The sequence below is a fragment of the Neoarius graeffei genome, chromosome 28 (genome assembly GCF_027579695.1).
Source record: "Neoarius graeffei isolate fNeoGra1 chromosome 28, fNeoGra1.pri, whole genome shotgun sequence".
Classification (NCBI taxonomy): domain Eukaryota; kingdom Metazoa; phylum Chordata; class Actinopteri; order Siluriformes; family Ariidae; genus Neoarius; species Neoarius graeffei.
In genome coordinates, this window is record NC_083596.1 from 15,669,755 (window position 1) to 15,880,868 (window position 211,114).

General features: G+C 41.4%; 2 protein-coding genes across 5 annotated transcripts in view; both read right to left on the reverse strand.

The window, feature by feature from the left end:
• LOC132875628 (flotillin-2a) overlaps positions 1 to 51,038 on the reverse strand; it is a 64,804-nt gene extending 13,766 nt beyond the window's left edge. Inside the window, exons 1-3 of one of the 4 annotated variants that reach the window (XM_060912549.1) lie at positions 50,813 to 51,038; positions 24,227 to 24,308; positions 7,080 to 7,170 (exon numbers count right to left, since the gene is read on the reverse strand). In XM_060912549.1, coding sequence (XP_060768532.1) covers positions 7,080 to 7,170; positions 24,227 to 24,308; positions 50,813 to 50,861 — 222 coding nt within the window. In that variant the 5' untranslated portion in view covers positions 50,862 to 51,038. Of the gene's footprint in view, positions 1 to 7,079; positions 7,171 to 24,226; positions 24,309 to 31,046; positions 31,440 to 50,812 lie in introns of those variants that run through there. The other 3 variants (XM_060912547.1, XM_060912550.1, XM_060912551.1) reach the window with 3 other exon arrangements.
• A 7,277-nt stretch (positions 51,039 to 58,315) lies between these two features.
• Positions 58,316 to 206,905, reverse strand: dhrs11a (dehydrogenase/reductase 11a). Its single transcript, XM_060912150.1, has 7 exons — positions 206,597 to 206,905; positions 87,580 to 87,789; positions 79,176 to 79,270; positions 69,645 to 69,774; positions 66,952 to 67,044; positions 64,237 to 64,302; positions 58,316 to 64,142 (listed from the first exon to the last, which is right to left on the reverse strand). The coding sequence occupies exons 1-7, from the start codon at positions 206,726 to 206,728 to the stop codon at positions 64,101 to 64,103; spliced, it is 768 nt and encodes a 255-aa protein (XP_060768133.1). The 5' UTR covers positions 206,729 to 206,905; the 3' UTR covers positions 58,316 to 64,100.
• Between the last annotated feature and the right edge of the window lie 4,209 nt (positions 206,906 to 211,114).

Here is a 211,114-nt window from a genome sequence, read left to right on the forward strand (position 1 = left end):
TGAGTGAGTGAAAAAGAGCAAAAGAGCGAGCGAAAGAGAGCAAGCGAGCAAGTGAAAGAAAGAGCGAAAAAGAGCGACCGAAAGAAAGAGCAAAAGAAAGCGAGCGAGCAAGCGAAAGATCGAGCAAGCGAAAGAAAGAAAAAGAGCAAGCAAAAGAAAGAGCGAAAGATAAATAAATATTATAATAATGGCAGCATCAGAACAAATAACATCGAGTACTTTTGTTACTTTACTACATTTACAAACAAGTGCTTATGAATCAAACTGGAAGTCTCTCACAAAAAAAAGAAGAAACCCAAGCAATTTCTTACTTCTGCGTTGCCAAATAAGCAATATAGAGAAGTGGCTCAATAAAGCTTTTAGCCAGGGGTTTAATCATCCATCCACATCTTCAGCCAGTGCTGGTTTTTATATGATAAAGAAGAATAATGACAGACTTTGACCATACATTGAACACAGAGGAGAATTACATTAGTTATGTTAAGTTTCAGTGTCATGTTTTATACCTTTGGTCTCGGCCACATCTCTGCATCAAAACAAACTTGCAAACAACCGCACCCATATCCGGGAGAGGGATAAGTGGAAAATTTTCTTTACAACTAAAGGGCACCATAAATATATGGTCAGGCCAATACCCTGTCACGACGTTCACTCATCACCAGGACATGCAGAATATTTAAAAAGGTACTTTAATGAGTCCTTGCCAAGTCAAGTGGCTGTTTTCCATACAATTTAATTCGGGGTGGCGTGGTGGTTAGCACAGTTGCCTCACAGCAAAGCAGATTCTGGGTTCAAACCTCGTGGTGCACTGGGGCGTCTGTGTGGAGTCTGCATGTTCGTCCTGGTCGGGTTTCCTCACACAGTCCAAAGACAAGGATTAGGTCAACTTTCTACACTAAATTACCCTTGGGTATGAATGAGAGTGTGAATGCTCGCTCGTCTCTGTGTTAACCCTGCGATAGCTTGGCAGCCTGCCCAGGGTGTACCCCACCTCTCATCTGAAGTCAGCTGGGATTGGCTCTGATGGATAACCGGTAAACATTAACCTGATGGATAAGCAGTATAGACAATGGATGGATAGAAGAATGGGATTTAATTACAGCATACCAACAAGATGGAAAAAGCACTCATGTTGATGCATTATACCATACAGCTGAGCCAAAAGGTCATAAACTCTGACCCAGCCATGAAATCACACCCAACTGCTTGATAAACAGGAAAATGTATAAAGCTCTTGTTGGTTATCAGAAGGGTTGATGTTCAAGGCCACAAATTCTTCCAATCCTAGAAATAGTTCTCTGTAAAAGGGGAAATTATACAGATTTAGAGCTTACAAATATGCATGACTGAAAAATACTGCACGTGTTTTGCATTTACAGACCATTTCAACAACTGCCATTTTAACTCCCGTAAGAAGCGCTTCAAGAAAATGGGTCCTTCTGTTCTTTTCTCAGTACAGGAAACCTCAAAACGTTTCTTTGTGGTAATCACACACATGCTCAAGACATGGTATATTGAGATTAGCTTGAAAAACACTGCAGTACTGCTGCAAGATAAACCAAAACTGTATAACGGACAGCCTGTATTGGTGATGCCTTGTAAACTGAACTGAATTTTTAAATACTGAATTCCGCTGCTGTGAAATGGGAAGAGAGTGAGCTGGTTCTTTGGACAGTTACACATCAAAAGTAGGTGTGCTAACAAAACTTCTGGCTTCAGGCAGGAGATTTCCTTTTGCGCCGATCTGGGACCAGCTGATCCGGTTTGTAATTACTTTATCCGTCTCGCAACTTGCTGGCCGCAGATCAGCATCCTGCAGCCGTACACTTGCACTGAGGTGAATGTGGAAAAGAGTGGGCAGCCACTTTAAAAAATAAATAAATAAATAAATAAATAAATAAATAAATAGAGAGTTTTTGAACCGATAGTGCAAATGTGGGTAGTGGAAACATCATGCAAGCTCAAAGATCATATACAGAGTCCCAAATGACTCCCAGCAGTACACATGATCAGATTTGCCTGATTAAACCGATTCACATAATCATGTTGTAAAAAAGTGGTGGTTCAAATTAGAATTGAATAAAATCTGAATACATTAATTCTTTCAAAATATCTCCATGGGAGTCATGGTCATTCATTTGTGTGGGTCCAACCAGTGTGTGTAGATGGAAAAAAAGTGTGTACACTACCAAGTTTAGCCTACAGACGGAGCACAGCTCAGGCAGACATTCAAAAATCACAGCTGCATGCATCTGAAAATACAATCCTCCATCCCGATCATATACAAACACAATCATTCTCACAACAGGATCAAACAAAACGAAAGGGCAAGATGAATAAAAGAAACGTGAAGAAACTGGAAAAATAAGGTTTATAGAAATAAATGAAAGAGAAAAAAAATATTTTTGTTGTTCTTTTTGGCAAGGATCATCCACATCTGGCATCACAAAAAAAAAAAAAAAAAATTCATGCATGCAGAATTGGGAATTTTTTTTTTTCAGGAACATCTGGTCCCGAGGTGGAACTGAAACAGCACACTCATGAGATAACGTGACCACAGGCCCACTCTGTTTTGCTATTGTGTATGAAATGGGTGAGATGGGGGTAATAACGCAAGCTCTTCCTGTCCTAGATCCGCTTCATGCTGCCCTTAGGGTACGCCAAGAAGCCTACGAGTGCTTAAGTGCATTCCCTCATTTCCTTTCCTTCCTTGATTCTTGGCTCCTCCTTCTAACAATATTACAGGATGAAAAAAAAAAAGGAGGAACTGATAGTAAACGTGTTTGTTAAAGGAGTCCATATTGTTCACTGAAACATCAGTTTAAAGTGCATATTCTGGACCAATTTCGTCTTTTTTTTAAATGAAAGTATGTCCCTTTACACACTCATCCAGAAGGGTAATTTTGCACAAGGCTATCTGTCTACAGCAGAAAAAAATAAAATAACAAAACGCGCCTGGAAAAATCCCAAGGGAGTCTGGAGCCAGATTCGTGACGTTACCTGCGGAAGCGCCAGCAGACTGCGCGAGCTTGCACGGTTTCAGTGCACAGCCTGTGTAGACCAAGCGCTCCCATTTCTCTCTCATTGTCCGGTCTTTTGGGAAACGATGAGTACTAATCCCATCAAGATTGGTGTTGCTACACCCTCCTACGATACATCTGTTAACCATTTTAATAATTACGCGATAACATTGAAGAAATTTGCAGAAAACCACCAGGTCGTTTTCTCATAAACAAACCAGCGCTGATGTAGGATTCAGAAGGAGGCGTCCCGCACACGACGTCACGAAAATCAATGTTTCCCGGGAAATCCAAATGCCAAGTTTTTCCAGAGGCGGACCAATTCGCCTCAAATGGCTTGATTTCAACTGAATTTTTCTGGTATTGCGCAAGGTAAAAAAAAATTGCACAAAATACAAAATGTTACAGATATTTGACCAAAGTTTAATATAAAATAGGAGAATTACATTAATATTGCTCCTGAATTTACCCGGGATATGCACTTTAAAGTGACTGTACTTACTAATGCCTTGTTGTTTTCACATCACTGGGTATAAAGGCCTTATAAAAAACAGCATGTATTCATATGATCAACATTAACCAACAATAAATGTTGATGCATCAGTATATAGACAATTCTAGTTAATCATTGACCAACCTAGCTCATACAACCATTTTATAAAATGCAATTTGGAGGGAAAATAAAAGAACCCCGAACGTGTTTTAACCGATTTTGATTCACGTCTTTCTTTATTTGTTCTCAAAACTTGTTTTTCTTCTTCCGCATGTTCACAGAACCAGTCAGATACTTTATTTTATGAAATTTGCTACGCAGATTCATCAGGGTCCCAAAAGTCTTCTTACCAATTTATCCAATGTCCATGACTCTGGAACTCGCCATAGAAATATAATTCAAATCTCATTCTTTCTTAATTTGTAGGATTATTGGTACAACTGGTTGAAGGTCCTTCATCTTAAATTGTAACAATAAATTTTTGCTACTCTTCCACGTAATTTGCTCAATGACCGGGATCAGGATCAAGGCATGAGGTTTGCGTTGCCACAGTCCATCTCGCAGTGCTTGGACCCCATAATCACTGCATGCAGCTATATTTACATTACATGACATTATTGGGATTTTGCAGACGCTCTTATCCAGAGCAATGTACAACAAGCGCGCAGAGACACACACACACACACACACACACACACACACACAGCCTGGGGAGCAGTTGGGGGTTAGGCGCCTTGCTCAACGGCACATCAGCTATGGATTTTCCTGCCAGCCCAGGGAATCAAACCAGCAGCTCTTTGGGCTCAAGGTTGCTTCTCTAACCTTTCGGCTATGGCTGCCATTGTTTTTTTAAAGATTGTTTTTGGGCTTTTTTCACCTTTATTGGAGAGGACAGTGTAGAGACAGGAAATGAGCGGGAGAGAGAGATGGGGAGGGATCAGGAAATGACCTCGGGTCAGAATCGAACCCGGGTCCCCGGATTTATGGTATGGCGCCTTGTCCACCTGAGCCACGACGCCCCCATATTTATCATTGTTAATACTGTGTTCTCTAATATATCATCTTCATCAAAACATGTTTTAAGGAGGTGAAAAGTGTACGCCACAGAGCTACAACAATCCAATGAAGATGTTCATACAGGAAGCACTCGTGTGGCTTTGTGAAGTCTCTTGGCAGTGTCTAATTCCTTTTGACAATCAAATGAGATGCAAATTTGTTGAAGCAGCAGCAGTGGACTAGGTGTCTGTTGAAGATTTAATTCCGTAAAGTGCAGAAAGATTTCTGCTGGAATAAATAGGCACGTGCCAAGACGTGACAGGAATAAATAAAATAAAGAAATTCAGATCAGTGATGCACAGGCAGTCCCTTTCCTTGCCCCGGAGCTAATTTTCAAGATTTCTGATTTTCAGCATCCTTGAAATAAGTCGTAAAGCATGAAATCCAGTCTAAAGCCCTGCCATCAGTTAAGGCAAGAAACCAAACCAAGCATTTTATAAATATCAGACACACTGTAATAGTTAAGGTTACTGATCAAAGTTGTGTTACTGTTGTCTTTCATATTGATTTACAGTTATAATCATCAATAAAACCATGCTTTAAATAAATTATCTATTGATCAGTTAATTAGATTAATGTACATGATTTAGGCTTGAAACCACATGCTTGGCTCGGGCTGGTGAATTTTAAATAAACTATAACTGACTGACTCTACAGTGGTGGGCAAAAGTTTACATACCCCAACAGAATGTTTTGTTTCTCGGCTATTTCTAAGAGAAATTGAATGATAATACACAAAAACCTTTATTTCACTTGTGGTTAATGGTTGGCTGAAGCCATTTATTGTCAAGAAAACGTTAACTCTCTTTAAACCATTATGACAACAAAAAACCTACACAAATGACCCTGATCAAAAGTTTACATACCCCAATTCTTAATACTGTGTATTTCCCCCTTTAACATCAATAACAGCTTGAAGTCTTTTGTGATAGTTGTCAATGAGTCTCTTTATCTTTTCAGATGGTAAAGCTGCCCATTCTTCTTGGCAAAAAGCCTCCAGTTCCTGTAAAGTCTGGGGGTGTCTTGCATGGACTGCACGTTTGAGGTCTCCCCAGAGTGGCTCAATAATGTTGAGGTCAGGAGACTGAGATGGCCACTCTAAGACCTTCACTTTATGCTGTTGTAGCCACTGACAAGTTGATTTGGCCTTGTGTTTTGGATCATTGTCGTGCTGGAATGTCCAAGTTCGTCCTATGCGCAGCTTCCGGGCTGAGGCGTGTAGATTTTCCTCCAGTATTTTTTGATAAGTGACTGCATTCATCCTGCCATCAACTCTTACCAAATTTCCAGTGCCTTTGTAGTTCACACATCCCCAAAACAGAGATCCACTATCATGTTTCACTGTGGGAATGGTGTACTTTTCATCATAGGCCTTGTTGATTCCTCGCCAGATGTAGCGTTTAGTTTTGTGCCCAAAAAGTTCAATTTTGGTCTCATCACTCCACACAACTTTTTGCCAGAAGGTTTGGGGTGTGTCTCTGTGCAGTCTGGCATATCATAGACGGGCTTCTTTGTGGGATTTGCGTAGAAGGGGCTTTCTTCTGGCAACTCTCCCATGCAGCCCATTTCTTCTCAAGAGTCTCCTAATTGTACTCTTTGAAACATCCACATCAACTTGTTTCAGAGAATCTCAAAGTTCACCAGATGTTATTTGGGGCTTCTTCTTTACATCACGCACAATTCTTCTAGCAGTGGTGGGTGAAATTTTTCTTGGTCTACCTGAACGGGCTTTGGTGTCTACAGAGCCCCTGACTTTCCACTTCTTGATTATTGTTTGAACAGTGCTGACTGACATTTTTAATTGCTTTGATATTTTCTTATATCCCTTCCCTGATTTCTAAAGTTCAACTACCTTTTCACGCAGGTCCTTTGACAATTCCTTTGATTTTCCCATGGCTCAATCTCAAAGATGACACGCAGCACTGGATGAGGGATAAAAGGTTCTCTCAAAAGTCCAGCAATTTACTGACTTTTATTTTCACCCACTAATTAGAAGAAAACAGATCACAGGTGAAGGTAGCTGCCTTTAATTGCCATTCAGTCCTGTTTATGTCAAATTGTGTACAGGTTTTCAGGCCAATTCACAGGGGTATGTAAACTTTTGATCAGGGTCATTTAGATAGTTTTTGTTGTTTTCATGGTTTTCAAAGAGTAAACGCAGTAATGAATGCAATAAATAGCTTCAGCCAACCATTAACCACAAGTGAAATAAAGGTTTTTGTGTATTATTATTCAATTTCTCTTAGGAATAGGCAAGAAACGAAACATTCTGTTGGGGTATGCAAACTTTTGCCCACCACTGTATATCCGTCCAGTCGGTACTCAGAAAGGAGGTCACTGACCACCAGTGCAATCAGAAACCAAGACATTTTTCAGCTTTTTTTTTTTTGTTGATGTTGCTTGATTGAATAAAAGTCTTGCACTAGAGCTAGAAAACTGGATAGGTTGAAGGGCAAAACGGGGGAAAAGCCTGTTAAGCCTGTTAAAAAGAGGAGGTGCTCTGGGTTTACCTGTGCCACCCCTGTGACTGTAAGCGCTACCCCCTCCGCTGTCTCAACATCCTCACACTTGGGCTGCAGGGTCATAATCTCTAGTGTTATCCTGCGGGAGACGCAAAGAAAGGAAAGAACAAACCAAAAAAATTGGGCTGATGGTCTATGGAAAGGAATGGAGGAAGAAAGAAGGGAAGAACAATAGATAAAAGGCGGACATGAAAACAGAGGAGGAACAAAAAAAAAAACAAAATTCACTCACTCCAGACATGTCATCCATGTGCACTGTAAACAAGCTGTAATAAAATGCCAGGACTCGTCTCAGCAAATTACATTAGACATTATGGATAAATAAATATACAGAATTGATTTCAGTGCCGTATATAAATACACTCTGTATAGACAGTGCACATGGAAGCCTTTAATGCATGATGGTGTAGAAAAGCCAGGAGTGTGTTGGTGACAGCTGACTCTCTTTCCCCTTCACTACAGAAGAAAACCATAAAGGTAGCACTGCATTAGTAATAGTGTGTGTTTGCCCAGACCAGGGGAAGCAGAAAAACATGCGCATGAGAAAACAGATTTCCAGACCAGCTTTCTGCTGCCACTGTGTATTTTGCCTCCAGCTGCCCTGCTGTTGTCGTTCAGTCCAGTGGGTTTGTTTGTCTGGGATTTTTTTTTTTATAAAAATTGTTTGCTTGGACTGGATCGGATTACCTGAGCCACCCCGGTCACATCCAGGGGGACGCCCTCCGACGTTTCGATATTCTCACAGCGACACAGGACGGTTATTACTTCCAGAGAAATTCTTTGCAGGCAGGTGAGCGGAGAGGAAAAGGGGGAAAAGGGGTAACAGGACAGCAGAATGTTATCACCGCATTAAAGAAAGACATGTTCAGGGTATCAGGAGTTAGTTAAAGATTAAAGCTAGACCATTGTAAAAGTGGTGGGCGTCTCCTTGAAAGAGCAACTCCAGCTGCTCGTTTTTTTTTTTTAAATCCGCTTTTTAAATGCTGTCGCACCTTCACGTTAAAACACCACCTAGAAAAACACCCTGATCACCACTGGGGAGTGGTTACCTCTTTTTTGCTGGTATATAGAGATGCTTATTTTGATCATTTCCACAGATACTTAGAGAGTCTGCTGCATCAACAAAAAACTGCAGCAATTTCTGGCTGCTCTACTACTGCATTTGAATTCTCAGAAGCAGGAATTTGAATTACACCATATTCGAACTCCGTGTGCTTGAGCTACAGAGTGAGGAGTGGGGGGGAGGACGAGGACATCGTGTTCATCATGTTCGTCAATGAGTGATGTACATGTTCCTCCTCATATGCCTGTATATTGACAGGCATGAAAGCAAATACGTTTATATACAGCATAAATTATTTTAAAAAATAAAGTAGTAGTGGGCGGCATGGTGGTGTAGTGGTTAACGCTGTCGCCTCACAGCAAGAAGGTCCGGGTTCGAGCCCCGTGGCCGGTGAGGGCCTTTCTGTGTGGAGTTTGCATGTTCTCCCCGTGTCCGCGTGGGTTTCCTCCGGGTGCTCCGGTTTCCCCCACAGTCCAAAGACATGCAGGTTAGGTTAACTGGTGACTCTAAGGCCAAGTTTACATTAGACCGTGTCGGTCTCGTTTTCTTCGCGGATGCACTGTCTGTTTACATTAAAACGCCTGGAAACGGGAATCCGCCAGGGTCCACGTATTCAATCCAGATCGTGTCTGGTCCGGTGCTGTGTAAACATTGAGAATACGCGGATACGCTGTGCTGAGCTCTAGCTGGCGTCGTCATTGGACAACGTCACTGTGACATCCACCTTCCTGATTCGCTGGCGTTGGTCATGTGACGCGACTGCTGAAAAACGGCGCGGACTTCCGCCTTGTATCACCTTTCATTAAAGAGTATAAAAGTATGAAAATACTGCAAATACTGACGCAAATACTACCCATTGTGTAGTTATGATTGTCTTTAGGCTTGCCATCCTTCCACTTGCAAGTGGTAAGTGACGTGCATGCCCGACATGCACTGAGATCACACACACAGCGGCTCGGTCCCAAATCACTGCTCATTGGGTCCACTTGCGCGCTCTGTGAGCTGCGCAGGGCCGGAGTGCGCACCATCCAGAGGGCACTCGCTGTTCAGGGCGGAGTGATTTGGAGTGCAGGATGCCTGCAGAGCCAAGCGTATCCGTGTTTTGGCGTTGCTGTGTGCACGCGAATCGTGTATTGGCGTTGCTGTGTGCACACTAATCGTTTTAAAAACTTTAATCTGATGATCCGCTGATACGGTCTAATGTAAACCCCACCTAAATTGACCGTAGGTGTGAATGTGAGTGTGAATGGTTGTCTGTGTCTATGTGTCAGCCCTGTGATGACCTGGCGACTTGTCCAGGGTGTACCCCGCCTTTCGCCCGTAGTCAGCTGGGATAGGCTCCAGCTTGCCTGCGACCCTGTAGAACAGGATAAAGCGGCTACAGATAATGAGATGAGAAAGTAGTAGTGCTGCTTTGGTTATTGTTCATGCTGTAAACAGCCATGTTGATTTGGCGTCACTTGCTGAACTCGGAGTTGAGGAGACTTTACAAATAGGAATTCTGAATTGAGGGGTGTTTATTTTATTTTTTTTTCCTAGTTGGAAGTTAGAAGTTATGAATTTTCGTCAAATTAAGGATACAGCACAGGTGGGGTTTCTGCTTGGCATGTGTGTGCTGTACTCATGGAGTGCTGTACTCAAGGGTCTGGTCCTACAATACCAATAATTATTACGATAACTATAAACAAAATCGGTCCCCTGCAGTTTATGTGGTTGATGCTCATACCAGACCAATAACGATACTTATAGCCCAGGCCTGGGTTTATCCGTATTGGTGAGATCGCTTCTGGAGCGATTTTTCCAGGCTTGGACCTGATCCGATCTGACCGATCAGTTAATTGTTTACATGTGATGCCTGAGCACGTGCTATTTTCCCCAGGCATTTTTGTACATGGGTCTGTCTCAGAAACTGGGTACTGTGGGGGTACCCCACTAAATATAGAGTGTCAATAAACTATACGGTTTTGAATGGTGATGTTGGTTTTCATTTGAAATAAAATGATGAAAGAAATAATACAGATAAAACAATCTTTGATGCAAGTTGTAACTTTATGCCCCTAAGGATTGGTGCGCTCACAGAATAATCATAACCGTAATAAAACATCATGCAAAATATTTCATCACCGTTGTAACTCCATTTTCCGCAGACTCAAACCCAATACGATCGTGTGTTTTGATCTAAACGGAAAGCCTCAGGGTCAAGTTCACTACCTCACCAAAAGTAGGAACTTAAAATCACTGCACCATATAAAAATTTAGTTATAAATCTGCGATTTTGTTTTTTAAAACGAAAGCTGAAAGTTAGGTATAGAATACGTTTCTTACAGAATATGTTACGATGGTAGCTGGTCTTGTATGAATTTCTGAGCTATAAAATAAGTTGTGGTCTATTTTTTACCGTAGCGTGTTATTTGTGTGCGGGGAAGGACACACATTAACAATTTGCATGTGTAGAATGGAATTTTCCACTCCAGCAGTTAGAAGTTGATCGTGCTTCCGTTTGCGGTCTTTCTGTTACGCGAGTGATCTGTTCAGATGTTATCACTGAAAAGGTGAGTTGACAGTTTTATTTTGTTTTAGTCTTGCAGTATAAGGCAACAGAATGTTTTTCATCTTACTTTCATATTTCGTAATGTTTGTGTATTTTTGACCAATATTTTGCAACCATGGTCAATTTAGATCAAACTTTTGATAGAATCTACGGCCAGTCGTTTTGCCCTGCCCCTGCCTCGCGCTCTGTCCGGTGCGGTAGTGATGTCCTGTTGCTCGCGCACCGCAGCAGAGACCCGCGCGACCTTCAGCCGGTACAGTCGCTGTTCTTTTACCAGCGCCATTATTCTCATCTTCCCGGTGTGTTCTTGATTTTTCCATTGTGTCCTATTTCGCCATATCAAATACCCAAAATAGGGGTCAACCGATAATCGGCCTGGCCGATATATCGGGCCGATATTCTGCATTTTTAGGGTTATCGGTATCAGCCATAATTTCCACCGATATGCCGATAACATGCCTTTTTGCAGCCATTTCGTTCCTAACGCGACTGTCACTGCACGTCCTTTCCTGCACTCGCCTCTCTGAGTTCAAGAACACGGTCCCGCCCACCACATCTGATTTGTTTGGCACAAGAGATATAGCCAATCGACACGTGTAGCTAAATGCTGTGAACTGTTTCAAGGCGGCCGTACGGGCACTCAGGTAGAAGCAGCACAAGGGATACAGCCAGTCAACATGCGTAGCTAAACGCTGTGAACTGTTTCAAGGCGGCCGTACGGGCACTCGGGTAGAAGCGGCACAAGGGATACAGCCAATCAACACGCGTAGCTAAACGCTGTGAACTGTTTCAAGGCGGCCGTATGGGCACTCGGGCAGAAGCAGATCCCACTTCAAGGTAAGGACACGCTGCTTTTGCCGCAATAAGTCACAAACGCACAAGTTGCAAAAGCACATCATTATATGTTTACATTCTTCATCTACTACTTGTTAAAATTGTCCATCTTGTCCAATTGTACATCTGAGTAGCCAGGCAAACTTAGCTTACGGAAGGAAGCACTTGAATTAGCCTACAACCAACTAGTCTCACTGAAACTCCATGTAATGCTTCCTTCACTACAATATAATCCTCCTAAATTGGGAATATTAGGCTTGGGCATTAAAAGCATTAGAATGTAGATGGTTACTTGTTAAGTTGTTACATAACAGGGAGTGATAGCCTACTTTATGTTTGATTTTACTTTTTAAAAAATGCTGCAGGCAGCTCCCTACACTTGATTTGTTATTTAAAAACTACTTGAAGTTGGTAAGTCTTACTTAGTTCTTAGTGTAAAAGAATCCAGAGTGTATTTTCATTTATTTTCCACTGAAAATGGTGAGCTGTAATATAGAAGGGAGTGATTTATTTTTTTTTTTATTGGTGAATATTTTTTTATTATTATTATTTTATTTCTCATTTTATTCTAACTAATGTTTGACTTTATTGTACAAATGCTGCTGGCATCTCCCTGCACAAAATTTCATGTTCAATTTTACAATTAAACATACATTTCATGGATATGAAGGTCTGTGTCAGTGTGTGCTATGTTTAATTTCATGTGAATTATAATGTTTACATTTATCGGTTGCACATATCGGTTATCGGCATCCCAATTCCATAATAATCGGTATCGGTATCGGCCCTGGAAAAAAAAAAAAAAAAAAAAAACACATCGGTCGATCCCTAACCCAAAATGCATCATATTATTCATATTTAAGTGAAAAATCAATTCAGGTCATCATTGCTTGGGTTAAAAATGCCAAGTTATCAAAAAGAGGAAATTTATTCAATATTTTCACTCATCTGTGAAGGAGGGGCTTTAATTCTTCATGATGTAGTTATTTTATATGTAAATCAATTTTACAAAAGCATCTGAATTGTAATCAAAAAAAAATTTTCCACAGTGGAGGCCAGATAAAGCAAGATGCTATCTTTATTCTTATTAAACATGACAAAAGAAACATTGAGTGTTAGGTAAATGCAAATAAATAAATAAATAAATAAATTGTAAAAATTAGAAAAAATTTTTTTTGACCATAACGTCCCAAATGAGAGACCAGTTTCTGAGACGGACCCAGTACCTTGTTGCATCATGAAGTCATGGAATACAGATTCACGGAAAATATAAAAAAAACGGATCTTTTATTCACGGATATGTGATTTTCTGTGAAATATCAATAGTAAATTAATAAACATAATTGCAGGTAAGATATTTTAATTACGAACTTCAGCAGTCCAAACATTTGTTTTAGACTTCTTAATTTATTTATTTTTTAATCTGTGATGCATCATCTGTATGAAATCGGTAACCAATCTGTAATATACTGAAATGTCCGTGACCAATCCGTAAATTATTAGCATTAGTGATGCATCTGTATTAAAATCCATAACCACTCCTCTATATTTTGCATCCTTTTTTATTACATTTCCATAGTCTGTGTCCTATCCGTATTATATAAACCACTGAAGTGTGTGCGCATGGGTTGTTTTTGAAGTCCAAGCTGTACAGTACGACCCGGAATAAATGTTCTACTACTTGGAAAAAGACTTCCATGACTATTCCTAAAGCTAGCCGCACACTACGCCGATCCACGCGGTACCGAACCGACCCATTTCAGAGCCGACTCCCGACAGGGCACGCACATATCCCCGACTAACTCACGACTGTTGACGAGTGCAGTCGCGACTGAAGCGACACCAAACGAGATTATGCGAACTAAGCATCAAACATTCCGCTAAATATCACGTGACAACTTAATAGCTTTGTGATTGGCTATTGGATATAGTTACTGTTAAATCCAACACTTGAAGATGCTACAGGCTGAATTACAAATGACACAACATGGAATATGTAGCGCACTATCTAGGCTGCATGAGCTATTATTTCCAACCTTAAATAGTGCACTTATATAGAGGAGTTAAAGCGATTTGGAATTCAGCCACACAACTTGAGCAGAGTGGCTTTCCAGCCCACTGTGTCTATGGATAAAGCTTCAGTCTATGGAATTACAGTATATACCTGCATTAGGTGCTACCAACACGTATTTCTCGCGCTAGAAATTGTGTTTAATGATGTCATGCGTTATATGCGAAAGATATGATTGGCTATTGCTAGCGACTCTCGCCGATCAACTTGGCTCCCGATTAGTTTTTCGAATCGGCTGTGAGATGAGTCGGTACCATCGAAAACTAGTCTTTACGCCTGACTCGCGACTTCAGTTGGCTCGGTACGCTGAAAATCGGCGTAGTGTGCGGCTAGCTTAAGTTGCATGCATTTATTTCCGAGTGTCAGGATCAAGCGATATTATAGTTGTGGTGTTTCTGCTCCAGACTGGAACTACATTCAGGCAGAGGTATGGTGTGTAGTTATAGGTATAGTTATCGGTGTTGTGGGACCGGGCCCTAAAGCTCATTGTAGCCTTTTTTTTTTTTAAACACATACTCCTTTTAAACCAGTTGCACAAAGAGGCTTTGCACACACTTGGCCATTTTTATCAAACTAAGAATCTTCACTTGATTGCATACAGCGGGAACGGATGTTTATAATAATCTGTCTGTCTAATACAAACAATTTGCACTGTATATTTACTTACACATGTGAAAACCGCTGTGCTCCAGTGATGGCTGTGTGAAAGTCGTGGGCAGACTCGGACTCGCATCCGAGGTTAACTTACAACTTTTTTGCAATGTGCGAGAATATTTTATCAGAAATGATCAAAATAAGAAATACCCATTAGAGATTATGTTTGTTTTATATATTTGCTGGAGTTGTTCTTTAAGACTCACATTTTCACAACAACAAAATTCCAGAGGCCATAACCAGATAAAGGCCATAGCAGTGTCAAATTGCACCCCACCCCAGCTTTTGTGCAAGTCTGGTAGGACAAGAAGGGTCACATGACAGGGCCGTATGCTATCTGGCTACACTTGCAGCACGGGAAAGATGTTCTGATCCATTAGACATGGTCATGATTAAAATATGATTAACCCTGACGTATATGAAACAAAGCTCAGCCTCTTCAAAATCCAGTCTGTGCACATCATCTACCCTGGAAATGCAGACACTGGCTCTGGTTCTGATCTTCCATTTCACCAAATTAGATTAACTTGACACTAACAGCAGCCACTAAAGCAGATTGCTGCGCTTCGTGGCAGGAAAATGGAGGGAAGAAAGAACTCCCGAACACCACCCTGACCTCACAACCAGGAACAAGCTCAGCTTTTCACTATCCAGAAACGTGCATGTCTTCATCGGCTGCTCTTTCTGGGAAGCTGCTGTGATGTAGTCACATTGGGGGGGTTCCCACAAATGTCTGGTATGGAATTCAACACATGTCTTTCAGTTACTAACAGTTGCTTTCCACACACACACACCATCCAAAGGATTTTCTGGCACAACGCCCCACTGCACAAAGCGCTCTTTAACTGAGCAGCAAGCTTAGAATCCCAGCAAATGCGTTTCAGCCAAAGATGAGTCTGAACACAGAGCAAGGCAGGTTAGCATGTTGCACACAGAGGATGACATTTAGAGAACAGAAACCAAACATCATAAACTTAGGAACAGTAATCATTTCAGTCAACATCTGATAAAAACATCTCAGATACATTAACAAAAAAAAAAAAAAAAAAGGCAGATCAAGTTGGCATCAGAATGATGTGAAAAGAATACTTAAAACTTGAAGCCGGATATTTAAAATATATTTCAATATAACAGACTAAAATCAAATCACTGTCCTCATGTAACCCTCTGGGGTCTGAGGGTGTTTTCTGGCATTCAAATTATTTTGGCATGTTCTGATGTCATGTCATCAATTTCAACAAATCTAAGCTGCATTTTCAAAAAGTCATACTTTTTTTGTATTCAGCACAAGTTCAGCTACAATAATATCTCTCTAGCATAAAGGGAAAAAAAAACAAATCAAGATGTTGTAAAAAGCAGTTTTAGAATAGTGTTGGAATGTGTGTGTGTGTGGGGGGGGGGGGGGGACGACAAAAAACAAATCCATGACCTTACCCATTTTGTCGAAGCGTTTTGATCACTTAAGGTGATTCTGTTCAGTCTTAGGAATGGATCAAGCGCAAAAACATAAATCTGCTCCATTGATTTGGACAATTAACTGGCCATAAAAAAATTTGTCCCCTATTGTTTTACGATAAAGAGTTGGCAGTAGGTGGGATATTCAATCAGAAGGGTAAAAATTTCCATTTCATTCAACGAGAAGAGTGAAAACCCCTCCCACAGCCATCTCTTAATCCCATCAGGTCAAGTCAGGTTTTTTCACACATTCCAGCACAGTTCTAAAACTGCTTTTTAAAACATCATTTGTCTGGTATTTGACTATTTTAGTATTTGACTTTTCAGTGCATCTTGAAATTAACTCTTGTACAATTTAACTCAGTTCAGAGCCACAACCAACTCTGTAATTTTGCTCTCACTCCACATTTTACTCTCTAAACTGAAAATAGAGCAAAATTGAACTATTTTTGAGGAAAATAGTTAATTTTGGAAACTGGAAAAACTGCTGGGTTTTTTCCCCCCGTGTATGCACTATAGCACACACAGCAACTGATATGCTCATAAGTAAGAGGAGAAATATTTACACTTACTCAAATTGCTCTTCAGCTGGATTGAGTCCAAGTTTAAAAAAAAAAAAAAAAAAAAACACCGCTCAGTGTTGCAGTTCTCAAGACTGAATTGAATCGCTGTCCTGAATCATCCGAAGCACATAAAATCCGTGTGCCATCTCGCGACAAGATTTACCTCCAAATAGCCTAAACTTTGGCTGACAGATTTTCTCTTGTTTACAGTGGGCGTCGTTCCCACCGCAAAAGAAAAACCAATCGAAACCAAACGAGTGAAAAAGGAGATTAATCATGTGAATAGTCTTTTACGAATGCGTAATTGCGTGCTCAGACACCAGTGTGACTGAGTAAGGTGACAAGTTTTATGTTTCATCTAATTTAGGTAATTAAAAAAATATATTATTTGGCAGTGGGCACAAAGTGTAAAGTTTGTCAATCTGTTTATCATGCCTGTATGATAAAAATTCATGAAAATATTTATCTAAATACATGACTTACTCATTCTAAACCTGCTGAGGTTTGCCGGCGAAGCTCTCGACCCCAGAGGGTTTATTTAAAAAGGGGGGGGGGGGGGGGGGGGGGGGGCAGCATACTTGAGAGTGTGATTAATGTAGCATTAGTTTGTTTCTTTCCTCAACATTTCACCAAATGAGTAGAACTGGGATGCTGGCTGAATTGTTTGAATGTAATGGAGCTGAACTTCATAAGACCTTGGAACAAAATTGATATTGTTTGTTTTTCCAGAGAGAGAGAGAGAGAGAGAGAGAGAGAGAGAGAGAGAGAGAGAGAGAGAGAGAGAGAAGCTGATCTAATGAGAAAACTGTGTATACGCATATGCAGGATACACCATTTGTGGGCCCCTAGTTGGGTCTTCATGAACCAACAGATGCGTTATTTACCCTTAAACACTGCCACGTAGTACAGCATTTCCATAACATGGGGGGGGGGGGGGGGGGGGGGGGGGCGGCGGCGGCGCACAACCCCAGCTTTCTGCCTGAATAATGCTTCTGCTTACAGAGGCGGCCGGACTACAGCATGCAACTTGATACCTTCGAACAATTATATCAGCACTCACTAGTCTGACAAAAAAAAAAAAAAAACACCTCAGACAGTAATACTGTAAAATAGTCCTATTAATAGGTCTAAAGCTACATTAAGTATAGGTTGACGTCCTATTAACGATGTTACATTAAGTATAGGTCTGCAAACTAGCAAAAATAATTAAAATCACATTATTTCTGTCCAATTAATTGTGATGTTCGCAAATGATTAAACATTTTTACATTTGTACCTTTCCACCATCATACAACAGATACCAATGAAGGCCAACACTTGCTTTCTCCAAGTCACCTGAAGCCACCAACTGGAAGAAAGCACTCTCTGCCTCCTTGTGCTCATAGATGCCCATGATTAGCTACTGTTGCTGTGAAGGATATCGGAGAGAGACCATGCTATCTCTACTACTTGAGATCATGGCCAGTTTTACTCCCTTAAACTCCTGGCCACAGATTAGATTAGATTAGACCTCGTCATTGTGCAGAGTACAGGTACAAAGCCAAATGAAATGCAAATGGCTGTGGCACGATCGGGATTCAAATCCACGACCTCCGGACGATCGGGCGAACACTTTTCTGTTGCACCACCTTGATTGGAGCAAACAGAATGAACATAAGAACAGATCAGTGTCTGGTTCATTAAACTGAGAAACTCCTGCACTCAACAATTGAGATGCTGAGTGCGACTGATCATTCATTCAGTTGTGTTGTAACAACCTTCCAACTACGAACACATCACAATACAGATAGAAATGGGACTTTTGGCCAATTATTTTTTAGATTGTTGGATTAATTGCAATTATAACATCTCTTCTCAGAGATGATTCACCTCATTTTCCATGACAACAAAGTGAGACATCTTTGCTTGGTTTGTAGTGGAACTTCTGGTGCGACTGCTGATCCACTGATTCAGGTTAAGACCACAGCGATAAGAGGGTGTCACGATAGTTGGAAGAATTGTTGTGTTGTGGAGCACATACAATTTTTAATCCACCGCCTTCCAAAGAAGAGGCTGAAAGTGTTAAATTTAAACATCCACACAAACTAAAGACGAACATGGCAGATTCTACCGTAACTGGATCCATTAATCACTTGCCCACAAAATAAGAAATTTTTCTTGTCCTTTTTTCCTTGAGGTAATATTTTCAAGACTGAAAATATGGTATTTGGTCTTCTAAAACAGCACGTCATTTAAAAATACACGGAGTACATCAATAAAAGATTTTTAAAGGAACAGTCCACCGTATTTCCATAATGAAATATGCTCTTATCTGAATTGAGACGAGCTGCTCCGTACCTATCCGAGCTTTGCGCGACCTCCCAGTCAGTCAGACGCAGTCAGACGCGCGGTCACTCCTGTTAGCAATGTAGCTAGGCTCAGCATGGCCAATGGTATTAGATGCGACCAAACTCTTCCGCGTTTTTCCTGTTTACATAGGTTTATATGACCAGTGATATGAAACAAGTTCAGTTACACAAATTGAAACGTAGCGATGACAGGCGTACTAACACCTTCTGTGCGCTTCGGCAGCGCATTGATATCTCAGCTCCGTATCAATGCGCTGCCGAAGCGCGCAGAAGGTGTTAGTACACCTGTCATTATAGTGCGGACTTTCCATAGCATAGAAAATCGCTACGTTTAAATTTGTGTAACTGAACTTGTTTCATATCACTGGTCATATAAACCTATGTAAACAGGAAAAACACGGAAGAGTTTGGTCGCATCTAACTACAGCCCCAAAAAATACCATTGGCCATGCTGAGCCTAGCTACATTGCTAACAGGAGTGACAGCGCGTCTGACTGCGTCTGACTGACTGGGAGGTCGCGCAAAGCTCGGAGAGGTACGGAGCAGCTCGTCTCAATTCAGATAAGAGCATATTTCATTATGGAAGTACGGTGGACTGTTCCTTTAAAGAATAAAGTTCTATTTCTTTGACATATCTGACAGACATAACTCCCATTTTAAAAATTACTTTCATTATCCCTGTTGCTATCGTCAGTGAATTTCTGTCAGATGACCTGACGATAGACTCAGCCATTATGGATCTTTCGTAGTTATCGTGTGGAAGCAGGCTTTATCATTTTTGGGTGTCAACAGATAGAGTTGAAATAGATTAACAGCGAAAAAACTATTTCGTTCATGAGAGAAGCCCACAGTTATTTTTAAAAAATGCCATCGTCAGTCTGTCAGTCTAATGCACCTGACGACAGCAAAAGTGTCATCTAGAGTGTCTGTCAGAATATGATGGTAGACGTTAGTTTGTCTGTCAGATTTTGATGATAGAAACCGATGTGTTTCTATTGTCATTTAGCATGTCTGTCATGTCAGGCTTTTATTAATTAGTTACCAGGACTACTGTCCTAAAATTTACTGTGAATGTCCAAGACCCCAAGCACTACTAGAAAAACTTAATAGAATGATCAAAATAATCAATTCAGCAATTTAAGGAGATGGGACTTAACTGGCCTCTTATGGTAGAATCTGCCACATGTTAGCTTAAGAGGTAGCTAGTTAGCTAGCTAATATTAAATGGCTTCTTGGAATGTTTAGTTAGTTAGCATAGCTACTTTATGATCAGTGTTCACAGCAGTAGCCTACTTCTGACGATTTTTAAAAGCTAGACGGCCTTTCAATTTCATAAAAAAAAAAAAAAAAAAAAAAAAAAATCGGTGAAATTTAGTTACCTCTGAAATTTGGTCATTGTGATGCATGTTTATTTTGTGAGATATTACAGAAATATCAGGCCATTCTGTGGCTGGGAAGTTATTTAATTTGAGGGGATTCCCTCACAAATAACGTGCATGAAATCGCTCGCTTCGCGCAGTCGAGCAGACAGAGGAAGTCCGTGTGCGCATGTGCAGGTTTACCTTCTTCTTTTGGGTTTTATGGCAGCTGGCATCCACAGTGTTGCATTACTGCCATCTACAGGTTTACCTTTGACAGTGCACTGACAGTTCCATTATTCTGTCGCTAAACGAACAGCTGATCACCGATATTTATTAGTTTGGTCCTGCATTTCCTTTCCTTCGTATACAACATGACGTCTTTTCTTCTCGCTTTCCGTTACCGTAGTTGGTCTTTCACGTTTCATTCGCACACTCACGTCGGCTATTTTTCTCTCCTGTTTCAAATATGTATCCCACAATGCCTTGCGTGAACAGGGAAAGCCCACCACGTAATGCATGACATAGCATCTTGAATTGGGTCATGGTGAAGCAGGAAAAAATAGCAGAGAATTTAGGGCCATGTGGCTCTAAATTCATTAATTGTTCCATTTATAATAATAATAATAATAATAAAAAAAATCGGAAATCTGTGATTCAAATTCAGTAGCTTTCGGTCCACTAAACAAAAATAATTGGGTGTCGGGGAAAATTTGTTTTATGATCTACACTTGAAAAATCTGAAAGGCAGTGGTCAGTGTACTTTTTCGTTCATTCATTATTCTATTTTGGAAGTCACACGAGAAATGAAAAAGGAATCGTTTATGAATTTTTACACTTGTGTATGACTTGTGAAATGGAATCCAGAGCCATGTTTTGATGTATTTTTAGTTATTGAAAATGAGTCATTGAACAGCAGAAAAAGGGAAAAAGCAATTTTGAAAAATGCTGTTCTGAATTGCGCTTTAGTTTATTTAGAACTTAGGTTTTGGGTGACCTGGAAGCCTAAGCTTGTGGGCGGGTTGGGAGCGTTATGGTTTGTTTATTCTCATCCGCATGACATGGCGTCTTTGGAGGCATATTCCGACTTAATTTGCGAAATGTTGCGAAGGCACGCTACGCATGCAGATACTTCACAGCACCTCAAAGACATTGGCGCAGGACATGGCTGTTCTGTTATGAGTGTACGTGTTGACATGTCTTCTTCACGTAGATTCACCCATTTAGGGCCTTTGAAGAGCATGTACTGCATAGCATCCATGATCTCGCTGGAGGTCGATCTATCGTCGTCGTCGTGTGTTGTAAGTGAGACATGAGTGAGCACGAGCCAGGCGGTGTAATTTACTTCCGGGTGAAATATAGGATCAGTCAAATGAAATTCAATAAAGGAATAAATGAATATTACAAAATAAGAAAACGATCAGAAATGTTGTCCACTTTTCTAATACTACTATTTGATGATGGCAATACATTTCAAAAACAAAATAGAGCCATTTCTGCTTGTATTGTTTTAAATAAAACACTAAGCTGCACCCTTTTTTAAATTTCATCTTTCATTCCAAAATAGAATAATGAATGAACGAAAAAGTACACGGACCGGCAGTCTACCTTTAATGAACTACTTTCAAAAATAAAAGAAATATTAAAATAGAAATATTAAAATAACTCTTTAAATGGGTAATGCGAGAGAAAACCTGTCTGACGGTCACTGAACTGTGCATGTCATTATAATGTTACCCCTCCCATTTGCTTCTCAAAAAAAAAAACAAAAAAAAAAAACAAAACATACACAGGAGAAAATAGCCAGCTTCTACTTTCTGCAGAGAATGTTATAGCAGAAAGGTACGAGGCAACGCTAACCAACGTCATATGAAGTTGGCAGACAACAGATAAACTCACAGGATTATGTGAGGGCAAGTCTGTCCGACTGTCACATGAACATAACTGCGCACATCAACGTAATGATTCCCCATAAGTTATAACACAAAGGCGGAAGAAAAACTCGGAAATGTGGGCATACTAAAGTAGTAATGAAACCAGATAAATATTTATATCACTGGTTTATGTGCACTCATACCCAGTACGTTATCTGAAAATGAAAGCTCCACCTACTTGGCGTAATCAGATTAATTAAAGAAATATTAGCCCTGATCCAACAGAGGAAAGGATGGCCCAATAGGTTTGTCTTTTGCAATCATTTACAGATGTACACAGATAATTATGGAAATTTAACCTCCTGTACAGATACAGTGGTGCTTGAAAGTTTGTGAACCCTTTATAATTTTCTATATTTCTGCATAAATATGACCTAAAACATCATCATCAGATTTTCACACAAGTCCTAAAAGTAGATAAAGAGAACCCAGTTAAACAAACGAAACAAAAATATTATACTTGGTCATTTATTTATTGAGGAAAATGATCCAATATTACATTTCTGTGAGTGGCAAAAGTATGTGAACCTCTAGGATTAGCAGTTAATTTGAAGGTGAAATTAGAGTCAGGTGTTTTCAATCAATGGGATGACAATCAGGTGTGAGTGGGCACCCTGTTTTATTTAAAGAACAGGGATCTATCAAAGTATGATCTGCACAACACATGTTTGTGGAAGTGTATCATGGCATGAACGAAGGAGATTTCTGAGGACCTCAGAAAAAGCGTTGTTGACGCTCATCAGGCTGGAAAAGGTTACAAAACCATCTCTAAAGAGTTTGGACTCCACCAATCCACAGTCAGACAGATTGTGTACAAATGGAGGAAATTCAAGACCATTGTTACCCTCCCCAGGAGTGGTCGACCAACAAAGATCACTCCAAGAGCAAGGCGTGTAATAGTCGGCGAGGTCACAAAGGACCCCAGGGTAACTTCTAAGCAACTGAAGGCCTCTCTCACATTGGCTAATGTTAATGTTCATGAGTCCACCATCAGGAGAACACTGAACAACAATGGTGTTCATGGCAGGGTTGCAAGGAGAAAGCCACTGCTCTCCAAAAAGAACATTGCTGCTCGTCTGCAGTTTGCTAAAGATCACGTGGACAAGCCAGAAGGCTACGGGAAAAATGTTTTGTGGACGGTTGAGACCAGAGTAGAACTTTTTGATTTAAATGAGAAGCGTTATGTTTGGAGAAAGGAAAACACTGCATTCCAGCATAAGAACCTTATCCCATCTGTGAAACATGGTGGTGGTAGTAGTATGATGGTTTGGGCCTGTTTTGCTACATCTGGGCCAGGACGGCTTGCTATCATTGATGGAACAATGAATTCTGAATTATACCAGCGAATTCTAAAGGAAAATGTCAGGACATCTGTCCATGAACTGAATCTCAAGAGAAGGTGGGTCATGCAGCAAGACAACGACCCTAAGCACACAAGTCATTCTACCAAAGAATGGTTAAAGAAGAATAAAGTTAATGTTTTGGAACGGCCAAGTCAAAGTCCTGACCTTAATCCAATCGAAATGTTGTGGAAGGACCTGAAGCGAGCAGTTCATGTGAGGAAACCCACCAACATCCCAGAGTTGAAGCTGTTCTGTATGGAGGAATGGGCTAAAATTCCTCCAAGCCGGTGTGCAGGACTGATCAACAGTTACCGGAAACGTTTAGTTGCAGTTATTGCTGCACAAGGGGGTCACACCAGATACTGAAAGCAAAGGTTCACATACTTTTGCCACTCACAAATATGTAATATTGGATCATTTTCCTCAATAAATAAGTGACCAAGTATAATATTTTTGTCTCATTTGTTTAACTGGGTTCTCTTTATCTACTTTTAGGACTTGTGTGAAAATCTGATGATGTTTTAGGTCATATTTATGCAGAAATATAGAAAATTCTGAAGGGTTCACAAACTTTCAAGCACCACTGTAGCTACAGTATATGAACTATTTATGGCTATTTTAATTTACTCATTTCAGAGAATTCACTTCTATGCTGTACTTTTAAGGTTTTCATTTGATTCATCCTCATAACGTTCCACTGCATCAGAAACAAAGTGCCTACTTCGGTTTTCATTGCAGCTACAGCACGTAATCCTAGTTTACGACTTTCATCAATATAATGTAGTATAAACTTCAAGGAAATTAATCGCTGATGTCCAGGAAGCTCCATAAAAATGAGCAAGCGGCATCATACGAGACGTGACTGAAAGCATTAGGGCATGTCCATGCAGGAGTTAAACAGAAGATACAAAAAGGAAGATAAAACACATATAAAAAGAGGAAATACTAACAGATAACTTACTTTTGGATGTCTGTGAGAAGCCACCACGCCCACACCCATCCTCCAACTGTGTAGTTCTTTTTATCAGATCCACAACAACCACCTACAGGAACACATCAGGGACAAAATCAAATAAACCTGAAATTAATTATTCAAAAAAAAAAAACCTCCAGAAAATCATGCATGCTGAGAACAATACAGATAGTCGTGTTGTTTTCAAATGAATTCAGACGACATTTCTGGGTAAAGAAATCTCAAACAGTTGAAACCAAAGAATTATTCAGAATATTAACCACACACTGCCTAGTTCCCTACTGAAACACGGATTTTAGGTTTGCACCAGGCATGTGAGCATGTTAAAAAGGACAGTGTGAAGTATACATGGTGTTATTACACATACAGGAAGGACACTTTTACAATGGAATAAAAATATGTTCTATTCCCTTCTAGCGGATTTCATTCATTTGGTTTGATAGCATGCAACATTGTTAGCATATCGCTTATCATGCGTGTATTACGTCACTCTAGATCAGAAATCAGCATTGGATATTGGTAAGTAACCCCCCGCTCTTAACTTTTTGTAAAATCAATAATTGTTCCATCGAATGTGTCTGGATAATAATAATAATGGCTTTTTTTCATGGTATATCTGATAAATTCCATTCAGCTATCATGATATTGAACTCATCTTCGACTCGTTCAATATCATGCTAGCTGAATAGAATACATCTCTGATATACCACTCAACGCCAGCCAATATTATTTAAATATGTATATAGGTTAATGCGCAGGAAAGCCTCAAGCACTGCAACCTCATTCAAGGTTCTCGGAGCTTCCCACCTTCTTACTGGCATGTTTTCTCACAACATCTAGACCACATCCAAGTGTTAAAGTCTCCAAAGATCATGTCTCACCACGAGTAAAACCACAAATGTGCAAAAATATGAAGCACTGTTCATGCACAGTGAGAATGCAGCTGCCTGCAGACAATGCCTTCAAACTTTCACTGTTTGTGGAGACATGGGCTGGTGTACAAGGTCACAGGTTTCAAGCCTGTTTACGATCATGTTAAAATATTGCTAAGGGGTGGGCCACACATCATGATTAGGGATGGCGAAAACTTAAAAAAAGAAAATCTTGACTGACCACCGAGCCTCATTAGCCGGTTAACCTACGAGTTTAAACAGGGATGCAAACGGCGCACCTTTTTCACGGCTCGTGCAGATCCGATTTTTTTTTTGGGGGGGGGGGGGGGGGGGGAAGCGGTTGGATTGTCTGAATAATTTAATCAGAGTAAATTCTGTATTAAAATTACTACATAAGCAAATGCCGTTACAGTCCATGAAAAAGCCGTGAAAAAGTCGGCATCTGCGCCTTTAGTTTGTGTGGAGAGATACGATCTGCAATAACATGTATTGTTGGCTACAGAGCGAAACATACTTTCAGAATGCACTGGCCAAGGCAGGACTAAACTCGATGTGCCTTCTAATAATAATTAAAAAAAAAAAAAAAACAGAATAGTAATTTGTAAGCTAAAAAGCCTGTGTCTACACTTTTTTTCTTTCGCTGAGTGGCAGCTGTGTTCAACTGGGGCGGGACATGACTGAATGGGTGTTTCTGATTTGTCAGCTGTCTTTAACTGGGGCGGGAGGGCGGGACATGACTGAATGGGTGTTTCTGATTTGTCAGCTGTCTTTAACTGGGGCGGGACATGACTGAATGGGTGTTTCTGATTTGTCAACTGTCGTCCTTACACCGCATGGCATGGCCCAAGCGTTTACAACACAGAATTCCAGGTTCTCCGCTCCAAAACGATTGATTTTTTTTTTTCACCGACAACCAAAAAAAAGTTAACCGGTTGACGTTGATTCGGTCAACCACCGGTCAAACAGTCATCGGTTAACATCCCTAATCATGATATAGGTTTGCTTACAAGCTCCATGCAATACAGTAGGGTCGCATTTAAAAAATAAATAAAGAAGCAAATGGTTTGATGATTTGCATAAGGTTAACAAAAACCGTTATTAAAAATTGCATTGTAAAAATTTAAAATGATGGTTGAATGATTTACAATTTTTATACATTAAACATTTGTATTCATTATATTATATGGAAAATATGAAAATTAAAATTCAGCACAAAATTAACATTAAATCCACTGCTAACATTGAGAACAAATAAATCTAACTCTTACATTTCCAAAAAACACAAGACTCAGCTGCACACTGAAGCTTTTCCCTGCGAGCTAGTGACTTTGTAATTTTTCCAACCCACTGCATTCGACGTTTGTTTACTCAAAGGTGAGATAAATGGAAAGCTGTCGTAGTGAGGATAACTAAATCATCATAATAGCAAGTAAGTGCTTTGCCTGAGATCTGATCATCAGTGCTCACCTAACAGCACTGAACGTGTAACAATTTGCACGAACACACAGTTACTTGTGTGTCTGCATGATCTGGACAATGAAAGTATATTCTTTGTTGGCAATCACGTGACTTTTTGCCTCCAGTTTCCAAGTGACGGGCAACAATCAAAGATGGTGTCCAAGCCACGTACACATCCATCGTTTTGTGGAAAACATTCTACATCTGACTATGTTAATGGACTAGAACGGAGATATCAAGCAAAAAAAAAAAAACCACACAACCCACATTTATGTGATGGATTGGACCTCTACAGCTTAAAAGAGACGGACTTTAAGTGATTTCAACAACTTTCCAAACAGTGTTTCTGGACATTTCCGATTATCTGGTAGTCCAAGCATCGTTTTACACAAAGAATCAAATGAAAGCTTTCCAAAGTCTTGAAGCCGATAACTTTTTCATTTGCGGCTGGGTTCATGACGTTGGAATACGACTTCTAAAGGACAATAATCGTCTTGTTTTCGCGAGGGTGAGTAACGCAAGCCGAAATGTAGTACGCAATTCAAGTCAGAGCTGCTGTAGGTACTTTTGCAATGAGAACTTACATTTTATTTCAAACATGGCTCAGACTTATGACTCAACATCATTTCTCTTGCTTGGACAACCTGAAAAAATGTGTTCCCAACCGAGCTTCGATCAAGGCTGACCGACAAACTAGTTTCATCATCAACAGAGCTTCGATCGAGGCCGACCGACAAACTAATCATCATCATCATCATCATCAACGGAGCTTCGATCGAGGGCGACCGACAAACTAGTTATCATCAACGGAGCTTCGATCGAGGGCGACCGACAAACTAGCTATCATCATCAACGGCGCTTCAATCGAGGCCGACCGACAAACTACTTTTATCATCAACCGAACTTCAATCGAGGCCGACCGACAAACTACTTTCATCAACCACCGAGTTTCGATCAAGGCCGACCTACAAACTAGTTATCATCAACGGTTTGTTTTACGAAATCCAAAACATAAGAAAACTCCTTTGACGTTAGAAGTTTTGATTTGAGATGCACACGGTTGATGTATGTACCTTTAACAAAATGATCACCGCAAACACGAGCATGTGGACTCTATTCCTTTCGAACATGGTGGAAGGTCTGCGAGCCATTTTTGAGATATTTTTCGTTCTTTCTCCCTTGTGCATGACTTCTTTTGGTATCCTGTAATACATTTTTGTCTTTTTCTCGATTATTCCCAATCTGGAATATTTAGAGGCGAAACACAAGAAACTACTGCAGAGCGACTGGAAACAAATAAAAAGCCTGACGATCAGCTGGAAATCTGAATGCACAATGAGGCGACTCACTACCGGAAGTGATGTCTATTGCAAACAAAGAATTGTGTTGGCGACACATGAATACTAGCCCTCCACTAATTAGTGATAAAATGTACAGCCCTGATCATGACTCCGACTACAGTTTGAACTCCAGGCAATCGCAGTCAGGTTAGGGAACTCAACATGCACAGTGATTGTCATGTGAGAGTTTGACGCAATCAACCAACCAACCACCCAAAAGACTTTTTTTTTTTTTTAAATGCTGTCAGAACTCAAAGTGTCTCAAATTCAATGTCATCCAAATTTTCTTTAATCAATCAGATTCCTGCAACCATCAGAAAGCTTTCTTCGTCACTGTTCAAGTTAGATGAATGTTGTTATTTGAAGTTGCTGCATTAAGCTGGTGGTATACTTCAAACAAAAAAAGATGTTCGGACACAAGAGATCTGAGGCCAAAAAAGGGGGCATTTTAGTCCACTGCAGCAGGCACGAGCTGTGAAACAGAACACTGTTTCTGTTCCGAGACCTTCCCCTATTAGGAATTAGGCAAAATATCTAAACATCACATGGTTGCTCGAGTCGCTACAAGGAGACCATTTGAAGCATGTGAGCAGCTTTTAATGCAGACGCATTTGCAATTTCACAAAATTAGGACCTGTTGCATACAGAATCACGACGAGTGTTTACAAGCAGCAAAAAACAAACCCAATACTCAACACACCTCAACCTCAACCCTCTATCCTGAATTTTACCCTCTAACCACATGGCTGCAGTGTTCAAAATGCACTATATTTTTTTAAAACTTGCAAATACAGCAAAACAACAAGGCAATACCAAGAGTGTGTTTTATTTTGTAGTTTGAAGCATCGCGGCAGCTTAACGTAGATCCAAGACGAGTTTTGCAAATTAGTAATTGTTAAACATTAGGACTTGTGTCATTCTCAGTCATATAGAACATTTACACAATTCACTAGTCTATACACAACTTACCAACTTCATTTATTTGAGCATATTAAACAGAACAAGCTGCATACTTGCTGTGTTTGTCATTAAAACACGCACAAGTACCAGCTCCAATCATTTTATATGAACACACAAATGGTGAACCAAACCCCTGTGACGCACCCCATATGATAACAAAAGTGTTTCGATTACTCTGTGCATGCTAAAACATCTGTGCTTCATTATTTCCAAAGTTATTAACTTTAACAGCGTGCTGGGTGACGTTATGTCATTAAAACATTTACCGGTTAATTTATCTCAAACTAAATTCATTATTTTGCATGTGCAAATGATGCATAAGTGAATCAAAATATTTTTATTCATGTTATCATATGGGGTACCAACTAAAGCCGGCGCAGAGACGGCACGGCCAAGAAGGAGAAAAAAAAAAAAAAAAAAAGTGTTTGAAATCCAGACAGTGTGACAGTGTGTGTGTGTATATATATATATATATATATATATATATATATATATATATATATATATGAACATGCGCCCGTTCCCAGCCTGCGAGTTAATTGTTACGCATCCGTCCTGGGTTGCGTCCCAGGTTCTATCCTGAGTGTCATTAATCAAAGGTTAAACTGTGTTGACTCTCTTGGTGTGAACTGACAAAAGAAGGGTTGAACATTAGTCAGATAACTCTGGTGTAACCCTATATGAAAGAGGCACATCTCTCTCTCTCTCTCTCTCTCACACACACACACACACACACACACACACACACTTTTCCAAAAGAGACATTCTCAGCTGTCTGAGTGCTAATGACATGAGGCCACACAGACACTCACAGACAAGTACCGGTTTGACGTGGTGCAACACTATCTTACCATCAAAATAAATCTCTTTTTCTGCATGCCAGCCTGAAGAAAGTGATGCACAAGGACACGCAGACGATTACAAAACAGCTCTAACTGCAAATGCAATACTGTAACTGCCTTCAGGAAATTAACACAATTATACCTCCATTTTTCTACCCTACTAACAATAAAGCAAGAAAAAAAAAAAATATATGTTGCACACCTACTGTGAGGAACTTTATTAATCCCCAAGGGGGAAATTGATCCTTGCATACTGTATATGCAAGGATCAAGTCTCATTATCTGTAGCCGCTTTATCCTGTTCTACAGGGTCGCAGGCAAGCTGGAGCCTATCCCAGCTGACTACGGGCGAAAGGCGGGGTACACCCTGGACAAGTCGCCAGGTCATCACAGGGCTGACACATAGACACAGACAACCATTCACACTCACACCTACGGTCAATTTAGAGTCACTAGTTAACCTAACCTGCATGTCTTTGGACTGTGGAGGAAACCGGAGCACCCGGAGGAAACCCACGCGGACACGGGGAGAACATGCAAACTCCGCACAGAAAGGCCCTCGCCGGCCACGGGGCTCGAACCCGGACCTTCTTGCTGTGAGGCGACAGCGCTAACCACTACACCACCGTGCCGCCCTATGAATACTATAAATTAAATTTCATTGTCAAGGTACATTATACACACACACACACACACACACACAGTACTGTGCAAAAATCTTAGGCCCCCTATTCTTTTTTTTTTTTTTCCTTCATACAAACGTTGTTACTATTTTATGACTTCTACATTATCGAGTCAGTACAAAAACATTTTAGAGTCCCAAACGTTCGTTTTCCAGCACAAAATTAAAATGTTACAGGAAAAAACAAATAAAAAAATGTTTGTATCTGAGCAGCATATTACATAAGAGAGCACTTTTCAGATTAAAAAAAGAAGACATAATGAAGGCTACTGGGTTTTGGTGCAAAATTAACAAGTGAGTGAGACAGTCAAAGTGTCCGGAAGAACTGGTTCTGTAAGATGCTCAGTAAAACCTACAGCTCATTTCTTTATAAAACTGCACTCATTGTACCTGAGACTACTATATATATTTTTTTTTTGAAGGTGCCCTTCCACCAAAAACGTTTAATACTGGCTCTTTTTGAAATACCATAGTTCACTCCGAGTTGCATATGCATGCTGCATGTGAAAATGTAATTCTACTCTCATTCCCTGTATTAGCTTATGAAAGAAAATAGTCGGAAAAACGAGTGGATCAGAAAAAGCCCTACGGAGTTACGTCACTTCGAAAATTAGTATTCATGGCCTCGCCCACCTTGGCTTGCGACCGCCCATGGGAAGAAAGCGCGAGGAGAGAGACGTAATTCACCCCGAGGCACGGTGCTCCACATCAGTTTCGTTTTTAACGGCGGCTCCAGCCCGACTTTGCACGCTCGTAACTCAGGCAGGGGAGGTCCCAGCCTCCCCAGACTTGGCAGCCAGCGGCCTCTGCCCTCTCCCGAACGAACCAGCGCTGCCAGGACCCGTCAGCTCCCAGCCAGGGGACATTATTCCCCCCACACCCCCCGAGGTGAGCTCCGCTCCGTGCCTCGTGCCTTGATGAGAGCCACTGCCGCAGGGAGTATTCAATTAAATGAATGAATGACTCCCTCCCAGTCACACTCACACGCGCGCATGCGTGCGTTCTGGTTGGGGAGAGCTCCCGTCCTCTGCTCTCCCTCTCCTCTTATAGGGCGCGGTCACTGGGGAAGACATACAAACACACATTAATTCCGTCAGGTGCAGTGACTCCGCCCTCCATTCACAGACCGACGCTCGGCCATGCCCCCGCTGCCACATCTACATTGTTATTGGTCAAAACATTGATGTCGAGACCATAATAGCCAATTGAAACAGTTTTTACAAAGATACCCACATCCGCTTGTTCTGACCCACTGGAGGTAGCGTCACAGTGCTGTTAGCCAATCAGAGGCAACACATTTACATGTCATGAATATTGAGTAAGAGCTGAAATCCTGTCGTTCTCCCGCCACCCACTCCTCCACCAAACTAGAACAGCCTGAAAACAGGAGAACCACAGCATTTTTTTCACCAAAAACCGGCTCACAGGGCATTCATTCATACTAGAGACCACCGCACAATTAATGAAAAAACGATGCAAGGGAACCTTTAAAGCAAAGGGTCATCTCACACCAAATACTTCCCAGTCCTTCCCACACCATGTGGCGCATAGGGCAGTGCCGATCTCCGTTTCCATAGCCCTCGGCCTCTCGCCTATTACATAGCTTGGGTTACAGTGGGGGGGATAGTCCTCTGGTAACTGCGAGAGTTTGACTCCCCACTCGTATCTGTATTGCAGCGTGCCTTGCCAGACGGCAGCAGGTACTATTTTTATGATGGTCTTTGGTATGACCTGACCGTGAATAGAACTCAATCTCCTGATCGAGAGGCGGACATGCTAACCACCAGGCCAACTCGCGGTATCCATACCAAATACTGACTTTGATTTATTATGGCTTACTGCTGTTTACAGGATGTTTTTTTAAATGTTAAAACATTTCATTATTTTTAAGCCATTTTGGTCAACAGCATTTCTCTACATGTGCCCAAGACTTTTGCACAGTACTCTGTGTGGTTTGTTTCTTTATACATGCAAATCAAAGTGATCTTTATGAAAAAAACCTTAAGTGTCCGTCGTCTTTCAGAAGTCTGCACTGTAAATCCTTCTGAAATAAAAACAGAATATAAAAGGTGTTAAATCCTACAAAACGACTAAGCAGTATTTGACTTGGCCCATGAAATAGTTCCATCATTTATCAGCTGGTTGCCATCATTTCCACCTCACGATGTCCAACATTGCTCTGTGATGAGATAAGCACTCAACGCTATTCGCACACTTTTCAAGATTACTATTCTGGGCCATCTTTATGTATACTGTTTAAAATCATCCATCAATTTAATAAACACGATTTTCACACAAAGCTAATCATGTTAATTTTATCCACATTCACTGGATATGAGCAATCACGCGCTCTGATAGCCTAGTAGTAGAGCAGCCAATCAGCTCATATACCATTAGCAGAGAAAAACAAAATGATAGCGCGTGTTACTGGACCAACGGAGGATGAAATAAAAAAATACTCGAAAACAAAACTGCAAAAATACAAAAAGGAATGAAAGTATTTGATGGTAAGAACATATCTTTTTTGCAAGAATTATTATTGCATTTTTTACAAACTGCTACAGCCATTTCGCCGGTTTGTTTACATTCTAAGCGGAAATGATTGTCAGACATTTTGTATAAAGTTTTTATTTACCAAATTTGCAAAAAATAAAAAATGTTCCGTTTCTCAAAATTCAGTGAATGTGGATAGAATAAAACAGTTATTCCACTCAATCTCATTGTACATGGCTTATAGCCAAATCGGTACTGAGCGCCTCATCGGCTATCAGCTCACGTACGACTCGATTTCGTGGAATAACTTAAATATATACTGTATTTTAACAAAAACATTTATGCCTTAGTGCAGTCCGAGATGTACAAAATCTCAAAAGTCCTGAATATCTTGACATTCTAATTTCTATACACATTCTGTCTGTCTATGGAAATAGGAATACAAAAATTTAGACAAGAGTCACAAGTTTAATTAAGATGTAGAGAACAGAAAGGTTTAAATGCAGGGCAGAAGAAAGGTTTATAATAGAATTCATACAAATTCAATTCAAAGAAAAGATGTTACTGCACTCAATATCAATCATGTGTGTTTCTGATCTACAGGAGGATAGTGTGATATATAATGATTTTTATTGTCCATGTACAATATATTACACTGCCATGATATCCAGTAGAGGTGTGACGATTAGTCGATCCATTTCAATCCGCGATTCAAAAATCGATTAAAATTTCATGAATCACGATTCACTAACAATACCTAATTTCATCCTGATAACCCTAGATGCATAAATTGACAAACGGCATAATTTTGATATTAAAAATTCAATTCGGTATCCAGAGTTGTATGTGGGCGCAGTAGGGCTGTAACAATATGCGTATCGAAATCGCGATACGCAGAGCCACGATCTATGTCGCGATACAAGAAGGCAGAATCGCGGTACACCCTTTCAAACTTCTCCTCAGCCCAAAAACAGAGGCGCTTCCAAACTTCAATTTATGAATACTTTACTTTTTATTTAAATTACATTTTAAACTTACTTAAATTACTTTTATTTTTTTATATCTATTAGTAAGTCGTTTTTTCGCCGACCTGCGACAATCTTCTGCGAGTCACGCAACGTCCACACTCGCCACTGGCAGAGCATTCATTTCTTTTAAGCGGTCGCCATTCTGGTTGCGACGCGGGGAGCGAATCTGTAAACAAGCAGCTCACTGGCTGGCTAGGTGTGCCACAAGCCAATCACAATCACTTGACCGGAAAGGCATGCAGTGTTGCCAGGTTGGGCGGGTTTAGGTGCTTTTTGGCTGGTTTTGAACACATTTTGGGGTGGAAAACGTTAGCAATATCTGGCAACACTGAAGGCATGTCTGCTTGGGCGGAAGCCTTCTGCGGCAGTTACATTTTGACACGCGAGCAATGTTTCACCATAAAAATTCCGTAATTTCCATCTGTTTTCCGCGATCACAGAAAATCATTGGCCCTATGAGAGTGAGACAGTGAGAGAGCCACCCCCCCAAAAAAAAATCTTAACGGATTTACACGATTTGGAAAAATGACTTTTTCAGAACCGAAAAAAAAAACAGAGCTTCCGGCTCAACAGTATTATTTTGAGAAATAAAACAATCTTTGGATATACATTTGTTCATTTTTGCATACATATTACTCATTCTCTGCAGTGGTCTGAATTATTTGTTATTAAATAGTTAATGTAAGTAAGTAAATGTTAAGTCAAATTTACTACTTTAAAAAAACATTTAAAAAAAAAAAATCGTGGGTGTATCGAATCGTGGGTCAAAAATCACGATACGAATCGAATCGTGAGTTGGGTGTATCGTTACAGCCCTAGGGCGCAGCCATGTTTGTGGTTGCTATAGCGATCTTGCAAGATCACGCGTTGCTTTGTGAACATGGCGGAGGACTCGGAATTCCTGAAACCACCGGCTTTTAAAAGCCCAGTTTGGCGGCATTTCTTACAATCTCAGTGCCTGATGTCCTCTCTGGACAGTGAGTGTTGTGTCTCAAGAGATGGTGTTCACTTTAACACAAGTGACTGTATTTTTGTGTTTTAAAAGATTGAGACAAGTTAGGAAGTTTTCATTGCTTTTTTGTTAGCGTTTTGCGGTTTGAAAGTTAAAATGTGCCAAAAATGACTGAACTGTGGTATATTCATAGTTACGTTCAAAGTCAGTGGAGTGACTGGAGTCTGAATAAAGATGACAAAGGCAACATGACTTGTTTGTTTTTTATTGCTCTACATTTCTAGGCTGACAGTTAACAGAATATTGACAATGATTTGCATCAGTTATAAAACAGAGGACCAAAAAAAAAAAAAAAAAAAAAGTGAATCGTGATTCAAATCGAATCAAAAGGTCAAAATCGTGATTAGAATCATCACACCTCTAATATCCAGTGATGTTTATATACCGTGTATATAATTTTATCCGGACTGGCCAACTTTTACAAATGTTGTTTCGAAGCTCCATAATTTAACTCTGCAGAACAATAGTACGAGTTTATCACTCAACAGGCAGTACTCAAGGCAGCCTCCACCACAAACAAACCAGTCCTTCTGGTTACTAAGTTGCATGCCCGAAATACCTTAAAAATTCACTTCAAAACATACTGAAGAAAAACTACAGCCAGGTCCATAAGTATTCAGACAGCGAAAATGTTCATAATTTCCCCTTTGTACACCACCACAACGGATCTGAAACGAAGCCATCAGGATATAATTGAAAAAGTTGACTTCTAGATTTAATTCAAGGCAATAAACTCGATTTTCACAAGCTCAAAAGGTAATTCAGCACACAATCGATTATAAATAAGCATCATTTTTAATACCTGGATGCAAATCCTTTGCAATCCAAGACCACCTGATGTCTGAAACCCACGGACATCACCAAGCGCCGAGTTTCCTCCCTTCAGATGCTTTCCCAAGGCCTTTCCTGCCACTGCATTCAGTTGCTGCTTGTTTGTGGGTCTTGGTGCCTTCAGTTTTGTCTTCATTAAGTGAAAAGCATACTTAACTGGGTTGACTGACTCAGACCTTTAAGAACATTCCCGCTTTTAGTTGAAGCTCTTGGGCTGGTTTTGGGTCATTATTCAACTCCGAAGCGCCGCCATTTTAGTCTTGCAGCATTTGACTGAAGCTGAACAGAAAGTACAACTCCATACATTTCAGAATTCATCTTGCTACTTCTCTCTGCAGTCACGTCAACTAGAGGGGTACTAGGATAGAGCGCATACCTCCGCCAAGCCACATATTCAGATTTGCATCAAAATCTAATCAACTGTTAGATTGAAACCCATGACCCACCTTTCTTCAAAATTTCATCAAAACCTGTTCAGTACTTTTTGAGTCAGACTGGGAACAGACAAACAACAAACAGAGGCAAAAACATAACCTTCTCCAACAAAGTCAGCAGCGGTAATAAACAGCTATGATCCAGGCAGGTACTCATCTCATCATCTCTAGCCGCTTTATCCTGTTCTACAGGGTCGCAGGCAAGCTGGAGCCTATCCCAGCTGACTACGGGCGAAAGGCGGGGTACACCCTGGACAAGTCGCCAGGTCATCACAGGGCCGACACAGACAACCATTCACACTCACATTCACACCTACGGTCAATTTAGAGTCACCAGTTAACCTAACCTGCATGTCTTTGGACTGTGGGGGAAACCGGAGCACCCGGAGGAAACCCACGCGGACACGGGGAGAACATGCAAACTCCGCACAGAAAGGCCCTCGCCGGCCACGGGGCTCGAACCCAGGACCTTCTTGCTGTGAGGCGACAGTGCTAACCACTACACCACCGTGCCGCCCCAGGCAGGTACTCTTCCAGACCAAATGGAACCATGAGTGATGTAAGTGTATGGTGATTGCTCGAACATCAGCCAATGCAGCACTGGCAACCACCATTTTTAAAAAATCCGTTTAACATGTTGTCCATGTAAAATACAACTCTTAATTTTAGCATTAAAAAAATGGAGAAGAAAAAAAAAAAAAAAAACACCATTGACAGAAGTCCAGGCTTTATTGAGTGTATATGCGATGGAGGAAATACAGCATAGATTTTGACACGTCTAAGCAAAATATTTAAATAAAAAAATCTTGACTTGCATTTCCTGCTGATGAGCAAGCTGGCTTAAGCTTGACAACGCAGTCCTCGCAGATGGCGCCGAAGATGGCGTCTGCGTAGCCCCCCCCCCTTTGCAGACGCTCTGCGCGCACCTCCCAAAAATTGTGACCACCGCAGACAGCGTCGCAGACAAGAGGGCTCTGATTGGTCCACTCTACATCCGCTGTACACGCACTTCCGCTTCCCTACTTTCCCGGTTTGGTTTGTTTTCACGACCGCCATTTTTAAAAACACGAGCGAAGATGAAGCAGCACGAAGAGCGGTTGATTGAGGAAGTGAGGAAGTACGTACATCTATACGACTCCAGTTCTAGTCATTATAAGTAACTGGAGGATAAACACTCCACTAACCACACCCACCAACTACTCCTAGCAATTTCGCGACTTCGCGCCCCCTTGCGTTGTGGCGGTGAATAACATCGCGCACGCCTATTACTCCCCGCTCAATGATAAATTACAACTGTCTGCGAAAAGCTATCTGCGAAAGCCTTGTCGCAAGAGCATGCAGAGGCCCTTACGTCACTTCAGAATGGTTTGGTGTGAAAGTGCCTTATGACACGCCCATCTCCTCCAGTGCATTCTTGACTTGGCTAGATGTTGTAAAGCAGGGGTGCCAGGGTGAAATTGGTAAGGGGGCCAGATTTTTTTCAAGTGGGACCTTGGGGGCCGAATTACACTTTTGGCCTGAAAAGACCAGACACTAACTCAACAAAAGGACATTATTTCATATGATTTTTGAAGGCCTATATGCCCAAAAGGAATTGTAAAGCTATAGCCTCAAAATGAGGCGCACAATAACATGGCAGACAAAAGCAATTTACCCTCTGAAAATGTAACAGTCTAAGCATGCAAGTAGCCTACATTTATTAAAAAAAAATGCTACAGAAATGGACTAAGACACAAATAACACAACTGTAAACTGTAAATGACTTAGATCAGATTTATTGATCTTGCACATCAAAAACATGTCAATGCATAGTAGGGTTGGGCGGTATCCAAATTTTGATACCTTTAAACCGTCTCTGTGTTTTCCCGGGGTATACGGTATTACCGAGAAAAAAATAATATTTTGTTTCGGCCTACTGTGTAACGTGCGCCTATGCCTCAAATGTACTATTTAAAAGCAGCATAGCGAATTGTGTGCATTGTGGTATGGATTAAGCAGCAAAGTGAATTTCGTGCATTGATGAATGGATTAAGAGATATTTCAAAGCATCACGCAACTCTTCCTTCATCTTGAAAATAGCATTCAACTGTCGTTTACACATGTCTGCGTTGAAACGCCATTTGCAGCACTATTTCACCTACTCCATCAAAAAAAAGTACACGATGAGCAGGATCATACCCTTTCAAGCATGGGAAATAAAAAAAAAAGAATCAACCAACACCCAAGTCCGTTTAGACTGCGCGATAAACCATATTCTTCAGCGCAAATGAGGCGAACCTAATTCAAATGCGTGATAGCTGCACAAGGCAAAATCATATGGGCCCACGTCATGCCATGGCGGGGAAATTAATAATCAAATGGCCTTACCTTGCTTAAAACGTTGTCTTGATCACATAACTCCTTACAATTATTCCACTTAAATCCATACGGTTTAACACACCCAACAAAGATAGCAAGCGCATTGCTAATTCCCACCAGAAACCTAACAGTTTACGCTACGATGTTTTCTTCCGTTTCTTCAGTAGATGACATTTCAAACGTTTATTACCCACATCCCAAATGTCATACGTTATATTATTTTACCTTGTTGTTACTCATGTAACCTACTCAAAACACAACTCATTGGAGAGATCTCGTGGAAGTGGAGTACCCCAGGCTATGGTGTGCCTTAGGGGACATATTAGATTTTTCGTTTGGTTTGAAACCAAAATACTGCCACACTGCCGATGGTGTATTTTTTTTTGCCACTAACTCGTTATCTTGACTTGCCATCTTTCAACCGCGGTCTCAGTCTCTCTTTTTTTTTTTTTTTTTAGATAGGACAGTATAGAGAGACAGGAAATGAGCGGGGGAGAGAGAGACGGGATCGGGAAATAACCTCGGGTCGGCTTTCTGTCAGACTCCAAATGTCACGCAGGGTTGCCATGGTAACGACAAACAACCCTGCACGCGATGAGAACTTCTTTAGGAAATTGATAGAATTAGTGAAAATACGATCACACAGTTATTCGGGATGATCAATTTATTATTTTATATTATGACCTCATGTACTCCATATTTATTTAGATATATTTTTTTAAAATGACGGTAATGAGACCGATACCGTTGGTACTTTTGGATACCTCGGGATACCTTCTTACCGTAATACCGCCCAACCCTAATGCATAGGCCTAATTAGGCCAATTAAAACGATTGGCAAGTAGGCCTAAACGAGTCAAAAGAAAGAAGTGCCAGGGTAAATAATTCCACCAATAGGTCAAGTGACTAAATATCCAGTAGCATTAGTTTAAAAGAGCCAAATATGACTGAACATACCAATAAAAACAAACTACAGATGGCACATTAACTTTGCTGGTCAAGTCCCACATATATTTCCACACACCCATCCTGTTTATTCCCCCTCAAGCACACAGCACAAGGTTACATGGGGGAGAAATACCAGCTACATTTTACATGTGGAAGCCAGAAGTCTTTTACTTTTTACCAGCTTGTCGACATTGGGGGACAGACTCTGGGCAGTTGCTATTTTCATGACATCGTTGAGATGTCCATGGGTCAGACGACTACGCAGTTTCGATTTATTAATATTCATTACTGAAAATGCCTGTTCACATAAATATGTTGTCCCGAACATGCATTGTATTTTACCGGCAAAGGCCGTGATAATTGGGTACTCTGGTGGCAATGACTGATAGAAAGATTGGATTCCAACAGATGTGTATTTATCCTTGACGAATGCACCCTCCGAAAATGGCTTGGACACTTTTTTGCGATCTCCCACACGATGATGTAGCTCGCCTTCACTGCCCCTAACATGAAATAAAATGTACAACAAAGATATTGAGACACCCCTCTTTGAAAACAGCCGCATTTAACATTAAAGGAGAACTGAAGATGATGTATGATATTAAAACGAACCTTCATGTGTCTCTCGAGACTTTGAGAAAGCTGCTTGCTGTTTTTGAAGGTTTGAGGCAAGCTCATTTAGCTTTTCAGTCCTGCGTTGCCCAGTGAATTGGCTGTATTTGTCGGCGTGGGTCTCGTAATGTCTTTTGACATTGTATTCCTTCGGTACAGCCACTTGTTGCGAACAAATCAGACAAACAGGTTTTCCCCCTACTTCCCAGAAAAAGTACTTCTCTGCCCATTTTTCCTGAAAGATGCGACCCTCAGAATCAACTTTTCTCTTTTTAGACTGTTGTTGCTTGTGAACGAGCAACAACTAGCCTACTCCACATTAAATCCGGGTCATTGCACCTGCGCGTGCTGCAGCAAGCAGAGAGCAGCTAAAAACGAACCGATGGATTACACGAAAATGGAATCAAATTGAAACATTAGATTTAAAATCATTACGAAAAAAAACAACATTCGATTTTTATTAATTTATTATTTAAAAAAAAAAGTCTCATGAACCACCGGGCCGTATCCGGCCCGCGGGCCCGATCCGGCCCGCGGGCCGTTACCATGGCACCCCAGTTGTAAAGGGTTTTTTCTTCACCAAGGACAGAATTCTTCGTGTGCACATGACGTCATAGCTAATTATATATTAAGCTTTGAACCAGAAGTGGGCCATGTTGGAGGATATACGCAAACTCACATGGTGCACATTTACAATAGAAGATATACTCGAGTGGTTGTTACGCTCAAGAATTCCTTTTGTTTCTTCGCTATGCAGACTCTTTGTGCTGGGTCAGTCCATGAAATGGGGTTACCAAAATGTGACAGAGGGAGTCACTTAAAACAATTTACAACTGAAAACAACTTTTATTTCCATGAAGCATTGACCATATAAGAAAATATAACATAGTTGTTAAGATAACTCCTGCTCTACAATGTATGATAAAATCCATAAATATTTACCCGGTTGCTAAGGTAACAAGGACACGAACAAGCTTTTAAAAATGAAGGAAAAATATTGATAAAATAAATTTTTTGCTTTTATTTGCTTACTTTAAACATTAACACTGAATAAGAATTCATTAGAAATATTAGTTCAACATCATAAACACTGAAAATATGAAATACCAGTATTTCACAAACTTCATAAAATCTCTAAGATTTGAACAATAACAACAGTCATTAACAGGAAACAGTTTCATCCTATATGGGGTAAATGAGATTATTGAATTCATTACTTTACTTAGTCACACTTATATCTGCACTTCTCTAGAGCACGTGTAGTGGTGTGTGAGATCCCGCGAGAAGTTATCTCGCGTCAGTTCAGCTGACCTAGATTGAGTAAATAGGTCTCGCAGGTTGTGAACGAACCAGGAAGTGAGTGGACGCTAAGTTAGGATGTGAGAAAAAACATCGATAATTTCTTTTATTGCCGTTTGTTTAAATTTCTTTCTACCTACATCGTTTTATAGTATATTCTTCTTTATATTAAAAACATCAATCATGATTTCAACTCGTTTTATCATTTTTTATAAGCCTGGTTTCTAACGTAACACGGTAGGACGTCACAATGTTACGTTCACAACCTATTTTTAGTGGATGAATTCGAAGCTAAATAGTTTATAGAACCTTCTTAACTTTATTATGCGAGTGTAAAACTAAATTGCAAGTACCATGAAACTAATTTTATTGAAATTCTCAGAAAGTAATTAAGGTTTATTTAAGCTCAAAGTCAGCAAATATTCCATGTCGCAAAAAACGTGTCATCCGTGTCCAGTCACAGGGGAAGAAAATCACACACACATCACATTATCTCTAGCCGCTTTATCCTTCTACAGGGTCGCAGGCAAGCTGGAGCCTATCCCAGCTGACTACGGGCGAAAGGCGGGGTACACCCTGGACAAGTCGCCAGGTCATCACAGGGCTGACACATAGACACAGACAACCATTCACACTCACATTCACACCTACGGTCAATTTAGAGTCACCAGTTAACCTAACCTGCATGTCTTTGGACTGTGGGGGAAACCGGAGCACCCGGAGGAAACCCACGCGGACACGGGGAGAACATGCAAACTCCGCACAGAAAGGCCCTCGCCGGCCCCGGGGCTCGAACCCAGGACCTTCTTGCTGTGAGGCGACAGCGCTAACCACTACACCACCGTGCCGCCGGGGAAGAAAATGTTTCACATTTCTTTATTTCAAAAGAAAACTTCATTTTTTTATTTATTTTATTTCTTCAAACAATATTTATGGATAATCTGTTAAATATTTCTTTAAATCATGGAAATTAAAGATGAAATGATTATGTAAACCTGGACCAATGAAAAGTAACATCATTTCATGGACTGACCCTGCTGTAATTGGATGCAGGCACAATTCTATTCGAGACAAGGGGACTTAAGTTCTTTAGAGTTCCAGCGAGTACAAATAATCAAGGAGAAAAAAAACCAACAGATTTATCCACAGAACGTAAACGTCACTGGTTGTCCAACATAAACTAAGTTGATCTAAGCGATGAGAAAGGCAAAAAGAAAAAAAACCACGAGTCTGCAGTGAATGTTATTAATGGTGCGTGCTACGAGCTAGTAATTTATGAAAGACTGTGATACATAAATATTGGATTGTTTAATAGCCTGGTCGTGCAGAAACTCGCCGCTGTCAAACGTGACAAAGCCGTGATCTTCGAGTGCGTGATCCGACAATCAAAGGCTTCTACGATTATTTCATTTTAAAAAGAGCTGTATATATAATTTTTGATGACGCTGCTTTTATTTTGCTTTTTCTCACTGATCTCTACAATTTTACAGATCCAGACTGGGCTCCAACACAAAATATGGGCCACAACAAAATCAAAGATGGTACTAAAGCAGTAGCTCAAAACGCGAGGCTTACAGAGCGCAGAAAGAAACGCAAAATTATTGAAGAATTTTCCCAAACGATCACAGAGTCAATCGAACAAGATTGAGGTCAATCCACTACCTCAAATACTGCAGCCTCCTTGCCGGGTGAGTGCTCTTTTATAACTAAATATGATGTATAGTGCTCGATACCCATCCTTTGAAGCAGTCAGAATGATTGTTTTTAAAACAGATTTGAGAAATGACAAGCTTCTAAACGTAACTCCTCTTTAGCTTCCAATCTATACTCTCACCACTGTGTGTGTGTGTGTGTGTATATTTCTCAAACATGGTGGCGGTCAATGACACAAGCAGTTTTGGTCAAGTAGTTGCAAACGAAGAATTCTATGATCATCCACTTTAGTTGTTTTCTGTAGTCTTCCAAGCCTTTTGGTGTTGCAGAGTTTGCCAGTGTATCCCTTCATTTTAAGAACATCTCATTATCTCTAGCTGCTTTATCCTGTTCTACAGGGTCGCAGGGAAGCTGGAGCCTATGGAGCACTTGCATGTGACGTCACAGCCGATCCAGATTGTGACGGACGCCATCATGTCGGTCAAACGCCATATTCCGCCTTCTACTTCTACTTCTGGTTCTACTTCTACCTTTTCTTCTGGAAAACCCTACTATATACAATTCTACTACAACGGCTGCGGCTACAAGCTCTCCCTACCTGTGCACGGTTTTTATGTTTTTTGTGTGTATTTTTGCGTGTTGTTCGTCTGTACCGGACTTCAATATCCACTACAACCGTATGGACTTACTGGACATGGGTTTCCAGCAGAAAATGACGGTTTGTAGAGATTTCCATCGCATGCACAACATTCCGGACGAGAAAAAAAAAAAAAACATTCCGGACAAGATGGCGAGACCAGCGGGGTCTCCGTGGATTGTTATTGGAAGCAAAGGGAAGGAGGCGGCGCCGGGAGCAGAAGCAAAAGCGAGGCTACAGGCAGAGCCGGCCTGTTGACTAAGCTCAGAAAACAGCTACTCAAACCTCCACTGCCAAGCCTCTACCTCTCCAACGCCAGATCCATGTAAAAAACACGGACGATTTGGAATTACCTTATTCTATTCTATAATCGGCTGGTCAGTGCTATACTCAATACTTAAGTGACTTACCCATCCAATGAGGATTATTTTCTTGTTTACAAGATGCCACATCTGAGTCGCTGACAAATCCTGAATTTCTGTAAAGATAACTGTCCAGAGATTTATAGGCACGCAGTGCTTCACCACTGAACAGCGAGGGAAGGTGAATGAGGTAATCATACACGTCCGGGTATTCCGCTGGCAGTTCAAAATCCGGTCGTGAAAACTCCGTCCGGTAAGCCATAAGGGTCACAAATCTGTAGATCATTTATTTTAGACATATATCTAGTTATCTGTTCATTAGAAAAATGAGCCGTGTAGTCCGTCGGTTGAAATTGATCCATTCTGTACACGAGTGCAGCAGTATTCAGCTGTGTTTTTGACCGACAAGATGGGGGTTGTGTACTTTCCGGTCACGTGACTGCAAGATCTCTATCCCAGCTGACTATGGGCGAAAGGCGGGGTACACCCTGGACAAGTCGCCAGGTCATCACAGGGCTGACACACAGACACAGACAACCATTCACACTCACATTCACACCTACGGTCAATTTAGAGTCACCAGTTAACCTAACCTGCATGTCTTTGGACTGTGGGGGAAACCGGAGCACCCGGAGGAAACCCACGTGGACATGGGGAGAACATGCAAACTCCGCACAGAAAGGTCCTCGCTGGCAACGGGGCTCGAACCCGGACCTTCTTGCCGTGAGGCGACAGCGCTAACCACTACACCACCGTGCCGCCTGGGACATAAGAACATACCAAATTGTTAATTTGGCCACTCTCAAATTTTCTGCTGTCTCTCCAGTAGCTCTGTTTTGTTTTTAGGTCTAATGATGGCCGTCCTTCACTTGCATCGACACCTCTTTGGACCACAGATTGAGCGTTCTCATGTACAGCTGCCAAATGCAACTCAACACTTGGAATCATGAAACAATGAGAAAAAGGCAGTCAAGTGTTTAGTTTTATATACATACATTGTGTTCATTATAATTTCCAGGGATGGCAATAATAGTAGCACGTGTTTTTGTTGAAAATAATTATTTCTTGATGAGGGATTTATTTTTCTTCAATTAAAGGTTGGATTTTTCTCATTTTTTCAGTGCGAGATGAAGCAACTTCACCAAGAGGTGGATTTTTTTTTCCCTAACCCTTTTTCCTAATCTTTACAAGGGGTGCCAGTAATTATGGAGGGTACTGTAACTGGTGGGTGAGAATTGGCCAAGAATAAACTAGGGAGAAAAGGGTTTTGTTTTTTTCTGGTGGTGGTGGATAAGTAAAGGTTGGCAGGTCTGGCATTGCTAAACCCAAACCCACACAGTGTTAACACATGGGCCATTTCTCGGTTATGAAACCATAGTGGGGAAAAGTACAGCTATCCTTTGTCTTTCACACTCCTTTCACTTTCCACCTCATTTCACCGGAGTAAAATGACAGTCGGCTAAAAGGCAAACAAACCCGTTTAGTGTGATGCGTGTTCAGATCCGTTCGACAGCTTCATAAAAGGTCATATAATAAGAAATCATAAAGCTATTACCTGGGTTTAGATATTGTAAAGCTGAGCCGATTTTCCAGAAATAACAACCACACTGCCTAAACAGAAATTATTAACCTGATCTCGCATGACAAGGCAATGCCTTCAGGAAACTCCAACCTGCCTGCTTGTGTGCCTGGCCTCGAAAGTTGAATGTTTAAAAAAAAAAAAAAAAACCTCCGGATGCCGTGAGAACGCTGATAAAAGCTGTGTGCACAGAAGGAGCTCCATTTAACATCTTCCCATTTCATATCCATTGTCTGAATGGCATCATTTGAAAAGCATGGTTTCTAAAAAAAAGTGTTAAAATACTGTACATCAAAGTAAAACTTATAAAATATACAAATCAGCAGAATTCATGCACACATAGTCCACAGGAAAATAAACAAAAAGAGGTACAGTCAAAGAAGATAGTGTCTTCAAAACGGTTTGAAGCACATTAACAACTACAGCAACAGGAAATACTGTTTAAATAGGAAAATCAAGGCAGGCACATGATATCTGATGGACAAGTGTAAAAAAAATAAAAATACTGTAAAATCCTCAACCTGTGTTTCCTTCCTGTCCAGCTTTTTGTTCAAATCTAATCTACATCTACCGCAATGCACAGTCTGTGTGATTCGCACAGAGAAAAGAACAGAAACCCTCCACACGATGAAATCACATTTGACCTTTTTGACGTCCAATTTTTAATTGTAGCCTTCAGTCGTTTTACTGGCTCCTTATCTACCTAACACAATGTTTGCAGAAAATCGATAAAATGCTTTGCTTTGCCTCAGAGTAGAGGTGCCAAAGTATTTATCGAATATTCCCCATTAAAAATTTTATTTTTCCATCATGTTTCATCACAGCAACATCCCATGAGCTTTTTTATTACAGAAAAGACATGAATAATTAACTATCCACCGTCTATAAAGTCACGTCAACACATTCAAACATAAAAGACAAAAATCACACCAATTTAGGAATAATCTAAGGGCCATTTAAATTCGCATTTAAGACAAGCCAAGACTTATAAAGGCTGTTTGTTCATAACATAATTGCAACCAAATTACAAAACCCTATTAAGCTTCTAATTTGTCCTTTCAGAAACTATTTTGTTTTCACAGGTCATCAATGTAATCATGGGGTTCAATGGGGCAAAAATACCGCAAAACCTTAGGTGTGTTCAAAAGTTGGATAAGCCTCCATATTTCCACTAACGTGCAGGAGGTACTAGTTCTGGGCTGGTGCCGGTGCCAATTCGGAGTTGGGCCAACTTGTGAACCTTGAAAGAACTAGTTTGATTTTCCAGGGGCTTGAGAGCCACCATAGAGCCAAATCATTAGGTCAGTGTGCATGTATGTACAGGTCTCTACTTTCCCAGCAACACTCACTAGCGTCAAGCACAACACCGGGCTACTGGATTAGGCAGGCTAGATGCTACATGCACCATTTTCACAAACTTTCAGCAGAGCTTGATAATCCCACACCCAGCCCCAACACTGACAAACAACTAGACACATTTCAACAAAGTTTGTTTGATACTTGTTGTCCGATGGCAGGACAGAATAACCAACGATCATCATCTTTTGGCTGCTCCCGATAAGGAGTCACCACAGCAGATCTTTTGTCTCCATTGCTCCCTGTCTTCCACATCCTTCTCTACCACACCTGCCACTTTCATGTCCTCTTTCACCGCATCCATGTATCTCCTCTTTGGCCTTCCTCGTTTTCGTGTGCCTGACAGCCCCATCCTCAACATTCTCCTTCCAACATGCTCTGCATCTCTTCTCAGGATGTGCCCATACCATCTCAGTCTCATCTCTCTGCTTAATCCCCAAGCTCTCCACATGTGCTGTCCCTCAGACATGCTCGTTCCTTATCCTGTCCAACCTTGTCACTCCCATCGCAAACCATAATATCCACAACTTTGCCTCCTGTCTCTTCGTTAAGGGTACAGTCTCCAATCCATACATCACAGCTGGTCTCACTACTGTCTTATACATCTTACCTTTCACTTTTGCTGGGACTTTCCGAACACAAACGACTCCTGAAATCCTTCTCCAACTGCTCCACCCTGCCTGCACTCTCTTTCTCACCTCACTATCACAGCCACCATTTTCCTACACAGTTGACCCCAGGTACTTGAATTCACCCACTTTCTTTACATCTACTCCTTGCATCTTCACTACACTCTCATCCCCACATATTCTGTTTTGCTACTGCTCACCTTCATTCCTCTTCTTTCCAATGCATACCTCCAGCTCTCCAAACCCAGCTCAACCTCCTTTCACCACATATCACAATATCATCCGCAAACATCACGTTCCATGGTGACACAGTAACCAACGATAAAATTCTAAAAAGAGCCAATACCACCAGGCTTATCATCATCATCAAAAGCCAAAGATTGCAGCTGACTAGCCACATCCTACAAATGCCTGATAACATCCCAGCAAAAGCTACAATTCACTGGATATCTGCTGGATGGAAAAGACGGCGCGGGAGACCAACTGTAATGGAAGAGCTACGACAGTGTGTTACAAACTGGTATCAAGCTCCCACCTTGGCCAAAGACGAAGAGAAATGGAAGATGATGATGATGGTGGCCCGTTGCCGTCAGGCTGGAGGACCAAGGTAAGGTAAGGCAAGCCCTAACATAAGCGGTTCTTGGTTCTAGACTGGCAAAGTGTCTGTGCCACTCTTGAACCGGTTTCCCAGACCCAGTTTGACAGGTGGTTGTCGAAACGCAAAAAACTGGTTTGAGATTAGGCACCAGCTCTAAACCAGCGTTGGTAGTAAAGGGATACGGGACAGATTTGACTCCACTCTATCAACAACTGTCCTTCGACTTTCATTAAGAGTGAGTTTCACGCAATAGACCCCTTCGCAGTAAACGTCATTCATACGAAAGCGGAAATTGCACGCACAGCCTGGACCCAAAAAAGACTCAGAAATGCCTAGTTGTTGTGTTGTCGGGTGTCAGAATCGTAGCAGTGATGGGGTTAAAATGTTCAGAATTCCTGCAGGATCTCACCCATTCCAAAAAAAATCGCCGACGTCTACAAGCCATCAAACTTGTAGACTGGGATGAAAGCACTATGCGCAGGTTTGCAGCGCCCACTTCATCACAGGTAAGATCAGGCTATTTATTAAATCTTTCTTTTTTTATTCTTTCTAGTCTTCATTTATTGATGTAGCAAAATACTATGGTAACGTTTGTCTGATTAGCTGGGTCATAGTTACACAATGTAATGAATATTGTTAGCATGTTAACTTAGCTTAGCATGCAATTTTGTTTGTAGGAGAGGTCTCGCTTGACGTCTATGGCTACAAGCCATCAAACGTGTAGACTGGGATGAAAGCACTATGCGCGGGTTTGCAGCTATCTATGATTTTGTGCCATCATTATTTGTGTATGCTGAAAATCACAATTTTAAAGCAAGGATGGAAAGGTAAAATTGTGTGCCCTCACTCTAAATGCCAACTTACGTTGACTGCTCTAACCTAGCTCCCGCCCCGTTCAGTTTCATTTCTGCTCTCTGCCTCTCGCTTTTTACGCAGCTCTGATTTCTCTTAGCTGCATTCTTTACACTATCATTCCTTTCATGCCATTACCTCCTGCAAATTGCTGGTTAGTGTTAGTATTTGTTGTTGTAGCTAAAGCCACATTGCCATCACATCACTGGCATAATTTGATTAAAACAATTTCAGTGCAAAACATGTTCTGTACATGCCCGCACATAATCATATGCGTCTAAAGACTTGTAGGCACGAAGTTTTTCGTGGGTGTACACTGAAGTCTTGTCAATAAGGTACGAGTATATATCTGGCCATTGTATACCAGGGAACTTACTAACATCGTCCGTCCACTCTTTAATTAAATGCGGATCCGGTAGGCGATGTCCACTTGTTAGAGTTAACTTATTTATGTAGCATTCTCGATCTTGTAACGACAATTGTTTGGCATAATCTGACAGCTCATAATGCCGGTCTATGGGCAGCACCATTGTTTCTGGGTCCAGGCTGTGCACGCATCCTGGCAACGGTCGGTTTGTTTACAAACATGCGAAGGGGTCTATATGTTTTCTGCTCTTTTCTGAGTACAGGGAACTACTGGGGTAATACCTTAAGTTTAAATGGATGTCAGGTTACCGTGATCATCCTGATGAAATCATGCAATATGTAGCCAGATCGAGAAATACAGATTCCAAGTATTAAATTATTAGCACACTGTAAAACTGGTTTAAAAGGTGCATGACTTGCCTCATGTATGCTAGTCTAGATCATGGGACAGGTTTCTAAAGCATGTAATTTCCTAAACCATGAAAAACACTTACACTACACTGGAAATTTTAAGAGCTTCTTGAGCAAGAGGTCAAAGGAACTGAAAATGCCTAGTTGGAAATACAGTCCTGATATGGAGCCTGAAAGATGGTGCACACATGGGAGTTTTGCAGTCCTTAAAGAGACTCGTTTACTGCCCCAACATGAATTAGTGATTACTGAGTTTAAACAGGAATCGATTCAGTTGATTCACAAGTCAGAACTGAATCTTTTTGGACAACACACACAACGTGTAGTAAAACAGTAACCTTAACATTACAAGGTTAAACCTGTGGGATTTTATATGAATTCTTGCATGACAGATCAATAAAATGTCATTTTATTATATTATATAAGCAAAAAAAAAAGAAGAAGCCTGGTATAATCTGTGAGTGAGTGAGTGAGTTATCAGCAATGTCTGCAATCACCAACAATAATAATATTTCGATATACTGTTAGGCTGAAGACCAAATGGCACCATGTTGGACTTGATAGTTTACTACATGTGCGCGGAAAGAATGCCCTATGTAGTGTACATGTACAGCAAGCTACGAGTCATTTGGGACTCGGCCATGTTGTTTACCATAATCTATGCGATATACTCGCCATGCTAATCGTTGAAACACCGTTACGCTAAATCCATATCAATAAAAGTTCAAGTAACATTTATAAAACATTTTTAATTGACAAAAAACATTCTAAAATGGTTCATACGAAGTTATAACATGCCTAATCCTCAGTCTAAAACACCATGTATGGCGTTAGACAGTGTTTCTGTGGGTTTGTTTGTAAGCTAACACCGCTAACTCTCAGAGCTGAGGGAAAACTCGCACGCGCTGTAAGAATAAACATGAATAACCGACTGCTCGTACCTGAGACGACCAAAGCTTCGTTCGGTCCGACCGTATGGCAGTTTCCCATAGTTTATTCGCTCGGACACCTTCGGTAAAATATCCAAAGACACGTTTAAACAGCCCGTCTTTAAAACAAAAACCCACCCCGACGAACAGGTAGCGGTTCTGCTGAAAATGGCGAAACCCGAAAGTCAAAACATTTTCACCGCTCGAGCAAGAATTTACTCCACAGTGGCCACGCCCATTAGGTTTACCCAAAAAACCAACGCCTATCAGATTTTTTAAAAACCACGCCCATTGGGTTCACCAAAAGCCACGCCCACTACAAGGAGCTGATTTTTAATTTAATTTTTATCTTTATCTTTATTTCGAACATGTAAACAAACAATGAATAAATAAACAGAAAACCAAAAAAGCAAAACAGCATTTGCAACAAGAACACGTAAAAAGCCACTTAATTAGAAAATAAACCATAAATAATATAGGTAATAATAATATATCAAAATCAAAATAAAATAAAACAAAAATACAAACAAGGACGCACTAAGCAGTTTTGAGTTTACGTGTCCGAAAAGGAGTGGGCTGAAGTAAAAACTTATTTAATCCCACCCCTTTTCGTAAGTCAATATAAATTGAATATCTAGCTCCCTTATATATATATATATATATATATATATATATATATAATCTCTAGCCGCTTTATCCTGTTCTACATTGTCGCAGGCAAGCTGGAGCCTATCCCAGCTGACTACGGGCGAAAGGCGGGGCACACCCTGGACAAGTCGCCAGGTCATCACAGGGCTGACACATAGAGTCACCAGTTAACCTAACCTGCATGTCTTTGGACTGTGGAGGAAACCGGAGCACCCGGAGGAAACCCACGCGGACACGGGGAGAACATGCAAACGCCGCACAGAAAGGCCCTCGCCGGCCACAGGGCTCAAACCCGGACCTTCTTGTTGTGAGGCAATGGCGCTAACCAATACACCATCATGCCACCCCATATATATATATATACACACACACACACACACACATATATATATATATATATATATATATATATATATATATATATATATATATATATCAGCCCTGTGATGACCTGGCGACTTGTCCAGGGTGTACCCCACCTTTCGCCCGTACTCAGCGGGGATAGGCTCCAGCTTGCCTGCGACCCTGTAGAACAGGATAAAGCAGCTAGAGATAAGGAGATGAGATGAGATATACACACACACACACACACACATATATATATATATATATATATATATATATATATATATATAATCTCATTATCTCTAGCCACTTTATCCTGCTCTACAGGGTCACAGGCAAGCTGGAGCCTATCCCAGCTGACTACGGGCGAAATAACCAAAAAATTGCAATGCAATATGACTTATGGCAAAATGGGATCAAAATATTTTCATTGATCGACTTAAAATATGGCAGCACGGTGGTGTAGTGGTTAGCACTGTCGCCTCACAGCAAGAAGGTCCTGGGTTCGAGCCCAGCAGCTGGCAAGGGCCTTTCTGTGCAGAGTTTGCATGTTCTCCTTGTGTCTGTGTGGGTTTCCTCCGGGTGCTCCGGTTTCCCTGACAGTCCAAAGACATGCAGGTTAGGCTAATTGGTGGCTCTAAATTGATCATGAGTGTGAATGGTTGTCTGTGTCTATGTGTCAGCCCTGCGATGACCTGGCGACTTGTCCAGGGTGTACCTCACCTCTCACCCATAGTCAGCTGGGATAGGCTCCAGCTTGCCCGCGACCCTGTAGAACAGGATAAGTGGCTACAGATAATGGATGGATGGACTTAAAATATCAAATTAATATACAAAAGAGGGATACTGACTTTTCAAGAGTAAAACAAAAAAACAAAAAAAGAGGTGTTTTGAATTCAAGAATTTATTTTCATGTAGAAAGTATTTTTTTCCAAAATTGGCCTATTACGCTGAATTGATGTAGACAATCAGAAAACGTGCAAAAAATTGTCTCAAAAAACTCCACAAATTCATGCACAATTATATACAAATTCACACTATCAAACACCCTCCTCAGATAAATGCATTTTGAAAACACATAAAATAAGATAAATATAAAACATCAGCAAAACAGATGATAAAATGTAAGTTTTCTGTTATTTATTTTTGCTAGAGCCAAGGCTGAGAACCATAAATGGCTTTGACCAACAACAAGTTAACAAGAAATCCATGATATTTGCAATATTCTAACATTATATAATCGACTCTCATGGTGTCAACAACTGCCAAGAAACAGCTTCTATTAAGGAGTTATGGCATGAGAGTTAATAAGTGTCTTGGAGTAAAAAAACTCACACTCTGTATAATGCACACTTCTCTGAAATGTATTTTCCCCTATACAGACAATACACTGTCAGAAATAGGGGTACAGTAGGAGTTCATTTCTGTCCCTCAAGGTACGATCTACACTAATGTAAAGTGGTGCTTGAAAGTTTGTGAACCCTTTAGAATTTTCTGTATTTCTGCATAAATATGACCTAAAACATCATCAGATTTTCACACAAGTCCTAAAAGTAGATAAAGAGAACCCAGTTAAACAAATGAGACAAAAATATTATACTTAGTCATTTATTTATTGAGGAAAATGATCCAATATTACATATCTGTGAGTGGCAAAAGTATGTGAACCTCTAGGATTAGCAGTTCATTTGAAGGTGAAATTAGAGTCAGGTGTTTTCAATCAATGGGATGACAATCAGGTGTGAGTGGGCACCCTGTTTTATTTAAAGAACAGGGATCTATCAAAGTCTGATCTTCACAACACATGTTTGTGGAAGTGTATCATGGCACGAACAAAGGAGATTTCTGAGGACCTCAGAAAAAAACGTTGTTGATGCTCATCAGGCTGGAAAAGGTTACAAAACCGTCTCTAAAGAGTTTGGACTCCACCAATCCACAGTCAGACAGATTGTGTACAAATGGAGGAAATTCAAGACCATTGTTACCCTCCCCAGGAGTGGTCGACCAACAAAGATCACTCCAAGAGCAAGGCGTGTAATAATCGGCGAGGTCACAAAGGACCCCAGGGTAACTTCTAAGCAACTGAAGGCCTCTCTCACATTGGCTAATGTTAATGTTCATGAGTCCACCATCAGGAGAACACTGAACAACAATGGTGTGCATGGCAGGGTTGCAAGGAGAAAGCCACTGCTCTCCAAAAAGAATATTGCTGCTCATCTGCAGTTTGCTAAAGATCACGTGGACAAGCCAGAAGGCTATTGATAAAATGTTTTGTGGACGGATGAGAACAAAATAGAACTTTTTTGTTTAAATGAGAAGCGTTATGTTTGGAGAAAGGAAAACATTGCATTCCAGCATAAGAACTTTGTCCCATCTGTGAAACATGGTGGTGGTAGTATCATGGTTTGGGCCTGTTTTGCTGCATCTGGGCCAGGACGGCTTGCCATCATTGATGGAGCAATGAATTCTGAATTATACCAGCAAATTCTAAAGGAAAATGTCAGGACATCGGTCCATGAACTGAATCTCAAGAGAAGGTGGGTCATGCAGCAAGACAACGACCCTAAGCACACAAGTTGTTCTACCAAAGAATGGTTAAAGAAGAATAAAGTTAATGTTTTGGAATGGCCAAGTCAATGTCCTGACCTTAATCCAATTGAAATGTTGTGGAAGGACCTGAAGCGAGCAGTTCATGCGAGGAAACCCACCAACATCCCAGAGTTGAAGCTATTCTGTATGGAGGAATGGGCTAAAATTCCTCCAAGCCGGTGTGCAGGACTGATCAACAGTTACCGGAAACGTTTAGTTGCAGTTATTGCTGCACAAGGGGGTCACACCAGTTACTGAAAGCAAAGGTTCACATATGTTTGCCACTCACAGGTATGTAATACTGGATCATTTTCCTCAGTAAATAAATGACCAAGTATAATATTTTTGTCTCATTTGTTTAACTGGGTTCTCTTTATCTACTTTTCGGACTTGTGTGAAAATCTGATGATGTTTTAGGTCATATTTATGCAGAAATATAAAAAATTCTAAAGGGTTCACAAACTTTCAAGCACCACTGTACCCCCTAGGGCTCATTACTGGACCTCAAGGTAACTATATGTGCACCTTTTTTAGGCCAACAAGGTACATAAAGGGTACAAAGAAGTACTTTAGAAGGTACTGCTCCAGTGACAAATCATTGTACTCCTAAAGGCACAATAATGTACTTTATTTTCTGAGAGTGTAACCTATATCTGTTCATTTTTACGAGCAATGAAATTGACATTTCCTCCACTTTCCATTCAGTGCCAGTAAGCTCGGATTCCCCTTGTACTTGATTTCCATCTTGTGGCCATTTTGAGAGTATTCAGGCTTATAACTGTGAGCGGGTGAGATTTATGGTAAATAGAGTTCACAATTAATTGTAGTTTCCCGGCAGTAGTTAATATGCTCTATTAACGTCCCAAAACAATTTTTGCTCCAATAAAGTTTGTTAGATTGTAAGACCCTTTAGAGGCTTGACATGACGGGCAGAATTTGTCCAGAAGGCAGTGCAATCTGCTGCAAGTTTCCAAAGACCAACCAAGTTATCAACAATAAAATACTTTACATTATAGACATTCTTATCCAGAGCAATACACACAGCCTGGGGAGCAGTTGGGGGTTAGGGGCCTTGTTCAAGGGCAGTTCAGCCATGGATTTTCCTACCAGTCCAGGGAATCAAACCAGTGACCCTTTGGACCCAAGGCTGCTTTGCTAACCTTTAGGCCATGGCTGCCCCTTGCAGTGTGAAGTGTTACTGTCTGTGTGGAGATTCTGTACATATCTGTGTGGGGCTCCGTCAGGTTCTCTGGTTTCCTCCCACCCCCTAAAACATACCAGTAGATAGCTTGGCCATATTAAATTACCCACTGATGAGAATCTGACCCAGGGTATGTACCCACATCACACCCACTGTTCCCATACAAAAAGTGTGCTTGTATGCTTTGCCCTTATTTAGGGTCAAAAACTTATGACTCCACATCGTAAGACTACAGAATTGTCAGACAGAACCCATATGATACCAAGGTCTCGATATATGCATGTTACCAGACAGCTGATATGACCTCATGATTTGATTGTACTCGGTAGTTTACAAGCTAGCTAATTTTCACTTGAGTTAGCAAGCCAGAACATTATCGAGCTGGCTAGCTAGCAAGGTTTGACTGTAGACTTACATTTTAACAGGAAATAGATCACACAAATTACAAAGGAAATCATTTCATCTATATTGTTCCTGCTACCAAGTGCAAAGTTACTTTCATATAAAGTGGTAAAAAGTATGCTAACATATTTAGCCTGAATTCTTGCATGTTTAATCCCTTCTGAGAGATTTTTCTGATTGACTAAAGTTTCAACTGAAGGCTAGCTTAAGAACAAAAACAGCACACTTGTTAAGTATCTTACAAAGTAGATTTTAATCATCCAGATAACCAAAAATCTAAACTTTTCAATCATAGAAAGGCTAGTAACATTTCTAATGACTTCTGAGATAAGGGTTTGGTGGACTAGCTTTCTTTCTTTCTTGCAAAGTATATTACAAATGATCACATCTTGTATACAGTGGTGCTTGAAAGTTTGCGAACCCTTTAGAATTTTCTATATTTCTGCATAAATATGACCTAAAACATCATCAGATTTTCACACAAGTCCGAAAAGTAGATAAAGAGAACCCAGTTAAACAAATGAGACAAAAATATTATACTTGGTCATTTATTTATTGAGGAAAATTATCCAATATTACATATCCGTGAGTGGCAAAATATGTGAACCTTTGCTTTCAGTATCTGGTGTGACCCCCTTGTGCAGCAATAACTGCAACTAAACATTTCCGGTAACTGTTGATCAGTCCTGCACACCAGCTTGGAGGAATTTTAGCCCATTCCTCCATACAGAACAGCTTCAACTCTGGGATGTTGGTGGGTTTCCTCACATGAACTGCTCGCTTCAGGTCCTTCCACAACATTTCGATTGGATTAAGGTCAGGACTTTGACTTGGCCATTCCAAAACATTAACTTTATTCTTCTTTAACTATTCTTTGTGAGAACGACTTGTGTGCTGAGGGTCGTTGTCTTGCTGCATGACCCACCTTCTCTTGAGATTCAATTCATGGACAGATGAATTTGCTGGTATAATTCAGAATTCATTGTTTCATCAATTATGGCAAGCCGTTCTGGCCCAGATGCAGCAAAACAGGCCCAAACCATGATACTTCCACCATCATGTTTCACAGATGGGATAAGGTTCTTATGCTGGAATGTAGTGTTTTCCTTTCTCCAAACATAACGCTTCTTATTTAAACCAAAAAGTTCTATTTTGGTCTCATCCGTCCACAAAACATTTTTCCAATAGCCTTCTAGCTCATCCACGTGATCTTTAGCAAACTGCAGATGAGCAGCAATGTTCTTTTTGGAGAGCAATAGCTTTCTCCTTGCAACCCTGCCATGCACACCATTGTTGTTCAGTGTTCTCCTGATGGTGGACTCATGAACATTAACATTAGCCAATATGAGAGAAGCCTTCAGTTGCTTAGAAGTTACCCTGGGGTCCTTTGTGACCTCGCCGATTATTACACGCCTTGTTCTTGGAGTGATCTTTGTTGGTCGACCACTCCTGGGGAGGGTAACAATGGTCTTGAATTTCCTCCATTTGTACATAATCTGTCTGACTGTGGATTGGTGGAGTCCAAACTCTTTAGAGACGGTTTTGTAACCTTTTCCAGCCTGATGAGCATCAACAACGCTTTTTCTGAGGTCCTCAGAAATCTCCTTTGTTCGTGCCATGATACACTTCCACAAATGTGTGTTGTGAAGATCAGACTTCGATAGATCCCTGTTCTTTAAATAAAACAGGGTGCCCACTCACACCTGATTGTCATCCCATTGATTGAAAACACCTGACTCTAATTTCACCTTCAAATTAACTGCTAATCCTAGAGGTTCACATACTTTTGACACTCACAGATAGGTAATATTAGATAATTTTCCTCAATAAATAAATGACCAAGTATAATATTTTTGTCTCATTTGTTTAACTGGGTTCTCTTTATCTACTTTTAGGACTTGTGTGAAAATCTGATGATGTTTTAGGTCATATTTATGCAGAAATACAGAAAATTCTAAAGGGTTCACAAACTTTCAAGCACCACTGTATTACATCTCTTTCTTTGTTTCTAAGTATAATTAAATAACATTTGCTGGCATTGAGTGGTATATCAGATATATTCCATTCAGCTAGCGTGATATTGAACAAGTCAAAGACAAGTCATTTTTAATTTTTAATTGTCATTTTTAATCTGTATATATCATATAATGTATACTTAAAACCAAGCGTTAAACTCCCAGAAGTCATTGGTGGGTTGAAACATTCTTTTCTTATGTTACTCCATTCTTTTCTTATTATTTCACTCAATAAATCATAGTAGTTACTGAATTATACGCTTTAAGATGATTAACTGAAGAGTAAACTAAGACTCTAAGGAGTTAGAACACCATTAGAACCTTTTGAAAGTGAATGAAAATGAAAATGTCACTTGGGGTTCCAGTTTTTGTACGTTTACGTGGCAAAATCAGAGCAATGTTCCAGGCCGTTTCCCGGAAACTGATCTTTGTAATAATTTATCCAACAGTTTTGATAGTAGTTCTAATGTTATTGCTCTTCCACAGGGACTTGTAGGAACATAATCTAAGCCGAATAATAAACATTTTATTATTCTGTTACATTCATAGGAAAAGCTGTTCCTTTATGTTTTCCACCACTGGAAAGTCTTCAGGATGGTGGACTTTGTGTTTTTCTTGGTAACAAAGTGAGGGAAAGTGCAGCGGTTAGCACTGTCGACTCATAGCAAGAAGGTTCCGGGTTCTAACCTCATGGCCAATAGGGTCTTTCCTGTGTGGAGTTTGCATGTTCTCCCCATGTCTGTGTGGGTTTCCCCCACAGTTCAAAGACATGTAGATTAGGTAAAATACCCAGCCACTGGAGTTGCACAAGCCAGTGCATACTTAGTGCCGGTCCTGAGCCTGGATAGGTTGGGGAGGGTTGCATCAGGAAGGGTATCCAGTGTAAAACCTATGCCAAATCAAATATGTGGGTCTGGATGATCCACTGTGGCGACCTTTAACAGTGGCAGCCAAATGAAGACAAACAAGAAGAAGAAGAAAATGAGGGAAAGACTGCACATAGTACTGTAACTTGTTTTTGTGGACATTCCACAACATGAAAAGCAACAAAAATGAAGAAAGAGTCAGATATGTTGTTCTACAATACCAACTATTGGTATTGGCCTATTGCTGTGGTACAAGATGAATAAAAACACTTCGGAATTACTGCTGTTGATGAATGGAAGGAAAACAATCAACTTTACATTGGGCTGCATCATACCACCTTGCGGTTGATTATTTTCCAGAAAACGCCGTGTTTTCTTCCTTCTACTTTGAATTTCTGCAATGTGACTAAGATGTTCAGCTGATATATCTCAAACAGAGTCATCTGCAGTAAGATAAAGTTCTAATCTGTTGGGTCCTCCGGCCAAGGAAATGAATTTCCCCAGTTTTTTGGAGGTCTCAAATGATGTAAAATTAAGTGATGTTGAATAATCATCGAAGAAAATGTTTTTAAAGAAATATTTCTGTTTGAATTTGGGTGCATCACACATTCCTGCATACTGTAGGTTTATTGAAAAACAAAACAAACCCAAACATCTCCATACATTATTACAGAGAGTAGGGATTTCAACAAAATGTGCATACTGTTGAACCCAGTTCCCACAAAAAAAAAAAAAAACACAGCACACCATTCACAGCACGAATAATCTTTTTGATGTATGTCCACGAGAATATCTTATCTGTACACATGAACAAAGGTGGATCTTCTTGAAAATGTGTACACATAAAAGTTAGGTCACATGTCTGTAGGAAAGATGTCAGTGTTTTACGCTTTCACTCCGAGTCTGAAGTGCAAAAACCAATTCTACATGATATAAAGGTGCTCAAATGCCTCCTTGGGTTGGCTCAAAATCATGCAGTGGATGATGATTTTAAAAAGCATGAGCAATTAACCATGTGTTCATATGCAGCTTATGAATCTCAGACTCTTCAGACACTTCAGAGGTACAGTGTCTTGCAAAACTATCCATCCCCCTGTGTGTTTGTCCTGTTCTGTCGCATTACAAGCTGGAATTAAAATGGATTTTTGGAGGGTTAGCACCATTTGATTTACACAACATGCCTAACACTTTAAAGGTGAAAATTGTTGTTTTATTGTGACAATAATTAACATGAAATAAAACAGAAATCTAGAGTATGCATAGGTATTCACCCCCCCAAGTCAATACTTTGTAGAGCCACTTTTTGCCGCAATTCCAGCTGCAAGTCTCTTGGGGTATGTCTCTATAAGCTTAGCACATCTAGCCACTGGGATTTTTGCCCATTCCTCAAGGCAAAACTGCTCCAACTCCTTCAAGTTAGATGGGTTGTGTTGGTGTACAGCAATCTTCAAGTTGTGCCACAGATTCTCAATTGGATTGAGGTCTGGGCTTTGACTAGGCCACTCCAAGACATTCAAATGTTTCCTTTTAAACCACTCCAGTGTAGCTTTAGCAGTATGTTTAGGGTCATTGTCCTGCTGGAACGTGAACCTTCTTCCCAGTCTCAAACCTCTGGCCGACTCAAACAGGTTTTCCTCCTGAATTGCCCTGTATTTAGTGCCATTCATCTTTCCTTCAGTCCTGACCAGCTTTCCTGTCCCTGCAGATGAAAAACATCCCCACAGCATGATGCTGCCACCACCATGCTTCACTGTAGGGATGGTGTTCTCAGGGTGTTGGGTTTGCGCCACACACTGCATTTCCCATGATGGCCAAAAAGTTCAATTTTTGTCTCATTTGACCAGAGAATCTTCTTCCATGTGTTTGGGGAGTCTGCAACATGCTGTTGGGCAAACTCCAAACATGTTTTCTCAAGCAATTACTTTTTTCTGGCCACTCTTCCATAAAGCCCCGCTCCGGAGTGTACGGCTTAAAGTGGTCCTATGGACAGATACTCCCATCTCTGCTGTGGCTCTCTGCAGCTCCTTCACTGTTATCTTTGGTGTCTTTGTTGCATCTCTGATTAATGCCCTCCTTGCCCGGTCTGTGAGTTTTGGTGGGTGGCCTTCTCTTGTCAGGTTTGTAGTGGTGACATATTCTTTCCATTTTGCTATAATGGATTTAATGGTGCTCCCTGGGATATTCAAAGTTTGGGATATTTTTTATGACCCAACCTATACTTCTCCACAACTTTGTCTCTGACCTGTTTGGAGGCTCCTTGGTTCTCATGTTGCTTGCTTAGTCGTGTTGCAGAGTCAAAGTCCTTCCAGAACAGGTTGAGTTATACAGACATCATGTGATAGATCCTGTGACACTTTGATTGCACACAGGAGGATCTTAATCAACTAATTATGTGACTTATGAAGTGAATTGGTTGGACCAGCCCTTATACTAGTGCATCTCAAAAAATTAGAATATTGTGAAAAGTTCAATATTTTCCATTAGTTATTTAAGAAAGTGAAAATGTTATATATTATAGACTCGCTACACATAAACTAAAATGTTTCAAGCATTTTTCTATTTTAATTTTAATCAGTATGGCATACAGTACAAAAACATTTAAAAAAAACCATTTCAAAATATTAGAATATTTCATTTTGAGTTTGAGTAAAACAGTATGAACACAGTGTATCTCTTGGTCTAGTTCAGTACACACAACCACAATCATGGGGAAGACTGCTGACTTGACTGTTGTCCAGAAGATCATCACTGATGCCCTCCACAAGGAGGGTAAGCCACAAAAGCTCATTGCTGAAAAGGGTGGCTGGAAAAGGTGCACAAGCAACAGGGATGGCCACGGTCTTGAGAGGATTGTCAAGAAAAGTTGATTCAAGAACTTGGGAGAGCTTCACAAGGAGTGGACTGAGGCTGGTGTCAGTGTATCAAGACCCATCACGAACAGATATCTTCAAGAAAGGGGATACAACTTTCGCATTCCTAATATCAAGCTACTCCTGAGCCAGAGACAATGTCAGAAGTGTCTTATCTGGGCTAAGGAGAGAAAGAAATGGACTGTTGTTCAGTGGTCCAAAGTCCTCTTTTCAGATGAAAGTACATTTTGCATTTAATTTGTAAATCACGGTTCTAGAGTCTGGAGGAAGAGTGGAGAGGCACAGAATCCAAGGTGTTTGAAGCCCAGTGTGAAGTTTCCACAGTCTGTGATGATTTGGGGTGCCATGTCATCTGCTGGTGTTGGTCCACTGTATTTTATCAAGTCCAAAGTCAACACAGCCATCTACCAGGAGATTTTAGAGCATTTCATGCTTCCATCTGCTGACGAGCTTTTTGGAGATGCTGATTTCCTTTTCCAGCAGGACTTAGCACCTATCCACAGTGCCAAAACTACTACCAAATGGTTTGCTGACCATGATATTACTGTGTTTGCTTGGCCAGCCAACTTGCCTGACCTGAACCCCATAAAGAATCTATGGGGTATTGTCAAGAGGAAGTTGAGAAACACCCGACCCAAAAATACAGATACGCTGAAGGCCACTATCAAAGCAACCTGGGCTTCAATAACACCTCAGCAGTGCCACAGACTGATCACCTCCATGCCACACCGCATTGATACAGTAATTCATGGTAAAGGAGCCCCAACCAAGTATTGAGTGTATAAATGAATATACTTTTCAGAAGTTGGACATTTCTGTATTGTAAATCCTTTTTCTGATTGATCTTCAGGAATATTCTAATAATTTGAGATACTGGATTTCTGATTTTCATGAGCTATAAGCCATAATCATCAAAATTAAAACAAAAAAGGCTTTAAATATTTCACTTTACATGTAATGAATATAGAATATATGAAAGTTTACCTTTTTGAATTAAATTATGAAAAAAAAGTTACTTTTTCATGGTATTCTAATTTTTTGAGATGCACTAGTATAGGGGTTTCATACGAAAGGGGGTGAATACTTATGCACATTCCAGATTTCTGTTTTTTTAACTTAATTATTGTTTGTTTCACAATAAAACAACAATTTGCATCTTTAAAGTGGTAGGCATGTTATGTAAATCAAATGGTGCTAACCCTCCAAAAATCAATTTTAATTCCAGCTTGTAATGCGACAAAACACCAAGGGGGATGAATACTTTTGCAAGACACTACTTTAGACTCCTGATTGGTTGTAAATCAAAGAATTTACAAAACGTGACATGTTATGAGAAACACAGCTACATCCAATCTAAAGTTAGAATACTTGTAAAAAAAAATACAATAATCAATAATGCTAACACTTAGAACAATTATAATGCATTGTATGGAGTCGTATAAAGTCTTATAACACATTTGCTGGTTAGAATTGGGAAATGAGCGATAGATAAATGCAGATGGAAGTTGTATTTCAGAGGAAAGCAAATTGTTTTTATTTGTAAGGGCAAACCTAAGACCTACTTGTGAAATTTTTAATCATATTTAATGTCAGTGAATTATAGCTACAAGCGAAAAAGCCAAATTTGGTCAATTTTGTCACGTTTTAATTAAGAAAAATGATTAAAAACAACTTCCAGGATATAGTTACATGCTTTTAGTTTGGGAATATATTCGCATTAGCTAATACATACTATACTTACAAATCACTTCTAAGTAGCCACTAATCGAAAACAATATTGATGGTTTAGAAGCCTTTATACGAAATTAATTAATACATTATAATTTGCAAGTGTTTCCTACACTTATTTTGCTGCACACTGAGTGAGTGTTTTCGTCTCATTTCCAAACAGATGATATGTCATATGACCTAAAAAAAACCAAAAAAAACCCCAAAACAAACAAACAAGCAAAAAAAAAAAGTGCAACTGATGGCACTGTGGTCTGCGGTCAAAATTGGGGACCATTTTTTCAGCCCTACACGGTCCCTGTTTCCATTTTCCGTCTACTCAAAAAAAAAAAAATTAATATCACGTTGAGGCAGCAGTGTTTGTGTAAATTGGTCAATTGGAACAGTACCAAGCATATCTCTTTCTCTCTTTGTCTATGTGGTCTCCTTCTTTTATGGACCGGTTCCCTGTCACACACAGCTTCAGATTTTCAGATTCGCTACATTTTCATCAAACCATACACAAACCACAATTCCCTTTCAATACCATGTTTTAAAACTATTTGTATGGTTTGTTCAGCAGGTGTTGCCAGGGTGACACTGTTTGCTGCTGGTTCTGTCTTCTCCGCTCTCCATTGATATGACTCCATTCCGTCACTAGGATACCTGCTCCACCGGGCGCATCTGCACGTCTCCGATCTACAGACGGAAGTATAGCGCAAGGAGACAAATCGATTTGAGCAAATGAGATAGATATATATTAGAGATGGAGGCAAAGAGTGCAAATGCTCACCTGAACATGCGGAGGGGCGCTGAGGACATAGGTGACAGCGCTGGCTATGTCTTCTGCTTTCAAACACTTAAGAGCGCAAGACCATAAGGAAGATAAAGACAATAATATAATATAATATAATATAATATAATATAATATAATATAATATAATATAATATAATATAATATATCCACATTCACTGGATATGAGCAATCGTGTGCTCTGATTGGCTAGTCTACTACGAGGATATCAGCTCATATACCGTGAGTAGAGAAAAACAAAATGGTGGCGTGCATCATATCACTTTGTTATCAAGTATTTAAAAGAAACAGAAATAGCTAAAAGAGTATAGTTTTTCCCCCTCGATATCTCCTGTTCCACACTCCAGGCCAGTTGGTGGTGGTGATGCGCCTTTAAGCTGGTTTGCCAACCGCCAAAAAAAAAAAATCCGAAAAAAGAAGAAATGGCAGAGTGTGTTGCTGAACCAACCGAGGATGAAATAAAAACTTTACTCGAAAACAAAACCCCAAAAATACAAAAAAGCAACAAAATATGGAATAAAAGTGGTGAGAACGGATCTTATTATTTTTCAATAATTTTTTTTTCGCGGTCCGGTTTTCATCAAATCCTGCGCTCTGATTGGCTGGCGAGCGGGTCCGTATCCTATGGTACGGACCCCAGTTACGGACCCCTGGCGACTCGCTCATTCACAACAACAACAAACATAGCATTTTTGTCAACATTTATCTTTTTTTTAATAAGATTTATTTATAAGATTATCAAAAATCTTATAAATTTTTGCCAGCATTTCTCAGGAAAATAGCATTAATTTTACAGCATGGATAGCGATAACGACAGTGTTCACAGCGAAAGCGAGTTTTACTACCCTGAAGAAGAAGAAATAAAAGAAAACATTTCAGGAGAAAGCTAAAAACCTCTAACTTGCTAATGCCGAGCAAAAACATGGCTGAATCCTGAATGACTCCTATTTGTATAAATAGGGGACTACATAGGTGGCAAAATGTATTTTTATTTACTTATTTATTTTTCCTGCCATGGAAGTGCACTTGTATTGAGGTATTTCACTCACGTGACCAAGTCATGTGATGCTGCCATTTTGGACGTCACGGCTCGAATCAGTTTGAATGCGAGGAAGGCGACAAACGAAAAACATAAAAGAAAAAGGAGCGAGATGCAGAAAACACCTTCACTATCCAGCGACGTAGGGCATTTACAGGGCGAGCAGAGGGAGAGGTATTTGCAAAAATTGAGGTTAGCAGGCTTAGAGAATGACGTTTACTTGCTTCCACCAGGATTGTTCACTGACAGCTAAGATTTGTTCACATTTTCATTTACTTTCGGTCCTCAGGATAAACAAAATGTTATTAAATGTCATTTAAATAACTTCTTAGTCTGTTGAGACATGGCCCGTTATAAATTTTTCCTTTACTGTATTTACTAGTTTACTGAGCGCGCTCCGGGGCTGGCTGGCTGGCGCTAGCTAGCTAGCGCTCCGGGGCTGGCTGGCTGGCTGGCGCTAGCTAGCTAGCGCTCCGGGGCTGGCTGGCGCTAGCTAGCTAGCGCTCCGGGGCTGGCTGGCTGGCTGGCGCTAGCTAGCTAGCACTCCGGGGCTGGCTGGCTGGCTGGCGCTAGCTAGCTAGCGCTCCGGGGCTGGCTGGCTGGCTGGCTGGCGCTAGCTAGCTAGTGCTCCGGGGCTGGCTGGCTGGCGCTAGCTAGCTAGCTAGCTAGCTAGCGCTCCGGGGCGGGCTGGCTGGCTGGCGCTAGCTAGCTAGTGCTCCGGGGCTGGCTGGCTGGCGCTAGCTAGCTAGCTAGCGCTCCGGGGCTGGCTGGCTGGCTGGCGCTAGCTAGCTAGCGCTCCGGGGCGGGCTGGCTGGCTGGCGCTAGCTAGCTAGCGCTCCGGGGCGGGCTGGCTCAGTAAACTAGTAAATCCAGTAAAGGAAAAACTTGAGACTGAAAGGTTTTAACAGTCATCCAAATGACTGAACGTAAACATTGCTACAGTAACATACCAGCTACTGTTGTTGACATTAGCTAGCTTGCCGTCCAAAATGGCGGACACCGGGGCGTCACGTGACCCTGTGACGTCAGGTGAAATACCTCAATACCGAGGATGAAGCAATTTGCATTACAGCCGTGAATGAGGATTCAAAATGGCGGCTTGGTTCGGTTTTCCCTTTCGGGCGCTCTCGTTTTCTGTTAGAATTTGGTAAAGAAAAAAATAAGTATATTATTTACCAGCTTAAGGTCGGTCCGTATGGTGAAATACTGTGACCTCGGCCTTGAATACTGACTTCGGCCCAGAGGGCCTCACTCAGTACTTTCAAGACCTCGGTCACGGTATTTCACGATATGGATCTCCCAGCTGGTAAATAACATATATTCATGATAGCATTTTTTACAAATTGCTCCTGTCATTTCGCTGGTTTGTTTACATTCTGAGTGGAAATTATTTTGTTGGACGTTTTGTATGAAGTATTTTTTTTATTGAACGGATTTTCAAAATATTAAAATAAAAATGCTCAGTTTGTCAAAATCCAGTGAATGTGGATAGAAAACCAGTTATTCCACTCAATCTCGTCGTACACGGCTTATAGTCGACTCGGTGATACGCGACTCATCGGCTATCAGGTCATGTACGACTCGATTTTGTGGAATAACTGTTAAATATAACACATGACCTCACACACTCTGAGACACTCAAACACGCGGCTCACCTTTATACTTTCGTACACAGAAGCAGCTTTCTCTGGATCGTTGCTGTGGTGTCTGAAGGCAAATTCAGTCTCCACTAAGCCAGGAGATATACACTGTTCCCAATGAGACAGCATAAAATGAGCTGACATGTCATATACTCAGATATCTCAATCATATCAGCATGAGTTTCTTGGGTTTTGGATGTACTAATGGTTCTGAAGGCAAAATGTAATATTTGTAATATTATAATTTATACACTATGTGTGACACTTGACCAGGTTCCTTTTTATTTAGAATAAAGTCTTGTCGCTTAATAAATTATTAACATCGACTATCACTATTGCGATTAGCAGCAATAAAAATCTGTATCTCTTTTATTGTTTTACTGGCACTCGAATTCTTTCGTTCTGCACCAAACCGTGTTGAAGGAGTGGTGCGAGGGAAAAAGGTTGTGGGAGTTCAACATGAATTTGTTGCTGCATGTTGTTAAAGCAGCTTATAGGTGTTAAACGTGGTCTAAAGCTAGGTCTATATGTACACTCACCGACCACCTTATTAGGTACACCCATCCACCTGCTGTTTTATGCACGTACAGTGGTGCTTGAAAGTTTGTGAACCCTTTAGAATTTTCTAAATTTCTGCATAATGTGACCTAAAACATCATCAGATTTTCACACAAGTCCTAAAAGTAGATAAAGAGAACCCAGTTAAACAAATGAGACAAAAATATTATACTTGGTCATTTATTTATTGAGGAAAATGATCCAATATTACATATCTGTGAGTGGCAAAAGTATGTGAACCTCTAGGATTAGCAGTTCATTTGAAGGTGAAATTAGAGTCAGGTGTTTTCAATCAATGGGATGACAATCAGGTGTGAGTGGGCACCGTTTTATTTAAAGAACAGGGATCTATCAAAGTCTGATCTTCACAGCACATGTTTGTGGAAGTATATCATGGCACGAACAAAGGAGATTTCTGAGGACCTCAGAAAGAGCATTGTTGATGCTCATCAGGCTGGAAAGGGTTACAAAACCATCTCTAAAGAGTTTGGACTCCACCAATCCACAGTCAGACAGATTGTGTACAAATGGAGGAAATTCAAGACCATTGTTACCCTCCCCAGGAGTGGTCGACCAACAAAGATCACTCCAAGAGCAAGGCGTGTAATAATTGGCGAGGTCACAAAGGACACCAGGGTAACTTCTAAGCAACTGAAGGCCTCTCTCACATTGCTAATGTTAATGTTCATGGGTCCACCATCAGGAGAACACTGAACAACAATGGTGTGCATGGCAGGGTTCCATGAAGAAAGCCACTGCTCTCCAAAAAGAACATTGATGCTCATCTGCAGTTTGCTAAAGATCACGTGGACAAGCCAGAAGGCTATTGGAAAAATGTTTTGTGGACGGATGAGACCAAAATAGAACTTTTTGGTTTAAATGAGAAGCGTTATGTTTGGAGAAAGGAAAACACTACATTCCAGCATAAGAACCTTAGCCCATCTGTGAAACATGGTGGTGGTAGTATCATGGTTTGGGCCCGTTTTGCTGCATCTGGGCCAGGATGGCTTGCTATCATTGATGGAACAATGGATTCTGAATTATACCAGCGAATTCTAAAGGAAAATGTCAGGACATCTGTCCATGAACTGAATCTCAAGAGGAGGTGGATCATGCAGCAAGACAACGACCCTAAGCACACAAGTTGTTCTACCAAAGAATGGTTAAAGAAGAATAAAGTTAATGTTTTGGAATGGCCAAGTCAAAGTCCTGACCTTAATCCAATCGAAATGTTGTGGAAGGACCTGAAGCGAGCAGTTCATGTGAGGAAACCCACCAACATCCCAGAGTTGAAGCTGTTCTGTACGGAGGAACGGGCTAAAATTCCTCCAAGCCGGTGTGCAGGACTGACCAACAGTTACCGGAAATGTTTAGTTGCAGTTATTGCTGCACAAGGGGGTCACACCAGATACTGAAAGCAAAGGTTCACATACTTTTGCCACTCACAGATATGTAATATTGGATCATTTTCCTCAATAAATAAATGACCAAGTATAATATTTTTGTCTCATTTGTTTAACTGGGTTCTCTTTATCTACTTTTAGGACTTGTGTGAAAATCTGATGGTGTTTTAGGTCATATTTATGCAGAAATATAGAAAATTCTAAAGGGTTCACAAACTTTCAAGCACCACTGTATCTAATCAGCCAATCCCCTTACAGCAGCACAGTGCATCAAATCATGCAGATACAAATCAAGAGCTTCAGTTAATGTTCACTTCTTCAAACATCAGAATGGGAAAAAATTGTGATCTCAGAGTGTGACTTTCTTTCACTGTGGCATGGGAGCCAGATGGACTGGTTTGAGTATTTCAGAAACTGCTGATCTCCTGGGATTTTCACACACAACGACCTCTAGAGTTTACACAGAATAGTGCGAAAAACAAAAAACCGAGTGAGTGACAGTGGAAACGCCTTGTTGATAAGAGGAAAATGGCCAGATTGGTTCGAGCTGCCAGGAAGGATATAGTAACTCATAGCAACTCTTAATAACTGTGGTGAGCAGAAAAGCATCTCAGCATGCAACAGCAGAAGAGCACATTGGGTTCCACTCACTCCTGCAGCCAAGAACAGGGATCTTAGCATCAAGAACAAGTTCCTATTAAAGTGGCCGGTGAGTGTAAATGTGTGTGAGTGTGTGTGGGGTGTCACCGTGGCACGGATGTGTGTCTTGGCCTCCCTCAGCTCCTGTCGGAGCCCCTCAGTAAGCGCTGTCACAGAGTATTTGGTGGCGGAGTAGAAATGCGTTTCGGCACTCAGTACCATCCTGTGTCCTGCCATACTGCACACAGTACAACAACACACTCACCTTCAACCTTATATTCTATCTGGATTAAAAGTGTCCTTTTTATAGGAACAGTTTGCCATTTATATCATTGTGACTTCTCTTTGTAAATAACAAAAGGTGATTTTAATCCATGTCATATTTCTGCCATCATTTACAGTGCCTTGCAAAAGTATCCATCCCCCTTGGTGTTTGTCCTGTTCTGTCGCATTACAAGCTAGAATTAAAATGGATTTTTGGAGGGTTAGCACCATTTGATTTACACAACATGCCTACCACTTTAAAGGTGCACATTGCTTTTTTTTAATTGTAACACAAACAATAATTAAGATGAAAAAAAAAACCCACCCAGAAATCTGGAGTGTGTGTAAGTATTCTCCCCCCCCCCCCCCCCCAAAAAAAAGTCAATACTTTATAGCGCCACCTTTTGCTACAATTACAGCTGCAAGTCTCTATTAGCTTAGCACATCTAGCCACTGGGATTTTTGCCCATTCCTCAAGGCAAAACTGCTCCAACTCCTTCAAGTTAGATGGGTTGTGTTGGTGTACAACAATCAAGTTATGCCACAGATTCTCAATTGGATTGAGGTCTGGGCTTTGACTAGGCCATTCCAAGACATTTAAATGTTTCCCTTTAAACCACTCCAGTGTAGCTTTAGCAGTATGTTTAGGGTCATTGTCCTGCTGGAACGTGAACCTTTGTCCCAGTCTCAAACCTCTCGCTGACTCAAACAGGTTTTCCTCCAAAACTGTCCTGTATTTAGTTCCATCCATCTTTCCTTCAGTCCTGACCAGCTTTCCTGTCCCTGCAGATGAAAAACATCCCCACAGCATGATGCTGCCACCACCATGCTTCACTGTAGGGATGGTGTTCTCAGGGTGTTGGGTTTGCGCCACACATTGCATTTCCCATGATGGACAAAAAGTTCAATTTTTGTCTCATTTGACCAGAGAATGTTGGACATGCTGTTGGACAAACTCCAAATGTGATTTTTCAAGCAATTACTTTTTTCTGGCCACTCTTCCATAAAGCCCCACTCTGGAGTGTACGGCTTAAAGTGGTCCTATGGACAGATACTCCCGTCTCTGCTGTGGATCTTTGCAGCTCCTTCAGTGTTATCTTTGGTGTCTTTGTTGCATCTCTGATTAATGCCCTCCTTGCCCGGTCTGTGAGTTTTGGTGGGCGGCCTTTTCTTGTCAGGTTTGTAGTAGTGCTATATTCTTTCCATTTTGCTATAATGGATTTAATGATACTCCGTAGGATATTCAAAGTTTGGGATATTTTTTATAACCCAACCCTGATCTATACTTCCCCACAACTTTGTCTCTGACCTGTTTGGAGGCTCCTTGGTTCTCATGTTGCTTGCTTAGTCGTGTAGCAGAGTCAGGGTCCTTCCAGAACAGGTTGATTTATACAGACATCATGTGACAAATCATGTGACACTTTGATTGCACACAGGTGGGTCTTAATCAACTAATTATGTGACTTATGAAGTGAATCAGTTGGACCAGCTCTTATTTAGAGGTTTCAGACGAAAGGGGGTGAATACTTATGTACACCCCAGATTTCTGTTTTTTCATCTTAATTATTGTGTGTGTCAAAATAAAAAACGATGTGCACCTTTAAAGTGGTCGGCATGTTGTGTAAATCAAATGGCGCTCACCCTCCAAAAATCCATTTTAAAGGGATAGTTCGGGATTTTTGACATGAATCTGTATGGCATCCCCATCAACAGTGTCGTGCAAACACACTGACTTACCCCTGACAGCATCCTGTGAGTCCAGTTCTTGTCCAGTTTTGGTCCAGACGAAAGTAGTCCGGCAAGTTTGTTGGGGTCACGAAAGTAAAACGTTTTTCGTCTCAAAACAGTATGTGTTCAAAAGAGTGATATATTTGCATCACAAAACCGTTGCCAAATAAAAAGTCAGACCTCGAAATCGCTTGGCACTATTTTCTCTCCCTCGGTATCACTGCGCGCTGTCATGTTGACATCTGCGCAGGAATCAACACCTTTCCCATTGTTTGGCAGTGATTAGGAGTTCAGATCAGCAGCGCTAACAAGCTAATTTGAGAGCAAGAACAGCGACAAATTTATCACCTTCTATAACCTATACAATAATATATTTGTGAAAATGGTGCGCACTTGCGACTATCCAGGCTGTAGCAACAAAGATGTGGCTGAATCTCCGCACACATTTCACCGTCGTAGTCAGACATGTTGTCGCTAACTTTGCTAGCAGTAAACAATGTAGTGATGTGTCGGTCGCGAACGATCCGGTTCAAAGAGCCGGCTCTTTGAAGTGAACGACGGGAGCCGGCTCTTCGGTGGGAGCCGAGTTGGGGAGCCGAATTAGTTTTTTGTCCTTAGGTGCCTCAGAGAGAGAGAGAGAGAGAGAGAGAGAGAGAGAGAGAGAGAGAGTTCAGCTCAGCTGAAGGATGATTGTCTATTTGACAAACATGATCATTGTTTTGTTGCCGTGAATTCCTAAAGCTCATGATATAAATTGTCGCTCATAAATTGACAGGTTCGGTCGGCAACCGCCTTGGCATGGCCAGATTAATCTGCGGTATACAACGAGACAGCAGTCATTATAACAGGAGCAGATTTGCTGTTCCAGCGGCTTCTCATTACTGGTGGAGCACAGTGCGGCACTTTTTTCTCTTTTTCCATGCGCTCAAGGTGCCACATATTTTGTTGCACATTGTTCTGTGTTTGTTAAAATAATTTCCAACTTTGCTTCATAGTTTCTTAGGCCTGATTTATACTTCATAATTTATTTTGTGGCATTTTGTTCAAGGTCGAGTGTGAAATAAAGCCATAAAGGATAACAGTTGATGTCTTCTGTGTATTTTATATTGGTAATATAACACAGTTTTGCATTATGTTTGTGAGAAAATAATTTATTAATTGGTAAGTAAGTTTTATTTCTATAGCTAGAACATTGTTACACTGCTATACTTTACAAAGCTTTACAATGGCTACAAAAACTAAAAAATAAAATGGAAAACATCCTATTGATAAAATATAAATAATAATGTAATTAATTAACTAGTTAATTGCAGCAATTAAATAAAAAATAAAATCTCAGGAGCCGTTTGGGAGCCGAAAGAGCCGGCTCCTTATAGTAAGAAGAGCCAAAAGAGCCGAAATTCCCATCACTAAAACAATGAATGAAACAGCCGTGGCTGTCACCTGGCGGCAGCGCGCAGTGATAAGAAGGGAGAGAAAATAGTGCCAAGCGATTTCAAGGTCTGACTTTTTATTTGGCAACGGTTTTGTGATGCAAATATATCACTCTTTTTTTTTTAAAGATATTTTTTTGGGCTTTTTGCACCTTTATTGGATAGGACAGTGTAGAGACAGGAAATGAGCGGGAGAGAGAGAGACGGGAAGGGATCGGGAAATGACCTCGGGCCGGAATCGAACCCAGGTCGCCCGCATTCATGGTATGGCGCCTTAACCACCTGAGCCACGACACCCCCATATATCACTCTTTTGAACACATACTGTTTTGAGACGAAAAACGTTTTACTTTCGTGACCCCAACAAACTTGCCGGACTACTTTCGTCTGGACCAAAACTGGACAAGAACTGGACTCACAGGATGCTGTCGGGGGTAAGTCAGTGTGTTTGCATGACACGATTGATGGGGATGCCATACAGATTCATGTCAAAATCCCGAACTATCCCTTTAATTCCAGCTTGTAATGCGACAAAACAGGACAAACACCAAGGGGGATGAATACTTTTGCAAGGCACTGTACTGTATTTAGCACTTGTACATGTACACCTGCTATCAGGATTGGGTTTAAAGCAAAGCACTGTGGAATTCTGGATTTTGATTGGTCAGAAAGTGGTGCTTAGTTTTCGAAAACAGCAGTCTAAGGCTACGTTCACACTGCAGGCTGAAGTGACTCGAATCCGATCTTTTCGCCCATATGTGACCTGTATCCGATCTTTTATTGACAATATGAACGACACAGATCCGATTTTTTCAAATCCGACCCAGGCCGTTTGGATATGTGGTCCTAATTCCGATTCCTATCCGCTCTTTTCATATGCGACTTCAGTCTGAACCGCCAGGTCGCATTCATCCGACTTACACGTCATCAACAAGCCACAAACGTCACTATTCTGCGCTGAAGTAGGCGGCGGGTCTCTCAAAAAAAGTTACAACAACATGGCGCATAATCACGGGCGCAGATAGAGGGGGGGGGGACGGGCGGGATTCGTCCCACCCAGAATTAAATTCACCTCGTTCGGTCCCCCCCACTTATAGGGAGGAAAAAACGTCTATGCTGTCTTTGTATAAGGCAAACCTCACGGAAAAATTAAAAGACTAATTACCATTCGGTTTATTGAGGTGCACAGCAGTGTATACATAGTTGCAACAACTCACATAAAACAAAGACTGATATTCGGTTGGTTGAGCTGCGCAGACTGCACAGGTTGCGAGCTCGAGCTTGGTTGCTATGGTTACTAACAACAAGTTTGACAGGCATATCGGGGTTGGGGTTGGTTTGCTGGCAGCTTTGTCCCCCCCCAATTTTTTGTCCCTCCCAGTTCAAAAAACGTATCTGCGCCCCTGCGCATGACATCAATGCGAGGGACGCTTCGGGCTGTGAAGGTTCTGAATCTTCTCAATGGAAGGACGCCGAGGTTAGGGAGCTGATTTCCATTTGGGGGGATGCAGCTATTCAAGCTAGATTGGATGGGTCATACCGCAACCGGGCGGTTTTACTTCCGTAAACACTGGCCATGCTCACTGCGTGTGACGTCGTCGTATCCTGCAATGCGCATGCGGAACACTTTTAGGTCGCTTTTCGTTCATACTGAGGATCACATACAAGTCGCATATATTTGTTAATGTGAACGACCTCACAAAAAAATCGGATTTCACAAAAAAATTGGAATTGAGCATTAAGCCTTGCAGTGTGAACGTAGCGTAACAGTAGTATGACTGCAAAGTTTAAACTAAGAGGGTACTCGGTAGAGTGCATACCTCTGCCAAGCCACATATTATCAACATCAATATCAAATCACTTGAACCTCGGATAATATTAATACTGTTCACCAAATTTCATCAAAATCCGTTTCCTACTTTTTGAGTTACAAAAAAAAAATCCTGGATCCGCATACATATCCAGATTTACATCAAAATCTAATCAATTGTTCCTTGGCCCATGGCCAACCTTTCCTACAAATTTCATGAAAATCTGTTCACTACTTTTGAGTTACACTGGGAACAAGTGAACAAGCAAACAAACAAACAAACAGGCGAAAATATAACCTTCTCCAACAAAGTGGGTGGAGATAATTAATGTGTTATTTTGTCTATAGGGCGGCACGGTGGTGTAGTGGTTAGCGCTGTCGCCTCACAGCAAGAAAGTCCGGGTTCGAGCCCCGTGGCCGGCGAGGGCCTTTCTGTGCGGAGTTTGCATGTTCTCCCCGTGTCCGCGTGGGTTTCCTCCGGGTGCTCCGGTTTCCCCCACAGTCCAAAGACATGCAGGTTAGGTTAACTGGTGATTCTAAATTGACCGTAGGTGTGAATGTGAATGGTTGTCTGTGTCTATGTGTCAGCCCTGTGATGACCTGGCGACTTGTCCAGGGTGTACCCCGCCTTTCGCCCGTAGTCAGCTGGGATAGGCTCCAGCTTGCCTGCGACCCTGTAGAACAGGATAAAGCGGCTACAGATGATGAGATGAGATGAGATGAGATTTTGTCTACAGTGGCAACTTACTTACTTGTACAGTAAAGAAAAATGGTATTATAAATTATGTTAAATTATTGACATGGACATTTATTTTGGCATTTCTGGAAGGCAGTGTTGTAGTCAAGTTACTAAACCTCGAGTCCAAGTCCAGTCTCAAGTCCCCAGTGTTCAAGTCCGAGTCATTTAAAAAAAATTCGAGTTGAGTCCACATCGAGTCCAGTATTGATCCGAGTCGAGTCCACTGTTGATCTGAGTCGAGTCCGAGAACAAGACTCCAATCGCACCACTTGACGGTGGCTGTTTCAGCGCCATTAACATTAGTTTGTTCCTGAACATGACGTATGAACAGGTGAACGTGCTTCTCTTTATCAGAGAGTGTGAAGTATTCTGTCAGAGATGGTTGGGAGACGGATGTAAGTGCAGAAGGTGTGTTTATTAATACAAGTGAAGACAGGTAAACAATCCAGAACGGCAGGCAAAATCGTAAAACGCTGAAACAGGCAATAGGTCGAGCGAGGCACAAACAGGCTATCGTAGACTCGGCACAATCAAAGACGAGAAATAGGAAATCAGGGATCAGGAAAAACAAACAAGGAAATAAGGCTCAGTAATGTGTCAGCAATGCAACTCAATACTTCGCAAAGTAAGTGTGTTTTCACAGTTTTTATATAGGCGTGCTGATTGTGTCTTAATCCTGTGGAGATACGAGTCATTTACAGCACACGCGCGAGAGTCTGCTTGGCATGCGCACTGTCTGGAGCGCGCCCGAGAGTCTATCTGATGCACACGCCAAGGCGCACCCATACATGTCAACCCCTACGGATTTCCCGTATTCCCTACGGATTTTGGCATTTTAAAAATGGTACGGGCGTAGTGGTATTCAACTACGGATTTTTCTACATTTTCACCTTAAAATTATTTTGATTTATTACCATCAAAAAAATCGTCATGAAATACGAAAATGCATGGGAGCCGCCATTTTCTACATTTAGAATTACTCAACCGGTACTTCCGCTAGTAGCAACAAGCCATTCCGAATGTCTGAGCATGCGCAATTGTGATTTTCCTGCACACCGAGCGGGAAATAACAGCACATGTAGCGTAACAGACAGGTCAAGAGGTCAAGATGTCAGCACCATTGAAGAAAAAACTCAAAACATCTAAAACTGGAGGTTGCTTTCTTCCCGAATGGACAGAAACATTCAATGGAATAATTATCGCTTCCAAAATGGATGTTGAGTATGTCAACTGCACAATTTGTTGTAGAGACGTGAAAGTGTTTGCATTTGGAATTTACGGTACGACGTGAGGGAACACATGAAATCTCAAATGCATGTGAAGAATGCAAACCAGAAAAAGAGACAGCCGTCAATTAATTTCTTCATGCAAAAGCAAACAGGAACATTGCTGAACAGTGTGCCAAGTGAACCCCAAATTATTGGATTATGTGAGAAGAGACACTAAATTTTGTTGAACTGATATAGGGTTAAGAAAACACTGACTGTTGTTTAATTGAGTGTTAACAGTACATATGGATGTACAGAAATAAACCAGTGCATATATTAGGTAAGATCTGATACATTTTTATTATGCATGAAATATTACTATGGATTTGGTATGGAAATTATGGATTTCTTTACCAGGGAGTACAGGTGAGAGCCGTGAGGGGTTGACATGTATGCGCACAGGTGTGACACTCTTGCACGAAATTAGTCCAAAATTAATGTAGATATGAGTATCTTATGCCAAATTATTATGGCATGTTACAAAAATAAAGAAAATATCCAAGTCCTCGTCTTCAATTTCCAAGTCCGAATGCAGTTAATGCACGAGTCCGAATCATCAGTGCTTAAAGTGCATATCCTGGACCAAATTCGTTTTTTTTTTAATATGAACGTATGTCCCTTTACACACTCATCCAGAAGGGTAATTTTGCACAAGGCCATCTGTCTACAGCAGAAAAAAATAAAATAACAAAACGCGTCTGGAAAAATCCCAAGGGAGTCTGGAGCCAGATTCGTGACGTTACCTGCGGAAGCGCCAGCAGGCTGCGCAAGCTTGCACGGTTTCAGTGCACAGCCTGTGTAGACCAAGTTTAGCAGCTAGCGATTTTGCATTGAAATATGGAATTGTCACGTGACCGCAATGTTACTTCACCTTTGGATGAAAAATGTAATGTTGCTACACCCTCCTATGATACATCTGTTAACCATTTTAATAATTACGTGATAATCTCATCTCATCTCATTATCTCTAGCCGCTTTATCCTTCTACAGGGTCGCAGGCAAGCTGGAGCCTATCCCAGCTGACTACGGGCGAAAGGCGGGGTACACCCTGGACAAGTCGCCAGGTCATCACAGGGCTGACACATAGACACAGACAACCATTCACACTCACATTCACACCTACGGTCAATTTAGAGTCACCAGTTAACCTAACCTGCATGTCTTTGGACTGTGGGGGAAACCGGAGCACCCGGAGGAAACCCACGCGGACACGGGGAGAACATGCAAACTCCACACAGAAAGGCCCTCGCCGGCCACGGGACTCGAACCCAGGACCTTCTTGCTGTGAGGCGACAGCGCTAACCACTACACCACCGTGCCGCCCTAATTACGTGATAATGTTGAAGAAATTTGCAGAAAACCACCAGGTCGTTTTCTCATAAACAAACCAGCGCTGACGTAGGATTCAGAAGGAGGCGTCCCGCACGCGACGTCACGAAAATCAATGTTTCCCGGGAAATCCAAATGCCAAGTTTTTTCAGAGGCGGACCAATTCGCCTCAAATGGCTTGATTTCAACTGAATTTTTCCGGTATTGCGCAAGGTAAAAAAAATTGCACAAAATGCAAAATGTTACAGATATTTGACCAAAGTTTAATATAAAATAGGAGAATTACATTGATCTTGCTCCTGAATTTACCCGTGATATGCACTTTAAGTCCATGTCGAGTCACGAGTCCTGAAAATTAGGGCATGAGTCGGACTCGAGTATTACAAGCCTGCTGGAAGGAGTCTCCAACATCAGTGTAAGTTTTCAGGAAAAAGACTTTCAGGACGGAGGGCTTTATGGTTTTACAGTAATATAACAAGCTGTATTTTTTTTCTTCTTAACTTTAAGAGCTAGAGAAAAACGAAAGGCTAGTAAGAAAACAACTGTTTATAGCTGCTATAACATAAGCAGGGCGGCACAGTGGTTCGCATTGTCACCTCACAGCAAGAAGATTCTGGGTTCGAACCTCGTAGGCAACGGGGGCCTTTCTGTATGGAGTTTGCATGTTCTCTTCATGGTTGCGTGGGTTTCTTCTGGGTGCTCTGGTTTCCTCCCAGAGTCCAAAGACATGTGGATTAAGTCAACTGGCTACTCTAAATTACTCCTAGGTGTGAACGTGAGTGTGGATAGTTGTTCGTCTCTGTGTTAGCCCTGCAACAGATTGGCGACTCTGCAAATCTATAAATTTGTGTACCCCGCCTCTCATCTCAAGTCAGCTAGAATTGGCTTCAGCTTCCTCCATGACCCTGATGGACAAGCGGTACAGATGATGGATGGATAACAATAGGAACTTGTTTCACAGACGTTCTACTACATTAAATCTAAATGGCTCAGAACTGATGCTTTTATTAATACAACTTTTTCACAGTCAGTAAATCATGGATCTGATGTCAGGTTTCAGGATCAGACCTGTTGATGTTGATGATGTGTCCATCGTCGATGTTTCTCTCCTTCATAGACTGATAAGCTTCACGCGTGCAAATAGCCAGAGCGAGAACGTTCACCTAAAAAGGAGATTGAGACAACACTGAGGCACAGTAACAGAAAAGCCACAACCACAAAATTTCCTAGGTCAGAAAGAACCACAACTTCCTTCTCATCCTTTCTTCCACGCAATTTAGCGCAGGCGATTTCTGACCTCGGAAAGGACATTTGAACTTTGAAGAGATCAAGTCAAAGTGTCTCAGAGTGATACAGGACATTCGGGCAGAAATAATGACTGGCTGCTTTTCTGCTTTCATCCATCAAGATTTAGCTGCACTGTGATGCATGACATGACGCTATAATTATTTTGCACTGTTTTTCCCATCTCATGTGCATGGTGATGTTCTCAAAAGTTTATTTAGAGGCAGACAAAAGTCTTCATTTCGACAGAAGATCATGGAAAATCTTTGGACAAGAGTGCTCTGAGAGCACAATATCCCCCGCTGGCAACTATGCCTTAACCACGGGCGATTGCTCTAAGACAACGAGGGATGGACAGCCTCCTCTAAAAATGACGAACATCGTGTAGGATGAATTGCGCTAGGCTTATGTTATAGCCGACCTTATAACATTGCTATTTCAGATCCAGAATCATAGAAATATATGTGCTCAACCCAACTACAGTGCGAAATCATTCCGTTATAACTTTCCCCAGTTCACCTAATGTGTGCGTGAGTTTTTCCCCCTCGTGACAGCGCGATGCAGCCCAGCCTCAGTGGATTGGGAGCTATGTGCTTGTCAATCTCAAAATGCAAGACGATTATTGGACAAATACTGCGAAAATGCCCGCCCACGGAGTCTCACGGACTCCCAGCCTCAATGGACTTCAACGGCATTTGGGAGCTATGCGCTTTTCAATCTCAAAATGCAAGACGGTTATTGGACAAATACTGTGAAAACGCCCGCCCACGGACTCCGAGCCTCACATGGGAGGGACATGGCAGTTTCCGCGAGGAGACTGGGGATTGGTGAAAGCGGCCGGATATTTTCTTTGACTGACAGCTCGTTTCAACTATAGACAGGCAGCGGACAGTGTTGCCAGATTGGGCGATTTCCCACCCAATTGGGCGGTTTTAAGTGCATTTTGGCTGGTTTTGAACATATTTTGGGCTGGATAACGTCAGCAGTATCTGGCAACATCAGTTCAGTCCCATGCGGATTTGTAAGTGCTGTGGTGTATTGTAAGAGATCGGCTTACATTTCGATTTCATTCATTTCATACGGTTTCTACCAGCTTTTTTAGTTTGTATATATTTTCATTGTAAATAAAGTGTAAATATAGTGTTGTCAAGTTTGCTATCTTAGTTCCAGAAATTTCGTTTATTTGAGTGACTGAACTTGAACTTGAGGGGGCTAGTCAGCTAGCAAGAAAGCTGCGCACGGATGCCAAGCATTGCTGATTTAATTTTGGCGAAGCCATTTGCCAGTCTTCCTTTCGAGGAAAAAATTAAAATTAAAGAGCAGGGTAGACCAACGCCTCAATTTGACTTGGTGAAAAAGGTAGGGAATAATACTCGTTCCTTTCAGCTCTCCTGGTACGAGAAAGTGAATTGGCTAACAGCAAGTGACCCACATCAACAACAGTAAATAGGCTACTTTAGTAATATGTCATGGATGGACCAAAAATATAGAATCTATTTAAAATGTTTATGCTGAGTATAATCTATTGGAATATATGTTTTTCTGGATATGAATTAAACACAGCTACAATTTGGAAAACATTTTTAAACAAAAACACAGCCGAGGTCAATTTTTAAACAACATGCCACAATTTCTCATCTCATCATCTCTAGCCGCTTTATCCTTCTACAGGGTTGCAGGCAAGCTGGAGCCTATCCCAGCTGACTACGGGCGAAAGGCGGGGTACACCCTGGACAAGTCGCCAGGTCATCACAGGGCTGACACATAGACACAGACAACCATTCACACTCACATTCACACCTACGGTCAATTTAGAGTCACCAGTTAACCTAACCTGCATGTCTTTGGACTGTGGGGGAAACCGGAGCACCCGGAGGAAACCCACGCAGACACGGGGAGAACATGCAAATTCCACACAGAAAGGCCCTCGCCGGCCACGGGGCTCGAACCCAGGACCTTCTTGCTGTGAGGCGACAGCGCTAACCACTACACCACCGTGCCGCCATGCCACAATTTTAAAATATAAAATGTTAAAATATACCCCCCCCCAACACCACCATCATGTATATTGGACAGTCGGCTAATGGGCCAAAAGAACCTGTTATTTCACAGTTTGTGACCCTGCCAACAATCAGCCAGATCAGAGGCAAGAGTATGGGCAAAATTGATGTGTTTTTTCTTTTAAAATCTGGAAATATCGTAACCGACCAGCCTCCCCTGTTTGAAAGACTACCAGCCGCCACTGGCCTTAACTCTGGTAAAACATGACCGAATTTAACGAAATTGCAATATGCGTATAACCAACATATAACAATGCCTCTTGTCAAGTTTCGTGAAATTCCTCCGAAACTTGTGAGAGGAGTTGATTTCAGAAGGTGAGCACCCTTCCTGGGACGGACGGACGGACGGACAGATGGATGGACATTGCCACAACATAATCCCACTTTGGGCCTTTCGGCCAGCAGGGGATAAAAAGTGATGGAAAATGGTGACTTGTGCATCATATGACCAGGAACACGAACTAACACGGTGAAACAGGTCAAGTTCTATTTTATACTGTGTTTAAAGGTGGTGATGGGAAATTAAGAGGGTGGGACTAAATCTCTATCCTCAGGAGAGCATGAGTCCAAATCCTGACAATGCCAAAGCCATCCATGGCCGGGAGCCGAGGGAACAAAACTGGCCATGCTCTCTGAGTGGGATTGATATCATCCTCTTTCACTTTCTCTCCGTCATGTCAATCACAGCGACACTGGCCAATCACGGCCACATGTGAGCTCATGGTATGTGGAAGAGGGTAGATAGCGCTTTCCTCCAAGTGTGTTATGCAGCACATTAAGCTTCATGTGTCTCAGGTCCATACTGGATCCAGTGCCTGTCCAGGGAACACTCAGTGTGACGCAGGAATACAACCTGAATGGTACGTCAGTCCATCAGAGAACACCATGCACAACACTTATTCACACCTAGGGGTAATTTAGCCTCGCCAATCAGACTACCAGCATATTTTTGGGAGACGGGAAGAAACTAGAGAACCTAGGAGAACACAGGAAGAACCAAACCTGAACTCAGGATAGAAGCAGGAACCCCACGTCTTTAATGTTTTGCAAATCTGAGACCATTCTTTCATTCTGATTTTTTTGGGGGCTTAAATGAAAGAAAAAGAAAGTTGGCACTAAAACAAAACACACACACACACACAGTAAGAATGCTAGCCATGGCAACAAATGCACAGGCATGGGAACTGTTTAGTTGCTGAATGGGAGACGTTTCTGGTGAATAATGGATGGTGGAGAGCTCAATGAATCACACTGTATGAGGAAAGCACTAACGCTCAGACAATAAAGCGGAAATACAGAGGCCTCTGGAGTCAAACAGGAGTGTGGGGGTAACGTCAGGCTCTTTTCCTGAGGCCTGATATTTGGAGCTTACACACTTGATGTATGGTCTTAAATGTATGCTTCTGAAGAAAATGATTTTTACTAAAAATGGAAAACTACTGACATGATTATACAAAGATTATATTCATGTCAGGTAAAATAAATAAATAAATAAATATAAAAACTGGTGATTTTTGTCCGTCACATGACCTTCGATGGCGGCACGGTGGTGTAGTGGTTAGCGCTGTCGCCTCACAGCAAAAAGAGTCCTGGGTTCGAACCCTGGGGCCGGCGAGGGCCTTTCTGTGTGGAGTTTGCATGTTCTCCCCGTGTCCGCGTGGGTTTCCTCCGGGTGCTCCGGTTTCCCCCACAGTCCAAAGACATGCGGTTAGGTTAACATGGAGCAGCCTTGGCCTGAAGGTTGGGCTGAAGTACCCTTGAGCATGGTACCTAACCCCCAACTGCTCCCCGGACACCGTAGCATAGCTGCCCACTGCTCTGGGTATGTGTGTGTGTGTGTGTGCACTCATTGCTCACTTGTGTGTGTTCACTGCTTCAGATGGGTTAAATTTCACTATGTGCTTAAGTCTGTGCTCGAGTGTACATGTGATAAATAAAGACTTCTTGGCTCATTCATGGCTCATCTGGATTCACCTATGTGAATTAGGTCAACATTCTTAAACGGGATTTTTTTTGGGGGGGGACTCATTAAAAAAAGGAGGGGCTTGGATTTTTTGGAGGGGGTTCAAAAAAGAATGAGAACACTTCGATAACCTCTCTCGATTCACCTTTCCCCTCTTGTTTCTCGCTCACCCCACCTCCTTTATATCTTCTATCCTCTTATATCTCTCTCCCCAGAATTACACTTATATACATGTCTAATTTAATTTGCTTTTTTCACTTTTTACTGTCCTTGCTGGGAATTGAACTGAGGACCTTCTGCTTTGAAGTCAACCACTACGCCACAGAGGATTCGACTGCAACACAGAAATTAAACATTCCACTAGATTACCCAACCCTAACCCTAAATCCTAATTCACCTAGGTAAATCCAGAATCACCTGATTTCAAAAATCACCTGTAACATTTACACTAGGGGTTGCACAGACTAATCAACTCGTCAAACAGTCAACTTTACTGCTCTGTGATGACGCTTTATACTTGAAATCAACTAGCCACCAATCATGTGATTATGATACAAACAACGTCCAAAACAAGGACACTGTTGATAACGAAAGTGAGCCAGTCATGAGGAAAAAAAGCCAAGCTTGAGCAAGACTTTGAGCAACATTTTGGGCCACTCGATCAAAGCAGAAGGAAAGTGGGACATCACAGTACCGTAGCTGAAGAATTCCATAATTATTTCTTAGCACTGAATATTCACACCATGGAGAAGCCGCGGCAGCGGTGGGCCCGCAACCAGGACAGATTTTCCTGTTTGGCCAACCTGCCCAAAACCAACTTGGCCAAGCAAGAGAATTTTTTCTCTGATTGGGAATATGATCACGCAACAAAGGGCGAGTCTTAATCCAGCTCACATTGATGCCTTTATCTTTGTACACACAAACCAGGATTGAAAAGCAAAAACTGTGACTGAACAGGACTCTGACAGCGACTAGTAGGCTTACAAGCTGGACCTTGACTGAGTTTTGTTTTTCCCCCAAGTGTTATACAGATCGTTCTTCTTTTGCACTTAAATGGAAGTTGTAGCATCGGCTACAAGTGTTATTGTTGCGTAAATTGTTGCTGCCGAGGTTCAACCTGTTGTTGTTTCTACTTGTTTCGGTAGCTATGTGTCAGCATATATATGTATGAAGATTGTTGCTAAGCATTCCTGTTTCCTGTGGTTTTATGAATGAAGTAGGCTAATCAACAATTAGTCAACGTTGACTCAACTTTCATCACATAATTGTTGACTTTAAAAAATCTGAACCTAATTTACACTCCTATGTAGACCCAAACACACACACATACCTTCAGGAGAATCCCAATAAATCCTATTAAATTCCGTTGAGAGCAAATACAAAAGCCGTGGTTCACTAGCATCCATGCTAATGGTTGAAGGACATTCTAATCTCATCTCATCTCATTATCTCTAGCCGCTTTATCCTGTTCTACAGGGTCGCAGGCAAGCTGGAGCCTATCCCAGCTGACTATGGGCGAAAGGCGGGGTACACCCTGGACAAGTTGCCAGGTCATCACAGGGTTGACACATAGACACAGACAACCATTCACACCTACAGTCAATTTAGAGTCACCAGTTAACCTAACCTGCATGTCTTTGGACTGTGGGGGAAATCGGAGCACCTGGAGGAAACCCACGCGGACAACATGCAAACTCCGCACAGAAAGGCCCTCGCTGGCCACGGGGCTCGAACCCAGAACCTTCTTATTGTGAGGCGACAGCGCTAACCACTACACCACTGTGCCGCCCGACATTCTAATCGTTTACACAAAATATCTTTTTTTCAAATTAACCATTGACTTTCAATTTATAAGTTGGGTAAATCATACATGTCAACCTATACGGACAACGGCGCTTTAAGGGGGGGGCTTCGGGGGGCTCAAGCCCCTGGGCCACAGCCAATCAGGGGCCTCGTAAAGGGGCCTTGTAATATTAATAAAATAATAAACTGTCAGAATTGTGGGCCTACATTAATGTATGGATAGAAATAAGGTTAGAAATAAATGAGCACACAGTAGCCTGCTGTAAGAGACATGGTGGATGTGGTTCGCGAAACGAACACCCACAACTGTACCAGAATAAAATGTAACAAAATGTAACGTCACGCACGAAAGCGCGCCAAAGACTGCAGACTACAGAGACACAAAATTTAGAGGCTTTGAAAGATGAAGCGTTCACATGTTAGCGGGGCGCATAAAAGGAAAAAAAAAGAGAGAGATGCAGGTAATGATAGAATCGTTGCCTAACGTTTTAAGGTAAGGACACTTGATTATTAATGTTTGCCCGCCGTGGCTTGTTGTTGACGAAAGGCCCACATGATTTTGCCTTATGCAGCTACTGCTAGCGTCATGCTTTGAACTAGGTTAAGCTCATTTGCGCTAATGGGTTTATTGAAGGACTTTGATGTAGCTAGTTTCTTTTTAAAAAATCGTATGCTCAAAACAGTATGCCCGTGTTCATCATGTTTAACTTTTTTCTTGATGGAGTGCGTGAAATATTGTTGCAAGTGGTATTTCGATGCAGTCATGTCAAAAAGGCAGTTGAATGCACGGTCTTAGTCAAGGAGAAGGAAGACTTGCATGATGCTTGAACATAGATCGGTAAAATAGACCCTAGTAGGACTTGGTTTCGTGTATTTCGGTCTGTAGAGTTATGAGTTTGGCCGCTGTCCATGGTGTTTACGTTTCATGTGGCCGCTGAGCCAAGTACCTTGACTTGCAGTGAATGTTTGTTTTCATGCCGCCGAGCTATTTTTATGTATTTTATTTTTTAAAAGGACTTGTCTGTAGGTGTGTGTGTTTTATGTTTACAGCACATAGGTCTACATTATAGCGCACACGCGCTTGTGTGGTTATCTCTGGCCATGCCCCTGCGTGAAAGTTACACAGTATCACTGTCCTGTCCGTGGTAATAATCAGAACCGGCTCTGTAATGATAATGCGCGCGTTCTTCTCTCCCTCTGTGGTCGGATGTGTTGAGCGATGTGAGCGTGGGCCTTGCGCAGCTACGCTGAGCCAAACGTAACCTATCGTAGGCTTCTAGGCTAATTACGCGCTTACACTGTAAATGCTTGACACGTATTGCAAATAAAATAAGAGTGTTTTCCTGGCCAACGGTAAGAGTAGGGTTGACAGGTAGCCTATGAGGGGCCTCAAAAAACCCAGTAGCCCCTGGACCACGGGTGTTGATAAAGTGCCCCTGTATACGGAATGTCCGTATTTTATACGGATTTGATTCAATAAACGTAGTATACAGGCGTACAAATAAAGTTATACGGATTCTCTAAAAAAACTTCAATATTTATTTAGAGCTATAATCAATTCCCACGATGATAAAAGAGCGCATAACATTTACAAACGTACTGTACACTACAGAAAGCACTGACAGCCAGTAAAGAGTCTTATGAAATCGCGCGTTATCTTGTGGTAGCGAGACTTCGTTCCACTTCTGATCATGCGCACACCACATTGCGAGAATCCCGCCAACCGGGAAGTAACATTTTGTTTGAAACACGTATTTCCACCTGAGCGACTTTCACTAGCGACTGAAAAGATTCTGAATGGGCACTCCGGCAAGATCAACACAGACACTTGGTGTGACATGCAGCCTAGTGAGGTATTGGTGCAGACTGCTAAAAAAAGCTGTCATGGAGTACAATTCAGAACATTAGAGTGACACTTTGTGTTTTTGTCGAACATTGGAGCATTTGTATTCATTCTGAAGGTTTATTGTTATTAATATTGAATAAAAAGTAACTGGGATATATCATTGTTAATTATCATTCAAATTTTAGGTAAATTATTTTAATTTGCATCTTATACGGATTTTATAAGGGAAATACGGATTTTGGAGGTTGGTTATACAGGTTTGATTGACCAAAGGTTGACATGTATGGTAAATATTCATTTATGACTGTGGGGGAAACCGGAGCAAACCCACGCAGACATAGGGAGAACATGCAAACTCAACACAGAAAAGCCCCCGGCAGCTGCTGGGCTAGAACCCAGACCCTTCATGCTGTGAGGCGACAGTGCTAACCACTACACCACCATTGCATCAAGGTTACTGTTTAATTGAAATGTTTAAAATGTCATTAAACTGAATGAACGGTGTGTATATCTTACATCCAGCATGTTCTTCCATCCCTCAGTGCGGCCACTAAGCAGAGGCTCGCTATGAGCCAGGCCGGCGTTGTTGATACACACGTCCACCCCTTGAAGTAGGGTCTTAATGGCAGAGAACATGGAAAGGATCTCTTCCTCATTGCACAGGTCACATTTGTACGGGATCAGGGTGCCGCTGTAGCCTGCACTCTGACACTCAGCTGCCAGCTTCTGCAGAGAGAAACAAAAAAAGAGAGTAAAATATACAGTATATATAGAGGATATTACACGGTTGTGTGAAGATATGAAGTTTATCTTCAAGTGGTGAACATATTTCACGAGTGAACGACTGAAAATATTTTCAACACAAGAAGATAAACTTCATATCTTCGCACCACTGTGTAATGTTCTTTATATCATATGGACACATCCACAAAACATACAGTATGCAAGTTAATCAAAAGAATTTTAATTTTGAACCGGTTTGCGCGTCTAGTCAGTGGGAAAACACTGGGAGTGACATCACCGGAGTGAAATATCGGTGATTATTATACATACAGGACACTTTTTCATGGAATAAAAACATGTATTCTATTCCCTTCTAGAGGGTTTCATTCATTTGGCTTGACAGCATGCAATATTGTTAGCATATTGCTTATCCTATGTGTATTATGTCACTCTACCCAATGGAGAATGAGCATGCAATACTGTTACAATATTGCACGTTGTCAAGACAACATGACGTCACACGTCAGAGCTCATGCAAATATCCAATGACATGGCATATGTTTAGAAAATCAGCAATTTAACCACCATAACCCTTTGAAAAACTCTGTAAATATCAGCTAAAACTATCAAAGTTCTTAAATAATATTTAGGATGGCTATTGTTTTGCTGTTTTGTGGATTTTAGCATACATTTCTGTGGCTTGTGGCAATAATATAGAATTGTACATGATCAAAGTTGATTTTAGCTTGGGGTTTACATTATAAGAAAGAAAGACTGACAGTGATGTATTAGGTTGGTTACAAATTGGTTCAACTTCTTCACATCTGTAAAATACAGGCCTAGGTGAAATCTCTGGGAGTGGTTTTGATGTATTACATGTTGCTTTATTTTTGCATGGTGAGGTTGACATTTACATGGAATTGCCCAAAACTTTTCTGCTGCACATGCACAGAATCATTTTTTTGTCCACTGGGAAAGGGAAAAGACAAGGCTAATCCAATGCTACTGTGAGGATTAGCTATGCTATAATTAAGCACTAAATAAATCAACTAAAAACTGAAACTAAAGACGCGCTGAACACCCGAAAGGCTACTAAAACTTCATTAGATATTCTTCATGCATATTTACAAGAGAAAAACATACCAACGGACATCAAAAAACTGGAAAAGAGACACACCGGAGATGTAAAACTTCTGCACTATCGAGTGACTGTGACAGTTTGTAAACAAACATGGTAGCCATGTTTGCTTCGTTAAAAACGGAAGATGTTGAGAGAATTTTGGCTGCCAGGTCACTCCATTGTGTGTAGTTGTCGATGTTGATTTTAAAAGTAACTGAGCAAATTACACAAGGAAATGAATGCTTAAGTCTGAATGAAAAATACTGTGGCGAGTGTGGGTAGAAGAAGAGTCTGGAGACAGAAATCTTAGTTTCTTGGTCGTTAGCCTGTGCTACTTGCTCTCCATAGCACTGCTTTATTAGCATTCGCTAACACTACTGATGAACGCTACACCAGCTGGAAGGTGACTTCACTGCCGCGCTGACGGTGCCGACTCGCAGGTAAGCTAGATTGCTGATATCAAGAGAGTATGTATATATCATAATAATAATACTGGCTGGCTTTTTTCATGGTATATCAGATATATTCCATTCAGCTAGCATGATATTGAACGCGTCAAAGATGTGTCGTCAATTTGCTCACGAGTGACAAATAGAGATTTATGTCACGGTTTTGGTTCTCCATGTCCCAGATGTAGCTTGAATGAAAAACACACATGGTATATTTAAATAATATTGGCTGGCGTTGAGTGGTATATCAGATATATTCCATTCAGCTAGCATGAGCTTGAACGAGTCGAAGACGAGTTCAATATTGTGCTAGCTGAATGGAATATATTTGATAGACCACGAAAAAAGTCAGCCAATGTTATTATTATTATTATAGTACATACACACTCTTCATATCAGCATACTTGAAGGCCAGCGCTAGTTTACTCGTGACTCGGTGCTGTTAGTGCGGCAGTCCAGTTGCTTCTAGCTGGTGTAGTGTTAGTGCAGGCCAATGCTAGTGCAGTCAAGCCAAATATCTCAGCTCATTATCTCTAGCCGCTTTATCCTGTTCTACAGGGTCGCAGGCAAGCTGGAGCCTCTCCCAGCTGACTACGGGCGAAAGGCGGGGTACACCCTGGACAAGTCGCCAGGTCATCACAGGGCTGACACATAGACACAGACAACCATTCACACTCACATTCACACCTACGGTCAATTTAGAGTCACCAGTTAACCTAACCTGCATGTCTTTGGACTGTGGGGGAAACCGGAGCACCCGGAGGAAACCCACGCAGACACGGGGAGAACATGCAAACTCCGCACAGAAAGGCCCTCGCCGGCCACGGGGCTCGAACCCGGACCTTCTTGCTGTGAGGCGACAGTGCTAACCACTACACTACCGTGCCGTCCCAAGCCAAATATTATTATTATCATTATTATTATTATTATTATATTCTCCCTGTGTAATTTACTCAGTTACTTTTAAAATCAACATTGACAACTACACACAATGGAGCGACCTGGCAGCCAAAATTCTCTCAAAATCTTCTGCTTTTAACGAAGCAAACCTGGCGGCCATGTTTGTTTACAAATTGTCACAGTCACTTGCTAGCATGAAAGTTTTACATTTCTGATGTGTCTCTTTTCCAGCTTTTTTATGTCCATTGGCATGTTTTTCTCTTGTAAATACGCATGAAGAATATCTAATGAAGTTTTAGTAGCCTTTTAGATGTTCAGCGCGTCTTTAGTTTCGGTTTATTTATTTAGTGCTTAAACTTAGCACTGGATTAGCCTTGTCTTCTCTCTTTCCCGGCCGATAAAGAAATGATTGCGTGCATGCGCAACAGAAAAGTTTTGTCATTGGATCTTCGCATCAGCTCCGATGTGTGCCGTCGTGTTGTCTTGACAACATGCGATCTTCTTCTTCTTCTTTTGGCTGCTCCTGATTAGGAGTCACCACAGCGGATCTTTTGTCTCCATTGCTCCCTGTCTTCCACATCCTTCTCTACCACACCTGCCACTTTCATGTCCTCTTTCACCGCATCCATGTATCTCCTCTTTGGCCTTCCTTGTTTTTATTTGCCTGGCAGCTCCATCCTCAACATTCTCCTTCCAACATGCTCTGCATCTCTTCTCAGGATGTGTCCATACCATCTCAGTCTCATCTCTCTGCTTAATTCCCAAGTTCTCCACATGTGCTGTCCCTCTGATGTGCTCGTTCCTTATCCTGTCCAACCTCGTCACTCCCATCGCAAACCTTAACATCCTCAACTCCGCCACCTCCAACTTTGCCTCCTGTCTCTTCGTTAAGGATACGGTCTCCAATCCATACATCACAGCTGGTCTCACTACTGTCTTATACATCTTACCTTTCACTTTTGCTGGGACTTTCCGAACACAAATGACTCCCGAAATCCTTCTCGAACTGCTCCACCCTGCCTGCACTCTCTTTCTCACCTCACTATCGCAGCCCCCAGTTTCCTGCACAGTTAACCCCAGGTACTTGAATTCACCAACTTTCTTTACGTCTACTCCTTGCATCTTCACTACACTCTCATCCCCATTCTCACTGATGCACATGGATTCTGATTGTATTCAGGTCTTGACAATGTGCGATATTATAACAATATTGCATTTTGATTGTCCACTGGGGAGAGTGGCGTAATACAGGGAGGATAAGCGATATGATAAGAATATTGCATGTCATCTATAAACCCACTAGAAGGGAATAGAATACATGTTTTTATTCCATGGAAAAAGTGGTATGTATAATAATTCCCAGTAAAACACTCATGTCTATATAATATAGTATTCTGTATAAGGTAAGTATGTCAATTTGTAGTATTCGGAATCTAGAACAAACAAAGGTAGAGTCAATGAGGCTAGCTGTTTTGGAACTTAAAATACAAACAAATACAGCATTTCTGAGATCTAAACAAATGCACACACTTGGATGCTAGTGTCGAAACATCTCCTTGTTCTGATTGGAGGTTCACATCATTTGATTGTTTTCCCTCCAGAATCTGCACCACTACTGTCTGGAACCCAATTTCTGCCAGGCAGCATTTCATTTTTGTCAAAATTCTGAAGTGTTATCTTAATATTCTGATATCATATCCAAATTTCTGACTTAACATTCTAACTTATCTTAAATTTGTTTCGCGTATCTCAGAATCTGACTTGCTTCAAAGATTTGTCTTATTACCTCAGAATTCTGACATATAACCTCAACATTTTGAGTAGTAACTGAGTAATAATTTTAAAAGTTAATAAAACAGATAATAAGTCAACATTTTTAAGGTAATAAGTCAGATATATTTTTTCTACCTGGCGTAGATGGGCTTCCATACCACAGATACAAGATCAACAATCTTTTTGAGAAGGTTCCATTTCTGCTGCAAACTTTGTAAAGTCTTATCAGCTTCAGCGGTTTATATCAAGAAGCTACACTTGTAAAATTAAAAAAAAAAAAATCATCCACTGTATCTTTTGCTTTTAAATGATGAGGTCAACTTTATTTGTAATTCAAAGGTAAGGTTTTTCAAATGCACAATGCACTTCCTGGTCATGCAGAACAAATTCAAAATGAAAAGAACAATATGAGCTAAAAGCAAACTAGAAGGATGACAGCAACCAGTCACAAGTGTTGGCAGGCAAAACAAACCTCGCCCAGCAGCACTTATTTTATACCTATATGCTGATAATGGTAATATTTCTCAATCATCAGCTGTCAGGTTATAGTCTTATGAACATCCATGACCTTGAGTTTGACATTTCAAATTCATTCAAGATCAAAGATCATGGTGCCAAATGAAAGCCCATATGGCACTTCCTATAAGTTGATAATGGTAAACATCTGTCTACCATCAACTGTTTTCAAGTTATAGCCCTCTGAAAATCCGTGACCTTGAGTTTGACCATTCAAGGCCACTCAAGGTCAAAGATCATGGTGCCAAATAAAAGGCCATATGGGAGTTCCTATACACTCATAATAGTAAACATTTGTCTATCGGCAACCGTTTTTGAGTTAGAATGGAAAATGTTATTTTGACCAAAAGGTTGACCTTTCCCTTCACCCAATCAAATCAAAGTCCTTCCCACGCCATGTGGCGCATAAGGTGGCGCCGATCTCCATTTCCGTAGCCCTCGGCCTCTCGCCTATTACATAGCTAGGGTTACGGTGAGGGGCTAGTCCTCTGGTAACTGTGAGAGTTTGACTCCCCACTTGCATCTGTATTGCAGCATGCCTTGCCAAATGGCAGTAGGTACCATTTTTATGATGGTCTTTGGTATGACCGGACCGTGAGTAGAACTCGTGACCTCCCAATCGAGAAGCGGACACGCTAACCACTAGGCCAACTCACGGTATAACCTTGACCCAATTACCCCAAAATCTAATGAGGTAATTTCCCACCTACCCTGAAATTTTGAAGTCAATCGGTGCAACCGTCTAGACGCTAGTTTGTTAACAGGCAGACACACACACACACACAAACGAACAAAACAAACAAGGTCAAAGGTCATGGTGCCAAATGAAAGCCCATATATGACTTCCTATATGTTGATAATGATAAACATCTCTCGATCTCTAACCGTTTTTGAGTTAGAGTTCACTGGCTTCCAGTAAGCTACAGAATTGACTTTAAAGCATTGCTGCTGGTGTACAAATCTCTAAATGGTACAGGGCCCAATTACCTCTCTGATATGTTGCAGCGGCCTAACCCAATCAGATCTACCAGATCGCAACAGAAAAATTTACTATTAAAACCAGTTGTTAAAACAAAGTGTGGTGAAGCAGCTTTTAACTACTATGCAGTACAGCTATGGAACCAACTGCCAGAGGACATTAAAAATGCTCCTGCTGTTGGCAGCTTCAAATCTAGGTTAAAGACCAAGCTGTTCTCAGATGCTTTCTGTTAAATAATTAATATTTTTACATTTTTTATAATCTTTACTTTCTCTGCATGTTTTAAATTTACTTAAATTTTATTCTATTTTATTCAGCTGGTTTCTTTTTCTTTTTCTCCTTTTTTCTTTTTGGCATTTTATTATTTTATTTCTACTATTGTTTAATTCTTATTATTTTCTTTTAATTATTTTAATTCTTTTAATTAATTGTTTTAGATTAAAAATAAAATTATTTTATGTAATTTTATTTCTCTATTGTTTACTGTTTTTGTTTTTGCTTCTGTAAAGCACATTGAACTGCCATTGTGTATGAAATGTGCTATATAAATAAACTTGCCTTGCCTTGCCTTAGAATGGAAAATGTTATTTTGACTGAAAGGTTGACCTTTCTGGTAACCTTGACTTTCACCTTGACCCGATTACCCCCAAAATTTAATCAGGTAATCTATGGACCATTTCACACCTACCCTGAAAATTTGAAGTCAATCGGTGTAACCGTCTAGATGCTAGATTGTTAACAGACAGATAGACAGACACAAACAAACAAGGTCAAAGGTCATGGTGCCAAATGAAAACCCATATATGACTTCCTATATGTTGATAGTGATAAACATCTCTCTATCTTTAACCATTTTCGAGTTATAATGGAAGATATGCAAATTTTAGCAATGACCTTGACCCCCCCAACATTTGACCCCCAACCGCTAAGAAAACTATGAGAGATCCCCCATCATGTAGCATTTCAATGGAAGCAGAATTAAAAGATGAACACTTTAGAATTGGTTTGAAGTAAATATGATGAATATAAAGGAAAAAAAGATTTTGACCTTTCTGGTGACCTTGACCTTAACTGGATGACCCTCAAAATGTTGGAGGCTCTATTTGAGACCAATGCCCATCTATCCTGAAAGTTTCATGAAGCTGTTTTCCCATAATGTTACTAATAATAAAACAAAGAAACCCCACCGAAAACAATACCTCACCCCCTGATGGACTCCGTCCCGGGTGAGGTAACAAAGAATGAAGTATTATTTAGAAAGAAATAACATTCAAAAGGTATGTCTCATGAAATAGCCTGAAGTTAAACTGACAGAAAAAAAAAAAAAATCAGCCTGCCCTCCTGCTTTACACTTTGAGAAATCTAGTAGCTGTGAACCACAAGACTAACACTCAGTGGAAGCAAAGTGGTAGCAAATCTCACCAGTCCATAGCAATCAGTGCCATCCTGATTTACTTATCATATTTCTCAAAGTGCAAAATTAAATAATTAATGCAGGCTTAACAGCTCAGATTTCGTTCTAAAGATCAGATTTTACGGTTTTGATAAACCTTGTTGCCTTGTGGATCCGGAATTCTGTTACACACTGTCAGAAATAGAAGTACAGAAGGAGTCAGTTTCGGTCCCCCAAGATACAATCTACACTAATGTACCTCCGAGGGCTCACTGTTGGACCTCAAGGTACCTTTTTAGGGCCAAAAAGCTACATACAGTGGGGCAAAAAAGTATTTAGTCAGTCACCAATTGTGCAAGTTCTCCCACTTAAAAAGATGAGAGAGAGAGGCCTGTAATTTTCATCATAGGTACACTTCAACTATGAGAGACAAAATGAGAGAAAAAAATCCAGAAAATCACATTGTCTGATTTTTAAAGAATTTATTTGCAAATTATGGTGGAAAATAAGTATTTGGTCAATAACAAAAGTTCATCTCAATACTTTGTTATACTGTATACCTTTTGTTGGCAATGACAGAGGTCAAACGTTTTCTGTAAGTCTTCACAAGGTTTTCACACACTGTTGCTGGTATTTTGGCCCATTCCTCCATGCAGATCTCCTCTAGAGCAGTGATGTTTTGGGGCTGTCGCTGGGCAACACGGACTTTCAACTCCCTCCAAAGATTTTCTATGGAGTTGAGATCTGGAGACTGGCTAGGCCACTCCAGGACCTTGAAATGCTTCTTACGAAGCCACTCCTTCGTTGCCCGGGCGGTGTGTTTGGGATCATTGTCATGCTGAAAGACCCAGCCACGTTTCATCTTCAATGCCCTTGCTGATGAAAGGAGGTTTTCACTCAAAATCTCACGATACATGGCCCCATTCATTCTTTCCTTTACACGGATCAGTCGTCCTGGTCCCTTTGCAGAAAAACAGCCCCAAAGCATGATGTTTCCACCCCCATGCTTCACAGTAGGTATGGTGTTCTTTGGATGCAACTCAGCATTCTTTCTCCTCCAAACACGACAAGTTGAGTTTTTACCAAAAAAGTTCTATTTTGGTTTCATCTGACCATATGACATTCTCCCAATCCTCTTCTGGATCATCCAAATGCTCTCTAGCAAACTTCAGACGGGCCAGGACATGTACTGGCTTAAGTAGGGGGACACATCTGGCACTGCAGGATTTGAGTCCCTGGCGGCGTAGTGTGTTACTGATGGTAGCCTTTGTTACTTTGGTCCCAGCTCTCTGCAGGTCATTCACTAGGTCCCCCCGTGTGGTTCTGGGATTTTTGCTCACCGTTCTTGTGATCATTTTGACCCCACGGGGTGAGATCTTGCGTGGAGCCCCAGATCGAGGGAGATTATCAGTGGTCTTGTATGTGTTCCATTTTCTAATAATTGCTCCCACAGTTGATTTCTTCACACCAAGCTGCTTACCTATTGCAGATTCAGTCTTCCCAGCCTGGTGCAGGTCTACAATTTTGTTTCTGGTGTCCTTTGACAGCTCTTTGGTCTTGGCCATAGTGGAGTTTGGAATGTGACTGTTTGAGGTTGTGGACAGGTGCCATTAATACAGGTAACGAGTGGAGGACAGAGGAGCCTCTTAAAGAAGTTGTTACAGGTCTGTGAGAGCCAGAAATCTTGCTTGTTTGTAGGTGACCAAATACTTATTTTACCGAGGAATTTACCAATTAATTCATTAAAAATCCTACAATGTGCTTTCCTGGATTCTTTCCCCCCATTCTGTCTCTCATAGTTGAAGTGTACCTATGATGAAAATTACAGGCCTCTCTCGTCTTTTTAAGTGGGAGAACTTGCACAATTGGTGGCTGACTAAATACTTTTTTGCCTCACTGTATATGGTCCGAAGCAATATATAAAGTGTACAGATGAGTACCTTAGAGGGTACTGTCCCAATGACAACCCGTTGTACCCTTAAAAGTACAATAATGTACTTTATTTTCTTAGAGTGCAGGGATAAAAGATCAGGAAATTATCTTTTCTTTAAAAACAGATAAAAGAGTGGCTACACTTGGCACAAAATGCCACTGTAAACCTGACCAGGATAAAGTGCTTACTGAAGATGAACAAACTAAAACATCTTCTGACTATATTCCTCATTTCCAGACCAGTATTTACGTCTGTATTTATGCATAAACAACCACGAATCATACACACACTTTTAACAGACTTTTTTTTTAAATATAAAATGTTTTCTTTAAAAGTAGTACGATTTTTTTTTTCCTGCAAAACACTGGTTGCAAAATCATTGGCACCCCCACAGAGCCTTTCCCAGGAACACTGTGTGTGAGGCAGGAATGCACCCTCAGTAGGATTCCAGTTCATCACAGGACACGATGTACACACATTCACATCAATTTAGCATATCCAATCAACCCGTATACATGCTTTTGGGAGGTTGAAGGAAACCAGAGAATCTGGAGGAAACCCGTCTTCTGGAGCTGTGAGGCAAAAATGCTACATTCTAAGAAAATAAAGTACATTATTCTATCCACGTTCACTGGATATGAGCAATCGCACGCTCTGATTGGCTACTCTACTACAAGGCTATTAGCTCATATACCGTGAGTAGAGAAAAACAAAATGGTGGAGCGTGTTGCTGACGCAACCGAGGATGAAATAAAAACTACTCGAAATAAAAAAAAAAACCCAAAAAACTAGATAGAACTCGATGCCAACGGCGTCGATGGGGATGCCTCTGCCCGGTAGACTACACGCCTTATTAAGTTGTGATTTGGGGATGGACATTTGACCTCACAGTAATCTTGACCTGGTGAAATTATTTGTATTAGCCTTGGAGATCTTGTGTTCACAAGGTTTTTGGACAGACATTTGACCTCACAGTGACCTTGACCTTAGACCTTTTGACCTCAAAATCTAATCAGTTTATCTTTGTCCCCAAATGCACAAATGGTGAAAGTTTGGTGAAATTCCTTTCATCTGCTTTGGAGATCTTGTGTTCACAAGGTTCTCAGACAGACATTTGACCTCACAGTGACCTTGACCTTAGACCTTTTGATCTCAAAATCTAATCAGTTTATCTTTGTCCCCAAATGCACAAATGGTGAACGTTTGGTGAAATTCCTTTCATCTGCCTGGGAGATATTGTGTTCACAAGGTTTCAGGACAGACATTTGACCTCACAGTGACCTTGACCTTAGACCTTTTGATCTCAAAATCTAATCGGTTCATGTTTGTCCCAAAGTGCACAAATGGTGAAAGTTTGGTGAAATTCCTTTCATCAGCCTTTGAGATATCGCGTTCACAAGGTTTCGGGACGGATGGATGGACGGACAGACGCAAGGACGGACAACCCAAAAACATAATGCCTCCTGCACCTTACGGTGGCGGAGGCATAATAAAAAGCAACAAAACATGGAATAAAAGTATTTGATGGTATACTAAACACCATTGTTTTTTATTTTTCAAGAATTATTATCGGATTTTTCACAAATTGCTATTGTGATTTCGCCGGTTTGTTTACATTTTAAGCAGAAATGATTTTGTTGGACATTTTGTATAAAAAGTTTTGATTTATCAAATTTGCGAAAAATAAAAATGCTCTGTTTCTCAAAATCCAGTGAATGTGGATAGAATAAAAGTTATTCCACTCAATCTTGTCGTACATGGCTTATAGTCAAGTCGGTGCTACGTGCTTCATCGGCTATCAGCTCATGTACGACTTGATTTTGTGGAATAACTGTTAATTATTGTACTTTTAAAGGTACAATGGCTTGTCACTGGGAGAGTACCGTCCCTCTAAGGGACTTATTTGTACCCTTTATATACTGCTTGGGAACATATATGTCGCTTTTTGGCCCTAAAAAGGTACTGGACCTTGAGGTCCAGTAACAAGCCCTAGGGTTAAGTTACACATTAATGTAGAATGTACCTTGGGGGACAGAAATGGGCTCCTCCTGTACCACTATTTCTAACAAGTGTACACGCTGCACCATCACACCATCAAATTGCTTCTGTACATTTTTATAACCATTCCAAGACTTGTGCAGGTCAACACCCATCTTTTTGATGTTTGGTTTGCCCCATGGTGAAGGGAAAACAATCAGATTTTACATTCTGTGCAAACTTGTATTTGGTCAAAGCCAACAATAGAGTTATTCATTGAGAAAGTTAAAATGGAGATGAAAGCATGGAGATCACACAGGGTTTTGATGCAGATTTTTTTTTTTTTACAAGATCAAAGCAGACAATGCAGAAGGTGAGGCAGGAGATCAGGAAATGGAGTCCACTAGTAAAAGGCAAACTCATCATCTATACAGAACTAAATCCACAAAGTCAATCAGAACAAAGGCTCGGATACGAACCAGGAGCGAGACGTTGCACTTCATTACAGAATGAATGCCTGGGTCATTTAAAGAGACTGTGCTGATCAAACATTGCTGATGGAGAATGGTGATGTGTGTCATGTGATATGGTTTGTTGTTTGTTAGCTCACTCAGGATTGTGGAATATGAAGTCTGTGTTATTGATTGATGCATGCCATAATTCCTTTTAAATATTTACTTACGGGTGTGAACAGTTTTGTTAAGGAAATGGCATTTTAAAAAATGTCTTTACAAGATTTTTTTGTTTGTTTTTAGGAAATGTAAGTTGCTTCTCCAGAAAAAAAAAGTACAAAATATACAGATAAATATTTGGCTAAGTGGAGAGTATGACTCTCCCTGTGTCCGAAATCGCTCCCTACTCACTATATAGTGAGGACGCCATTTTGTAGTGCTGCCCGAAACCTTAGTGAGGATTATTTACACCCTATATAGTGCACTCAAAGTATCCCACAATGCATCATGAAAAGTAGTGGTCACTAACCAAAGCAATATATCCCATCATGCATTGCGGTCGCACTGAAAGAAATCAAATTAAAAGTCTCAAATTTGATTTTATAAAAGGCAGCGGCAAAGAAGAAAGTATTCAGCGTTGATTTAAAAAAATTGAAAGATGCAGGTACTTTGTATTGATTAATGTGGGAAATACCCTAGTATAATATGGATTTATCACAAAAATACATATATATTATTTACCAGCTGGGAGGTCTGTATCATGAAATACCGTGACCGAGGTCTTGAAAATACTGGCCGAGGCCTCTGGTCCGAGGTCAGTATTTAAGGCCGAGGTCACGGTATTTCACCATACGGACCGACCTTAAGCTGGTAAATAATATATTTATTTTTTTCTTTACCAAATTCTAACAGAAAATGAGAGCACCCGAAAGGGAAACCATATTTCGAACAAACCTGCTACAAGCTCGTTTTCGGCTTTCTCCCGAAATGTTTTCTTTTATTTCGTCTTCATCAGGGTAGTAAAACTTGCTTTCGCTGTGAACACAGTCGTTATCGCTATCCATGCTGTAAAATTAATGCTATTATACTGAGAAATGCGAAAATAAATGTTGACAAAAAATTGCTACCATGTTTGTTGTTGTTGTGAACAAGCGAGTCTCCAAAGGTCCGTAACCGGGGTCCGGATCGTAGGATTCCGGACCGCTCACAAGCCAGTCAGAGAGCATGATTTGATGGAAACCGGACCATGAAAAAAAAAAATGCATGTATTTATTATTTTGAAAACCCACCAGCTGACTGATCTGGCACGTTTTAATCATGCCTTAGTAATGACGTAAATACCAGCGCAACGGACGAGTGTCCGAAAGCGTTTTTTCATTTTACCAATGAGCTCACTATATAATCCTCTATATAGTAATTCCCTACAGTGGTGCTTGAAAGTTTGTGAACCCTTTATAATTTTCTATATTTCTGCATAAATATGACCTAAAACGTCATCAGATTTTCACACAAGTCCTAAAAGTAGATAAAGAGAACCCAGTTAAACAAATGAGACAAAAATATTATACTTGGTCATTTATTGAGGAAAATGATCCAATATTACATATCTGTGAGTGGCAAAAGTATGTGAACCTCTAGGATTAGCAGTTCATTTGAAGGTGAAATTAGAGTCAGGTGTTTTCAATCAATGGGATGACAATCAGGTGTGAGTGGGCACCCTGTTTTATTTAAAGAACAGGGATCTATCAAAGTCTGATCTTCACAACACATGTTTGTGGAAGTGCATCATGGCACAAACAAAGGAGATTTCTGAGGACCTCAGAAAAAGCGTTATTGATGCTCATCAGGCTGGAAAAGGTTACAAAATCATCTCTAAAGAGTTTGGACTCCACCAATCCACAGTCAGACAGATTGTGTACAAACGGAGGAAATTCAAGACCATTGTTACCCTCCCCAGGATTGGTCGACCAACAAAGATCACTCCAAGAGCAAGGCGTGGAATAGTCGGCGAGGTCACAAAAGACCCCAGGGTAACTTCTAAGCAACTGAAGGCCTCTCTCACATTGGCTAATGTTAATGTTCATGAGTCCACCATCAGGAGAACACTGAACAACAATGGTGTTCATGGCAGGGTTGCAAGGAGAAAGCCACTGCTCTCCAAAACAACACTGCTGCTCGTCTGCAGTTTGCTAAAGATCACGTGGACAAGCCAGAAGGCTACGGGAAAAATGTTTTGTGGACGGTTGAGACCAGAATAGAACTTTTTGATTTAAATGAGAAGCGTTATGTTTGGAGAAAGGAAACCACTGCATTCCAGCATAAGAACTTTATCCCATCTGTGAAACATGGTGGTGGTAGTATCATGGTTTGGGCCTGTTTTGCTGCATCTGAGCCAGGACGGCTTGCCATCATTGATGGAACAATGAATTCTGAATGATACCAGCGAATTCTAAAGGAAAATGTCAGGACATCTGTCCATGAACTGAATCTCAAGAGAAGGTGGGTCATGCAGCAAGACAACGACCCTAAGCACACAAGTCGTTCTACCAAAGAATGGTTAAAGAAGAATAAAGTTAATGTTTTGGAATGACCAAGTCAAAGTCCTGACCTTAATCCAATCGAAATGTTGTGGAAGGACCTGAAGCGAGCAGTTCATGTGAAGAAACCCACCAACATCCCAGAGTTGAAGCTGTTCTGTACGGAGGAATTGGCTAAAATTCCTCCAAGCCGGTGTGCAGGACTGATCAACAGTTACCGGAAACGTTTAGTTGCAGTTATTGCTGCAGAAGGGGGTCACACCGGATACTGAAAGCAAAGGTTCACATACTTTTGCCACTCACAGATATGTAATATTGGATGATTTTCCTCAATAAATAAATGACCAAGTATAATATTTTTGCTTCATTTGTTTAACTGGGTTCTCTTTATCTACTTTTAGGACTTGTGTGAAAATCTGATGATGTTTTAGGTTATATTTATGCAGAAATATAGAAAATTCTGAAGGGTTCACAAACTTTCAAGCACCACTGTATATAGGGAGTAGGGAGTAGTGAACGAGTGAACGATTTCAGACACAGGGTAAGGGTTTTACTCAGCCTTTTTTTTTTTAAATGTGTTTTTATTATTGTCAAGTGGGTTTTATATTTAACTGCCAGCCACCACCTTCGTGACTGGGAAAAAAAAAAAATTGCTCCCATGGGATCCTGTAAGTCACGATTTACACCTCTGTGTTTGGTCTCCATGTAAACAATTTTTTTCTTTTATTAGGACAAAGTTATTATATTTGGTAATCAATTAAGCTACAGTATATCGAGATTAGATCATTTCCAATTTTTTATTATATCCACCATCCCTGACTGAATAACACCGAATAATACAATAATAATACAGTGACACCAAAAGCTGTGGGCTCACCTAATACAATAAGAAATTCACACATTCATTGATTCTTTACTTTCAGTCATCCTTTTCTCATCTCATTTCTCATCCAGTCAGTTCTATTCGGGGGGATTCCTGGCTAATACCATGCAAGATTGTCAAAGGCAGTTAGAATACAACCGGCATTTGTTCTCTTTTGCTTCAGCTTCCTGTCTGAAGCTGTCTCTTTCAACCTTTCAACCTCTCACACACTCGCTGTCACCCCGCAAGCTGATAGACACACTGGGAAACAATGAACATTCCAGAAAACAGATAGAGAGATGAAGATACACACTGACTTCTTTTAGGATGCCTAATGTATGGGCTTATCTCTACAGTAACACACACACAGATATACACAATCAAGCAGAACATCATGCCGCTTTAGTAGACTGAACATCTTGGAAAGTATTCAGGTCAGTAAGCAGATCAAATACACAAATTCCACCTGAAAGTGAAACGGAGCGAAAAAGCAAGACGGAGTGAAAGAACAGCGACAGATAAGAAGGGAGGGATGAGAACAATAAGGGCCAATTAAAGTTCGGATCGAGTTTAATGGTAAACCATTGTTTACAATCTTAAATTAACACAGACTGACTCTCTAGAGAAAAGAAACAGTCTCACAGCGGGTCCTTTCATCAATTTGCAAAGCTTTAAAAAGGAGATTTTTGGTGCTATTTATTGAAAAAAGAAACATTTGATTTAATATATATATATACACCATTCAAAAGTTTGGGGTCACCCAGACAATTCTGTGTTTCCCATGAAAAGTCACACTTTTATTTACCACCATAAGCATTTTGTAATGCTGTCCGAAACCTTAGTGAGGATTATTTACACCCTATATATATATAATATAATATAATATATATATATATAGTGCACTCAAAGTATCTCACAATGCATCATGAAAAGTAGTCGTCACTAACCAAAGCAATGCGGTTGCGCTGAAAGAAATCAAATTAAAAGTCTCAAATTTGATTTAATAAAAGGCAGCGGCAAAGAAGAAAGTATTCAGCCTTGATTTAAAAGAACTGAAAGATGCAGGTACTTTGTATTGATTAATGTGGGAAATGCGCTCAGTATAATATGGATTTATCACAAAAGTACATGCATGTGTTTATTATTTTGAAAACCCACCAGCCGGCTGATCTGGCACGTTTTAATTGTGCGACAGTAATGACGTAAATACCAGCGCGATGGACTAGTGTCCGAAAGCGTTTTTTTTTTTCATTTTACCAATGAGCTCACTATAAAGTCCTCTATATAGTAATTCCCTGTATAGTGAGTAGGGAGTAGTGAACGACTGAGCGATTTCGGACACAGGGTGTATCTGAGTCCCAAACACTACTTGGAAGGCTGTTCTATAACGTAATTGAGGCACTGATATTCACTGAGTCTGAGGCGGATAGTTGTTTTATTATAAATGCACAGGTGATTATTTCAAAAAATCCTATTAAAAATAATTTAACTCAAACTTCAAAAGCGGCGTGCAAATGTAATAACGGCACAGCGCAGATTTGTGTCACTTACACTACCGTTCAAAAGTTTGGGGTCACCCAGACAATTTTGTGTTTTCCATGAAAAGTCACACTTTTATTACCCACCATAAGTTGTAAAATGAATAGAAAATATAGTCAAGACATTTTTCTGGCCATTTTGAGCATTTAATCGACCCCACAAATTAATGTGATGCTCCAGAAACTCAATCTGCTCAAAGGAAGGTCAGTTTTATAGCTTCTCTAAAGAGCTCAACTGTTTTCAGCTGTGCTAACATGATTGTACAAGGGTTTTCTAATCATCCATTAGCCTTCTGAGGCAATGAGCAAACACATTGTACCATTAGAACACTGGAGTGAGAGTTACTGGAAATGGGCCTCTATACACCTATGGAGATATTGCACCAAAAACCACACATTTGCAGCTAGAATAGTCATTTACCACATTAGCAATGTATAGAGTGGATTTCTGATTAGTTTAAAGTGATCTTCATTGAAAAGAACAGTGCTTTTCTTTCAAAAATAAGGACATTTCAAAGTGACCCCAAACTTTTCAACGGTAGTGTATATAAAGCCCCTATTAGCATATTTCCTTTTGCTATTAGCAGGAGCTTCTGTGGTAAATTATCTATCAGCAACAGCAACGTTAGCAAAAAAGAGTTCCTTGAATTAGCACTATGCTAATGTCAGGCACTGCATTCCAGAAATAAATTTAAAATTAACTTTTCTTGGTCACTCAGACTCTTTTCCTGAGGACAAACAGCATGTAAGCAGAGCACTTTATGTGTCAGGAGTTTTCCTTATGCTAAAAGGCAGAAATTAGCAAAAGACATGAATCATGACACACATTCAGACCTTTAAGAGTTTCTAAATATTGACATGAAATTGATGATCAGTCTGGAGCTTCTGTTTTTAAAGTAGGCAGCTAAATCTGACAAGAATTAAAGGTCATAGGCAAGGGTCGGAGGTGGAACGTAGAATATTAACTTTATTTTTATATTCCAAAAAGTGAATTCAATCTTCCTGGTGTCTAATTTGCACCCTAAAATTGAATAAAATGGTTAAAATATACTGGTTTGCACAAGTTCCGAAGGTTTGTTTACATCTCACTTGTGCGCACTTTCACCGCCAGGGGACCGTCGTCGTGACGTCATTTAAGCCAAACAGACTGAGAGCAGGTCTGTGTTTACTTGCGAACTGAGCACACGTGTACGGACTTTGGTCGTGAGAGGTTGTGTAAAATGTCTGAAAGCGATAGCGATTTTGAAGTAGGAACTCTCCACATTGAATATCAAGAGGTGAAACCATATATGTATGAACCTACACAGTAAAAATCATAGTGTCAATTTTACTCTTTAAGAATTGAATTTAACTCTCTGTCAGATAACATTTGGTCCCACTCAAAATCAATGTAAAATTTACTCTATAGCCACTGTAAGATTTTTAGAGTTAATTTTACTCTATTTTGTGTCAAAATTAACAATGATCATCACCTTGCAGAGTAGATTTTGTCGTTGTGTGCAAGTGGGAATTAACTCTCACTTTTGACACTACCATTTAGACGATTTTACTCTGCATAGTGTTATAACTACTCTATCCAGAGGAAAATAGGTTTACACTGCAATATTGACACTCCATTTTGTACTGTGTATGGCCGTAGCGAAGCAATCGGTGAATGTGGCTCACTGGTTTGACCGTGCGGCCTCGGAATCGGACAGCGACTCGGCCGACTCTGATCACGGTGACCCTGGACCTCAACAAGACTCGCGCCCAAATGATTTATCCTGGTAGTTATGATAAATTCCTACAGTACTTTCGGCATAATACTAAACAAGAGCCCTTTTGAAGAATAATTAAACCACACGGGCACACACATCATCCCTATAATATAACATGGACTCGTTTATATTGCTCATCTCATCTCATCTCATTATCTCTAGCCGCTTTATCCTGTTCTACAGGGTCGCAGGCAAGCTGGAGCCTATCCCAGCTGACTACGGGCGAAAGGCGGGGTACACCCTGGACAAGTCGCCAGGTCATCACAGGGCTGACACATAGACACAGACAACCATTCACACTCACATTCACACCTACGCTCAATTTAGAGTCACCAGTTAACCTAACCTGCATGTCTTTGGACTGTGGGGGAAACCGGAGCACCCGGAGGAAACCCACGCGGACAACATGCAAACTCCACACAGAAAGGCCCTCGCCGGCCACAGGGCTCGAACCCGGACCTTCTTGCTGTGAGGCGACAGCGCTAACCACTACACCACCGTGCCGCCCCGTTTATATTGCTAATATAATATATTGCTAATAGTAATACAAGCAGTATACTATTTATAACCTACTCTAAGCGAGGAAATATCCCTTTTGTCTCATTTCCACAATGATTGTACAGGATCTGTCAGGATTCTTGACTTGTCAATTGCAAGCAAAGGTAAAAATGTTTACCTCCAATCTTCTCCTTTTTGCTTGAGTGTTGCTGGTCCGTTTCTTCTTTGACTGCTTGATTTTGTGTTCGAATTTTGTCGGAACAGCGTCAGGTTTGAGCCTTCTCTGTCCGACACTGACACCTAAACTCTCCAACAGATGGGGATTCTTCAAAAAGTGATCGGAGCACAGAGCGGCGTGTTTACCCAGCTGCCAACCCTCTCGCTTCACGCGCACAATCCACTCTCTCCGCCTCTTCTCCTCTCGAGGAAAAAGGTAAAAACTTCTTCCTGAACCGGTCCCATTGTTACAGTTCACTGCACAACAATAAGACATGTTTTTTCTTTGGAAATTCCCGAACGCACATCTGCACTCAAGCCGAACGGCAATGCAAATAAACTGAAGTGGACTCAACTCAAGCGGTTTGTTTGCCTTGAATGACGTCACGCGCCGAGTGGTCACGAAAATTGCCGAGCAGAAATTCCCCACGATCTGCGCTAACTTATTTTAATTATTACTTACTGACAATACTTCTTGGGACCAGAAGAAAATTACAGAGGGTTTCTTAGCATATAAAGTTTCAAATGTTCATAAATTGAAAACCTTTGCCTATGCGCTTTAAACTCATTTCAGATCCGAGGGACTTGCTGTAGTGTTTCTGCTCTATTACTCAGTGTAGCTTCTTATGCTAGCTGGAAGAGGTGAGGTAGCAACTGAGTGAAGCAACTGGCAGTGAAGGCTGTGGGGTAGAATTAGGAATCTCATCTCATCTTATTATCTCTAGCCGCTTTATCCTGTTCTACAGGGTCGCAGGCAAGCTGGAGCCTATCCCAGCTGACTACGGGCGAAAGGCGGGGTACACCCTGGACAAGTCGCCAGGTCATCACAAGGCTGACACATAGACACAGACAACCATTCACACTCACATTCACACCTACGGTCAATTTAGAGTCACCAGTTAACCTAACCTGCATGTCTTTGGACTGTGGGGGAAACCGGAGCACCTGGAGGAAACCCACGCGGACACGGGGAGAACATGCAAACTCCACACAGAAAGGCCTTCGTCGGCCACGGGGCTCGAACCCGGACCTTCTTGCTGTGAGGCGACAGCACTAACCACTACACCACCGTGCCGCCCGAAATTAGAAATAAAATCTAAAATATATCAATAGCTCGAGAAACTATTAGTGGTGAGCAAAGCATTTTACAACCCCAGTTCCAGAAAAAGTTGGAATGCTACTGTATGTAATAAAAACAGCATGCAATGATTTCAAAACGACAGCAATCGGTCTCCTAAGTTCCCAAATATTTACAGAGTCTTGTTAAAAGTAGAGGTGATGCAACACTGAAGTAAACATGCCCCTGTCCCATTTTTTTTTTTTTTTGGAAACACGTTGCTGGAACTAAATTCAAAATGAGCATATATTTTTCAAAAAGCAATAAAACTTCTCAGTTTAACTGAGGTTAATCATGGATTACAGCTTGAAAGTTCTCACATACTCTGATCAACTCAAAAATGTACAATTTAAATGTGAAACATGCTACATTGTGTTCACTATCATTTCCAGAGGTGCCAATAAAAGTGGCACATGTGGTTTTGTTGAAAATAATTATTTCTTGATGAGGGATTTGTTTTTCTCTGAATAAATTTATTTATTTCAAAGATTGGATTTTTTTTTTTCATTTTTATCAGTGTAGGTGTGTGTGTGTGTGTGTGTGTGTGTGTGTACATGGGTCTGTCTCAGAAACTGGGTACTGTGTGGGTACCCCACTAAATATACTCTCAGTCAATAAACTATACGGTTTTGAATGGTGATGTTGGTTTTCATTTGAAATAAAATGATGAAAGAAATAATACAGATAAAACTAAATCTTTGATGTGAATATTCAGAATTTGGAAAATTCTGCAAATTTGTGGAAAAATTGCTGCTTGATCTGGGACATGATAAACGGTTGACTACATCGCATTCCCTTAAAAAGGTTGTAGTCCACTGAAAAGTCTACAGTTATCACTAATTGTATTTTAAGTTGTAACTTTATACACCTAAGGATTGGTGCGCTCACAGAATAATCATAACCGTAATAAAACGTGTGAAGTTTGCTTCCAGAGTTTGCTGGTATTTATTCGAATCCATGCTTCCCTCGACCAATGAAACGTGCCCTGTGTCACTGGCTGCAACACAACCCCAAACCATGATCGATCCACACCCATGCTTCAGAGTTGGAGAGGTGTTCTTTTCCTGGAATTTGACACCCTTTTTTCTCCAAACATACCTTTGCACATTGTGGCCAAAAAGTTCTATTTTGATTTCATCAGTCCACAGGACTTGTTTCCAAAATGCATCAGGCTTATTTAGATGTTCATTTGCAAACTTCAGACGCTGAATTTTGTGGCTAGGACGCAGGAAAGGTTTTCTTCTGATGACTCTTCCATGATGGTCATATTTGTTCAGGTGTTGCTGCATAGTAGAACAGTGCACCACCACTCCAGGGTCGGCTAAATCTTTCTGAAGGTCTTTTGCAGTCAAACGGGGTTTTATTTGCCTTTCTAGCAATCCAACGAGCAGTTCTTTCAGAAAGTTTTCTTCATCTTCCAGACCTCACCTTCATCTCCACTGTTTCTGTTAACTGCCATTTCTTAATAACATTACAATCTGAGGAAACAGCTACCTGAAAACACTTTGCTATGTTCTTGTAGCCTTCTCCTGCTTTGAGAGCATCAATTATTTTATTATTCTGAATGCGAGGGAGTTGCTTAGAGGAGCCCATGGCTGTTGATTTTAGGGACAAGTTTGAGGAGTCAGAGAATTTATACAGCTTTGAAATCTGCATCATCTAACCTTTCCTAAGGCCAAAAAAAAAAAGTGTGTTTCCGGTAACCCGACCGATTGAGAATTTCCGCGTCGAAATTGCCGACCGTAAAGTTTTTATTACAAATTTCCCTCGATATTTTAGTGTAAGCGGCGTTAGTTTGTCATAATTTTTTGTTTCAACGCATTCAAGTTGTGAAAGAAACGATAAAAAGTAAAATGTTTCGCCACTTCTATCCGCCCTCCTGCATAAACATGGAAGCGTACTTGTATACTGAAGGAAGAAGGGAAAACTGAGCCGAGGCGCCATTTTGAATCCTCATTCACGGCTGTAATGCAAATTGCTTCTTCAGTATACAAGTGCACTTCCATGGCAGGGAAAAACACTACGTTTTGACGCCTATGTAGTCCCCTATTTATACAAATAGGAGTCATTCAGGATTCAGCCATGTTTTTGCTTGGTGTTTTTGCTCGACCCAAGTTCTACAGTAGGCTAGGCTGTCTGCTTTTAATGGAAGTAGCCTAGGACGTTATTTTCACGTTATTTCTTGATAAGGTGTTTTCACGTTATTACATGAAAATATCATGAAATAACGTGATAATTTCGCATCATGAAATTACGTGATGTTATGTTATTACATGATAAATATATTGTAAAAACGTGCTAACTTTGTTAACAATATCTTTTCACGTAATTACTTGATTCTAAGCCAATTTTTTTGAGTGTGGCAGCAATACACTTCCGTAGATCATAACTCGAACTCTCGCGATATTTTTTTTAATTCGTTTAAAGATTTAAAACACTTTTATTTTATTATGATGTGTGGTATAAAGGATTCTGTGCCAAAATACTATTTTGTAAGATGTTTACTTGTTGTGTTAATTTTTTTGAACAAAATAAAAAAAAATTAAGAAAAAAACCTCTTTCCTACCTACCGACCTTATTTTAGTATTTCATGTTACTTGAAACACACTATCTTTTTTTTTTGGCCTAATGAAGAATTTGAACAAGCCACAGCTCAATAAGCTAATTAAGCTCTGGAACCTTGGTAAAAGTTAACCGAGAACTCAAATGTATTGGGGTGCCCAAACTTTCGCATGGTGTTCCTTTTCTTTTTTCACTCTCCAATTGTACACAACAAAAATAATACACAAATCTTGCAGAAAACACTGAAAAGAAATGTATCGTCTTTACCTTTATGCCTTTTGGTGATCAGTTCATCTTCTGCTCACTCAACTATTCACAGTAACAGACATTTTCAGTAAGGGTGCCCAAACTTTTGCATGCCACTGTGTGTGCATATATATATATATATATATATATCGCAATTTTGTCTCTACATGAAAAATTACACAAATATACCAATTTACATCGTTATAGCATGCATATTGGCCGAGTTATTCAGGGAAAAGCACTAAAAAAGGGGGCGTGGCACCTCATACCTGCATTCATGATTATCATGAACTTTAAACTTGGGGAAAAAAGAAAAGCTGTAACTCTTCCATTCTAACCGTCAATCTTCCTGTCCGTTTGTGTAATTTGTACTTGGACAACTTCTAATTTCTCATCTAAAGACATTTAGGAAAAAAAAAAAGTCGACAGAGTAAATAATCCATACATTTGCATTCATTCCATCCACAACTGCATTTCATGTGCACCCTCTCAATCACTACTGTGAAACAGGCTGAAGGATATCAGCCCAAACGGAGAGCAAATCAAACCAAACACTGACAGGGTGCATGAATCTATAGGCTAAGCTAGAAAGAAATCAGCCCCAGTGTTGCTTCTTTGTGCCATTCTGTGTATTTTTATGAGCACTGGTGGCGCTGTTGTACGTACTGTACATGGTGAACAGAAACATCCAAAATAATTCGCCTTAAGACATTCCAACAGGGCAGCACGGTGGTGTAGCGGTTAGCGCTGTCGCCTCACAGCAAGAAGGTCCGGGTTCGAGCCCCGTGGCCGGCAAGGGCCTTTCTGTGTGGAGTTTGCATGTTCTCCCCGTGTCCGCGTGGGTTTCCTCCGGGTGCTCCGGTTTCCCCCACAGTCCAAGACATGCAGGTTAGGTTAACTGGTGACTCTAAATTGACCGTAGGTGTGAATGTGAATGGTTGTCTGTGTCTATGGCCCACTTTACACGGGTACGGTCTGAAACAAAAACGCAAAAGTCCGTTTTCGTTCTCACTTTTTTTCCGCGTCTACACGACCGTTTTCAAGGAGGAAATCTGAGTCTATACGGTGACGCATAAATGTGTGGAATTCAATTGGATGTGCATGCCAGGCGGCTAGGTGGTGCTGTGAAAGACCTCCGCTATGTCTGCACGCATGCGCAACGTCTTCCGTCTTGTCTGATCTGCACATCTGCGCCGCGAAAACTTTGACTACTCTGGCTATGGTAAGTAAGAAAGTAAGTAAAAAAGTAAGAGCATACTATACCCGCCTCTGTTCATTAACGGTATACAGTATGTGCAGATTCGGTATAGATGTTCGAAGGACTCCTGGACGTTTATTAAAGCTGCCAGAGCAGCTTGAAGGTCCGTTGGATCGATGTAATCAGACATGCTCTTACTTTTTTACTTACTTTCTTACTTCCCGGGCTGGCATGTACAGTATATGACATATGTATGACGTAAACACGTACCCGACGTGAGCAGATCCGAGCAGAGTTTCGCGTATTGGGTAGTTTAGACGGATATGGAACGGGGTCTGTTTTTAACTTATCCACTCTGGAAGGCGTTTTCAATTTTTTCCGTTTTTCAGCCTCGGAAACGCCGTCCCCGTGTAGACGAAAGGCACTTCCGATAAAATATTTAGTCGTTTTTACCCAACAGCGTCCTCGTGTAAACGGGCCCTATGTGTCAGCCCTGTGATGACCTGGCGACTTGTCCAGGGTGTACCCCGCCTTTCGCCCGTAGTCATCTGGGATAGGCTCCAGCTTGCCTGCGACCCTGTAGAACAGGATAAAGCGGCTAGAGATAATGAGATGAGATGAGACATTCCAACAGAAAAAAAAATCTAATTCTGAAAAACTCTATAGAAACATGGATTGGATTGGCCAGTTCACCGGGTTTATATCGTTCGTGCCTCACAGCTTAAAGAATAAACTAGGCTGCTTAACAACGCACTCAGCCTTACAATCGACTCACAATGGCATCACCTTACTTTGTAAATATAGCTTCCCCGGCTTTCTGACCCTCTGGGTGATATGCCGTGACATAGCACACACACAAAGTCACACGCTGTGCCTCAGTAGTGTGATACTGTGCTGATGAGAGCTGTTCCAAGCACAAACATTATAATTAGTAGCTTGTATTATGTTAAAGTGTTAGTTCACAGTGTACTTGTGTGCAAATAAATGTGTACCCACACATCAGGGTCTGCACAGATAGTGTTTCCACTCCCACTCATGTGAACACATCGCGTTGGTCAAAGCTATGATGTTCCAGTTTGGCCTGTTTAACTGCTCATAGCAGTTTCAGAATAACAAGCATACAATACTTTATTTCCCCTCAGTTAAGTGTGCCATTCACTGCTTCATTGATTCAATTTCAGTGACCACGTTCTCCTCCACATTAGCTCGGAAGAAGGGAAACGAATGGGTCCTAGGCTGTCCATGGGGTTAAATGTGTACTAAGAGTGTATACAAAAGTGTACCACTGTTCACTCGTGTTATTATCCAATCAGCCAGAATGTTGTGAGCGAAAATCCCTGGAGACGAGCAGTTTCTGAAACCACTGAGATCACATCATCCAACATTTCATCCCAGTTAATTCCTATAAAGATGTAGTTTATTACTAATAAGCTTATTACTACAACTCAAATTCCAAAAAAGTTGGGACACTGTGTCAACTGTAAATAAAATCAGAATGCGAGAATTTGTAAATCATGGAAACCCTATATTTCAGTGAAAATAGTTCAAAGACAACATATCAAATGTTGAAACTCAGAAATTTTATTTTATTTATTGAAAATATATGCTCATTTTGAATTTGATGCCAGCAACACGTTTCAAAAATGTTGGGACGGGGCATGTTTACCACTGTGTTGCATCACCTCTACTTTTAACAACATTCTGTAAACACTTGGGAACCGAGGAGACCAATTGCTGTAGTTCTGAAACAAAAATGTTGTCCCATTCTTGCCTGATATATAATTTCAGTTGCTCAACAGTTCTGGGTCTCCTTTGTTGTATTTTGCGCTTCATAATGCGCCAAATGTTTTAAATGGGACTTAGGTCTGGACTGCAGGCAGGCCAGTTTAGCACCCAGACTCTTTTACTACAGAGCCATATGCAGAAAGCGGTTTGGCATTGTCTTGTTGAAAGAAGGAAGGCCTTCCCTGAAAAAGATTTTGTCTGGATGGCAGCATGTTGCTCTGAAACGTGTTTATATCATTCAGCATTAATGATGCCTTCCTAGATGTACAAGCTACCCATGTCATGTGCACTAATGCATCCTCATACCATCACAGGCGGCTTTTGAACAGTGCACTGATAAGCCGGATGGTCCCTCTCCTCTTTAGCCGGGAGGATGCGGTGTCCATGATTTCTCAAAATAATTTCTACTTTTGGGTGGCACGGTGGTGTAGTGGTTAGCGCTGTCGCCTTACAGCAAGAAGGTCCGGGTTCGAGCCCCGTGGCCGGCGAGGGCCTTTCTGTGTGGAGTTTGCATGTTCTCCCCGTGTCTGCATGGGTTTCCTCCGGGTGCTCCGGTTTCCCCCACAGTCCAAAGACATGCAGGTTAGGTTAACTGGTGACTCTAAATTGACCGTAGGTGTGAATGTGAGTGTGAATGGTTGTCTGTGTCTATGTGTCAGCCCTGTGATGACCTGGCGACTTGTCCAGGGTGTACCCCGCCTTTCGCCCATAGTCAGCTGGGATAGGCTCCAGCTTGCCTGCGACCCTGTAGAACAGGATAAAGCGGCTACAGATAATGAGATGAGATGAGAATTTCTACTTTTGAATCGTCAGATCTCGGGACAATTTTCCACTTTGCCTCAGTCCATTGTAAAAGAGCTCAGGCCCAGAGAAGGTGGCGGTGTTTCTGGATATTGTTTATACCTGGATCTAACCTGCATTTGTGGATGCAGTAATGAACTGTTTTCACAGATGATGGTTTTCTGAAGTGTTTCTGAGCCCATACAGTGATTTCCACTACAGACACATGTCTGCTTTTAATGCGGTGTCTCCTGAGGGCCTGAAGATCACAGGCATCCAGTGTCAGTTTTCAGCCTTGTCTCTTGCATACAGAGATTTCTCCAGATTCTCTGAATCTTTTAATGATATTGTGTACCATAGATGATGTGATCCACAAATTCTTTGCAATTTTATATTGAGGAATGTTATTCTTAAATTGTTGCACTGTTTGCCGCACAGTCTTTCACAGAGCGGTGAACCCCTCCCCATCTTTACTGAGAGACTCCGCCTCTCTGGGATGCTCTTTTTATACCCAATCATGTTACTGACCTGTTGCCAATTAACCAAATTATTTTTTAGCATTACACAACTTTTTAAGTCTTTTGTTGCCCCTGTCCCAACTATTCTGAAACGTGTTGCTGACATCAAATTCAAAATGAGCATATATTTTTCAAAAAACAATAAAATGTATTAGTTTCAACATTCGATATGTTGTCTTTGTTCTATTTTCAATGAAATATATGGCTTCCATGATTTGCAAATGAAAGAAAGAAAGCACAATTTTATTCATCACATACTTGTGAAATTTCCTCTCTGCATTTAACCCGTCTGAAGCAGTGAACACACACACGTGAGCAATGAGCACACACACATACCCAGAGCAGTGGGCAGCCATGCTAACAGCGCCCAGGGAGCAGTTGGGAGTTAGGCACCTTGCTCAAGGCCGTCCCATATTAACCTAACCTGCATGTCTTTGGATTGTGGGGGAAACCGGAGCACCCGGAGGAAACCCACGCAGACACGGGGAGAACATGCAAACTCCGCACAGAAAGGCCCTCGTCGGCCACGGGGCTCAAACCCGGACCTTCTTGCTGTGAGGCGACAGTGCTAACCACTACACCACCGTGCTGCCCAAATGATTGCATTCTGTTTTTATTTACAGTTTACACAGTGTCCCAACTTTCATTTCATATTTTGTTGCGCTTTTTGGGGGGGGGGTGGGGGGGGGGTGTTTGAGTGGAGTTTTTATTTCATCCTCGGTTGGTTGGTTCAGCAACACGTGCTGCCATTTTGTTTTTCTCTACTCACAGTATATGAGCTGATATCCTAGTAGTAGAGTAGCCAATCAGAGTGCGTGATTGCTCATATCCAGTGAATGTGGATAGAATAATACAGAATATCTGAGTAAAACGGGCTCCTGACTCTGATTCAGGGTAACTTTAAAGCGGTTACTAAAGACGAATGAATGAATAATCTTTATTTATACAGCACTTTTTATTTTGAGTTCAAAATGTTTGAGGTATGCGTATAATACTATATTAAAAACGTCAATATATTTATGTTAAAGACAACTTATTCGACGATCATTACTAACACTACGTTCAGACTGCAACCTGAAACGACCCATATCCGATTTGTTGTGAAATCCGATTTGTTTTGTTAGGCCGTTCACATTACCAATTATATGAGACTTGTATGCGATCTCCAATATGAACGGAAAACGACCCAAAAGTGTCCCGCATGCGCAAATTGACACGTAATAAGCACATCTACATAATACGTAAACAAAAAAAAGCCATTGCTGTTGTTTTCCACCAAAGAGGCGGGATTAGCCAACGCAGAATAGTGATGTTTGTCTCTTGTTGATGACGTGCAGGTCGCATGAATGCGACCTGTCTGGTCAGACTGCAGTTGCATGTGAAAATAATGGATATTCATCGGAATTAGGACCACATATCCAAGCGGCCTGGGTCGCATGTGAAAAAAATCGGATCTGTGTCGTTCAGATTGTCAATAACAAATCGGATACAAGTCGCATATGGGCAAAAAAATCGGATATGGGTCGTTTCAGGGTGCAGTCTGAACGTAGTCTAATAGGTCAGGTTCAAGACCTACAGTGTTCAATGTTCAGTGCTCACTAAGGCCCTGTCCACACGGCAACGGATTCAGGTGAATCCGATACAACTGCTTATCGTTTCAGCCTGGCGTCCACACGGCACCGGCGTTTTGGGTGCCCAAAACGCAATCTTTTGAGAACGGGTTCCAGAGTGGAAAGATCTGGCAACGTTGCCGTTGCGAAGTCGTCTGGATGAGTAGAACGGATTTGTTTACGATGACGTCACAACCACATGACTGTCAGTGCTTCACGCCGGGTAGAAGTGTAACGAACTCGATGCGAGTTGTCAACAAATCCTATAACTTGGTTCATGAAACGCGCTTACAAAATATTTTCACTGTGAATATTTATTGTGTAATGGTGCAAAGTGAGAGAGAGAGAGAGAGAGAGAGAGAGAATAGCCCTTACGGCAGAGTCAATCCCGCCAGCAAAAATAGGGAAAAAAAGGAGCGATCTCACCTCTTCAGATGTTGGTTTAAGTCCTACAATACATTCCTCAAAAAGGGCATAGAAGAACAAATTAATCCATCAACGTGTAGCATTCAATTTATTCCGGACCATTAAAGACGCCGCCTTCCGCGTAGAATCATACGTCATCCTCGCCGCCATATTGGATGGGTCAAAGCGGAGAATAAAGATGCCTCATTCATGTACTGCGTTTAACTGTACCAACAGGTTTGCCGTCCAAACGAGATCACATGGGATTACCTTTCACAGGTGAGACTGGAAAAATACTTTTCATTGTATTTGGTCATTATAATGTAATTTTACGAACAGATTTTTCTGACTTTGTGGCTAATATGAAGTCTCACGCATAATAGTTTATGCGCATGCGTCCTTACTTCTTCTATTGTTCTGGTGTCTCCGAAGGGACCGTCTTACAGCGCCCCTAGAGGTGTGGCATGTGTATTGCATCGTTTTCAGCAAGCGTTGCGTTGCCATATGGACCTGATATTTTACTGATCGTTGCCCATTTGGACGCGATATTTTTTTAAATAACATCTCGTTGCCGTTGTCGTGTGGATGTAGCCTAAGACTATTCCAGAATTTCAGGGTGATGAAGGAGAATCATTTTCCAGAACGTGAGCTATAAGTGATCCTGGATATTAAGTGAATGAAGTGCTTCGGATGGGCCATACAAACAGTTGTTACATGACATCAGCAAGATACACCTAAAAACTAAACACACATTAACAGAACCTAATATGCAGCCCGTGGAAACAGAATAAACAAGCACTAATGCTAACGTTCGCTGTCGATAGCAGTAAACAGAGACAGGCTCATTAACATTCACATGAATTTAAATAATAATACTTAATATTTTAATTCATTAACATCTACACTTTAAAGTGCTAATAAGAAAACACTGAAAGGGAAACCCAAGGTGAGAGAACAGAAAAAGTTGAAGCTGAAGCTCACTGCAAACTGAAATCTCTGAAAGACAGACAGAAAAACAGGGAGGAGGAGAAAGAAGAGAAACGCAGACCAATCAGAAAAATTCTCTAAGAAAGCATCCCACTGCACTAATGGTGCACAGTGTCTGAGTAAAAACAAAGACATCGTACATGCGCACCATGGCAACATCACGCACACACATGCCAACATGGCAAGAGGAGACATGCTGGAGACACACACTGTGAGAGTACTACTTTGAGCTAATTACGTGTGTGTGTGAGAGAGAGAGAGAGAGAGAGAGAGAGAGAGCCATCACTAAACACACAATTTTTCTGATCATTGTCATAAACAACTCACTCACTCTCTCTCTCACACACACACACAGAGATCCATTTCCTGTCTGTATCCTTGACCTTTGTATCGAAGACATCGCTCTGATTGGCTGGAAGTGACAGGAGGATCATAAAATGGTTATGTTCCAGTGACGAAGAAAGGGAATGTCGTGACTAGCTGCAGCATTCACACCCATACGTGTACACAAACTTACACACAAACATTAGTGTGATCAGAAATCTTTAAACTTGCATTAGAACGTTTATTGCTTATAAGATTGTATATCACCGCACACAGAGCCAACATGAGCACATATTTATCATAAAATTTCCAATAAAAATGAAATTTCCCATAGGAATGTGCCTGCTGGAAATGAACTACTTATATGCAATATCACTTTTAGGACATGTCATTTGTTTACTGGTTGGAAAAGGTGAAATAAATAAAGACATACTGTACATGAATGAATGAATAAATGAATGAATGTAATATACGAGATGTGATCATTTGTAATATACTTTGAAAGAAAGAAAGAAAGAAAGAAAGAAAGAAAGAAAGAAAGAAAGAAAGAAAGAAAGAAAGAAAGAAATGCAATATACAAGATGTGATCATTTGTAATATACTTTGAAAGAAAGAAAAAAGAAAGAAATGTAATATTTGAGATGTGATCATTTGTAATATACTTTGAAAGAAAGAAAAAAGAAAGAAATGTAATATTTGAGATGTGATCATTTGTAATATACTTTGAAAGAAAGAAAGAAAGAAAGAAAGAAAGAAAGAAAGAAAGAAAGAAAGAAAGAAAGAAAGAAATGCAATATACAAGATGTGATCATTTGTAATATACTTTGAAAGAAAGAAAAAAGAAAGAAATGTAATATTTGAGATGTGATCATTTGTAATATACTTTGAAAGAAAGAAAGAAAGAAAGAAAGAAAGAAAGAAAGAAAGAAAGAAATGCAATATACAAGATGTGATCATTTGTAATATACTTTGAAAGAAAGAAAAAAGAAAGAAAGAAAGAAAGAAAGAAATGTAATATACTAGATATGATCATTTGTATATTTTGAAAGAAAGAAAGAAAGAAAGAAAGAAAGAAAGAAAGAAATGTAATATACTAGATGTGATCATTTGTAATATACTTTGAAAGAAAAAAGAAAGAAAGAAATGTAATATAGTAATTTACTTAGAAAGAAAGAAAGAAAGAATTGCTGCTAAAACCCATGACACGGAATGTAACGTGACGTGGCATCGCTCGGGCAGTGACCTCCCCGCGATACGGGACAGGACAGACCCGTGACATACGGGACGCAATGGAACCGTGACATACGGGACGGGACGGGACACCTACCTTATTGTCCGTGATGGGATATAATTTGTTAATTAATAAATAATTCATTGAAAAATTCTTGTGTTGACGGGGTGGCATGGTGGTGTAGTGGTTAGCGCTGTCGCCTCACAGCAAGAAGGTCCGGGTTCGAGCCCCGGGGCCGGCGAGGGCCTTTCTGTGCGGAGTTTGCATGTTCTCCCCGTGTCCGCGTGGGTTTCCTCCGGGTGCTCCGGTTTCCCCCACAGTCCAAAGACATGCAGGTTAGGTTAACTGGTGACTCTAAATTGACCGTAGGTGTGAATGTGAATGGTTGTCTGTGTCTATGTGTCAGCCCTGTGATGACCTGGCGACTTGTCCAGGGTGTACCCCGCCTTTCGCCCGTAGTCAGCTGGGATAGGCTCCAGCTTGCCTGCGACCCTGTAGAACAGGATAAAGCGGCTACAGATAATGAGATGAGATGAGACTTGTCATTTCTTCTTCTCATGTCATACTCATGTAATCTAGGAGTCATCCTGCCATTGTAATACCAGGACGTGACGTGACAATGAAACAGGACGTGGTGTGATGTCATAAACGACGACAATGAAACACCAGTTCCCATCTATTCAGGGACTGTATTCTTGCATTGAGGTTGGTGCAATTAAAACACCGCCAGTATCTGGTCCTATGGTCCTATGGTCCCGATCATCAGTACTGACTTGGAAGGTTGTGGAAACCACTGGATCACTTTCTCAACTGTCGATTGTGAAGATGGTACAGTTAATGTCTGACAGTGCAGGGGGGTCTTACTTGAGCTTTAAAGTGCTGATGACACGAACATGACTCTATGCAATTTCTTAAATAAACTATACAACATGGCAAACATGTTAGATTTCTGTTATAATTACGTGAAAAGAAGCTGTTGTTACGCAAATATCCAACTTTTAATTGCACAGCGCAAGAAAACTGGGTCCGTGGCTCGCGGCCATGCTGTGACGTCAGCGGAAGAACACGCTGCGGTTCACTGGCTGTTCTACTCTGGTTCTACTCAATGGAAATGGCGCATGAAAACGCCGGTGAACTCTCTAGTGCTAGCTCTTCCTCTTCTGGGAGTCTAGAATTGTGTTGATCTCTTCCGAATAGAATCTATGATAGCCTACCCTTTTTGCCCTTTGCCTCTCGTTGCTAGGCGGCAGTTATATGAAAGCCGCAAGCTTTCACAAGCAAATACATGACTGATATCACGCCGACTTTATGATTACATTTATGATTATCATGTAGAATCTATAGCTCTACGTACCTTTATCTTATGTCGTTTCACAACACATGTTCTGACAGGAGGACTGTCTTTGGATCCGGCATAGCTACTAGTAGACCCCCTCCGGAATACTGGCAGTGTTGCCAGATTGGGATTTTTCCCGCCCAGTTGAGTGGTTTCAAGTGCATTTTGGTGGGTTTTGAACATATTTTGGGCTGGAAAACTTCAGCAGTATCTGGCAACAGATACTGCTGACGTTTTCCATTAATTATAGATCATGTGACATGCAGGGTAATGGTAATGATTGTGGGCTCTTTGCCATTGCTAATGCCTTTCCCATTTGCATATGCCCATCGACAATAATGCATGGAAAATCAGCTATGAGGAAACATCTAATAAAATGTTTCAAAGAAAAAAGTGAGTTCAACTTCCATTCTTTGACAACCTCCACATATTAATAGCATCCCAAAAGCAATATGGCTCAACAGTGGAGCAGATACTCTCATCTCTCTCTCATTATCTCTAGCCGCTTTATCCTTCTACAGGGTCGCAGGCAAGCTGGAGTCTATCCCAGCTGACTACGGGCGAAAGGCGGGGTACACCCTGGACAAGTCGCCAGGTCATCACAGGGCTGACACATAGACACAGACAACCATTCACACTCACATTCACACCTACGGTCAATTTAGAGTCACCAGTTAACCTAACCTGCATGTCTTTGGACTGTGGGGGAAACCGGAGCACCCGGAGGAAACCCACGCGGACACGGGGAGAACATGCAAACTCCGCACAGAAAGGCCCTCGCCAGCCCCGGGGCTCGAACCCAGGACCTTCTTGCTGTAAGGCGACAGCGCTAACCACTACACCACCGTGCCGCCCTGGAGCAGATACTGTTCCTGCAATCTGCCAGAGGAGAGTGAATTGTATCTCAGTTGTACTAAATGTAAACAGTAGGATCATGCATCATGTGAAGGACTGGGGCATAAAACCCAGAGTTGAAGATGTATCAAATGTCAGAGCAAACGTTGAAGACCAAAGAAATAAATATTAACGCATACACACTAATTTATTTGTTATTTCTTTCTTTCTTTTCTTTTGATTATTCTTAACTAACTAGAGTATGTTATCCAAACTCTACCATAACACGTGACAGGACAGATAAGGTAAGATCCCCCGGGACGAGACGTAACGAGAGTTCAATGTCCGCGAGCAATAATATGTCCGTGACGGGACGGGGAGGTCACTGACCGTGAGAGATACTATGTCATGTGACGTCCCGTTCCGTGTCACGGGTTTTAGTAATCGTCAATTAAAATTCACACTAACAGATTTAACATGCGCTAGGGCTGCACGATATCAGAAAAATATGCGATATTCGATAACATGACTGAATATCTCGATATCGATATGTATCACGATAATTAAATATATACTGTTTTTCTTACCCCTACTCGCCGTTCTGCCCTGTATCTAGCATTTAAAAAAAACACCCAATGCATCGCTTCCATTCCAACATTATTTTTTATTGGAAAAACATGGCTACACCTGCAATGGTGTCCATCAATCATCTTTAAATCTCTTAATTTTAGTGAGCGCGGCAGAAAATGTCTTAAGTTGAAGTAAACAAAAAACTGAAAACTACATTACATTAACATAAAGCTTTCAAAATGGCAATTTCAGCGGCTCCCGGGAGATGAAGGTGAGCGACACAGATTCACCATAAACTCAAACACAATCTGTTAATAACGCATGCGGGTGAGAGAGCAGTGGTGTGTGTGTGAGTGAGCGAGCGAGCGGTAGTGTGTGTGTGTGTGTGTGTGTGTGTATGTGTGTGAGAGAGAGAGTGAGAGAGAGCGCGGTTTTATGTTTTTATGCTGCTGTATTACATCAGTGTTTGTCCCAGTGAGCCGCCCCACCACTGTTTTACAGGTACATGTCTTGCAAAGTACCTGAGTTTGCAGTACGTCATCCCTCCTGAATCCAAAGTACTTCCAAATAGCAGACGTGCTTTTTTTTTTTGGAAACCAGTTCCTCCTCACACAAGTTTGTCTCACCACACTTGCTACCGCTCCCACCTTCCGCCATCACCACGAGGCTTTTACTTGTTTTGCAATAGGGGGCGGAGTTATCCCGCGGCGCTTGTTGACATTCAAATGTGATTGGACGGCACAGAAAAATGTGCCTTTTATCGAAATTTAAGTAATTTTTGCGGTATGTGTATCGCAAACTATGATATCGCGATATCGATACTTTTTCGATATATTGTGCAGCCCTAACATGCGCATGCGCACACACGCGGTATACCGTCTGCCGCGGTTCAAAGGTTGAAGCCGGATAATGAGACCCACTCTGTCCTGTCATTAAATCTAATTTCCAACATGTCCTTAGAAATCAATTTGCTAACCTTGTATGAAGTTTATAATAAAGTTTAAGTCCAGTTCCAGTTCCAGTAAATCTTTTAAATCAGTTAGCTGCAAGTGATATTGATCTGTCTGATGAACTCGATGCTACATTAAGACTGGAAAATAGAAGAGGCACTTTTTTCAGACCTCTCACAACGAAACAATTAAGTAATCGGAGGATTAAATGGCACTGATTTTGCGGTTTGCTAAGTTGCTTGTATGCATCTGGGGAAAAATCTAAGACTGGAGCACCATCTGATCACAAACACAATGTTCTTCATTCGAGTCTGAATGTAAAACTGACACGTCACACGGAGCAGCCGTTACGTCAATCGGTTCTCGTTTCTTCGCCGGCTTATTGCTGTGACGTGTCTGAAGTGTTGTATTATAATTCAGATGGGAATCTTCTCTCAAATCTCGAACAATGACATCAATATATATATATATATATATATATATATATATATATATATATATATATATATATATATATATATATATGTTATTTACCAGCTGGGAGGCCCGTATCGTGAAATACCGTGACCGAGGTCTTGAAAGTGCTGAGCGAGGCCCTCTGGGCCGAGGTCAGTATTCAAGGCCGAGGTCACGGTATTTCACCATACGGACCGACCTTAAGCTGGTAAATAATATATTTATTTTTTTCTTTACCAAATTCTAACAGAAAACGAGAGCACCCGAAAGGGAAAACCGAGCCGAGCCGCCATTTTGAATCCTCATTCACGGCTGTAATGCAAATGGCTTCCTCCTCGGTATACAAGTGCACTTCCATGGCAGGAAAAAAAAAAAACTACATTTTGCCGCCTATGTAGTCCCCTATTTATACAAAATTGAGTCATTCAGGATTCAGCCATATTTTTGCTCGGCATTAGCAAGTTAGAGGTTTTTAGCTTTCTCCTGAAATGTTTTCTTGTATTTCTTCTTCCTCAGGGTAGTAAAACTCACTTTCGCTGTGAACACTGTCGTTATCGCTATCCATGCTGTAAAATTAATGCTATTCTCCTGAGAAATGCTGGTAAAAATTGATAAGATTTTTGATAATCTTATAAATAAATCTTATAAAAAAAGATAAATGTTGACAAAAAATGCTACTATGTTTGTTGTTGTTGTGAACAAGTGAGTCGCCAGAGGTCCATAACCGGGGTCCGTACCGTAGGATACGGACCTGCTCGCCAGTCAATCAGAGCACAGGACTTGATGGAAACCGGACCGCAAAAAAAATAAAAATTTTAGTAGAGCCAAGCTGCCATGTCCAGATGTTTTTGATAAGTTTTTCACTTCACTCAAATTTTGATAAGTTTAAGTCTTTGGTTAAAACATTTTTGTTTCAGGCTGCTTATGGATAAATTTTATATACTATAACTGATCATATTAATGTATCATTATTATATTATGAGATATTTCTGTCATATTCTGATTTCCTTTTATAGAAACATTTTATTAATTGATTTTGGAATGGTAATATTTATATGAAGGTAAAGATAAATTATTTTAGACAGTAAGCAATGTAAATTTGTTTTGCTTTAGATATTTTATGTTTAATATCGGAATTTTTATATATATATATATATATATATATATATATATATATATATATATATATATATATGTATAGTACAACAGACAATGTTTTCTAATTTAGCTATTTATTAATGTCTGTAGCGCACATTTGATCATATTTAAATGTTAATTTGCACGAAATAAGTGTTAAATTATTATTATTATTATTATTATTAATTTTTATCCTGCTGTAATAAACATTAGGTTTGGCGGTACAAACTATAAGCTACTTTAGCGTTAGATAACGTGTATGTGTGCACAAGTGGCAATTTTATTGAGAGTCACGGCCCACGTTCACTATTACATGCTTGCTCAATTTTATATTCCCATTCATATGATTGGACACACCTCTTTCTTATTTGATATGACTTTACAGTAACATGATGACATAGTGCACACAAATTTATTCAGTGAGCAGGAAATACAGTATCTTTTAAAAATAAAAATTCCTGATTTGTACTCATATGCTGTTGTGATCTTTTACCACACTGTCACTTTTCTATAATATAATGCACCGATATATTTTAGAATGTGATTTCATTCTACTGTTTACTTGTTTATCGATAGGACGACTATTAATAAAGATCTGTACACATGACTTTACTAAAACCAATGAACAACTGGTCAAGCAAAATTCATTAATTCAGCTGAAGTCTTGTATCAAGCAAGAATGGATAAAAATTCCAACTGCAAAACTGCAACAATTAATATCCTCGAATCCCATATGATTAAAAAAATGTTAGTATAAATACGGAGGTGATTACAGAAAATCGTGCGCTCTGATTGGTTGAGAAATTCAGACTGTTTCTCGATAATCACCTTGAGCGGCTCAGCAAAATGGTGGCCAATCACTGTAAGTGAAGAAGAATTACAAATTACGCAAGAAAAATTATGCGGTTCCTAAAAGCACTAAAGATGCTACGAAGTTTGGTCTAAAACTATTCAAAGGTAAGGTGGAACTGTGATTTATTTTATCGATTTCAAAACAAAGTATTTTATATGAGTCGGCATAGATACACTACCGTTCAAAAGTTTGGGGTCACTTTGAAATGTCCTTATTTTTGAAAGAAAAGCACTGTTCTTTTCAATGAAGATCACTTTAAACTAATCAGAAATACACTCTATACATTGCTAATGTGGTAAATGACTATTCTAGCTGCAAATGTCTGGTTTTTGGTGCAATATCTCCATAGGTGTATAGAGGCCCATTTCCAGTAACTCTCACTCCAGTGTTCTAATGGTACAATGTGTTTGCTCATTGCCTCAGAAGGCTAATGGATGATTAGAAAACCCTTGTACAATCATGTTAGCACAGCTGAAAACAGTTGAGCTCTTTAGAGAAGCTATAAAACTGACCTTCCTTTGAGCAGATTGAGTTTCTGGAGCATCACATTAATTTGTGGGGTCGATTAAATGCTCAAAATGGCCAGAAAAATATCTTGACTATATTTTCTATTCATTTTACAACTTATGGTGGTAAATAAAAGTGTGACTTTTCATGGAAAACACAAAATTGTCTGGGTGACCCCAAACTTTTGAACGGTAGTGTAAGTGACACAAATCTGCGCTGTGCCGTTATTACATTTGCACGCCGCTTTTGAAGTTTGAGTTAAATTATTTTAATAGGATTTTTTGAAATAATCACCTGTGCATTTATAATAAAACAACTATCCGCCTCAGACTCAGTGAATATCAGTGCCTCAATTACGTTATAGAACAGCCTTCCAAGTAGTGTTTGGGACTCAGACACACCCTGTGTCCGAAATCGCTCAGTCGTTCACTACTCCCTACTCACTATACAGGGAATTACTATATAGAGGACTATATAGTGAGCTCATTGGTAAAATGAAAAAAAAAAAAAAACGCTTTCGGACACTACTCCGTTGCGCTGGTATTTACGTCATTACTGTCGCACAATTAAAACGTGCCAGATCAGTCGGCTGGTGGGTTTTCAAAATAATAAACACATGCGTGTATTTTTGTGATAAATCCATATTATACTGAGCGCATTTCCCACATTAATCAATACAAAGTACCTGCATCTTTCAGTTCTTTTAAATCAAGGCTGAATACTTTCTTCTTTGCCGCTGCCTTTTCATCTCATCTCATTATCTGTAGCCTCTTTATCCTGTTCTACAGGGTCGCAGGCAAGCTGGAGCCTATCCCAGCTGACTACGGGCGAAAGGCGGGGTACACCCTGGACAAATCGCCAGGTCATCACAGGGCTGACACATAGACACAGACAACCATTCACACCTATGGTCAATTTAGAGTCACCAGTTAACCTAACCTGCATGTCTTTGGACTGTGGGGGAAACCAGAGCACCCGGAGGAAACCCACGCGGACACGGGGAGAACATGCAAACTCCGCACAGAAAGGCCCTTGCCGGCCCCGGGGCTCGAACCCAGGACCTTCTTGCTGTGAGGCGACAGCGCTAACCACTACACCACCGTGCCGCCCTGCCGCTGCCTTTTATTAAATCAAATTTGAGACTTTTAATTTGATTTCTTTCAGTGCAGCCGGACTGCTTTGGTTAGTGACGACTACTTTTCATGATGCATTGTGAGATACTTTGAGTGCACTATATATAGGGTGTAAATAATCCTCACTAAGGTTTCAGACAGCATTACAAAATGGCGTCCTCACTATATAGTGCACTATATAGTGAGTAGGGAGCGATTTCGGACTCAGACACAGTCTCAGTGTTTAAGCCGAGGCTGAAAACATATCTGTTTAGTCAAGCCTTTTGTTAATAGTTTTATTCGGTAAAGGAGTAGATCTGGAGGGTCCTCAGGCAGAGAGTGTTTTGGTAAACTGGGATGTATGGATGTTGTCAGCCCCCCAATTCACTCACTCACTCGGGTTTGTTGACAGTTGGCTGCTTTATGTCCCGGGGCTCCCTCATGCCTGTTTTACCTTCTGGCTCTCCCTTTTAGTTATGCTGTCATAGTTAGTTTTGCCGGAGTCCCTGCTTGCGCTCAGCACAAAACATATACTGTTCCTACTCATTAGGTGACATTGAGCATACCTAACAACCTGTGTTCCCCCCCCCCCCCCCTTCACTCTGTCTGTCCCTCTGAGTTACATGTCGATCCTGAGACCGAGATCCTGACCTCTTCTGCTCCTCGGACTCTCCTGATCCATCCTGATGCCCTACATCTGGCTGGAGTCTCATCGCATCGCTCCTGTAAAGGACGGCCCCATATGGACAGTCGAAAGTCGCACTTGGAAGATGGATCTGGACACTAACAGTAATACATTTATGTCTGAGGACTTCAGTTGACTTGCTAACTTTAGAACTGCAGCTGTCATGAACAGTTTTGCACTCAAGTTTCCATCAATGAACAGTTTATAACTTCAACAAAACCGACTTCGTGTTAAAACTATAATGAGTTTCCTGGTTACACAGTTATACTTTGTGACTCTATAGGACACTGTTATAGAAGCGAGTTATTTAGAATCGCGCTATGTGTTATCATCCAAATGAGGATGGGTTCCCTTTTGAGTCCGGTTTCTCTCGAGGTTTCTTCCTCGTGTCATCTGAGGGAGTTTTTCCTTGCCACCGTCGCCACAGGCTTGTTCATCAGGGATAAATTAGGGATAAAATTAGCTCATGTTTAAAGTCTTTAATTTTCCGTAAAGCTGCTTTGCGATAATGTCTGTTGTTAAAAGCGCTATACAAATAAACTTGACTTATGTCTCAATTATTATTCACTGATATTCACTTCACCTTCGGCGCATATAAATATTAAAAGGACAGGCGATGTAACACAATGATAATAATGTCTCTGTCCTAACTTTTTTTGAGTGTTGTGTATTGCAGGCATCAATTTCTAACTTTGCTTACATTTACAAAATACAATTAAGTTGATCAGTAAAACTTGTGAAAATATTTTCTTTGTACTTTGGTCAGTTAAATAAAGTTTCACACGAGTTAACAAATCCCAGAGCTTTGTTTTAATTCCATTTTGGAAAATATCCCAGCATTTCTGGAAATGGGGTTTGTCATAAATCACACTAACATGTTACTGACAATAACTATTTTCCACCATGAATTTGCTTTTTATAATCTAAAATAAAGAATTTACGGTCAGCATGTAACACTTAAAGGTCTCCCCTGTTCGACAGCGCAGTGGAATGATCCGTTTCTGTAGAAACATGCGACCAAAACACGACACACGTAAGTGGACAAGTTTAAAGAAGAACTGAATGCAAATTTTTTATGATCAAAATTCTATTTCTCATTTTATTAAATATCAGAATGCATTTTTGATCGCTATTTTGTCACTGCTAGAGCAAGTTATGAGTGTTTGAAATATGCTCTGTAATATATCAGTCCATATGTCAAAGCAATGACCGTAAACGAGATTCGTTGAGACCTGTGCGAGACATCGTAGGACGGAAGTAAAACGTACAGCGGAAATCAAAGTGACCAACATCTGCCAACGTTGTCAAAAGACGCGCGCGCCCTCCTTCGAATGCTGACGTAATCAAGCCGGAAGTTTTGTTTTGTTTGTTTTGAAAATGAGAGTTTGAAAAAAGTAGGCAGTAATCGTCATTTAAACTCGTTTTTGCGCAACATTTCATTTGGAAAACAGTTTTCAAAATGGCGGCACTGACACCTCGCCGACACTTGACGTTTCGAAGTCTCACACAAGTCTCGTGAAGGTCGCGCGGATAAGCGATGCCTGCCGTGGACCAAACGAACTAAATTCAACACGGCTAAAAACCGAACAGGCCGATAAGTATAATATTTAATTGCAATTAGTTGCCAATACGAGTCACGATATAAGGTTACTAAAACCGAAAACGTAATTGAATAACACGTTAATTAAGAAATAAAGCAAGTTTAAAAATGACTTCAGGCCATTATTAAAAAATGTTCTGTTTCCTGTTCACCGGCCAGGTGAGTGCCGTTTGTGCGGTTGAATTTTTTTTTTTTAACGCTGGTTTTTCGACACTTTTTTCAGGTTCGTAAATCTAAAATTGAACTTGACATTTACACATTCCCAGGGCTTTCCACTAAGGCTCATAATAACCAGCCATGACAAATAAGTAGCCAGCCGGGGGGGGACAAAATAAACTCCTGTGCATGCAGTTCCCAGGATTAAATGTATTTTCCACAGACCATTTATTTATTCACTTTACTCAAATACAAAGTAAAATGGCAGTAAACCTTCTTTCTTTTCTTGCGTATTGCATCATGAGGCGTTCCTGGCTTGTAAATCTCTTATTTTCGGTGCATGACACATTCACGCAGCTGAGCATGCTATGAATTAACAACGACAACGGTCTGCAGTGGGGCTACACAATTAAACACTCAGCCAACATTTCTCCATTTGTGTATGAAAATACACTCCAACCACTCAGTTTGGGTTCATTTACAACCAACGGTGTCTTTTGATGCCAGCACGTAATTGAACGAGAGAAGACTGGTTTACCGGAGACTAAATAAGCGTTCTCTCTACTTCTGTTCCCTCCGACACACTACTGCCTCCGCCGAGTGCGCGCGCACTCTGAACTGAATCAGCTCTGCGCATGCGCCGTGCGGCACAAAAAAATTGCAGCCAGCATGAAGGAAGGAGATCCGGAGTTTTCAAACATTTGCTTAAGTGTGAAATCGCAAAATGGTATTCTAGCGAACAACAAAATAGTAAAGATTCAGAAAAACAAATCATTCAGTGATCATTTTAGTAGCGTAATTTCATCCGAACTCGGCCTAACGCTCGATTTAGAACTACAAAAAGTCCGTGTGTCGGACATTTTAAGTACCTTTGTAAAAGTTTTGCAAATGTTGCAGTCAGCATTTAAAATGCTAACTTAAAGTTTTTGTACAAGTTTCAGTTGATTAAACTGTCATATTTTATTAAATGTGTCCGCTTTTATAATAAAAAAGTACTGAAAGAAAAAGCAAACACAGCATTGCGATTTCTTATCCATCCATAAAAAAAAAAATCCCTCCCTCCCGAGTGAAAATTTTTTTGCTCACCCGGTGGACAGGAAACGGATTTTTTTTTAAGGATGGCCTCAGTTCGACTTTAAATCCTAACGCTGCTCGCTTGTTTTCACAGCAAAACAAGAACGCTGATGGACACTCATATGAAAACAACTAATTAGCAATGTTGCTATACAGCCATAGGGCAGCTTACGCTCACGTCAGCATTCCTACTAGCGGTGTGAATGCAAACAGACAAAAAAAAAAGCCCTTGAAGGTATGGAGTTCTCGAGGGAGCTCTGCAGTGACTAGTTCCTCAAGACCGAAAGTGCCTATAGTCAGACAGGAACAGGCATATCCAGAATTACATTAAAGAATGAATGCTGCATACAGCACCGTGCAAAAGTCTTAGGCACAGGTAAAGAAATGCTGTCGACTGAAAATGGCTTAAAAATAATGAAATGAAATGTTTCAACATTAAAAAAATACTATAAACAGTAATCAGTGAGCTATAATAAATGAAACAAAGTCAATATTTGGTGTGAGACGACCCTTTGCTTTAAAAAACAACAACAAAAATTAGTAGTCTGAGGTCCAGTGAGTCCAGTTTTATGCGGAAATGAGCTGTAGGTTTTACTGAGCATCTTCCAGAACCAGCCCCAGTTCTTCTGGACACTTTGACTGTCACACTCGCTTCTTCATTTTGCACCAAAACCCAGCAGCTTTCATTATGTTTTCTTTTTTAATCGGAAAAGTGCTCTCTTGTGTAATATGCTGCTCAGATACAGGCATTTTCCCCCCGTAACATTTAATTTTGTGCTGGAAAAGGAACGTTTGTGTCAGATACGAGGTCGGCGGACGCAAGTGCAGAAGCAGTTATAATAATAACAGTGATGTTTATTTACAGTGAACAAATACACCCACAGGCAAACAATCCAAAACGGCAGGCTAGATCAAAAACGCGAAACAAGCAAAGGGTCAGGCGAGGCGCAAACAGGATATCAGAGGCAAAGTCAGAACGGGAACAAGAAACAGGAAATCGGAAACATGGGTAGAAAGGCTTGGTAATGCGTACTGATGTATCGTAATACTTTGCAAAGATTGTGCATCAGCACAGTCCTTAAATAGATGCACATACCGTACTGTAGCTCCTTAATTGAGTTCAGGTGCGCGTTGTTAAGGGCGCGCGTGCTGGAGTCCACTCGACGTGCGGGCAGCCCGGGGCGCACCTTCAGGTGCACGCGCCACAGCGCACAGGACTGACAGTTTGGAATTCTAAAATGTTTTTGTACTGACTCGATAATGTAGAAGTCATAAAATAGAAATCGATAAAGTTTGTATGAAAACATATGGTGCCTAAGACTTTTGCACAGTACTGTAGTTATGTTTATAATTGTGGAACGTCCACAGAACAGGTTCCTACGGGCACGGGCGCAGATAGAGGGGGGGACGGGGGGGATTCGTCCCACCCAGATTTAAATTCACCTCATTCGGTCTCCCCCACTTATAGGGAGGAAAAAATGTCTATACTGTCTTTCTTTGCATAAGGCAAACCTCACGGAAAAATCAAAAGACTAATTACCATTCGGTTTATTGAGGTGCACAGCAGTACATACATAGTTGCAACTGCACAGACTGCACAGGTTGCGAGCTCGAGCTTGGTTGCTATGGTTACCCACAACAAGTTTGACAGGCATATCGGGGACAGCTCCTAGTTCAGGACCCCAACACGGCATGATGAAGGGTGCCAAAAGGCAGAAAATGATTGCATCGTTTTTTCAAAAAAAAAAAAACGACTGTAAGTAAACTGTGCCTTACTTTATCATATCACCTTGCAATTTTTTGATAGTCTGTTCAAAGTAATGTCGTAGTGAAAGTAAAATCGTACGGAGTAGAGAAGCCTTTCTGGTAGCCTCCTTCTTTCGGTGGTAGCCTGTAGATACAGTGCTCAGAAGGCAGTTTTAATGTTTAATCTGGCGTTCCCTGCCATAATTTCAGCGAGCATATTGTTTCATAAGGAAACTTTGCGAAGAGTTGTTGACTGACTGCCGCTCACGCAACACACAGGCATAGTTAGAAAGTCAGGATGCACTGGTTTACACTTTACACACACACACACGTAGCCCAGCCTCTCGCTATGTTTAACAGTTGGAACTTAGCGGTTTTAAAACTAGTTTTGCAGTTTTGCAATTTCTGTACGTGATGATAATGTGTAAACTTTGGATTTCCATAGGCTATGTTAAAATGTTATCATTGTCCTGGCCTGCAGGTAGTTCCTGGTGATGGCAGTGAGGGAGGTGAAATAACATGTATACACACTACCGTTCAAAAGTTTGGGGTCACCCAGACAATTTTGTGTTTTCCATGAAAAGTCACACTTTTATTTACCACCATAAGTTGTAAAATGAATAGAAAATATAGTCAAGACATTTTCCTGGCCATTTTGAGCATTTAATCGACCCCACAAATGTGATGCTCCAGAAACTCAATCTGCTCAAAGGAAGGTCAGTTTTATAGCTTCTCTAAAGAGCTCAACTGTTTTCAGCTGTGCTGACATGATTGTACAAGGGTTTTCTAATCATCCATTAGCCTTCTGAGGCAATGAGCAAACACATTGTACCATTAGAACACTGGAGTGAGAGTTGCTGGAAATGGGCCTCTATACACCTATGGAGATATTGCACCAAAAACCAGACATTTGCAGCTAGAATAGTCATTTACCACATTAGCAATGTATAGAGTGTATTTCTGATTAGTTTAAAGTGATCTTCATTCAAAAGAACAGTGCTTTTCTTTCAAAAATAAGGACATTTCAAAGTGACCGCAAACTTTTGAACGGTAGTGTGTATATATATATATATATATATATATATATATATATATATATATATATATATATACACAAAATGGAATCATTTGCTGACAGCTCAGTCCCCCCCAGTTCAAAAATCCTATCTGCGCCCCTGCCTACGGGTATGATCATGTACTGTATAATAGCTACAAACAGTCGTTCCCTCACCAGCTTCCGTCTTTAAAGTTAACAAGATGAAAAAATACAGCATGTGACATCACTGAGGAATTGCAAAGTGCAAATCTTTCTGTTGTGAAAACTTGCCCTGCAGCCAGAAAGCTTCAGATTTAGCTCAGATCACTGACGATGAGTGAAGTCTTCTTCCATTTGTGTTAAATAAACATTTCTTTAACCCTTTGATGCAAAACATGGGTCAAAAGTGACCCAGCTGAGTTTCTATCTTCTATATCTTTGCAATAAATTAATTCCATCATTCAGTATTCAAGGTATTCCTCAATTAACTTGTTTTTGATCATCGTACATCCTTATTTTATTTTTTCCTTTCTTACTTTCTGAATAAAAACCCTTTTTGTATCACTACCCTTCTAATGCACAACAGGGGTCAAAAACAACCTGCATTCATTTTCCAGGTTATTTCATGTATGGCTGAGTGTTTCTATGATCTCATCTCATCTCATTATCTCTAGCCGCTTTATCCTGTTCCACAGGGTCGCAGGCAAGCTGGAGCCTATCCCAGCTGACTACGGGCGAAAGGCGGGGTACACCCTGGACAAGTCGCCAGGTCATCACAGGGCTGACACATAGACACAGACAACCATTCACACTCACATTCACACCTACGGTCAATTTAGAGTCACCAGTTAACCTAACCTGCATGTCTTTGGACTGTGGGGGAAACCGGAGCACCCGGAGGAAACCCACGCGGACACGGGGAGAACATGCAAACTCCGCACAGAAAGGCCCTCGCCGGCCACGGGGCTCGAACCCGGACCTTCTTGCTGTGAGGCGACAGCGCTAACCACTACACCACCGTGCCACCCTGTTTCTATGATATACTTTTGAAATAAATTCATTTTGTCATTTACTTTTCCAAATATGCAGTAAATATCTTGTTTTTGTTTAGCACAAATCATCATTTTTATTTTTCCTTTCTTAAGTTATGAACAAGCACAGCTTTTGTAATTCTACATCAAGTTTACACACATGGGTCAGAAACGACCCGCATGCATTTACTCCAGCGTTTGGTGGGAACTGTGAATTGTGCTTGTGTCAGACATTTCACAGCTCAGCACAGCGCCCTTTGCCCATCTCATACATGGAAGTAATGTTTTTCAATTGTTCTAACATTACCTTAGAAAAAAATTGATTATGTTTAGGTTCCCTTGAGAGTGAGTAGATTACTTGTCAGAAAGTTACAAGTAATTACTATTAGCTACCTAGCTGTTGACATATTCTACTTTAGTTAGTTAATTTTATTGTAGTTGGCTTAGCTAACTACATCTCATCTCATCTCATTATCTGTAGCCGCTTTATCCTGTTCTACAGGGTCGCAGGCAAGCTGGAGCCTATCCCAGCTGACTACGGGCGAGAGGCGGGGTACACCCTGGACAAGTCGCCAGGTCATCACAGGGCTGACACATAGACACAGACAACCATTCACACTCACATTCACACCTACGGTCAATTTAGAGTCACCAGTTAACCTAACCTGCATGTCTTTGGACTGTGGGGGAAACCGGAGCACCCGGAGGAAACCCACGTGGACACGGGGAGAACATGCAAACTCCGTACAGAATGGCCCTCACCGGCCACGGGGCTCGAACCCGGACCTTCTTGCTGTGAGGCAACAGCACTAACCATTACACCACCGTGCCGCCTTAATAAATAAATAACTGGCCCCATTCACTGCTAAAGTAATTACTTGAAACAAATTATTATTATAGTATTAAGACTAATTTTAAATCACACTTGGATGACCCATGTGTAGTAATATAAAAAGTATTTTTGTTCATAGAGTAGGAAAGAAAAAATTAAATTAATGATTTGTGGTAATTAAAAACAAGATATTTAAAGAATACTTGGAATATTCAATCATAAAATAAATTGATTTCAAAAGATAGAGCAAAGAAAAACTCAGTCAGCATGAAATAACCTGGAAAATGAATGCGGGTCATTTTTGACCCATGTTGTGCATTAGAAGGGGTGTGCATATGTTTTGCATCAAAGGGTTAAGAAAGCTTCGTCAATAGATAAAATCCATTTAGCGTTAGTCTTATAAGACCCTGTGAATGAGTTGTGACTATAAAGATCGAATTGAGTGCTATATCCAAAGAATGTGTGTGTGTGTGTGTGTGTATGGGGCTTGGAATATTCAGTCTGCCAATACTAACACATGCAACACGCTGAGAGAGAGAGAGAGAGAGAGAGAGATGCTGGCATTGACTGAGGTGTGATGAATGTGTTGAAGAAAGACAGTATACTTGTGCGTGTGATTCACTGGGTATGCTGTGCCCAGAAAAGTCACCTCATGCTGCATGTGACCAAACGCACACATACACATGACTGTATTAATATTAACATTATTATTATTAATGCAGCCAATTAAAGGAGAACTGAAGGCAATTTTTTATCATCAAAATCCTATTTATCTCATTTTATTAAATATCGGAATGCATTTTTGATCGCTATTTCGTCACTGCTAGAGCAAGTTATGAGTGTTTGAAATATGCTCTGTAATATATCAGTCCATATGTCAAAGCGATGGCCGTAAACGAGATTCGCTGAGACCTGTGCGAGACATCGTAGGACGGAAGTTAAACGTACAGCGGAAATCAAAGTGACCAACATCTGCCAACGTTGTCAAAAGACGCGCGCGCCCTCTTTCGAATGCTGACGTAATCAAGCCGGAAGTTTTGTTTGTTTTGATAGCGATCAGGAAAGTAGGCAGTAATCGTCATTTAAACTCGTTTTTGTGCAATATTTCGTTTGGAAAACAGTTTTCAAAATGGCGGCACTGACACCTGGCTGGCACTTCATGTTTCGAAGTCTCGCACAAGTCTCGTGAAGATCGCATGGATAAGCGACGCCTGCCGTGGACCAAACAAACTAAATTCAACATGGCTGAAAACCGAATAGGCCGATAAGTATAATATTTAATTGCAATTAGTTGCCAGTACGAGTCACGATATAAGGCTACTAAAACCACAAATGTAATTGAATAACACGTTAATTAAGAAATAATGTAAGTTTAAAAATGACTTCAGTTCTCTTTTAATACTATGCTACTCCTAAATCTAACCCGAACCTTTACCTTGCTCACCAAAAGAAAACTTTTCGGCGTTTTTTAAAATAAAATAAAATAAAATAAATCCATTATCCTCATCTACAGTAAACATAAACTTCACTGTTTCCTTTTTTAATGTCCCTAAAATTGAATGTGTAGCTCTGTTAATCTTGTTTACATATTCAGGCATGAGTTACATGCAAAGACTATTAAAGCGGGACATGAACATATACAGTGCCTTGAAAAAGTATTCATACCCCTTGAACTTTTTCACATTTTTCCACCTTACAACCACGAACTTAATTTTTTTACTGAGATTTTATGTGATAGACCAACACAGAGTAGCACATAATTGTGAAGTGAAACGAAAATGATAAATGGTCTTCAAAATTTTAAACAAATAAAAATCTGAAAAATGTGGTGTGCATTAGTATTCAGCCCCCTGTACTCTGATACCTCTAAATACAATCCAGTGCAATCAATTGCCTTCAGAAGTCATCTAATTAGTTAACAGAGTCCTACCGTGTGTAATTTACTCTCAGCATAAATACACTTGTTCTGTGAAGGCCTCAGTGGTTTGTTAGAGAACACTGAAGAACAAACAGCATCATGAAGACCAAAGAACTCACCAGACAGGTCAGGGATAAAGTTCTGGAGAAGTTTAAAGCAGGGTTAGGTTATAAAAAAATATCCCGAGCTCTGAACATCTCAAGAAGCACTGTTCAATCCATCATTCAAAAATGGAAAAAGTATGGCACAACTGCAAACCTACCAAGACATGGCCGTCCACCTAAACTGACACAGCGAGCAAGGAGAGCACTGGTTAGAGAAGCAGCCAAGAGGCCCATGATCACTCTGGAGGAGCTGCAGAAATCCACAGCTCAGGTGGGAGAATCTGTGCACAGGACAACTATAAGTCGTACACTCCACAAATCTGGCCTTTTTGGAAGAGTGGCAAGAAGAAAGCCATTGTTGAAAGACAGGCATAAGAAGTCCCGTTTGCAGTTTGCCAGAAGCCATGTAGGGGACACAGCAAACATGTGGAAGAAGGTGCTTTGGTCAGACGAGACCAAAGTTGAACTTTTTGGCCTAAATAGAAAGCGCTATGTGTGGCGGAAAACTAACACTGCTCATCACCCTGCACACACCATCCCCACTGTGAAACATGGTGGTGGCAGCATCATGCTATGGGGATGCTTTTCTTCAGCAGGGACAGGGAAGCTGGTCAGAGTTGATGGGAAGATGGATGGAGCTAAATACAGGGCAATCCTGGAAGAAAACCTGTTGGAGGCTCCAAAAGACTTGAGACTGGGAAGGAGATTCACCATCCAGCAAGACAATGACCCTAAACATACAGCCAGAGCTACAATGGAATGGTTTAGATCAAAGAATATTCATGTGTTAGAATGGCCCAGTCAAAGTCCAGACCTAAATCCCATTGAGCATCTGTGGCAAAACTTGAAAATTGCTGTTCACGGACGCTCTCCATCCAATCTGGCTGAGCTTGAGCTATTTTGCAAAGAAGAATGGGCAAAAATTTCAGTGTCTAGATGTGCAAAGCTGGTAGAGACATACCACAAAAGACTTGCAGCTGTAATTGCAGCAAAAGGTGGCTCTACAAAGTATTGACGCAGGGGGGCTGAATACTAATGCACATCACATTTTGTGAAAAAGTTCAAGGGGTATGAATACTTTTTCAAGGCACTGTACGTTTTGATTATTTCCTCTTGTTCTCTGAGATGGTTTTATAAAGTTTGTGAGATTTATATTGAAAAAAACCCACCTTTTGTCTTTGTTCTCATCCTGTTTTAACATGGTATAAAACCCCTACAATATAAAACAAGCTGATTTTGCAGTTGTGCCTTTAAATATTAAATATGTAAATAGCTTTGCTCTGATTGGTTAACATCTTTCAATGAGAATTCTGTCATCCACATCCATGGAATTGTTTTGCTACGGTCTTCCCGTTGCTGTTTTTAATGATGACATCTAGATGCTTGTGTATATATGAAACAAATATTACACAGCTTGTATACCCTACAACAGCGAAAACAATCGGGTCAGCTATCTTGAGAAGCTAACATGAACTAGCAACAGCTAACTGCCTGAAGTGGTGAAAAGAACCCTTGGTAATGTGAGTGCTTACGGGAGCTCAACTCAGCGCATGGTGGCTAACAAATTTATCGAAATCACACAACAGGGAGTTGCTTATTACTCCAATTCAGATAATGTAGCCTCCTAACAAACTACATATATCAAGTTACATGTTTTATCTAAATTTAGCATCATGGAAAGAATGTTAACATTAGCTGGCTGGCTAATGTTACATGAGGGTTTTGACTGGTCATGCAAATGAAATAAGATTGAGTCCAAGAGGATATATCTAGCCATCCATCCATCCATCCATCCATCCGTTATCTGTAGCCACTTATCCTGTGCAGGGTCGCAGGCAAGCTGGAGCCTATCCCAGCTGACTATGGGTGAGAGGCAGGGCTTTGAACCAGAATTTTTTTCCTATTGGTTCGTTCCGAACAGAAACGGAATTTTAACGTTTCCGGTTTTGGGTTCCACCATTAAATAGACGTTCCCGAACCGGTTAGAACAAAAAAATTTCGTTCCCGGAACGGTTAATTACGTTCCCTGTCAGCTGTTTAACAAATGGCTATAAAATTATGTCTCTGTCTCATCCAGCTTAAGCCAAATGTAGGCTAATTCTATTACAACCTTCATTAAATAAGACAAGAAATAATTCAAAACAATTATTATTTCAAATGTTGGCGATTTGGATTCTCAGTACGTCTTCCCATCTACACAAACAGAAAAAGTGCCAAAAATGAAAGATAATTCGTTTAGTGTGTTACCAAAGGCTAGTCAGGCCCTATAGCGGGCTACCGCATGACGTCACCGCGCCGCGAGATTTTGTTAGGCGCCATATTGGAAGACCAAGTACACATCTATGCAAGTACATACATACATAAAACAAACTACACCTGAAATGTAGCCAGGGCCGGTTCTGCCCTAATCTGGACCCGGGTGCAACATCGCGCAACCCCCCCCCCCCCCCCAAAAAAAAAGTCTAAATCAGGACAACCATCACATAACTATAACTATAAACATTTTATATCAACTATTTTAACTAAATAGGCTATAATAAATAAGCCTGCAGGCAGCCACAGCGGGCTGCCTCAGAAAAGTAACCATTCAATGACACAACTGAAAGCCTGCAGCCACGGCGGGCTGCCTTAAAAAGTAACCATTGTCCTACCTTAAAACTCGTTTTGCATTTTCTGCCTCCTTTTTTGTATTTTCGACCCTCCGTTTATTTTCTTTCCTTTTCTGAAAACCCGATTTGTGTCCAGACATTTTGTTCTGCTACCAACGAACTAACTCGTCAGGTCTCGTCTCTCGAGCCCGCGATGATTCCCGTGGGAAGGGCAACAATTGATACATTTTAACAAACAGCCAATAGGGAGGTTGCAACGTTCAGGCTCTCCTTTGCTCAGACACTCAGTAATGCACTTACTCACTTATCACGTGGAGACATGATAGTAGTCCACCTTCCCGCTCTCTCCATTCAATCAGCGAACGTCACACAGGAAGTGAACCCCAGCGGGTCATAGAAACTTGCGCAGGAGAAGAATGACTTATTTGTAGGCTACAGAAACTTTGAGGAACGAAATAAAAACCGGTATTAACCGGTTACCATTATTTTTAATAAGCGTTTCTGTTCCGGAACATAAAAAATAATAAAGTTTCTGGTTTCGTTTCTGTTCCATGTGAAATAGAAAAAGTTCCCAGTTTTCGTTCCTTGAACCGGTTCAAAGCCCTGGTGAGAGGTGGGGTACACCCTGGACAAGTCACCAGGTCATCACAGGGCTGACACACAGAGACAAACAACCATTCACACTCACATTCGCACCTACGGTCAATTTAGAACCACCAATTAGCCTAACCCGCATGTCTTTGGGCTGTGGAGGAAACCCATGTAGACACAGGGAGAGCATGCAAACTCCACACAGAAAGGCCCTCGCCGGCTACTGGGCTCGAACCCAGGACCTTCTTGCTGTGAGGCGACAGCGCTAACCACTACACCACCGTGCAACATCCAATACAGCGTTTGATTTTTTGACTCCAACACAGTTGTCACAGCTCCATCTTTTTGACTGAGACTGCTATGGATGGTCATATGTTAATGAGGGGGTGGTGCCATTAAAAAAAATGAGTAAGAAGTATGCACTTTTGTAACTGGCCTGTTGTCTCCACCTATTTTCTTTTTACAGACTAGGAAGGTAACAGTCCACTTTGAAAGTACTGACCCAGTACGTCCCCAAGTCACATCAACATATCTTATTTCAAAAATAACAGGAAAAAACAGCATGTCTTCTTTAACAACCAGTCCTGAGGTAGACAGAAATACACTCTCTGATGAGATGAATGGGGGAACCATGGCCTAATGGTTAGAGAAGCAGCTTTGGGACCAAAAGGTCACTGGTTTGATTTCCTGGACCAGCAGGAATGGCTGAAATGCGCTTGAGTAAGGCACTTAACCCCCAACTGCTCCCCAGGTTGCTCTGGGTATGTTGTACATCACTCTGGATAACCACGTCTGCTAAATGCTATTAGTGTAATGTAATGAATGGCTTTTTCCACATATAACTCTGCTCAGAAGTCGCCATCCCACTCGCCTTTATATGTAATATCAGCTTCTCAGAAAAGCACAGGCTTTCCTGAATAAATGGAGCAGATTCTCAATGACTGGAACTTGTTCTAATAGTGTATGCCATCAGACAGATTCTCCAGCAATCAGCAATTAGAGAAATAATGGCATCCTCACTCCAAACCACAGACTCTATAATTTAACCATTAGAGAGATGTGGTATTGATTCAAGACACCAGCGAGCCCATTTTTGTGGAAATCATTTGGAGGAATTCGTGCATGGCAGACACTATAGCCTCATCAAGCCTGAGGCAACAGCGAGTCAGCAACCAAGCGAATGGGATGTCAAACATTTCACTGTGTCTCCTCTGGTCTCACAGTGTCTCTTCTTGATTCCACAAGTGAGATCGATTCGGAATTTTGGACATCCCATCTATCTCACCACGATCCAAGATTCTCGCATCCTCTTACACCACATTCCTTCACATCCTGCTCTATCCCAAGCTTATTAAAACTGTGCATTTCCTCTGAGGAAACATACCATCAAGAGGACACTTTTACCCCTTTTACATCAACAGAGAACGGGCTCCGTTCTTGTTCATGCACCACATTTTGAACCGTTCAGAGCATTTCGACCAAAAATAAATTGGTTCGGAATCTGAAAAGTGCGTTCCCAAATGAAACCAAAATATAGCTGGTTTTACCAGCATGAACCATGACGACATCATTGGGCGTGTCATTAGTTTGGAGAGGAAGCAGAGCGCAGCAATGGAGAATGCAATGGAAAAGGAGACAACTACAGAAAAAATGGGCCAAAAACAAATATCTGCAATAACAGAACACATTAGAGGGTGGCACGGTGGTGTAGTGGTTAGCGCTGTCGCCTCACAGCAAGAAGGTCCGGGTTCGAGCCCCGTGGCTGGCGAGGGCCTTTCTGTGCGGAGTTTGCATGTTCTCCCCATGTCCGTGTGGGTTTCCTCCGGGTGCTCCGGTTTCCCCCACAGTCCAAAGACATGCAGGTTAGGTTAACTGGTGACTCTAAATTGACCGTAGGTGTGAATGTGAGTGTGAATGGTTGTCTGTGTCTATGTGTCAGCCCTGTGATGACCTGGCGACTTGTCCAGGGTGTACCCCGCCTTTCGCCCGTAGTCAGCTGGGATAGACTCCAGCTTGCCTGCGACCCTGTAGAACAGGATAAAGCGGCTAGAGATAATGAGATGAGATGAGAACAGAACACAAGCTCGCAGGTAATCAGTGCACTCTGCCATCGTGCTACTACTGTTTACTCCTGTTGTGCATCGTGAAAACCCATCCATTAATGACGCATCCTTGATTATAATGGTTCCGCTCAAAATTTGTGAAAATGTGGGCTGGTTCGCTAGCTAGCACCAAGGTTCAAAGAATCCTGAATGGAACTGCTTCAAGAACCCGTTCCCTGTTGGTCAAAAAAGGGTATTTCTGTATGTACACATTATGAATCTTTTACCTAGAAATGGAACCCCTTCACAGCAGATCAAGACCATCCTACAGGAGGTAGGAGTATCTGTGTCAAAGTCAACAACCAAGAGAAGATTTACTTCACCAGTCTAAATACAGAGAGTTCACCACAAGATGGGTAGATGAACCAAAGATACATTTTTAGCAGATTGATGAGAAGAGAAACATACCGGTATGGAGAACTGAAGGAACTGCTCATGACCAGTTGGCGGTACCTTTAAGGTACCACACTGGCAACAAGATAAAGTACACTTTAGTACTATTTTTTCTAAGAATGCAGCATTTATTATTAAAATTCAGAGGGGAACCATCAGGGCCCTCTAGGCGTTCAGAGAAGGTCCAAACATATCAGAATTTCAAATGTTATATTTAATTTCTTTCATTCTTTCATAATTTCATTGTAATTATTCTATTCTAATTCGGCCTTATTTCCTATCAAATTTGCTTCAGAAATGAAAGGGTTACTGTCCTGAAAACATTAAAATTGAGTTATCCAATGAGATTTGTTTGTCTGATGTCTCTAGGCTGAGAAGAGTTTAGAGCTGGCTCACTCATTGGTTAGTACTTCATTGCCAGGACAAAAGGCCATGGCAGTGGATGTTTATGTAGGAAGTGACTGATGAATTAACCAATCAGATTTTGATTTATAGTGGGACGGACCAAAAATTCATCACCCTCAGCCTTCTCGAAGGCCAAAGCTAGCTTAACCGCGACTCAGTGCCATCAGCGCAGCAGCGAAGTCACCTTCCAGCTGGTGTAACGTTCATCAGTAGTGTTAGCGAATGCTAATAAAGCAGTCAAGCCAGTGCTACTGAGAGCAAGTAGCACAGGCTAACAACCGAGAAACTCAGGCCCTGTCCACATGGCAACGGATTCAGGTGAATCCGATACAATTGTTTATCGTTTAGGCCTGGCGTCCACACGGCACCGGCGTTTTGGGTGCCCCAAAACGAAATCTTTTGAGAACGGGTTCCAGAGTGGAAAGATCTGGCAACGTTGCCGTTGTGAAGTCGTCTGGATGAGTAGAACGGATTTGTTTACGATGACGTCACAGCCACATGACTGTCAGTGCTTCAAGCCGGGTAGAAGTGTAACGAACTCGATGCGAGTTGTCAACAAATCCTATAACTTGGTTCATGAAACGCGCTTACAAAATATTTTCACTGTGAATATTTATTGTGTAATGGTGCAAAGTGAGAGAGAGAGAGAGAGAGAGAGAGAGAATAGCCCTTAGGGCAGAGTCAATCCTGCCAGCAAAAATAGGGGAAAAAAAGGAGCGATCTCACCTCTTCAGATGTTGGTTTAAGTCCTACAATACATTCCTCAAAAAGGGTGTAGAAGAACAAATTAATCCATCAACGTGTAGCATTCAATTTATTCCGGACCATTAAAGACGCCGCCTTCTGCGTAGAATCATGCGTCATCCTTGCAGTCATATTGGATGGGTCAAAGCGGAGAATAAAGATGCCTCATTCATGTGCTGCGTTTAACTGTACCAACAGGTTTACCGTCCAAACGAGATCACATGGGATTACCTTTCACAGGTGAGACTGGAAAAATACTTTTCATTGTATTTGGTCATTATAATGTAATTTTACAAACAGATTTTTCTGACTTTGTGGCTAATATGAAGTCTCGCGCATAATAGTTTATGCGCATGCATCCTTACTTCTATTGTTCTGGTGTCTCCGAAGGGACCGTCTTACAGCGCCCCTAGAGGTGTGGCATGTGTATTGCATCGTTTTCAGCAAGCGTTGCGTTGCCATATGGACCTGATATTTTACTGATCGTTGCCCATGTGGACGCGATATTTTTTTAAATAACATCTCGTTGTCGTTGTTGTGTGGATGTAGCCTAAGATTTCTGTCTCCAGACTCTTCTTCCATGCTGCACGCTCGCTACAGTATTTTTCACTCAGACTTAAGTATTCATTTCCCTGTGTAATTTTTAAAATCAGCATTGACAATTACACACAACAGAGCGACCTGGCAGCCTGACGCTAATCCCTTGCAAAATCCTTTGCCTTGTTGCTTTTTTGATGTGTCTGGATAAGTTTTGGCTGAGCTCAAGTCCCAGCTCTAAGAGTAGCCGGTCGCCACTGTTAAAATTATACAAAACTATGACAAGGTGGGTAACTTTCAGGGGCCCAAGCACTCTGAAGAACCTAAAGGCCACAGAAATCTCAAAATCTGGAAACCTTAAATCTTCAAATGGAGAATATTCAAAGACTATACTATATACGTACTGGCTAGTAGCCTAGTGGTTAGCGTGTCCGCCTCTCGATTGATCGGGAGATTGCAAGTTCTACTCACGGTCAGGCCGAGGGCTATGGAAATGGAGATCGGCGCCACCCTATGCGCCACATGGCATGGGAAGGACTTTGATACTATATGGGTCCGTCTCAGAAACTGGTCTCTCATTTGGGACATTATGGTCAAAAAATACATTTTCTAATTTTACTATTTTTTTTTACATTTACCTAACACTCAATGTTTCTTTTGTCATGTTTAATAAGAATAAAGATAGTATCTTGCTTTATCTGGCCTCCACTGTGGAAAATTTTTTATTACAATTCAAATGCTTTTGTAAAATTGATTTCCATATAAAATAACTACATCATGAAGAATTAAAGCCCCTCCTTCACAGATGAGTGAAAATATTGAATAAATTTCCTCTTTTTGATTGCTTGGGTTAAAAATGCCAAGTTATGATGACTGAATTGATTTTTCACTTAAATATGAATAATATGATACATTTTGGGTATTTGATATGGCGAAATAGGACACAATGGAAAAATCAAGAACACACCGGAAAGATGAGAATAACGGCGGTGGTAAAAGAACAGCGACTGTACCGGCTGAAGGTCGCGCGGGTCTCTGCTGCGGCGCGTGAGCAACGGGACATCACTACCGTACTGGACGGAGCGCGAGGCGGGGGCGGGGCAAAATGACTGGCCGTAGATTCTATCAAAAGTTCGATCTAAATTGACCATGGTTGCAAAATATTGGCCAAAAATATGCAAACACTACGAAATATGAAAGTAAGATGAAAAAGAAACATTCTATTGCCTTATACTGCCAGACTAAAACAAAATAAAACTGTCAAAACTCACCTTTTCAGTGACAGGGTTTTCCCAGGTTTGACCACCATAAATTTAAGACTTTTTTAAGACCTTTTTAAGACCACTTAAATGAGAATTAAGACCTACATCGCACCCATTATGCAGTCGTAGAACGCCAGATCAAATTCCCAATAATGACAAATGTTTCAAGTAAAAATACTTTTATTATAAAAGTTATATACTTAAGTCATTATGTGCATTGCTTGTCAAATCTTCACATTCAAGACAAAAAACTAAGTCTAAACCTGGAAGAAAGGAGCACAACGTAGGGTCCACGTCATGGCCTTAAAGGTACACAAAAATGCAATAGGCATACCAACACATTAATGCCAAAGGTGTGCACTCACCAGTCAAAAAGCCAAACTGAGGGCCTCACTCGAGGCCTAAAGAACTGTCTCTGAACTAATTATGACCATGCACCCAGAGATCTCATCTCATCTCATTATCTCTAGCCGCTTTATCCTGTTCTACAGGGTCGCAGGCAAGCTGGAGCCTATCCCAGCTGACTACGGGCGAAAGGCGGGGTACACCCTGGACAAGTCGCCAGGTCATCACAGGGCTGACACAGAGACACAGACAACCATTCACACTCACATTCACACCTACGGTCAATTTAGAGTCACCAGTTAACCTAACCTGCATGCTGGGGCGGTCCTGGGGGCGGGCCAACCGGGCGGCACGAGCGCGGGCGCAAAAAAAAAAAAAAAAAAACGGTCCCAAAAAAAAAAAAAAATGGTCCCCCCCCAAAAAACCAAAAAGACGGGGGTGGGGGGGTGGGGAACATTTTGGATGGGGAAGCCCAATACCAAAGTTGCGCAGGTGACGTCATCAGTGTGTGTGTGTGCCTAACTTGTCGTAGCCCCATAATATGCACAATACCGCCAGCGGAACGTTGTACTAGTCATCAAAAAGACTTTACTACCATAGTACTACACTACTATGATATTACACAGAAGTAATACATTACGACTTGATCATTGCCATTCTGGTAACAGCAAATTTATAACGGGCCGTGTCCGCGACGTACAACACAAGATGAGAAATGTTTAAACGACCATGTAAAGCTGTTAGTGTTGTGATGTTCGCGAACGAACCGATTCTTTTGAACGGCTCCTAGGCATGAACGATGAGAACCGAGTCTCGAGCTGGGGGAGCCGTTCTTTCTGTTGTTCTTTTTTGCCCAAGGACAAGAAGTAGGCTAAACAGCATTTGCCTTTTATTTATTCAAGTTTTATCTGTTTGCCTAATAGTTCAAATTGTTTTGTATATAGTTTATAATGTTGTTGTGTGATATTAATGATAATATTGTGGGAAAACTACTTTGCACGGACGTTCATTTAATTTATTCTTTCGTCATTTTGTTTGTTCTATTTTTATGTATTTTATTTATTTATCTGTTTGTCTAGTTGTATCTATTTTTCTAATAATAATATATTTTTTGCATTAATAGTTTGTTTTTTCCTATTAAAATAATCTTGTGTTCTTGTTATAACTTTATCTATTTATCTGACTGTTTAGTTGTATCTATTTTGTTACAATTTCAATATTTTTAATATAGAAAGTTTGTTTTTTTCTATTAAAATGTTCTTGTGTGATAACTAGTTCTTGTGTTATATTTATTGTAGTTGTATCTATTTTGTATCTCAGACTTAAATATTTTTGTAAAACAAGTGTTTTTCTATAAAATATTCTTGCGTTCTTGATAACTATGTTCTTGAGTGGGTTCTTTTTTTTTTTACAGAAAAGCCGTTCTGCATGAACATTCATTGAAGCCCTCATTGTTTTTTAATGGTTATTTATGAGCGTTTAGGGGTTACAATAATGTAAGTCTAGGTTGCTTTATATAAAAGGTATGTCCAGAAATATTGATGTCACTGTCTAAGCAGAGGGATCTGGCTTCTTTAGACGCTGTCTTCTTAAAACTGAATAAATATTTAAAAACAGCCAAATGAGCCAGTCTTTTGAACGGCTCTTTTCAAAGAACGGATCACAAAGATGCAGATCCCATCAAAGAGCCATAAATCCCATCTCTAAAAGCTGTTAACATTCCGTTGGCTAATACAGAGCCCAACGCGGGGGGCGGCACGAGCGCAAAAAAAAAAAAAGGTCCCCCCCCCCCCCAAAAAAAAACAACAAGAAGGGCGGGGCCCAACAGGGGTTTTCGCCCGGGGAGTAAATCACTCTAGGATCGCCACTGCCTGCATGTCTTTGGACTGTGGGGGAAACCGGAGCACCCGGAGGAAACCCACGCAGACAACATGCAAACTCCGCACAGAAAGGCCCTCGCTGGCCACGGGGCTCGAACCCGGACCTTCTTGCTGTGAGGCGACAGCGCTAACCGCTACACCACCGTGCCACCACACCCAGAGATGATACTTAAAATAAAAAAGTGATGTGGGTGTATTTTTTTTAAAATAAAACATCAAAACATTCACAACACTCTAAACAGACAAACTCTTTGTCTTAGTTTCCCAGCACTTGCTTCAACCATTTTACATTCTGTACCCTTGTAAACGAGGGAGGGAGAGAGATACAGAGGGGCATAGATAGATAAGAGACGAGGGGGATAGATGGGAAGAGAGATAGAGATAGATAGATAGATCGATAGAAAAGAGGTAAGCCGAAAGTCTCTTAAAAGTGCACAAAAATGCAATTGGCATACCAATACATTGGTACAATGGTGTGCACTCACCAGCCAAAAAGCCAAACCGAGGGCCCAACTCAAGGCCTAAAGAACGGTCTCTAAACTAATTATGACCATGCACCCAGAGATGATAAACTGACAAACTCTTTGTCTTAGTTTCCCAGCATTCAACTTGCTTCAACCATTTTACATTTTGAAGAATAAAAAGAAATGTAAATACTCCTAGTAAACAAGGGAGGGAGGGAAGACATAGATGTGGAGGTGGATAGATAAGAGACACAATGAGAGAAATCCACCACTTGCCTCGTTAACGTCTTTGACCAACTCCTTCGTTATATAAGGAGCAAGACCGAATTTTGTTCTGTAAGACGTTTTGTTTTTTTCCATAGGAGAATGTTGTAGCGACTTCCGAGTCTGGGAACATAGCCTTAAAGAGTTCGCTTATGCCCTCATTCGAGCTGTACATTCCGTAATTGTTTTTAAAATCCAGAGCACCTCTGCCCGAAGTGTCGGGGTTCCACCGACACCTATCATGCCACTGCTCGGCCCTTGTGTTGTTGCTAGCCTTGCCGATGGTGTCTGGCTTGGCTGATGCTGCTGACGTTCGACAGTGGTGCTAGCGCAGGAGTGGGCAAACTTTTTGGCTCAGGGGCCACATTGACTTTTGAAATTTGCCAGGCGGGCCGGGCCAGCACCAAATTCATACATATCGAACATAAACCGGAAAAGCTTTAGTGTTATTGTAAGGCCTTCACTGACAGAGACCCAAATGCAGATCAGATTGACGTTTATTTTAGTTCTCAGTCAACAAAGGCAGAGCAAAAAATGTTTGCAGTTCAATAGATTGGCACTGGATCCATCCAGAAAAGTAATACACACACACACACACACACACACACACACACACACACGTGACAGTAAGAAAAGTAGCACACTTAATTCTTAAATTACATCTTTGAGCTGCCAGGATGAGTAGGATGCCAGTGTATTTGTATATTTGTATCATTTTATACATACAACTAAATTGCATATCATTAAATTGAACTAAATTACATATCAGTACATATCATTTTTGTACATTTCACTGAACTCGTAGATTTACACCCGAGTGTTTTTTTTTAACCATCCACTTCCAGCCTGCCAGTCCAACCAACCACCTGTTAGGACTAGGACTGTTTTGGCCTCTAGAGGCCGCTGTTATTTCCTTTTCATGTCATGTTTATTTTGGCCTCTAGAGGCCGCCACTGTTCCTGTGTTTTGTGTTTGTGTTAATTGCCTAATTATCTTCACCTGTGTCCTTAATTAGTTTGTCTATTTATACCCCTGAGTTCAGTCCTCTTGTCACGGAGTCTTTGTGCTGTTATGTTTATCTCCAGTTTCCTTTGTACTGTGTTTTTTGATCTTCTTAGCTTTTGAATTTTTGCACTTTGCTTTTCTTTTGGATTATACTCTTTGGTTTTTTTTTTGTCTTTTGTTTTGCCCTGTATATAGTGTATATAGTTTAAATAAACCTTTTGATTCTTTTTCTACTTCCGCCTCACGCCTCTGCATTTGAGTCATTCCCCTGGTGGCCTAGTGGGGGTTTGCTGGATTATCACACCAACGAACCAGGTTCGAATCCCAGCAATACCCTAACAGAAAGACTCCGTCATGACCGACTCAGCAGAGGCTGCTTCAACTGTCTACCCGGCCAACCTTCAGGGAATTATGGCAGCTTTGACACGCTTCGGAGCGACCATGGACGCTCATGGACGTACGCTCACCAGCCAACGTGAGGCCCTCGCTCGCCACGAGGAACTGCTTCAGCAAATTGGGAAAACCCTGGCACAGCTGACATCTCTGCCTGCATCTCCTGCTCCTGATCCAGTTCCTGATCCAGCTCCCACTCCTGCTCCAGTGCCTCCTGCAATGCTGCCTTCTTCACCTCGCGAACCCAGCCTTCCTGCACCACAGAGGTATGACGGCAAGCACAGTGAGTGCCGAGAGTTCCTTACCCAGTGTCAACTCACCTTTGAGCTTCAGCCTACCACCTACACCACGGATCGCCGCAAGATTGCCTTTGTGATCACCTTATTAGCTGGTAAGGCGCGAGCCTGGGCTACTGCTATCTGGCAAAGACAGGGACCTGAGTGCTTTGATTTCCAGCTGTTTTCTGAAGAGATGCTTCGGGTCTTCGATCAGGCAGACATCAGTACCGACGCAGCCCGAAAGCTCATGTCCATCCGGCAAGGAGGAAGCGTCGCAGATTACGCCATCTCGTTCCGAACACTCGCAGCAGTAAGTGGATGGAACGAGACTGCCCTGGTGTCAGCCTTCCACCATGGTCTGTCTGACCCCATCAAGGACGGTCTGGCCTCTATTGGATGCCCAAGTGACCTCGAAACCCTCATCTCACATGCTATTCGTCTGGACAACAGGATGAGAGAACGCCACCAAGCCTTGAGCCCCCCCAGCCTCCCTACCTCTACCTGGAGACCGTCTACCTCCTTCAGTGACTGTCCAGAACCCATGCAAGTGGGTCGTACTCGCCTCTCCGCATCTGAGAGGGAGCGCAGAAGGAGGGACAAGTGCTGCATCTACTGTGGCAAGCCTGGTCACTTCCGAGCATCATGTCCCGAACTCTTGGGAAAAGGACCGCCCCGTCCAGCCGAGGGAGGGTTGTGACGGGGCCTACCCTCTCTCCCGGACTCCCTGGCCAAGGAATCTACATCCCGGTCTCCATCTCCTGGGGTGAGTCTGTCCACTCTTGTCAAGCTTTGTTAGACTCAGGGGCGGCTGGGAACTTTATGGATATTCACTTCGCCCAAAGCATCAATATTCCGACTGCACCTCTTGAAGTCCCACTGTCTGTGTCTGCCCTCGATGGCCAAGCGTTAGGTGATGGAAGAGTCACCCAAGTTACTTCTCCAGTTTTCCTCCAGTCTCAAGGTCACAAGGAAGAAATATCCCTGCACCTGATTCCTTCACCTGAGTTCCCAGTTATTCTAGGCCTTCCTTGGCTTACTCGCCACAACCCTCGCATAGACTGGGTAACAAGCCAGGTTGTGGAATGGGGCCCTGCATGCCATGCCTCTTGTCTGCTCTCTAGCTCTCCTGTGTCTCCTGCCGAGCCCCCTGATCTCACCGAGTTATCTCAAGTTCCCACAGAGTACTGGGATCTCAAGGAGGTATTCAGCAAGAGCAGGGCCGCCGTTCTTCCTCCGCACCGGGCCTACGACTGTGCCATTGACTTGCTCCCTGGGACTACCCCTCCTCGTGGCAGACTGTTTTCACTCTCTCAGCCAGAACGCAAGGCCATGGAGGAATACCTCAAAGATGCCCTGGTCTCTGGGTTTATTCGACCCTCCACTTCACCTGCTGGAGCCGGCTTCTTCTTTGTCGGCAAGAAGGATGGGGGGCTCCGACCATGTATTGATTACAGGGGCCTGAATAAGATCACTGTGCGCAACCGATATCCCCTTCCGCTGATGTCCACAGCTTTCGACCTGCTCCAAGGCGCCACCGTCTTCACCAAGTTGGACCTACGGAACGCATACCACCTCATCCGTATCCGACAGGGAGACGAGTGGAAGACTGCCTTTAACACCCCGTCTGGGCACTACGAATACCAGGTGATGCCCTTCGGACTCACCAACGCACCAGCTGTTTTTCAGGCCCTAATCAACGACGTCTTAAGGGACATGATTAACCTATACGTTTTTGTCTACCTCGACGACATCCTTATCTTTTCCAAGACCGTGCAGGAGCACCGCCACCATGTCCGCCAGGTTCTCCAGAGGCTGCTACAGAACAATCTGTTCGCCAAGGCCCAGAAATGCGAATTTCATGTTCCCGAGGTCTCCTTTCTGGGATTTATTGTACGGACAGGCCAACTCCAAATGGACCCTGCCAAGACCCTGGCCGTCCGGGATTGGCCTACTCCCAAGTCCGTTAAGGAGGTTCAGCGGTTCTTAGGATTCGCTAACTTCTACCGCAAGTTCATCAGGAACTTCAGTTCTGTGGCAGCACCCATGTCAGACCTCACCAAAGGGACAGGTGGATCTTATGGCTGGTCTCCTCAGGCAGAAAAGGCGTTCAAAGACCTCAAGGACCGCTTCTGCACGGCACCCATTCTGGTTCTCCCGGACACCTCCCAACCATTCATCGTGGAGGTGGACGCCTCGGACAGTGGTGTCGGCGCGGTGCTCTCTCAACGTTCGGAAGGAAAGCTGCACCCCTGCGCTTACTTCTCCCACCGCCTGAGTCCTGCTGAGTCCCGGTACGATGTGGGGGATCGAGAACTGCTAGCGGTCAAACTGGCCCTTGAGGAGTGGAGGCACTGGCTGGAGGGAGCACAACATCCATTCCTGGTTTGGACTGACCACAAGAACCTGGAGTACCTCCAGCAAGCCAAGAGACTGAACCCTCGACAGGCTAGGTGGGCCCTGTTTTTCAGTCGGTTTGACTTCACCCTCTCATACCGCCCCGGCTCCAAGAACACCAAACCTGACACACTGTCCAGACTGTTCTCTGCCACTAACAGGGAGAATGAAGTCGGGCCTATTATCCCTGTGTCCCGGATTGTGGCCCCTGTCCGCTGGGGTATTGAGGAGGCTGTCCGACGAGCCCAACGCCAGGACCCCGGTCCTGGGACGGGGCCACCAGGCCTCTTGTACGTCCCACATCAAGCCCGGGCCAAGGTTCTCCAGTGGGGTCACTCTTCCCCTCTCACCGCCCACCCGGGAGCTCGGAGGACCCTGGACTTCCTGAAAAGACGCTTCTGGTGGCCTAACATGGAGAAGGAAGTAAGGTCATTTGTCCTGTCCTGTGAGGTTTGCACCAGAACCAAGAACCCACGACAGCGTCCCCAGGGTCTCCTGCATCCTCTGACCATTCCCCGGCGTCCCTGGTCCCACGTGGCAGTCGACTTTATCACGGGTCTCCCTGAGTCACAAGGTAACACGGTCATTTTGGTCTTAGTTGACAGATTCTCCAAGGCCTGCCGCTTCATACCACTGTGCAAACTCCCCTCTGCTCTTGAAACTGCGAAACTTTTGTTTAATCATGTCTTCCGAGTCTTTGGTCTTCCACAGGACATCGTCTCAGACCGAGGGCCCCAGTTCTCCTCCCGAGTGTGGCACGGGTTCTGCAAGGTCATCGGAGCCACTGCCAGCCTCTCCTCTGGGTTTCACCCACAGTCCAATGGTCAGACGGAGAGGCTCAACCAGGACCTGGAAACCACCCTGCGAGGCCTGGCTATGGATAACCCGACATCGTGGAGCACCTGGCTGCCATGGGCGGAGTACGCCCACAACACCCTGCAGTCATCGGCCACCAAGCTGTCGCCATTCCAGTGCCAATTCGGGTTCCAGCCACCTCTGTTCCCGGACCAGGAGGAGGACGCGGGGGTGCCCTCGGTCAACCAATATGTGAGACGGTGTCGCAAGACCTGGATCAAGGTCAGGAAGACCCTCATACAGACCTCCAGAACCAACCAGACTCAGGCCAACCGCCATAGAAGACCTGCACACGCTTTCCGCCCTGGGCAGCGTGTTTGGCTGTCCACTAAGGACCTTCCACTGCGGGTGGAGAACCGCAAGCTTGCTCCTCGCTACATTGGCCCCTTCAAGGTGGTGCGCAGGGTGAACCCTGTCTCCTACCGGCTCCAGTTGCCCCGGACTCTGAGGATCAACCCCACTTTCCATGTTTCCCTGTTACGGCCCGTACTGACGTCTACGTATGCCCCTGCCCCTAGGAACCCCCCACCCCCCCGCATCTTCCAGGGGCAGACTGTGTTCACTGTGAATCGCCTGCTTGACTCCCGCCGGGTCCGCGGCGGGTTGCAATATCTGGTGGACTGGGAGGGCTATGGTCCTGAGGAGCGCTGCTGGGTTCCTGCTCGGGATGTCCTTGATAAAGAACTATGTCGGGACTTCCATTCGGCCCATCCGGATCGCCCTGGGAACGTCAGGAGACGCTCCTAGAGGGGGGGGTCCTGTTAGGACTAGGACTGTTTTGGCCTCTAGAGGCCGCTGTTATTTCCTTTTCATGTCATGTTTATTTTGGCCTCTAGAGGCCGCCACTGTTCCTGTGTTTTGTGTTTGTGTTAATTGCCTAATTATCTTCACCTGTGTCCTTAATTAGTTTGTCTATTTATACCCCTGAGTTCAGTCCTCTTGTCACGGAGTCTTTGTGCTGTTATGTTTATCTCCAGTTTCCTTTGTACTGTGTTTTTTGATCTTCTTAGCTTTTGAATTTTTGCACTTTGCTTTTCTTTTGGATTATACTCTTTGGTTTTTTTTTTGTCTTTTGTTTTGCCCTGTATATAGTGTATATAGTTTAAATAAACCTTTTGATTCTTTTTCTACTTCCGCCTCACGCCTCTGCATTTGAGTCATTCCCCTGGTGGCCTAGTGGGGGTTTGCTGGATTATCACACCAACGAACCAGGTTCGAATCCCAGCAATACCCTAACACCACCATTAGTAGGAGAGGTACCACACCATTCCAAAATGTTTGCAGTTCAACAGTTTGGGTACCACACCATTCCAAAATGTTTGCAGTTCAACAGTTTGGGTACCACACCATTCCAAAATGTTTGCAGTTCAACAGTTTGGGTACCACACCATTCCAAAATGTTTGCAGTTCAACAGTTTGGGTACCACACCATTCCAAAATGTTTGCAGTTCAACAGTTTGGGTACCACACCATTCCAAAATGTTTGCAGTTCAACAGTTTGGGTACCACACCATGCCAAAATGTTTGCAGTTCAACAGTTTGGGTACCACACCATTCCAAAATGTTTGCAGTTCAACAGTTTGGGTACCACACCATTCCAAAATGTTTGCAGTTCAATGGTTTGGCACTGGATCCTTCCAGCCCACAAAATCAAACAAAACGGCTCAAGAAAGCAAAAAACTCCAAACTGGTTTTCAGGTTCAAAGTCACTCACTGAAATATTTCCAGTCCTCAAAAAAATCAAAACACAGGTTCCAAACAGGTTTTCATATTCCAAAAGGCCACTCATAGATCAGAATAACTATCTGCTATTGGGCAGCACGGTGGTGTAGTGGTTAGCCCTGTCGCCTTGCAGCAAGAAGGTTCTGGGTTTGAACCTCACGGCCGACAGGGGCCTTTCTGTGTGGAGTTTGCATGTTGTCCGTGTGGGTTTCCCCCACAGTTTAAAGGTCCCATGGCATCGTTTTTTCATTAATTGTGCGGTGGTCTCTAGTATGAATGAATGCCCTGTGAGCTGGTTTTGGTGAAAAAAATGCTGTGGTTCTCCTGTTTCAGGCTGTTCTAGTTTGGTGGAGGAACGGGTGGCGGGAGAGCGACAGGATTTCAGCTCTTATCATTAATATTCATGACATGTAAACGTGTTACCTCTGATTGGCTAACAGCACTGTGACGCTACCTCCAGTGGGTCAGAACAAGCGGATGTGGGTGTCTTACTATGGCGAGAGAGAAGGAACAAACCGCGAAGGGAAAAATACCACGCACTGACGTCATTAAGGTGCGACGCGAGGAAATAAAATAAATTCAACAAATGTTTGGGTTTTTACTGAACAAACAAACAAATAAAATGAACGAGTGACTTAAAAAAAAAGAATGTGGGTGTCTTTGTAAAAACTGTTTTGATTGGCTATTATAACAGAGCATGCAGGAAGCGGTTAGCTGCACAGCTAATGTAGCCATTGCAAGGCTAACGCACCGATTTTAAAACACAGCAAAACATAAGCTCATAAGTTACAGTCAATTTCCAGACTAAACTCAGTTTAACAGAGCATGCTGCATGCTTTTTGGTTTTGTAGTGCAGAGTACCTGGCTAACTGCAGGAAGCGGTTAGCTGCACAGCTAATGTAGCCATTGCAAGGCTAACGTGGCACCGATTTTAAAACACAGCAAAACGACTTAACAGTTATACACTTACTTGTTCGGTGTTTGTGGCTGATGCGGCAGGGATGCTTGGTACGGACCCAGGCTTCAGTGACAGTTGATGTGCAAAACCTGCCCTGTACTGTCCCAAGTTGTGGAAACATTCCTCAGGAAAATGTTTCCGACAAACATACACGCACCGTCTTAGGTAGACTCGACGGCGTATTATTGAAGTAAATAAAATTAAGCCACTGCGTCTTCAGGGGCTCTCCCGTCGGCAGTAAAAACAGACTCCTTTCTGTGTTGTCACATCCATGTTCAGCGCAACTTCCATGTTTGGTGGCAACTTTTGAGCTGGGCGGGCAATCCATACAGTGGGTGGGAATCCAGAGGGGGGGCGTGGGGATCATCTCCCTTGCTGACGTAGTAAAGGGAAGAGCCTATCAACACGCCATTTTGACGTGCCATTCTCAAATGTTGACAAAGGGTGGCCATAGTTTGGTTTACACATTATGAAATTTCTAGCCACTGGGGTGACTTAAGAAGGTCAGAGGAACTCATTTTAACGTTAAAAAACCTCAGAAAGTGAAAATTTCATGCCATGGGACCTTTAAAGACATGCAAATTCGGTACAATGGGGCCACTGTAATTGGTGCAAGCTGTTGTGGTTTCCCATGCCATGATGTATGTACACATATATATATATATATAGATCTTCCTATGGCAAAAGCAAATAAATTAACCTCCACAGGCAAAAGTCCAGGAACAGATATAAGCAGAAGCAAGGTCAGCTGCTCATAATACACCTATAATAGCAGACAGGGACATAAATGAGGGGCGCAGCAGACACCCAAAAGCACATGGTACTTAAAAACAAACCCCAGCACTACAGCAGCCACCCACGACAACCAAAATTACTAAGAGTTATACTTTTTATATTATTATGTCTGTAAACATGTGACTACCATCTTATTACAGCTCCAACATAGTTTTAAAAAGAGAAAGTGTTAATACTCACATTCACTCAGCAACCGCTGAGCTGTATTCGTCCGTTCTTGCGCTGACTGGTTGTTAGCATAATTAGCATGCTTGGAGGAAAAGTGCCATTTGATGTTATATTCCTTTAAAACTGCAACGGTTTCTTTGCAAATAAGGCATACAGCCTTTGATCGGACTTCAGCAAAAAAATATTTAGTTGTCCATTCTTTATTGAACACCCTGCACTCACTGTCCACTTTTCTTTTCTTAGGACCACTCATTGTAAAGTTTTATCTTGTGTTCTCGAGCTCATCAGTGGCACGGGCGCCAGAATGACTTCCATGGCACGCGCTGCACCACTCTGCAAATGTAATCTCGCGTGAATACGACTGACTGGAAAGACGGATCTCTAGAACACCTGTCTACGTGATAACACTGAAGCTTATAGTTTATAGATCTGCTCAATCGCGTTTATATGATTGTCTTCCGCAGGCCGGATTAAAAACGCCAACGGGCCGGATGTGGCCCGCGGGCTGTAGTTTGCCCAACTTGGTCTAGTGCCAGCTCCAGGTGCATTCGGAGATTGAACCGTGCAGAACTGAGCGATGGGCTGGTGGCGGTGGAGGGCAGATGCAATGTGCTTTGAGCTCTTCACGTGAGACTCTAAAGCGAAATGACCTATAGTGGACAACTTGAAGGCCTTTCGACAAACACAGCATCTTGCTTCAACGTCGCTTCCAGGAACCTCCCTCACCCAATCACGATATCTTTCATCTGAAAGCCACTGCTGATTAAAACGACACTTCCCCATGCTGCGATTCGCGAAGTCTCCTCTCCACCACGGACTCCGACGATTGCGCCGGTGCGAAAATGTATCAATATTGTTTCTTTCTTTGCGCATACTCCAAGAAATTCACTGATGTTATGCAAAACCCACGTTTTCACATTGTAGAATAGTATGAGTACATTTAAGACCTTTGTTTAAAAAATTAAGACTTGGGCAAAGCAATTTAAGACTTTTTAAGGCCTTAATTTTGGAATATTAAATTTAAGACTTTTTTAAGACTTTTAAGACCCCGCGGCTACCATGAGTGATAACGTCTGAACAGATCACTCGCGTAACAGAAAGACCGCAAATGGAAGCGCGATCAACTTCTAACTGTTGGAGTGGAAAATTCCATTCTACACATGCAAATTGTTAATGTGTGTCCTTCCCCGCACACAAATAAGACGCTACGGTAAAAAATAGACCACAACTCATTTTATAGCTCAGAAATTCATACAAGACCAGCTACCATCGTAACATATTCTGTAAGAAACACATTCTATACCTAACTTTCAACTTTCGTTTTAAAAAACAAAATCGCAGATTTATAACTAAATGTTTATACGGCGTAGTGATTTTAAGTTACTACTTTTGGTGAGGTAGTGACCTCGACCCTGAGGCTTTCCGTTTAGATCAAAACACACGATCGTATTGGTTTTGGGTCTGCGGAAAATGGAGTTACAACGGTGATGAAATATTTTGCATGATGTTTTATTACGGTTATGATTATTCTGTGAGCGCACCAATCCTTAGGTGTATAAAGTTACAACTTAAAATACAATTAGTGATAACTGTAGACTTTTCAGTGGACTACAACCTTTTTAAGGGAATGCGATGTAGTCAACTATTTATCATGTCCCAGATCAAGCCGCCATTTTTCCACAAATTTGCAGAATTTTTGCCAAATTCTGAATATTCACATCAAAGATTTAGTTTTATCTGTATGATTTCTTTCATTATTTTATTTCAAATTAAAACCAACATCACCATTCAAAACCATATAGTTTACTGACTGAGTATATTTGGTGGGCTACCCCCACAGTACCCCGTTTCTCATCTCATCTCATCTCATTATCTCTAGCCGCTTTATCCTTCTACAGGGTCGCAGGCAAGCTGGAGCCTATCCCAGCTGACTACGGGCGAAAGGCGGGGTACACCCTGGACAAGTCGCCAGGTCATCACAGGGCTGACACATAGACACAGACAACCATTCACGCTCACATTCACACCTACGGTCAATTTAGAGTCACCAGTTAACCTAACCTGCATGTCTTTGGACTGTGGGGGAAACCGGAGCACCCGGAGGAAACCCACGCGGACACGGGGAGAACATGCAAACTCCGCACAGAAAGGCCCTCGCCGGCCCTGGGGCTCGAACCCAGGACCTTCTTGCTGTGAGGCGACAGCGCTAACCACTACACCACCGTGCCGCCCACCCCGTTTCTTTTTAAAGATATTTTTTGGGGCTTTTTCACCTTTATTGGATAGGACAGTGTAGAGACAGGAAATGAGCAGGAGAGAGAGACGGGGAGGGATTGGGAAATGACCTCAGGTTGGAATCGAACCCGGGTCCCTGGATTTATGGTACGGCACCTTATCCACCTGAGCCACGACACCCCCAGTACCCAGTTTCTGAGACAGACCCATGTACATGATGTATATAAATCATCTCATATGTATGAATGTGGAATGATAATTTTCCAGGTCTTTTATGCCAAAATATTCAATCCAGTATATTTCTAAGTATTTATTTTTATTGTTTTTGTGATTCCTTAAAGCTCAAAAAAAAAAAAAAAAGGAGACTCCTAAGCCCCGCCATTTCAAAACAGGAACCTTTATTGTATCTCAGTTAGGAGGCGATTTATGCTGCTTTCTCTGAACATCCCTGTTGTTTCCTTTCTCGACCCACTCCATGTGGGTGCAGGACACTATCTAGATCAACCTGATGATGTGGAGCTAAAGATCTGAAAACAAAATTCAAGAACCAGGATTTGAAAGAAATTACTAGGAAAAACAAAACAAAACATTAAATTAAAAAAAAAAAAAAAAGCTTGGAAGGATTAACTGTTAAATCCAAAGCTGGAACATAACGTGAATGTAAAACGTCCGTGATTATGATCCTGTATAAAATCCTGTATAAATAAAATAAAGAGGGTGTAGATTTTTTTATCTATAGCATGATGCTTGATATTGTGTCATATTTAAAAAAAATTTATTTTCGATTTTTTTTTTAGAAGGCCTGTACTCTGCTGTGCTAAACACCAAATGGAAGAGGGATGGAGAGATAAAGAGAGTGAGGCAGAGAGAGAGAATAAAAGACAGACAAATAAATGAAGAAAGACAGTCAGAACAACAATGGGGGGGGAAGCGAGAAAGTGATGGATGGAGTGAAAACAGAGAGAGATAATAAAGAGCAAGCAAGCATAGCCCCGCTGTGAATCCCCCTCCCTTCTTAATACAAGCGGATTAAACCATCAAGGATGGTTTAGGGGGTGTGCGTTCATTACCTATCCATTATTACAGCTTATGCCACACAGGAATATAATTCTTTAAACGTTCACATGCATGCAGGTTCTTTTCAGAGAACATGATTATACTGTTAATAAACGCACACACACACACATGCTTTAGGTCATGTTCCACAAGAGAAGATTTCAGTCAGTGGTTTGTTTTTTTTTTCTTCCTTTTCCGTCTCACCTCACTTCTGGGTTGGAGTGAACTCCATGAACCCACTGAGCTCATATATCTCTGTCTGTGATACAGCACGGTTATCCAGCATCCCGACACGATTCATTACAGTCACTGTGGAGCTCGTTTTACTCTATGGATTCACTTTAATAGCTGTTTTCCGTCCCTTTTCATACATATTTTACAGAAATGAAATGTCTTAGATATGCTAAGAGCTTGAGAAACAAGAGAAATGACCGTGTTGGAAAATAACTCCCATGCAGAGACAGTAAAAACTGATTTCACACTAATTCGTGTGTTATATAATGCGTTTAACTGGTTTGCTTTAAAGCTGTATTAATAGAAGCTCTTACTGTAGCAGCTGCTACACACCAACAAAAGACAAACCGCAAGCAAGACAAGTGACTTGCTGTTTGAAAGTGGACTGTGTAGTGATAACATTAGCGAACTAGCTAGTTTGGTTTTTAACAACTGTGAGCTAAAAGAGAGAGAAAAAATAGAAAAGTGAAGGTCAGTGGCGAACCATTGCTATTAGAGCAGGGACTTGAGCTCAGCCAAAACTTATCCAGACACATCAAAAAAGCAACAAGGCAAAGGATTTTGCAAGGGATTAGCGTCAGGCTACCAGGTCGCTCCGTTGTGTGTAACTGTCAATGTTGATTTTAAAAATTACATACAGAAATGAATACTTAAATCTGAGTGAAAAATACTGTGGCGAGCGTGTGTGCGTGGAAGAAGAGTCTGGAGACGGAAATCTTAGGCCCTGTCCACACGGCAATGGATTCAGGTGAATCTGATAAAACTGTTTATCGTTTCGGCCTGGCGTCCACACGGCACCGGCGTTTTGGGTGCCCCAAAATTAAATCTTTTGAGAACAGGTTCCAGAGTGAAAAAATCTGGCAATGGCGCCGCTGCGAAGTCGTCTGGATGAGTAGAATGGATGTGTTTACGATGACGTCACAACCACATGACTGTCAGTGCTTCACGCCGGGTAGAAGTGTAACGAACTCGATGCGAGTTGTCAACAAATCCTATAACTTGGTTCATGAAACGCGCTTACAAAATATTTTCACTGTGAATATTTATTGTGTAATGGTGCAAAGTGAGTGAGAGAGAGTGAGAGAATAGCCCTTAGGGCAGAGTCTTTAGTCCAAACACTGCGGAAGCAGTACCAAACCGCGCACCGCCCGTGCGCCTTCCAAAAACAAAAACAATCCCGCCAGCAGAAATAGGAAAAAAAAAGGAGTGATCTCACCTCTTCAGATGTTGGTTTAAGTCTGACAATACATTCCTCAAAAAGGGCGTAGAAGAACAAAGTAATCCATCAACGTGTAGCATTCAATTTATTCCGGACCATTAAAGAATTCTGGAGGATATCAGAATGTTGGCGTACCAGCTTCCATCTACCCCCATTCATTCCTCTTTCCGCATTGTTCGTTTTATGCTACTGTTTAATAATCAAAACTTTATGTGGCTAATGCTACAGAAGAAGGGGTTTATGCGCATGCGTCTACTTCTTCTATTGTTCTGGTGTCTCCAATGGGACCGTCTTACAGCGCACGTAGTGGCGTGGCATGTGTATTGCATCGTTTTCAGCAAGCGTTGCGTTGCCATATGAACCTGAAATTTTACTGATCCGTTGCCCATGTGGACGCGATATTTAAAAAAAAAATCTAGTTGCCGTTGTCGTGTGGATGTAGCCTTAGTTTCTTGGTCATTAGCCTGTGCTAACTGCTCTCGATAGCACTGGCTTAACTACTTTATTAGCATTTGCTAACACTACCGATGAATGACTCGCGGTTAAGCTCGCGTTGGCCATCGAGAAGGTCTAGGGCGATGAATGTTTGGTCCCTCCCACTATCAATCAAAATTTGATTGGTTAATTCATCTGTCACTTCCAACATAAACGTACACTGCCATGGCCTTCTGTCCTGGCAATGAAGTCCTAACCAATGAGCGCTAAACTCTTCTCAGCCTCAAGACAACAAACAAAAGATCTCATTGGATAACTCGATTTTAATGTTTTCATTTCTGAAGCAAATTTGACAGAAAATGAGGCCAAATTAGAATAGAATAATTGTAATGAAATTATGAAAGAATGAAAGCAATTAAAAAATGAAAGAAATTAAATATAACATTTGAAATGCTGATATGTTTGGGCCTTCTCTGAAGGCCTAGAAGGCCCTGACGGGTCCCCTTTGGTAAAAGGTAGACTGCAGATATTTTGTACTCTATTGACTCAATCTATTGCAGACATGTGAGGTTTAGGTTCTCCTAGAACTTCACTTCTGAAGTGAAATGATCTGTTTTGTTTTACTGTGTCTTTGTGCACTTTAGTGAATTGGGTACTATGGTATGCCAAGAGAATTTTAGTGACATTCAGTCTGGCTAGGCTAAGTTAGTAAAATGCAGTGTCTATTACATTCAGATAAAAACAGAGACGCTGTTTGGTTTCTCAGTATTTTCTAAAAGTACCATTTCTAGTATTAGCAATTAGCAATGAGTCACGTTATTGGTCACATTTCAAGCAAGAAGTTTGAGATCCAATCACAGTAACGATGTTAAGAAATAAATCAGACAGTGCTTTGGCAATTTAGTGAAACACCCACAGTTGTGGTCTTGACTGGTCTTGAAATAAAATCCCGAGTCTCTATGTCTTTGACCGAGACAAGACCGAGTAAAAATGCAGTCGAGTCTGAGATGAGACCGAGACCTTCAAAAAGTGGTCTTGAGACCGGACTCAAGTATTTTTTTCAGGTACCATTTCCAGTGTTGTAGTACTTGAGACCAGTCTTGGTCTCAAGACCCTTTTGAAGGTCTTGGTCTTTTCTTGGAATCAACAGCATTTATTGGTCTCGGTCTCAGACATGGACACTCAGGATTTTATTTCAAGACCGTTCAAGACCGAGTAAAAATGTGGTCGATTCCGAGAAGAGACCAAGACCTTCAAAAAGTGGTCTTGAGACCAAGACTGGTCTCAAGTACTACAACACTGGAAATGGTACCTGAAAAAAATACTTGAGTCCGGTCTCAAGACCACTTTTTGAAGGTCTCGGTCTCTTCTCAGACTCGACTGCATTTTTACTCGGTCTTGTCTCGGTCAAAGGCATAGAGACTCGGGATTTTATTTCAAGACCAGTCAAGACCACAACTGTGGGTGTTTCACTAAATTGCCAAAGCACTGTCTGATTTATTTCTTAACATCGTTAATGTGATTGGATGTAAAACTTCCTGCTTGAAATGTGACCAATAATGTGACTCATTGCTAATTTGAAAATTTTCTTCCTGTTAATGGATGTAACCCCTCCCCACTCCCATTCACACACACTGGTTTGGTCCTGGTCTTGACTCGGTCTCACCCTGTCTTGGTCTTGGTCTGGACTTGATTGCAACTCTTTAAAGTCTTGGTCTTGTCTTGGTCTCGATACATTTGGTCTTGGTCATGACTTGGTCTCGGTTTAGGGAGTCTTGACTACAGAGATGACCACAAGCACCGGCGACTGGCGGTTTTCTCAAAAAAAAAAACAACTTGCCTTTCAATGTTCAAGCAATTTATATAATCTCCACTGCCCATAATTTGCTGCAAATCCAATTATTCCACCATGAAACTGTCTTCGATTTGGGTCGAGCATGACCGGAAGTGATGCCATATTTGTTGATCAGTTTTTGCACTCTGATTGGCTGAGCTGGACCACGTGACCACGCCGTAGCATGTGTAGTTATGTTACACCATGTAGTTATGTTAGAGAGCCAGGCAGCGTACTACAGAGGGCAACTGGGAAAGCCAAGCACACACATCTGGACGGAATTGTCATACATATTTTGCAAGTATTTTACAGGGAAATGGTTAGTAATTTATTAGCTGAGAATGCACCAGAGGCCACCAGAAGACATGTAAATTTAAAATTTTTCTGAAGCAGCATACCCCCAGACCCCCCCCCCAGCATTAGTGTGCCTCTGGCACGCCATGGCAGCTTTGCCTACACAAATTTCAGAGCTGTCTTCTACTTTTTTTAAGCCAGCTACTTCAGATTTTCTGGAGAACCCTGTGACTACAACACTAACCATTTCACACAGGTCGTAGTTACTATTAAAGGAGAACTGAAGTCATTTTTAAACTTGCTTTATTTCTTAATTAACGTGTTATTCGATTACATTTTCGGTTTTAGTAACCTTATATCGTGACTCATATTGGCAACTAATTGCAATTAAATATTATACTTATCGGCCTATTCGGTTTTTAGCCATGTTGAATTTAGTTCGTTTGGTCCACGGCAGGCGTCGCTTATCCGCGCGATCTTCACGAGACTTGTGTGAGACTTTGAAACGTCAAGTGTCAGCCAGGTGTCAGTGCCACCATTTTGAAAACTGTTTTCCAAACAAAATTTTGCACAAAAACAAGTTTAAATGACGATTACTGCCGACTTTTTTCAAACTTTCCTGATTGCTATCAAAACAAACAAAACTATTACATCAGCATTCAAAAGAGGGCGCGCGTGTCTTTTGACAGCGTTGGCAGATGTCGGTCGCTTTGATTTCCGCTGTACGTTTTACTTCCGTCCTACGATGTCTCACACAGGTCTCAACGAATCTCGTTTACGGACATTGCTTTGACATATGGACTGATATATTACAGAGCATATTTCAAACACTCATAACTTGTTATAGCAGCGACAAAATAGCGATCAAAAATGCATTCCGATATTTAATAAAATGAGATCAATAGAATTTTGATCATAAAAAATTTGCATTCAGTTCGCCTTTAAAATGAATCACTCTCGTGGAGTGAACAGGTCTAGATTTATTTTGCTTGTTGTATTTTTAAGTCTATTTCTTCATTGTTCCTGAATGCTCTTGCGATAGAAACATTCAGCTAAAATTAAAAAAAAAATTAATAAAAAAATCATACTTATAACACTTTCTTTTTAACTTGAGGAATTTGTTTCCACCGATTTTACTTCCTGTAAAGTAAAATCCTGATTACAAAAATCTTTCTACTTCCTGCACTGGTACTTTTCTGTGAACTACTATTCGAGTTCGTGCTTGCTGCTCTGAATGCTGCCGACTGGTCAAATGCAAGCTTTACAGAATAACCAATGCTTTTCGTCTCTAAACATTATAAAAGCTAGCTTTTTCAAAGATTATTTGAAGCAACAATGCAAGGAATACGCATGTAAAGGTTTTCTTTTTACACAGACAACTTAACAAAAAAATAACGAGTGTGTTCCGTATGTTCGTCTCGTGATGTGCCTCTCATAGCACAAAAGAAAGCTTTGCTAATAACAGGTGAACGGATACTTTTTAAAGGATTTTAACAACGTATCTGAGGAAAATGTTGACATTTCTGACACTTTGGTTTGGTTTTTGCTGTCATTCTACTTATACATTGTTTGTATTATAAAGACTTTACAGCTATATGCTAGCTTCATTGGTCTTGCGCTTCTTGCATCTTGCTATAGCAACAGTGGACAGCAAGGGTCAATCAGAGAATTGCGAAACATAGTCAATCAATTTATGTGGTGTACTGATAAAAGTTTTTTAGTGAAGTAATCTTTTTTTTATTCAGCAACTCATAAATTATGATTGATCTCATTTATTTTATTCAGCCACCTCGGTTTTTACTTGCATTTGGCGGGTGGCGGGTGCTAATATTGGACGCTAGCTAGCTAGCAAGATCGTTAAACATTGTTAGTACTGTAGCTAGGTTATGCTCATAATTTTAATTGTTTAGCTGACACCTTCAATCATTTTGTGTTCAAATTTCTATGTTGAAAGTTTAAACACAACACAAGTTCAATTTCAAACGTCAAAAACTTAATTAATTGTGTTTATATTTGGTGTACAAAGGCTATATTGGTGTATAAGTGCAGTCATGGGCTATTGCTTAGATACATCGACATAAGCATTAAGGCATTGGTGAGAAAACGTGTCGGAATGCGTTTTCACAGAAAAAGCTTTATGCTGCTATAAGGTCACCTACAGGTTGTTTTAGTTACTTTACGTCATCTGAATATCCTCAGGGCCAGGTGGGACCATCAGCGTTAGTAAACAATTGTAAATAATGGCAGGCTGAGAACAGGCGTCTTTGTTTTTGGATGTGGAAGCACTTATCCTCAGAGTCATTCTTATAAACACTGCAAAATTAAAAGAGAGCCCAGAAAAACGAATGCAAAATAGATGCGAAGAATACATTGAAAAATGTTGTTTCCATTAAACGTCAGATCACACCAAGCACACACCCTGACAGGCTTCATTTGTAAATCAGTGACAAATCAGAGGTTTTGGTGACACCAAGGTTGTACATGGAGATGAGAGAGAGAAGGACAGGAACAGATAGAGAAATACAAATGAACGGAAGTGATGGAGAATTAATGAGGCAGGCTGCCAGAGAGAAAGTGTACGTGTGTGTGTGTGTGTGTGTGTGTGCTTGTAAAGTCGCTGCTTTATTACGCTCCACTTCAAAGCCTGAATGATGAGAACATAAAAACTGCACTCGGCTTATTGCCCAGGCCACAAAAACAGGAAGAGGAGAAAGAAATGAGTGAAAAAAGAGGCATGTGTGGAGACTCCATGGTGACGTGCTCAAACAATGGAGAAGCTGTCCAAAGTGACACTAGAACTGAAAACCTTCAGTCCCTGGCTGCCACAACTTTGTATATAAATTATAATATATATAAAACATATCTTGGGCGGCACGGTGGTGTAGTGGTTAGCGCTGTCGCCTCACAGCAAGAAGGTCCTGGGTTCGAGCCCCATGGCCGGCGAGGGCCTTTCTGTGTGGAGTTTGCATGTTCTCCCCGTGTCCGCGTGGGTTTCCTCCGGGTGCTCCGGTTTCCCCCACAGTCCAAAGACATGCAGGTTAGGTTAACTGGTGACTCTAAATTGACCGTAGGTGTGAATGTGAGTGTGAATGGTTGTCTGTGTCTATGTGTCGGCCCTGTGATGACCTGGCGACTTGTCCAGGGTGTACCCCGCCTTTCGCCCGTAGTCAGCTGGGATAGGCTCCAGCTTGCCTGCGACCCTGTAGAAGGATAAAGCGGCTAGAGATAATGAGATGAGATGAGATGAGATAAAACATATCTTGATTCATTACATCATCCCTTCATCATCTTTCATTCTATTTTCTCCTCAGCAGAAGGGAATCCTGTCAGTGTTGTAGTCGAGTAACTAAAACTCGAGTCCAAGTCCAGTCTCAAGTCCCCAGTGTCCAAGTCTGAGTCAAGTCCAAGTCATTAAAAAAAATTTTTGAGTCGAGTCCACTGTTGATCCGAGTCGAGCCCAAGAACAAGACTCCAACCGCACCATTTGACGGTGGCTGTTTCAGCGCCATTAACATTAGTTTGTTCCTGAACGTGACGTATGAACAGGTGAATGTGCTTCTCTTTGTCAGAGAGTGTGAAGTATTCTTTCAGAGATGGTTGGGAGACGGATGTAAGTGCAGAAGGTGTGTTTATTAATACAAGTGAAGACAGGTAAACAATCCAGAACGGCAGGCAAAATCGTAAAACGCTGAAACAGACAATAGGTCGAGCGAGGTACAAACAGGCTATCGTAGACTAGGCAGAATCAAAGACGAGAAACAGGAAATCAGGGATCAGGAAACCAAACAAGGAAATAAGACTCGGTAATGTGTCAGCAACGCAACTCAATACTTCGCAAAGTAAGTGTGACTTCACAGTCTTTATATAGGTGTGCTGATTGCGTCTTAATCCTGTGCAGGCACGAGTCATTTACGGCGTGCGCATGCGAGAGTCCGCTTGGTGCGCACGCTGTCCGGAGTGCGCCCGAGAGTCTATCTGATGCACACGCCAAGGCGCGCAGGTGTGACACTCTTGCACGAAATTAGTACAAAAATTAATGTAGATATAAACATCTTATGCCAAATTATTATGGCATGTTACAAAAAAGAAAGAAAAAGTCCGAGTCCTGGTCTCCAGTTTACGAGTCCAAATGCAGTTAATGCACGAGTCTGAGTCCAAGTCCGAGTCATCAGTGCTCAAGTCCAAGTCAAGTCATGAGTCGGACTCGAGTACTACAAACTTGAATCCTGTATCATAATATCATCAGAGAGATGCTCAATTCTGAAAAAGAAAAAAGAAAAAAAAACTAAAATAAACTGAAATTCTGAAACTGTAGTCCTTTTTGAAACTGGGGCTTCCCCTCTAAGATCACACCTGGGTGGATTGGCTAGAGATACAGATGCAGAGAACATATGTATCTTCTTACTGGCAAATCAAAGTCCTTCCCATGCCACATTGGGCAGCGCCGATCTCTATTTCAGTAGCCCTCAGCCTCTCGCCTCTTACATACAGTGATATGCAAAAGTTTGGGCACCCCTGGTCAAAATTGCTGTTACTGTGAATAGTTAAGCAAGTTGAAGATGAAATGATCTCCAAAAAGCATAAAGTTAAAGATGACTCATTCCCTTTATATTTTAAGGAAAACAATTTTTTATTTTCATCTTTTACATTTTCAAAATGACAAAAAAGGAAAAGGGCCCGAAGCAAAAGTTCGGGCACTCTACATGGTTAGCACCTAGTAACACCCCCTTTGGCAAGTAATCACAGCTTGTAAGCACTTTTTGTAGCCAGCTAATAATCTTTCAGTTCTTACCTGGGGGATTTTCACACATTCGTCCTTGCAAAAGGCTTCCAGTTCTACAAGTTTCTTGGGCTGTCTTGCATGCACTGCTCTTTTGAGATCTATCCACAGATTTTCAATGATGTTTAGGTCAGGGGACTGTGAGGGCCACAGCAAAACCTTCAGCTTGTGCCTCTTGAGGTATTCCATTGTAGATTTTGAGGTGTGTTTTGGATCATCGTCTTATTGTAGGACCCGTCCTCTTTTTAACTTCAACTTTTTTACAGATGGTGTGATGTTTGCTTCCAGAATTTGCTGGTATTTATTCGAATCCACGCTTCCCTCGACCAATGAAATGTGCCCTGTGCCACTGGCTGCAACACAACCCCAAAGCATGATCGATCCACACCCATGCTTCAGAGTTGGAGAGGTGTTCTTTTCCTGGAATTTGGCACCCTTTTTTCTCCAAACATACCTTTGCACATTGTGGCCAAAAAGTTCTATTTTGATTTCATCAGTCCACAGGACTTGTTTCCAAAATGCATCAGGCTTATTTAGATGTTCATTTGCAAACTTCAGACGCTGAATTTTGTGGCTAGGATGCAGGAATGGTTTTCTTCTGATGACTCTTCCATGAAGGTCATATTTATTCAGGTGTCGCTGCATAGTAGAACAGTGCACCACCACTCCAGGGTCGGCTAAATCTTTCTGAAGGTCTTTTGCAGTCAAACAGGGGTTTTTATTTGCCTTTCTAGCACTCCAACGAGCAGTTCTTTCAGAAAGTTTGCTTCATCTTCCAGACCTCACCTTCATCTCCACTGTTTCTGTTAACTGCCATTTCTTAATAACATTACAATCTGAGGAAACAGCTACCTGAAAACACTTTGCTATGTTCTTGTAGCCTTCTCCTGCTTTGAGAGCATCAATTATTTTATAATCTGCATCATCTGACCTTTCCTAATGAAGAATTTGAACAAGCCACAGCTCAATAAGCTAATTAAGGTCTGGAACCTTGGTAAACGTTACCTGAGAACTCAAATGTATTGGAGTGCCCAAACGTTCGCATGGTGTTCCTTTTCTTTTTTCACTCTCCAATTGTACAAAACAAAAATAATACACAAATCTTGTAGAAAACGCTGAAAAAGAAATGTGTCATCTTTACCTTTATGCCTTTTGGTGATCAGTTCATCTTCTGCTCACTTAACTATTCACAGTAACAGACATTTTCAGTAAGGGTGCCCAAACTTTTGCATGCCACTGTAGCTAGAGTTACAGTGATGGTCCAGTCCTCTGGTAATCACAAGAGTTTGACTCCCTACTCATATCTGTATTGCAGAGTGCCTCGCCAGATGGCAGTAGGTACCATTTTTATGATGGTCTTTGGTATGACCCGACCATTAGTAGAACTCATGACCTCCTGGTCAAGAAGCAGACACGCTAACCACTACGCCAGCTTGCTGTTCTGGCCATTAAAATCATTTCTGGAGAGAAAATATTCATACACAATGAGCTATTATGCAAATTATATTTAGTTCTCCAGGGGTTTTTTTTGTGGAAATTGGAATCATTAGATGTAATCTTTATGTTGTCATTTTAGCCCAATATTTTGAAGAGTGCCAATAATTCTGGTGTGTAGGTGTGTGTGTGTGTGTGTGTTATCTTCTGTAGACTATGGCCTGCTGTATAAGTAATAATGCTTGGTTACGTAACAAGTGCTTTTCCTGTTTCACAGTGAAGATAATATTAACCACACTGCTGTTACGGTAACTAAATCCTGAATGCCATTATTTTAACTTTTTGATCGTGAACTTGTGACCTCAGCAACGCTGCTGCCAGGCGCTGCATTCTGTTCATAGCAACAACGCAAGAACTTAGAGGAGAACCTGTTCTCATACTTAAAGCTTAACTAAGGGAGTAATAATGGGGCAATTTGAAGAACCGTCCCAAGGTCTTACATTGGTGCAATGTTCCTCTTGACACACACACACACTCATGCTATTAATATATACAGAAAGACGCGTGCTTTCTTCTCACTTCACCAGTGTTGCCAAGGTCAGCGGAATGTTCCGGTTTAATGATTGTATAGAGACACATGGAGGACATAGCAGTGATCTGAGCAGGACTCATGCTGATTGGGCCTGCAAGCAGAATGCACTGAGCCGTACATCGTGCTCTTGAGTTCAAGGAAATGCTCATTTCAAGATTGCATAACAGACACTGCGCCTCTCTTTCCATCACCACTCGTTCTTGATCTACTCTCATTCCTTTTCTTCAGCTTTATTTCATTTAACCTTCATTCAACCTTCTCGCTCTTCCCCACCCCCCTTCTTTTTTCTGGTTTTTGTTTCTTTTCTATTTCCTGTGTGTCTCTGTTGGTGGTGATGGTGGTGTTGCTGGAGCTCCAAGTGAAATTTCCATGTTCTGGTTCTCTTTGGTCCTCATTTTGCAGGCTGCGTTGTTCTGCTTCATAATACCAGAAGTGGACAAAGTACCCAACTTTATTACTTAAGTCAAAGTACAGATCCCACTGGTCAAATGTTACTCCGATACAAGTGAAATTTGTCCAGTCAAATTTTTACTTAAGTACTGAAGTACTTACTTTTAAAAAGACTTAAGTATTAAAAGTACATGTTCTGTCAACGCATTGTTGTATTATTGCCACAACACTTACAAAACCTAATGCCTCTGAAGCAACCGACTGGATTTACAAAATGAACGCATGCTGTGCATCATGGTGGTTTAACGTTAAGCTAGCTAGTCAGTGAAACTCCACCTGACATGCTAGCAAATGCTTCTCAAACTTGAAATCATATCGGGTAGCTAACGCTACTAGAAAAAAGATTTCTACATTCTGTTTATTTGGCAAGATTATGCTAAAACATTTCTGAAAAGACTTCAGATAAGTTAACGTTATTCATGTTAGCGTAACTCCGTTTTTACATGCTAACTAACAGTGTCCAAGTTAACTAGCTGTGTGTTAATGTTAGCCGATGGCAACTTGGCGGGCAAATCCATAGAAAGTCATTTGACTAACCAGACTGCATAGCTATTGCAACGTTATCGCTAGCTCTAAAAGCACAGACAACTTCACTGCAAGCTTTCTCTTGGAATACAATGTTTACATCCCTCAATATGCTTCCGCAGGTCGGACGGTGAGTTTTTATAGGCTGTAATGTGCTCCGTTTTAGGCAAACAAAGCAAACATTTAAAACGAAACAGAACTTTATTCCTTTCAGAAAACTGAAACATGGGTTCTAGGTAAAGCCATGAGTGTGTGCGTTCCCCAGAAGAACCGGCTCCTTTCAATCTGCCATCAACTGATCTTGTTCAAATAACGCTGCGGAGAAATCATTAAACTTGATTTTGTACAGTCTATGGACGTGACGTGACCCTAGTGATTACCAGGGATGAGAATTTTCCGCCGATTGGCGGATTTCCGACTTTTTCAGACCAAAATGATCGTTTTTGAGATCGATGTAAATCCGTTGAGAATTTTTTTTTTTTTTTTTTTTTGGGGGGGGGGGGGGGGGGGTATGATTAACGATCTGTGGTCACCTTATAACGCAGACATCCCAAGTCTCCCGGAAGTTCCAGGAGTCTCCTGCATATTGATAGAAGCGAGCAAGAGCGTGCGTGGGCAACATTAAGGTCTGCATCACGCATCTTAGAATTTGCGCGCGCGAGGGAGACTGTGTGCAGTGTTGCCAGATACTGCTGACGTTTTCCAGCCCAAAATATGTTCAAAACCTGCCAAAATGCACTTAAAACCACCCAATCTGGCAACACTGCCTGTGTGCCTGTTCATGTAGCGCATGCCAGACAAAGAGCATCTTGATTGGGTTACTCAGCAAAATAAGCCAATCAGCTTTCAGTATGGGCGGGCTTTTATCTCTTTTCTTGAGGACCGGAGTTGTCAGTTGTCAGTGCAGCCTACAGGATCGGCATCAGAGAGAGCGCGCGCGCGCCCCAAAAAATATATATCAATTACATGTCATATATAAGTGTGTATATTTTATAAATGGGGTTAGCTTATCTAATGTAGCATGTTGGGGAGAATCATAGCATCATATCTATATTTCTGATGAAATTTTAAGTATGATAGCATGTATAACTCTCCTACTTATTGCTCATTTCAAAGGGGGACGGAATTGCTGGCATGTGCCGCGCGGGAGCGTCTGCCCAAATTTTTTAGGCCGAGATGAACTTATAGTTTTTGATTTAAAAAAATTTCCAATATGTAATGCCCATTGTACATGCCTATTCTTTAATTCAAAATCACCATCTCGATCTTCAGCTTGACCATATGGTATCTGTATTACATTACACAACATCCTGTCCAGATAAATCCTAGTTAGTACACACAACAGTTGAAAGGGAAGTGATGAGTGATGTTGAATGTTGCCTGCTTAATATGCAAGACCTCCTGCTACTATGATAACATCAGAAGAAAGCTTAAGAGAATTATATGGTAGAACTTTTTTCTGGTTTGCACTTCATTTTAAAGGATTCGAGTATTCAAAGACATGAATAGCTAAAATGCAGAAATATAATACTGTAGAGCTCGTTTATATTAAAAGGTGCATTGATTTTTTGAAATCATCAAATGTGAATTGATTAAAAACAAGTCTCTTGTACCATATTAATCATTTTCACCTGGGAGTCCACCAAGAAGGGGAATTTATTTCCAAATAAATTGCAAATTTTTGCTGATAAAATTAATGATTTTGGGGTAAAAAAAAAAAAATAGCCAGAAATCATTAGCCCTGCCCCCCCCCGCCCCGGTTTTTTTAGACTTTTAAAATATTTTTCATTCTCATCCCTGGATTACTGATCGGCTGTCTCAGTGTCACCTGCGAAAAAACCATCACATTTTAGAAAAGAAAAGAAAAAAACATCCACTTTCAAAGCTGCTTCATAGTAACGAGTAACGAGGACGTTGATAGAAATGTAGTGGAGTGAAAAGTACGATATTTGCCTTTCAAATGTAGTGAAGTTAAAGTCGCAAGTTTCCAAAAAAAATAATACTCAAGTAAAGTACAGATACTCAAAAAGTGTACGTAAGTACAGTACTCAATTAAATGTACTTCGTTACTTTCCACCTCTGCATAATACACTGTCAGGACTGTTGGAGTGTTAAAGGATGCGGACTAATGAGCAAAACTTTCGGAGGCCTTTGTAACCAGTCACTGAATTGTACGTAAAGTGACCTTAGGTGTCACCTTGTCAGTAGTCAGTTCACAGCAGATACATAACGGCATAGGACACAGTTTCCATCTGCAGAGTAAGAAAACATGGCCGAGAGCCATATCTGTGCACCATGTGACTGGAGTTCATCAGTGCAGTGATGTCTGATCAGAGGTTTTCCATGGTGCTGGGTTGCATAGCAGTGCAGGTCAGTGTTGTAGTCGAGTCACTAAACCTCAAGTCCGAGTCCAGTCTCGAGTCCCCAGTGTTCAAGTCCGAGAACAAGACTCCATCCGCACCATCCCAGTCTTCAAGTCCAAGTCATCAAAGAAAATTTCGAGTCAAGTCCAAGTCGAGTCAGAGAACAAGACTCCATCTGCACCATTTGACGGTGGCTGTTGCTGCCTTTACGTGAAAGCATCTCTGCTACTGTGTCGGACTAACGTTCCTGCTCGACTGCCCAGTTTTAGTTAACAGGCTACAGATAAAAAGCTTGTTCATCGCTCAGCAAGCCCCGCCCACTATGAACAGGGCAAATAACATGAGAGAGGGTTAACACTAGCTAGTTCATCGCTCAGCAAGCAAGCCCCGCCCACTATCAACAGAGCAATGAACATAGCGTGTCACTTCCTTCTCTGGGTGGAGTCTTGCTAAATGACGATTGTAGTTTGAAGTTGTCCCCGTCGTCTCCTCGATAGTTCTTCTACATATGGAACACACAGCAGTGCATTTTTTCCCACTGCACAAGAAGTCTGTATAAGCAAAGCAGACAATCCTAGGGGCTTCTCTCCAGGCATTTTAGCGCTATTAACGTTAGTTTGTTCCTGAACATGACATATGAACAAGTTAATGTGCATTCTCTTCCACGAAATTAGTATAAAAATTAATGTAGATATAAATATCTTACGCCAAATTATTATGGCATGTTACAAAAAATAAAGAAAAAATCCGAGTCCTCGTCTTCAATTTACGAGTCCGAATGCAGTTAATGCACGAGTCCGAGTCATCAGTGCTCAAGTCCAAGTCAAGTCACGAGTCTTTAAAATTAGGGTACGAGTCGGACTCGAGTACTACAAGCCTGATCCAGGTCACTCCATCCCCAGCACATACTTAAAGTAAGTTTGAGGAGATTACAGGTGGATACTGTTGCTGCAAAAAGCTGCTGATCTGAGATTGGTTTTGTGCTTTTGCTTATGACTGACTTTAAGGTTCCCAGAGCAGTGGAAAATCCTTACTTCAACTTTCACTAACGCACTAAAAATACACTACAATTAAATTTCTGAAGCCTCACAGTGCAATGTGAGAACATTCAGAACTGAATTAAGCTTCTGAGGAAACTGGCTTACACATCTTTCATCCGGTGTGTTACATATGATCTCATCTCTCATCTCATCTCATTATCTGTAGCCGCTTTATCCTGTTCTACAGGGTCGCGGGCAAGCTGGAGCCTATCCCAGCTGACTACGGGAGAAAGGAGGGGTACACCCTGAACAAGTCGCCAGGTCATCACAGGGCTGACACATAGACACAGACAACCATTCACACTCACATTCACACCTACGGTCAATTTAGAGTCACCAGTTAACCTAACCTGCATGTCTTTGGACTGTGGGGGAAACCGGAGCACCCGGAGGAAACCCACGTGGACACGGGGAGAACATGCAAACTCCGCACAGAAAGGCCCTCGCCGGCCACGGGGCTCGAACCCGGACCTTCTTGCTGTGAGGCGACAGTGCTAACCATTACACCACCGTGCCGCCCACGTGTTACATATGATGATAGCGCAAAACCTACTGACTTTCTCCTTGTTTTCACTTCATCGGGAAGAGGCAGGTCTGTGATTAGAGAGAGAGAGAGAGAGAGAGTATACAGTAGGCGAGGATGCTGATGGAACTGACTGAACCTCAAGCAAGAGCTAAAATGACACAACAAGCCTCCTCAATCCATCCTGGTCTGGGAGAGCTTAAGTCCAATGTAGTTTGGTGATTTTCAACACACCTCTAACACACCTAGTAATCCTGTGATCGAGATGTTTGTTTGACTTGTTCTTGAAGCTGTTACAGACAGGCGCTCCTGATTGCTGCTTGTTTTGGTTGAGTTAAATCCCTTAGCTTTAACTTCGCTTGCACATTCTGCTCTCTGCTTAATGAAGGCTATGTTGACTATGATCCTGACGGGTGATGTAATGGCAAATAATGTCTCTCTTCTTTCATAAAGTAGTGTAGTTTAAACCAGTCATGCAATGCTTCATCACCCATTTACGGTGGTGCTTGAAAGTTTGTGAACCCTTTAGAATTTTCTATATTTCTGCATAAATATGACCTAAAACATCATCAGATTTTCACACAAGTCCTAAAAGTAGATAAAGAGAACCCAGTTAAACAAATGAGACAAAAATATTATACTTGGTCATTTATTTATTGACGAAAATTATCCAATATTACATATCTGCGAGTGGCAAAAGTATGTGAACCTCTAGGATTAGCAGTTAATTTGAAGGTGAAATTAGAGTCAGGTGTTTTCAATCAATGGGATGACAATCAGGTGTGAGTGGGCACCCTGTTTTATTTAAAGAACAGGGATCTATCAAAGTCTGATCTTCACAGCACATGTTTGTGGAAATGTATCATGGCATGAACAAAGGAGATTTCTGAGGACCTCAGAAAAAGCGTTGTTGATGCTCATCAGGCTGGAAAAGATTACAAAACCATCTCTAAAGAGTTTGGACTCCACCAATCCACAGTCAGACAGATTGTGTACAAATGGAGGAAATTCAAGACCATTGCTACCCTCCCCAGGAGTGGTCGGCCAACAAAGATCACTCCAAGAGCAAGGCATGTAATAGTCAGCGAGGCCACAAAGGACCCCAGGGTAACTTCTAAGCAACTGAAGGCCTCTCTCACATTGGCTAATGTTAATGTTCATGAGTCCACCATCAGGAGAACACTGAACAACAATGGTGTGCATGGCAGGATTGCAAGTCATCTGCAGTTTGCTAAAGATCACGTGGACAAGCCAGAAGGCTATTGGAAAAATATTTTGTGGACGGATGAGACCAAAATAGAACTTTTTGGTTTAAATGAGAAGTGTTATGTTTGGAGAAAGGAAAACACTGCATTCCAGCATAAGAACCTTATCCCATCTGTGAAACATGGTGGTGGGAGTATCATGGTTTGGGCCTGTTTTGCTGCATCTGGGCCAGGATGGGTTGCCATCATTGATGGAACAACGAATTCTGAATTATATCAGCGAATTCTAAAGCAAAATGTCAGAACATCTGTCCATGAACTGAATCTCAAGAGAAGGTGGGTCATGCAGCAAGACAACGACCCTAAGCACACAAGTCGTTCTACCAAAGAATGGTTAAAGAAGAATAAATTTAATGTTTTGGAATGGCCAAGTCAAAGTCCTAACCTTAATCCAATCGAAACATTGTGGAAGGACCTGAAGCGAGCAGTTCATGTGAGGAAACCCATCAACATCCCAGAGTTGAAGTTGTTCTGTATGAAGGAATGGGCTAAAATTCCTCCAAGCCGGTGTGCAGGACTGATCAACAGTTACTGGAAACGTTTAGTTGCAGTTATTGCTGCACAAGGGGGTCACACCAGATACTGAAAGCAAAGGTTCACATACTTTTGCCACTCACAGATATGTAATACTGGATCATTTTCCTCAATAAATAAATGACCAAGTATAATATTTTTGATTCTCTTTATCTACTTTTAGGACTTGTGTGAAAATCGGATGATGTTCATTATTTATGCAGAAATATAGAAAATGTAAAGGGTTCACAAACTTTCAAGCACCACTGTATACTCAGTTATTGTTTGAATCCAAGCTGAAGCACCAAAAGATGTCAGAGATGCTGACTTAGTATTAGGAAGCTGATAGTGTGAAGCATATAAATGCATTACAGTCCATTGATAGTAAGCAGATAATGAGCTTTTAGAGGTCGTATGATACAGGAACGGTTAATTAGGAAGTGAATTTTAATTACAGTTAATTATAATTAGGAAATTATACACAGAGGCATCATGAGAGAGTTAAATGTAATGCAAGGCAAACTGGACTCATACCACAGATGAAGAGGCTGCAGTACATACTGGCTGAAAGGCTACTGAGATAAGCAACAGTGACAGTGATAGTGTCAGCCAGGCGTAACAGTGGGTGGTAACACCTTCAAAGAACTTGACTCTTCATCACAGCCAGCCGCTTTCCAGGGTGAATGAACCTGCAGCCTCGTGGCAATCTTTCAATCTCCCTGCTGTGACATCATCCTGCATTTGGTGGACTGGTAGACGTTATGATGCACAAGCTATTTCAGAGCGGTATATCCTTTTTGCAGACAGAATAAAAATGATCCCAAATATGATTGACCTCAAGAACCACAATGTTCGAGCCTCAAGCATCCTTCAAGATACAAGTAAGACAAGGCATAGGATCTCTCAGGACCCACGAGACGAGATAGGGCGGCTTTTCATTTGGGTGTGAGCTGGTAATCAGATACGAAGCATTCTAAGTTGAAGAAAGGTCACGTTCAATAATATGGGTGTGGTGTGCATTTACCACACTCATTCAGTCATCATTCCAAGGAGCGTCTGACTGGTCAGGGACTTCATGGTTGAAATGACTGATCTGTTTATGTTTTTTGAAGATTCAGAACCAAGTGAATTAATTCGAAAATACTGGCAGTAGTTGCAATTCCATCGGAATTTATTTGAATTCCATCGGGAGTCAACAGGTCCTTCGCAAACAGCTAGTAATTTAGGATTACCATGCCAAAATGGGGCCAACTAATGCAAATCCTACTACTAGGATATCAGCTCATATACCGTGAGTAGAGAAAAAAGCAAAATGGCGGAGCGCATCAAGTCAGATATATCACTTTGTTGTCAAGTATTGAAAAAAACAGAAATGAAAAAGTATGAAAAAAACAGAAATAGCTAAAAGAATATAGTCATATCCGTCCCGTATCATTCCCCCCCCCACCCCAAATGTCTCCTGTTCCACACTCCAGCCCAGTCGGTGGCAGTAATGCGCCTTTAAGTTGGTTTGTCAACCTCCAAAAAACCCCAAAATACTAAAGAAGAAGAACAACAACAACAAAATGGCGGTGCGTGTTGCTGAACCAACCGAGGACGACATAAAAACTTTACTCGAAAACAAAAACCCCAAAAATATTTTTTTAAAAAGCAACAAAATATGGAATAAAAGTATTTGATGGTAAGAGTGTATCTTTTTTATTTTTCAAGAAATATTATTATTATCGCATTTTCCACAAATTGCTCCTGTCATTTCGCCGGTTTGTTTACATTCTAAGCGGAAATGATTTTGTCTGACGTTTCGTATAAAGTTTTTATTTATCGAATTTGCAAAAAATAAAAATAAAAATGCTCGGTTTCTCAAAACCCAGTGAATGTGGATAGAATAAAACAGTCATTCCGATCAATCTTGTCGTACACGGCTCATAGCCGACTCAGCGCTACACACTTCGTTGGCAATCAGCTCGTGTACGATTCGATTTTGTGGAATAACTGTTAAATATTTATATCAGGGCTTTGAACCGGTTCAAGGAACGAAAACGAAAACCGGGAACTTTTTCTATTTCACATGGAACAGAAAGGAAACCAGAAACTTTATTATTTTTTATGTTCCGGAACAGAAACGCTTATTAAAAATAACGGTAACCGGTTAATACCGGTTTTTATTTCGTTCCTCAAAGTTTCCGTAGCCTACAAATAAAAAAAGTCATTCTTCTCCTGCGCAAGTTTCTATGACCCGCTGGGGTTCACTTCCTGTGTGACGTTCGCTGACTGAATGGACAGAGCGGGAGGGTGGACTACTATCACGTCTCCACATCTTAAATAAGAGGTAAATATTGCAGTCTATCGTTATTCAAAAACGTCAATTTCAAACACGATATCAATATATTTGTCCACGTTAATGAGAGGCTCGCGAACATTAAATGACGTTAACCTCTGTTAGCCCATCAATGCATAGGGCCTGACTAGCCTTTGGTAACACACTAAACGAATTATCTTTCATTTTTGGCACTTTTTCTGTTTGTGTAGATGGGAAGACATACTGAGAATCCAAATCGTCAACATTTGAAATAATAATTGTTTTGAATTATTTCTTGTCTTATTTAATGAAGGTTGTAATAGAATTAGCCTACATTTGGCTTAAGCTGGATGAGACAGAGACATAATTTTATAGCCATTTGTTAAACAGCTGACAGGGAACGTAATTAACCGTTACAGGAACGAAATTTTTTTGTTCTAACCGGTTCGGGAACGTCTATTTAATGGTGGAACCCAAAACCGGAAACGTTAAAATTCCGTTTCTGTTCGGAACGAACCAATAGGAAAAAAATTCTGGTTCAAAGCCCTGATTTATATACATTAAATAATAGGATCCCTGCCACCTACGCAATGACACAGTGTAAGCTAATAACAGTGATTGTCCTACGTTTCACTCAGCTGTAAATGTTTGAAACATAACTCCGATTTGTTGGCACCCAGTCACGCTGTATTGGGGCTCATTACTATTTAACAGCCTTGTTTACTGGAAATGATAGAAGCCAAGGAGCTTTGCAACCACAGTAGTACAATCATAGATCGCATGAGGCATTGAGATATACAGCTACACTATGTGCCTGAATGCCTGAGTGACATCACACATTTCTGACACCTACTACTGTATTCCTCCATGCAGTTGTTTATAATGTACTACCAGAGTGTTCTACTGTAAGCGAGCAAAGAAACTGCCCTTATGAAACAGAAGTTTATTCAAGTGTGCTTCTAGTACACTTCTTTTAAACTAAAAGTGTGCTTTCAGTTTAATTTTTATTTCCTTATCAGAGTTATACTTAATAAAGTTATACGTAAGTATACTTGGCTTATACTGAAAAGTATATCGAAAAGTCGAAGTATATTAAGCTTATACTTAAACTTTTGATCAAGATATACTTAACAAAAGTGTAATAAAGTATTAAAATATTTGTGCCTTATGTTTAAGTGGACTTACCCTGTAGTTGTGCTTCAGCATTGCTGACTCTTAGGTATGTCTGTGGTTCCATATAAGTTTTGTTTTTTTTTTAATTTCTCCTGAGTGGGATAATTAATTATTTCTTTTTCTTTACAGCTTGGATGTCAATTTCAGTTCTCAATGACATGTTTTTATACTTTGACATTTAATACAATATTGCTTTAAATTTTGATTTTTAAAGAAAATGAATATGTTCTTAATCCTGAGTATCTGTTTTTATTTTGTGAATTCTTACTTTTATAACTTCATTGTAACTTAAGGTACAAAACACTTACGTTGTCTACTGGTAGTGTGCATGAGGTAAGGGTTAGGGCTAGAAAACTAATAGTATACCGAGAAGGGTAATTGCAGTACACTTCAAAACTAAAAAGTGGACTAGAAGTGTGTAACGAGTAAACCAATAGTATATTTCCAGTATACTACAAAGTATACTTTAGTAAACTAAAAAGTGGACTAGAAGTATAAAACAAGTAAACTCGTAGTACACTCTAAAAAATGACACCATGTCTGAACTTAAACAACTGAGGTAACAATTTGTATCGGTCTTTTTAAGTATTCCCAACAAAGCAATTATTCAGTTCCGCTGACTCTTTTTTTAAAGTATGCTAAACTTAATTTCAGTTGACTTCTAAAAGCTTAGGTAGGTTGCACGAACTTAATTTTCCAAGTGCCAACTCAATTTGTTAACAAATTACTTAACAAATTTGAAAAAACTTAACAAATTGAGTTGGCACTTGGAAAATTAAGTTCGTGCAACCTACCTAAGCTTTTAGAAGTCAACTGAAATTAAGTTTAGCATACTTTAAAAAAAGAGTCAGCGGAACTGAATAATTGCTTTGTTGGGAATACTTAAAAAGACCGATGTAAATTGTTACCTCAATTGTTTAAGTTCAGACATGGTGTCATTTTTTAGAGTGTATATTTCCAGTATACTATGAAGTATGCTTTTGTAAACTAAAGTGTGGACTAGAACTAGTAAACTATTACTTGTGGTATACTTGCAGTGCAAAATAAAAATACTAGTTCTATACTCAGAGTTTACTTCTCTTAGACTTAAAGTATACTTTTTATAAACTAAAAGTGGGCCAACTTAGTCCCAAGAAGTATTAGATTAGTTTACTTACAAGTATACTGTAAGTACATTGATATCAGTATACTTGGTACACAAAAGTATACTTAAGGAAATCTACTTTACTTAATCAAATGAACTTGAAGTATACTTCTTTTTGATAAGGGTGTGTACAAAAATCAAATCAAATTCCACATTTATTTACATACAGTATATATTCCAAACCTCCAACTAGTGCTACATGTGATTATAATGATTTGTGTTGGTAATGTGTTTGAAAGGCAGCAACAGAAAGTACAGAATAAAAATATTTGCATGGAAAATATGTTGGCAGGGTAAGAAGCAGTTCAAGCAGAACGAATAGTCAAATCATCAAACTTTAGGGCTGTGAAATGGAAAAAGTTAAATCCGAGTGAAAAAATGCGCAGGGGGGCAGCTTTTACTGGTACTGATATATCTGGGACCAAATCCCTTAAGTCACATTATGTTCTTACTTAATGCAAAATTAATCTTATATATCTGTGTGTATGTGTGATCATGCTAAGGCTATCATGCTAAATGCATTTATATGACGATCAGCATGGCAAGTTAAAAATAAGTTATAACACTAATAAACATTTAGTAAAAAGTATCATGCATGATCAACATACAAATATGAAAACAAGATATAAATACCTGGTATTCTGTAATTTGACAGCTTTAATTTCATCAGTTCTGTGTGTTTCTTTCCCTGCACATGATCGACCGAGTGTGTTCTTCCTCCCGATCCGTACTTGACATCCTGATGGCATAACGCGCAGTACGCCTTGCCTGGTTCCTTGATCTTTCGGATGTGTTCGTAAAGATATTCGTTTCCGACTTTAAATTCCAGCCACCGCCAATTCCACGGATTCTTGATACCGTTTTCCTTGTCTGCTTTTCTCACATTGTCATTATCACCATCTTCCCTCTGTACAGTCTCTCCATGACACAGTCATACCGAAAAAATCTTTTATTATCACTTAATCGCAAGCTATATTGTCAACATGGGTTTGAAAAGAGTAACCCGAAAATGGTAAGAAAGAAATGGCGCTGTGTCGTAAAACAGTTTACGATGTTGTATATATAACTTGTACAATGTCGTAAAATACACAGACACCTGGTGTTAGATTGTTCCCCTCCCCCCATCCCATCCAGTAAACAATGTACTCGTCGGTGATTTCGGTCCCCAACCATTAGCAGAGTACCCCACCCCTTACTTTTTTTTTTGCAAAAATACACGATTTACAAAAATGGTATTTTTGCGATCAAATCTGCGGAATTCCGCGAATCCGCGAATTTTTCACAGCCCTGAAGTTATCTGTGTCGAAGTAAGCGCGAAGGACTCTTCTCGACACTTTTCATGGGTTTTTTTTTGTTTGTGTGTGTGGATAGTTTCAATGATTCATATCAGTGTTACTCAATGTTCCTGGAGTCCTCCTGCCTACATTCAACTATACAGCCAACTATAACAAGCCTGTACTGGGCCAAGTGAAAAAGGTGCAGGACAAGGACTGAAAAGCTCTGCTACGATTCTATCTTGTCTACTTTTCCAAGGTTCTACATAGAACTTTTTCCTCAAGGACAAACCAAGCAGGGGTTCTCGAACGTTTTGCAGTCAGGGACCCCATCTGAACATTCATGCAGTCATTTTCTATACCACTTATCCAGACACCCAGACTGTCTTTTTTTTCTTTACTGGCTATATTAGTCCCTACACGCAACCCTTTTTAAAAAAATCTTGACTGTCTGTATTGTCCTAAATGTTAACCTGTTGTTTTTATCTTTTAATTCTAGTATTTGCTTACAGGTATTAAAGGATTTGTATAGTTAATTTCTATTGCTGTCTACATTCTTGTATTGGAATATTGTCCATCCATCCATCCATTATCTGTAACCGCTTATCCTGTTCAGGGTCGCGGGCAAGCTGGAGCCTATCCCAGCTGACTACGGGCGAAAGGCGGGGTACACCCTGGACAAGTCGCCAGGTCATCACAGGGCTGATACATAGAGACAAACAACCATTCACACTCACATTCACACCTACGGTCAATTTAGAGCCAGCAGTTAACCTAACCTCCATGTCTTTGGACTGTTGGGGAAACCGGAGCACCCGGAGGAAACCCACGTAGACACGAGGAGAAACATGCAAACTCTACATAGAAAGCCCCCCATTGGCCACTGGGCTCAAACCCAGAACCTTCTTGCTGTGAGGCGACAGTGCTAACCACGACACCACCGTGCCACACTGTGTATTTGTATTTTGTATCAGATAGCGTAATTGCACTGGTAAATCCCTACATTGTTCACTTTTTGCACTACTGCCATGGTACACACTCTATTCTACCATAGCATCCTACTGAACCACTTCCACTATGCATATTGCCTAGAGTCTGTAATCATTTCACAATTGTTTTCTGGGAGGTGTTTTTTCTTGCATTTGTATGTGTGTCATATAAGCTACTTGCTCAAGGGCACTTCAGCCCAACCTCAGGCCATGGCTGCTCCATGTTAACCTAACCAAATGTCTTTGAACTGTGGGGGAAAAACAGAGGACCCGAAGGAAACCCACACGGGGAGAACATGCAGACTCCGCACAGAAAGTCCACCATTGGCTACTGGGCTCAAACTCAGAATCTTCTTCCTGCGAGGCGACAGTGCGAACCACTACACCATCGTGTCGCCCACTCCAGCTCACCCATGAACGACAATGATAGATATCTACAAGATATCTATATATTCACTGTTGGATGGGCGTGAGCTGGAGTCAATCCCAGTTGAGGATAATCTATTCAATTATATATTCAAATAAACTCTTCAAATATTAAACCTGTGAGGTCAAAGTGCACAAAAACAATGTGGCTTTTTCTCCTAGCCAAAAGAGCTTTTCATTCTAGAAATTTCCACCAACAAACACATTATGGCAGAACCAGTTTGGGAAGCCATGGCCTGCAGGTTCGAGAAGCAGCTTTGAGCCTGAACGATTATTCGTTTGATTCCCCGGACCAGCAGGAAAATGCGTGGGTTGAAGGAGTGAATGAATAGCACTTTCCCTTCCCTCTACATCCACGGCCTAACCCCTGACCGTTCTCTGCTGCTGCTCACTGCTCTGTGTATGTTTGTGTGTTCACTGCTTCAGATGCGGAGAAAGAATTTCATTGTGCTCGAATGCACGTGTGATGAATAAAAGGCTTAAAATTCCCCCAAAATATTTTCCAGCCTACGCAAAAGACAATCATAAATGTAAACTCATTTTTTTTTTTGAAAGTGAATTCATTTTAAATATAGAAAATGAAACAGTTTTGTAACTGCACCTGAATTTTGTTTCAGAGTTGCTATAATAAGGCTTTTCAGTTTGTCCCTCAGAAGGAGCAAACCTTAAAGTTTCTGTCATGATGTCTATAACTAGAGGTGGACAAAGTACCCAACTTCATTACTTAAGTCAAAGTACAGATCCCGCTGGTCAAATGTTACTCCGAGACAAGTGAAAGTTCTCCAGTCAAATTTTTACTTAAGTACTGAAGTACTTACTTTTAAAAATACTTAAGTATTAAAAGTACATTTTCTGTCAACGCATCGTTGTATTATTGCCACAACACTTACAAAACCTAACGCCGTTACCAAAGACAGAAATGTGAATTCACAAAACGAACGCATGCTGTGCATCATGGCGGTTTAACGTGAAGCTAGCTAGTCAGTGAAACTCCACCTGACATGCTAGCAAACTCTTTTCAAACTCGAAATCATATTGGGTAGCTAACGCTACTAGAAAAGAAAGATTTCAACATTCTGTTTATTTGGCAAGATTATGCTAAAATATATTTCTGAAAGGACTGCAGATAAGTTAACGTTATTCATGTTAGCGTAACTCCGTTTTTACATGCTAACTAACAGTGTCCAAGTTAACTAGCTATGTGTTAACGTGAGCCGTGGACAAGGCTACGGCGACTTGGTGGGAAAATCCATAGAAAGTCATTTGACTAACCAGACTGCATAGCTATTGCAACGTTATCGCTAGCTCTAAAAGCACAGACAGCTTTGTTGCAAGCTTTCTCTTGGAATAAAACGTTTACATATCTCAATATGCTTCCGCAGGTCGGATGGCGAGTTTTTGTAGGCTGTGATGTGGTTTGTTTTCGGTAAACAAAGCAAACATTTAAAACGAAACGAATCTTTAATCCTTTCAGAAAACTGAAACATGGGTTCATGGGCCATGGGTGTGTATGCGTTCCCCAGAAGAACCGCCTCCTTCCATTCTGCCATCAACTGATCGTGTTCAAATAACGCTGCTGAGAAATCATCGATCTTGATTTTATCCAGTCTATGAATGTGACGTGACCCTAGTGATTACTGATCGGCTGTCTCAGTGTCACCTAAGAAAAAACCATCACGTTTTAGAAAAGAAAAGAAAAACATCTACTTTCAAATCTGCTTCATCGTAACGAGTAACGAGGACCTTGATAGAAATGTAGTGGAGTGAAAAGTACGATATTTGTCTTTCAAATGTAGTGAAGTTAAAGTTGTAAGTTTCCAAAAAAAATTAATACTCAAGTACAGATACTCAAAGTGTACTTAAAGGGATAGTTCGGGATTTTTGACATGAATCTGTATGGCATCCCCATCAACAGTGTCGTGCAAACACACTGACTTACCATGTAGTGAAAATTCATTATGTCTGATAATTATAACTATTCTTTTAAGTTCGTTTCTTAAGACACGTATTTTTAAAGTAGTCCGGCAAGTTTGTTGGGGTCACGAAAGTAAAACGTTTTTCGTCTCAAAACAGCATGTGTTCAAAAGAGTGATATATTTGCATCACAAAACCGTTGCCAAATAAAAAGTCAGACCTCGCAATTATTTGGCGCTATATTTTGTCTCCCTCGGTATCACTGCGCGCTGTCATGTTGACATCTGCGCAGGAATCAACACCTTTCCCATTGTTTGGCAGTGATTAGGAGTTCAGATCAGCAGCGCTAACAAGCTAATTTGAGAGCAAGAACAGCGACAAATTTATCACCTTCTATAACCTATACAATAATATATTTGTGAAAATGGTGCGCACTTGCGACTATCCAGGCTGTAGCAACAAAGATGTGGCTGAATCTCTGCACACATTTTACCGTCGTAGTCAGACATGTTGTCGCTAACTTTGCTAGCAGTAAACAATGTAGTGATGTGTTGGTCGCGAACGATCCGGTTCAAAGAGCCGGCTCTTTGAAGTGAACGACGGGAGCCGGCTCTTCGGTGGGAGCCGAGTTGGGGAGCCGAATTAGTTTTTTGTCCTTAGGTGCCTCAGAGAGAGAGAGAGAGAGAGAGAGAGAGAGAGAGAGAGTTCAGCTCAGCTGAAGGATGATTGTCTATTTGACAACCATGATCATTGTTTTGTTGCCGTGAATTCCTAAAGCTCATGATATAAATTGTCGCTCATAAATTGACAGGTTCGGTCGGCAACCGCCTTGGCATGGCCAGATTAATCTGCGGTATACAACGAGACAGCAGTCATTATAACAGGAGCAGATTTGCTGTTCCAGCGGCTTCTCATTACTGGTGGAGCAGAGTGCGGCACTTTTTTCTCTTTTTCCATGCGCTCAAGGTGCCACATATTTTGTTGCACATTGTTCTGTGTTTGTTAAAATAATTTCCAACTTTGCTTCATAGTTTCTTAGGCTTGATTTATACTTCATAATTTATTTTGTGGCATTTTGTTCAAGGTCGAGTGTGAAATAAAGCCATAAAGGATAACAGTTGATGTCTTCTGTGTATTTTATATTGGTAATATAACACAGTTTTGCATTATGTTTGTGAGAAAATAATTTATTAATTGGTAAGTAAGTTTTATTTCTATAGCTAGAACATTGTTACACTGCTATACTTTACAAAGCTTTACAATGGCTACAAAAACTAAAAAATAAAATGGAAAACATCCTATTGATAAAATATAAATAATAATGTAATTAATTAACTAGTTAATTGCAGCAATTAAATAAAAAATAAAATCTCAGGAGCCGTTTGGGAGCCGAAAGAGCCGGCTCCTTATAGTAAGAAGAGCCAAAAGAGCCGAAATTCCCATCACTAAAACAATGAATGAAACAGTCGTGGCTGTCACCTGGCGGCAGCGCGCAGTGATAAGAAGGGAGAGAAAATAGTGCCAAGCGATTTTGAGGTCTGACTTTTTATTTGGCAACGGTTTTGTGATGCAAATATATCACTCTTTTGAACACGTACTGTTTTGAGACGAAAAACGTTTTACTTTCGTGACGCCAACAAACTTGCCGGACTACTTTCGTCTGGACCAAAACTGGACAAGAACTGGACTCACAGGATGCTGTCGGGGGTAAGTCAGTGTGTTTGCACGACACTATTGAGGGGGCCGCCATACAGATTCATGTCAAAATCCCGAACTATCCTTTTAAGTAAATGTACTTTGTTACTGTCTACCTCCAACTATAAGAGAGGGAAGCATTCCACGTAGCACCCTTTTACAACATTTAACCATTACATTACAGGCATTTAGCAGACACTCACATCCAGTGCAACATACATCATACCCAGAGAAGCCTGGGGAACAGTTGGGGGTTAGGTGCTATTGTTCAAGGGCACTTCAGCCATTCCTGCTGGTCCAAGGAATCAAACCAGCAACCTTTTGGTCCCAAAGCTGCTTCTCTAACCTTTAAGCCATGGCTTCCCCCCATAACCAAACAAGGAAACTGATCTTAACCCCTTCAATGCCCTTGGACAAGTCACATCCATCATGAAATCTTTTACCGCTGTGTCTTATGACGTACGCTACTCGTCATAAACACCTCCTTTTATGTACCTTACATGGCACATTACTTTTACACTGTAAAAAATGTCCGTAGAATTAACAGTGAATTTATGTAAAATCATGACATAAAAAAAAACTGTAAATACAAAAACAATGAAGCAGTGTGTAATTTACATCAATATACTGTAAAACTCCTAACCAAATACCACTGTTAATTTAACAGTAAGAATATGTTGAACTGATCATATTTTTTTGGAGAATTTACAAGTTGTTGTAGTTTAAACACAGACAAACTGTAATACTAAAACAGAATGTGATAGTTAAAATTACATCATTGCCCTGTTAAAAAAAAAAAAAAATGTCAGTAGAGGCTCTCCGGCACATTTCGTAAAACTCTAAATCAAATAAAATATCTGTCTGGTAGATCATTGCTTGTAACCATCATGCATTGAATCCCGGTGAAATGTTCATGCAATCATTGTTTATTGTACAATGAATATCCGTAAAATTAACAGTTATGTATTGATTATCTCATCTCATCTCATTATCTCTAGCCGCTTTATCCTTCTACAGGGTCGCAGGCAAGCTGGAGCCTATCCCAGCTGACTACGGGCGAAAGGCGGGGTACACCCTGGACAAGTCGCCAGGTCATCACAGGGCCGACACATAGACACAGACAACCATTCACACTCACATTCACACCTACGGTCAATTTAGAGTCACCAGTTAACCTAACCTGCATGTCTTTGGACTGTGGGGGAAACCGGAGCACCCGGAGGAAACCCACGCGGACACGGGAGAACATGCAAACTCCACACAGAAAGGCCCTTGCCGGCCACGGGGCTCGAACCCAGGACCTTCTTGCTGTGAGGCGACAGCGCTAACCACTACACCACCGTGCCGCCCTGTATTGATTATTGTACACTGAATACCTGTAAAATGTACATTTAGTTATCATTAATTGTACATGGAATCCCAGTGAAATAAATGTACAAGTTATTCTGTAATGTTGTTTACATTTCACTATTTTTAACAGGATTATTCTGGCAACCACAGCTGCCAGTATTTTTCCATAAAAACAACTGATTTTTTTTTACAGTGTACTTCACAGTGGCACATATGAATCACAGTCAAGGCCTAAAACATTCTTCTGTCATAAGGCACAGCGGTGAAAGATTTCATGACGTACGTGACTCATCCAAGGGCATTGAAGGGGTTAATGCCACAGACAATGTGTGTGTCGGTGAAAAAGGTTTTCCAGTCACACTTGATCAAGGTGACAAACTTTCGTTAAACTGGATCACCCTGCGATAGATGACTTTGGGGCACTGTGTGGAATTTTTTTATTTATTTATCTACGTATTGCCTCAGTCTACCAAAAGCATCTAAATACGTCAATGAGGTCACTGACTTTGTTTGGAAAAAAAAAAAAAAAGAGCAAATCACAAATCCCTTTTTGAGGCGGCTCGGTTTTGGACAGTCTACGTTACGTAAGGGATAAAACTTGACCGGTGTGCTGTTATAGGAAAACGGAATGATGAATGGTGAGGGCGGTGTGTGATGGTGATAGCATTACTACCCTGTCATTTTTTAATAACAGCATGCCCCAGAATGTTGGTTTCTGACCTCATTAAACTACAGAGAAAAAGCCAAGATGTGACTTCAGGGTCCAAACCCTCCTTTGATACGCACAGCGGGAGCACTGAATACCACTCGGGGTATATCGAGATGGTTTCCTCTGTGTCCATGCTCCCTCTTTGTCGACGTAATTTCCAATAATGGAGACTTGTGAGGAGTGGAGGGGAAGAGCACAGGCACAGTCCTGGAGCAGCCAATGATTGACGAGGCAGTAAGATTAGAAAGAAAGGGAGTGAGTGGCCATGAGTGAAGTCTTATGGTTATACAATACACAAAGCATGTCTTTGTGACTATTGATAAATTCAGGTGAGGGACAAGAAGGAATGGTCAATAACACCGCAAAGTGGACTAAAGTTCACATTTAAGCTCACTATCGATTTCCTGTTGTGGGTTTAGTATGTTGTTTCTCTTTGGAAGGGAAACCTTAAAGCAGATACGCAGAGCCATGGCCTCACTTTCGTTTATAAACGCCTTGAGACCTCAAGAATGGCACAGGAATAGTTTTAAGCGTGAACAATAAATCTAATATAGTAATTTTTATGATTTAAAGTGATTTATAGAGGTAGCGGTCTGAGTGAATGGCCTTGACGTCCGTAACGTCACAGCAGGAAGTCTATCGGTCTCATCGCCATTTCCGCTATACTAAAACACAGAGCTGACTGCAACCCCGATCCTCCATTTTTTTAAAGATATTTTTTGGGCTTTTTTCACCTTTATTGGATAGGACAGTGTAGAGACAGGAAATGAGCAGGAGAGAGAGAGACGGGGAGGGATTGGGAAATGACCTCGGGTCGGAATCGAACCCGGGTCCCCGGATTTATGGTGTGGCGCCTTATCCACCTGAGCCACGACGCCCCACTGAGCCTCCCTTTTGAGCTAATTTATCATCATGCCATGTAGATTAGGGTGACCAGATTTCCCGGGTCTAAAACCGGGACACTTTGCGCGTGACCGTGATACTCGTGCACGCACTCGCGTTTTGATGTAAACATGCGCCGGCTCAAACCATGGCTCAGACAGGTGCTTTTATCATTTTGTAGAAGCTCACTTTTATCAACATTTCAGAGAACAATCAAGTATTTTCTTGTTATCTACATGTACTTCTATCACAATTCAGTCAAAGTAAGAAAATCAGACAACAGATGTGATGATAGGGAATAGGCCAATAGCCTAAATTTCAACTGATTTATTTCACTTTTGTGAAAACGCCAAGAAAACGCATTGCTTCTATATTAACATCAACATTTGATGCGATGAACTTGTTTTTTAAACAATAGGCTATATGTTGTAACAGGAATGAGCGCATGAGCTTAATCGTTGTCACCTCCGAACCTTTACCCAAAATGCCTCTGTTTAATCTTAACCAGTGTCGGCTATGAACTCTTTTGAAAACGTGAACCCTGAGTTGACAACAGCATCAAACAAGTCAAGACAATCTGTGATACAGATTAAAGACAGATGAAACACATGAAAGACAACAAAAAATGTTTCAGAAACACAGCCACCCAACCCACCCACCCTAAAGAAGATGCCATTTTATTGCATATATTTACATGATGAGTGAATTTGCTCCAGTAGCGCTTTATTGCCCGAGAGTCTGCTGTGAAACTGCGAGCAAGTATCATCGAAATTGGCCCGGGTAATGAGCAAGGCTTTGAGAGTAGGCACAGTCATGCGATTCCTCTCGTCAGTCCAGGTGTTGCTCATGACTGAAAATCAGGGCTTTGAACCGGAATTTTTTTCCTATTGGTTCGTTCCGAACAGAAACGGAATTTTAACGTTTCCGGTTTTGGGTTCCACCATTAAATAGACGTTCCCGAACCGGTTAGAACAAAAAAAATTTCGTTCCCGGAACGGTTAATTACGTTCCCTGTCAGCTGTTTAACAAATGGCTATAAAATTATGTCTCTGTCTCATCCAGCTTAAGCCAGATGTAGGCTAATTCTATTACAACCTTCATTAAATAAGACAAGAAATAATTCAAAACAATTATTATTTCAAATGTTGGTGATTTGGATTCTCAGTATGTCTTCCCATCTACACAAACAGAAAAAGTGCCAAAAATGAAAGATAATTCGTTTAGTGTGTTACCAAAGGCTAGTCAGGCCCTATAGAGGGCTACCGCATGACGTCACCGCGCCGCGAGATTTTGTTAGCCGCCATATTGGAAGTACACATCTATGCAAGTGCATACATACATAAACTACAGCTGAAATGTAGCCAGGGCCGGTTCTGCCCTAATCTGGACCTGGGTGCAACATCGCGCCCCCCCCCCAAAAAAAAAAAACCAGTCTAAATCAGGACAACCATCACATAACTATAACTATAAACATTTTATATCAACTATTTTAACTAAATGAGCTATAATAAATAAGCCTGCAGGCAGCCACGGCGGGCTGCCTCAGAAAAGTAACCATTCAATGACGCAACTTAAAGCCTGCAGCCACGGCGGGCTGCCTCAGAAAACTAACCATTTGTCCTACCTTAAAACTCGTTTTGTATTTTCGACCCTCCGTTTATTTTCTTTCCTTTTCTGAAAACCCGATTTGTGTCCAGACATTTTGTTCTGCTACCAACAAACTAACTCGTCAGGTCTCGTCTCTCGAGCGCGCGATGATTCCCGTGGGAAGGGCAACAACTGATACATTTTTACAAACAGCCAATAGGGAGGTTGCATCGTTCAGGCTCTTCTTTGCTCAGACACTCAGTAATGGAGACGTGATGGCAGTCCACCTTCCCGCTCTCTCCATTCAATCAGCGAACGTCACACAGGAAGTGAACCCCAGCGGGTCATAGAAACTTGCGCAGGAGAAGAATGGCTTTTTTATTTGTAGGCTACAGAAACTTTGAGGAACGAAATAAAAACCGGTATTAACCGGTTACCATTATTTTTAATAAGCGTTTCTGTTCCGGAACATAAAAAATAATAAAGTTTCTGGTTTCGTTTCTGTTCCATGTGAAACAGAAAAAGTTCCCGGTTTTCGTTTTCGTTCCTTGAACCGGTTCAAAGCCCTGCTGAAAATATTCGCTCAACTGGAGCATTGGTGCCAGGTAGGCACATGGCAAACTGGCAAAGCTGGCTGGCATTGCTGTAAGAAGTCTCCCTACTCTTGAAGTGCGCGAACATCTCTGCCCAGCGCTCATCCGTTCGGTATTGTCGCGTAGTAGTTGACAGCCGCTAGCGAAAAAAAAACGTTATAACGCGGCCTCTATATTGCAACATTGTACAAATAGATACATTCTAAGGTTGACTGCGCACACACGCACATTGATGCTGAATTGCTAGAAGCTTTATTGACATCTCGTTGGCTATATATGATCGCTGTAACCGGGACAGTTTGTTAGTGTTTGGTGTAAACCGGGATATTTCAGCGTCCCGACAGACCTTTGTCGGGACTGGGGACATGCAACTCAAAATCGGGACTGTCCCGGTCAAACCGGAACGTCTGGTCACGCTAATGTAGATGTGTTGCTGGCGGGTACAGCAACATGACAGAAGGTGGATTTATGTTGCATTCACGGCCCAAGAATGTTCAAACTGCAAAGATTTGGACGCGTTTTGCAAGAATTTCACGGGCACATTGGGCGGCTATGAAGTGGTCTCTCCTCTGCTCTGCACATTGAAGACTCGTACGAGACCTCTGATCTGTTGAGGAGCGTCGGGTATAAGCCCGTATTGAAAAAGGGTGCAGTACCAACAATTAAAAGAAAACTACAAGAAAAGGAAAGTATTTATATTATTTATTTTTAAAAGGAAAGTGAGTTTAGTTGCACCAGTTCTCCCAGAGTGAGCCGAGGGCTGTTGGTAAAACCCGGGATGGAACGGGACGGGACATATCGCTCGGGCAGTGACCTCCCCGCGGTTGTTGCTAAAACTGGTGACGTCCCGTTCCATCCCGGGTTTTAGTAATTGCCTGAGGCGAGCAGTAATGGCGGAGTACTCAGTATGGAGAAAATGGAGAATGAGTTGAGCAACCGTCTGATTTCTAAACTGGATATTGCTGCCATCTCGCCCTTACGTGGAAGAAGTGAATGAACGGAGAACTGAACGAACAACTAAAAGTCAGATTGTTTCAAAACAATCGGCCACAAGATCGGCCTTCAAGAAGCGAGAACACAGACGGGTAAGCGCCGACTGTTATTTGGATTAAAAAAAAAACATGTTGTTTACCTGCATTTAGATTAATACATGTAACTTGTATTGTGTGTTTAAGTTAGCGGTATAAGATTATTTAATTTGCTTCAGAATGTGATTGTCTCAGTTCATCTGATTATTTAATTAGCCTTTTACGTTTTATCAGTGAAAATGCATGCATGGACATGTATGTTGCATAAGTTATAGCACCCATCCTGTTTTAATGAGAGTCAACCCACAGTCAATGAAGTCAAATCAGTCTTAGTTGAGCAAGTCGGTAACGCTATTTCTTACATTCACCATAAATTTTTATTTCTATGACTTTGGTCTATCGCTGTCAAAGGCCTCGGCCTTAAAACCGGTTACCGCTGTGACGTCACGCACTCAGGGCTGGCTGGCTCAGCGGGGCAGCTCGAATGCCAACTTTGCGGTCGATTTTAACTCTCAAAAATATATTTTTTTAAAATTCTCATTTATGCAGCATACAAGAGTCAAGGATGGAGATACTATCCACTCAGAAATGTATTTAAAAATAAAGGTTCTGTGTATCGCCTTTAAATATTCTGGACGTAAACTAGAGGATAATAAAGCCAACAAGTGCAGAAGTCACGTGTGTAATAAGGTGTGACGCCGCCTCGAAGCCGATTTCCCAATACCAGCATATCCCAAAGTGATTTATTCCTATTATACCACGGCAATCTTCCAATGAGTACCTTTTATTAATAATTAACAAACATATCATACTTTTTATTCGTTTATTGTTATGCAGACATCCGGAAATAAGTAAGAGCCTGGTATCACCTCCACCAAAGAGCTATAAACAGTCGTTCCCTTGCCAGCCTCTCTTTTCTTTCTCTCTCTCTCTCTCTCTCTGTCTTTTTTGAAGTTAGTAAGACCAAAAAATCTTGGCTTGTCGTGTCCTGATAAAGTGCAAAGTCCTCTATCCTGTGATAGAAAACTTAAAGTGCCATTCCACCATTGGATGTATTTTTTTGGCATAAAATACAATATATTTTATGACAACATGACTAGACAGAGAAATCTTTTAGCTTCAAAATGATATATCAAACATAATTTTTTGACAACGACAAGTATATTAATTTTGCGACCAAAGTCACCTACCCTTTTAATTTCCGCGTGGTAGTGAAACGTGATGTCATCGGCAGGTTCCCCTTCTTGTGTACCACGTCACGTGTGACGTGGCACAGATTATCAGCAATGGCGGATAGAACGCGATTGTCAGCTTCGGAAAAGAAGCGAAGGAAAATAGCAAGCGATGCCCAAAGGAGACGATCGATGGTGAATATCGGCACAGCAATCGACAAGTGGAAATCGCGTTCTATCCGCCATTGCTGATAATCTGTGCCACGTCACACGTGACGTGGTACACAAGAAGGGGAACCTGCCGATGACATCACGTTTCACTACCGCGTGGAAATTAAAAGGGTAGGTGACTTTGGTCGCAAAATTAATATACTTGTCGTTGTCAAAAAATGATGTTTGATATATCATTTTGAAGCTAAAAGATTTCTCTGTCTAGTCATGTTGTCATAAAATATATTGTATTTTATGCCAAAGAATACATCCAATGGTGGAATGGCACTTTAAAAGAACAAATTGACCCATTGTAAGTGCTTTGTGAAATAAATGTTTCCTCGCAGAAAGAAAACCTCACCTCATTTTTTTTCCCAAATACAGTACTGTGCAAAAGTCTTGCCATCCCCCCTTTTCTTTCTTTTTTTTAAAGTACAAACTGCATTATAGACTTTTATTTAATGACTTCTAAATTATCGAGTCAGTACAAAAACATTTTCGAGTTCCAAAAGTTAGTTTTCCAGCACAAAATGAAATGGTGTGTGTGTCATTAAAGAAAGCAGCATACATATAAAAGGCCCACATAAGAGACCACTTTTCAGAACATTTTTCAGAAGGCTGCTGGGTTCGCTACAAAAAATAAGTGTCCAGAAGAACCGTGGCCGATTTTGCAAGATGCTCAGTAAAATTTCCAAGCTAATTTCCTGATAAAGCTGGACACACTGTACCCGAGGCGACTGATTTTTTTAAAGCAAAGGGTCGCCACAGCAAATATTGACTCTGTTGCATTTATTACTGTTTACTGTTCTTTATAAAATATGTTTGGTTTTTTTATGTAGAAACATTTTATTTCATTATCTTTGAAATTACAGTGGTATGCAAAAGTTTGGGCACCCCTGGTCAAAATTGCTGTGACTGTGAACAGTTAAGCAAGTTGAAGATGAAATGATCTCCAAAAGGCATAAAGTTAAAGATGACTCATTCTCTTTATATTTTAATAAGAAAACAATTTTTTATTTTCATCTTTTACATTTTCAAAATGACAAAAAAAAAGGAAAAGGGCCCGAAGCAAAAAAGTTTGGGCACCCTGCATGGTTAGTACCTACAGTAGTAACACCCCCTTTGGCAAGTATCACAGCTTGTAAGCACTTTTTGTAGCCAGCTAATAATCTTTCAGTTCTTACCTGGGGGATTTTCACACATTCGTCCCTGCAAAAGGCTTCCAGTTCTACAAGTTTCTTGGGCTGTCTTGCATGCACTGCTCTTTTGAGATCTATGCACAGATTTTCAATGATGTTTAGGTCAGGGGACTGTGAGGGCCAGGGCAAAACCTTCAGCTTGTGCCTCTTGAGATATTCCATTGTAGATTTTGAGGTGTGTTTTGGATCATCGTCTTATTGTAGGACCCATCCTCTTTTTAACTTCAACTTTTTTTTACAGATGGTGTGATGTTTGCTTCCAGAATTTGCTGGTATTTATTCGAATCCATGCTTCCCTCAACCAATGAAATGTGCCCTGTGCCACTGGCTGCAACACAACCCCAAAGCATGATCGAGCCACACCCATGCTTCAGAGTTGGAGAGGTGTTCTTTTCCTGGAATTTGGCACCCTTTTTTCTCCAAACATACCTTTGCACATTGTGGCCAAAAAGTTCTATTTTGATTTCATCAGTCCACAGGACTTGTTTCCAAAATGCATCAGGCTTATTTAGATGTTCATTTGCAAACTTCAGACGCTGAATTTTGTGGCTAGGATGCAGGAATGGTTTTCTTCTGATGACTCTTCCATGAAGGTCATATTTGTTCAGGTGTCGCTGCATAGTAGAACAGTGCACCACCACTCCAGGGTCTGCTAAATCTTTCTGAAGGTCTTTTGCAGTCAAACAGGGGTTTTTATTTGCCTTTCTAACAATCCAACGAGCAGTTCTTTCAGAAAGTTTTCTTCATCTTCCAGACCTCACCTTCATCTCCACTGTTTCTGTTAACTGCCATTTCTTAATAACATTACAATCTGAGGAAACAGCTACCTGAAAACACTTTGCTATGTTCTTGTAGCCTTCTCCTGCTTTGAGAGCATCAATTATTTTATTATTCCGAATGCGAGGGAGTTGCTTAGAGGAGCCCATGGCTGTTGATTTTAGGGACAAGTTTGAGGAGTCAGAGAATTTATACAGCTTTGAAATCTGCATCATCTGACCTTTCCTAGCGAAGAATTTGAACAAGCCACAGCTCAATAAGCTAATTAAGGTCTGGAACCTTGGTAAAAGTTACCCGAGAACTCAAATGTATCGGGGTGCCCCAACTTTTGCATGGTGTTCCTTTTCTTTTTTCACTCTCTTTAATTGTACAAAAAAAATAATACACAAATCTTGCAGAAAATGCTGAAATGTGTCGTCTTTACCTTTATGTCTTTTGGTGATCAGTTCATCTTCTGCTCACTTAACTATTCACAGTAACAAATATTTTCAGTAAGGGTGCCCAAACTTTTGCATGCCACTGTATGTGTGGCACGGTGGTGTAGTGGTTAGTGTTGTCGCCTCACAGCAAGAAGGTTCTGGGTTCAAGCCCAGCAGCCAACGAGGGCCTTTCTGTGCAGAGTTTGCATGTTCTCCCCGTGTCCGCGTGGGTTTCCTCCGGGTGCTCCGGTTTCCCCCACAGTCCAAAGACATGCAGGTTAGGTTAACTGGTGACTCTAAATTAAATGTAGGTGTGAATGTGAATGGTTGTTTGCCTCTGTGTGTCGACCCTACAATGATCTGGTGACTTGTCCAGGGTGTACCCCGCCTTTCGCCCGTAGTCAGCTGGGATAGGCTCCAGCTTGCCTGCGACCCTGTACAGGATAAGCGATTACAGATAATGGATGGATGGATGGTGGTGTAGTGGGTTAGCATTGTTGCCTCACAGCAAGAAGGTTCTGGGTTTGAGCTCAGTGGCCGAGGAGGGCCTTTCTGTTGCCCCTTTTCCACCAAAGCAGTTCCAGGGCTGGTTCAGGGCCAGTGCTTAGTTTGGAACCGGGTTTTCTGTTTCCACTGACAAAGAACTGGCTCTGGGGCCAGAAAAACCTGTTCCAGGCTAGCACCAACTCTCTGCTGGGCCAGAGGAAAGAACTGCTTACGTCAGCGGGGGGGTGGAGTTGTTAAGACCAACAACAATAACAAGACCGCGAAAGATCACCCTTTTTAAGCGACGAGAAGCAGCAGCTGTACAAACGCGAAGTTATCCATTATTATTATTGTTGTTGTTGCTGCTGCTGCTGCTTCCGTGTTGTTTTTGCTTCGATATTCGTGCCAAGGTTTATGCAAACGTAGCGACGTAACTGACGTATACAGCGACGTAATGACGTATACAATGATGTAACTGACGTATACAGCGACGTAATTACGTGTCTTCCGTTAGCACCGCGAGCTATGGAAAAGCAAACTGGTTCTCAGCTGGCTCACAAGTTGAACGAGTTGTGAACCAGCACCAGCACTGGCCCCGAACCAGCCCTGGAACTGATTTGGTGGAAAAGGGGCGAGTGTGGAGTTTGCATGTTCTCCCCGTGTCTGCATGGGTTTTCTCTGGTTTCCCTCAAAGACATTCAGTTAGTCTGACTGGCTGCTCTAAATTGCCTGTGTGTGTGAATGGTTGTTTCCCAAGCCCAGAAATAGGAGGGTTGTGGCGGGAAGGGCAACCGGCACACTGTAAAAAAAAATTAGTCAAACCAACTTAAAAATGTAACGCAACCTGCTGCCAAAGGATTTTGAGTAAACTCAACTCTGGGCCAAATAGTTGTGCTTACTTGCTCTTTTAAGTCGACACAGATGAGTATTTTATGTTGACCTTACTTTATTTAGCTAGTTCAGTGCATTCTCATCTCATCTCATTATCTGTAGCCGCTTTATCCTGTTCTACAGGGTCACAGGCAAGCTGGAGCCTATCCCAGCTGACTACGGGCGAAAGGCGGGGTACACCCTGGACAAGTCGCCAGGTCATCACAGGGCTGACACAGACACAGACAACCATTCACACTCACATTCACACCTACGGTCAATTTAGAGTCACCAGTTAACCTAACCTGCATGTCTTTGGACTGTGGGGGAAACCGGAGCACCCGGAGGAAACCCACGCGGACATGGGGAGAACATGCAAACTCCGCACAGAAAGGCCCTCGCCGGCCACGGGGCTCGAACCCGGACCTTCTTGCTGTGAGGCGACAGTGCTAACCACTACACCACCGTGCCGCCTTCAGTGCATTCAAATTGTGATCTCATCTCATTATCTCTAGCCGCTTTATCCTTCTACAGGGTCGCAGGCAAGCTGGAGCCTATCCCAGCTGACTACGGGCGAAAGGCGGGGTACACCCTGGACAAGTCGCCAGGTCATCACAGGGCTGACACATAGACACAGACAACCATTCACACTCACATTCACACCTACGGTCAATTTAGAGTCACCAGTTAACCTAACCTGCATGTCTTTGGACTGTGGGGGAAACCGGAGCACCCGGAGGAAACCCACGTGGACACGGGGAGAACATGCAAACTCCGCACAGAAAGGCCCTCGCCGACCACGGGGCTCGAACCCGGACCTTCTTGCTGTGAGGCGACAGCGCTAACCACTACACCACCGTGCCGCCTTCAGTGCATTCAAATTGTGATGTTGAAATAAATTGAAATAATCATTCCAATTAACTTGGAAAAGCAAGTTGGCACAAAAAACATTGTTATCCTAAATTATTCTTTTTTTTTTTTAAAGGTTTTTTGGGGCTTTTTCCACCTTTATTGGATAGGACAGTGTAGAGACAGGAAATGAGCGGGAGAGAGAGACGGGGAAGGATCAGGAAACGACCTCAGGTCGTAATTAAACTTGGGTCCCCGGATTTATGGTATGGCGCCTTATCCACCTGAGCCACGACGCCCTATATTATTCTTTTAAGTTCACATAGAAGAGTATTTTATGTTGACTTGACTTTAGAAGTTCAGTCCAACAAATTGTTTAATTGAAATACATTGAAATAATAATGCCAATTAACTTAGAAGAGCAAGTTGGCACATCATGGTTCTAAGTTGAGTTTACTCAAAATCCTTTGGCAGCAGGTTGCGTTACATTTTTAAGTTGGCTTGACTGTTTTTTTTTTTTTTTACAATGATTTAGGGTGCATTACATTTTTTAGTTAACACAAACCTCTCAACACTTAAGTTCTACTTCACTTTGCCTATTATTACACAAACAGAAACAAATACCGACATACAAGGAGGGAATTCCCTGGCCTCTGTTGAGGAAAGCTTAGTCTAGACTCCTATACAACGTCTCGTGCCAGTTTCCACGGACTTCTCACTCCACCCGACCGTTGAAACTTTCGAACTTGTGGTGAAGTGCGCATGCGCAGTGGCTTCGGTTAAGGGGCGTCAATCAGCACTTGAATATATAAGTTCACTTAACTTAATTTTCCAATTCCTATGAACTTGTGGCGAAGGAAAGGCGTCTCAACTATGTTTTTTTAGTTACTTGAACAATTAGAAGGGAAATTTGTTCATTCAACTTAGAATCCTTTTTTCACTCAACAGTTTTGCAAGTTACATTTTTTACAGTGCATAAAACCATTCTCCAATTATTATGACATGTGGATCAATAGGGTCCACATGGACCCCAACCCAACAACATCTTGCTGGACAAGATGATTATCTTTGAAATGATCTTTACTCTCAAGCATGGATCAACTCTGGGACTTTTACACAGTAGCCTACTATATATAATATATATGTTTATGTGGAGCGCCATTCAAGTCTGTGTTAAAGGAGAACTGAAGTCATTTTTAAACTTGCTTTATTTCTTAATTAACGTGTTATTCAATGACGTTTTCGGTTTTAGTAACCTTATATCGTGACTCGTATTGGCAACTAATTGCAATTAAATATTATACTTATCGGCCTGTTCGGTTTTTAGCCGTGTTGAATTTAGTTCGTTTGGTCCACGGCAGGCGTCGCTTATCCGCGCGATCTTCACGAGACTTGTGCGAGACTTCGAAACGTGAAGTGTCAGCCAGGTGTCAGTGCCACCATTTTGAAAACTGTTTTCCAAACGAAATGTTGCACAAAAACGAGTTTAAATGACGATTACTGCCTACTTTATTCAAACTTTCCTGATTGCTATCAGAACGAACAAAACTTCCGGCTTGATTACATCAGCATTCGAAAGAGCGTCTTTTGACAACCCCTGTGCCCGAAATCGCTCCCTACTCACTATATAGTGCACTATATAGTGAGGACGCCATTTTGTAGTGCTGTCCGAAACCTTAGTGAGGATTATTTACACCCTATATAGTGCACTCAAAGTATCCCACAATGCATCACGAAAAGTAGTGTACAACGATGGTCACTAACCAAAGCAATATATCCCATCATGCATTGTGGTTGCGCTGAAAGAAATCAAATTAAAAGTCTCAAATTTGATTTAATAAAAGGCAGCGGCAAAGAAGAAAGTATTCAGCCTTGATTTAAAAGAACTGAAAGATGCAGGTACTTTGTATTGATTAATGTGGGAAATGCGCTCAGTATAATATGGATTTATCACAAAAATACACGCATGTGTTTATTATTTTGAAAACCCACCAGCCGACTGATCTGGCACATTTTAATTGTGCGACAGTAATGACGTAAATACCAGCGCGACGGAGTAGCATCTGAAAGCGTTTTTTCATTTCATCAATGAGCTCACTATATAGTCCTCTATATAGTAATTCCCTATATAGGGAGTAGGGAGTAGTGAATGACTGAGTGATTTCAGATACAGGGTTGGTCACTTTGATTTCCGTTGTATGTTTTACTTCCATCCTACGAAGTCTCGCATAGGTCTCAGCGAATCTCGTTTACGGCCATTGCTTTGACATATGGACTGATATATTACAGAGCATATTTCAAACACTCAGAACTTGCTATAGCAGTGACGAAATCAGGGGCGATTCTAGCATCTGATCTTTGGGGGTGCTTAGCCCCCAGAGCTGACAGAGGCACCTGGCTTGAACGACAGTGTTTCCACGTTTATTCCGCATTTAGACAGACTTAACTAGACAAGAAGACTAGACTAGCAATTCTGCAATGTTTTAACAGAAGCTGACCCAATAAACTATGATATCTACACATTTACAACCACTGACACAAATATTTACGTTATATTTTTAACAAGACCTACTACTGCATTTGTAATGTTGGAGCTATTCATTTTGAACAGTGGTAATTGTTAATTAATGTGTTATTGTGTTTTGTGTAATGTGTGTATTATTATGATTTTACATTAGTTTACATTAGTAAACGCTATGTTACATTAAGTACAAAAGTATCTCGATATGGATGATAAATGTGGTTTTTATCATTCTGTTCATAGACCAGGGAACATCAATATTGCATTATGCATATTATTGTGTTGTGTAATTCTAACTCCAGTCCGTACCTTCACATCTCGCTATGCCAGTAATACTCAGGTGCTACTTCGAGTTCCTCATCGGCGTGGAATCCAGTTAAAAAAACACCATGTCGTAGCAAGCACTCGCGCGGACAGGCAACCCAATCAGAGGGGACGCAAGGAGGAGAGGGATTTTACTGGCCATAGAACTCACGTAACAGGTGAATTCAAGAACACACACACGCCCGCGCTGCCGCGCACACATTCATTGCACAGTGCGCAAGGGCACTTATTTCTGAAAATTACGTCCAAAAGCAGTGTTTTTGAGGGTGCTGAGCTAGGGGGTGCTGAGCTCGTTTTTGGGGGTGCTTGAGCACCCCCAAAAATAGGCTAAACACGCCCCTGGACGAAATAGCGATCAGAAATGCATTCCGATATTTAATAAAATGAGATAAATAGAATTTTGAGAATAAAAAATTTGCCTTCAGTTCTCTTTTAATGGTCACTATAGAGATGACAGCATAGCTTATTACAGCACGTGCGTTTATATCAGCCAGAAGTGATGTGATAGAAAATGAACCAAGACCTCCTGACCAATCAGAATCGAGCAGTGAACAGCGCTGTTGTTTATCATGTTATATTATTATTATTATTATTATTATTATATATTTTTAACAGTTTACATAGTTTATATTATACAGGAAGTAGATAATGATTGGATCATGTGATGAATAATTTTGTGGGGTTTGATGTGATGGTAAAGTGGGCGTGGTTAACAGTGACAATGCTAATGCTAGCTAATAACCTATTATTATTATTACACAGTTTACATAGTTTATATTATACAGGAAGTCGATAATGATTGGATCATGTGATGAATAATTTTGTGGGGTTTGATGTGATGGTAAAGTGGGCGTGGTTAACAGTGACAATGCTAATGCTAGCTAATAACCTATTATTATTATTACACAGTTTACATAGTTTATATTATACAGGAAGTCGATAATGATTGGATCATGTGATGAATAATTTTGTGGGGTTTGATGTGATGGTAAAGTGGGCGTGGTTAACAGTGACAATGCTAATGCTAGCTAATAACCTATTATTATTATTACACAGTTTACATAGTTTATATTATACAGGAAGTCGATAATGATTGGATCATGTGATGAATAATTTTGCGTGGTTTGATGTGATGGTAAAGTGGGCGTGGTTAACAGTGACAACGCTAATGCTAGCTAATAACCTATTATTATTATTACTACACAGTTTACATAGTTTATATTATACAGGAAGTAGATAATGATTCGATCATGTGATGAATAATTTTGCGTGGTTTGATGTGATGTTAAAGTGGGCGTGGTTAACAGTGACAACGCTAATGCTAGCTAATAACCTTTTATTATTATTATTACTACACAGTTTACATAGTTTATATTATACAGGAAGTAGATAATGATTGGCTCATGTGATTAATATTGTGTGGTTTGATTGATGGTAAAGTGGGCGTGGTTAACAGTGACAACGCTAATGCTAGCTAATAACCTATTATTATTGTTACACAGTTTACATAGTTTATATTATACAGGAAGTAGATAATGATTGGCTCATGTGATGAATAATATTGTGTGGTTTGATTGATGGTAAAGTGGGCGTGGTTAACAGTGACAACGCTAATGCTAGCAAATAACCTTCTATTATTACACAGTTTACATAGTTTATATTATACAGGAAGTAGATAATGATTGGCTCATGTGATTAATATTGTGTGGTTTAATTGATGGTAAAGTGGGCGTGGTTAACAGTGACAACGCTAATGCTAGCTAATAACCTATTATTATTGTTACACAGTTTACATAGTTTATATTATACAGGAAGTAGATAATGATTGGCTCATGTGATGAATAATATTGTGTGGTTTGATGTGATGGTAAAGTGGGCGTGGTTAACAGTGACAACGCTAATGCTAGCTAATAACCTATTATTATTATTACACAGTTTACATAGTTTATATTATACAGGAAGTAGATAATGATTGGATCATGTGATGAATAATTTTGCGTAGCTTGATGTGATGGTAAAGTGGGCGTGGTTAACAGTGACACCGCTAATGCTAGCTAATAACCTTTTATTATTATTATTAGACAATAATTAAATCACTGTGTCAGGATGATAACAGACTCTGAGGTTTTTAAGATCTAACAGTGACAACATATCATGAAGTAAGTAAATAAGTAAGTAAACAAACAAACAAAAACATCACGCGCTGACCACTGTGAATGGCGCGTGTGTTTTGAAGTCAGCAGTTTGATGGCCGGTTTGCGGGACGCTTAGCTGTGCGCTAGCGAGCTAAAGTAGCAACAACACTCGTGCATGAGCGGGCCCTCTCGGTAATTAAAAACAACCGAGCAGTAATCACCGGTTTACCTCGATTTTATCGACGCTGCGCGCGCACCCGACCACCTTCATGCCCTGCTGGACGAGAGCGCGCGCGACAGCCGCTCCAATCCCGACGGACGCTCCGGTCACGAGCGCCACTCTGCCTTTCCAGCGCTCCATCGCAGATCTGAGCCGACCGACCGGACGATTTCTCCAGATTACACTCACACTGGCCGCACGCTTTCTGCTCCGAGTTTGACTTTGACAGCCGGTTAATCAAAGCACAGCCCGAGATCGGTGATGAGATCCCGGAGTGATCCTCTCTCCCGCTCCGGCGCTCCCAGCCACAGGCGCTGATTAAATATTACACAGCAAGGCACAAAAAAAAAAAAAAAAAAACCCCACAAGATTTGGGTTGGTGTCACCGCCCGCCCTTTTTTTTTTCCCTCTCTCTCTCTCTCTGCAGGACAGCTGAGTCGAGTCGCATATACTGAATTACTAATAGAGCTTTAAAAATCTAGAGCTGCTGCTATTAGGTTATATAAAACCATTCAGAAAACTAGGACAGATATTAAATAAGATTAGCTTGGAATACACATTTAGCTTTAAAAAAAAAAAAAAAATCGAAAAAAAAAATCGCTAAACACCGCCATCTAGAGGCTGATTAAGACATTGACTTAACAGAAAGTCAAAATTATTTACTTTTCAAGTCAAGTCAAGTCTCATCATTATCTCTAGCCGCTTTATCCTGTTCTACAGGGTCGCAGGCAAGCTGGAGCCTATCCCAGCTGACTACGGGCGAAAGGCGGGGTACACCCTGGACAAGTCGCCAGGTCATCACAGGGCTGACACATAGACACAGACAACCATTCACACTCACATTCACACCTACGCTCAATTTAGAGCCACCAGGTAACCTAACCTGCATGTCTTTGGACTGTGGGGGAAACCGGAGCACCCGGAGGAAACCCACGCGGACACAGGGAGAACATGCAAACTCCGTACAGAAAGGCCCTCGCCGGCCCCGGGGCTCGAACCCAGGACCTTCTTGCTGTGAGGTGACAGCGCTAACCACTACACCACCGTGCCGCCCCTCAAGTCAAGTCAACTTTGTCAAATATGCTATACATGCTCGACATACAGCACAGATGAAATTTCAGTCCTCTCTGACCCACGGTGCAAACAGGCAATGCAATAAATAAAAATAGAATAATTGAAAAAAACAATATAAACAGTATAAACACTCTAGATAGGAACTAGACATAGACTAAACACTCAAACAGACAATATAAACAGTATAAACACTCTAGATATGAACTAGACATAGACTAAACACTCATATATATATACACATACACACAAATTGGTTCAAATAACCAAACAGTCAAGGGCACTTGAGGTATAGCAGATTAATATGGATAACAAACAGGCTGGACTAGTAAGCCTAGCCTTTTCTATAAAAACACATGGCATGGGTAGCACGGTCGCCTCACAGCAAGAAGGTTCTGGGTTCGAGCCTAGCGGCCGGCGATGGCCTTTCTGTTCGGAGTTTGCATGTTCTCCCCGTGTCTGCATGGGTTTCCTCCAGGTGCTCCAGTTTCCCCTACAGTTCAAAGACATAAGTTTGGGCTGAGGTACCCTTGAGTGAGGCACCTAACTCCTAACTGTTCCCCGGGCACTGTCAGAAGAAGAAACTTTTGTCACATGCACACTTCAAGCACAGTGAAATTCATCCTCTGCATTTAACCCATCTGAAGCAGTGAACACGTGCGCGCACACACACCCAGAGCAGTGGGCAGCCACACACAGCGCCCGCGGAGCAGTCAGGGGTCAGGTACCTTGCTCAAAGGCACCTCAGCCCAAGGCCGCCCCAGAATATGGCTCTGAGATGCATTGCCTTTACTCCTCTTTTAGAATAGAATGCCTTTATTGTCACTGCACAACGAAATTCAGTTCGTCATAGGAAAGCAAAGCTGCTGTGTACGTGCGCACCGCCACTTTTGGGTACTTCAGCCCAAGGCCATCCCACGTCAACCTAACTGCATGTCTTTGGACTGTGGGGGAAACCGGAGCAGACACGGGGCAAACCCCACACAGAAAGGCCCTCACCGGCCACTGGGTTCGAACCCGGAACCTTCTTGCTGTGAGGCGACTGTGCTAACCACTACACCACCATGCAGCCCACATGTAGGCATGGCTGCCCATTGCTCTGGGTGTGTGTGTTTTCACTGCTTCAGCTGGGTTAAATGCAGAGAGGAATTTCATAAGTGTGTGATGAATAAAGTTGTGCTTTCTTTCTTTCACACACAATACAGGGGCGCAGCTGGGGGGGGTGTCCTGGGGTGCCCGTTACCCCCCCCCTTGTCAAGACCATACATTTTTTTCAGTAGCCACATAAGAATATTAGAAAAGCGCCCATTGTAATTTCTCATCTCATCTCATTATCTCTAGCCGCTTTATCCTTCTACAGGGTCGCAGGCAAGCTGGAGCCTATCCCAGCTGACTACGGGCGAAAGGCGGGGTACACCCTGGACAAGTCGCCAGGTCATCACAGGGCTGACACATAGACAACCATTCACACTCACATTCACACCTACGGTCAATTTAAAGTCACCAGTTAACCTAACCTGCATGTCTTTGGACTGTGGGGGAAACCGGAGCACCCGGAGGAAACCCACGCGGACACGGGGAGAACATGCAAACTCCACACAGAAAGGCTCTCGCCGGCCCCGGGGCTCGAACCCAGGACCTTCTTGCTGAGGCGACAGCGCTAACCACTACACCACCGTGCCGCCCCCATTGTAATTTAAAAATTTTTTTTTTTTTTTAAACTAGATTGTCACCTCAGCCTCATTAGGGTTTCTATAACCTTGTATGGACTTCCTGTGGTTCGGTATGTGCGGGAGAAGCGGATGCAAGTGCAGATATGTTAAATAATACACAGTGCGATATGAGCATAAAGTGCATAAAATGCACGCAACAGGCAAACAGTCCGAAACAGCAGGCAAAGTCGTAATCGAGGAAACAGGCAGGAGGTCAATCGAGGCGCGGACAGAATATCAGAGGCAAAACTCTATAAGATCAAGGGACGAGAAACAGGAGTCGAAAAACCAGGAGGTCGACAAGGACAGGGCCAGGAAACAAGGCTCAGTAAGGCACACTAGACACGGCACAATACTTTGCATCGTCCTTGCATGGGCGCAGTGCTAATCTCATCTCATTATCTCTAGCCGCTTTATCCTTCTACAGGGTCGCAGGCAAGCTGGAGCCTATCCCAGCTGACTACGGGCGAAAGGCGGGGTACACCCTGGACAAGTCGCCAGGTCATCACAGGGCTGACACATAGACACAGACAACCATTCACACCTACGGTCAATTTAGAGTCACCAGTTAACCTAACCTGCATGTCTTTAGACTGTGGGGGAAACCGGAGCACCCCCACGCGGACACGGGGAGAACATGCAAACTCCACACAGAAAGGCCCTCGCCGGCCACGGGGCTCGAACCCGGACCTTCTTGCTGTGAGGCGAAAGCGCTAACCACTACACCACCTTGCCGCCTGGGCGCAGTGCTTAAATAGCCCAAACATAGTTCTTTGATTAAAGACAAGTGTTCTTTGTGAGCGTGCCGGAGCTCATTAGGCACACGCAGCCCGAGGCGCACCTTCAGGTGCACGAGCTAAGGCGCGCAGGACTGACACAGTTCTGCACAAGCATAACATGATCGCACTAGAAAGCATGGTCAAGCTGCCAGTATAGCTGCAGTCTTTTTAGTTCCGAATTCCAAGTATTTCCTCTTGGGTTAATAATTGGTCATGTCAAAACAAGCGAAACTTTCCTCCTTCTTTCAACGTGAAGAGAGGTAAGCAATTTATTATATATTTTTTTCCATCAAAATTGCATTTTGTGGCTTCAAAGCTAAGTTTTAGTGCTGTTTCTAGAACACAACATCAAGAAAACGTAGAAGAAACAGCAATAACGGAAGAGCCGGCTTCTAAGCTGCCTAAAACTAGCAATGGTAATTATTTTTTGTGACATAATGTGCTCCAGTTCACTGGGGTTGAGATCCAGGCTCAAGTTCTTCCACTCCAGTGTCATAATCTCAGTCCTCTATTGTCTTTGTACAACCCCGATTCCAAAAAAGTTAGGACAAAGTACAAATTGTAAATAAAAACAGAATGCAATAATTTACAAATCTCAAAAACTGATATTGTATTCACAATAGAACATAGACAAATTATCAAATGTCAAAAGTGAAACATTTTGAAATTTCATGCCAAATATTGGCTCATTTGAAATTTCATGACAGCAACACATCTGAAAAAAGTTGGGACAGGGGCAATAAGAGGCTGGAAAAGTTAAAGGTACAAAAAAGGAACAGCTGGAGGACCAAATTGCAACTCATTAGGTCAATTGGCAATAGGTCATTAACATGACTGGGTATAAAAAGAGCATCTTGGAGTGGCAGCGGCTCTCAGAAGTAAAGATGGGAAGAGGATCACCAATCCCCCTAATTCTGCGCCGACAAATAGTGGAGCAATATCAGAAAGGAGTTCGACAGTGTAAA

Coding starts and splice junctions, on each gene's coding strand:
- dhrs11a (XM_060912150.1), bottom strand. CDS start 206,728: ATGGAGCGCTGGAAAGGCAGAGTGGCGCTCGTGACCGGAGCGTCCGTC. Junction 69,775..79,175: donor CACATCATCAACATCAACAG/GTCTGATCCTGA, acceptor TACTGTGTGCAG/TATGGCAGGACACAGGATGG. Junction 64,303..66,951: donor CTGTGTACGAAAGTATAAAG/GTGAGCCGCGTG, acceptor TGCGCTCTTAAG/TGTTTGAAAGCAGAAGACAT.